Source organism: Streptopelia decaocto (genome assembly GCF_964273445.1).
Source record: "Streptopelia decaocto genome assembly, chromosome: 1".
In the NCBI taxonomy this organism is placed as follows: domain Eukaryota; kingdom Metazoa; phylum Chordata; class Aves; order Columbiformes; family Columbidae; genus Streptopelia; species Streptopelia decaocto.
Window position 1 is genome coordinate 48,679,200 of NC_138663.1, and position 288,358 is coordinate 48,967,557.

At 38.4% G+C, this 288,358-nt stretch overlaps 3 protein-coding genes and 1 long non-coding RNA gene across 12 annotated transcripts; 1 reads left to right on the forward strand and 3 right to left on the reverse strand.

Moving 5' to 3' along the window:
• Positions 1-70,578: 70,578 nt before the first annotated feature.
• LOC309442164 lies at positions 70,579-72,270 on the reverse strand. Its single transcript, XR_014184553.1, has 3 exons — positions 72,226-72,270; positions 71,057-71,111; positions 70,579-70,738 (listed from the first exon to the last, which is right to left on the reverse strand). It is a non-coding gene; the product is annotated as an uncharacterized lncRNA (long non-coding RNA).
• Positions 72,271-78,419: 6,149 nt separating this feature from the next.
• TMTC3 (transmembrane O-mannosyltransferase targeting cadherins 3) lies at positions 78,420-112,304 on the reverse strand. 3 transcript variants are annotated; one of them, XM_082073042.1, is made up of 16 exons: positions 112,169-112,304; positions 105,471-105,571; positions 104,596-104,708; positions 103,779-103,995; positions 101,746-101,964; positions 97,501-97,600; positions 96,750-96,865; positions 95,265-95,437; positions 94,400-94,652; positions 88,622-88,770; positions 85,998-86,118; positions 85,276-85,387; positions 84,460-84,563; positions 83,106-83,275; positions 82,102-82,328; positions 78,420-80,544 (listed from the first exon to the last, which is right to left on the reverse strand). In XM_082073042.1, exons 4-16 carry the CDS (start codon positions 103,965-103,967, stop codon positions 79,724-79,726), a joined length of 2,754 nt encoding a protein of 917 aa, XP_081929168.1. In that variant the 5' UTR covers positions 103,968-103,995; positions 104,596-104,708; positions 105,471-105,571; positions 112,169-112,304; the 3' UTR covers positions 78,420-79,723. The 3 variants fall into 3 exon arrangements, with proteins under 3 accessions (XP_081929168.1, XP_081929167.1, XP_081929169.1); XM_082073041.1 differs by having other exon boundaries at positions 104,596-104,712; XM_082073043.1 differs by lacking the exon at positions 105,471-105,571 and having other exon boundaries at positions 104,596-104,712; positions 112,169-112,282.
• Positions 112,305-112,358: 54 nt separating this feature from the next.
• Positions 112,359-165,952, forward strand: CEP290 (centrosomal protein 290). 6 transcript variants are annotated; one of them, XM_082072987.1, is made up of 55 exons: positions 112,359-112,616; positions 114,495-114,544; positions 115,156-115,276; positions 115,618-115,695; positions 116,476-116,545; positions 116,749-116,795; positions 117,166-117,309; positions 117,522-117,575; positions 118,531-118,683; positions 119,587-119,769; positions 120,129-120,218; positions 120,293-120,415; positions 122,243-122,366; positions 122,906-123,078; positions 123,599-123,761; positions 124,414-124,514; positions 124,607-124,694; positions 125,062-125,219; positions 127,276-127,360; positions 128,468-128,610; positions 129,171-129,335; positions 130,249-130,398; positions 131,461-131,576; positions 133,406-133,508; positions 135,148-135,378; positions 135,909-136,082; positions 137,651-137,762; positions 138,551-138,756; positions 140,128-140,279; positions 141,240-141,351; positions 142,123-142,578; positions 143,656-143,820; positions 144,046-144,153; positions 144,242-144,376; positions 145,438-145,704; positions 146,777-146,884; positions 147,472-147,671; positions 148,345-148,558; positions 148,756-148,893; positions 148,984-149,205; positions 149,764-149,880; positions 151,247-151,392; positions 152,274-152,429; positions 153,034-153,157; positions 153,710-154,354; positions 155,385-155,519; positions 155,756-155,842; positions 158,096-158,260; positions 158,609-158,731; positions 159,049-159,209; positions 162,054-162,195; positions 163,876-163,949; positions 164,102-164,205; positions 164,770-164,876; positions 165,160-165,952. In XM_082072987.1, the coding sequence occupies exons 3-55, from the start codon at positions 115,175-115,177 to the stop codon at positions 165,346-165,348; spliced, it is 8,088 nt and encodes a 2,695-aa protein (XP_081929113.1). In that variant the 5' UTR covers positions 112,359-112,616; positions 114,495-114,544; positions 115,156-115,174; the 3' UTR covers positions 165,349-165,952. The 6 variants fall into 6 exon arrangements, 5 of the variants coding, with proteins under 5 accessions (XP_081929113.1, XP_081929115.1, XP_081929114.1 ...); XM_082072989.1 differs by having other exon boundaries at positions 153,710-154,249; XM_082072988.1 differs by having other exon boundaries at positions 125,065-125,219.
• Positions 165,953-185,868, reverse strand: RLIG1 (RNA 5'-phosphate and 3'-OH ligase 1). Of its 2 annotated transcripts, none has more exons than XM_082073069.1 (7): positions 185,763-185,868; positions 171,323-171,440; positions 170,667-170,762; positions 169,240-169,356; positions 168,626-168,820; positions 167,471-167,640; positions 165,953-166,910 (listed from the first exon to the last, which is right to left on the reverse strand). In XM_082073069.1, exons 1-7 carry the CDS (start codon positions 185,850-185,852, stop codon positions 166,722-166,724), a joined length of 975 nt encoding a protein of 324 aa, XP_081929195.1. In that variant the 5' UTR covers positions 185,853-185,868; the 3' UTR covers positions 165,953-166,721. The 2 variants fall into 2 exon arrangements, with proteins under 2 accessions (XP_081929195.1, XP_081929196.1); XM_082073070.1 differs by lacking the exon at positions 185,763-185,868 and adding an exon at positions 173,330-173,494.
• Between the last annotated feature and the right edge of the window lie 102,490 nt (positions 185,869-288,358).

Below are 288,358 nucleotides of genomic sequence, written 5' to 3' on the forward strand. Positions count from 1 at the left end.
CATACACTGTCATAATGGGATATTTAGAGAAAGTGGCACAGCTGCAAAACATATAAACAAAGAATCAGTAGATGTGGCATTCCCAGCATTTTTATAGTGTCCTAAATGGAAGTGAATTTTAAAATGAAAGCAGTCATTTTGATTTGGTCTTTCTGAAAAATCACAGATTTCCATCACAATCACCCTAGCTGAGGCATGGAATACCTATTCTCCACCTGTAATGTTTAATATAATGCAAAAAGTAAGAAAATATTTATATAGTATCACAAAACATCCATCACAAAACATCGACTGGCACAAAGTGTATACAATACCCTGAGTCATCTGTAAGGAACAAAAAACCTAGCCAAATCCTGTAGATGCTAATGTAGATTCCTTGGGATTCTGTAGATTGTCTCCTGAAGCTGCAGAAATGCTAGTGGCTTTAGATAATACAAAAAGCTTGCCAGAATTTAGCAGGGGGATGGGAGAGAAAAGCATCTCTTCACACAGGAAGGTTAGATGATTTATTCAAAGTGACTTTTATCAGGGTAAGGTTTTTACAGCCTCCTAAGACATTCTTAGTAATCCCTGCAGATCACAGATTTTCTCAGCATTTAACAGAGATAATCAAATTGCAGCTCTTTCTCTTTAGTGTTATTCTGTTTGCACTTGCATATGCAAATTGCTTTCTGCTGGAAGTCCAGCAGAATCTGCTTGGACCTTGTGAGGAAGGAAAAAGACACAAAATAGAAGAAAAGCAGTTGGAAAAATAGATGCAAGTTTTGCATAGGTTGCCACTTCTCGTTTCTATGCAACATATTATATTTATGCATAAGCTGCTAAACCCAGGGTTGTAGCCAAGTACTCAGGCACACTGTGACGTATGTGGAGATCAATTGTCTGTGAAGGCAGAAAGAGTTCTAACACAAGCTGATACTTTTAAATTAAACAAATTATGTCACCTCTTTTTGTATAACCAAAATGTTTACAAATATTACCTGTTCATATGTTATGATCCTTTCTTTTTCACAAAGGCATATATAAACTAAGTTAGTTTTGTTTGCTATGAAAATCTGGGGCTGTAATCTACATATTTTATTGACACCTCTTTCAAACATTCACTGACGATGTTACAGGAAGTATCTCCCATAGCTTGCAACAACAGTTGAGACATAACTTTATAACTATCTGTATAGATAACCAGAAATGAAGAACAAGGCACAAATTATTTCTCAGTAGAAACTCACTTTATTAACATAACTTGTCACTGTGTGTAGTTTATTCTGGTGTTATACTGTTGCTCAAAGAAACACATTTGAAATCCACAACCATACAAAGTTGTTCATTATGTCATGTTCCTTGAAAGTGCCTTTCAATCAAAAGTCAGAAAAAAGCTGTAGTGTTAGTACAATGTATATGTCAGTATAATGTGTGGTTGTCCAGTTATGTATTCCTAGAAAATATCAGGGTCAATCAAAAGAAATACCTCTCATTGACTTAGGAAATGCTTTTGCCCCACAGTGAATGGCTTGCAAATAATCCTTTATTTGGTGTATGGAAAAATAAGGTTAGCCCTGGATCATAACCAAGAGACATTAGCTTTTCCAAGTTAGATAAAGCAGACACTTTTCTGGTGGCAGGAAACTTGAAACTTTGCCCAAAATACTGAGTCTCACAGAGGGAACATTAATTCTGTTAAACCTCAGCAGCAGAATTATATTTGTGAACTAGGAACAGCAAATCCAGGATCTACTACCGTGAACGTAGTTGGGCAAAGTTGGGTTGTTTACAAAACAGGCTTCAGACAGGAAGGCTGTGAAGCATCTGTCAGCTTCCCAGCTGACCTCTGCAGAGTGGAATGGACTTTGAAAGCTAAAATGCTAGGTAGATATATGTCACTTCTTTTTATTTCTGAATGTTTGCAGTGTTGTATATTTATATTTGGTAAATAAATACTTCCTTTTTTTGTGCTTATGTAGCCTGGTTTGAGATAAAAGCTGATTTAAGTGTGACACCTGACGGCACAGCATTCCATGCTTACCGACATGGAGGTGTTAAAAGCAGGTCCTGATCCAGACCAACTACATTCAGTGCCCCAGTGCATTTCATTGAAGCAATACAAGAGTAGTAAGGCTGTGCTTCCATTTAAGCCAAACAAGCTGATTCTAAAGATGTTAATGCAAATGTCTGAGAAAAAAAAAAAAAAAGCTGTTACAGTGAGCTGCTAATGTAATTTGATTTCTACCAAAAGATATTTTCTTCCATGAATTACTCCTCAGCTTTATTGTGATGAACATGAATATTATTGAGTGCAGTGTAAGTCTATCAATCAAATTGGTCTGTCAATGCAGTATAGTAAAAGTGTCATCAATAGTATTTGCATTATATTAAATGTCAATTTCTCTTTATCACTTGCACACTTTACTATCCCATACTTCTATTACTATAAATAGGTTAATTAAAAAAACCCATACATTTTACTTCCATTATACATGGCTAAAGAAAGCCCAAGTTGGTATTATTGGAATTTTCGTAACCAGAAACTACCTGTTTGCAGATATATGGTCAAGATAATATAGTAAGGTTAGGAAGTTGCTTTCTTTATTTATACACTTTATTGCGAAACCACTCTGAGAATGCTATTCAGTGACAACGGTCCTATGAAACAAATTCTAGTTATCATCCCTGCTGTCCAGTAGACATAGCATACTTTGATACTGATATAAAAATAGTACTTTAGGAATTTATTTCATGAGTTTATAAGAATAGGATACAAATGACACCTGCACATACTCTTTTTTTTTTTTAACAAAATAATATTAGTTTTGATCAAACAGGAAAGACAAACAAAGACTGGCACAGAAGACCTGTCCAGCAATGAAATAATCACACAAAGACCTCCATCCCTAAGCTGAAGAAGTTTGTCCCAAACATAACTTTTTTAAAAGTCTTACAAAGTATTGTGACAAAAAACAAATGCTACAAGTGCCACAAGCATGAAATATTTATTTTAAGAGTCAATGCAACAAATACACACAAAAATAACATCTTCAAATGTAAAACCTGGTTAAAAAAATTTAATGTAAAATTTTTATATCACCCTTGCTGTTAATCCCAGACAATGTGAAGAGATCCTAGATACCGATAACTAGATGGCTCTGAAGCAAATATCCACTGTTCTTCACTTTAAAGTGCTTCCAGTGCTAACATAAGACCATGTAATTATGAAATAACATAGCTTTCATGTGATATATTTACTTACTTTCTCAGGTGAGCAACCAAAAGTATACCCAAAAAAAAAAAAAAAAAAAAAGGAATTTGAAATAGGATTTTGTACTTCATCTGATGTGTGGAATTACGGGTGTCCCTGCCTCAGCAGGTCCACACCAGAGCTGCTCTGTTCAACCACTACCGTGTGCTACTGCTCCCTCCCTACAATCCGGGGGACCTGCAAGCTCTCTCCAGCCTATTATGGCCTTGTTTATCCTATACTCTCCTTGGACCTCCTGTGAGTATGGTAGCATCCAGCACTCATCCCACACTCTCCTGCATGCATGTGCACCATGCACACCCCATAATTCTCCACACCTCTCCCAAACAACTCCACTTTCTTGTTCTGACACAGTTTTTCCTTTCCTTTCTCTGCCTCATTTGCCTATGGAGGCTTTCCCTCTGTTGCCATCACATTTTTGAGGCCACTCAGCCCACTCAGGTCTTCCCTGTTCCCTTTTATCAAAAAACATCTCTTGTGACTAAAATATAGCATCCCATCTACTTTCTTCTGAATTTTTTACTATTCAGTTTCCATGGTACTGAAGGATTGTGGGGGCTGGCTAGCCTTCTGTGCCTTGGTGCTCACTGCCCAGACTCACATATCTCTGCATTATCCTTGTTCTCCTAAGAATGTGACTTGAGGGTCATATGAAATGCTCCCCATCTGGAGCAGAGTTCCTCCTTGCCCAGATCAAGGCACAGGTCAGCAACTCTTGCACTCCACCAAGAGTGGGGAGAAGAGGTGGAAGACAGGGAGGTAAAAGCTCTTTGAATTCAAGAGAACAGACACAATGTTTAAGACTGCAGAAATATTTTCTTTTTTCCTTTTGGCAAGTACAAACTACGTTGGTCCTGAAAACCAGTCCATGCTTAACAGAACTTTAAGGACTAACTGCCCTCTTAGAAAACTCACAGAAAACAACAGAGAGAATATTTACATCTAGGCAGGCGTTATTACTGGACAGAACGCATTAGTCAAAGTGCAATGAGAATACATCAAGAAAAGTCACCCTTTCCTACTGAGGCCATCTGGAGTCTCTCAAAGCCTTTGAGATTTATGTGCCCAAAGGCCCCCTCCAGGCTATGGTATGGGCAGATTGCTCAGGGGAAGTCATTGCATGCAAATAGAGGCAATGGCCTTTCAAGGCAGTTAAGGAATAAAGTTTCAGCTACAACAGTAACCTGTGGACAAAGAGCAGCTGATAGGAACAAGGGATGTTTATACTCTGCCTTCATAATAATGAATTACAATTATTAGTTTTAAAAAGTGATAAGCAGTGTCTCTGTGAAAGCTATCAAGAAAAATGGTCCATTGGGAGAGATCAGAAACACCTGATGGACCTTTATTGTCCTGTAGACCCATCTTGTCAGGCACCATTCCTAAACACTCCCTCATGCCTGTTACAAGAGGCATGTTCTTTAGGTCTGAAAGCCTTTTCTGGCACCACTACCCAGGCCTGCATGGACATCTGTGGAGATACCCATTCAGTGGATTTTTGAGAATGAGTAGGGAGAACAGATCTGATCTGACTGGTTTGCCAAGTATTTGGAACATATCGAGTCCAGGTGTCCTCTGTATCTGAGCCCTAGTGCCCTTTGACAATGTGAGATAAGGCTGTAATTCTTTTACCAAGTCCTGTGGCATGATTTTGTCATGCCCTGATCATAAGAAATACTGCTGGGACAATGCCAAATTTCCAAAATGCCTTTGGAAAGAGGCATCTTGCTGTTATTCTGCTTATGCTAGTGGATGTTCCAGTTGGTTTGGTCTCACAAAAATATGAGGTCTATGTATATTGTCCTCTTCCACATCAGAGTCAGAACCCTAATTGTTTTCCTCTTGCCTCATCCTTTTTTCTTTGCAATGAGGAAGAGTTATTTTTGTCTTCCCAAACTTCTGAGGAACATAAATGCATTTCATTCTGTGGACATTTTACCCTCAGGACTCCTGCTGTAGGTCTACTTGACCTTGTCCTGTTTAAAACAGAAGAGCTGTGCTAAGTGGTCCTAATATTTTAGGCTGAGTGATATTTTCACCCTCAACATATTACAAAGGGCATTCCAAGAGCTAGGAAGTGTGAATGGTCGAGGAGTTTAGCCTTTAGAATGACCATGCTGCCATTGTATATAACAGTATAGCACAAGCCATCTGTGTCTAGCAGATTTTGTAAAATGTAGTATATAAATATGATGCTGATGTCAAGGGTTTAGAAATCTGCAGCCTCCCCATTAATCTGACAACATTCATGCTGCAGTACCGTCCTCAGTCTGGTAGTATGTATCCCTCTCTCTCACATTCACAGGTACTCTGTCATTTCTGTGAGCCAGACAGTTTGATCTGCAGGACTATGATACACAGGAGGAATCTTGCACTTCAACTGAGGAACATATCACATAGTGAATATCTGAGTTTATAACAGCCCTGCCAGAAGACACCTGAGCAAAGCATGGTGTCAGATCCTCCATCATTACATAAATTGATCCACTACATACTCCTCATCACATAGTGGAGAAGTGGCAGTTCCCTTTTTGCGTTGCAACAGCAGTTGGTACTGCAATAAATACTGTAGCTATTGGCAGACTTGTTAAATAATACATTACAAAAAGCTGCATATAGATTCTGTGTGAAGTCCAGTGCTTTCTGTCTAACTATTGAAGTCAAGAGAGGTAAATAAGATGACTGTTTTATTCTATTTTGAAGACTAAAGAAATTATTTAAAGATAAGGTCAATCCATATACTTTTAATAGAGTAAGACAGTATGAAGAGAAGTGGAAAGACCTACAGTGCATCAGTATGTCAGGAGCACTGTTTATACTGAAGGCTATGTTGATGTTGTTATCAGATGCATAGAAGCCAGGATTTAAAAGATTGACTTAGTAATAAGCTTAGCTCCAAATTAATATGGTTAATCTTTTAAAACACCATTAAAGTATGTTCCTTTCCAAAATGTGTTTTTAAAAATTATCATCTACTTTACTTCTGTATAGAGCAGTAAAGTCATTAAAATATCATATAGTGTTTTATTCTGCAATAAACCAGGTATGCAAATAATCTTATGGATAACTAACACAGGTAATATCCAGAACAATACATAATACAACTATCAGACGCCCCGTTAAGAAAGACTAGCTATAATAGGAAGTTATGTACAAAAGCTATCAAAAATAAAATACTCACAGTATATGGTAAAATGTTCTAAATGCATTTTGTGACTTTCCAGTACCCGATTAGCTGGGCTAGAAGACAAAAGATTTGCTTACATTTCCAATGATGTTAGGTACCGACTGAAGAGTTGCAATGGTAATGTATCTGCCTACATGTGAAATTCACAGGAGCTAGACTGATCAGAAGACTTAGAAAGAATTTCCAGTGACCTAAATTGAAACTGAAGACAAATGTAAGGGAAATTTTTGGTCAAAGGTGTTTAACTGAGAATGACAATGCTGGAAATTCATTTTTTTAATGGGCTTCTTAGAGTAAAGAAGATAACAGTAGGACTTTTAATCTGATTAGAGTAAGTATCTTGTTAATAATCTTGTCTGATTACTCTATCGTTAGTTAAAAATGTAATAGTTAAAACTTTGACTAGAAATGTTGATAAGATTATCTCCTTGTAGTGCATATGATTCACCTAGAAAGAAAACTCTTTGTGGAAAACCAGAAATACTCACCTAAATTCCCTGGCAAACATATGCTGTCTTTTTAAGCACAGACCTGTAACTGGATCTAACAATGAACTTAGAGTGAAGGAAGATGCTTCTCCTGGAAACCAAGAGGAGTGACTTCCCTCAAGTGGAACAGAGAATTAAACCTTGACTTCTCACTTCCTCTGCAAGTATTTTAATCACAGCAGAAAAAAGCTCTTTCCTACCATTGTATTTCTAGGGTGAAAAAAAAAAAAAAATCAATCAACTCATTTTGAGAAGAATCCAAAATTAGCAAAGCACAGTAATTATACACTTCTACTACACTGGCCCATTACTATATTCCTTCTAACTAGTTTTCAGAAATGCATTCCAGAAGTAATTTGCTCAGTTGCCTTGGTAAAGACAATATAGTATGTTCACAACACAATTCTGTTAAATATGCAAGGGAATTGTCAGGTTAAAATGGGAGAGAGATAATCTCTTTAGCTACCTTCATGGTTGGGTTGTTGCTGAGCATTTCAAATGATAATTTGGGTTAGGGCACCTGAAATGCTAGAGTCCTGAAATGGTGTGCCAATACACTGGGAGATTTTAAAATATAACAATAAAGGTACACATTTTACGACATGGGGAATAAACTTGATGGGACAGGGATGAATGTCTTATCCATTTGAGAAGAAACAGGAGGGAGGAACACACCTTTAACTGTGAGAGAAAAGTCAAACAGTCTTTTTGTTTGGGGATTCCTTTGGCACACTCTCTTAACTGGACTGTGAATTAGATTAATATCAGACAAGTTAAGTTGTCCAGCGAGGAATTCTAAGAATCCTAAGATGCCTTGTTTTTAACAAATGAGTTTTGTGCAAGAAATGTATTTATGAAGCAAAGGGCCTGATTCTGTGGTGTTATAACTTGTCACAGTTCCACTGATTTCAAAAGCACATAGCTGATTTGCACCAGATGAGAGTGTGGACCAATGAACAATTCCACAAATATGAGACCATCTTAAATAAAACAGGCTTGAGACCACAAACAGGATATTCATTATCCCCATTATTTCTTTGAAATGCCTACACTCAGGGCTTCCATCGTATTTTGAAACACTTCAGAGTGCCCAAAGCCTTCGTGCTAGTTTGAGTCCTGAGATTGTTCCCAAGAGCTCACAAAGAAGGCTAATGAAACCAAGACTGTTGAAATTGGGAAAGCCTGTATTTTAGGCTTAGTCCAGCACTGGAGGCTAGTGCAGATGAGTGGAGGCTGTGTCAGCAGTCAAACTGATGTAACAAGTTGGCCAATCTCAAGCCATAACATCCTACTTATGGCCAAGACTACCTAGATATTGTATTTGTAGAAGAGATGTGCTGCTGGTCTTAAGCTTTAAGCAACTGGATAGGATTTGTCTACTGGTATATAGTCCGTGGAAATACAACTTTTTCTTTCAGACACTGCTACCTAGACATGCCAGGCTTCCAAATGAATATTCTTCCTAAGTTAAGAGGAGCAGATAATACCAGTGCGTCAATGACAACTCCACTCATTCCCATAATGTAAGAAAGAATAGATGTTACATTGTGCTATGTTGCCAAGGATGCTATATTTCCATTAGCACTACTTTGATACATCTAAGTTTGTTTTTGCTGGCTCAATAGGTGAAAACATCAAAACAAGGAACCTACCCATTCACTTCAGCAGTCATGAGTCAACCCCAGAAGGAAGAGTATTGCCAGAGAGAGACGTTTACCTGCCAGCTTCCCACGTCAGCCCATTAACTTGTGGTCAGTTGGCCCTACTGAGCTCCAACAGAAAGGCTGCAAAACTGTGCATGGTTCCCACATGGGATCCTACAGCTGGCTGAAACTGCACTTGCAATTTTGGCAATCTGTAAGCAGCTCTTACTATATTTTGGAAGGGCAGTATTGTTTGAAGGAGAGTATGAATATTTCTGTATAACACTTTTTTTTTCCCCCAATCTTTTTGGCATAGAAAGTGAATATAAAGTAAACCCCATCTTTTTCCTATAAAAACTTGTATAATTTTGAATGTGTGATGAGTTCCAGAAGTCAGAGAGGCTGTGTGCAAATGTATGCCTTACTGCACTGCACAGCAGTGCTGAGTGACTGTACACGGAGGTTAGTTTCAGACATGTCTTGCTACATTTTTTCTCTAGCTAATGGAAAGAGATGAGCTACTCTAGGGGGAAATTCAGAAGATCCTACAGTTTCTGAATTGTCATCTGAAATAACCTCTTCTTATTAACCTCTTTCTGTTCCTCTTTCTAGGAACCTCCTATTCGCTGTAGGGAGAACCCACAAAAATATCACTAGTCTTTGATCTTGTTGCCTTTATCCCTTGGAAAAAAAAAAAAAAAAAAAAAAAAATATGACAGTCAATGTAGATTCTTCCCTAGTCATGCCTCTTAGCTTTACCTACCAATCCACACTTCACCTAGAAGTGGTGCTAGTGTTACAAAATTTTGCATTATATTTCTCTTTCTGTTTTGTTCTTCTTTTATTTTTCTTTCTTTTGTTCTTTTTTTCTTTTTCTTTCTTCTTTCTCTATCTCCCTTTTCCTTCTTCCTTTTTTCTTTATCTCCTTCCTTCCTTCCTTCCTTCCTTCCTTCCTTCCTTCCTTCCTTCCTTGTCTTGGACTGTCATGTAACTTTGCCCAAACTTGCATAACCATCCTGTAGCTTATTATAATACAGATAATTAAGTGTAGAATTTGAAACTCTACCAAACATACTGACTTGTTTCACTTAGCCAATCAAACAAGTATCACATCTTAGCAGACTTAAACTGTCATAATTAAAATTGATACAGGAATTTTCCTGTGAAATAGCTTTTGTTGAAAGATGCTGATTGACTGAAGCCAAAATTTTTATGAAGTTACTCAGTTCTGGGATGAGATAGCTGATGATAACTACTAGTTCAACAAGAAAGGATCAGCCCTGTAGCAGTCCTATAGGGACTGCAGCAACTCAGCATATAGCTATTAAAATACGTGGACTGTAGCAGTTCCTACATATAGTCATTTGTTCTATCTACATTTTCTACAAATTAAAACTGATAATTGGATTTGCTACACTTTCATGACTGGTTGTTTCATATACACAAATAAAAAGTTTCATTAACTAGAGGCAAGGCCACTCCTTAGTTTGTGGGAGACCCAGCTTTGAGTTACACACCTGAATTAAACAGAGAGGGGAATTAAACTTGACCATAACACATTTCATGTGAATGTTTTGGCTTCTCAGTGGTTTCCCTTCTTGCGGAGGTGTGAGAAATTTCAGAGACCTCAGTTTCAGCTATATAAAATACAACCAAATTCCCTTAAGCCACATTTAAACATGATGCAGCCTGACTTCCACTGAGCAACTTAAAATTGTAGGCTCTGATGCGCCAAAACCTCTACTACCTTTCCCTTTATGAAAAACAAGGATCAGATGTGCTTCCAGACCTCACTGGCCCTTTCCCCAAAGGAGGTGATGAGAGGCAGGCCTAGAAGGAAAGAGAGATTTGGGCAAATGGTTTCATATTATTCCTATTTCTAAAGTGTTATAAGTGAAGATTGTTGCCACTTGACTGTCTAGTTAATATGAAACATTTATATATTTTTTTCTTTGTAATTTAACTTTATATCAGAATTGTTTTGGAGAAAAAATAAGTTACTTTATGGAGTAGTGGTGTCTGTCTTATCAAAGCTACGCAAATATTATGGTTGCTAATGATATGCAGTATAATCAGCATGTTAGAACACAACTGCGTCAAAGCAAGTGATGTTTCCCTTTTTGGTATAATAATTATTTTTTTTGAAAGTTTTTCAATTTTCTGAATTTTCTACCCTATAAATACAGCAACAAAATAATTATATAACAAGCTAGAAATGTTCTGTGTTTACATTGTAGTTTTGCCTTACAAGTGTTTCAATTAAATGCCATTGAACAAAAACCCTCACGTGCAGGGTGTTTCAAAGCAGTTCATATTTTGTGCTCCTCTTGAAAATGTATTACAGGCATACAGATGGAGATGCTGGTTTTCATGAGCTGGAGCTAAGGAAAACACACAGTATAGCCCCAGGATTTTATTCACAAAAGATGTAAAAGGTGAAAGGTAAACACTGAGATCAAAACCCTTCAAATCACTTTCCAGTTATTGCCCAGTTCTTAAGGCAGTAAAATATGGAGGTTTCCTCTTTTTTGCAAATGGGAAACCTGAAGTTCAGCCTCTGGATATGACCAGGAGTAATGTATCTCACCTTCTGGGAGACATCTGTCTCATGTCTAAGGCTACTCAGAATTCAGAGACTGGACATTAGTCTTCTCCCTTGTGCATCCTACCGGCAGTCTCACTGCACCCCAACAGGTCCAATGGAAAAAAGTACACCCAGTAACTTCAGGATTGCTTGGGACACAAGAAACTAAAAGTCTGCTCCTTTCTCTGTTACATATCAATCACTGTCTCCCACAGAGATGACCAAAAAAGCAATTCTCAAGCCTTTTGTAACCAAGCATCACATGAGATAACTGGTGTTGCTCTGTACTCCCTCTGCTATCATCCCAGAGTGTCTGTCTCTACTTTTTTACTTTCCTGTACCCTGCCCAAGGCTACTTCTTACTCCTTTCCCTCACTGCTCTGTAGATTTAATTATTAAAATTTACATTTTCATCTTCTGCACTTTCAGACTACCAATTTCTGAGAGAACTCATTTGCTAGGATTGTGCCTTTCATCCTGAGTGAAGACCATGGTTATTATATGTTCAGGAATTAGGTTTCTTGTTATCACCCATTCAAGCTGCTCCACTTTACATAGTTGAATTGAATATTCATGAGACAAGAGAATGTAAGGAGTGAGATCCTGAGGGTATTCACCTGGGAAGGAGTCTGTTTCAATTATTATTTTTTTTCTTAATTTGTCTCTGGTTCAATAAATATTCCCCTGCAAAGCTGAACAGCTCCATCAGATGTGTTTGAGAAAATCAAAGCCAAGAGTATTTCCTAGCAAAGATGAGAAACCCTTCAGCCAAGGTTTGCCACATCACTGCTTACATAGGAAGTGGACAATTGTTTCTGTTGTTCTACCCCTGTTCCCTTTGCGCTGCAACTGCACATGCCACAAGGCCAAAACCCATGTAACGGTAAAAGAGACTATACATAGCTCCTGGGTGCTAAGGGAACAGATAACAGGTCAGAAGATTTTAATTCTCACATTTGGTTTCCAAGGTATCCTGATTGCATAATATCCTGGTTTTCAGTCATACTACCAAATAAACTCCCCAATTATTTTTATTTTCAAGAAACAGAATGTAGGGATTGATCAAAAATATTAGCATGAAAAACAAGATGAAGAGATAGAACAGAAAAGTAAGGTGTAAGATGTTATAAAGTTTTTTTTTTTTTTTTTTTTAGTAATTTTGACTACTATCAGTGAAGCAGATCAGGAAGCCTTTGATTCTGTGACTACAGCATCACGCCAAAGCCACTCATGCTCTTCCTAACTTCTGCTGCAAATTGAATTATTCCAAAATTGTATCAGACATGAGCACATGCTAAGGCATAAGACTTATCACCACAGAGAATAATTTGCCTTCTGATGGAAACAAAAGGGTAATTGTCTCTACTGGGAATCCAGTATGATGAATGCCTAATAATATATTATTATTTAACAATCCCCATGTATGCTTTTAAGTACAAGAATGGCACAATGATTGCTTCAGAAGTACTGTTCTTTTATTGCTTCCCTGATGTTACAAAAAGCTGCTCTATAAAATTTATGCTAAATATCACTTTTCCAGTTCTTATTGCACCCTAGAGGAGTTAAAGTTTAATCACTAATACACAAGGGAATTTTTAGAATGAAACTGAATCTTGTTTTTAGGGAAAGATGAGATCAAAAGATAATCACTAGAGACAAGTATGATATAATTAGCAATGAAACAATGACACTTATGTGATATTGACTTAATTGATGATATTTTCCAGTAAAAATATTTACAAACATAAATATTAATAACAAATGAATAGGCTGTGGATGTCTACAATTAAATGTTATGAAGTAGAAAACTTGTTAGGATGTGAGTCACTGTTCAACAGAAAACTTTTTTTTATTGCAAAGGGATTTATTAGAATGGCCAAAAGTCACAAATGGAAGACAGCAGGACCAAGTCTGAATGTATGACCAATATCAACACATCCCTGATTCTCCCTGTTATGTTAAAATGCTTGTTTTCAAAAATTGTCTTTTCCATATATGTTAATTGTTTCCTCTTATAAAATTATTATATCCTTTTCATTGCTAAATATTTTTGTTCAGCTTTAACTGAATTACAGTGCATGAGATTTTGAATCAAATCAGAAGTGGTTGTGGTTTTTGGTGGGTGAGCTCCAGCTGACCTAACTGTTATCTGCTTATTAAATTAATTTAATTAACTGCACCTAATTTGTGTTAAAGGCAACTGGAATTAAGACAGCCAGAAAAGTTAGATATTAAAAAAGAATCTTGAAGTTTAAATTATTATAAAATTTCCTAGAGTGGTTATCTGGAGCTTGGTGACTTCGGAAAGTTTGCTTTGAGACTGACTTCCCATTTATTCCATGTTTATCTAGAAACATCCTTTAAGTAGTCAAATTAGAGATCTGAGATCAAGTATCAACTATCACAAATTTGTAATTAGACATTAGAATCTATTTTGTGTATAAATCCCTCCAGATAGTAGATGATATTTTGTACTTAGAGAACGGTTTCCCCTTTCAATCTTCAAGCTCAGTGTTTGCAGAGTATTTCAAAATAAGCTCTTGGCGGTGGGGTGGGGATGACAATGACACGTGAGCTGCAAAGTTCTTGCACAGAATGGATTCAATTAGTGAGAAGCCATGAGAATTACAAACACCTTTTCCAACCTAACTTTTTATTGATGGAGTGGGTGGGAAAAGAAAATAATATAGTTCTCTCAATTCCTCACCTTCATGCAAGTCTTATTCCCCAGACAAAAATAAAATCAGATACTCCAAACACTTGTCCCACCTTTCTTTAATATCTTGTAGCCATGGAAAAAGAACAAATTGAGATGAACTTTCCTGCATCTTACTTTTTTTTTTTTTCCTTTAATTGCATACATTTTCTTGGTGTCTACTCTTATTGTAGATTACATTTTAAAAAATCTTTTTATTTTATTTATTTTTTACTACTTCTTTCTATATATTTTTCTCTGGATTAACTATACCATTTTCTTTCCAGAATTCATTGCAGATGCAGATAATTTTTCTAAACTTTGATCATACAGCACCAGATAACACAGACATCATGCATTTCACAGAAAATACTTTGATTTATTTATTAATGTATGGCTTCTGTCTTTTTATAACAATATGAGATTTACCTCATTTTCAGCACGTAGTTTACTATAACTGTACATTTTGCTCTGAAGTACTTGTGCATCCTCCCTCAAGCTATATTTGTACAGCCAAATATCTCTCTGTAAAGATAGATTTTCATATTTATCCTACTGAATTGTAGACTGTTTTTAGCAGACTATTTATTTGATTTGTCAAGATGATCTTGAATTCTAAATTTACCTCAAAAACGCATGCAGCCTTTCATCCAAGTCACTAACAGAAATGTTGAACACTCATAGGTGCAGGAGAGATCCCCATAGAAACCTACTTTATTTAGCTGCTGGTCTGACAGTGAAACAGGAGTGACTGTTCCTCTGGATGTGTGTTTCCAATCAGTTGTGCAACTGCTTCATCCAGCCATCATTTTTCTACCTTACTCATGAGAGTGCCTTTTAAGTAGTACCCGACAAGACAGATAATACCTGCTAATTTCCTCCCTTCCTTTTTTCTCTGATGCACCTGTACCAATAGGCTGATCACAGTTTACGTTTTTAGTGGAAAAAAAAAAGACCATGAAACACATGGTCATATCAACGTAATAGTTCTCTATCCTGCTTCAGCAACAAAGTTTATTCTCTAAGTCAGTATTAACCCTTTTGTCTCTTGCTCATTTTGCACCTTGAACTTTTTGACCATGTGCCTTTATGTCTATGCAAGCAGTTTATATTCATCTTTAGAAATATCAGTTAGAATCTACTTTCCGTTCTCTCTTTTCTTGTTTTCAGGGTGACTGAAACCTGATCCAAACACCACGATCTTTCAGCTTCTGCATGACAATTGATGCAACCCTGTACCACATAACTGCAAATTGTGTGTTTTATAACAAGGCTGTGGCTGGGCAACAGAAAGAGGGACTCCTTTACCTGACTGCCACCACCAAATGCTTTTGGTGCCCCCACTTCTGGAAAGTTTGTATGTTCTTAAAGAAATGTATTAAAATAGATAATAATAGAAAGAAAGACTCATTAAAAAATCTCTACCCAAAGGTCAGTCAACTTTGGAAGCTGTTGGGACTTCAGCTACCATTTAGACATCAAGATAAGTGTCTTATAAGCTAACAATTCATATTGTCACATTTTAGCTACATAAAGATTTTAATTAAAACATCAAAAGTGTCCTCCACTTCTGAATGGGTTTTTTTTCTGTGGTAACAACCTAGACTTTCCTGTTCCACATTATTCTAGCAAGTGAGAAACTTAGAACAGTATTTGTAGACTAAAGTTTTCAGTAGAGCATTGTCCCATCCCACATCAGTGGGCTGAGGACAAAGGGTTAACTTTTGAATACTCTGTGTGGTAACCCAAGAGTAATGACAATTACTCGAAAGGTTCAACTAAATCACAAATTTACTAAAAGCACTCAGTGGAATTACAGAGAATAGTGACTTGGCAAAAGTTCGTAACTGTATCATAAAACTTAGCAAGACTTCAACAACAAAAGTCACAAGATATTAATCTTATGTGCCCAGAATAAGGTTAGAAAGGTGGAAAGAGAGAGAGAGGGAGAGGAAAAAGACAGATAGATCAAGATATCAGAAGAACGGTAAGATCTCACCACTCTGTTCTCTGTAGCTGTCTTGGTGGTGGGTGCAATGAAACTTTGTTAATGCCACGCAGCAACACACACACACGTATCAAGTGTCTCAAGTGAGGAAGTTTCATAACCCAGTCCATTTGCATGCGAGATAGGAGAGGGCGGTTCGGCTCCTTCCTCTGCTCACTCTTCATGCTAATTAAGAAGATTTTGCCAGGAATAGGTCTGGGGTCTCCAAAAATAGGTTGTTGGTCTCAAAAGTGGTGCTAGGTGACCCATCTTCATTCCAGCCCAGTTAACCAGGACTGAGGACCGAGGCCTTGGCAGGACTTGCACAAACGCTGTTAATTGTCTTTATCTCAAAAATGTATGCCTTCATTTTGCAAGGCCTCAAAATAGACACAAGTACTATCTCCACAGTACTTTAATCTATTCCTGTCAGAAGTTGCAAAAAACAGCTGTTTAAGGCATAACATATACCATTAATGGGTCCTTCATTTTGCAAAGAATGGGGGGAAGGCACTTCAAGGCTGTCACAAGCATATATGCTATTGCTCCTTTGAAGAAGTTGCCATTTTAATGTACGTTATGAATAGGACCTTTTTGCTCTCTAGTAAAAAGCTACTGTTATTATTTGGCAGTGGTATTACTGTAGGTTTGTTATTATTGATTACAATATTATTTAATTACTTTTTTATTCATGCATATCTAACAGCAAAGATCACCAATTATGCTATTTGTTTTTATAACAATTTTCCATGCTTCCAGCAATAATGAGTTGTCAACTTGTTGGTATCATGCAAATATTTGTATATTGCTCAAACCATAAACTGACCTTTGAAGTACTGCTATGATCATATTTTCCCTTGTATCTTATTTTTATTTTTTATCATCTGAAAAGAGTCATATTTCAACTTTCTCACTGCTTCTTTTAAATGAACAGATGAACCTCTCCTCATCCCTGGCCTGGATGCAACTTCCTGTTGTGCTGCAAAACGTAACCTTAAATATTTATAAATATTTATAGGCATTAAAATACAAATGACATTTTGTCTCTCACTTTTTATTACGAAACATACACAAGCACATACAGATAAATATGTACACAAATATGAATAGATTTCATTTTTCAACTCCCTATATTTGAATTCACCATACATCCAGAGAACATGCTGTTACACGGTTTGAATAAACATTGTGCATATCCAAAGTATTTCTAGCACAGATTGAACAAATTCTTCCTGCAAAACAAAAAAATCATAAGCAATTTTATCTAAAAATATGTCTGTCTGTATTATTCAAAACCTATTTATGTAGTTCTGAATTATGTATTTTAACTACTTTTTCCAGTATTCCAATAGACATAGCAGGGTCAAAGGAAATCTTAGTAAACTTTTGCAATCTAAACACACCAAACTGCGATTTTTTTTTGTCTTCCAAGATAGAAATTATAGAGAAAGGGAGAAAATAAACAAAATACTAGCTAGTATAAACAAGCAAATGAAGGCTGCTGCCAGAACAATAATTTTTTGTTTTGAACTTTCTCATAATGCCGGAAGATACATTTCAAATAATTTTAAACACTCAAAGATTATTTTGACATACGGAATCAGAGAATCACAGAATGATTGAGGTTGAAGAGGACCTCTGGAGATCATCTAGTCCAACCCCCCTGCTCAAGGAGGGTCAGCCACAGAAGGTTGCCTAGGATCATGTCCATTCCAGTTTTGACTATTGCCATGGTTGAGACAGACAAACAACATACACCAAGCTCTTAAGTACAAACAGAAGTCTCCATTTATTGCCACAAACACCCTTTTATATAGTCTTTACCAGCTCAGGTATCTTTTTTGCTATTGGCTACAAGTTGCAGTAGTAACATCTCTGGCTAATTTTGTTATCATCAATTCTACTCTTTTACTCCCTTCACTCTCACGGGTACATCTTAATATCTCCGGATACTCCCTTACTCCCATCTCTCTCACGGGAAGACCTTAATATCATCAAGGATAATCTCTGTTCCCATGCCCTCTGTCAGGAAATCCACAGACCCACCGTAGTCCCCCACAGAGTATCTCCGAGGATGGAGATTCTATAACTTTTCTGGGACACTTCATCTATATTTGACTACCTGCACAGTAAAAAAGTGTTTTCCTGTCTTCAGATAGAATTTCATGTGCTTCAATCTGTGCCCATTGCCTCTTGTCCTGTCAGTGGCTTCCTCTTCTTCATTCCCTCCTCTCTTTTTTGTACACATGGATAAGATCCCCCTGAGCCTTCTTTTCCCCAGGCTGAACACTCCCAGCAATCTCAGCCTCTCCTCACATGTCAGATGTTCCAATCCCTTAGTCATTTTCATGGCCCTGCACCAGACTCACTCCAGTAAACCCATAACCTTCCTGTACTGGGGAACCCAGCACTGGACTCAGATATCCAGATGTGGCCTTATCATTCCTGAGGAGAAGGATCACCTGCCTCAACCTGCTGGCAACACTTGTCCTACTGCAGCCCAGGAGTCTTTTGACATTCTTTCCTGCAGGAGCACATTGCTGACTCAAGGTTTGCTTGTTGTTCATGACACCAAATTCCTTCTCTGAAGAGCTGCCTTCTAGCTTCATCAGCCCCAGTTTGCACTGCTGCCTGGGGTTATTCCTCCCAAACTGCAAAACTTTACTTGTCCTTGTTGCATTCCATGGCATTCCTGTTGGTCCATTTCTCCAGCCTGTCCAGGTCCCTCTGGATGGCAGGACGACCCACTGGTATATTAACCACTGCTCCCAGTTTTGTGCCACCTGCAAATCTGCTGAGAGTACACTCTATTCCATCATCCAGGTCATGAATGGAGGTATTAAACTCAATTTTTCCCAGTACTTATCCCTGGATTACACCATTAGGGACTGTCTTCCAACTGCACTTTGTACTGCTGCTAACAGTCCTATGATCCCAGCAGTTCAGTCAGTTTTCAGCCCACCTCACTGACCATTTGCCTAGTTTGTATTTTATCAGTTTTTCTATAAGGATTTTAATGGAGATGATATTGTCAAAAGCCCTGCTAAAGTTGTGATAAACAACATCTGCTGCCCACCCCTCATCTGCCAGGCCAGTCATCTCATCACAGAACTCTATCAGATTGGTCAGGAGTGATTTCCCCTTCACAATTGTATGATGTCTAATCCCCATTACCTTTCTGCCCTTCATGTTTGGAAATGGTTTCCAAGAGGATTTATCTCCATTACCTTCCTATATTCAAAATAAAATGTTTAGTATACAAATGTATTGTGTATCTCAAAGAGGACTGGGAAACTAAGAATACTGCTACAAAGATCCTGTTGTTAAAACCACTGGGATGTAAGATAGTAGGTAGAAGTGGAAGTTTCTACTTAAGAAGTCTCATATTTTATATGAAATACTGTTTTAAGGGTAGCCTGACTAAAGCATGTTCAGTATTGTTTAGAAAACTGAGGTATGAAAGTCCTTTTCATCTTTACTATGTTTTTATATCTATCGAGACAAAGAGAGAGAGAAATTCTTGGATATGCTGCCTAAAGTAATAAGTTATATTTAAAATCTTGTAAAACTTTATAAATTTCTTTTTACATTCGTATGCCTTTGTAGGTTTAATCCTGTGATCGGATTGTTTACTTAAGAGGCGGTCTCGAAGAAGTGTAATTAAGCTAACATTGTCCTAGAGAGACCTTATTTTTGAGTATCAGGCAGAGTATTTCCGGAGATGTTAGTAGGAACTTAGCAAATGACCACACAGAATTCAGGGATACGCACTCAGAGGATACACTAGGGTGAGGAATGACATTTTTAATCATCTCAATGGCCTGTTCTTTGTCCATGACAGTGTTGTGCTGCTCAAAAGGAAAGAAGTAAAATGCTAATACAAAGATTATTTCTTTAGTCTGTTCTCTGTCCTTTTCACATAACAGTTTGTATTCTTCTACCTGATCCCTCTCCTTTTTCTCAAGAAAGGTCGCTATTTATATAACAACATAAAAGCCTATGTCAAGACCATTATTGACTAAACCCTTCTTCTTGTCTCCTTTAATCTTAGAAGACCAATTCTTGTCTTTATTCAGAACAGTAAGGCCAGCTTGGGATCTTTGAAAACAAATTTATTGTTCCCTTTTAAATTCCTCATTAAAGCTCTCCTGTGCATTGATGCCTACTTCATCACTCATTTGTCAGTGTTGATCTCACATCTCTACTCCTGTGTTTATAGGCACAGCCTTCAGAAGTTGCCAATATTTTTTCCTGTATTTATACAGTATTTAAACAGTCAGTACTGTTCTGTCACTAGTGTTCCTCAACCATATGCTATGAAAGTAATCAGTAACAACTTTGTTAGTCTAGTTCCAGAAGTTTGGAGAAAGGTCAGGATTTGAGAGGATTTGAGGATTTCAGCCAGCTGATAGTGTGTGGGCTGAGAGAAAACCGTGTAAACTTGATGGTATATAATAAACAGTGGAGGGAACAGCAAATACAGTTGAAGAGGTTGGTGACAATCAGAAATTGCTACAAGAGAGCTACTTCCTTTTAGCCTATTATTTCTGTCATTGAGGAGTGCTATTATCCAGGACAGTAAGGGGCAGAGCCTGCTAAGATTTATATCCAGAAGTAGAGCTGCGTACAAACAGTTCCATCAATGTCTTTCTTATAGTAAAAATACACTAAAAAAGGAAAACAATTATGTTCATGCAATCAAAATGTCCCTTTCCTATGCACTTAGAATTGTTTTATTTCATAATTATTAGAAAACAAAAGGAAATAAAAGGAAATAAGAGCAACTAATTTACAGATTAATTTATGATCTAATGGTTGCTGGAAACATCCGTATGTTGTGTTTCAGATGGGTTTTGTCTCAAGTGAGGGCTCAGAAGCTAAACATAGAAAAGTACACTTAACACCAAGAGTATTTAGCTGTGGTTGCATGTCTCACCCACAGCATTCGCCATGTTAGGCAGTGAAATTTTTGGATCAGATTCTCAAAAAGCATTTTTCTATACGTTGCTCTCTTGTGATGACAATCAGATAATGCTTTCAAAGAAAAAATCTTGATATATACTAATGAACAACATGTGACTTCAACAAAATACTGAATTTTTCTCAGCTAATCAGGCTGCACAGAACCCCACACTGATGCGTCCAAGAAGTTTTGAACTGTGCCCTACTGCTGTGAAACACCTGTTTGCACTTGACCATGTCAGGTCATGTGCAGATTGGATATTGGGAAAAAATGCTTCACAAAAAGGGTTGTCAGGCATTGGAACAGGCTGCCCAGAGAAGTGTGGAGTCACCATCCCTGGAAGTGTTTAAAAGGCATTTAGATGAGGTTCTTAGAGACATGGTTTAGTGCTAGAGTCAGGTTAGGTTATGGTTGGACTCGATGATCCTGAGGCTCATTTCCAACTGAAATGATTCTATGATTCTAGGTTGTCAGAAGGGTGATCAAGCTAACTACAGAACCAGGAACCAGTGTCAGATGCCTTAAGATGCTGTAAACAGCAGATTTTTTCTAATTGCTAAGAAATATAGAATACACATGCTAGTAATGACCCAAGCTAAAATTTTTGAGGGGAGAGGGAGGTTATATTCATTCGAAAAACTAAAATCAAACTCAGCTTAATATTGTATTCATTTGACTTCTCCTATGGCTCAGCACTACACAGTTTTGCACGTCTTTCAAGCGTTATTTGCCTGTGACCAGGTTAACCCAGCACTGAAACATGTTTTTTCCTAATCAATTCCCTTCTTATTGAAAAAAGCTTCCTGTAGGCTTGATATCACTAGCACAGGTGATTATCAACCATTGTAACCAAGATATATTGTTGTCCAGTTCTATCTCAGACAGAATACAATCCTGTCCTGACAGATTAACAGTTTTAGGCAGGTGGGAAAAAAAAAGTTCTCTTTAGGATTAAGAGATATTTAATTAGCATATTGCCTATTTATCAGTCATCTAACTATTTACCATTACTTCTGAAAATGACAACAGACTGATTTCATTTGTCAAATAGTTTAGTTGTAATTAACTTAAAGGATTCAACTTTATCTATCTATGCTTTTGAAAACAAATTTTCTACATGGCCATAAGGTGAAATGCACATGATCAAACTAGAATCATTTAAACCAGTAAAAGAAATATTTTTTGTGTACTGCAAAGATTTCCTGGCCAGATATCCCCACTGACAGCTAATCACAACTCATCAGAGACATCTGCTAGAGTAGATAAAATAATCCAGTTTTGCTGATATTGTTGATAGAATTTTAAAAAATGAGAATTTGCTTACCAGAAGAAGCAGATTGATAATCAGAAGATTTCTTAAATACCATAAGGCATTCCAAATTCAACAAAACTTGCTATATATCCCTTAAAGAGGACTGAAATGGAAGAACAGCCTTTAAGTATGTACACATCTCTGCTCAGAACATACATCTTGGTGCTGCTACAATCAGTCATGCTTGCATGTCACGTTCAGGGCACACTAACGAAGAACCCCTTATGAGAAATACACAAACACTATTGTGACCTGCTTGTGTTGCATCATCCCTTCTTGTCGTGAGGTGAGAGAGTTCTCTGCAGTGATTCAGTAGCCTAACTGGCTTTGGAAACATTGAATTAGCTTGATTCAGCAAGGAAAAATTTACAAAACAAACAAGGCTTTGTTCCCTTTCAGATCCAGCTTCTGTACCCTCTACTTCCACAGACATCATGTTAGATATTGGTTTTAACCTAACATCCTCCAAAAACGTATCTGAAATCTGTTACATAAATAATTTTGCAATAACTTTGCTTTCAGTAGAGTAGGAGTCCTGTAAATCTCATTTCATTTCTAATTCTTAAGAATAAAATCCTGGCAATATAAACCATAAGTTTTCTTTTAATATAGTCTCACTTTTACAAAGAAGTTTTGTCTTTTAAAATGTTGCCTTCCATATAAATATATGTCTACCTTATTAAATAGGTCCATTTAGTAGAAACCTGCATTGATATGTTCTCTTTTTTTACAGTAAAATATTTTAGACTATCTTTTATAATTTATAAATTTTGAGTACTCTATACAAAGGAAAACAATCTACTGAATAGCTCACTAGGGTAACTTACAGCTGATAGATATCTGAGATTCAAAAAAAAAAAAAAAAAAGCAATAGTATTCCTTGAGAAATACAGCCCTACACTGTTTCATGTCATAAAGATCTAGACCTTTACTGGGAGCACAGGATTTGTTGTTTAGAGTTTTTTGTGACCACTCTGGTTAATTTCATTCCCTAAACACAACAGGTTCCCTATATAAACACTAAAATGTGCATTCAATTTATGACTGCTTGCAGACTTGAAATTTATTGGATTTACAGAAGAGAAGAATAAAACCTGTTGTCATCTGTATGGATTAAAGCATTTCTTTATTGGTAGGATGTGCGTAAAGAGCACTGCTAGTGAGGAAAAACTAACTTCAGAGCAAGCCCTGTAAAGATTTAAAGCTGGGCTAGTATTCAGAGGTGAGGAAAAAGGACTTTGCAGAAATAAAACCATTAAGGTGGTCTAACTTTTTAAGTATAGACTACAATGAAGTAGAAAAGATCGTGTTTTCTTTAGCAGCATTTTCATATTGATAGCTACACTTGTTGTCTCATTTCCTGAATGTACAACTCATGTTGCCAAGAGCTCCATAATATCCAAAATAAATTAAAGGTGAGACGTTTTTGTATAAGATTTTGCTCACACATATGAGTACAATAAAATAATACATACAGCAAGCGTTAGGGTTTCATTTATTTCAATGGGATTTGTGACTTCAGTGAAATTATCTTTTAAATTTCTGTTTCTACCTTTTTTCATATGCAGTGCAATCCATTACAAAATATAATAGCTAGTGGCCTCTTTAAATTACCACCCAAATGCAGCTGTTGTGCAACATGTAAATACAGGGTCTAAAAGTGACACTGTCACTCTTGCCTAGAGGATTAATTTTGGTGGCGTTTGTTTTAAAATCTACTCCCATGTTTTCAAAGCAACAGAGAGACTTCAAGGTTCTACTTTTCAAAAGTACTATTATGCTCCTAGTACTAAAGGTACTATTTTCAAAGGATAACTGAAAATCACCAGAATGTCAAGAAAACTGTTGCAGGTTTTTTCTCCTTACTACAGCATGTTCCCTGTATAGTTATGCAAAGCCCACAGATGTCTACATTTTATAATACAAAGATATTTTTAGCCAATCCATCATGCATACCTTACTGCACAAAGTAGCTCAACACAGGCTACCACTTGCATGAAACCTCTTAGAAATCTACACCTGAATCATCACAAGTGTTAATATTTACATTCACAACCTCATTTGCCTTCAGGGCTTTGCAAATGCTACAGCCAAAAGATGACACGTTAGCACCTGAAAAATAGTTACATAAAGCAAAGATATTATTTGTGAAGTTCTTTATTAGAGGATGTGTTTAAGTACTGCAAGACAGACCTGTATGAAGACATCTAAGATAACTCTAAAAACACATTGTCACAAAGAGGAAATGGCATAGTCATACGAATGTGATATTCTGCATTGGCTCTGGTGTATCATTTCTCAGCCAAACTAATTTCCTCGGATGCAATTCTATAAAGACGTGCGCAACTCTCTAGCACTGACTGAATGAGAACACTGTGCACGAGCCTGAATACCTCCTTGGTGTTCCACTTTGTTGTGTAGACTAACACATAAGACGAATTTTGGAGGTTTGTTCCACTGTTCCTCTTTTCATAGGACGTGACAATTCACAGCGCTTACGTGAACTGCAAAGATTCTAATTACACAACTCCGAAAATTAAAAACTTGACAGGCCTATGGTCACAGAAGATGAGAATGCCAGAGGGTTTTTGTGGTAACATTTTTGGGATCCTTTGTGAGCAACCCTGAGTACATGATGAATACAAAATTTATATGTTTATGAGTAACTAAAGAGAACTATGCAGATTAACTTGAGAGCCTCTATCATGGGATTAAGAGTTGATTAATATGGCAAGATGAAAAGCTGAATGGAAGGTTTATTTTCTTTAATTTGTCTAGTGGCATTTGAACAGAGGAGAAATTAGTTGCTTACACAATTCGAAGGCAGATGACAAACGCTAATCCTTACCAAACAACTGATCTATCATGGATTTGATTTACATAAGGGCTCTTCTTCCTCTGAAGTATGTTTACTGAACTACCCAGGTATCTAGGGAGGGTGATAATTGTCCTAGAATGACTACAAGGATCAAATTTTACATAAGGTTTGTGGTATGCTTTAAGAATCACTGCAGTTTTCTTTCTTAACTAAAAGTATATGAATGCAAAGCCACATAAGGGAAATAATTTATAACAGTTTTTAAGCCCCAAGATTACATAGATCTATGGCTTAGACACGTTTCTTCTTAGGAGTGACTTAAAGGACTTGAAAAACTCACACGATGTCTAGAAAGCCTAAAAAAACACGAATATTGTGGTGCAGATAAGGACGATCTCATTAGAAAATTTAGGACTAGGGCGAAGTTTCTTTACCTTATCTAACCAAGCTACTAAAACAGAAAACCTGTTTTGGCCTGGGAATCTGGCTTGGAGGTGGGCACCAGAAAAAGTTATGTGCTAAGAAGTTATTGCATTTAGAACTTATGGCGGGGGGTGGCAACAAAGGAAAAGTGTCCTCTCTTCAGCTCAATTTCTCTAATATCTTGATAGACATGAGATACAACATTTAGGACATCATTTTCTGTCTTTTCAACTCACTCTTACCAGATCCTCCTTTAACCCTTGTGGTGGGTTGACCTTGGTTGGCCACTAGGTGCTCACCAAGCTGCTCTATCACTCCCCCTCCTCAGCAGGATAGGCTGGGGGGAGAAAATAAGATGAAAAAGAACACATGGGTTGAGATAAAGGCAGTTTAATAAAGAAATAGCAAAGGCCGTGATGGAAGCAAATGTCTATTTCCCATCAGAAGGTGATGTCCAGCCACTTCCTGGGAAGTAGGGCTTCAATACGTGTAGCAGTTGCTCCAGAAGACAAATGAAGCTTTTATTGATGAGCACAATGTCCCATTGGTCACTTTGGGTCAGCTGTTCTGGGTATTTCCCCTCCCAACCTCTTGCCTACCTGCAGCCTACTGACCTTTGGAGGGGGCACAGTTTGGAGAGACAGCCTTAGTGCTGTGCAAGCACTGCTCAGCAGTGGCCAAAACACCATTGTGTCATCAATGCCTTTCTAACTACAAATACAAAGCACTATGAGACCTGTCTTGGGGAAAATAAACTCCACCCCAGCCAGAATACACGCTTGCATAACTTGAAGAGCATTCCGAATTTACCTCCTGAAGACTATCTTAGCCATAAATCCTTAAAACTGAAGGAACCAACATGCCACTGTCTTCTGTTGGGGGGAGTATGTCCCACTTCTGAGAAATATTTGAGTGTTGTTTGTCTGAAAGTAAACACAAACTTGTCACGGTTCAAATCTACTGTGTTTTGCAACAGATCTCTGATTTCTTTAAAGGGCTACAAAAGCTGATTTCCATAAATGAGAACCAAAACATACATCTGCAACCATGTTCGCGTGCAGAGAATGAAAAATGCAGCATAATATCACCTCCAGCAAAATGCCAGTTCCTTCTTCCCCAGACCAGGTAAATTTTTAATTTCAGCTACTATTTCAGCTATACACCTTTTAAGTTTTTATTTTTTTAAGGCAAAGAGACATCAAAGTTGTCTCAGATTCAAAATGGTTCAATAAATCCACTGATTAATCTGTGGCAACTGCTATTCCCAACTCAATATCCAGCCCTGAAGAAGGCCCTATAATCCCAAAAAGACGTTTTCTCTAGCCCTGACAATTGAAACTAGGGTCTGAAATCATCATCCAGTCCCAAGGACTAGAGGGTAACAGTGGATTAATCACTTCTATAACATGGATTAATCTTTTCTATAATTCTTAAAGGGGCTGGGGATAAAATATCTGCATCCTTTCTTACTGGCAATCCCAGTAAAATAAATTCCCATGTTTTTCAAACTGTGAATGCTTATGGAGAGGCTATTAGTATATAAAGCCTGTATGATTTACATCATGCCATGTCTGTGGTGTATGGGTATATCCACAAAAGCTTATAATCCCAAAGTGGGACCAGTTATACAGGCAACAGGAGAAACTAATGTTACTTTTTCTAACAGGCATTTAAGAAATATCCATCTGTCTGAACAAACTCAAAATGAAGATTTATGATGAAATCCTTAAAAGGTAGGTCAGGTTTCAGACTTCTGGAAAAGTCACATATCCTGCCATAGAATACAAATGAAAATGTTGATGAACACATGTAGTGTCTCATTACAAAGTAATGTACATATATTAATATATAACAAAAATTATATTACATTACTTAAACTGCCAAACATTTGCATTGGATTCCAAAAGCACTCTGGAATTCCATGACAATGGATGCTGAATACAACTCAAGGAAACCATATATTGCAAACCTTCCTGCATTTTTGTAGTTGATGTACAGCCTGGTCAAATACATGTTACCACATCCATCAGCCTTTATCAAACCACAGCCACCACATGTTCCCTAACCTCTGGCAGTGGGCACCGTTCCCTGCACATCTTTCCTTCACAATCTGCCCCATCTGACCCACAAGTTTTGCAAACTCAAGTTTTCTTTGTCTGCTCTGATTTTATCAGGCTTAGCTCCTGTTATGACAAATGTAAGCAATTTTCTTCTCATTAGTCATGTCTAAGACACTGGTAACAAGAGGTATTCTCTCACAATATTTCAATGTGAAAGTAGTGGCTTCTTAAGATCTGTTTTTTATTCAATATCTAAGTTTCACATGTGGATGGTAAAACATTTTATATGAAACTAAAACAGATTCATTTTTTACACTATTCAGAAGTCTAACTGCCCATTAAATTGCTACGTTGAATGTAAATTCAATTGTTCTGTGTAATATTTTATTTACTGATTCGAATTCTCAATTGTCTCTTTGGGCTAGGATAGTAATGGCAAGAAAATGTTCCACTATTTTAGATGTCAGAAACAACTTTTGACATTGTGTGGATTTAGACCTAACGTGTTTATTTTTTCCTGCTGTTCTTCCTCAATTTTTCCACATCTTGTTGCAATAACCCAAACATTCAATACCTCAAAGTATATATATCACTATTTTTTTTGGCTCTCCTTATGCAAATTCCACCCCATAGGTTTCTATTAGTGCTGGTTCTTGTGAGGTCTTCTAGGTTATAAATAAAAAAGATTGAGTCATACTATGGGACTCTATCTAATTCCTATCTTCAGGGCAAACCAAATAATCTTTTTTTAGCCTTATATGATTTTGACCAACACTTACATAAGACATGAATAGTAAATACTTGTTTTCATAAACTTTTCTGGAGCTAAATAGTGCTGCTTCATCAGCCTGATGTTTTCTGCCTTGGTTGCAATCCTCAAAAAGACACCCCATAAAAATATTTTCCAAGGGTGTCAATAATGTGTTTACACAGTAATTTTTACATGGAACAAAGCAATCATCAGGGACCATGGATGTGCATCCTGTCTTTGGCCATTTTCCTGAAATCCTAGTCACATTAGACAGTTATGAAATATCTGGATGACTGCCCTTTCATTTTATTTTATTTGCATGTTACTTATTTAGACTTACTATTTAACTATGTCCTCACTTCAACTAGATCTCTTATGCTTTTTTTCCCGCATAAAATCTTGCAGTTATTAGAACACAGCCAGATTTCACTTTTCTTTCTGGATGGCTGAAGGGTGCTCTAAATGTAAATTCTAGATTGTATCTTTTTAACCTGAATTTGATAGAATAAAAAAGAGCATATTTTCACAGATGTTCCCACAGCTTCTCTCAGGTTAAATGAATTGACAAAAATAAAGAGGGATTAGCAATGCTGATCTCTGCTGCAAGTAACATTTGTACTCAGATCAAATACAACAGCTTATCCTTCAGTTGTTTGTATCCTAAAATGCTACATTTCAGAATATGGGAAAACTTCAAGTTTCCATTTTTGTGTTTCAGCCTAGCTGTATAATGATTTAGGGAAGTCATGTCCAACAGTTCTGCAAAATATTCTTTATTTGACAGTATCTATCCATATTGTTAAGTGGGAAAGAAAAGTTGATTGAATAGAATAACAAGTCTGTATCTCAGATAAAAAATCCTCATTTTGTTCTATGATAGCTCTCAAAAAACAGACACTTCCTTCAGTCCAAGCATTTTTCACTAGGCTGCTCTGTTAGTACGTCACTGAGCCATAATATAGTCTTCTCATCAGACAGAAGCTTATTAAAGGTCTGCTGCATGTCTCTTTCTACTGACAGAAGATCCCAGCAGGGAGGAGGTTAGTCAAATGCTTAATTTGGTTATAAATAAAGGATTCAAAAAGCAGTTCTCCATTCTTGACAGATCCATTGATTTCCTGAATTTTGGCAGGTTTGTTACGGCAGATGTGCTCAGTAGAACTGTAGGGTATGCTTATAACTACTTACAGATTTTGGAAGCTGCTGTTTCTGCTAAGTTATTCAGTTTAGGACTGGAATCCCACATTTTATAACAAAACTTGATGACATCTGTCACAGCTTGATTACTTACACTGAGGTAGTACCATAAGTCCCATAGTATGAATAAATAACAGTGTGATAGTTTGTGTGTAATGCTGCCATCTATCCAAAAGCTAAAATCAGTTTTCTATCAAATCTTGAAACAAAAAAGATTCCAAATGGACATAAGGAGAAACTTTTCACCATGAAGACAGTCAAGGATTGGAATAGGTTTCCCAGAGAAGTTTGTTCAGTCTTCTTATATGAGATTTTCAATTTAGGCAGGATAAAGCTCTGAACAATGTAATCTGACCCTGCTTTGAGAGGACCTCTTGAGGTCGCTTCCAATCTGACAGCTGGCTGAATATGAGCCAGCAGTGTGCCCAGATGACCGAGAAGGCCAACAGCATCCTGGCATTTATCAGGAATAGCGTGTCCACCAGGACTAGGGGAGTGATCATCCCACTGTACTCAGCTCTGGTGAGGCCCCACCTTGAATACTGTGTTCAGATTTGGGCCCCTCACTACAAGAAAGACATTGAAGTGCTGGAGAGACTTCAGAGAAGGGCAACGAAACTGGTGGGAGGTCTGGAGGAGCAACCGAGGGAACTGGGGCTGTTTAGCCTGGAGAAAAGAAGGCTGAGGGGAGACCTTATCACTCTCTACAACTACCTGAAAGGAAGTTGTAGCAAGCTGGGTGTAGGTCTCTTCTCCCAAGTAGGAAATGTCCTCAAGTTGTGCCAGGGGAGGCTCAGATTGGACTTCTTCATGGGAGGGTTATGAAGCACTGGAACAGGCTGCCCAGGTAGGTGACTGAGTCACCATCCCTGGAGATGTTTAAAAGATGTATAGTTGAGGTTCTCAGTGTCATGGTTTAGTGCTTGAGTTAGGTTATGGTTGGACTCAATGATCTTAAGGGTCTCTTCCAAATGAAACAATTTATGATTCCACGATTCTATATACCATAATTTGTAACAGTTCTGCTTTTGTCTACCAGTTCTACCTGTACATTGCCCAAAGCTGTCATCTGCCTGAGAATAAAATAGAACATTTGTAGAGCTGGCACTGAAGGGCTCAGACGTAGGGTGAGTTGCAGGAGTTCAAATGACTTCATAGTGTCAGGCAATCAAACACAAGTTTTGTATTCATTGCATGACCAACAGTTCTCTCCAGAGACTGAATTTCTCACATAATGGTAGAGTCCATTAAAATCTACTGGAATATGAAAAGACTAGACTAAGGCTTTGGGCAGAAATTACTTTATGTGAAATGTAAATTGGATTTATCCAAGATCTTTGTTTCTAATTAAGACAAAACAAAAGAGATATATATACCAAGCATTCACAATGTTAATCTGTTTCATTTTTCATAGTTTAACTATGAAATACAGAGGAATAAGGCCATGATCATTATCTTTGGCTATCTTGAGGCACATTCTCTTTGTAATCTTAAAATTAAGTAATTTCTGAGTACTTCATGTAGAACTAAACTTGTTCTGCTGAGTTGAGAAATGATACTTTTAATGCCAGTAGTAATTTAGGATATATTTTATGGAAGTATTGTCATGTGTCCAATGTAGGTAACTATCTGGTAGATTTTATAGGAGTCCTCAGGCACTTAATGTTCACTGCCAACTCCATCTGTGGGTATCTGTTTGTTGTACTTAGCTGCTAGCAGATTCATCCAACATTAGTATCTAACAGTAATTTTCGGAAGTAACTCAACACACACACACACACACACACACACACACACACACGAGTTCAATTCATAACAAATTAATCCCATTACTCTGAGTTTGGAAAAATGTAATCATTTTTCTGGGCAGTGCCTTCAGGTAAGATACATCCAGGTACAGTGGGCTTCAAGTTTTAAGTATAACACAACTAAATAAAAATAGTAATTCAGGCAGTTAGCTGAGATGGAGCTGGGAATAAGAGCTAGGGCTTTCAACAGCCAAAGTCCCTACTAACTGCTTCATGCAACAGATGCATTCTAAAAGTGTAGGTGTGAAAAGTGTATTTCTGGTATCCTTTAAAAGAAATCAGGTGGTTTAGCACAAACACCCCATATAGGAATGATTAAAATCAGAAGTCTTGCTTCTGCTAAAGCCCATATTGATCTTTGAGGGGTAACAGTCAGTAAGGTAATCAATGCTATTAACATAATTGCCTACAATCACTCTGAGTGAAATGATAAAATGGGGCAAGGACGCTGACTACAGTGTCCAGGCAAACTGATCCACTTGCACTTGATCAGCCCAACTATACAGTCATAAAAGACAGGTGATATTTCAAAATATTCTGTGGTCATAGGAAGTGCTACACACCAACAAGGCAACGGTTATTCTATGGAAGTAGTTTACTTCCAGAGAGTAGAGAGGACATTGTCAGTCTGTGGGTTTATGATGGCTGCCTGCACTGTGGACTGCTGTGCCTCATGGTGCACCCTCAGTGCTGATGTGAGGGGCTCGGCAGGGCCAGAACTATCAGGTACAACTGAACCTGCACATCTATATGAATTTGCCATGAGCTCAGCTGGTACCAAGGCAGAAGGAAACATGTCAGTCTGCAGCTAGAATGACAGAATAAAACAACCTGTGATGGCATGGCGGCTGCTTTGGAAACAAAGTGCCTCTTCTCAGTAAGGTGGGCATGAGTTCATGAGGTTTCAGGGAAAGTGATGATTGTCCCCTGGTTCTTCCCTTCTCTTTCCTTAGCAAGCTGGCTTTCTCTTTCTGGTGCAGGATTGGCCTCTGTTCTGCTCAGACAAGCCGGAATACTGAGGCTGCCCTAAAAGTGTTCCTGATGCCAGGACTCCAACATGAGAAAGCCATGAGCTGACTACTTTCCCTAAGTCAATGGATGAGTCATGTACGAACTGGGCTGACTGGGCTTCCCTACTGCTGCCCTTGGAGCTACTGGGTCTGTGCCAGGTGTGCTGCTCCCTGACTGGGAAAGCTCAGGTGGAGTAAAAGTTTCAGTGCAGAACCTAGGCCACAGGCATCACTGCATCCTCTGGATCCAGGGATCACACTTGACACTCTCATTTGCTGGAGGTAGATGTTAAGAGTAGGATTCAGTGTAGAGGTTAAGACAGCTACATGTATATGCATGTGACTGTTTGGATTTTAGTGATCCGTACTCTTCTTGCCAGTGGAGAGCTACTTACTCCAAAGGAAAGTGACTTTCAGCTGTTTCACTGTATAAGCTTCATTGGCTGCATGCCAAGATCTCCAGTCACTGTAACTGCAATTTAGAAGAGTAATGCACATCTAGATGTGTAAATGTAGATGTCTTAACTTTGGACAGAATCCCACCCTCAGTTTTTGCAGATGAGCTTTACTTCCAAAGCTGTTAAGTGTATAAAGGACACTTTCTAAAGAAATCACACAAGCCCAACAAACTATTGAACTATCATACACAGCCTCCCACAAGATAGCCTGGTAGGTTTCTGTGTTCATTAGATGACAATAACAAAATAGATTCATCTAGTATGAAGATTTATACACAGAACAGAAATTAGAAGTGTTGCACTTCTACTGACATTTTCAACTACATAGTTTCTGTACAGAAAAGTTGCTGTTGCAGTCCATCCCAATTGAAGCTGCTGTTGCTCTGAATGGACCAGAGCACCATGTAGGTAGGTTAGAATGTCTCTAAGAGAAAAGGACCAAAAAAATAGAGGAATGGTGGTCAACAAGGAAAGTCTATAACAGATAGGTAAATAAGGCATTTCCTGTTCACTGTGTCTACTCTTTTTAAACTATGTTTGAGTTTTTCTATAGTAAAGTTCAGAGAACTATGGTCAGGTTCAACACAAAGGGGTTTTCATAATTTTTCTCCAGCTCTGAAATGAGACAGAGAGGAAGCAATCCTCTTTTAGACAGAAAAAGAGATCTCACAGTAACTTGAAATTTTGGAGATCTCTGTGTCATTGTTATAAAAGATCCCACTAAGAAAATAGCTACACTGATGTAAAAATCTTCCTTGAGGAAGATCATGGGGATATCTACATTCTCTGGCACTTCATATTTCAGCTTCACCCATGATGCTATCAGAAGTAGCAGGTTTGAGACTATGCTTATCAGGACAAACAATTCTAGTATGCTTATAATTTAAAAAACTGCCATCAGGGGAGAAAAACCTGAGAGTAACTTGCTGTTACTACTCCAAGATGGTTCAGTTCAAAGCTGCTTTCAGTAAGCCAAGAATCTGTATGTCAGCTCTGTATGTCAGCTCTAACAGAGCTGTCAACTCCTGGCTCCCATCAGAGGCTCTTCAGCTACATCTGTATCACAACATTAAATAGCACCAAACCATAGGCTCAAGTCCAGATGGAAACCATCCATGTAGCACATCTCCTGGCATATTTTGCCCCATGTAAATTAACACTCCATGATTCAGATACTGTTCTTAGCTGGCAGCATAGACAAGAGCAAACTATTTTGCAGGAGGAGATGGTTAGGAACACTTTCATGATACTTGTTCTCCAGGAGAAAGAAAACACCCCTGCCAGGGCCCTGAGGGCAATAATGACCCTGACCAACTTCACCTGAGACCCACAGCCCAGAAGTTCTATTTAAGCTCAGACCTGGGCTTGAGCTGGAGGAATGTTGATTTCTAGTTCAGCCACAGTTATGGCTGGTGGTGGGCCTTCTTAATTTAGACACCAACCTGCAGTCTGAATTCCTGCTTTTACCTTGGTCTTGCTTCATCACCATGAGTCTGCCAAATGACTGCTGATCCTGAACTGCAGGTTGGTTTCCGGGCTTGATTTCAGAACTACCTTATCACTGTGCTATAGATCTGTGCTGATGGTTAGACCAGGCTGCCACCTATGAGTCTGAACTGCTCTCTGGCTGTCCCAGGAGCCCCTGCTGCTCCCAGCCTTCAGCCCACAGGGAGCAGCTGGCCTCTGTTGCTCCATCACATCCCAGGTCTATTTTATTTACTAGTGTGAGTTTAGGTCTGCAGTGCCTGTACTGCCAGGGTGTCAGATGTCCAGCTCCAGTGCTGGTCTCCAGAGCAGCTCCACAAGGTAGTGTTCCCCAAGGAGGCATCCTTGGCTAGTTCCTCTGCCATGCTATTAAACCAGATGGGGACATTAGTCGTTCCAGATCCTTGGCCAGCAGTGATTCTGGAAAAGTGTTTTCAAAAATAGTTTCTTTTTTTTTTTTTTTTATGACACTGAGCATTTGTGAGGAGTTCTGTCAATCTGCTCTGAATCAAAACCAAGTTTTAAAAAAGAACTCATCACATTTATGATGGATCTGGCCCAAGTCAAGGCTGGAGATGCAGCATTCCCTTGAGCAGACTGTTCCTGACTGTCAGTGCTACAAGGGTTTAGTGCACCTGTTTGTATTCCTGTAGCCACATTTAAGAAAATACTTCTGTAGCATAAGCAGAAATGTGAAGAGGGAAAAAAAAAAAAAGTGATGCTACAGTACAAGGGTATCAGCTGGAGTTTGCAGTGCATATGAACGTATGTTCTCAGCCACTGCCACTATGTTTGACTAAAACTTTAACAGGTGATTTTCTATTACACCTCTGTAAGGCAGTGCAAGTTTGTTTGCCTGACAGTCATATTAAAAAAATAAGCTTACAAACGCAAATGTTGGCATGAAAATGTAGTGCTAATTTATCTCTATTATATAGCCCTACCATGTATCACTTGTAGATCTGCCCAGACAAAGCTTTTTTTCCTATAGTAGGAATCAGTTTTGAGAGTGGTCTATGACAAGCCCTCTGGGATTATTTGGTAATTACACCAAAGGCTTCAGCACTAAACATGTCCTAAAATACCAAGCAAAATTTCATATCATTTAAGGTAAAGTCTTCTAGTAACTAATTTTGCAATTCATAAGCAAGTAACTTCTTTGATTATACAGCTGTAAACCTTTATTTTAATTGGTTATTTGCAGAGTGATGGATTTTACTGGAGATAGTAATTTGCAGATTTAAGCAGCCTGACTTTGTGTGGTGAATTATGAAAATTGTGAACCTAGTGTCTGATCCCTGTAAAATGAACAATTGTCTCTGCATGAGACCAGATGACTGCAAATCATCATGTTGTGGGGAAGCTAGCATGGGTTAATCTATTTATGGTCTGTTCTCCTTTCCCCTGTAAACAATGTCCTGTCTTTTAAGCTGATCTGTACTCCTGAGTGGGGCATGTTAATTCAGTGGGTGTTAGGGCACCTCCTTCTTTTTCCCTGATGATTAGACAGGACTTAAGATTGTTTATTAGTGACTCTAAAATTTGAACTCAGTCCTTGTTCCTACAAAACAAAGCCTAGAAGCATGCCTTCCATGATCAAATTTAAGCCAAATAAGTATTTATATGACCAGGAAGCCCTTTATTATCTTCAAAACTTTCACATGCTAAGAAAAAGATTATCCTTTGTCAGCAAGGGCTTTTGTTTGGTAGGCCTGGACACCTCTGCCCTTTGGGTACTTAATTTAGAGAGTAACATGAAGATAATTAAGACTGCAGAAAGAGGGTGGTGTTCATAGAATCATAAATAGGTTGGGTTGGAAAGGACCTTCCAATGTCATCTAGTCCAACCCCCATGCAATGAACAGGGACATCTTCAACTAGACCTGGTTGCTCAGAGCCCCGTCCAGCCTGGCCTGGAATATTTCCAGGGATGGGGCATGTACCACCTCTCTGGACAACCTGTTCCCGTGCTTCACCACCCTCATTGTAAAACGTTTCTTTCTCATGTCTATCCTGAATCTCCCCTTCTTTAGTTTAAACCATTACAGAATGTTAGGGATTGGAAGGGACCTTGAAAGATCATCTACTCCTTGTCCTATCACAACAGGCCCTGCTAAAATCTGTCACCATCTTTCTTATAGGCCCTTTTTAAGTACTGAAAGGCTGCAATAAGGTTTCCCCAATGCCTTCTCCAGGCTGAACAACCTGAACTCTCTCAGCCTGTCCTCATAGGAGAGGTGTTCCAACCCTCTGATCATTTTGGTGTCCTTCTTTGGCCACTCTCCAACAGGTCCATGTCTTTCTTGTAGGACTTGCAGGACTCCAGGTGGGCTCTCACCAGAGCAGAGTAGAGGAGCAAAATCACCTCCCTCAACCTGCTGGCCACTCTCTAATGTGATTTTTTTTTTTTTTTCCACAGTACTTACATTTTTGAGGTCAGGAGTAAGTTCCATGTGTTTTTAAGATATTTATAAATGAAGTCATGGTAGTGACGGTATTGTCTTAACAGTGGTGATTTTAGAGATGTATCTTCTAAATTATTAGCTTTAGTTTCTAGTTTGAGATTCTCAGTGAAACCAGCTGTAAATATACATAACATAAGTGGTTTAGGGGTATTTTAGGAGGTCAGCTCTTTACTTGGGAAGGAAAATGTTGAAACAAATTAATAAGATTCAAGTAGTATGCCTCAGTCTTTTGCTGCAGATGGTAAATTGTACTTTGTGTCCTTTTTTTAACCTCCTATTTCTCCTTCACACTAGGTTTATTAAGAGCAGTTTGTGCTTAAAGTTTTAGTAGCTAACATGAACTTAAACATAACCTTATTTTCTAGTAAATGAGTAGTTCCATTTGAGTCACTGAACAGCTATACAAATGTCTGGTTTGATCTTCAGTTAGTATAAAAATACTAGAAAATACCCTACACAACAGTTATTCTCGCAAACAAATAAAAAGATATTATAGATACGCCCCCAGGATGCATATTCTTCAAAGCAAGGATTATGAGTTACTTTGTTTTCATACCTCCTACAGAGAGATAATATATCTAAACACTAAAATGCTTTGAAAAAGTTGGAAACTAGTGCTGGGGGACACCTGCAAAAAGACAGAGTAAATAAAAGATGCTTATTGTTTAATAAGTAAGTAATGAAAAAGTGATTTATCTTAATCTATTTAAGTAGATAGTGCTAGTTTAATTTCTAGTGAATGCTACCAAAAAAAAAAAAAAAAAAAAAAAACCAAAAAAAAACCTGACAAGTGTATTTTCGTTTTCTTTTTCAATACTTCTCTTGTGGAGGCAAAAAATTGAACTGCTCATCTTCTGGAAAATGAAATAAATTATTCTTCATGTGATGAGAAGTAGTTATGCAAAATAAAGAGAGGGATACCTTAGATAAAATTCCAGCATTGTAAATACTGAGAAATGATCAAAAGATACTGTTTATTACAACATAAATACTAGTTACAGCAGGTAAGCACCCAGTCCCTTCCTTTTTATCCCATTAGTCCCAGACTATTTAGCCACTACTGTATTAAGAGTCATAAAATACTGTTGCAAAACCCTATTAGAATGCATTAATGAAACATAGACACTATATGCTGGGTCCAGTTCTGGGATCCTCAGTACAAGATATGGACTAGAGGCAGTCTGGTGCAGAACCATGAAGATGACTAAGAGATTGGAGCATCTAACATGTGAGGAGAGGCTGAGATTGCTGGGAGTATTCAGCCTGGGGAAAAGCAGGCTCAGAGGGATCTTATCCACATGTGCAAACATTAAGAGGGAATGAAGAAGGAGTGGCCACTGACTTCTCCCAGTGGTGCCCACTGATAAGGTGAGGGGCAATGTGCACAAATCAAAATACACTAAATTCCACACAAAACCAGGAAAACACATTTATTTATTCATTCATTCATTCATTTATTTATTTATTTGACTGCACAGGCAGTCAAACAGGGGACCAGGTGTCCCAGCAAGGTTATGGAGTCTTCATCCTACTCAAAACTGGACTAAACATGGTCCTGGGCAACCTACTTTAGCTGACCCTGCTTGAGCAGGGTGGTTAGACTTGATGATCTCCAGAGATCCTTTCCAATATCAACCATCCTGTAATTTCCAAAGCTAAATGATGCACAAAGATCAGCAAAGGTGAATACCTAAGTAATGTTCTACTGGTTTTGTAGCTATTTCCACCAGGGCCTGCATTGAGCCACCAAAGTCCTCACCATACTCTAGGAGAACTCTGTAACTGCAGAAACTGTAACCCTTGCACTGAGAGTTCAGTTTCTGGTACCCTAAGAATAAGACTGAAGAAAATGTAAATTTAAGTCTCATCCTTGTGCCTCTTCCTCATCTTTGTACTTTTTCCATGAATACACACATACATATGCATCTGTTTGTGTTCTTCCTGTTCCAGCTCCCCAAGTCATTATTCCCACATTGAGGGAGGTGTCAGCAGCCACTTCTCCCTTAGTGAGCCAAGCAGGAGACAGCTGGCAGCTCCCTGGAGAGCTCCAGTGCCATTTTTCATTACCATGGTATGCTGTGTGTTACATAACTCAGCTGCTGAAATCCCAAGAAATTAAGCAACATGGCAGCCACCTGAACACAACATTTTTTCAGGGAAATTACAGCTCAAGTACAGTGGAAACTCTGATACTCCCCTATGGCAAATACTCTTGAGAAATTGAGAGAGTAAAAACAGTCCTTGAAAGCATTTAACAGCTGCAGACAGGCTCAGAGTATAATAGCTCTTTGATCTGCTGTATGATGGGAAGAGCACCACTGGGAGCTTAATGCCATCATTTTATGCAAATGTCACGGAAGGAGACTCCATGTAGTTAAATTGTTCCGTCTCAAATACAACATTTATGAAAGCAATCACTTCTTCATTATCATCCAGGTGGATAACATAGATCATTATATAATAGAAATTAAATCTATATGTTATGTTTGAGTTTGGAGAACTAGAAGATGCTTTGATGAGAGAGAATTGCCTGTGATATTTATGACCCTGTTTGCAAAAAGCTACCACTAAGAAATGCAGGCTGTAACTAATAATGCAAACCCTATAATATCATAAGCAAATCCCATATAAACAGCAAGTAAAAATGTACAAAGACAAAACCCAATCATTTAAACAAAAAGAAAAATCTAGGATACAATTTCAATTTTCTTCATGCAAACATATTGAAGCTGAAATCAGCAGAGATTTTTTTTTCAAAATGGGCTCTGCAAATTAAATATTTTTTTAAAACGTTGTCAGTACTTTTTCAGACAATGCCTTTAAATTAAATAGGATTTCTCCAAACTTGTCCTGAAAAATAAGTTGAAGTACTGACTTCTGACCCTGCTCTAAAGTCAGGTTTTTTTTCAGGGGCTTCAGGGATGTTTTTATCTTATTTATATAAATAAAAAGGTGTTTGTTTGATTTTAACTTTCTGATCTTTCATGAGTTAATTTTAAAATCTCATGAAAACAAACACGATCATCTGAGAAAACTCCACGTCTTTAACTTGCAGCAAATGTTTCCGAAGTACAGACTGAATATTTTTTTATTGCAAAAGAAAATAAGTATAGGAACAATATACAGAACCTTTCACAGAAAGAATACATTAAAAAATCACACAACTAAGTGATACATCTCTGTACGAACTACTTATTCAAATTAATTCCATGTCAGAAGAAAAAATGGAAGGTAACTAGAGAGGAAGACAGATATGCTATGGAATGTATCATGAGAAATTCTAGGAGAAAAAGTTTAGAGGAAATTTATTCTAAATTGTTTGCTAGTAAATATAAATAAATAAAGTAAATCAAATTCTGCATAAGACCTCTTGGTTAAAAACAACTGAGATCATAATGGTTTGGGGTCATTGCTATTCAGCCAAAGAACAAAGTCAATTAAAAAAGTCAATTAAATTGAAGGGTCAATCCTTATCCTGAACTCAAGAAGGTTACAAGATGTCTTGTCTTTTTTTTTTTTTTTTTTTCACTTGCTCTATCTTTTACAAGTTACTGGCTTTGACTCAAATTTTAAAAGTAGGTATTATTGAAATGTAAGACTTCTGCTTTACATGTGTTTTACAATTATAGTTCCAATATGGATTGATCCTGTTGCTTTAATGGGAGACAACATAACAAATACAGGCAGTTCGAAGAGTAAGATCCACTTGGTACAGTAATAGCAGAACTTCAGATCATATTGCAATTAACTAGTATCACCACTTCAGAAATAAAGCATCGTTAGATTTGTTATACTGCTGTGAGAAGCCTACAGGTTTTATTTATTTATTGGTTGTAGTAGCAGTAGTAGTAAATTCTCCCTTCTGCAGTTGTCTTACATTAGCAAATACAGAAATGAGGAACTGAAGTAGGAAACAAGAATTTGTAAACTGAACTCTGCTCCAGCCAGTCTACTAATGACCTACAAAGCCTTATTCCTTTATCATTTGTGATGTATACGTCAGTGTTCCCCCCACTGCAAGAAGTAACCAGGTCGGGACATGAATCATTCTACAGGACCCCCAACTCCTTCGCTGTGTTTTCCTTGTGCTTTGAATTACCTCGTGGTAACCCAATTAGGTTGGGTGCTGTATGAACACAGGTGTGCTGCAGTGACCTCTTTTGTCTAGTGTGCCAGAGCACATCACAGCACAGCAAAACCCTTCCTTGGCTCTCCTTCAGAAACCTTTCCTAAAAAGGAAACAATAATAAATCTCTCATCTTTAAATTTTTATAAAGCTCATAGGAATCTGGTATAATTTTAATACCCTGCCCCTTTGACAAATTTTGTTGCAATTAGACAGCAAGTTCAAGAACTGTTGAGAAAATATTAGTAAGACATAAACATCCCCTCTCCATCATTTTTATCTCAATGTTCTGAGGGCTTTTAAATTTTTTTTTATTAATTTGACTTCACAAATATTAATTTAAGTGATATCTGCCCATTTTAATGTATTGGGGAAAAAAATAGTATGTACTGAAGGAAAAAAATCACTAAATCATTGTTCAGTTTTTAAAAATTTGCACCAGGAAACAATTGATTCATCAGTATCAGGAAGATTTTAAAGGAGAGATGAAGGGCTGAAGTAGTCTTCTCATAGAATAAGTAACAGGCAGCACACCTTTTTATTATTTACTACATACTACTAGAAATGTTTGTAAAAAGTATGGGTTTTTTTGCAAAAATACTCAGGAGAATTTTTTTCCATTTTTCTCAAAATAAAAGCTTCATCTATTACAGAAAGACCTGACACGATTCTCTTTTTACATAATGCCGATGAGCACACGATGTTTGCTAAGGTAGTGCCTAATAAAAAATCAGTTTGAGAGCCAATCCCTGGCAAAACTGGCACGCTACTACAGCAGATGTTTCTTACTTTAAGAAAGCTGAAATGGCTCTTAGCTATATCCTAGAACTGAAGAGCACAAGGGGTGGAACTTGGCAAAATCAAAGTATTGGGATTCATAAAAACTGGGCTTCATAGAAAGACTCCCGAGAAAATGGAATTGTCTCCTTGGCTCAGGGAATTCTATTGCCATGGACTTTATTCTCTTGCTCTCCTATGAAAAAAACATTTTAGTGGAATTTATAGTAGTTTTTCTTGTATCTTAATTTAAATGTTTGATCTTAATAATATTTCATAATCCAAAAATCTCTACTTCATGTTCTGCTGTCAGAACCATACAACTTTGTACCATTTTTGAACCTGAACTCTGCTCCAAGAATGGGCTGAAACATTTACTGAGCCATAGATTGAGATTCAGTTTTTTTCCATAGGCAATCTTGCTATCCACGGAGGCAGCTCTATCACTACTAGGGCTTCAGCTAGTAGACCTGCCTAGTGCCTCACTTTTTCAGGAGAACATACCCTTCAGCTTTGAGCAGCTCTAAGGTCTGATCTGGTACTCTGTCGAGCCCTGTACAGTTTTGCCTATCCCCTCTGAATCCCTATCTTTGATGAACTCCTGGCATCCCTGTCAGGGTAGATGATGTCACTTACTCCATTTCTATACTACTTAGCACAATGGAGTTCTGTTCTTGGATGTCCCCAGGACACCACCCTAATACAAACAACAGTATTCATTCCTGCTCTCTGACTATCTGAATATCTCTTGGAAAGAGAGCAGAGCTGGATACTTATGGCATTACAGACAGAAGAGTCAAAACTTCGTTTGGATTTTACTTCTTGATATCCTTCTCAAGATTAAATTACTACTTTAAATGTCATGGGCCATGTCTACAAGTCATGCATCTGATTTTCACAGGTGTTTTTTGCAGGAAGGGAGTATAGAGAAGATTCATTATAGCTTGAACTTTGTTTTTCTTTCAGTAAAGAGAGATGCAGTCATATGAGCAACTGTTGGCAAAGATTAGCTTACCTTTCTCACATAAAAACACCTTTCACCTAAAACCTGAACAAGGTATGTCAAATTACTGTATAGTAAATGATCGCTTTCCACTCATCACTCAAAGAGATGCTTCCTCTATTCGTCATTTGTTTTCCTCATAAAATGAATAACTAACTGCCCAACATGAAGTACAGAGGCTGCTGCAAGTTCTGAGATGCTGCAAGTTCTGAGCTGTTGTAAGTTCTGAGCTTTATGTGAATTTAATGTGTCCTCAAAACTCAGTAGAATTTCCTCTATTATTTTCTTCTTTATTTTCCTACACTGAAATGAAAACAGATATAAGATTGAATAGCCAATGAAAACAGACTTACTTTTTGATTTGCAGAAGCTGTATGTCAATCCCTTGAAATCACTAGATTTTTATATGAGTTCCTGTCCCTAACAGAGCAAGCTACAAGTGTGAGCCCAAAACACCAGTTTAAATCACATTTTTAAAGATAATTCTTTCTATTTCAGGTAAATACCACAGGAAAAACAGAAGTGTTCAAAATTTTGCTGTGTTTTATGAGTGCACTGTAGATGATTATTCGTAAATTGAACAGAAGTCCCTGACACATGTTCTTTCAAAAAAGGAACTGTAGAATCAAAGGAAGGTGACCACTGTGGATACAAGGTATGGCTGGGTGTGACTGTGCCAATATGCTGTATCTACAAAGAAGAGGGAAAGAAGCAAGGAACTGCCACTGGGCTGAGTAATTCTGGTTTTCTCTATCCACAGCAGAATGCAGAGCTCTATTTATCCCCATGAACCAAAAACTTTATGCAGTGTTCCAACATCTGCTTAACAGGATTGATAACACGCACTGTTGTGGGAAGACATGGCCACCTCTAATTGCAAAAGCACCTGACAGATAGAATTGCGCTGGCAGATATAAAGTTCAGGAGGTTTCAGGCAGAAACTAAATGGACTAAATTGTAGGCATGACACTTGCTCATGGTCTCTTCAGCCTTGCCATACTCATCAAATTTCTAACGCGGCTTCTGGTGGTGTTCTCTGAACAGAGGGACAAACAAGGGCTATAAGTGCTTCAAAAGATAAGTCCCAGGGTGGTAGCAAATCTTCCAGTCCATATGAAGTAATGAACGACATTTTCTCATGGATGAGGATGTGAAGACATGCATTGTATGCTATGTGGAGCCCAGAATTATCAAGAGCTTCCTGGGGTGGACAGACCTGAGAGGGAGAAGCTGTGAGCACAGTAGGGCTTTTCTAGTCCAGCAAACATGGTGCTTTACCACGATGACTAAAAGTCCACAGGCCTGGTGTTAACATGGCAGTGTGGGAGCTCCACACTTGTCTGGGCTAGCCTATGGCCTAAGCTGATTTTAGCTTGTTTTGGGTACAATAGGTATTAGCTAGCAGTCAGGTTTGGTTAAATTAGCTTTAATTTTCTGTGAAGAAAAGTAGTTATTCTTTGCAGATTGAACTATCTATGACCATAACATAAAATACGGCTTGTAAACACAGAATGGTACCAGAGATGCTGAACTAAGCAAAAAGCACAATGGTCAGCCAGTGGTGACTACAGGAATACAATCTTGTTAAACCAGTTTAGATGTACAAAGAGAACATAAAACTGAGCAACTGAAATCATATGAAAATAACTGAGAACAAAGTAAGAGAATGCTCATGTACACATTAAGAAAATGGATAAACATAAACACAAGAGACCTCAAGACAAGGAGGAAAGAACCCTTTCCCTTTTCCCCAGAAGTATCAGACTCCTGCTAGTATAGAAATGGCGACACAGTCAACTTGCTGGCACCCTTTCCTGTCTCCTCTGCTTGAGAAAGACTGGCCAACAACCTTAAGAACTTGGAGAAACACTAGACAGTGAGCATACCACCAGAGAAAGTAAGTAGAGACTAAGAATTACTTTCTGTGTAATTAGCTGTATTTCTGAGACTTTCCCATATTGAGTTGGACTGTACTATTATTAAATTGTAGTACTGTGTAAGTATTTTTATAACTCTTTGCTTTATTTTGATTACACTATCAAATTAGACTTCAAAAAAAATCATAGCTTCACATATATAGAATGAGTTTCCTTCTGGTAATGAGAAGAATTTGGAGTGTTACACTGTGCACATAGTTTCCAAGTTAATGTATTAATAATAGCTATCTCCTTTCTATTTACTCAGAATTCAGAAAATGTCCACACCAGCAGAGCCCCACTACCAGGAAAGGTGAACACCATGTAGCTGCATAGCAGCTTGAGCTGACACAAGAGGGAACGAGCAGCCAAGGGCAGAGAGAGGGAAATTTGTTTTGTTTCCCATGCAGTATTATATTATACCCTCACTGAACTTTTCCTTTACATCGTTGAATGTGGATGCACTGTGTCTCATAATCAGATAGTTTCTCAAATAACAAAAATATTATCATCACATTTACTGAAAAAAAAGATGCACTGCAAGTTCTACCTCCCAGTTCCTCTATCGTAAAATTTACTAGTGGCTCCAAAGCCACTAATGCTTAGTTTAAAACCCACTTCTCCATGACCTACTGTAAAGACCTCTGGCATACCAGCCTTTCCACTTCACGTGCTGTACCACATCTCTCTTCCTTGGTGACCAAATTGCCAGTTCAGCATCAGTGGCATTTGGTGGGATCACAGATATTGTATATGCTTAATGAGAAATCTGAATTTAGGTTCTTTCTACATCTGCTGTGCTGGCAAACTTCAGGGCTTTGATGAAACAAAATAATGAATATCTATAACCACTAATTACATGCACACATTAAAAGGAATAGTCTTTTGAAGCAGTTCCTCACATTTGTTGACTGTTTTGGAATCTCTCTTCAGGTTCTATCATGACTTCATCTAAAACACTGTTTAGAGCTTAAATTAGCATTCTTAAGCAAGCAGTAAAGTTAGTGTGAGTTCTGTGTCAGGACAAACTCTATAGTCTCTCAGTACCTTTCTTGAGCATGCTCTTGACTCACAAGTCAGCTTTCTCATATATTTATCCCTTGACAGTAGAATATAAATTCAAGATTCTTGAGGGATTTTTTATAATAGACAAAATAAAGATGGCAGTTACAGATATTTTTCAAAGACTCATGTGAATAGAAGAGTTATATCATATTCAACCTCTTCACATAAATATAAATATAAATATTCATAGTTTCTTTCTTTCCATTCAAACACAGCTGGCTGTCCATGTGCTTTTAACTAACGCAGCTCTCTGATATTATCCAGCAAAAAGTTTTTCCTCTAGTAAACCACAGTAGCTTTGTAGGTATAATCTAATTTCCCTCTAATGATCGCAGTCATGTTCAATTCTTTCTCCCCAAAGCTTATCACCTTTAACTTTTCCTACACGTCATTCTGACAGTATCTTTCTGCTAAACAAGGGACAGTGTCACCTGTCTGAAGATTCCAGTGCCTCTGCACTTGACTCACCTAATGACAATAGCCTGAGTCAGGAGTAAAACTCCTCTACTCTGTAGCCTTCTACAATTCAGCATAAAATGCCTCCATCCATTGAAACTTACCATTTGTTTCAACATCTGATATGAAGAATACCCTGCACACAAGTGTGTGATTAGTTTTAAGCTCTTTGCTGGCTCTTGGTGGAGAACATTAGTGATGGCAATCACCTGCTTTCTGTTGGATTCAAATGGCCAGGACTACTGAACAACTATTGAGAAACTCTGTAACTTAAAAAAAAAATAAATAAAAAATGTAATAATCAAGGAGGTAAAGTAGAAAGAAAAATACATCAGGGGAGACAGATACACATTGAAGGAAAATAGATTTTTTTTTTCTTGATGCCGATTTATCTCATCCTGATGGAGATAGATCGGATAAAAAGCATTTGCTTCCCTCCACTGGCTATAAGAGGGGACTGGGAATTAGCACAGATGTCTACAATGTAGGAGTTTATCATGACGTGAAATGAATTGACCCTGGATATTTCATGAGAGGCTTTTCATTTAAGCATTTGCATTTAAAACAGCACTGTCTTTTCCCTTTTTTACACCACTGATAACAGTTTAGAGAAGAGTAGATAACACAAAATGGTAAATAAAATAAGACCTTATTTTATTTTTAGGAAAACAGATTTTAAGATCGAATCAGAAAGATACACTGAAGTGTAGGTCTCTAATCAAAGGTGATCAATACATAAATAGAAAAACTACATCAGAATGAAATAAAACTTTAGTTCAGTGTTTTTCTTCTATACTGAGTATAGCCTTTGATGTCTACACTTCGTAATTTGTAAATTGAATACATTAAATAATATCTGTTAAAACAGAATACGGAATCGAGTGTTTTTCTTTTCAGTAGAAAAGACACTTTAGGAGAAACAAAAAGGAAACTTCTGTAAGTATATTTGCAGAAAGCATTCTCTCTGTGACACCATGTTTATAAAAGTGGAGAAAACTATCCTACTCTAAAGAGAGCAAAAAAATTAAAAGCAACTTTGAGAATTGTAGAAGCTGTCCACAGTGAAAACGTTTTAATATAATGGGAAAAATGGAATTTGCTATGTTGCATAGTCCAAATATTGAACCAACACCAGAAGATGCTCTACTTTTAGTTAAAATCTCATTCCCAATAGAAAAAAAATATTCAGGAGTATTATTACTTGAAGAAATGCGTCAAAGACAGGAAGGAAATATTGATAGGGAAAGTGTGCCCTGATATCCAGTGAAGGTGCAGCCAGGATGTGTGAGTATATTTTGAGGCATCCTATCAATGGGCTCAACCAATTCTTAGCGCTTTGGAGACTTAATCAAATCTAAAATGACATTTGACAGTATGCAGTGCAAACACATTAATTTAGGAGCTAATAAAAAGTTGAGGGTTCGTCATTGGAGATGGCAGAGGAGGACACCAAACAGGATGCATGGCTCAAACACAGAAAGGATGACACAATGGAGAAACACAAGTTGACACTATGTGTAGATAGGTGTGAAATGCTCATTTCTTTGGAACCTGGAATCTCAAACTGCAGCCTGCCCCCTTGGGTTGAGAAGTAAAGGTGCAACAAATCTGAGAGAAAGGGAAACTTTATTACTTCCATCCTTTCCCTTTTCTCTTTTCCTGGTCCTTTTTTATGAAAATTGTTGAACATATTTGTCCTAGTTTAAAGTATCTATGGTATATAAACATTACATTCTTTTGATTCTTGGCCCCAGACCAGAGTTACTATAATCATTTGTTATGACTTAAGGCTTCTCTCAGGCACATATAGCTGTGGTTGCAAATGCAGTCTGCAACTTATTGTGGCCTTTCAATACTTAAAGGGGGCTTACAAGAAAGATGGGGACAGACTTTTTAGTAGTGCCTGTAGAGACAGGACAAGACATAATGGATTTAATTTAAAAGAGGGTAGATTTAGACTTGATGTAAGGAAGAAATTTTTTATGCTGAGGACAGTGAAACACTGGAACAGGTTGCCTAGAGAGGTGGTAGATACCCACAGCTCACTTATTTTGTAAAACCTAGCAGTCAAAATAGTTTGTCAATCTGTTTTCTCTACTCTTTAGTCAGGTCTATTGGGTAATCAGTTATCCCCCTAAGCATATTCTCTTGCCTTTCTATTATGTGCGCTCTCTAGACTAACGAAGCCTTCAGTATGTTAGGCACAGTCAGATATGCCTCAGTTACACCCTTCTGAAGCTGACAACACAGAACACAGACAGGAGAGAAAAGATTCACAGAAAAAAAAATGAGTAGAGTACTCTGCCAGGTAAAGTGCTGACATGACGTAGAACCAAATGCACTGGTACAGGCTGGATAAGGCACTCAGCTCCTATCATTTACACTCAGAGAGATATGCTGAAATGCAAAGTACTGAACTGCAGACTACAAGTGATATTACTGTGAACACCAGTGGACTTTTCTAGGGGTCTGTAACACTGACAGTAGCTGTGTTTTCATTAGTTAAGTACAGTTAAGTACAAAGCAGACTAGAAGTTTAGGAGGTGGAAGAGGAATGGCCTAAGACTGGAAGAGGAAGGAAGTCCATAACCTGGTGTTGCCAGCGAAACTTCTGTACTGGGGAAACACCCCGTTGCTTTCATTTCCCTTACCTTCCACACCTCCTAAGTGAACTACAGCTTATGAATTTCTGTGGCTTCTGCACGCATCCAGTTGTTTTCAAATAACATCTTTATTTTTAACCAAAAAGCAGAAATCAGCAACTTTAATTAAAGCAAGCTTGCAGCTTATGTCTTCGATTCATTTACTTCAAAAGAATCCATTACATTTGTATATATGTATGCATGTATATAGTACATATACAGTCAATGTATTATGGGCATCACATATATATATATATATATTTGTATGTAGGAATACTAAATATACACACATATACATAATATATACACATATATAAATGTTATATATTTCAATATACATAACACCTACAGTGCATTGACTTTCCCCTTTTGCACTTTGCCAGGAATCTTGCAAATAATATACTTTTTCTGCCATGGGGTTGCCCTGATTTACTGAAAAGTACTAGAATTTCTAGCTGAAGGACTAGCTAGTCTGCAAACTTTCAAGCTAAATAAAAAAAACAGCAGCACTTTTTAGCACTGGCTTGTTTTAATGCCAGAAATAAGTGGTTATAACTTTCAGATTTTTTTTGTTTAATCCCAGATCAACATGGGAGGGGCAGTAAACTCCTTTCAAAAACTATCATTAGTACAGAAAATTTCATTACTTCTAATGTTTTCTAAACTTCACACTATTAAAGTCCTTTGAAACCACTGCAAGATGTGAAGTTTGACAAGAGGTTGCCTACGTACAGCTCAGACAATCTAGATTGACTGAAAACTGTGTTGCCAGTAAAACATTTACACTTACATACTCTGTCAACAAGAGTCTTTATTCAACAAGAATTACAGATATTTCGAAGAAATGCAAACAAATTCAAAGAGAATATCAAACCCATAAATTTAAGTTAAAAGAAATAATATTTCAAGTATCAGAATTAATAAGTCCTCTGTCTTCAGAATATTTTCTCTATTAACTACTTAAAAATATTTGTTGCAATTCTTGTTAACTAAATTTAAGCATTCAATACTTCAAAGGATCTACTCAGTAATTTTGCTGTTTCAGATTAGAAGTCTACAATTTATTCATATGATCTCTAACACAGCATGAGAACAGCTCATGTGGACAGAAAATGTTATTATGGGAAATGAAAATAGTTCTGCCTAAAAACTAAGCCAGAGCAAGTAGTCACTGACAGATGATCCCTGAGGGCATACAGTGAAGGAAAAACATTACGTAGTAAGATGTACTTTCTGGAGTGTCATATACATGCATATCTTACTGCTATGGCTGACTTTTCTGACCTAAAATAAACCTCTGTTAATGAACACCATGCGTTGTTTCCCGATGTGAATGCACCAGTAGTCTCTTCCTGCTTCTGTGTAAGTGAAGGGGTAAGAGAAGGGCATCATAGCCAAACCAGTTTGCAATGAACATTCATAAAAACATTTCTCTTTGCTCTCCTTTGCAAAATTATATAATTACAGTCTTTTTCCTATAATTAATGACAGACAACCTCAGGTGACTGAAAGCGGTTTTTGAGCGGAACATGACTTTTCTAATGTGTAAGCTCTAATGACGTGTCTGAGACACCCAAGGAGTTTAAATGTTTCTGGATGGACATGCATAATTTAAGTCAAAAGAGAAAAAAACATAATCTAAAGATCTAACAATATAAAAGTTCTCCTTTTCCCTCCAACTAATCATGTGAAATACAGCTTATTTGAATTTTGCTATGACCGAAAAGCAACATATGACCAAGAGACCAATGTGTGCTCGTATTGTACAGTCACTGCATTCTTATGACACTTTCTTTACATTATGGATCATCTACCCAAAAAGAAACAATTGCCAGGCAAATATTTTTCCTAATGAATAATACAATATACACCATTAATTTTTCATAGCAGGAATTCAATTTTAACACAGACAATATGGAAATGCATATTTACCCACAAAAGCACATTGCTGAGAAGGTCTCTCAGTACTTGTACCAGCCACTGTTTGAGTGGCAGGGTTGGACCACTGCAAAATACCTGCCTGCAAAACAAGCCCCAAAATCTAGCACATGGGAAAGTTGAAACTGGTTTAGTTAAATTTGAGAGAGTTCTGCTGCATTTACTCCGACAATTGCAGCTTTTTAACAAAATATCAATGTCTGCAACCCTGTTCCAGACATCCTGTCTCCAAAGCTAAGCTGCTTTGAAGATCGTTTCCAACAGTATATCTTTGCTTGCTCGGCTAGCATAGCACCAACAACACTAAGCACTTATAGAACACAGAACTCTAAATAATTCTCTAATTGTTTAGTTAGCCTCTGAAATACCTTACTCTGCCATTTGGACTTGAAAAACAGCTTTGGTTATGAGTATTGCTGAGAGATGGCAAGGCCATTTGTTCTAATGATACCATGTCCTGGGGCTTACATGCCTTACATGTTTCTTTCCAGGAAGAAGTGCAGAATAAATGTTCCTTATCCTCATCAACTGAACACAAAACATCTCAATGACTCTTTTTCATTATTTGTCCAACTAGCATGGATGTATAACAACTCCTTTAATGTTTCATTGTGTCTGGCAATCATTGACTCCTACCATAAAGCACAAATTTTCTCAACATTGCAGTTTCTAGGGAGTAATATAGCACAGGGGGGCACACCTGGAGTGCTGGGTCCAGTTCTGGGTTCTCTAGTACAAGAGACATGGACTTGTTGGAGTCAGTTCCTTGCAGGGCCATGAACTTGATTAAGGGAATGGAACATTCAACATACAGAGTCTGAGAGAGCTGGGAGTGTTTGGTCTAGGGAAGACAAGGCTCAAGGGGATCTTACCAATGTGTACAAATATATGATGGGGGCAGAGGAGACAATAAAGTCATACTTTTAGCCATGATGCTCAGTTAAAAAGCATAAAGTGAGATACTAGAATTTCCACTTCAACAGAAGATGATTTTTTTTCTGTTTTGAGGGTGGACCAAGTTGCCCAAGGAGGTTGTGGAATCACCATTCTTGGGGATGTTCAAAACCCAGCTGGACACAGACCTGAGCAACCTGCTTTAGCTGACCTTTTTTCAAACAGTGTGGGTGTACTAGATGGTCTCCAGAGGTGCTTTCCAATCTAAACCATCTTGTTATTCTGTGATTATTTGGTGCTAGGGGCTGGAAGCTTGCCATCCTGTTCAACTGTTCTGATAGTTTCAATCATTCTCCATAGTAAATTGAACAGTAGATTGCACAGTTAATGTCCTATTTTGTCTAATACTGGCTATATTCTTTGCTTGGTTTAGGTTAACACATGCTGTTGTAAAAATTAAATTTGTACTTTGTTTAACTGCATTTTTTGCAAATTTTCTAATAAGTGTGTCCACAACTTATATTAATGTTCTAGCCCATATTAAACAATAGCAGCAAGTGATATATAATCAGTTTCAACCAGACTTAGTTAAAGACAAAAAAAAAACTTTCTTATATACATTAAGTTATCTGTTCAAAATTATTATGTACATTTTGATGCCTCTGGATGTACTGAAAGAGAGTAGGAGTAATATGACCTAATCTAACAAGCAAAAAGTTAGGAAGATTAATCAGGCCTGTCCTTTTCCATTTTCTCAAAGGCCAGGTTGTCCAACATAGACAGAGTCATCTTCAGTGAAGGTTTCAAACTATGACAATAATAAATATCTTGTGGTGAATTATACTTTCAATTTTCATTAGTGATCAAAATACCTAAATCTCTAAATTTGATCTTATTTCTTTCAAACAGAACTATATCCCTCTCTGGAAGTACCTGCGGGGAACTAAATTTTGTACTTCATTCTGACTGAGAATTTGAATTTTTGTGAGTTTTCCTGTTCTCAGAGTCTTTATCTGCATTGCACATCTGTGGGGAAACAGTGCTCAACAGTATTCACAAGATGCTGGGTTAAGCAACAAAATTAAATTAGAATTTCCAAGTATAATCCGTCATTTCCATGGAAACTCTCCTTGCCAGTTAGGGCAGACACCTTGGTGGTGATCTCAGCTGTGCTGTGATCTACGTGTACATGTCCAGTGTTAATGTCTTCCAGCTCCCTTTTGTTCTATATTAAGTGTTTCACTGTTCTCTGAGAGACATTTTTAAACTACTTAATTGTTCTGGACCTCTGAGCCCTCAATGAGGATATCCTCCTGACAATAGCACAAACCTTGGTGCATGGCCAATCCTGTAACAACATTTATTTTCCTTTGCATTTCAATACATTACTTTAAATTTGCTATTCACCAATGTAAATATTTCACAGGCTCCTTTAGGAGGAAACCGCATCCTCCAGCTTCTTTTGTTTTAGTTTTTTAATATATCAATAGATCAAGCTGCTGTCCCTCCTGAATTAATTCATTCATTGTGATTTCCATAGTTTGCAAACCTCTAATCTTTTTTTTGTTTTGTTTTGTTTTTTTTCTAATTTTAGGGGTTAATTCCAAATCTTCCAGTAATCCACCCCACTCTAAACTTGTCTACAGTGTCAGATGTCAAGAATAACAAAATCAGGAGAAAGGAAACCTCTCTGAGAGAGACTCTTTATATAAAGGTGTGGTGAGTCGATATCTGTTCCACCATGGGCCTCCATGGGCAGCAGGGCACAACCTGCATCACCATGGTGTTCAACATGGGCTGCAGGGGTATCTCTGCTCTGGTGCCTGAAGCACATTCTCCCCCTCCTTCTTCACTGGCCTTGGTGTAGGGAGAGTGTGTCTCACTCCTTTCTCTCAGCTGCTGTTGTGCAGCATTTTTTAACCCTTTCTTAAATATGTTATCAGAGAAGTGCTACCAACATCACTGGTTGGCTCAGCTTTGGCCAGTGGCAGGTCCATCTTGGAGCCGGCTGGAGCTGGCTCTGTCCAATATGGGGGCAGCTTCTGGGACCTTCTCACAGGTGCCACCACTGCAGCCCCCTCCGCTACTAAAGCTTTCCCACATAAACCAAATACATTTGGGCACAATCCAGTACCTACACATCTAGACAGTCACTTCAGACTAGTCACTTCAGCTAGTGTATGCCCTGTTAACTCACAAACAGATGGTTCAACCTTGAAATATCTGTACTTGGTCAGATCCATAAGCCTTGGTCAGTACTCCTTGCGTTTGCCAAATCTATTATATTCAAACACATTAGTCTCTTCTTACTGAGTTAACTGAAACTTCATGAACTCAGTGAGTGTTTCAAGACACATGACAGTCAAAAATAAAGCTGCCTCTTTCCTTTCAATTGGCCAGCCTTGATCTGTTGGCCACCTGTGACAACTTCCAAAAAAAAACCAGTGCAGATATTAGTTAAGTCTCAGCGTGTCATGATTTATATAAACTACTCCCTTCTTTGTTCTTAAAAAAGCTTCTATATCTATTTTTGCATTTCACAAAAACACACACATAAATGCGCACACATATGTATTTATATATAACTGGATTATGCTTCAGTAGAAGAAAAGCCTTTACTCAAGAGTGTTATAGAAATGCTAAGGGTTTCTTTGTTTAATTAGTCCCTGTTTAGCCTCAAGGTCTTTACAGATGAAACAACATTCTAGAGTAATAGTTAAAGTATATGGTTAAAGTATGAAATAAGTGTGTGAGTTAACCTGAATGTCCCAGATAAATTCTATGTCAGCCAATTACACCTTCCATTACACCTTCTCTTTCAGCTCCTTCTTTTTATGCCTGAGTGAATGATGACAGAAAGTGCAAAAAAATATTTGTAAATTTAATTGTAAGCGTATATTTGGATTAAAGGTTAAAAATATAACTAAAAACCGGAAAGTACACAACGGGACTGGCATAATATTGCAGAGGCAAATTTATTTCTGATATTTCCAAAATTTTAAGAGCAAGCTAATAATGACATATGAGCAGAGGTGTATAAAATCTAAAGATGATAGCCTTCAATGGAGTCAGATATGAAGATCCTACTTGCACCAGAATTCAAAATGTTTTCGTTCTCAAACCAGCTAAAACTGAAATTGGAATTGACAACAGGGACATGTTTTGTGTTTAAACAACAAAAACAATGTTAGCTTTTAGAACAGAGAACAGGGTATTGACTAAACTAACTGTGTCTTTAAAAATGCCAGACACAATTCTAGGAAGTTTATCAAAAGCATCCATTTTTGGAAACAATTAAGTATAGAACATCAAAGAAAAAAATCTTGCCAAGATTTTAATTATCTTCTGCAAATAATGAAACCTCTTTTTCATTTAGGCATTTTTAATTTGCTTGTTGCCATGCTATTACAACTAACAAAAATATTCACATACTTACACTTGTCTATATAACCTGCTTGTGCATAAGCAATGTAGCTGTGGCATGTCTATATGCATATGTATTTTCAAAATATAAGTCCTGCCATCTACATTGTTTGAATTAATTTCCATATGAAGGCTACACTTTGATTTCAGCTGTCCCATATGAAGAAATTTGTTCTTTGTTTCCTACAGTCATGCTGTCTTTGGTCTTCAATAATCCGTAAGTGCTTTAACAAAAACAAAAATCTTAATTAAATTTTCTTCTCCTGTAAAACAAACAAACAGAACTGTAATGTTTCTTCATTCAGTAACATTTAGTATTATAAAGGACATTTCATGTTTGCTGAAAAGCTTAATAAAGACCCATGAGTGCAAGAGAGAGTAATTTAGCAATGTCAAGAATAATAATTAATGTGCTTCCTTACAAAATGAACCAGTAATAAGTAAAGCACTTTGGAGGGTTTTTAAAGAGTTTTTAAGTGATTTGGGTTTGGTAATAATTAGTCAAAATCCTTAAGAGAATCTTCTTCATATTTTTTTCCTTCATACGGCCATCTGACCTTGTTTTATTCTCTTAATGTTGCATTAGCCAGTATTTGAATGTGAAAAGATGATTTAGAGTCTTTCTCTTCCTCTCATCTGTGTGGGCATCTATGATTCCTTTTGTGTCAGTTTGCTCACTAAAAATGATTGACAGTTTATTTTCTGATAAACATCATATGTATTTTATATGTCCAAGAGAACAGAATCCATGCAATAAGCAGTTATAGCATTTAAAATTTGATTAAAATACTGTTCAGAAAAACATATATTCTCCGTAATACTAATTTACAGCATGGGATTTTTTTGAACAAGGTTGTCAGATGATAAAATTCCAGTTAAATCTTTCCTATTTAATGTGATTACTTCTTATCCCAACACATCCAGTCATCAATGTTTACGAAGAGGAGCAGCTGGTAAGAAGATGAAACACACAGAAAATAAAAGGAAATAATAATATCTTGCACCCTAAAATAACAATTTTTGTTATTTGTAATTTTTGTTGACAAACTATAGATTATGCTTGCAGAGCACTAGACTTTCTTTTGAGACAATCAAAAACCTTCTGATCAACAAAACAATATTAATTGAATTCAAATTATCGAAGTGAATGTCAGCTGAAACTTCTTCTACAGTTCCAGTAAATGTTTTGGAACTTCAGACTGTTTAACTTTAAAATTTTGATAAAAATATATAAAGCAAATTGGAATCTTAGAAACAAGAACTTGAAATCATAATTTTCAGCCTGCCTGCAATTTTTTCTCGTGTTTCTTGGATATCCTGAGTTCAGTATGTTCAGTTTTGAGCATGTCTGTAAACTTCCCAAAGTTAATGTGTTTATATGCTTAGTTAATAAGAGTTCCTACATACCTTCTTAAATTGTGTCCTACAAGCAGTAGCTCCCATTAGAGCTACTTGCAGACTATTATTTTTGTATTTATTGCAGAACTAATTCATCATTCACCAAAATACATGCTTCTCAATGACCCTTCTAAGAACGAGATAAATTCCTGAGTCCTTCAGGATACAGAGTTTAGAGAAATCAGGTTGTATTTGTAATACTGTTTTCCCTTGAAATTTCTTAGAAACTATCCTAACAGTGTTAATATAATTTGTGGTAAGTGAATGTACTAACCAACCAACTCACCATGATTCAACTAATATTTTCTTGCAGGACAAGTAGATCATCGCTAAAAAGAAAAGGAGACTTTTTTTCTTATGCCTTCTGTTCCTTCTGTTTGCAGGTCCTAATATTTTAAATCTTGCAGGGCTGAAACTTAAGTTTGTTGGTGAAAGGGAAAAAGGCCATGACAGGTTAGAGAAAAGCTTGAGGGAGGATGCCCACATGTTGGCCATGGCACTGGAGCAGAGCGAGTCATCAAAAGAGCCTGAGCCTGTACCCAGCTGAGACTGGGAAGAATTGGAGATTTGATCCTCTGTATACCTTGTAGACAGACACAATCGTTGGAACATGACCTCAAGGTTAGTGTCTCAAACTTGCATCTGAGCGATATTTAACATTGTTTGGTGCTTGACTGAGGATTCGTGTTTGCATGCTTCATACCAGATGAATGTGGAATGCTGGGTTCATCAACACATTCCAACTTTTTTGTTTTAAACATTATATTCCAAAATCAGAAAATTATGCCTGCTGGCCTCTCCTCATTAATTAGGATTTTATAAAGAATGTATTTTGTTTCCCTAAGAAAAAAAAATCATTATCTTGTATAGAATACTTGTCATTCTTAAAAGCACCACAGAACAATGCCAAGAAATTTATCAGGCAACTTAGATTTCTAGCAAGACAAGGTATACAGTGAATGGCATTGAGAGAGTTGCCTAAACTCTGCCTGCACTTTTTAAATCACTAAGACAGACTTGACATCTGTACATACCCAAAAAATTGAGCAGATTAAATACATAGTTCCTGCTACTGGTATTAATTTCAGGGTTGCTTTTCAGTATAAACTTCTGATCAATATTTCAGTTAGTGCCCAGATTCTTGTTAGCAGAAAATGAGGAAATGCTTTATAATAAATGAAAATACTATGTTCTCAGTCCATTTAACATCAATATCAAGTACTTTGTTCGGTTTAATTGCCTGTGCAGGAAGTTCACCTTATCTCAAATGTCTACCAAATTCTCTGTCTATTTTGCATGGTAATTGTTAGCTCGAATCAACAATAAGTAGGCTTTAGACATGATGCAAAAGTCTTAAGACTATCCAGGAACAGAGCATGATGACTTTCGATGTTTGATACACTTAATTTCTTCAGTGCTCAACAACCAAACACATCATAATTCAAAAACACATCAAAATTTTGAGAAGCACTTCTGGAGGAAAAATCAGACCAGAAGATTAAAGAAAGAGGCAGAACTAAATGAGGGATACCACACACAGAAAAAGCAACATCTGAAAACAAAGTGGTGTATTTGCTCAAGTAAGAGCTGGATAAATTTACAAAAAAAAAAAAAACAGTATAATGAAATTATAGTTAGATAAAGGAAAAGGTGACTCTATCCAAAAGTTGAAATAGAATGAGAACACCCAAAAAAAACCTTGATATTTTTCAAATTCATATAGCAAAGCCTTTTGAAATACAAAACTAGTGTTCTATTATTTCTACATTTCTGCTCAAAAAGGGTAGCTACACATGGTCCATAGTGACTTGGAAAATAAATATTTATCAAAAAATAAAGAGCCTCATCTGTAAAACTTGGAATTTCACATCTGTTGGGAGCTGAATCAAAACAAATCCTGTCATGCAATGAATGTTTCCTGTAAAAGTGCAGTATGAGCCAGGTTCTCTCTTACAAATGTCATCTATATGCAGTACGTACGGCTATACCCTGCTCTCAGGGTCTGCTATCAGTTTTCAGACAGTGTCACAGAAACAGGCCTTTTGATGGTAATTTTGTCCCCCAGGACAGTATTAACATATAGCCTAAAGTGAAAAAAAGAGAAAAAGAAGGCAGGCTATGCCAAAAAGTGCAGTGCCAGCTGGTCTGCTAAAAATCTTTCTGGAAAACAGTGTGGGATTTGGGACTATTGGGATCAGGGCAGGGAGCATTTGCTCCTGATCTACTCAGCTTTAAGGGAAGCAACACAAAGAAAAGTAAGCTACACACAACTCTTAGGAATAGTTACTTTACTATTAAAAAAAAAAAAAAAAGAGAGAAGTGTAAATAGATCCAAATAAATTTCAACACACACACACCCCCCAACTCTTAATTATTACTTCTATGACACTTTATGGATGTCCAATTCACAGAGATCTTCCAATAGAGATTAAAGTTTCAGGACATGAGAATGAGAACTAATCTGATCTCCTGCAAATAAGAGAAGACCGAAGTTTATTTCTCCACAGCCTACAGCAGGTCTCGTCTAAGTGCAGCAATCTCATAGCATTAAAAATCTCAAAATCTCGTAGCATTAAAAGCTAACTCCAGACTTATTTAAAAATTATTAATAGAAAAAATTAGGTTATACAGCCTTAACGGGCATTAGTTGAAGTCCATATCACTAATAAGTAAGACTCATTAAAGTCAGTATGTTCCAGATGCTCCATTAAACTGCTTTTTGGTCCTATATCTTGGCTTCTTTCTTCCTTGCTGGTGTTTTGCTGCTGTTTATAGCTTGCTCATGAAAACTGATCTCAGTGCGGAAAGTGCATGAGCTAAGATTGTGCAGCACATTAAATTAGAAATTGGAAAGCAAAGCCAGAGATGCATTGATCTTTGATCTTCTTTTTCCATGGTCTCATCAAAGACAGAAGGTCTTTCTGGGACTTAGTTATACACAAATTATACTCTCCAGTATGTTTCAGTTTTCAAGACTGTAATGGGAATTAGCTTTACTGTAGTCTTCATTTTTTTTAATACAAAGTCCTCTATGACAGCAAATGTTGTTTTGCTTTTTTTTTCAATGGGAATAATATAATAAAATAATATAAATAAATAATAATAATATTTAAAATAAATAATCTAAAATAATATTGAAAATAATAAACGATCTTAATGTTAATGTTTTAGTTATTTTTTGTTTCATTTCAGCTACCTTTCTGGGGTATTCTTTTAGTTCTGTCAGGCTGTAATAATAATGAGACCTTTGGACCAAATAATATATACTTTTTAAATGTAAAAAATTTGAAAGTCTTTCTGTGATGTTTTTAGTAGTAATCCATTATAGTGCCTTAGTACTTTGCTATATTTGCACATAGAATGCTAATTTTCACTTAAAATAATTATCAGGCTTGTATTACACAAAGGGTTATATTTAAATACTTATAAATAAACAGAATAAAAACATTGATTTTCAGAGAAGAAGAGAGAGAGAATTAAATACTGGTAAATGCCACTATCTGAACACTGCTTTGAAAGTATTGCAGGATATCATGGGTTTGCTTCAGAAGAAACCAAACCATGATTTCATGTGGCTACTAAAATGAAAACAGTATAAGATTGGAACAAAACAGAAAGAGATGCATCAGCTATTATATATTCACAGATAAGAACCTGTTTCTTCATTTAACCCTAGTTTTGAAATGGAAATGTTTTCCAAATATTTCTTAACTCTTAACAGTTACACAATTACGTACATATATTTTTTATAGAATACTCAAAATTGATTACTAAGTAAATCTTACCAAAGGCCAAAATCAGTGTAACTTTGAGACTCCAACTTTCCGCTTTGGGGTTTCTTCAGGACTAGAAGGCTTTAGAAGAAGAATGTAACTCGAACTAGTGAACAAAAACAATAAACATTTTCATTTGCAAGCAGAAGATGGGCTTGACATTATTGAGATAAGTGAAATACTGCAATTGTGTTTTACTGAATAACACTGAGAAGCTAGTATGTGTGCCTTTAAACTATGCTTTAGTTAAAACACTTCTATTATAAAATTTGGATTTATGACTAAATGTTGTCTTTCAGTGAGGGTGAAAGATATTGCCCAGTATTTCATAAAGATAGAAAATCCCATCTGACTGAAAATCAGAATTTTGTTTTGAAAGGATTTGTTTACTTTTTGAAAGTGCTTTCCAGTAAATTGGAAGATTTTGGCCCTGACTCTCCTCATTGTGTGTTCTTGGCTACTTCACTACTTAGCAAATCTCCTAAGAAGATCACATTTATGAGGTTATTTACAAGGTCAGTTACCAGATTATTACGAGATTGGTGGCCGCACTGCTTCCAGCGATGAAGCTTTGCTGAACCTGCTACACATCCACCAAAAACCTTGCAGATTTTCCCTATCCCAGTTAGACTCCTGCCTTCACAGCCCCAAAATTTAATCAAACCACCAAAAGTTCATTTGAGCAAAACATAATAATAAACTACTATAAATTGTTTTTTCAACAATACTGTAATTAACAATATTTATTACTCATTCTATTGTCAAATCACTCCAAATGTGACTCCTAGGAGTATAATAAATAATTTTCCTGTGTCACGGAATCACAGAATGTTAGGGACTGGAAGGGACCTCGAAAGATCATCTAGTCCAATCCCCCTGCCGGAGCAGGAACACCTAGATGAGGCTACACAGGAAGGCGTCCAGGTGGGTTTTGAATGTCTCCAGAGCAGGAGACTCCACAACCTCCCTGGGCAGCCTGTTCCAGTGCTCTGTTACCCTTACTGAGAAGGAGTTTCTTCTCATATTTAAGTGGAACCTCGTGTTCCAGTTTGAACCCATTACCCCTTGTCCTATTATTGTTTGTCACTGAGAAGAGCCTGGCTCCATCCTCATAACAGTCACCCTTTACATATTTATAAACATTAATGAGGTCGCCCCTCAGTCTCCTCTTCTCCAAGCTAAAGAGACCCAGCTCCCCCAGCCTTTCCCCATAAGGGCGATGCTCCACTCCATCACCTTTGTTACCCTGTGCTGGACTCCCTCCAGCAGTTCCCTGTCCTTCTTGAACTGAGGGGCCCATTGATGTGTCCCTTGATGTAAATGACTCTCCTTTTAATGATAAATTTTCTGAGGCAAGGGAGTATTTTTAAAAAATCTATATACTATACTACATATTATATAATTTTTAAACAATCTGTATGCAACTTTGTCTCACACAATGGGATTATTTGTTACAGTTGAGATTACTTACTTTTATTCATTGATCTCCCTAAGTGTATCATCTACCACTTCTTGTATGACAGCAGTCAGCCAGCAAGAATGTCAGTGCCTTCGTTTCTAAACAGAATATTTTACAATCTGTCTTTAGAGAACATTCATAGCTTCTGTTCTCTGTGATATACACCTGTTTCACTACCAGCAAGAAAGAAAATGTGGTGACTTTATAAGGTCAGTGAAGAAGTGAAAAACTGTGTTCTAAAACTAGGCCAACTTGCAGTAAAGAAGCAACACAGCAAAGGAAATAATTTTGAAAGGTTCCAAATGCCATTTTAACATGTTTTGGTTAACAGTGCAGCCTCATTCTCACAAACAAGACAGGTCCATAAAGACAGCAAAATGCACATGCAAGCTCAGATTTGAGCATGCTCACAGATGCATGAAGGGACTCGTGCCTGAACATGTCCAACTCTTTGATATCTCGCAGAATGACTGGACAGGTTACAAGCACGGCAGTGACACATGTGGGTGCGTGTCCTTTCTTTGTAATGAAGGCTGAGGAAAAAGACCTTTCTTAAAGTTTAGACCACTGTTGGCTCTAAATCTCAGAGTCACTGGCAATAATGCTTAGCTACTAAATTTTGCCTCACTCAGTTGAACTGCAGGCTTTGATCGCTTTTCACGTGAAACCTGTCTGATACAGTTAGACTAGAAAATTTTATTGCTCAGACACATCTTAGCAGCACATTGCCTATAGGGGCAGAACACCTAACACTGCCCAACATCCAGAACAAGTATCTCCGCTCCTCCAGCAAAGGATTTGTCATAGGGCAATAGGTTCTTGGTCTGCTCAAATAAGGCAATATGCTTGTCAGCTGACCTGAAATCCTGGTGTAAATCCCTCTAGAAGGTAGGAGCTGATCTGAAGATCATGTTGTTTGACATTAAGACTGCAGAGCAGTGCTTCTATAGCAAGCCTCTTGACTGTGTAGCTTGTCCTGAAAAGGAAAGGATAAATGACAAAACTATTGTTTGTCAGATTGTTTAAAGCAATACTAGCAGGCAGTAAGATACTAGGAGTATATCAGAGCTTTTGTCTGTAAGTAGACAAGAATACATATCCTTTTCTAAACTTAACATAAAAGAACTATGGAATATGGGAAAAAAAAAAAAAAAACAACTAAGTATGTAGCCAAAATATTTGAAGGCTTAGGAGTGCTAAAACCTCACCTTTGACCCATGGTTACTGACACCATCAGAAAAAGCAGAGATTTCAAAGTCCACTGTGAGCATAAAAATTCTATCTCCTAAAATGCATTAAAGCTAAAAGTCATAACAACTTCATTTTTTTATAAATATTAAAGTCTTCAAGTAGCATACCCAATATGTGCATGGAATTCTGTTTTGCTCAGCACAGAAAGATAATTTGGGCTTGATTTAGTTCACTAGCCAGTCTACTGGAACAGATTCCACCAAAAAATTCCATGGAGTGCGGTATTTCACTCTAACTCTTTAACATATTTGACCTTAGAAGTCAAGAATTTTTATTTGGGTCATGTAAAGTGCAATAAGGAAGAAAACCAAAGGCCACAACTTCAGTGTTTGCTTCTGATTATTAAAGAAAAAAAAAAAAATAAAAAAGGCTAGTGTTTATTCTAACAACCTGAGATCTTATAGACCTACTATAAAAATGGTCTGGTACAAAACCAGAAGTGTCGACCTCTACAAATGCAGAATAAAAGCAGAAGCTGCAGTAACGGCAAATAAACATAGAGATTATAAAGACACTCTGAAGAGTTCAACTTTTTTCATAGAGTTCTGAAATACATAGTATTAGCAGCATTAATTATTAACAGGTACACTTTTACAAATTATGAAACAACATATTTTCAGGAGTCATCTTTCAGGTCTCTTTGGAAGGTATTTCTCAGATTCTCAGTCTATCAGAAAGATTAATTTCTCAGATGTACCTCTGTATACACAGAAAACTATGTGTAACGGTATTAAAGGTTTTACAAATTTGTTCCTTTTTATATACTGCTGTCATCAAATATTAATATCTTACCTGCTGAAGCTTAGATCTACAGAATTTGTGACTAGGCTTGTCAAAATTATATTCCATTCATCACCGTATCTTCCAGATGTATTAAAAATAAAAATATTATTAAAATCTCATGCCAAATTAAATCTTCAAGCAGGATTTTATTTGAAAGTTAAATTAATTCATTGCTGACTAACTTAAAAGTATTTGCACGATCTTCTCTGGGAATAATGTGTTTTCAAGTGTACGACTCATTAGAGATCAAAAAATCCAAGCACACGCTGTGATTTAACAGCAGAATAGTTTATATGCATGTGAAAGTTACGAAAGAGGAGACTGAAACCCAGGACCGGCTCTCCTTTCAAGTCCTCTTGCTCCGGATTCCACAGAGCTTGCTTCCTCGTCTGGTTTGACTTATCTTTCCGTGTGATATGCTTACACAAGTTACCTGAAAACGTATGTGGAAGTTCCCATCATTAAAGGAGTGCTTCTATTGGGATAATATTGGGTGTTTCAAAGAGATGGACTGAATTTCAAACTACTAATTCTTTAAAACTGGGTTCATTTTTGGAAACACCCTGTATTATTTCCAAATGTAATTACTCCAGAGGAGGAAAAGAGCAATCGAAGTGTAAGTAGGAACATAATTTCCACTTCAAATGTTTTCAATTTGTTTACATAGTAAAAATGATGTACCCAGGAGAATAACTGTGGTTATGGCATAAGAAAACTTTTCCAGAAATGGTACTTGAATAGAGAATACAGTGAAAGATCTATATTAGCTGTACAAAAATCCACTTAATCAAAGTCGTCTGTTGCACAATATTTTACTCAAATATTACAATGGTCTTTTTTGTGGTTTGTTTTATTACTAATTTGAGTATCATGGCAGGTTAAGAAATGCTGTAACAAAACTTAGGACAGGTTGCATGGCTCTCATTTTTTGGGAGAAAAAGGCAGGCTACGAATCTGCAACACATTATTTGATTGGAAAATGCCACCTTCAGCACACTGATACATTCATTTCATTTACTGAGGAATGAAAACATGGTCACAAGCAACTATTGGGGTACAGCTAGTACATTTTAAAAAATATCTATAATTTTCCTCACCCTTATTTTCCTAATTTAGTCATACACTAGCTTATCCATGTGGCCACTAGAAATCTTTCTGAAAATTTCAAAAACCTTCTACATGTTCTGGTCCAATGTGTTTTTTGCCTTAAAGGAAAAGAATGCAGAAAAGGGAGAAAAAGATAATTTAACACTCTTACCCCCATCTCAAAAAAAACAAACAGAAAAACAACCAAAAAAACCGTAATACGGAGTCTCTTAGAAACTCATTAAATTTACAAATAAAATAGTCAGAAAAATTTTATATACATTTTATAAAATATACATTATATCCACTAAAAATATTAAATATTATATATTCATATATAATATGTGTACATGTAAATATTGCATCTACATATATATGTGTATAATTTTTCCTGCGTCTTACCTTCACCATGTGTTTTTTCACCATGTTAATTTTAAATTTCACTACAATGATATTATGGGAGTGAAAATGACTCAACAGATCTGAGTTACTATTGCCTGTTACTTATTTGTCCTATCATCATTGTCATCATATGTTGTATTATCTATAAGTTACGTTGCTGCTAAGATCTTAATATAATATTTTCCACTACTAGGGCTGCCTGTATCAAATCTATTTTATACTATTTTCTCTAATTATAGTAGAAGGTTAGATCTTTTTAATAAATCTGATAAATCTTTTCCTGGATCAATTGTTTGATTGTGCATGTCTTCTACTTTAATAGACGACTTACAAGCATTTATTTGAAGAGCCATTTTTCCCTACAAGAAAATTCAGAGAGCTTTCTTTATCAGATTCATATTACAGAACAAAGAAACAAACAGCCTACTCTGGAATACTAGTGACAAGATGAGGAGGAAAATGTTTTTTCCACATTTAGCCTCATCTATCTCACACCTGGGATAAACCTAATCAAGATCCTTTCCTTGTATGAGACATATTTGGGGGCCGAGTTCAAAATGGAACAATTACGCACTTAGCCATTGTAAGTTAGAACTCTGAGATATGTAAAAAGCAAAATCCTTAGAGTCATCTGTTAGATTATTTAAAAATTGCTCTTTCTTTACAAAATAAATCAGTCCAGCCAGGAGGAGAAAAAAAAGAACACCACACAACACATTCCACACAAACAAGCTCTTCTCTGTGAACACAGGAGAGAACTAAGTAAGAACAACAAAACTGTCATTTTCAATAAAGATGAGATAAAGCAGCATGAAATATGATGCACATTCTCAGATGCAATGTCAATGGGTTCAGTGTCAGGAGAACTGCCCTGACCCCTAACAGTTTGGGTCCTAATGAACACCTGAACTAAATCACTATTGCTCTCAAAAGAATGTTGCCTTAAAATGTAGCCCCCCTGCAATTAGGAAGGCGGTCTCAAATCAAGAGGCTATCTTTAAACCTGAAACTTCTGCGCACAAAGCAAACCTGTATTTACAGATGGTGGTTAGGGGAAAAACAAAACAAACAAACAAAAAACCCGACACAACAACAAAACAAAAACACCAAACCAAACAACAGCAAATTCAAAACACCAAAAGAAGGTTAAACTTTTTTTTCTTCATTTATGTTTTGTGCAAGGCTGAATCCTCCCAATGCATTTTAAGCATGAAGGCTGAGAACTGAGTATTTTGGTGCCCTAATGACTTGGCACAGCACATACATGTGGAGATAGAAACTTAAGCTACTTAAGATATCAGCAAGCAGAAGCTTAGGGTGCTGGTGAAGCGAGTCCTGTGTACGTGAGGACAGCATCAGTGTGAGATGACAGCTGAGCAGGGTAACTGAGGATGTGTTTTCACCCTTGCATTCCTCACACAGCAGGCAGACATTTAAGAACCTCACAGGTCTGGCACATACTGCTCAGAAATAGGTGAAACCATACATCTTCTAGCAAGCAAAAGTTTTGAAAGCAGTAAAGTCTTTCTAGAAAGACTGCAGGCAGGAGAAGAACAAATCTCATGCTTTTTAAGAGGGGAGGGATAGGAAAAAAAAGGGGAAACCTATAATATCATAGCAGATAGAAAAAGCTTCGGTGAAGGTTCTGGAGCACAAGTCTGATGAGGAGTGGCTGAGGGAACTGGGGCTGTTTAGCCTGGAGAAAAAGAGGCTGAGGGGAGACCTTATCGCTGTCTACAACTACCTGAAAGGAGGTTGTACCATGGAGGGTGTTGGTCTCTTCTCACAAGTGATAGGACAAGAGGAAATGGCCTCAAGTTCCGCCAGGGGAGGTTTAGATTGGATATAAGGAAAAATTGCTTCCTGGAAAGTGTTGTCAGGCATTGGAACAGGCTGCCCAGGGAAGTGGTGGACTCACCATCCCTGGAGGTGTTTAAAAGACATGCAGGTGAGATTCTTAGGGACATGGTTTAGTGCCAGAGCTGGGTTAGGGTTGGACTTGATGATCTTGAGGGTCTTTTCCAAGCTAAATGATTCTATGAGGATTAGGACATGCTCCTAGGTTTTGGATTTAACCTCTGGTTCTCAGAAAGAATGTCTTAAATTAGGCACAACCCTGCAGTGATTTATCCTGGTTCAGGATCATGGTTATTGTATTCAGCCATTCCAGAGTAGTGGTAGAGGTGGCCAGAGCTGCCTTCTCGTGTATGTGCCAAGGCATATTTGTGAGCAAAGTCTTAAGCACTGCAGTGTCAAACCTTTACTGCAATATGAGCAGGAAACACTTCAAAACACAAATTATCACCACCAAAATTTTAACAAATATTATATACTATTGATTCCGTATAAACATGAAATTGTGTTTATACCTCTCAGGTGTTGAAAATTTCAAGAGAGACCCTCACCTGGCATTTCAAATATATCACTTTTGCTGGAAGAATCTGTTAACCAATGAGAAATAAACGGTAATTAGTTTTACATTTGAATATTTTCTAAATTACGCAATTATTATTCCTTTTAATATAGTGCAAGCACATTCCTTAGATCCTCATGCTTTCAGAAATAAAAGGGAGACACATTAAAAGTTTGGATGAGGATCAGACCACATTTTCCAAAAATGTGCTCAAGAATTTAAAAAACAACTTGTTTTTAAGCATACATCATCCAAGTTATTTCGTATTGTCACTGCTTCATTGTGATCTTAGAATTGTTTTTGGTCCTCTTATTTTCTTTTAACATATAAAAGATGAATCTGAATATTTTTTTCTTAAAACTTAACAAATTATTTCAACAACCACTTTTTCCCTATTTCCAGAATAAAGTAGGTTCTACTTTTGTTCTGTATTTAATGTCTTAAAACATTTCTAGGAGACAATCCTGTCCCTATGATTTACTTTTCACATATATATGACAGAACTATAAATCATATTATAAAAACCCAAGAATGTAATCCAGTACAAAATAACGCGTTTCCATTTCATTTTTTATTTACAACCAGGTTTTTTTTACTATTTTTATAATGTATAATACATTTTATTATACATACACAGTTGCAGCAAACTGTGTCATCTTGGCCTACAAGCCAGAGGGCATAGAACCAAGAAAGGGAGAAATCTGCTTATTCTTCTCTAACTTCATATTACCAACAATAGTGATTCACTCCAATGTTTTGTCAGGCTTTCACTACCATTTCCAATAAATATAAAAAGACAATATTTGTCTCTTTATAAAAATTGAATTCTAGAGTAAACCTTCAGTTACTTCATGTGCCCCCCCATGAACTGTACCAGTAAGTCCACACACGTGACTTTATACATCAAGGGACCTGTCTTAACATCAATTTGGCTCTCTAAAAGCTCATTTATTTCTCTTATAGTAGGAGTTTCTTAATGCAAAGGAGTAAGAAGGTAAAAAAAAAATCAGGGAGAAAATAAATGTGCAAGTTTAAAAAGCTTATTTCCACTGTTGCTTTAAAATTTCAGTAAGACTGTAACCATTGAAAACAGGAAATTTTAATATGATGTAGTTTTACACTGTTCTGTGCAGAAATAATTCACATGCAAAATATGTCGGCTTGCAATAGGCATTGTTACTTTCACAGGAGTACCTCCAATTTAAACATGCACTGTAAAATAAACAGAAGATGGGATGGAAATCCCTATAATTTCTTAGCTCAGAGTGCTTTAAGGAAGCACAAAATTAGAATGAACCTCCTGGATCACAAAGTTTAGCTCTGTATTATTACAGGTAGCGTTTTATGTATTCACATTCAAAAATGCTCATAGCCTTAGCTTAAAATAACTTCTATTTTTCTCCCCCCTGCCACCATTCTCCTTGAAAGATAGTCCCAGAATATATTGTTCCAGCAGTCTGGGCCTTTTGCCTCATTTCCAGCTCGAGTTTATTTACAATTGTTTTCTCCCTTTTTGTTCTTATACAAACATTGGCTTTTAGCCTAAATGGTAATTTTTCTTCCAGTTTCTTCCAGTTTTTATCCTCCTACTGAGTATCTTGATAACCACATGCCCTTTCGACTTGCTCAGCCTCAGATAAGAAGCTCTAGCTCTTTGCAGAAGATAAGCCCCCCGTTTTCCTTATTCACCCTTATTCATTTTGTATTTCTTTTAGTTTGAATTTCTTCATCTTGAACACAGGTAACCAAAGCTGAGTATTCCAGATGAGCATCACTAGTGTTTTGTAGCAGAAACAGACCTATTTCTACTGGAGTTACCATTTCAACACGATCACCTCAACAGTTTGACACCAGTACCAGGGTGGATCACCTTGTATTATCTATTATTGAGTTTTATCTCATTTCTACTAATCCAGTCCTGAGAAGTGACTTTTATACAATACCCTACGCTGTGTTGACACTGCTTAGAGATTTATATTGTCAACAGATAAAACCAGCATTTTTACTGTATTTCTACCAGGGCCATTGATGACAGTATTAAACAACTTCAGTGCCAAGCTCTTTCAAGAGCATTGCTAGAAATTACTGTGCTACCAGATATTCCAGAGCTGTCTGTTGCTTCTTCTGTTTCAGATAGCTTTTATCCACCCTCCAATAACTCAGAGAACCATAGAATGACCTGAGCTGGAAGTGACCCACAAGGATCATTGAGTTCAACTCCTGTCCCTGCATGTGACAACCCCACAGATCACACCATGTGTCTGAGGGTGTTGTCCAGTCTCTTGAACACTGTCAGGCTTGGGGCTGTGACACCTCCCTGGGGAGCCTGTTCCAGTGCTCCAGCAGCCTCCAAAAACATTACAGACAACATCTTCATCTATATTTATACACTCAAACCTAGGGTTACAATAGATAATTGTTTATTTTATGTTACTCCAATCAAAACTTTTTGACTTTTTTCTTTAGTCATTTTGAAGTTAAGAATAGTTCTTATGGCATAGGTCAGACCAAAAGTCCATTTAGCTTGCTACAGAGTCTTTGTGTCTATAGCCATATGCTTAGGGGAAGACGTTAGTACACAGTATATTTTCTCTTGGTATATCCTACCACACTTTGGGAGTTTGCACATGAAGATCTTCCTAAACCAGAAGTTTCATCTATTTCCTTGTGTTTAATGGTATTTCATAGATCTTCAATAGATTCAATGGATATTCATAGATTCCTCAGTGTAGTTGTTTGTTTCTTGGGACCTTTTATACCTCAGCAGCCACAGTATCTTGCAATGAATGATAAAATTTAATTATGTATTCTGCGAAGACATTCTTTTCACCAACAAAGCCTTCATTCATTTAAGTCTCCAAGCCTGGTGTTAAGAGAAATAGAGAAAAGTTGTTTCCTGTTCACCTTTACTGTAAATTGCATATTTCTTCCCTGGAACTCTTCCTCCCTGGAAAACCCTTGCATAAATAAAATGCATGACATTTGCAATGCCTTTGCATCCATTTAGTTGCTGTTATCCTTCTCTGTACCTTTTTGAATTCTACTGTGTATGCCTGGAGTTGGCCCAGATGGTGTATGAGATGGCAAAATGACTTGCTCCAGCTCTGCTGAAGTGGATGTCCTGTAGACTCCTGTTCTCACAGGGATGTGACTGCTGAAGAGCCTGGAGCAGACAATATGCCAAAGGAGCGACACACCTCTGAATACTGTGATCATTTGCAAATGGGAATGCCGAGAAGAATTATTTTCTTGCATTTAATTAGAATTTCTCCTGCTGCAACTTGTGTCCATTACCTTCACTTGTGCATCACCAAGGAGAATCTGGCTCCAGGTTCTGTGCAAATACCTACAGAAAGTTGAAGACTGCAGTAAGAAGCTCCTATAGTCTTGTTTTTCTTTAGGCAAAACAAAATCAGCTTCTTTAGCCTCTCTTCACACACCATATGCTACAGCCTCCAACCACCTTGGGTACACAGTCTGAAAGTGAATGCTTAAAACAAAAACAAGTAAAAAGCAAGTTGGAAGTTATATTTATCTGGTGTGTACTCAAGCACCCAGTAATTTGTGGAGTAAACATGTCTTGACACACTGATTGTATCTTTGTGTTCAAAAACCTTGGATGACTTTTTTTTTTTCCTCTTAACCTTTTCCAGTCATGTTGTACCTGCAATATTCCAAACATGGCCTCCACAGCACTTCCACAAACAGGCATAATCACCCTGAATTAAAATTAAAAAATTGTGAGTATGGGATTTGACAGTAACATTTAAAAGTGAATTACTTTTTTCCCTCTAATTATGCAGTAATAGTACAGGCCTGGAGGGATGTTACCAAGAGATATTATGAAGATCTTCATATATCAGTAGTATTAAGAAGCTTTGTAATACCCTAGATGCTTCATTGCTAGTTCCCAATATGTAATGGAAATGCCATTTTAATTTATTTCATAGTTTAGGTCATCACATACTTCTGTGATGATAAGCCGCTCAGGTCAGAGGCCACATCTTCCAGTGGTGTTATTCAGAGCATTGTAATTTATCCTGTTGCATGGAGAACAGGAGGTGAATTGCTGCTTAAGATTTATATTGTTACTGCCCTAACCTGTCCCGAAGTTGCTACTAGGACTACAAAGAAGACTACCTGCAAACAGCTAAACGCAGGACAGAAATATAGAACCGTGATAGCTAATTTCATCCTTATGCATAGATCAGCTGGGTTTGATATAACCATGATCTGCTTGAAATCTTGTTGACTTGATGACTCTACTCCTCTGCTCCTCCTTTTAACAAGGCGCTTACCAAGAGCTCAAGTACAAAGACAGCAGCTTTCTCCTCTGAAGTGATAATGGACAGCAGATGAACAATAGGCTGAACAGCTGCTACCCCTGGAGGCAGAAACTTCCTCCTCAAAACCCTGCCAGATCCCAAGCAGTAAATAAACCAAATCACGAGACGTAACAGTAAAATTCAGTTGCATAGTCTTATCCTCTACATATTATCCAACTCTACAGATTTATTTAAGTCTCTGTACTTTGCTGATTTGTGTGATTTATGCAACTGTTCCAATACTAGGTAATGACCTGAAGCAGTAACTTGGTCATCACTGTCTGTAAGTATTTTTCTGCATTGCTGTTCCAAATAGAAATAATAATAGTTTTCAATAATAAAGCTAAATGAGTACTACTCCTAGCAAATGTTGAAATAATTATGTTCCAGTTCTTTAGCAAAGATTTACATATATGATGCATATGTTATAAATATATATTTAAATCAGAAGCAAAATGCAGAACGATGAAGATGCTTATTAGTAATACATATATAAAGACTTAAAAACCTTAGTTAGTGCCTCTGCTGTTTCTTTTCCATCTTTAAAGCTTTCTGTCCTGGAACACCAGCAGTGTGAGAAAGCACCACTGTCACAGAAACAAAAGAACACAAGAGAAAAAAGAATCACAGAACGTTAGGAATTGGAAGGGACCTCGAAAGATCATCTAGTCCTGCCGGAGCAGGAACACCTAGATGAGGTTACACAGGAAGGCGTCCAGGCAGGTCTTGAATGACTCCAGAGTAGGAGACTCCACAACCCCCTGGGCAGCCTGTTCCAGTGCTCTGTCACCCTCACTGAGAAGAAGTTTCTTCTCAATTTTAAGTGGAACCTTTTGTGTTCCAGTTTGTACCCATTGCCCCTTGTCCTACCATTGGTTGTCACCGAGAAGAGCCTGGCTCCATCCTCGTAACACTCACCCTTTATATATCTGAAAAGACAACCCAGAGGTATTCCAGAAACACAGAAACTATGACGCTGAAATTCAAGCTCACCTTTGATCCTTTTATACCATTTCATCTAGAACTGAAGTAGGAACAGTCTACTGCTAAAAACAACTGTACGAAATGGTTTTTCAACTCTGAAGTTGAGATGGTCAGTAATTGATGAGTTAAAGTTTGCTGTATTTCTTCATCGGCCAGAAGGCTCTTAGGACACCCAGGCAGTAGACAGCCTAAGATAACAGTGTTTGTTATTTTGTTATTCATTTTGAAAACAAAAAAGCCTAGATGTTGCATTTTGGTTGCTTTCAGGTTTATGTCTTTTCATTTTCTACAGTCACAATATTTTGCGTTCATGAACTGAAGGGTCATCTGCCAACTTTGTACTCATAATTAAAAAAAAAAGAAAACAAACAAAGGTGGTTTTCGGGGGAAAAGGTCTTACAGAGAGTAAAATAATCAACGTAAAGGAAGTCAAGGGAAAAAGGGCTCCTTTGGTTATTTTTATCACAAGATAAACCAGTGCGAATTATTGGAAAATCCTTGGGAAATCCTTATGCTTAATTTTAATTTCTTAATATTTGTAAATTTTGTGTTGCTTTTATCCTTGTTCAAATATGTATTTTTGTGTATATTGATCAGAAGTAAATTATCACCAAAAGTTAATTATGATTCTCATTTTTGCTTTTCATGAATATTTTAGAAAATCAGTTCTTCTGCAATACCTGCAGAAAAAATGTGAAAGAATATTCCTGGAAAGGTGAATTTAAACCTAAATATTTGCACTAAAACCTTGACTATATTCACCCAACTAAGGGGCAGAAATATAGTATGACTAATCTAAATAATCCTCATCAATACAGCTCATACTTTAACTTCCTGTAAACCCACTCATATAAATACATCTAAAGATTCAGCTTCTATACATCTATTCAGCTTCTTTTATGTTTCTGCACAGTATTTGAATTTCATGAGTTTTAAGCTTTCACATACCTTTCGTTGTCTCTATTTATTTGTTTGTAGCTATTTATACTAGAAAAGTGATAAAAGCATTCCAGACCTGTTTAGAACTTGTTCAGGAGGGTAGAAAAGGGTGCTCAGATGCTCCTTTTAAACTTCTTTTATCAACTGTTGTCTCTTTTTTTTAAAAAAAAAACTGAACAAGCCTTATCATATTTTTGCATAACTTCAGAGCACAGCAGTTATTACATACCTTTTATTTTACTGGATTTCAGTAAAGTTTAATATCTCTTATAATTTGGCTTCCCTCATTTGTACCTTCTACAGCTTCCAGGTGTGCCTAATACCGTCATGCTATCTCTGCTAGTACGAAATCACTATATATTGCAGAATTATGTAGTCGCACATAACAGCTGATATTCCTGTAGATGAAGTAAATAGTGTGCTCAAACAAAGAACCCTCGATTATTCAGCCTGAGGCTGAGGAGAGGTAACAACTAATCCCCTATTCTGCAGGCACCAGTTGTCACAATCTTGTTTGAGCTCTCAGTCCTGGGGAGTCAGTGCTCAAGCATCATGCTCTAATGATGATCACAGACAACAAAAGTGTAGGACCGGCTTAAAAACTGCAAATGAAATAAAAGGTGAGTGCATGCTCAAGACAGTATTTTAGAAATCAAGATTTATGACTTCTACTTTTGGTAAGACATCCTGTAATTGTTGTATTTTCCTCCTCCACCTACTCTCATTGTGCGTGGCTGAATACATGTATAATTAAAAATACCTTGCTACGTGTGTTTAAAAAGACAATACTCTGATAATTACATGTAAGGAACAGACATGTATGTTGAATAGGTGAGGGAAATCTGAACAACATGCTTTATTTCAATGGTCACGTCTATTCCACCTGGAATCTTTCAGGCTTCACATTCATTACAGCTGCAGCATAGAAAAGACACACAGAATGCATTTCCTCATAAAAAGCTCATAAGTCGTCAAATCCCAAAACTCTAAAAAACACAACAATTTGTCTGCTACATTGACGTACCAGTAACTAGAATGTTGGCAAGTTTCTATACATTTCTCCACAATGCCAAGGTGTAGCCTGGCATGAAAAGCCCCGCAAACCCAAGCATTTCATTACTCTCTCTGTTCACATCTGGAAAAGGCTGAACTCACTCAAACCAGCACATAACCTCCAAACTCCCTGCAAAGATAGTTAGTGCCTCTGTATGGACATTTAACAAGACATTTGCATTTCTGCAAGAACCAGTGAAGCCACCAGCTGAACGGGGACTTTTTACTCACTTTTTTCTATAGTATTTTTCTTACTCTGGTAGAGATGTAGCTGCTAACAGTTATTTGCATTATGCTGGTGTATTAACATATTGATACTTTATTTTAAACAGAATTCCTTAATTCAGAGTATATGGTATCTATAAAGTCCAATTCTCTTTCTGTAAATCTTTGAAATTATGAGACTGTGCTGGGGAAGGTTAAGTGTGTTTTCCTGGAACTGTTTCCCAGCCCAAGAAAGTTATACAGCTTATTATGTTGTTCCCACCCCAGGATAATTATGCAGAATGTGTTGTGATGTGTTTTTGTTTTGGTTTGGGTTTCCATGTGTTTTGTTTTGTTTCATTTTCATCATCATTGCTTTTTGTTTGTTGATTTGTGTATACAATTTCTTCTGGCTGTTTGCAAACCAGACATATATCCCACATGCATGACCACTGATTTGCACACAGGCACTAAATATCTGACTGCAGAAAGCAGCTTTTAAGTTTTCAAAGAATACTAGCTGCACTACCACTCACTGAATGCTATAAAAATAATGTGATAACTATCTAGGATCATTAAAAAAAAAAAAAAAAGACCAAGCCGAAACAAATAACGAAAAGCCCAACATAGCATAGTAATGTATGCAACATAGTAAACTATGTTATTTTGATCCCAGGCAGGAATCTCTTACCTTTTGCTAAGTTATGAAGGACAGATCCTTCTTGATCAGCTGAAACACTACATGAAGAGTGTTACTGTGCGTAGAGGAAGTAAGGTGAAGGACGGGTGGAAGGAGAGACGTGTCTTCCAGCCTTTCCATTCTCAAACTTTTAAGCAACACAGGATTCCTAGTCAGAGAAGCATAATTTTGGTTACAGGGCAGTAGTTGAAGCAAGACTTAGCAGGAGTAGCAAGTTCTGCTGTAGTTCCAGACGTTTTGCCAGGCAGAGGTAGATCACAGTCTCTGCAAGAAAAATCCCAGCCACACACGCTTACCCAGACTGGGACTCTTCTTGGTGCATTTGTGGGATGCGAAGTTTGCAAGAGCCCAGGGCGGGCTGCTAACTTCCCAGAATTGTTCTGATCTTCATTGGGTCTTTCCAAAGCAAACTTCAGGAAGGAACAAATGCCTCCAAGTTCAGCCCAAAGCTCCATACCCTGGAAGCGGGTATGTGAGCAGCTGTCCTGCTACAAGGCACAGCCTGACCTTGCAACAAACTGGTCTGCCAATGAAGTGGCAGACACCTGAAGTTCTGCACCTGAAGAGCTGCTCTTTGTGCCCCTTAATCTTGGAAAGCCCAGTAGCTGAGGAAGGGAAAGCTGCTGAGATGTTGCGCTGGAGAACCTACATCAACAGTGCCAAAATGTTCCAGCAGCTTTTGCTTTGTGAGAGTGCTTACTCCCCTACCAGAAAACTGACAGTTCTCGCAGGTCAGTGCTTTGCTCTGAAGTCCCATTAAACATGACATTGCCTTTCCCTCAGGCCTATGACTCTGCTAGGTGTGGTGAATGAAGGCTGAGCAATAAAACATAGTGCTGTCAGCAATTTAAATCCAGCTAGGGAGAACTCGGTAACAATACTCTCCTGGAAAACAAGGAATATGTGCATCTCCAGCATCCCATGGGCACAGAACCAACCTCTGTCCCCTTTGGAGTAGAAGGATCCGTCTGCTTCTTACCAGAGAGCCGGTGGGGAATGAGAAGCTGGATGAGAAGTCCCTGTAGGTTTTACAGCCATACAGGCGTTATGTCACAGGTTGAAGTTGAGACCCACTTTACCTAAGATTTCAGCATGTGGTTTTCCTTTTAAATATACTGGAATTGCTGTTATGTTCCAAACCAAGGTGCAGCTCTGTAAGTCTCCACAACAGAGCAGAAATCTAAAGCTTCCTATTTCCTTCAGTTAAAGGCTCTGGCAACACATGTGTTGCGTGTTTTCTTGCTTTCCCTTGTATGAAACCCTCCATCCACAGCCATCTTCCTGTATGTTTACTCCTAGCTTGACTTTCTCTCTTCCAGCACTGTCCCATCAAGATACAAACTGCACTGCTCATTGAAAAGAATTTCTGACCTGCTAATCCTTTGTGACTCTAATCTTCAACACTTTGCGCATGCACTTTTGTAGGAAAGTGTTTCTGTTTACCTATTTCCCTAACAAAGCTGATAAAAAACAAGAGACTAAAAAAGAAAACAAAAAATCAGATCTGAAAAATCATTTCTAACTGTAATGCAAAGAATAACACTTAGAAAATAAAGAATATCTGCAATACTTAGAAAATGAAGTCCTAGGACATTTAATGTGCAAAATAGATAAAAAAATTTCTATACTCAAAGATTAACCTACAATTGCACGTTGTCCTTCTGCAGCTGCACTACCCATAAGCATCCAGTTGTCTCAACTATATGCATGCATACCTAATTAATCCTTACATTTGCACCTATTCACCTCTAACTCTTTATGCATATACTTACCTGCAAAAGATCCAAAAATTAATCCGATGAATCCATGAGTCTGCACTGAAATTATATGCACAAATGTGTATAACACTTAATATGCTTATTACAGCTGTACATGTAAGGTTGAACAATTTGTGTATATAGGCAGAAGAGACATGTCTTTGGGCTTCTTCAGCAGCCATAGCAATTGTGTTGAATGAGAAGAGGGCTACAAATTACTTCAGTGTGCCTGTCCCATCCTTAGAAATCCCCATTTTTTCCCCCTTGACTGAGGCTCAACTGCAGAAATTGAGAATGCCTTTCCTCCCCTCTTCAATCTAGAGACCAACCAAAAGCAGAGAGGCAACAGGATTCTGAGAGCTCTTGACATAAAAGGGAAGAGAAACCCGGCCCACTCCACCAGAGAGAAAGTACCTTTTCTTACTACTCAGTTCCTTCCATTTTCAAATGAATGTTCCTTTGTACCACCCAGAACAATGGCTAATTCTTTTGTAAAACACAGTTTTGGAGGGACGACTTAATATGCAAGTTAGTGTTTCTATAAAGGTCAACATACCAGCTATTCTAGCTACAAGTTATTCACAGTCAAGATAAAAACAGCAATTTTCAAGGTGTGGTCAATAGATTCCTGGGAGCACTTCCCCACACAGCACTACAGGCAGCACTTAGACCTTCTCTATGACGAACTGCTGTGCACCACATACCTGCTCCTGTCAGCAGCTTTTAAATCACAGTTTTAAAAAACACTTCTCCCCACTCCCCCCGCAACACGCTATTACCCTGCAAGCAATTGTTATCGTAACATTACGAATGATACATAACAAAGAAAAAGTCTGCGCAAGGCCTTCAACAATTTAAAAACCCTCCCACAGAGATAAATATTACATCTTGCAGCTGGATTACTGTCCCAGGCAGCTACAGAAAGGATTAAGTTTAAACAGTAGAATTCCTAAGGAATACTTCTACACCATGAAATAAGACAAAACATGAGGAGTAAGAGTTAGATTTAATGATTAATGAAATTATTACTGAACTCAGCTCTTACACTTCTTTTCTTTCTCATAATTAAGGAAAACAACGGGTTTAGGTAATCGGTAGTATATTTAAACAAAAAAATATGCATTGCACAAGGATAAAAGCAACACTGAAATTGCAAAGATTTTAATTTCATGTAAAAAATCAAAATTATGCATGAATGGAAAAGTGTAAATGGGAATATTTTAGTAGTCAAATATTTAATAAAAACCACACACCCATGACAAAGTATCAAAACAACAGAACTTAGTATTTGGAAGGATACTATCTACATTTCCATGTGTTAAACATTGCTAAATTCAGTGGCTTAATTATTATCACATTGCCCTTCAGCAATCATTGCTTATATTAGTGTTGTAACAAGTCATGAGAACAGAAACACTGTTCCAAGGACAGAAATAGTAAAGCCAGTTTGCTATGACCAAGGAAGAATTTACTACATCAAGGAGTCAATCCACAGCCATTGATACAAGGTCAACAAAGACTACTGCATAGCATACTGGTTACTTTACCAAAAGTGCATTTATCAGCATTCAATGAACTGGGGAAAAAGTGAGAAAACCACCCTTTTTAATATATTTTTTAAAAAACAAACATGATTGACAGTTGAAGAAAAACACACATTTCCTTTAAAAGTAAAAGCATAGTCTAAAGATCTTAAGAGCACCAGAAGATTTCTATCAGGTAAAACAGTACAAAACATTAGCATTGTAAGTAAAGAACAATTAAAAGGTGGTTATATCATTCCATATTTAGAATGCAACTGAAAATTTTAGTGTGTTGTTGCATCCTCCTATAGTACAACCAGTGGCATTTTGAATGACTTTTGCTTAAGTTCTAGAAACAAATCATGCAAAGAAAAACTCTTTTTCATGTACAGCAACGGCCCAGAAAGATTTAAACTGGTGATGTGTAAACTGAAATGAAGGTAACGTTAACACAAACAGATTTATATGGGGGAAAGCAGCAGTGTCTGTCTTATCCCATTAATTCTCCACTCAGTTCTTACACTGAACCTTTGAAAGTAGCGTTACTGAATATCCCTGACTACCAATAATTTTTATAAGTGTTTTTATCTCACTATTAGGCTTCTGCATTTAAGATTATTCTCAACCCTTTATCCTTTGATTCCCACCCCCCCTCCCATATTTAAAAGTTGCAGTTTTCTCACATAAATCATTGCTATGCCTTTTGATGCTTGTTAAGTGATATGCGGTCAACATTATTTCTATCTTCAAATCACTGAGACCACTTTTCAGTTGGATCACATATTAAACAATTAAAATTAATTAAAAATAGTACTCTTCCCTTGTTCTATTGTGACATGATAAAGACTATTCACCATTTAATATACGTTCAATCTCTTCCAGTCTCTTCAAAGCAGCAACTCTCTTTTTCTCAATGTCTTTGATTTCTTTTGTAGATTTTTTGGGAGTCTCTTTGCCTATATTGTTTTTCTCTGTTCGTTTCTTATTTTTTGAGTGCCCTTTATTGTTATCAACTGTTGTTTGGGTGATTTTCTGCTCATTTTTTACTTCTTTCAAATTTTGAAATGAATTTTTTTTTTCTTCTGCAGCTGCAGTTGCAGTCCCATCTGCTGGAAGTGATGACTGTTCTGTAGCACTGAGTGATGCAATTTTACTTCTAACTATGTTTAGATGACGCTGAATATACTCTTCATGAGGTGCCAGTGCTAGTGTTTCAACCAAACATTTTTCCGCTTTTATTAAGTCTCGCTCTTCAAAGTAAACCACGCAAAGATTATGTTTTCCTTGTACATTGTTGGGATCCAGTTCCAAAATTTTTTCAAAGCACATTTTTGCTCCAGCAATATCCTTCTTTTGGTTCATAAGGATATCTCCCTTCAAAATCAGACCTTTGGTATGATCAGGGTAGTATCTCAGTAGATCTTCCAGGACAGGCAAAGCCATCAATTCTTTTGCTGTCTGAGAATAAAGCAGTGCCAAATTGAACAAAGCACTTCGGAAGTTTGGTTGTAACCTTATGGCTTTTTTCATCCATGCCTCTGCTTCTGTGTCTTTTTTGTCATCCATTGCCAGCATACCCAAATTGAAGTACCCATTTGCGTCCTGTGGTTCTTCTTTCACATAATGTAACAGTCTTTGTTTAGCTTCAGGCCGAAGCCGAGCATCACCTAAACGACAGAAAATGAATTTAATTCTAGATTTAATCTGATGGATTTTTAGACCAGGCTTGTAAAATGCTAATTTCTATACAAATTAAAATGTAACATCTTTAACACAACTGTAAAATGGAAAGGATTTAAAATGCTGCTTTTTTATCATTGCTTTGTAACAGCAAAAGTAAATGACATCTACCTTTTTTAGAGAATGAAAATACTTACAGTTGACTTGTAAGCAAAAGTCAGCATCATTATTCTATTATATGTTGAATTATATTTAGATTTGGTATAAAAAATAGAAAAAGTATCTCTACAAGTTTAAGAGAAGTTATTTTCATGTGTGGTTGACCAACCGGATTGCAGAGAAGACATCAGTTCTGACAAACCAGTTCTTACAGAAGCAAACTTGGAGTCGAAGATCTCATTTTATTAAAGATAGATTGAAAGAGGCTAAAGACAGATCACAGAGAGTGACTTCAGACATAGCCAGGCTAAAATATCTTCTAACACCAAAACAATAAAATCTAACACTTCCATATTTTAATTTGCATTAAAGTTTGAAAAAGGTATAGTAAAATAATCTTACCTGATAATACCAGGATTAGCTAGACTAGCTTATAGTCTCTGCTATTTTTCTGAATACGGTCACTCCAATGAACGTATTTTAGTAAGGAATTTCAGGCACAGACTTATTGAAGGATGGAGGAGCAAGGAGCTGATTTTAACTGCCTTCTTTCACCTCCTGAAACAGTGCTGCACCTTCCAGTATGAATAATTGAATACTAGATAGCTAATGCTTCTGCTTGTTTGAAGCTTCTTGTGGTTCTACAGGCAAGAAACAAGGCATTTCTTGTACTACCTAACTTACAATGTGAGTGAGATGGAGAGCAGTCCATCTGCATCAGCTCAAATCAACTCTGTATTATCTCCTTCTTAGGGGTAGTTTACCATTGCAACAAAAGGGAAATAAACCTTATTAGTCACTTGCCAAATACTCTTACCAACAGCCTGAATTCACAAAAGGCTTACACTTACCCATACAGCTAGAAGCTATACATAAGAAAAAAACTAAACCCATGAAAATCTGACTTCATTCATACTAATTAGCACTATTACAGAGGAACCTATGGGAACATTCACATTTCCTAGGGTTAGATTTGAAGCCCACAGAAGTCAGCTATATTTTTAGCCAATGAAAAATGAAATAAACCAATATCAATGCAAAATATAGATATTACACATATTTTACTAAACACAATTTTTTAAGATTATATAGGCACGATTTTGAAGGTATTTGTGTAACACTGTTCTTTATATGTATAAGATGTTACCTTGTAAAATAGCACTTGTATTTAAGATGCTGATCAGGTAAGACATATGTACACTTTGCACAAATTCCACACAGTACCAACAAATTACAAAGCTGACTATTACAAAAAACAGTTTCTTCTTTGATGATGCTATGAACTTCTGATTTCCAAAAATAAAACAGCTCATTAAAAAAAATTAAATAGTATGGATCATATAAATGCAAATACACAATATTTATATAAGTGACAACTAACATACCAGATTCCTGCATTAGCAGTGCTGAGTTGAACAATGCCAGTTTATGCGCTGGGTTGAGTTCCAGGGCTTGGTTGAAATTCTTCAGGGCTTCTGTTGGATCTTTCAGTTCAATGTAAACAATTGCCAAGTTGTACCACAGGTCTGCATTGGTTCTGTCTAATTCTAGAGCTCTAAGATAAGCTTCCTTAGCTTTCAGAGGTTTGTTCATTTTTAAAAGTAATTCTCCCCTGTCAAAGAATCAGATTTAGCCTTCAACTTTTATTTATACTAATATGAAAATAATTGATGAGTTTTTTTAAAAGTTTGCCTTCCTCGTTATTTCTTGCTTGTTTGTTTTAAACATAAAACAATATAGGACCTTCTTTACATCCCATTCCCAAGGCCTTCAGCTCTCGAAAGTCTGTATACAACAAATGCACATGCAGAACAAAAACCAAAATAGTAAGTGATCAGCCTGATGGCATCTCTGTAACTACACTGCAAGAGCTATAGTTCAGGCATCTTTGCAACTCCCTAAGTCCCAATGGGAATCACAACTAACAGAATAGTGAACAGAAGTCTAACACCCACAGCCAAATTACTCTTATCTATTTAGCTGCCATTTATGTGGTTTTTAGTTAAGTCCTGCATTTTCTGGACCACTTTTAACAAAAAAAGGATAAAACAAGCTCCATGACTCTGACTTTATAGTCAGCTTTATAATTCAAACCTGAACTAGGAGATTAGAAATTTGAGTTTGAGATTCATCAAGAAATCTAATGGAAGCATCTTGCTGTACAACGTTTAAATACACAGTCTATGTGGGAACACATCATTTGAAGCAAGAATTTAAAAGAACAGGGCTTGTAATGAATAATTGATTATTGATCCAAATCTTGATGATCTCATTGGGAAATGAATCAAGTCCAGCAGCTAATTCAATTGTATAAAGTGAATACGGCTCATAGCACTGCAAATAACTAAATCTTTATTCAAGAATGTGTCTCTAAAACTAGAAAAGATACCTGCTGATGTAAGCTTGCTTGAAATCTGGCCTCATACTAATTGCTTGTCGATATAATTGATCTGCTTCTTCAAGGCGAGATTCATTCGCTCGTATTAAGTTTGCAAGATTGATATAAACATTCAGATGGTTAGGAGCAACTCTTGCTGCATACTTTTTACCTGGAATGATCTGTCAAAAAGAATCCATGTACCAAACACAGGTTAAGTCAAAATGTGGAAGATAATCAATCTTTTCTATTACATTTGTTTTAGGGTATCACGGGACATCAGTGTGCTGGCTCTTAACAATTACAAATAGCCATTATTTTTTCCCAGAAAATCATACCAAGATCTAAACAATATATTTTCTTCTTTAATTCTATGAAGACATAGATGGCTTTGATATAATATTTAACATATGAGTTAATTAAGCTCTGTTACTACCTAACTGGGTTTAAGCAGGTAGCTATTAGAAACCGATCAGACCCTGCAAAACTTCTCCCATTCAGGCAAAGAGTATTTCCAAAAGCCTGAACTGACATTCTATCAGACATTTTCATTCCCTTATTTAACCCTCCAGCCTAAAGTAAGTGTAAATAAGATTTTTACCAGTCACTGATACAGCGGGTAAAAAGTAGTTGTGAAAGATGAAAGTGCTGACAGTGCAACTGTTGTACTGTTTATATTTCATCTGTCTAGAATCTTCATACTGTTTCACAGCACAAACATTTTAATGTCATACTTCTACCAAAGAGACTGCAGATCTTTGTTGTCAGTCTCATTTTACCCACAGCTTTTGTTAACTTCTTTAAGTTCTCCAAAATATTCCTCTTGTTTCTTCAAAAAGAGCTAGAATAAGTAGTATTTGCTAGGTATAAACGTAACTTAGCAAATGGTAAAGGTAAAAAAGCACGTTTTTAAAAGTATGTTCAGGCAAAAATTTTTTTGTTGCTAATGCGACTACTTTCTTCTACCTTCAGTGCTGCATTTAAGCCTTCTCTTGAGGGCTCAGAAACTCAGTCATTAATGTATTAGCTGTAAGTGAAAATAAACCTAGTGTGACTAAAAACTGTAGGTGTACGATTCTAACTGCTGCTTTCTTTTATATCCTCAATTAAAAAAAAAAAAAAAAAGACACAGCAATGTAAAAAGTAACTTCAAATAGTTTTAACAAAGAAGTTCCAAATTAGCACTTTTTTAACAGCCATGATTGTATACAACCTACTCTTTCAATAGATAGGTTTAAAAAAAAACCCTAACAACTTTTATGTACATCAACACAGAGCTTCAGGAAAAATACAAGAATTGTATCATGAATATAAGTCTGAAAGAGTTCCCTCCTGTGGTGGTAGATAAAATAAAACTACTTATTACCTGTGGCATCAATGATTTAGCAATCATATATGATTCTTCAGCTTCTTTAGTTTTGTTTAAGTTTTTGTAAGTTCTTCCTACATTCATGTGGGCACCAATATCATCTTAAAAAAGAAAATAATGACATTTCAAATACTTCCAATGCACTGAGTATCATGAAAATAAACACCTACCTATGTCTTCAGCATAGCATACAGGTACTGCATAAAGACCAACAACTAAAAGGCAATTCTATATTATTTTTCATCTTAATTATGAAGCTAATAATTCAATCACGAATCAAAGATGGATTATGAAGTTACTTGGGAAACGGTAAAAAAATGGAGGTCATACTTCCACTTATCTGTCTTTAATCTCTTGCTACAGTAGAGGCACATAAATTGAAGGTTATTATTAGGTTTCTAAAAGGAAAAAGGAAAGGTTGTCCAGTACTATCTAGAACTTCTTTTGCAGCAGCATGTAAAATACAGTAAATGTGCACTTTGATACTATCTAGATTTCTATACACCTTCCTAGTTTTAGAGAAGATAATTAAGTAATAATTATGTTTCATAGGAAATTACAGTTTAACTTAATTCCAAATGTCATTCAAATAACAGTTTTAAATGGAAAGTCTTTGCATCTTCTTACAGATAAAAACTTTTCTGGAGGACTTTTTATTAGTTTATTTCTAAAAACTATAGATCAATTAACATAGAGTATGACGTTGTTTGATGTTTACTTGGAGAAAAGAGAAGAAGATTTTAAGTAATCTAAGCTACTGAAATAGCAGGAGTGCAGAGACATCACGCAATGGCAACTAGTCAAAACTTTTACCTGGTTGCACTTGTGTAGCTTGTATGAAGAACTGCAGAGCTCTTTCAAAATTCTTTTCATTTTCTAATGCATGCCCCACATTGTTCCACAGTTTTGCGTTGTTCTTATTTACCTAAAACCAGAAAAAGATGCCAATGCATACAGTATTAAGCTGAAATTACATAACAACTGCTTTTCTTTTAACTATGTCTTAAAGATGTAAAAATATACAGCTAATGACATTTAATCAAGCTGCTCTAAGAGTAACAAAACACTCTATACAGAATGATTACACTGGACTTGTTGCTCAGCATCCATTTATTTTAGTTACTTGCTCCTAGAAATACCAAACATTTTAAAATTCATTATCATTGTTATGGGATGTTGCGCAAACTACCCTATCATGCTATATGCACATTAAATAAATTATTCTATGCATCAAACTTTCTGTAGATTGTTGTAATGAAACATATTGTGCTTTCACGCAGATAAGAGAATACATTCAACAGCTTTAACAAAAGAAAAAATTATCATCTATTTCTTGCACATGAATTCCCATGTGTGCATCACTGCTTTTATTAAAGGATTCTCAAAAGCAACTAAATAGATATTAATACTGTCAATGTAGAAATAAAAGTGGCTAAACAAGCATCATTTCTCTCCATTTTTATCATGCTCTAGTGCAGCTTTTTAAGAAAAGCAAGACAAAGATACTATTTTCATTCTCAAATAGAACACAGTACCTTTAAAGCTGACATAAACAATGTGTACTCTGACTCCCAGTCCCAGTTTCTGTGCAGTGTTTTTAAGGCATGAGTGAACAGTACCACAGCCAAACAAAACCAAGAAATTTTTCTTAGTACGCTATTAAATAAAACAAAGATTTGTTATGAGCATATAAACAATTTTAATTTATACTAGAATAAGTATCTCATTTGCTAGGAGGAAAATAAACTGAGGAAGATATTTGTGTATGGTATACTCCAATTTAATTGCCTCATCATCAAATGACACACTCCAAAATTTGAAAGGAAATAATGTCCAATTTCAAGTTCACTTTGTTATTTACCCGTTTTTTTTTGTTATCATTACACAATTCATTTAATAATAACAAATGCAATCCACATAATAGAATGTAAACAAAAAATACAGGAAAACTATACTTCTGTTAGACCTTATCTGTAATTTAAGGCAATAAACATGATCATGATGTCAAACAGTGAGGTTCTTCAAAACACTGTACAAAATGTTAAAAAAATGAAAAAAGCAACTAAAATGTAAACCCACGTTTTTGTTTCCTATCAGACAATTCCACACAAATTCTCTACTGCACATATCACCAATATTTCCCACCCTGTAGAACACATCTAAATAGAGAGGGCTGCTGTGGAGACTGCCTAATCTCCCACAAGCAAATGAAATCCTAGTGTTACTGTAATATCTAGAGAGGAGAAAGGTCATGAGTCTTTGTAGTAATTTTGAAATTGCAAATTGTGGCAGAGGTCACTCTCTGAGAAAAGGTTGTCAGAAACAAACTTTTACATTTCATGCAGTTTATTTTTCTTAAGTTTAACTACAACAGATGTGAAATAATTCACTTTGACATGCTGGTCATTTGGTCTCTGAATTCTAGCTCAACTATGAAAAAACATGTTAAACACCCAGTAGCCTTCCTACAATTACAAATATCATTTTGTTTTTAAGAATCTCATTCTTGAGCAGACATATAGCTGTTCACCATGGCCAGCTATTTCTTATACTTGACTTATGCATTAATCTGAAAGGGCTTTTTTTCCTCCATTTTTAAGACATGCAAAAAGCTGTGCAGACTTAGACAACTATGCTTTGTTTCAAAAAAAAATACTAAAAAATAAAAAGTAGAACAGTAGTGTTAAGAGAGAAATTCTAAAACATTAGCAAAGCAACTGCTGAGAACTTGCGTATCAGTAAAGTATATTCCCATCAGCCTTATGAGGAAGTTTTTTCTTTCCACAGATTTGTAAAGCAAGGAGCCTTCCCTCTCTCAAACTTTTTAGAGTGCTGATTCCCAATATTTCTGTAGTAAATGACACTGCTGTCTAATTTTTCCCCATCCATTCTCTCCTGGTTCCTTCCTTTCTTTCACATCACTTCTATTTTTACTGCCTCATAGTGGGATTTGTGATAATACTTTCTCCTCACTCCCACGAGGTACCACTAATTTCTGTCAGCTTTCACAGCACCAGTTAGCATAAGTTATACTACAAGACTTCAACTCTAATCATAGCAGACAACAAAAATTGGGAATTGCTGCCTTACTGTTTGTCTGAAGTTGCATTAGGATGGCACTGGGGTAAAAAGGGTAAAGCATCCAGGTCAAAGGGAGGTATGTGCAGATCAATGTAGAAGATAGCAGAAAAAACAAAGGTGCATGCAAAACGTGCTCTCAGAGCAGAATTTCCTAAGGAGAAATTGTTATCCAAAAAAATCTTTAGTTTAAGAAATACTAAATGGCACTGATGTCTGTTCCTAGCACAGCATATCTGAAAATTTAATCAGTAAGAGATATTTTAATATGCTGTAGACTAATATACATGCATTATATAAACTTCAGTCAGTAATCACCTTTGAATAAAGTACAAATCAAATCTGGCCAAGAAATTTTTTTGCCTAATCCTTAAAAATGTCTGGAAGTTCAACAGAAAATATTTGTGATTCTGCCCCTCTACTCTGCTCTGGTGAGACCCCACCTGGGGTACTGAATCCAGCTCTGGAGCCCTCAGTACAGGAAAGAGACGGACCTGTGGGAGAGGGCCAAAGGAGGCTACAAAAATATTCAGAGGGCTGGAACACCTCTGCTGTGAGGACAGTCTGAGAGAGTTGTGGTTGTTCAGCTTGGAGAAGAGAAGGCTCTGGTGAGACCTTATTGGGGGTCTTCCAGTTATTAAAAGGGGCCTATAAGAAAGATGGGGACAGACCTTTTAGCAGAGCCTGTTGTGACAAGGGGTTGTGATAAGGGGTTTTAAACTAAAAGAGGGGAGATTCAGGCTAGACATAAGGAAGAAATTTTTTTACAATGAAGGTGGTAAAATCCTGGAACAGGTTGTCCAGAGAGGTGGTAGATGCCCCAACATCCAAGGCCAGGTTGGATGGGGCTCTGAGCAACCTGATCCAGTTGAAGATGTCCCTGCTCATTGCAGGGGGTTGGACTAGATGACGTTTGTAAGTCCCTTCCAACAGAAGCTACTCTATGATTCTAGAAGAGCTATAATGTAATAAATTCATACACCTAAAAGCTCTGCTGGGAAAGCTTCCAGTTATAAATATGGTTATCTTTTATAAAATTAAGAGAGACAAGTTAAACCAGTCACAGGTAACACTATCTTACCTTTTATTTGATAATTTCTTCCACCCATGTGCTACTAAAATGCAGAATCCCATGCTAGGAACATACAACACTCGTTCTGCAACTACAAATCCAACAGGAAAAAAGAGGTTTGATGCAGGAATGAATGGCAGCACTATTAAGCAGAGAGCCTACAAGAGAAATGCAAATGAATTAGTAATCAACATTACACAGTAACAAACTGTACTCAAGAAAAAAAACGTGAAAAATCCCAGAAAAACAGATATACATAGCAGATATTTGAGATTTTTTTTCTTTTAAACATTAAGACCTGTTTTACATTGAGACCAAGTTTTAACATTCAAATGACACTATTCCTTTCTTAAGGGCATACAAGTATATTTGCTTTTCTATACTACAAAAAATAGCAGCTGTACAACAAAAAACTATGATCAAATTCAAAACATTTTAATAAGAGTTCCACATACAAAAACATGCTAGTCTGAGAACCTTGGACACTATAGCAATTAAAAAATTATACCAGCTCATATGACATATAAAGCAGGTTTGTTTTGTGGGTTTGTTTTACAATACAATAAAGTCACTTTTTATTTTCTGAAAAAAATGTGAAGAAATAACATAAAAATCAGGATCAACCACTGAATAAACATCAGTGTTTATATACTACACTAAAGGCACCCTCGAATATCTAAAATGACAATGAATGTAAGAACTGCATCATTGCAGCTCTTAGGTTGGTCACAGACATTGTAACAAAAGGTGTGTTTATTATAAGACAGAAATCCATCTGCTGCAATGGAAGTGGAATTGATGATTTGCTTTAAGTTCTGGGTGACTGTAAAACAGCAGTTTTACAGTCGCTGGTAGGTGAAGACTCAAATAATTATTTTCAAATATCTGGGTCCATGTTACAAAAAACAAAATCCCTACAGAAACTGAATGTTTCTTTGAATAAAGAGGAATTATCTAGAAATTGTCAGTGAAACTGGGTGTCACCTTCTGTCTAATTTAAGTGTAACTTTAACTGCCTTTTCCATGCTAAAATAGTTAACATATCCAGTTTGAAAATCAATCTAACAGTTCCCATATGAAAATGCAACACTGATTTAAAATGTCAAGGTTTTATAGCTCCTGTTTCAAGGGGCCAAGAGTAGGCACATGGATCATTAACATGGCTCAGCTGATCCACAGCAATTCATTAAGCTACATGAGAATAAACACATAATTGCAACTTGAAGAAAACATGAGCACAATATAGAGAATATGTGGATTACTTGGGGACAAAATTTAATTTATTGCCATTTCACATTCCTCTTTCTCCTTAACATTTTACAGTATGTGCTCCTTATAGAGCACCTATGAATCTGTAAAAGCCTTAACATGGAACTCTATATAGATTTTTGTAATCCACTTAGAAATGCAGGATTCATCACACTCTTCCCAAGTCAGTGCTCTGTAACAGTTTTTTTAATTTAGTTATAGCAAATGCCTTCATACTTTTGGGGGTGGATTATGGGAAGTGAGTGTATCATTCTGTATTTCACTCTCACAGCCAAACACATTTTTGAGTTCAAAAGCAAATGTACAGAAGCATGTTCAAAGTATGCTTTAGCAAATAACGTGCTGTTTTGCAAATGTTTTCACTGCAATGTGAATAAACAGTATCTAGCTTTGAAATGTATGTTAGGCTTCTACACAGGCTTGAATGAATTATTTTATGAAATCTTTCGATAAACCAATTTGAAGAAGTCACCTCTTAAGATTAAAAAAAAATAGTTCACATTACTGCTCAAAAAATGCAGTTTGTTTTGTTTTTTTTAATATAGTAAGGACATTGGTCCCACATCCCCATGAGGTTGACATATGTATAGTCAAAGCCAATTCTTTCCAATGGGCTTGAGTAGAACGGATTCTGTACTTGATACAGCTAGTGCTTGGTCTCCACAGAGCACTTATAATCTAGGCATCTGATAAAGGTTTTTGTGTGTTCTGGTCTGTGCAATTCCTCTGATGACCAACGTTACACAACGTTTTTTGACAAACTTCTCTTTAGATCCTTGGTACACTGTTCTTCAAATACAATTTTCTGGGCAATAGATTCAAAGTCCTAGTGCAGGTAAAAATGCAATCTCTTCTGTTCATTTACTCCTTTTTATCACAGTCTTTCAGTAGATGCAGAGGCTTCATTCAAAAAATACCCTGAGATCAAGGCAACTGAAAAAAAAAAAAAAAGGCAGAAACCATTAAAGTATGCTGGAAGAAGAAAAGCATATGATAAAACTCTAAAATAGGATCATAAACTATGAAAAGCATCTGAACTGCTAAGTAACCAGTCAAAAGTTCACAAGGAAACATTTTAAAGCCCGAGTGAGTTGTAAGCACAGGGAGTAGAAAAATAAATATTGTTAAATTTAGAAGTACTTAAAAGTGTTAGAAACTTACACCAAGAAACCTAAGAGCACCTCTCTGTTCCTGACATTTGCAAAATAACAAGCCACCACAATTTTCAGCTGAGTAGCATGGAGTGCTGCCTTATCAGGTAAGGCAGGAGGTAAAGCACCCTTGTTTCAGACACTCAGCAAATACCAAAAAAACCTAAAGAGCTTTTATTAAATTTCGACAGACAAAGTAATGTCTATACCCAAGAAATTCCATGAACAAACAAGGGCCATGATCATAGCTTGATTCTGAAACCTACTGAAAAGCCACCCAAGTAATTCTACATCAGTACTATGCTCTGTACTCAACATTTTTCAGTATGTATAGTGTAACCTACTTACAATGGTCACTTAGTCTGACATTCAAGTTATCTCTTTACAGGGATAAAGTAAATAGAAAATATAAGATAATTTAACTGCTTATACATTGTTTCTAGGGCATGTCCTTTAATAATGTAAGAACAATTGATTACTTCAAGCAGCATAATGACATCAACCTGTCAAAGCACATGTTCCATTTTATAATACAGTCCCACTTTTTGTTAGTTTAATAGGCAGTTGGTAAAAAACAAAACCAAAAAACAACAGTAACAAAAAAACAGACACACAAAACCAAACCAATTTATCTGTTTTGTCTTCTCTCAGTTCTGTTATTTTGAAAAGCCAATTTTAGAACCTGTGGCAAAAACTAAAATAAGACAAAACGTAACACTATGTACCCACTTACCAGAGTTATTTTTCCTGTAGATGACTGGTATCAAACAGATGAAAACTGACTGAAAATGAGTCCTTCAGCTTTTGCATCTCCCAGTAACGAGTTCATCCTTTGAGACTGTACTTGGGGAGAACTGTGAAATGTCCACTGGCACTTGAGGAAGTGGGAGAAGGAATCTCTTCTGTCTTGTCGCTCAAGCAGTACAGCACCAAATGCATATTCACATCAGCAAGTACAGAAAGACATGTTCAGACTTGTGACCTCCTTTTTCTTTTGCATTTTGGATCCCTCTCTTCTGCATTTTTTTTTTGCAAAGTGTAAATAAACATCTTTAATTCTGCAGCAGGTCTAAAGTTGTACCTTTTCTGATCTTATAAACAAAAGTAATTTGAGATTTTTCCCTTAGAACAGGCTTCAGTATGACACCTCAGGGTCTCATAGAGCTAGTGGAAGAGGCAAAACATGCTAAAGATTTGTAATGGCAGAAGCTCTTTACAAAGCCCTTTATTACTCCATTGGAGTGACACTCATTAGAGTGTGAAACATCAGTGTAGTCAATCATGGTAACAAATGTGATGAAGCCACAATTATACTAATACCATGTGGCATCCATATGGATAGCACATAGAATTCATACCTGCCAGTGTAGTAGTTTATTTTGACCAGCACAAACTCGGGCTTTTATTGGCAGAACTGAGAACCAAGCGTGAAAAAAAGTTTTTTTAAAATTAGTAATTCAACACAGTTTCCTGGAACATCGCCATAGTCTGTGTAAACGGGTATCACTAAAAAAATATTCACTTTCTTCATTTGAAAGACAGTACTACAATTTCTCTAGTAAGTCAGACTGAGAAGCCATCAGAAATATATTATTCTCTACCCCTCCCTCCCTTGGCAGACTATCCAGTCTACATCAGGCTGTTAATGGCTTACTGGAAGGCAGAAATAGGCTTTGGCCTACAGTGTTATTGCACATTATAGCACACAACAATTAATTTTTAATATAAAATATTGCATTCTCATTTCGTAAAAAATTAGCTTCTAGGCACTTAAAAATTATGCCTGAAAAAAATCAGCATCATCCTGAAGGTTATATGCACAACATAGGTAGATATTAAAGAAAAACAACTTTCATTAAACAAGGATTATACTGTATTAAGTGACAGTGAGGCTCGTGTACTGGAGTGAATGACCTCAGAAGATCCTTCGTATAAAAAACACTTGGAATAATAAAAGCAAACATAAAAAAAGCACCCTAAAACTGACTTACAGCAATGGCTGCTGACAATGCCATTAACCCTTTCCTCTTCTGAGCTGTACTGGGTAGGGAGCAAACAGAAATGTAGGGAAATAAAGAGCCTTGAAGTTCACGAGCTGTCCTATGAAAAAAACTGGACCACTCCCCACACACATTTCTACTGCTATCAGTGCACTAGACAAAAATTGTTTCAGCTTATATAAGAAAGATTAAGCTACTCCTTTACATCTTCTAAGTGCTGTAAAGCTATAACATTTTTTTCTAGGTATGTCATATTTTATATCTTATATCAATAAGCTAAGTTTATTTCCTTCCTAGAGAGTTTCCAAATTCAGGACAAGAGGCTTCATCAGCAATACTACAAATAATTTTCATGGATTTACTAGTGAAACAAATTGCCTCACTCCAGTGACAAGAAGAACCATATGAGCTAGAACTATAATGTTAGGTCTCTTTGAAGTGAATCAAAGTTTGCCAGCTGATTAACAAAGAAATCCTTAGTCTTAAATGGTGCATAAATATTCCCACCCATCCAAAACATTTTTTGGCCAAGTCAGATATTTACAAAGTACATTATTCTGAAGCAGACTAAGATTTATGCGTGCAGGTTTGCTGTACAAATAATTGCACCACTGATTTAATAACAACCATGGTTATCAAGTAATCATTAATCTTGTGAAAAATTTGCAATGGGAGCAATCAAAAATATGACTGAGTATGGGTGAAAAAATACTAGCTCATTTGATCTTTAATTTCCTCCAAAACATTCTTTCTTGTTACTCCAGTTCAGTTTTAAGGTCATGTAATACTGAAAAATAGGAACTGACCTTACAGGTTGATAAATTAGCTTTTCCTTAGAATATGAAAAAGACCACATAAAAGTGCCTTTGTTAAAAGAACAAAGACAAAAGAGGAAAACTTATATTCCTAGCTGCCAAAACATCCTTTTCTTCCATACCTATGAGAAAGAAAATCAAGTCACTTGCTAAATACTACTGACTACCAACATTTAAATAAGGTAGACAGTTTGCAGGATGGAAATGCATTCTGACCCTTAAAACATTTAAGTTCTACTGAAAAGCCCCATTTGCTAATTGAATTCTGAATACCTGAGAAAGGCTGTAGTACAGTTTGCAAATACACAACAGGGGGCATATTTATTCTCATCTCTTGTCTATTCTTCTCCATCTCAGCCCTGATGGAGTCACATATTTAATTGCAATTTAACAGTTTTGTTGCTACAACAATTTTCCTCTTTTATGTGTTCATTCTAGTCCAAAAGGAGATACATGCAGTATCTCCAGGTCACATCAGATTAGACGTGTGACCAAACAACCCAAGCCACTTACACTCTTAAAAAAACGACAAAAACAATGCATCATTCATACCATCAATACAGTCTTGGAGGAATCCCCAGGATATCGGAGACTGAAGACAATCAAAGATCCCAGAAAGCAAAAGAACGTGAGAGTGGCAACATTTCTAACATCTAATAAAGACTCCACAAGAGGAATAGTTCCCATTGTCCAGTCACAGCATAATTCTGAGGGGTTGAGAAGAAGCCATGCATTTACAGGGAGGAGGTAGTTGAAAGTCAGCTGTCTTGCTGGGGATGGACTAACAGCAGCTGGGTTATCAAACCTAAAGCAAAAGAGAAACAGAATGATTTACACCTAAAGTTGGGTTCAGTGGTCTTTGTTCATGTTTTTAATAGTTCATCTCATTTTTCAGGGCATATATTAGATCCTTGTATGTCTACAGTGCTCACACACATCTAAGATAAATTACAGTTTTTCAGTTCTAACATTATTCATATACACTTATCTTCAAGCATTGTATCTGAAGTCAAACATGCTTTCTGCATTGTACACACCTAAAACAAAAATATATTTTTATGTAGAAGAGGAAGAGTATTGGAGTGTTCAGCCAAGGTTCAAGCATATAGCAAATAAAAAAAATACTTAGTAATAAAACTTTTCATTTCTGAATTACTAAGATGAACTAACAACTGTAAATTTTTAAAAATTAATGTCTCCCCAGATACCTCAATATTTTGAACATTCTTGTCAACAGGTACTGAAATATATCATATATCAATTTCACAAACAATGTAATATTGTACAGTCATTGCTTACCAATATTAAAATACGTTAATAAACATTTAAGTTGATGTATTTTCCCCATTTCATTCAGACCTCATTAAACCACACCTTATTTATCAGTTTCTGTAAATAAGTGACACTTTACTATTACCTTGTAAACACCGGAAGTTGAGATTGGATAACCTGGACTCTGACAACTACAAGCAGCAGCGTACTGAACATTAGGACTATGAGCTTCAACAGTGTCTGGAGCATAGAGAAAGGAATACTGCCCTTCCCTCGAAGAATCTGTACAGCTGTGTCCAACAACACTGGCAAGGTGTACTGCAAGGGAAAAAAGCGGTTATAATCATACAGTGCACTCATTAATCCCTTAGATAAATATGAACTACCTTATCTTTTTTTTTTTTTCCTCTTGGTTTTCTCTAAATGCCTGCTCCCAATAGCTACTTAACTCAGCTGCTTAGAGCTTTCATGACAACCCCCAAATAGAAGTCCACCATTCTACTAAAAATAACTCTATTCAAGTATTCTTGCTAACACTACCATAGTTGAATTCGTATGCCTGTAGTTCTCTATTTTGCACTGACAGATTAAAAAATTTGTGCCATCTTCAGAGACTTCAATAAATCAAGTATGACCATGAAACAAATTTTGAAGAAGAGAAATCACTATTTCTAGAATTATCAGCCAGAATTATCAGTTACTAAAAGAAAGGAAAAGTGGACTGAAAAGTACAGTCACATACTGGTGATTTCCCAGTTTGAAAATTATATGCTTATTCACTATACTTGCTAGGGCAATAGTTACAAACACCTGTATTTCTGTAAGCACAAAAAAAAAAAAAAAAAAGTTATTTTAATATTTTGGCCTTGAATACACATCCCCAAGAGAGACAACCTTTCAAATTTTACAGATGCAGTTTTTGCAAACTACTCCTTCAAGTAATTAAGGAATAGTAAACTAGAAAATGTTCTTAGAATATACAATCATATATTTTTGAATATATGATTTTACTATTCAAAATCCAGTAATTATTTATCTGCAGGAACATTTTGCTTCTCTAAACAAAAGTTATTATTAACTTAAAGATTGTCAGTGTTTAAGATGAAACCTATCATATTAGAATTTAAATTTAAAGTTATTCTTAAAATGACATAATAAGAATATTACTGATTCAAATAAGACTACTCCAAAATGTCTGGTTATTCATTAGAATGTGATGAAATGCATTTTTTATATGGTATGTTCCCTATTTTTACTACTGGAATTAAACACAAACAATCCCCCATCTTTTTGTACCTCAGAGTTTAATCAAGACTGTTACATGCTAGTCAGCAAACCTCAGTCAACTAAAACCTTAGGTATCTGCTAAGACATGTAAATCCTTTACTGAGTCAATTTGGTATCACCTTTGTATGACATGTAAAGCACAATTTAGAAGTCACTGGATTCCCTCACCATGAACCACGTATGTTAAACATTAGTTGAGTCAAAGAAAATCTGAAAAATGTAACAGAACTCCAGAGTTAGCCTGAACTGATAAAAACAGTGCTGAAATATGACACTTCAAAGTACTTAATGTCTCATTACAGAATTCCTGAGAAGAAACCCTATTTATTTTTCAACAGCTTACCCCTTGAGCAATAAATACTTCATACACACAGCATATCCCCACCACTGTTATTCCTTGTTCTTTACACAGTGTTGCAACAGCTACAAGAAACACCGTCACTGCAATTGGAGTCCACACTGCAAATAAAGAAAATGTTACTGAAATTCTTCATCTTACAACAAAAACAAACATGTAATAAAGTAAATTAACCTAAAAAGTGAAGATTTTGGCTCTTATGTTTGAACATGCTATGTTTTATGAACTTATTCAGTAGGTCATTTGTTATTAAAGGGAAGATTACTAGCTTTACATAAAATAATATGTATCAGTTTTAAAACTGCCTCTCTTAAATTGAAAGAACTAAATGAAAGGCAAAAGACTAATCTATGATAAGAAAACAAAAAAACACAATCTTTCGTAATTCACCAGAAAAGTTCTTCAAATTGAATGTTTCATAGGGAGTCATGAATTTTCAAAAGGTCAATTTGACTTTGGAAAAGAGGTAAGCCTCCTACACCTCCACAGAAACTTTGTAGCTTACTTGTGACCATCTGAGGCATCTCAGCCCACATCTACTTACTTGCATTAACACAAGCCAGTGTAAGAGTCCTCTACTCCAGGTGTTACAAAACAACTGAAAAAGTGTTTAAGTCTTGAAGAAAAAAAAAAAGGGGGCAATTTATAATAACCAGAACACCCATAATACCATTTTAAGAGTGCTATTATCACTGATATAGAAATGAATTTATGTATATATTTGTCAATCATTTACCTATGGTATTATCGGGCCCTTTAGATTTTGTATATGACAAAAACGCAGCTAGAAAAAAGATAGATGACAAAAGCTCTGCTCTGCCCACAACTCCAGTTACCTGAAAAGGAACAAGAAAACAAGATTATTCTTCTTGTGACTATTTTAGTACTAGAAGAGTGCATGACTGATATTAGGATATGCATAAACAAGATCTGTAAACCAAACAGAAACAGCTAAGAAGAGTAAGGTTACTTTCAGTTTGATCAGCACTGAATTCAAGATCAGGACCACACTGGCCACCTGTAGTTGATGTTCCCCCAACTATCACCATTAACAAGACAACTGAGAAATATGTACTTCATCTTTAGTAACACCAGTCACAAATAGCGTTTGAGACAGATTATTTTATCTTCAGTAACACCAGCCACGAATAGCATTTCAGGCAGAATTTGGGCACAATAACAACTGCGTTCTTCATAATACTTGGAAGAAACCAGCTTTCACGAATGGGAGCTTTAAGTGAAGCCTGGCAAGGACTGTTGTACATATACGTCCTACAGGGAGTGGCACATAGGTACTATGATCGTTAGTTTTGTTCATACCTTTTCTGACTGAATAGATATGAACCTGAAAGCAGCATTCCCTTGGCTGGTGCTATGGCAGCTCTTAGGTGAGCAGTCAAGAGTTACAAAAAAATTGATGGCAAGCTCTTTGCAATGGAGTTAAAGAATGACTCAGGCTTTACGACAAGTCTGGCAATCTTCTGAATGATAAAACTGCAAGTAGTGCCTCCTTCGGTAATGAGACAGAGAGGAATGCATTTTATGAAAATTTGGAGAAGTGCTAAAATCCATAAGGCAGAATCTTGTTTCAGAATCTCCAATAAAATACCAATTAATTTCCATTTCAGGAGCTGTTTTCAAAATATACTGAAGTGCAGCGAAAAAACAGAGATGTAAGACAGGTCAATACACTGATGGTTACTGAAGTAGCCGCTGTGCTGAACCAAGTACCATTCAGGACGGCCTCTCTTCTTCATTTGTCCTCTTCTGTAATGCCTTTGATTACATTCAAATTTTTGCAAGTGAACTGGCTGAAAAATGGCATGCCAAACCAAGGCAGTCATGTTTAACTAAGAAAACCTCATGGCTCACTATTTAATCATGATGATGCTGAAAACTGACTTTCAGCCATCTAGCCCCAGCTAGAAGTTTTTATTGCTCAGTACATTCTTGGTCAAGCATGTTTGATCCAGCACAACACAAAAAGATAAAGTAACTCAATATATCCAAGGTCACACTGTAAAAAAAAGTATTCAAATCTGAATGTGAAATCATGCTCTGATGCTTCTGTTTGGAGTACCAAAAGGCACATTGAATCATGCACAGACAAAGCACGTTTCACAACTGACAGGAATTTGTGTTAACATTTTGGATAGTATCCAGGTGTTTGTTTCCAAAACGTTTTAAGCTGTTTCAAGGCTTTCTGATCTGGATCTCAAAATTGTCCAGCATTAAGCCCGAAATTATGGAAAGCTTCGCCTGTAGATCTGGTGAAAGAGATCATTAGTAAAGCAAGTGTGTTGGTGTGCCTCCATAGTCCCATACCAACAAAAGAGAGATTCTATTTCTGGATATGAAGGTGACTCAAGAGAGAAAATTCCAGTGCTCACAAGGTTAGCTAACATCTCGTAGCTGTAAAAGGTGGTCAACATGCCTCTGGCCAGAAGAGTAGCGAAGTAGCTAGGAAGGCTGAAATAGAATTCCAAAGACAAGGACAAATGAGACTATGCTGCTGTTATCCAACCTGTTTCCTCAAAAATACTTCCTCAGAGAATGATACGTTACCACTGCAAGAGCCCAGCTTCTCTCAGGAGTCAAGCAAAAAATTATTTTCTATTTATCCTGCTCTGCTAACTTTTCCAGGAAAAATCCATTTATCACAAGATAGGCAAAGGTTTGAAATGTTTATGTCTCACATCTGCTGTTTCAAACTCTTGTGTGCAGGGGAGTAATAAGTAGGAAACTAATTTGAAGGAATTCAAATTGGATACATTTCAATTGTCAAAAGAAAGAAAAGATACCATTAAATGATATATAAAGCTGGGAATTAGACCTGTTTTGAAGTCTCTGAAGTCTGAATAAGTAGGTTGGCACCCAAGTAGCCAGATCTAAAATACAGCTCATTATTACCTCCTCTTTTCCATGTATGGAAACTTTCAGTTGTTTTGCCTTTTATACAGATCCACAAGTCTCAACTGTCAATTCTAAGAATCCTTTCTTGGTTGCATGTTAGGTGAAATTCTCAATGCTCACACTTGAAAGGATAAAATGCACTATTTCTCAAAAGCAGAAAGCTTAAATTGAAAAAGGTGGGGGCAAGAGGAAGAACACCCCTGAACTGATTCTTCACTGAGTACCTAAGTACAACAGCAGGGAAATTCAATTACAATTGCACTTAGATGGCACAGTCTCCAAGTGTTTGAAGTACAGCATAAAGTTCTACCAATCACAGTCTTAAACTGCCCTCATGTGGCCAATATCAGGGATTACACGCTCATTACCAATTTGCTTCATAACTGTACTTCGTAACTTTGTAAAAACATTGTCTTACACAAAAAGCTTTCATGACACAATGTTTTGTATGATTTGTGTAATACCTCTTGCATAGTGCTAATAACTAATAACAGTGTAATAACTCTGTTGCATAGTGCTAAAAGCAACTGTGTTACTGTGATATGGAATCTGACAGTTCAAGTATGATGAAGAATCATCCTGTTAGGAATGAAAGTGATAAAATTACATAGGGTGACTTAAGCTATGAACCACTAATGTAAGTCACTGGCAACTTAAAGTTCCTGCAAAGATACTATTACATTTACTGCAAGGAGAAAAGCCAAACATTGAAATTTATAGCATGTTTTTTCAAATAAACAGAAAACGAAGTCAAATTAACTTTTTTTTTTTTTTTTTACCCATATTTTACCCAAGATTTTATGGGCGATTGTGTTTTCAAGCACAGAGGCAAGCAAAAGATTTTAACTGTTTAACTTCTGCATTTTTAAACATGCCACTAACAACTTCTAGCAAGGACATATTAGTAGCTCAAATAGCAGCCAAGTATAAACCCCATAAACTTAATTCCTATAAAGATTTGCTGAAAATACAGATGTAGGCTACTGGATCACTACTGACAGGGACTTGTGTCTTTAGAGAACAGAGAGAGAGACGTGAACTCTTCACCCAAACAAATCAGGACCAAAAAAAGCAACATAATGTAAGAGCAAACCCTTCTCATTTTCTTCATATCAAAAGACATCCCCCTCTCCTCAAAAAAAAAAGACCACAGATTTTTTTTTTTAAAAAGAGGGTAACACTTCCGAAACAGCAAAAGGTTTGAACATTTTCAGTTTTCTGAAAACTATGAAAAAAATAGACTAAAAACGGGCTTTGCAACACATGTGAACCGGAATCTAGGAAAGCCAGTCCAAGTGGTGCAGAAATAACAGCAGAGAATTCCACATATCTGCTTTATCAGTGTTTTTGACAAAAACAAATCTAATGAATGGTGATCACATGACTCCATTTACTTCAGAACATTGCAAGCCTGGTTGACCATTAAAAAGTAATATAATCAGACAGCTTGTATAGATAACGCTTTTCATAGAAGTGAAAAGCTCCCTTCAGAATCTAAGGAATGTTAAATATGAGAGATGAGAAATGTATTTCCTCTTTCTTGTTTCAGATACATTCAAAAATGGAAGGTTCAAACAGAATGCCCTTAAGCTGGATGTAGCACACAACAACAATCCTAGAAAGAATCCTGCCAAAATAGATATCTTGACATAAAAGAAAGTGGACAGAACAGACTTGGTGATTAGCTAGAGGGGAGTGCTTAGCAATTCTGGAAATAAATTAAGAGGTATTCATAGTACTTGCAAAATATTATACTGGATCAATTATCACAGAAAACAAATATCTAGTTAAGTTAAAGTAGCCATTATCATAAAAGTCAATGTTCATAGCAGAGACCTAAGTTAATTAATAACTAACGTTTCTTTATTTTTCAGTAGCTGCATGAAATATCAAACAACTCCAAGCATTAAATTTGTCACATCTACCACTCATTGCAAAAGGCAGAGTAAATACAAGTAAAATCACATGCTTTTTGGAGTTACAAACATATAAACAGATACAAACCCCATGAAACTTAAGGTTCATTAATACAGCTTGAATAAATTAAACACATCACAGATATACCTACCGCTTCAGTATGTATTGGGTGCACTGCAAAGAGCAAGGATGCAACTACACTGCTCCTGTTGTCCAGAAAAAGTTTACAGACCTTGAGGAAGACTACACAGACCACCACATGAAAGACCAGATTTAGGAAGTGGTAAGAAACTGCATTTAGCTCGCTGAACAAGTAGTTTAAACGAAACGTAAGAACTGTAAGGGGACGGTAAGATTTATGACTCCTCTCCTAAAAGAAAATAAATAAATCAGTCAGTCACCACCAACATATAAAGGGACTTTTACTCTAAAATATCTTTCTAAAAATCTATGTGTACCTGATTCCTCCCTCTATTCTCAAGCATCTACCTTCCAAATATAGCCCTGAAAATTAGTAATACTAACAAAAAAAAAATCTGGTGAAACTCAATTTATAATTAAAATGTCAAGTTAATTTGATTCTTTTTCCTGCTTTCACAGTTTAAATGTATTACTCAAGTATTTTGACTGCTATTTCATGTTTTAAAATATTTTGTAAAATAAAATAAAAATTTGGTGCACTCAGCTAAATGTATTATCTGTGTATTTTCAATATGCACACCAGTCAATATGCCTATGTTACCAGTTACTTGATCCATAAACCCTTTCAAAAACTACACTTAACACTATTTTCCTGTTTCGGAAGGCATCTGTCAACCCACAACCTGTTGATATTTTGCCTGGGCGTAAAGGAGAGGGGACAGGGGATGACAGGGAACCAAACTTCACATACAGACAAAAACACAAGGTAGGAAAAAATATTTTAAAAGCCATGAACTATCAAATCAATCTGACTTCATTCAGTTAAAATTAACCTGACTTTCAGTTATTTGTAAGTGCAAAATCAACACTGAATGATATGTCTTTCTCCTGTTCCACGTGATTACGCTTTTTTTGGGTTAAAAACATGTTGAAAAATACTACTTGAAATTTTACTGAGAGGAGTTTAGGAACCTACTTTCTCTCAATGACTACAGGACTAGATGGCATCTGAAAAATAGTTTGGAAGCTTTCATTACACGGTTATATAAAAATTACGTATCAAGTCTATTTGTAGAGCTAGCAATTAGGATCTCACAAGGAATTAACACTGTATGTTATGGACTTAAGAAAAGATTAAAAGGCAGAATACCTTGACAAGCAAAATACCTGTGGCTCTCAGAGAGTTTTTATTCATTTGCTCAGCAATGACACCATGTGCAACTTTCTAAAATATATGTAAATCCTTCATCCACTGCCATTTGACAATATTTATCAACAACTTTAATGCCAATGCAGCTTTTCAGATAAAAACACAGCCACTCTACAAGGGCTACAAACCAAAAGCTCTGAATTCATATAAACATACCTACTCAAATAAATTTAACAGATTTAATACCCATTATCTAACTCCTAGCTTTGCTGTTTAAGTGTTCTCTTTCCTTCCAGACTGCGGTTAGAAATAAATATCTTTCCATGTCAATGTCTAGCTTTTGCAGGACAAGAAGGAAAAATGGTCAGAGTTGTCCAGTTTCAATATTGGAATTAGACAACAGACAATCTTAAAATTTTATATATGACCTCATTTTCTTACAAGTTCTTTTACTATACAAAGAGAAAGAATATAAGTGACATCTGTTACAGTATCACAGTATGTTAGGGATTGGAAGGGACCTCAAAAGATCATCTAGTCCAATCCCCCTGCTGGAGCAGGAAGGCCTAGGTGAGGTCGCACAGGAACATGTCCAGGTGGGTTTTGAATGTCTCCAGAGAAGGAGACTCCACAACCCGCCCTGGGCAGCCTGTTCCAGTGCTCTGCCACCCTCACTGAGAAGAAGCTTTTTCTCAAATTTAAGTAGAACCTCTTGTGTTCCAGCTTGATCCCATCTGTTCCTGATCTTATAGTGCAAAATACTAACACCAAAAATTACATCAGAAACAAACTATACTGTTAAAACCACATTAGGGAATAAAAGTGTATAAACACTCTGCAAGATTTTTCTTTACATTTCCTAAGTGCCTCAAAGTGTTTCACAAACAGTTTACCTCAGACATTGGAGTGCCCCAGAAGTCATTCTGAAACAGATTTTTTAACGGAGTAGAAGGATGCAAATCTTTATTGTCTAAAATTGCTGAAACATCATCAAAAACAAAGCCACAAAAGAGACTGTTCCAGTAGCAGGCTGCCACCACACCAACTATTAGTGCAGCTTCCTTCAGGCTTACATCAGCCATCTTCTCCAAGAGTTTTCATGGACAAAAGCTGAAATATACAGAAATTTGAGTAGTTTACTGATTAAAACCTAAACTTGATAAATGAAGTCTAGTTAAGACATCCAATATTTAAGAAGTTAATGACACTATGTTTCTAAGAATCAGTGACATAGAAAGCTTTCCTGAAGTCTCATCCATCTTACACAATTTAGCCTTTAAAAGAAATAGTCTCATTAAAAAGTCTCACCCCTAAAACATCCTCACACAGGATGGATGCTCTTCCATATTTCATGTTTTACTAAAAAACAGAAGACTGATGATAAATCATGATGTAGTTTTTAGCAGACAGCTATGCAGTTCCAGTGAATGATGCAAACCAGAGAGCTATGAATATTAAGTTCTCTAGAACTCTGCGTAATTTAAAATACTGACAGAGAATAGTAAGTTATCCAAAAGGCAGTCAGTGTGTTAATTAATCATGTTTTTTAGGTTTAAATGCATTTCTCAAAATATTTCAAAAACAATTTAAAAAAATTTCCAATACTCTGAAGAACAAACAGGAAACTTGAAGAACTTCAGAAATATAGGTGTTCAAGAACAGGTAAAGAAGTACACTAGTGATAATAAATAATAAATAAGTTAAACTTACCATTGAAGCTCACACTTCGTTCATTTGCATTCTTCTCAGAAGTTCATGAAAAGGTCATTTTTTTTTCTCAACTCTGCCAATTGATCTGATGTCACTGAATGTCCATGGGAATCCTGTCTAAAGAAAAATAGCATGGAAAAAAAGACATTACAAATGAACTTTACCTTACATTCTTTTCTCTCATCTTGCATAAACTTCCTAAGCCATAGAAATTATTAAATAGCAGTTTTACGATTATTTTAAAAGAAATATAAGTGCAACCTGATCAAAGGGTGAAATTACTATGTATCTGGTTGTTTGCCTTGAGGTAACTACAGGTCAAAGGCATTCTTTTTGACCACTGGTTGACATAGCACAGATTACTGCCAATTGTCAGGACCAAAGATATTGAAAAGCTACAGACAGTTGAACTCTGACTTAGTTTTGAGAAAAAGGAGAGATGACTGAACAAAAACATATAGCATTTTCCCCAAAACTAGAGACAGGCAACATCTGTAAGGACACAGAACAGCTAATATTTACCAGATTCCGTAGTTCCATAAATATGTAAAAACACCAGCCTTATGTCTATCAGGGTTCACACATTAAAGCAATTTTTTTTTTTCTGGTTTATTGGGTTTTTTAAAATTGCGTTCACATTTAAGAACACTATCCTCTAAAAACAGGCTGTAGAGATATCTCATCCAGACAGGTAATCTCATTAGTGGCTTGAAGCCTGGGCCTGAGAGCACAACAATTACCTATCACAATTAATAAGAAGCAGTGGTACAGGAAGGAATGTGTGTGCAACAAGATGCAGGAGCAGTTAAACTAAAAAAAAAACAGGAGAAAGATCATTTAAAAGGAATCAAACTAATCCATTCGGTGGTACTCACATAATGGCCAGTGAAGGTGGCTTTTTCTTTGGGAGTACTTGGAGCACTGGCTCTTAGTGTTATTTCAACCAAGGAAGACCTTTTTTCAAAGCTGCCACCACCTTTGTATTTAAAAAAAAAAAAAAAAGGAAAAAAAAATCTTAAATGTTAAAAGATGCTACTACATGTGTTTGCCAGGCTGGATCAGAGTACTTCAAAACACTAAGCCAAGATTAAGTCTAAACATATCCATGGTCTTCTTGGCAGTCAGAAAAATCTTATTTAAAAAAAAAAAAAAAGAATACAAAGCATTCTGCAGGAATACAAGAAAAGACAGCCCACTTTTGAACTTCAACATGCCAAAGTTTTTTAGTTGACCCCCCAAAGAAAGTGGAGAAGGAACTGCTGTTTCCCACCATACTGAAAACAGTTTGAAATTCCTCATTCTGGCAGTGCATTTCCTACTTCTTGAAGTTCACTAGTTCTACTGAAAAGCAGTGACACCTGAAAAGGTACTACAATCAACATGTAATGGTTTTCCAACATACAAGCCTACATTTTTGAATGGAACAAAATAATATTGCCATACAGAACCAACTCTAAGTTTTATCTAAATTTGCCCTTTAAGAAAAAGCATTGCAAGGTGAGTAGGTTTTTGTGACTTGAGACTTCTTTATTAACAACATAAGATTTCTATATTGGTTGAAGCAGCAAGCCTTTGCTTGCTGAGGTAGTTCTTTGACAATCTTATTTCAGAAACAGCTACTGCTACTCAACTAAAAAAAAAAGGATAGACTCCCAAGTATAGCCTCCTATTAAAAGGAAAAGCTTAACCAGCCTTAATTGCTAGCTCCTCAACTGCTTTTTGTATGTTTTTACTTTTCCCTACAAGGAATATATGTTAAAACAGCTACTTTGCTTATCCTTTAATCCTAGGCAATTCTGATGCTTTGACAAGCCTGCCTTTTTGCTCTTAATTTCTAGTATTTCTTCCACTCAGAACTCTACTTTTACACCACTACAGACCACGCTGTTCCCTCACAGAGCTACATCTATGTACATACCAACTGTAGGGAAAATACTGTTTTCATTTGAACAAAAGGGAACTGCTAAGCATAAATAATTTAGCTACATCGAAAGTCAGATTTAAGTGGTTAGCACACCATCAGCAAATCCTATTTGAGGCCTCCAAAAGAAATTCACCTTTAACATGACAATTTTTTAATTTGCAATTTGTACTCTCCTTTACATATACATTTCAATCATAAATATGATTGCAAATACATTACTCTAATTTGATCTTTCAAGACAAGTATTTGAGCCACAGACACTCCAGGCAACTCTGAACAACTTACTAAATTTACTGTAAGGAGTGAACATATGCCACAAAATGCATTGTCCTGGTTTTAGAACCAAGTCACACAACACACTGCTTGAGCTGTGCCAAGCTCGGTAACCTCAAATGCATCACACATATCCCTCTCAACATTTTGTTGCGTGCAAAAGCACTAGTAGGTCTTGGCAACAGAGAAGCATAATGGAAATCTGCAAGAACCCCCATTTTCCAGCAACTGGCTTCCATGGCAAGCACAAAAACAGGAAATGCAAGGCCATGCACAACCTGTCGTTCACACAAAAGTAGCACAGATACTTTACTACTTTTGACTTATGCTGGTTTAACTGAAAATGAGTTAATTTTCTTCATGCAGTTAGAAACCTTTATTTTTCATAGCTCATCATTTGGACTTAGTTTGAGAACAGAGATAACACCCCAGTACAGAGTTAATGTTTTTAATTGCTTTGGTCTGAGAGCCAAGGACATTCTGAGTGCTCTGCCCACAGGTGCAAGGCAGCGAGGAACTGGCAATGGATGGGGCAGAGCTTGACTGACATCCAGATTGATCACCCACTACCAAATCCATGACAATACAGACAGTTTAGCACTGCATAATGCAAAATAATAGTACTCTGCAGAAAAAAATTCCACACAAATAAAAAAAATGCATAATGATGCCTTAAGAGTATCCTCAGTTGGGATATTTGGGAATGTGGAAGTCACTTTCTGCCATTGTGAATTTAGGAAAACTTAGGGACTATGTAATTAGGAAGGAATAAAGCTGTAATCCCTAAATATGAATGGCTATTTAGCGCCCCATAATTAGGTATCCCCAAATAAACTTGCTCTCTGCCACCTTACATCAACAACAGTCTCTTGCAGGAGCAAATATAGTTGTGTTGATTAGACACATCTTACTACTTAAAAGTTAGAAACTTAGCAAGATATCGAAGACTCTTCTCCTAAAGGGTAATGGCACCCTGAATGGCATTAATAACAAATTCTGTTCCAATGAAGCCTACTTCATAGAAAATGTTCTATCCAAGTCTCTTTTTCCTTCTTTAGGGGAGAAAGAAAAAAAAAAAAAAAGACAAAAAAAAAGACATGGGTAGTGGCAGGAATAAAGAATTTGAAAATTATGGTATTCTTCTATGGAAAAAAGCTTGTACAGTCCACCTAATCCTGCTCAGACTTTCCAGAGAAACTGACAGGAATAAACATAATCATGTCCCAATTGCAAAGTTTTGACCTATTCCAGCTTTTGTATGAAAGTGTGTACTACTTTTGAAAATATTCAGCATAATTGACTTCTTATTGAGAGTTGCAGCTTTTTATGTAGTCAGTATTTTGAAAGTCAGTTCAAGCTGTCAATTTTTTTTTAAATTCACTTTATTCACTGTCTGTAACAGAACATTATTTACTACAATCTAAAGACTGACTTTTATCTCATATTTGAAGAATATTTTCATTCACACTTTACTAAATATTCATAGATTTAAAAATACACCTGACACTTTTCAGTCATAGCAAGATGTTCACATTTTCAAGCATAATCAAAGTGCAACTGTTTCCCAGAGATGATCTAAACATTAGTGAGGAGTCTGTAACTCCACAGAGTCACTTTGATAAAGAGTGCTTTCTATGTGCAATGTGAAGCATAGTTATTGTGTAAACCTCAGGGAACTTAATTTTGTGTTATATTAATTAGACTGCTGGAAACAAAAACAAGGTAATTTGTGCATGGATCAGGCAGTTCCTTGAAAAGCTTTGAAAACAAACTAATGAGCATTTATACACATACGTAACCAGAGTGGGCTTCCCACTCTCCTGTTTGGAGTTCTAAAGCCAGTGAAGAGACAGACATACACAAAGGAGATACCAAAAAATAATCACGCATCTAATTTACTCTGGAGATGTGTACTTTGATAACCATTGAAGGTCCCGAACTGTTCAAAACATATTTACAGTTCACACAGAAAGCAGTCAAAATATCAAAGGTGGGAGAAAGCAAAGAACTGTTACAATCACTCCTAGATTAATTTTTATTTTTAAACAGGTGAGCAACAGGTTCATCTAACAGTTGGTGGCTGAATTGATGAATATCAAGAGATATATACAATGGGTTACCAAACCCAGTAGTATAGTCACTTACAAATGGCATCGGAGTTCAGCTTTGAAGGCTCTGCTAATATACTAATTTGTCTTGCCTACTTGCCTACTCTTCTGTGTTTTTATTTTTGGGCTAAATTGAATATTCTTTCTGCTGACTTAATATGAGTGTTTAACGACAGAAGGAGATCATAATTTTGTTTCTGTTGTCCCTTTCCAGCACAGTCTTTAAATTTATCTTATCTTAAATGTCACTGCAAGGTATAACTCAAGTACAAAACAACTTAGATGCACAGCTGAGATTCAAATGATTGAGCTTGAATCTCATATAGGAGAAGGCAAGCAGTATTTGGGAAGATGAGGGGAAGAAGAATGCAGAACACGCCTGGATTCCTCTTTCATCTTGCTGAATTCCTAGAGCAGAATAAATATAACAACAAAAGTTTTATTGTGGCAAACTTCCTGTGCACAAACTACAGAATCAAGAGCAATGGGACTGATCTGAAGTACTCTTAATTCCACAGCAAAGCAATGACCCCCAGCCTTCTCTTCATACAGTTCTGAAGGATCAACTAGATGAGGAATGGCAGCTCTGACACGGAGTCAGAACATGTCAGAGGAAAGATTTCCCAGGGGGAAGACTGTGTAGAGCTTGCTGGCAACCAAACAGCTGAACTAACACTCAGGACATTTTAGGGTACTCTGGTACAAATAAGGCTCAAAACACAAAGCAATTTAAAAATGGGTAGAGATGAAGATACTGGTTTAGCTTCAATTTGTTCAATGCAACTGGTCCAACAGTTGGTTTAAATACAAACCACACAGGCATGATGTGTATTTTAAATATGTTATACCTTAAAATGATTAACAAGATCTCACACTTCCAAGTTAAGCCTTTAGGGGTTTTTTTTTGTGGTAGTGTTTTGGTTTCATTTGTAGTTTTGTTTTGGGTTTGTTTGTTTGTTTTGCTACATTCAAACAGTAACAAATAACACTTTTTATATTTAGAATAACTACGTAAACTGTGATTTATTTCCTCATAGGACACTGATGCAAAAATAGTGTCCCTAAAATAATGCTGATCAACAGTGTTCTAGAAATACAACAGCAGAAACTGCATGTTTGTTAACGTCACTAAATAAACTAACAAAAGCTACATGGGTGGCATAAGCTGAAAAGACAGCCTTTAGACTCTGCTGTGCATGCCCTTATTTAGTATGCTTGGTCTGCATATGACATCTTGTGGTATTTTTAATAACATTATATTAGATCTTTTATATTGCAGTTTTTTGTAGTAGCTCTTTCAAACAGCATACTGTTACCAAAACTGTGGTTTAACATGCATGCCTAACTTTTCTAACAGGATAGGTCAAGCTGTTTACTATGGAGTTAAAACATTATTTGGCTCCAGAACTGCAAGCATGCAATCCCATCAAAAGAAGACCTAATTATTCAAAGATTGTCACACGATTAAATGTGATGCAGAACAAAAGAAAAACTAAATCACTTGCCCTAAGCCATTCTGTATTTTACAACTTTTCTCATTTTGTGTAGGGTTAATACTTCCATTCTTCTCAACCTCTTTTTTCGCTTTTGGAAGTTTTGATGCCCACCTCAAAATCCCCTTCAGTTTGACATCAAACTTCTTTACTACCTGCACTACACAATTAAAACCTGGATCTGGTTTCATTACCAGTATAAGTAACGTTGTATTTTGTGTCGGTTCTGTAATAGAACAACACTCAAAAAACGCTGAAGCACACTAAATAGCTACACTGGCATTAATAGATAGTTAACTTAAGAGGATTAAAAAAAACTCAAAACAACAACAAACCTACTCAGAAATATTCCAACATCAATGGATTTTATTTTCTGTATTACAGTATTTCTGTATCACAGGGGGATCCATTTCCTGAAAGTTCATCTTGTAGCAAGGCAGCACTATTCTCTGTGAATCACCTGCTCCACCTATAAAAGTCTCTCCTGCTAAGAAATTCTTTTACACTTAACCATAATGAAGTCTATTTTTAGTAACATTTCCCATTCATGAAATATAATCTGGTCTCTTTCCCTTCCCTAACTATGAAGTTTGATTTTCTTACACAACATAGAGCTGTAATTAACCAATCTCTGGGTGAGGTATAAAAATCTTTCCTTTCAATCAAGAATTTAGAGTCATGCCACAACTGGCACAAGTTACATAACTATAAGGAGTGCCAGACATCTTGTGTCTTGTCAGCCTTCCTTAAATATCAACGCTTGTCAAGAGAGAGCAAAGAAAACAATGAATAATGCAGAAAAAGGCAAAAGTCCAAAGATGACATTATGATCACCTATCTCTTTCCACCGAGAAAAAAAAATCTTCAGCTCTCCACTGCTGTTGAATGCATACAAAGCTATACACATGCCTCAAATAGTCGCTGGTTTCCCTTTTTTTATTTGTAAAGATGTGCTCACACCCATTTAGCTAAAGACAGGGGATCCCAAAGTTTTGTGGCCATCAGACCACTACCAACGCCCAGACTTTCTCGCTGGCCACCATCCATCAATGAATCCAAATAGTTTACAGGCATGATCTCTTCCTGCACTGCTCTGCAAGGTAACATCTGGGCCTCGACTATTACAGTATCACAGCATGTTAGGGACTGGAAGGGACATCAAAATATCATCTAGTCCAATCCCCCCACTGGAACAGGAACACCTAGATGAGGCTACACAGGAAGGTGACCAGGCAGGTTTTGAATATCTCCAGAGAAGGAGACTCCACAACCTCCCTAGGAAGCCTGTTCCAGTGTTTTGTTATCCTCACTGTGAAGAAGTTTCCTCTCATATTTAAGTGGGACCTCCTGTTCCAGTTAGTATCCTTGTCCTATCATTGGTTGTCACCGAGAACACACACTTACACACGAGGCACACGCGTATCTGGGCGGTGCTGCAACCCTCCCGTCGGTCGGTCATGCGGGAAAGAGCAGGTTGGCCGCAGCCCGGGGCTAAGGTAAGGCCGGGGGAGGGGGGCACGGGGGGGCAAGAAGCCTGAGGAGGGGAGCGGGCCCGCGCTTCGCTCAAGCGGCGCGGAAGAGCGGCGAGAGACCGAGGCCGCATCGCATGCCGGCGCTCAGCAGCTGCGGAGAGCTCACGGATAAGGCCCAGCAGCACGGCCAGGGGGGAGAGGTCCACCCGCCGCCGCGGGAAACTACCCCGGGCAGCAGTTATGCCGAACCCAGCCCACCCGCCGAAATCCCGTCCGTGAGGGATGCGCCGCTGCCCGCCCTACCTGAGGCTGCAGAGGAAGCGGCTCCACCGTTACCGGCACCAACCGCCGCCCACAGCTCGCTCCGCCGCCGCCAGACACCGCGCATGTGCACAGCGCCCCCGTCCCGGCCAGTGGAGGCTGTCGGGAACCCGCCCCGTCTCGGCGAGCCCCGAGGCATGCCGGGAGCCGCAGTGCCGGGGCAGCCGCGTGGCACGCTGGGACACGCAGTCCGCGGGCGGGGTTGCGGCCCAACGATGGGATAACGGTTCCCCCAGAGCCGCACCGCGCCCTGTCCCGCCCGCCTCCCCACCGTGTGGCCGTCGAGACTGGGAGCGCCCGGCTGGCACCGTGTCGTGCCGCGGGAGCGTGGACTTTCCCAGCGCCGATGTCCATCCGGGTCGCCGGGAGCGGAGCCGGCGGGAGTTTGATGGCGTCGCCTAGCAGCGGCCGCCGCCGTCCTCGGGGAGCGGTGAGGCCGAGGGGCGGGGGGTGCTCTGAGGGGAGGAGGCCAAAGTCGCTGCGCTCTGCGCTGCCCCGGGAGCGCCGCGGGCAGCGGGCGGCTGGACCTGGGGCAGCGACGGGCCCGCGGGTCCCGGCTAGAAGCGTCCGGGCTCAGGCATCATCGCAGCGCGGTGGCCGGGACAGGTCACAGCCCGCGGTGTCCAATCTCCACTGGTGCCTCAGCCGTGCCCCGTTGTGAAGGTGGATGTAAAATAAGGCAATTTGTTAATTCAGCAGAATCAGATGAGATGGAGGCAAAATTCTCTCTGGGCAACATCCCGGAGAGATCGTGGTCTGTCACTGTGTCCTTGCCGGGCTCGGATTTACAAACTGGATGAAAACAGGAACCCTGCACAAGATCCTGTTTTGCTTGGGGCTTTGCCGTTAGGATCTAGCGCTCTGTAGAGCTAGTAGATGGGAGCTAGTCTGGGTAAGGTAATTTGAAAATCACAAGTAGCTTAAGACTGGTTAGTCCTTTTAAATTAATATCGAGTTAGCAGAGCACATCTCACGCATGACTGTGTTGCTTGTTCGTATGCAGTCTTGCTCAAGTATACATCACTGTGCTACACGTTATACACACCTTCATGGAAAAAGAACAGCTATTCTTTCTGGTGCTTAATTTCACTCTGAGGATAAGATACCTGCATGGTAGCTTAGCTGTCTCTTGGTTTCTTGGAGGCAGCATGGGACATTATTTTTGTTCTGGTAGTACTTTAACATGCCCACCAGACCTCCTTTTCTATCTGGCCTTAGTGAACTTTGTAATATCTGTCTATTTTATGTGTGTTTGATTCCTAGAGTAAGTGAAGAAAATATTTTTATAACTAATGTCAAATGCACATCTATTTCACACCTTTTATAGAGCCATGGTCTTGGTGTCTCACCACACATCATCTGTCAACTGAAAGCACAGGTTCTAGTTGAGGGATCAGCTAAATGTTATGATGGAAAACTCTTCAATTAATGAAGTTCTCACGTATTGTCTTTAAATGTGTACATACTGCATATGCTTAGGTTGTGCTCCCCACGACTTACCGTAGATGGTCTCCCAACAAGTTGGATTATTTTGTTTATGTACGGCTGTCTCTCCTTTTGGAGACTGATACTTTCTTAAGACGTTATTTTATAAGAAAAAAAGAGATTTGAAAGATGGAAGGAAGGAAATGATTGACAGTAGTAAGGTTGTATGTTTGCTTAAGAATAGTTTTGATTTTCAGTCATTTTATAGTGGTAATTCCTACATCATTGCTTTAAGTAAAAAATAATAGTTTTTAAAAAATATTCAGAAATATATATATTTAAACTTCATCTATTTAGAAATACATTCAGAAAATATGAGGAAAGATTGATTTTTATCCTCCTTTAAGCATACAGCTGAATTTCAGAGTCTTACAGCTCTTCTTTCAGACTACTTAGGCATATTTTTGGGGGAAAATAATACCAGTTCAGCCTTTCATTACAGAATGAAATTTCATTTGTTGGCTCTTTAAACTGCTGACTGATGAAGAGGGTGCATGATGGAACAGATCTCAAAATAATCATGCTCAGCATAGAACATTATAGCAGTTATTGATTTAGCTTCATTTTTTTTCCTATAAAATATATATCCCTGCTGTATCATTAGTTTTTTGAGTAATTAATTTAATATTCCTCATAGTTTTATTTCTTTCTTAGTTTTCTTAACCATTTATGCCATATTCATAATTTAGGGCAATAAATAGTTTTAAATTGTTCTAATTTAAATGTAGCAGAATCTAATTTTTGAAATATTGATAATGAAGGCTAGAGACAGCTCCAGAGAATAGAACAGTCCAAGACTTCCAATCCTTTCTGCCTTTTTCAGATACTGCATTGACTTTCAGGGGTATGAGAAGTTGCTGTGGGCCACACTAGGTAAGCAGTAGAATAAAACTTTGTACTGCTTTCAAATCAGATTTTTGTCAGTTTCCAGGCTGTTTACTGTTCTTTATCAATTCAAGTATTCTAATCAACAGGAAAGGATATTTAATAAAACAGTTTATTGTCTTAGAAATGAATGTCAAGAAATGGATGCTCGTAGTATCAAACTAAGGCAGATGTTGGTTGTGTTTTAACTATTAGAAATAATGATTTTGTGACTGTAAGATATTTATCCTACAAGGGCTGATTCAAAGGGCGTCCAGTTGTGTTTGTTCATTAGCATAAAAACAACACATTGAGAGGTGGGGAGGCAAAGAAGGATATTAGAGTTAAAACAGAGGTTTCACATGTGTCTTGGCCCTCACTGTTAGTGTCACAAATTCATTGAGTATGCATGATGTAGTTTTTTACTTAATGGTTTAACTATAGTCTCCTTGTTTGGAGTAGGCAAAAATGTGAACACTATGTTAATCAGTGTTACAAAATCAATACAACTGTTAGAATCATCTTGTGTGGTTCAGTGGACAACTTCCTTTAAATCATTTGACATAAAATTGAATGGCACCGATAATGTCTGATAATTTTTATTTTAATTTTTGTTCCAGAAAAAATTACAAATTCAATATGGCACCCATTTTGGATTGGAAGAAGCTTATGAAAGTTGATCCAGATGATCTGCCTCATCAAGAGGATCTAGCGGACAGATTGTTGGAGACCGTGTCCAAGGTACTCCACAGGAAAACAGAACATCAGGGTTTTGTTATGTATTCTTCCTTAAACTGTCTCTGGTTCTTCACATACTAAATGACATGACAAAGAAATTTTTTACAATGAGGTTGGTAAAACACTGGCACAGGTTGCCCGGAGAGGTGGGAGATACCCCATCCCCGGAAACTTTCCAAGACAGGCTGGTCGGGGCTCTGAGCAACCAGATCTAGTTGAAGATGTCCTTGCTCATTGCAGGGGGTTGGACTAGATGACCTTTGAAGGTCCCTTCCAACCCAGACTATTCTATGATCATGTGGATTTCGTTATTTGTATAAATACACTGTTGTCTCTTTGCTTAGGTTGATGGGAAAGACTTAAAAGCTGAAACTCCAGAAAAACTGATACACCTTTTTAAAATTACTCAGTCACTAATGAAGGTTTGTATTAATCCTCACTTTCTACAATTCTGCAGATGCATTTGTTTATTTTTTTTTGTGAAAAAATCATCATTACTCTCTCCTCCCCTTTTTTTTTCTTTTCCTGTATTAAATACACATGTTTACTCCTAAGAGCATTTATATGAAAAATGTGTGCTTGCACCAGAGTGTTCATAGCTGTTGGGATTATGGCATGTAGCAATGGGAAGTAAAGTGAATATGGCTAACATAGTTATATAGTTAAGGAACTTTAGTTTTATAGATGGAAAATGCAAACAAATATTTCAAAAATTGGTTAGATGTTTTAAGTCATTGGTGATGATTTTAACTTTAATAGAAGTTTTCATGCTAGTTTGATGTTTTAGAATAAATAAAAATGTCACCATGAATGAAAAAACACCACCATCCTAAAACTGATACTGTAAATCTTTCATGCTTTCTTGTATTTAGTGATAAATATACAGACAACAAGAAATACCAGCAGCAAAGTTCAGCACATTGATTTTAGAGCAGCTTTTTAACTGTTTTTAATTCTCAGCAGTATACTTTTGAATGTCTAGGTAGCCTTGTAGAATAAATTATTGAAGAAGATATTTCAACAATCTGAACTTCTTAATTGCCAGCACAGGGAACAATGGGAGTGGTTTCATTTGTTTAAGGAGAGAAAATCAATGTTCTTTTGTAAATGTATGTATCATTTTAAACATGAGGTCTGTGGAACAATCTTTTATTTTAGTAGTAAATATTTCTTCTTTAATTACTATACTTCTTTTTTCCAAGATGAAAGCTCAAGAGGTAGAGCTGGCACTAGAAGAAGTTGAAAAAGCTGGGGAAGAGCAAGCCAAATGTGGTAAGTGAGCCTTTTTATGCTATTTCTAAATGATTTGTTAAATGTATTTTTTAGGGTTTTTTCAAGTTTAGGGAACTGAATAAAATATGCTGAAGTCAATTGCTTCAGTGAAGCCAAATATTTAAAGACTAAGGGTAACCATTATTCTTTCATGTATTTTTTACATTGTTGGGTAATTCACTATATCTCTTCTATTTTAACAGAAAATCAATTTAAAAAAAAGATGATGAAACTTCAACATGAATTAGAGGTATGTTTTAAATTTTTGTTAGTTTATAGAGTGCTGTTTGGTGTTGTTTTTATGAGTTTTTTTAGACTAGTATTTTAATCTAGTAAAGAGATGTAATAGCCCTAGATTTTTGCTTATTCTTTTTATTAGCTTTTGAATATTCACCAGCCTCAGGTTTGCAAAGAGCTGTATGTACAATGAATTTTTTCATACTTGTTAAATCCCATTTATTTTTAGAGATTTCTGTTTTGTTGAAAGAACCTAATGAGCCCTTCCTGTTGCTTTTCTTGAACATTAGGAACGTTAGTCTTAGCATCTCCTTTGTTTTTTTAGTTCTTTCAATTTTCTAAGATCTGTACTATATTTATAATGTTATTTTAATGCTCCTAAGATGGCACAAAGATCCGCTGGTGGTCGTGATACTAGTTTTTTGCGTGATGAGATCCGCCGACTGGAAAAACAATTAGAACAAAAAGAGAGACAGTTAACAGATATAGAAAAAGAATTGGAAAAAGAGAAGAAAGTGAACGAACAGGTAAGAAGGACTTAAGCTTGACATCTCTTCTAGGACATCTTTTGAAAAGCTGATGTTCTGAAAGAGCCTCCGGAATAAAAGTAAAAAACAAACACCACCACCACTTAATTAAATAGGACCGCTGTCCTTTCATTTTCTGTTTTGTTTCTGCAGTTTATTTTTGTAGTTTGTGGTGTTAGTGATACATATAATGGTTTTCTGTCTTGTTCTAGCTTGCTCTTAGAAATGAAGATGCTGAAAATGAAAATATCAAATTAAGGAGAGAGGTTCGTAAAGAATTTTTTGCTGATTTGCTCTGTTTTTCACTTTATTTATAGATATATTATCTGCTTTCTGCATTTATAATCTTTGGTGTGGCATGATGTTTGATTCTGGTTTAGAACATATCCTGGTTAATTGTACAAACAGTATGGAAATTTAATCACATTTAGCAAATATATATCTGCTCTGATGAAACTTAGTTAATTGAGGACAGGAGGTGTCTACATTTGAATTTACATAGTCCTACTATGCATTAATTTTGTCTGGATTTTGTGTTTTGAATTGTTAATATTTTTCTTACATACTATTGACAAATAGATTTGGTTGATATGAGACAAGAATCAGCTTATGCTTGCTGCTTTTGCTAAGATCATCTGATTGGTTAAAATAAAATTATAAAAAGTCAAAAGTTAGTATAACAATAAATGCAAAAGGAGTTAACATTCTTCATTATTAGAATTGGTTTTTTTAGTCATTCTCTTGAAACTTTGTTTCCAGCTGCTTTTAGAAAAAAAATGCATGGCTTATAGCATTTAGTACCTTGGCATCTGAGAGAATAAAACAGACAGCAAAAATTAAAATTATGTCCTGGATGGAAACCTTGAGAATCGTCCCTCAAAATACCCTTTTACATGGGTGTGTGTATGTATTTACATGCATGCACAGGTACACAGAAAACTCTATTTTATTTTGTCTCTCTGTTGATTCCTATTTAGTCTTCCTAAAGCAAAGATAATTTCTAATATTTTTCATGCTTGCTTCTCTTGGTCTTGTTCTCTCCTTTTTAATCTGAAGAAAAAACGCATAAAGAAAAAGGTGAGGCTTCTAAGTTCTTTAAAAGCAGACTGTAGGAATTTAGATGGGTTTTGTCTTAGCTCTTTGTGTTAGCTTGCTAGGAAAGCAACAACTTTGTCTTGAACTCTTCAAACCAGATTTAAGTTTGGATTGCTTTCTGTGCAGAATGAGCAGTTGCGTCAGGATGTAGTTGACTATCAGAAGCAAATAGATTCTCAAAAAGACACAATTCTGTTACGAAGAAGAGAGGATTCTGATTATAGATCACAGCTGTCCAAAAAGAACTTTGAACTTGTCCAGTATTTGGATGAAATTCAGGTAAAATCTGCACATGTTGTTGAATATTTCTTAGACCGTTATGAACAATAGTGTTTTTCACAAAGCTATGCCGATTTCTTTATCAAGTCATGTAGAGTAAGGGAATTTGGAATACAGTTGGGTTTTGTGATGTATTGGTGTGGTTTAACCCCAGCTGGCAACTAGGACAATGCAGCTGCTTGCTCACTTCCCCCACCACCCTCCCAAAGTGGGATGGGGGAGAGAATCAAGAGGGGAAAAAAACCCTCATGGGTTGCAATAAGAACAGTTTAACAGTACAGCAAAGGAAGAAGTAATGATAATAATAACAGAGCGTCCAAAACAAATGATGCATGATGCAATTGCTCACCACCGGTGACAACAATAGCCTGTAGGTTCCCAAGCAGCAGTATTTGCCCCCCAGTTCATGTATGGAGCATGACATCATATGGTCAGGAGCACCTCTTTTGGCCAACTTGAGTCATCTGTTGTGACTTTGCTCCCTCCGAGCTTCTTGTGCACATGGTAAGCCACAAAGTCCTTGACTACCCTGCAATAACCAAGGCATCAGTGTATTATCAACGTTCTTCTCACACTAAACCCAAACCATAGCGCTATGCCAGCTATTAGAAAGAAAATTAACTCTGTCCCAGCTGAAATGAGGACATACATATACTTTGCATCTGTGAATCTGAGATAAGTAATGAAGTCACAGGCAACTGGAGATGTGTCTTTTATTTGCTGTTAAGATGTGTTGAAATTGATGATATAATACTCTCTCTAATTGATGTAATTATGTAACGATGATGATGTAATACTCTCTTCTGTGCAAATTTCAGGTAAGACTTTTAAGTCTTCCATTTAAGGTAGCTATCAATTAGTGCTTATTCAGGTCTTAAGATGTGCACTTCTTTAATTTTGCAGAATTTAACTGAAGCAAATGAGAAGTTAGACATTCAAAATCAAGAAATGAGGAAGAATCTTGAGGAAGCAGTGCAAGAAATGGAGAAGATGACTGATGAATATAACAAAATGAAACTAATTGTGCAACAGTCTGATAGTGTTATGGATCAGTTAAGAAAAGAGAAAGAACAGTACAAATTTCAAGTAGGAACTGACTCTGATGTTATTGAATGTATTTTTCTGTGGTTTATACTGTATTTTCATATTTTGGGTTAAATTAAAAAAAAATATTTAACATACCAAGAACACGTGCTCTACTGAAATAGCTCTCTAAAAGTAGTGTGATCTTTAAATTTGGGGCAAATTTAAAATTTGACTGCAGATTATGAAATTTTTCGGTACAAAGTGTTAGTCATACTCTGTTCGTAAGAGTCATCACCTTCCCTTGCTGCTATAATGCTAATCTGTTAAATTTTATGTACTTGATGTGCTGTGTTTGTACATATACACTGGTTAAGCAAAATATTTTTGTGATATGATGTTCATTCAAATGGCATTTCTAGGTTCAGGACCTTTCAGATCAGCTGAAAGCAAAAACTGAGGAAGACGATCCGCTCATGGCAGCTGTAAATGCAAAAGTTGAAGAATGGAAGGTACTTTTTAATGCTTTTTTATTATATTTCTAAATTATTTTATGTGCTCTGATGGTATTTTATCCTCTTTTCAGAAAATCTTAGCTTCAAAAGATGATGAACTCCTAGAGTATCAGCAAATGTTGATTAACTTGAAAGAGAAAATGAAAATGGCCCAACTTGATGTAGACAGAAACAATATATTGGCCCTTCAGCAGGTACAGTTGATGTGAGAAATTACACACATAGAAATTACCATTCACTAAATTTGCTAGTGACCAAATGATTATTTAGTCTTTCATAGTTTGCAGAATATGTATTATTTATGTTTGATAATTATAAGACAGATTGATTCATTCCTCTGCCAAGTAAGCGTAATAGAAAATGCACAAAGGAAACTTTTCTTGCTGTATGTATGAGCTGAGGTCTTGGTAGTTGGTTCTGTTACTTTCATATTTACCTTTTCTAACTATTAGTAGAATGATTTCTTGAACATCTAAGCATCCATAATTTAATGTTTTTGAATTATAGCTTAATTTCTGTCCTCTAAATTTGTTAGTCAAGGAAGAGTCTTACATAGCATTTAATTTTCTGTGTTTCTTTGCCTCGCTTGATGTCATAACGTTAAGTCTGTGGTCCAGCCCATGATAGAGCTAGCTGAATGTGAGTGTCATATTCATGCACAGTTACATAGTTCTTTATGATTTTTAATTTCTCCACTTGCTTGGAAAGCATAAAAAAAGAATAAATAAATAATGCAGTCCATTAGGAATGCTGACATATATATTATGAGAAGCATACTGTATGACACCAGGATGATTTCCTGCTTTGCTTCAAGTTTTTTAGATAAACGTGTCATGACATTTGTGTTATATGTCAGGCCCTTGTTGACTGAGCAGTATGGTGAGACATATTTATGCAGTCTTCCCAAATTAGGAACAGAGGCCTTCTCAGGAGAAAACAAATCTTAAGCACAAATCAGCCTGTGATGATCAGAAGAGGAAGGCAGCTGAAAGTAACTTTGATAAACAGTTGAAAAGTCTGGTTTTAGCTGATAGAGATGGCTGTAGAGGTTGCTTTTTTGGATGACTGTCATTAGCATGACATTTTGAACAGTTTTGTGGAAATTAGCATATTTTTAAAGCAGACACTTAAAAATTAAATCAAGTTGCTGCACTGTGCTTTAACTCAAAATAGATTGAACTTGTTATGGTTCAGTGTATGTTTACATTCTTAAGGGTTATTTTTAACTCTTTACAACTTTCCTAAACTCTTTACATTTGAAATATGCTTATATTTGTCCTCATAAGAAAGCCAGTGCTTTTGTTTGTTATAACATTGTTATAAAGTAAGGATGGCAATTCTTGAGGTTTTTAATTTATAATTACTTTCTGTAACCTTTTTCCAAGTCTCTTTTTTATATTTTTCCTCTTGTTTTTATCATCACAGAAAAATAAACATTAAGCTTTGTGATATTTCTAAATTTCATGTATAAGCACAGAAATAGTCTAATATAAGTAGAAGTCACTTGCACAGTCTGTGTGTACTTATGTATGTATATGCATGCAAAACAAGGTGTGATGTGAGTTTTTAAAAGTTGGATGACTTGCTGAAAGGCAGTCTGCAATACAGGTGTCATGTATGATGGATTGTTAGTCCTCCCAGTCTTGAACTTGGATCTTTTGGTTGCCACTGTCAATTGTTTATGACAAAGCTGTAAGAAACCTGTATCGTCTGAAACTTTTCATCGTACTCTTAGAGAAATGTTCCGTTTAAAACTGATATACTAAAATACTGCTTTTATTTTTGTGTGTGTTTGAATACTTTGTTTTTACTCTTTTATTTTTCCTGCTTTGCCTTAAAATACCCAACTTCTAGACAATATCTGAACTCTATGTTGTAAGTACAGTATATTTGATGTTCTATGAATTGTTTTGTGTTAGCTGCTTTTAATTTCTTCATTTACTGTGTGATGTTGTATATTGGTAGGTTGCCTGTCAGCAGAGAAGAATTCATTAATGGAATTTCTGGTTTTGTGTGTGTAGGGTGTGCAAGAGAGAGATGCTCAGATAAGATTGCTTACTGAACAAGTTGAACAGTACACCAAAGAAATGGAACAAAATGCATTTATTATTGAAAAATTAAAAAATGATCTCCAAAAAGATAGAGGTAACGTGACAATTTTATTTTAGTATCAATGGAAAGGAAACTAAGAAAACAGAAATATACTGTGCATTCTTTATTCTCTAGAAATACAGAAAAAATATTTGCAGTATTTGAGTAATATTAGTATCTATTCATTTTTATTCATTTATGTTTATTAAACATTAGTGAAGAGTTAAAATTTATTCACGATACTTCAATGGGTTTTACAGGTAATACAGTGTCTAATAAAACTATACCCGGCTTGTAAAGGTTAGAGCATAACGTATAAGATTTCAGTTCTATCAAGAATTGCAAACGAGCAGTAGCATACAATTAAAAATAAATTCTGATGTCCCTTACGTGCACTAGCTTCTTACAAATATTATTTGAATGAACGATTAGGAAAAAAGAAAGCTCTCATATATAGTCTTTTGGAATTACTTAAAAAGAATGGAAAATTAAGATCTCCTTTACAACATAATCTGAAGTATTTTTTCTTGGTTAGTGGCTAATAGCAAGACTTCCTAGTTGAATTGTAAACAGATCAAGGTTTTTCTTTCCAGGTCACCCATCTCTTGCTCAGCAGAATTGTATTGGGGATATGCAAGAAAAGTTAAAAATGCTAGAAGAGAGAACTAAGGAGGCTGAGAAATGGGCAGAATTAGCAGAAGCAGATGCCAGAGAAAAGGACAAAGAGCTTGTTGAGGCTTTGAAACGAATGAGAGACTATGAACAGGTAAACAACTTGTCAGAATGGACAGGGTATTTCATCATATTTTTAGGAGATCATTTTTTCCTTCCATTTTTTGTTGACTGTGTTCTAGTTAGAAATGAAATGAGTGACTTTTGATGCTATTTTTTTCCTTTTCTTTCATAGTAGCATTTAGTGGTCATTGCATGTGATTTTTTAGCCATGCTTAACAATTTTTAGAAGATGTCAGTTTTAACATATTCATCTGTGCTTTTGAAGTCCATTGAACAGTAATTGAACACTTAAGATAATGATTTTTCAAAGGATCATGTAGTCAGAAGACTCGGTTTTGAAATATGCAGAGATTTCTCTGTAGTCAAAAGACAGATTTGTAGGATCTGCTTTTTATTCAGTAACTTTTTTCATTAAGCATAGTGCAGAAGAGTGATACAAGTTGAAAAACATTTTTTCTTATCTGTGTAATGATGAAAGATGGATTCATAATTTACTTTCGTACATCTTCTGTTGGTTGTATTGTTTTAACTTTCCATTTGGGTTTTTACAGGGAATATATGGTTTGGAAGAGGCTGTTGCTGAAATAACAGATTTTAAAAAGCAAATCAAAATACGAGATCATGAGATTGAAACCTTAATTAAGGAAGTCAATAAACTTGAACTTAAAATAAATGATTTTCTTGATGAAAATGAAGAACTCAGAGAGCGCTTAGGTATGCTATATCCCTTACATTTTCAGTTATTTGTTGTGTAAGAATTGAAATAACATTACATCGTGGAAATCTATTACTATACCAAGTAACTACTGGGAAATAATTTTGTATATTCTGTTAATATTTGCAAGTAGTTTTAGTGAGTTAGGATTTAGTGCATGAATGTACACGACTAAACTTGAATGTACGTGACTAAAGTTGGCCTACAGGTTGCTTTGAAGAAAGTAGGAGAATAGGTTTTGTAGAGTTTTTTTTGTTTTGATTCCTCTTTGACTCCACACTGCCTAATTAATTTCATAATATGGTATCTGGAAACCATAACATACTGAAGCAGTAATGCTAGATTGAAAAACACACAGAAAATTTTGAACAGGCTTATTTTTACACAGAAGCATCTAAACATGAATATAGTTAATTTTAGGTGGCATTTTATTGCATTTTGTCTTTTGAGTAACTGAAGTAAAATTATGCTTTCTTCTGTTGTTATTACATGGAGAATGTGTTTATATATATACAAATATATTCAGCTGTCAACATTATTTTAATTCTACTTGACTAGTTATGTTCTGATTTAAATTAACTGCATTCTAGTGATTACTAACATTAATGTTTCTCCTTAATGAATAATTATACAGCATATTCTGTGTTTTAGGTCTTGAGCCAAAGACAATGATAGATTTAAATGAATTCAGAAACAGCAAAGCACTGAAGCAGCAGCAATACAGAGCTGAAAACCAGATTCTTTTGCAAGAGGCAAGTGATAAATCCTATTTTTGTGTAAGAGCTACACAATAAAAATATATTTGAACAAACTGAAATACTGATCTGTGAATAATAATATGCAGATTGAAAGACTAGAAGAGGAAAGAGTTGAACTGAAAAAACAGATTTGTAAGTTGGCTCAGGAGAAAGGAAGAAGAGTTGCAACAACAGGTGGGATTTTTTTAATTATAAACTGTCCTTTCAAAACGTCTTGTCTATACTTATTAGTATAGCTATGTTATATTTAATCATTTGTTTAAATTACAAGGCTAAATACATTTCATTTAATATGTAGGAAGAGGTGCGTGCATTTGTATTTCCATAGTCTTGCAGCCCAGTAGCTTTTTGACTTGTGATGGGTAGTAATGCATCACTGAGAACTGTGTCACTGGCTTGCAGTTCTTAGATGCAGCATGATCTCTGATTCCTTGTATATCTGATCTTGGAAAGCCAGTAATGCACAAAACACAAATAATGACATTGAAGGATAAGCACCAGTATTCAAAAGTAAAGTTTTCTGATTTAACTATCTCACAAGAAGACAGAGAAGGAAATGAATGCCTAACAGAATTGTCACAAGTGAAAACTTTGGAAAGTGGACTTGAAAACGGACAATCAGAACACTCAGTTCAGGTAGATCCTGTTGAAAACCTCATAGAGCAACTGAAGAGAGAAATAGCACTTCTTAGAGCACAGGTGAGACACCAGTATAGTATGTGTATGTTTATATCTGTTGCAATTATTTAAAAATTCAAATAATAAAGATGTGTTAGTTTACTTTCATCTTTATTAATTAAAGCTATAGGGTAGCTTTATAAATGTCAAGTTATTAATTTGCAGATTATTTGTTGACATAGGGTTGAAAAGTGTAGGCATATACTTTAATTGTGTCAGTGGAAAAAGTTTGCACAACAACCATACCCACATACATAGGTGGGTACAAAGAGAGCACTGTTTTCATTCTATGTAAATAAAGTACTCATCACTTTTCTTATTAGTCCATACAGCCTTGCATCTCATACAAATCAATTGTTGTGAGTGTATTTTAAACAACATAGTTTGAGGATTACTTTTTAAACTGTTTTAAATAAATACAGAGAAATTCAAATGGTAATTTACAAGCATTAGTTGAATGAAGTAGGAACTGAATCAGTCCTTTGGTATGAAAGACAGAAGATGAGATTTCTGTTAAAAGATGCACGTTATTTGACTAGACGACATCTCCTACCTCCAGAGAGGTAAAACTTTTACACCTCCAGATGGTTCAGAGTTAGACTTTTGGAATGAAAACGGATTTTCCATCTGGGAAACTTCTAAGAAGTTCCTGAGTTGGTTCTTCTGTCATTTTTTCCATTTCCCTGCCAACTGACAATGTATATCTGTTTTCAGGAAAAAAAATATTTCCAATGAAAAATTCCATTATTCATTAAAATTATCTCAAATGATCAAATATTTTAGGTTCTCAGAAGGGTTTTTGAAAACTTTTTATAAATCAGTGAAAGCATTGGTTGATTTCAGGATGCTTGCTGTGGTTTCTTTTATTCACGTGATAAGTCATGTAAAAAAAAAATTCACTGGTAGCTTCCTAAATCGGTATCTTGAAATGCTCTGTTAGTTTTCTGTATAGTGGAGGATATTGATTTGGGTACTAGAGTTACATTTGGTGCATGAATCAAGCCAGTGTTTCTGAGTCTCAGAGACTTCTGGTCTGTATCACACTGTTCCAACTGCTACATGACCTAAAAATATGTTTCCCTAGACAGTGTTATGTGGGATACACATTGTGTATTTTTTCTAGTGAATCCATCTTGGTTGCAATTGCATTTCAAGCAGGAGATTAATATGTGGACTGAGAAATTTTAAGGAAGGCACACTCCAAATTTGAAAAAAGGCTGGGACTAGAATGGTGGATTGCTAAGATTAGCATCTATGTATTTTTTGACTGGGAGAAACTATCTAAGAATGTGATGAAGAAACATCATGGTTACGATGTATAAGATAAGCAAATAGGTCTTTCCTACCTTTAACTGAAATATTTTGGAACTGATGGCATTTTTGATGAGCCCATTGAGCTGTGTAATTGATCAATGGAAAGTAAAAGTCTATATAGATCAGGCTTTTGTCAGTTATACAACAGTTTTTCCATGCTACAGGAGTATGCTTTGCTGTTGTGATTTCTCCTAAAACATTGTATTAGCCAGCTGTGGAATGAATAATGCCTATATAATTGCATTTTAAGTAGAAAAGAAGTGTGTGTGTATATATATATAGAGAGAGGAAGATAAGTCTAGAAAATATTTTTGCATATAAATAGAGACAGAAACCTACACTAATAACTTACCAATGTTGGTTGTTTTTTTTTTTTTAGAATGAGCAGATATCCAAAGATTTGTTGATCAAGAATATGCTAAATAGTTATACAGAATTAAATCTTGAAAGATGCGGAAGCCAGGCAGTGCAGGTAGCAGAAGGCTTTTTAAAAAACAAAGCAGGATAAATACTTCTATAAAGTTTATAAATGGTTTAAATAGTTTTTTCCTGATAAATTTGTTGCTGTGAAGATGATGCTATTTCTTTGATTTTTGCCTTCTATGTAACACCTCATTTTGGTTCACATACTATGTAATTTCACTGTTGAATAGATATGTACTAGCAATATTTTAAAGCATTTATTCCATAGATTCTTAATGAAAATTATAATATTAAAATTCATAAGTTACAATTTTTGAGTCTCTTTTGTTCTTTTCTTTAGAATGAGTACCTTGCAAATGAATTAAGCATGAGAGAGAGAGAGTTGGAGGAGAACAGGACTGTAATAGCCAAATTTCAATCTAAATGTAAGTTGCAACCTGTTTTAAAACTAGTGAATATTATAAGGTGCCTGCAGATGGTTTGCTTATTTAGTTGTTCTGCTTCTGTGTTTGTGTCCACAAATATCTGACTTTACAGATTCTGTTTTAAATGCAGTTAACTTTGGTATCTTAACAATGATTGAATGTATACATAGAAGTCTATTACACAATCATTCTGATATACTTCTAACTCTGGAAATTGTGGTTGTGAATTGGTCCAGGTGTAACTGTAGTGCTTTTCTGGCTCCAAGGGTGTCTGGGAAGTTAAACCCGCATGCTGCTTATGTCTATAGATGTGTGTTAGCTGAAGTGCACTGATTGCAAACTCTGAAATAAAAATAATGCTAATTTCTCTAGACAAGAATCTTAATTTTTTCTCAGAATGTGAATTCTTATTTTATATATATATAATTTTTTTTTTTTTTTTTTTTTTACTTTTCAAAATAGGCTTGGTGAAACTGCTCGAACTGCTTCAAATGTTGCAGTTCATTCCTGGGTATTCAGGACAGCCATATTGTTAAGAGAATGTCCTGACAGGTTTGAGGGGTTTTTTTGAAGTTTCTAGGCTTCTTGTTACGTGCTGGAAACTCTGGACTTCTGCTGAGAGACTAATGGTGGCAGGAAAACTCTGTCTTGAGAGTCCTTACTACAGCTAAATAATTTAAATGTTCTTTTTTTTTTTTTTTTTCTTTTCCCTCAATCTGCAGCAGGAATTCAGGCAATTCCTATATACTTCGTTGTTATACCTGAACATTTCCAAGATAGACACATTTCTGGATTTGTGTCTGACTAGACAGGCTACTAAAGAGGTGAAAAAAGTGGCAGGAAACGTTGAAAGCCAGAAGGTTCAATATAGTTAAATGTGTTCCCATGAAACTTTTCATCATTGTTTTGGTTTTATTTCTCCAGCAAAATAGACTCTCTGGATGCTCCTAGCAGCTTTACTTTTAGCTTCCTAATTGGTTATTGTCTGTATATAACATCAACATTCTTTTCATATATCAAATCAACATGTATTATGATGAAATGTACTAGGAAACCTTAAGTCATTTTTTTCAGTGCTTTTAGACAGATTTACAATTTTTATTACAGTAAAAGAGTTATCAGAAGAGAATAAACAACTTGAACAAGGAATGAAAGAAATATTGCAAGCTGTCAAGGAAATGCAGAAGGATCCTAGTGTGAACGGAGGAGAACCAGCCTTAACAATTCCTAGTCTGGATCGTTTAGTTAATGTAAGCTTACTTTCTAAAGTATTATTTAGCTTTATAGGATTTAGAGGCTTTTTTTCCCTCTTCAATTATTGGGTTATTGTATAATTAAATAATAACTTTAGTTACAAGTAGGAGTACTTAGTGTGATACCTCTTTAAAAATGCAAATTAAAAATATAGAGCAACAAGAAATTGCCAATAAAAAAATAAAAAAAAATCTTCATCTGGATAGCACAAAACTGTCTTTGGCGAGTTTATTGCCCCAGTCATAAAGCTTAGGGAAAAATTTGTTTGCATGTCTTTTATCTTTATGGGACCTGTGGGAAATGTGTAAGAAAAATTCTTTATTCAAACATTTTACAAAAAGAAATCAGTGTTTTTACAGGAAAATTTAAACTTCTAAATCACAGTCTATGGCAAGTATATAATCAGCAAACTGATAAGTAGATTTAAAAATGTTAACATGTCATACTTTTTTGGTAAGTTCATGTAGTCTAAACTTAAGGGCTCCAGTTTACTATGAAAAATAAAGCTTTTCTGTGCTTTTTCTCTGTTTTGTTAATTAAATGTTTCCTGCACTAGGCAATGGAGTCAAAGAATTCAGAGGGAATCTTTGATGCTGGTGTGCACTTGAAAGCTCAGGTTGACCAGCTTACAGGAAGAAATGAAGAATTAAGACAGGAACTGAAAGAAGCTCGGAAGGAGGCAACAAATTTCTCTAATCAGCTGGCGAATGCAAATGAAAAGGTATGCAATTTATTTTATACAATTTCTTTTGTACTTGAAATATGACTGCTCTGGTAATTTTGAATAAAACCACACAATCTATAAGATACTCATTTTACCTTAGGTGAACAATGTAATTGTACAAATTTATGTATTGGATCGAACAATTGTCCATTTTAAGTTCAGATCTTACTCTTCTTAATGTTACTTTATTCTTGAAATATTCTATCATGTTAAACACCAAGCTTGCCTATCTTCTGAGGAGAGTTGTGCCCAAAAAATCTCACAGACTTCTTCCTTCACAAATCCAGTAGTCTTGCATTTGTTATTTATTAATGGTGTTCTAAAATGATGAATCATTCTCTAAAATCCTGTGTCTTGTGGAGTGCTTCTTCCAAGGCCAGAATGAGGATTGTAATATTATTTTACAAGAAGCCAAATTTAAATTTGCCTTTTAGAACAGCTTTGATGATGCAAAAAGACTTGCCAGTAACTAATATACTAGAATAGTGTTTTATGTACTGAGAACCAGGGAGCTTTTAAGAAGTTAAATGAAAAGACAAAGATTTGTTTAGAATAAACCATCAAATAACCACTGCAATAATTCTGTCCAAAACTTAATCTTTTCAGAAGGAATAGAAATGTACTGTGTTTTAAAGAATTTGTAATAAAACTGTGGTGAATCCTTAGGTGTGTGAAGCTGCCCTGATTGCTGGAGTAATTTGATAAATTTGGCTTAAGATTTTATGCATTTAATGATTTATGGAATCACAACGTTTTTAAAAGGTTACTTTAGAGTTTGAATACTGAGTGAAAGTGACTTAGGTTGTTGATAACAACTGATGTAGCACAAGAAAAGAATATATTTGCCACTAGTGATTTTTTTAATTGAATAGCCAGAGCTACTTCTTCACATTTTTGTTTTTTTCTTTAGATTTCACAACTGACGAATGAAATTTCTTTATTACGTCAGTCAGAAGGTACCAATATTGTCTTCCAAGCAGTGAATCTTCCTGAAGGAATGGTTCCATCAAGTGTTAATACGATTAATTCTCTGAATGAATATTTAATACGTCTTATACAGGTAACTGATTTATCCTTGATAACAAGAATATTTGCAACATATAGCTAATTTCCTTCAAAATCTAGTGCCACGCCATGTATGGGCATGGGAGAACTCTCCAAAATTACTTTGAAGTTCTGACATTCAGTAAACTCTTCAGGCTATTCTAGTTGGGGTTTTTTGTTTGTTTGTTTGTTTGTTTGGGGTTTTTTTGTTGTTGTTTTTTTTTTTTAATTTGTAAGGATTTTGCTGTGTTGTAAACCTAGAAGGTAATACTTAATTCAGTTTTTGACTAGAATTCAGATTTTTTTTTTGTTTTAATCTGAATTCTTATTTGAATATTTGCCCACCCTTTTACTTCTGCAGTTGTACTTTTTCTATAAGAAATTCTCTCTTACTGCTGTCTAGATTCCACACATGAGTCCACATGTGCCAATCCTGTTTTTCTCTGTACAGCAAAGGTCTCTATTTATTTACTATATGAATTTTCATTCCATTATTTCTCGAAAATATGTGAACATTTGTAAAAAGAGGCTTAAATACATTGAAACCAAGGTTGGTGATTCCCATGGGAAGCCAAGCAGATGAGCATATAGTGAAGAATTGACTCTTTGAGAATCGGAGTAAAAAGAACTTACCTTTTTATTATTATTAAATTATGTTGTTCTATCTTTGATCACTTCAGCTTTGTTGATTAGAGAATATTTTTCAACTGTATATGATCATAAAGTAGAAGAGTATTTGGGAACAAGAGAAGAAAACATTGCTTTCCATTTTGACATTCAATTAGTATTCTTTATGGACTAGCAACATGTCATGGTGTTTTGAACTTTGATGGCTGTAATCCACAATGAAATTATGCGCTATTTCACACCTATTCGCATGAATGCCAAAGTTTATTGGGCTTTTTTTCACCTGCTGCTTCTTAAGAAAATACACGTTTTATATCTGCAGTTCCCACAGTTCATGACAGCAGCATCTATCATGAAAAACACAAGGGAGAATTGGCATTTTGATTACTCCTTTCATGTTTAAAGCCTATATTAATCACGTCAATATTTTTATTTGGAAAATAATAATTAGGAACTGGAAAATAAAGAACAGCTACTTAAACAATTAGAAGACGCAGTAGAGGACTACAAGCGAAAATTTTCAGTAATTCGTCATCAACAGGGCTTGCTGTATAAAGAATATCAAAGGTATCATTCTCTTCTCTGAATTACGAAAGTTCAACTATCTAATTGTTTAAGAATTTTGAGTACAAGATTTGCTGCTGGGTCGAAGTAGTTCTTTGGTTAATCTCATAAATGCTGCTGCTCTTAGATATGGACTCCATATATTTTCTCTAGTCCTATACAGATTCAGAAAACTCTTAGAAAACATTTTCTGCTGGACTTTTTCATATTGCTTATTTTATGAGGATTGCATTGTGGTTTCTGCATCCGATATATTGTACTCTATTAGAATCTGGTATTATGAACTCTTCAGTCTTGTCTTCTTTTGCTTTCAAGGATGGGTCCTACAATTTTTCTGAGGGGGGAAAAAAGAAAGCTGATATCCAAATACGGTCAGAGATCTCTGTTTCAAAATATCAGATAGTCAGGACTTTATAGTTGGATATCTTTCAGACTCCTAGTTCCTTTATATGCTTCATTGAATCTAATTTCTGTACAATTCTTCCTATGGTCAAAAATGAAGAGGATTTTCATCTGTTAGGAGCATAGGGATGAATATGGGAATTTGGTTTCTTCAATTAACAGGCTGTTAGTTGTGTCCTCTCTGTCTTTGGATTGGAATGAACAGTCACTGGACAGCTTTTTTCTTTGAATCAGTTAAGACTTCCCAGATAACATTATCTCTCTTCGAGGCATTATAGCTATAGCTTTTTTAAAATATTAAAAGCTATAATGTCCTGCCTCATTAACTACTAGATCAGGTATCTCCAATCACAGGGGTAAGATGATGATTCAAGGCTCCTTCTCCAAACCCATTACAGATTGAAGTTTATGAGATGCCAAGTCAAAGAATCTCCCTTAAGATTCACTTTCAGAGCATTTTTTTTTTCCTTTTCCTCCATTATGTTGCATTATGGAAGATACTAAGAGATATTTGAAGAGAAAATACTGCTTCTGAAATACCCTTGATTATTTGTTTAAACTAGCCTAAATATCCTATACAGTCTACAGGAACTTCCTTGTTAGACATATATAAATAGTTTATAGTATTTTTTTGTTTCCAAATAAATAAAAGTGGATGGAGGAGAGTAGCTTGGGCCAAAGCAAAGCAGGATCTTTTTATGGGGTTATTTTTTGCTTTTCACTGAAATAGAAAAACTATGGTGGGAAATTATGTCATTTATGCATCTGAAATAAATTAATGTAATTGAAGGAAAGATTAGCAAAACCATTGGAAAAAAAAAAAAAAAGAGTTGATATTACAGCCGCTGCCTGGCCTTTTGTTTAGTTGTCTGACCACTAATACAGAATCTGGGTGTGGAAACCCAAAGTTTAATTTTGTCCACTTCCTGAGGGAAATTTGAACCAATATCTTTTAAAGAAAAAGCCAACTACTATGCCATGGGGAGTTCTCAGAGGATGAGCAAGTAATTTTTTTCCATATGTTACTGTACTGTTCTGTATGATTAATTAAAAATACTTCACAATCAGCTTAGGTATTCCATCTCTCAGGAATTGCAGAAGCCTTGTTCTCCTTGCTTTTAGCTAATGAATTTGCAAGTGCTTCATACTTAGGAAACAGTTGTGGAAAAAATCACTGATTATTTGCCAAACCATTTTCTCTAGCAGTAAATCATATCAGCTAAATTATTGGGCACACTTGTGAATACCTGCTGAAATCTACTGGGCTTGGTCTGCTCAAAAAGGAAAGGCCCATAGTTTTTTCAAATTACCTTATTGCTAAAAATAAGTATCTTGGTTTGCAATATTTCAGGGTTGCTTTTTTAGTTACAGTTTTAAGAATCATGAAGTCTTTCATCATTCTAAATGAAAATATTTAATTACTGTTTTAGTCAAAAGGAAAGCTGGCAGAAAGAATCAGAAGATATGAAAAAGGAAAAGAAAAAGCTAGAAGAGCAAAAAGAGCAGGATGCTATAAAAATAAAGGCATATTCTGTAAGTAATTGTGTTGCTTTCATTTTTCAAAGGGTTTTCATACATAGAACATAGGTTTTAATACAGTACTGTAATTTGTTAGATGGGGGAAATGTTGCAAGGAAAAACTGCTCAATTCAAATCAAATGAGAAGGGAAGTGGTTTATTGATTTACTAGTGGAATATAAATAACTAGCGATCAGCGAACTATACATTCAGAATTAGTATCAGCAGTACAAAAAGTAAATCACAAAATTAAGGCACATAGAAAATCTTACTACAGACTTAATCTCCAAGTACCATTCAGGAATTAATCCCAAATATTTCTCATCCCACACATCCACATCCACACAGCTGCATTCACACCCAGGCCCCTTCAGGTTACAAGCACACACACCCTTTCCTGAGAGTGCAAGTTCACTCTGCACGTGCACATTTTGGGTGTACTCTGAGGTGCTGTGTGCATGTGGGGGTGCTGCGGTGTTACGTGTACCTGTGTGCCTCCCTGCAGTCTGCTGATCCATGCACTGGTGAGAAATCACCCCAGCATGTCACATACACACACCTGAGGTCTGGGTCCCTGCTTGTTGTACTTTTACCACAAGTCCATTATCTGAAGTGCTGGCGGTGTCTATGGGGAAGGAAGCACTCACACCTGCACAGAGGATGCAGGGACAGAGGGGCAACTTCTGAAGCTGAACTAGGTTATGAGAGCTGCATTACAACTCTCTTTGCCCCCGTGGTTAGAAATTTTTGTGCTGCCTATATACTAGTTTTCAAACTGGCTACTTGTTTCAAGTCTCTGATTTTATGATTGCTGTTCAATCTGGTTGCTTTAAGAAAAACAGGCTTCTTGATCAGAAAAGCCAAATCTTTGCCAGTTGTCACAGAACTAGATGTTTTTCCATGGGTTCAGGCTTCTGAGACTCAGGAGTTTTTTCTTATCTGTGTGCTCAGTCTTCATTAGGTTCATAGGAATCTGGGATATTACAGTTCCCATTTCTACTCCCCGTCTTCTTGGCAAGCTGATGCGTGCGACAGCAAAGCTAAAGCTCACCTCCCTTCTGCGACCTGAGTTGCTATAGTTCCCTCTACCCGTTTGCTCCCACACCTCAGATTTATGCATGCACGCAAACACATGTCCACATACACACAAACACACACACTTCCAGAGGAGGTGTTCTGTGATTACTGCACAAATACTGTTTTGTCCCTCAAAGTAGGATGTTATTAGTATTTGTTAGGAATTACAGGAATTCTATTTAGTTAGAAAATTCTTTTTAGTTAGAAAATTGTTCCAATACATTTTGATTCTAGTAAAAGGGGGGAAGATTGATGAAAATGTATTAAGAGAATTATTTTTGTTCTAAAATTTGAAAATGTCATCATTAACTAAAGTTCCAGTTAATCAGTCAGATGTATTTAGCTTCTGTTCCTCAGAACGTAATGATTTTTAAGATTTATTTTTCTTCTAATAGAATTTTGTATGTTTATGCACGTGTTGAGTGTGTGTATATGTTTTATTAGCAAGAAGAAATCGTTTTAGACATATCAATGGAATTTTTATACCTAGATTAAAAATTGTACAAGAAAGTTTATCTACATAACTGAGTTTTACCATATTTCTCCACAAAGCTCTTGTTTAAAAAATATTTTACAGAATTTACTCAGTGCAATTCAGCTGGATCCTGATGAAACAAAAAAAGTACTTGCAGAAAATAATAGAAAAATAACTGTTTTACAAGTTAATGAAAAGTCGCTAACAAGGCAGTATACCACTTTACTTGAAGCGGAACAGCATCTTAGAAAAGAAAATGAGAAACTAAAGGGTGAAATAACACAAATGGAGACTGCAGTTATAGGGAAGATCGGAAACATGCAACGATTCAAGGTATAGTTCACAGTAGTATTAGTACACTTTTTTATTTTTCCGGTTTGGCAATAAATACACTTTTAAAAATGGAGGCAGTACTAATTTCTTGAGTGCCTTACCCAAGTGTTTTGTCAAAACATTCTTTATATTTAAATAAGCATCATAATGTGAAATCTGTCACTTTTCCTCTTCTGAACTTGCTTCAACAAGCTATTTTTATTGAAAGTGTCATATGAAACCAGGTATTACTTTTTGGCCTTGCAGGTTGCTAGGGCCTGTATTAACTCATCTTTATAGAATATGTTTTTGACGGTGCCTTATGACTGAGAGGCAACTGTTGCTAAAATTAATAGAGAGTTTGAATACCGAAGAAATTTTGTCAACGTTTATTGCAAGCAATTTAAAAAGATGGACAGTAATTTAGTAAAATAAGAGTGTCATGTTAAATTGTTATATTAAGTGGTATTCTTTTTCAATTGAGCTTTTTGGTTTATTTATTTAAAGATCTAGCAGACCTTAGTAACCCATTGTGTTGCTTATTTTCATAGGAAATGGCTAGCTTTAAGATTGCAGCTCTGCAAAAAGCGTTGGATGATAGTGTGCCATTGTCTGACCTTGAACTGGCTAATAAGCAGTATAATGCATTAACTGCTAAATACAGAGACATGTTACAAAAAGATAACTTGCTCGTCCAGCGGACAACAAACATGGAACACATGGAGGTAATCTTTGCATTATGTTTGAACCCTAGGGGTAAGAAAAACCTCTTTATAGGTTCATTCTGCATTGTTTTTCATTCTTACTTAATAGAAAGATAGAATGTAAGTCCCAGTGCTAGAACTACTGGTTATAACAGCTTCATATTGGGTGTGAGATGTTGGAGCCAGTCTTACTGTTGCTATCGAATTTTAATTTGCTTATCTGGTATTTTTCAGTGGATTAAGAAACACATACCGTGTCTCAGATTTTATTTTAGTAGGCATACATAAAAGCATTTTTTATAAATGCGTTGGTGGATTTGGTTAATTGGTTTTGTTCTTTGTTTGCTTTTTAAGTTAAGCTCTGGGTATGTTCCCTCACAAAGTATTTTTAGTTATTTGATTACCAAAATGAGGCTGTCAGAAGGAATATTTGGTATCATCTTCAGTTTAGGAGGTCATAAGGAAAGTAGAATGAGTGTAAACACTTCCAAAGCTTTCTCTCAAAGTAAGTGCTCTTACTAATTCCTGACTTACAAGAACGAAATGTTCAGTTACAAAAGGCAGTAAGCATTAGGAATTTTACTTCCATAAAATAGTAACTAACCAAAGATTGTTCACAACGTGTTTGCAAAATGTCATAGAGCCTGCAAATACGTAACTATTACTTTGAACTTTTATTTTCAAGTAGAAGGGAGCTTCTTTTCAAGAACTGTGAAGCTGGCTTCAAAGATATGTTACTAGTACACACTTTCTATTAATGTCAGAAATAACAGTCCAAGAAAGTAGTAACCAGTAATTAGAAGTCATGTCCTATTCTTATCTTTTGGGTTTCTGTGGTTGACAAATGGTTGAATACATGTGGTGGGTAAAGTTAGTGAACTATTAAATTTGTCTGCTTGGGAACAGGTAGTTGCATTTGTGTTAGCAAAAGAATGAATGATTCCTTCTCTATTTTACGAAATTGTGTGTGACAACTTGCATTGCGTATTTCTGCAATTTCACAGAGGTAGAGAATCGTTCATCAACAGCAAATGAAAAATGTGTTTAGAATATTAGAAATTGAAAATTTATATGAAGGATTCAATTTGTTTTACTGGTTAATGTGGAAATTTGTGTTTCTCTTTGGAGGAGTGAAGGAACATGTACAAAACTACTGTTCAGCATCAGATTAGTTGCCTAAAAGTGCTAAATGGAGCATATGATCTGTCTCAAACATGTATTTATATGCAAGATGAAATATCCTGTGTGGGATGAAAAATCCTCGAGAAGTGCTTCTTTCTTTCCCACTGGTAATGGGGTGTTTAGTATGACAAACATAGATTTCTGAATCTAATTCCAGACACTCTAGGAATCACAGTCACTCATGATAAGTATTCTCAGTAATGCTAATTGACAGTAAGGTACAACACAGAAAACCAAGACTAGCATTTTTACGCTTAGAAGGAAACCACTTCTTCTGTTGCCATATATGTGACAATGGCTTGTGTTTATGTGTGAAATCTGTTAATTTCTAAGATTTTATAGGTACTGAACATCAAGTCCATTACAGTTAAATAGTTTGCTGTTATGTTGCAAATTTTGTTATACAGCGTGAGAATGAATCATTGAAAACACAGATAAATTCGTTGAATAAGGAACTGGAGATCACGAAAGAAAAACTTCACACTGTAGAACAGGCTTGGGAACAGATGACTAAACTGGGCAAGTATGAAAATTATATTGCAATGTTAAAAATCAAATGGTATGTCCGGTATAAAAGTACTATTTTAAAACATTTCAAAATTGATGTATCTTAAAGAACAAAATAAAAAGCCAAAACTATTTTGCATCTTTCATTAATGGTCTTAAATTTTTTTTGTGATTTTTTTTTTCTTGGTATTTGTTTAATTTTATTTATCTGTTTGACCAAAACCAACTTTGCTGTCTTCCTCTGAAAACTGTTCCACCTTGACATTTCTTGGGTTACTGGCTCAAGGGTTTAAAAGCTGGAACTTGTAAAGTAATGTCACCTGATTTTTTTTATTTTTGAATAGGGTGCAATATGTTCTAACTCGATTATCAGTCAAAGTACTTCATATGTTCTCAGGAAGATTTATTTTTCCTGGGTTCACGTTCTCTAATGAAGTATTTTTTTCTTGATCGCTGGGGCTTCTTTGTGTACAGTTTACATTCCCATTATCCAAGAAGAACTCACCTACATATGTTTCTTTTACAGTTTTAAAATTAAATTTCCTGAAGATTTTTCAGCTGAATTAAAGATATATGCAGATATACCCATTTATAATTAATAATAATATTTAATTCAAATTAGATACCTTTCAAACATGTAATAAGGCAAGATAGCCATGCTTGCAGTTTAAAAAAATAACACAGGTGTTTTGATACAGTTTATCTGATAAAGTAAATCTCATGTTCTTTTTCATGGTGCAAATAATTTCATAGTTAAATCAGCTTGCGTATTTCCTAATTTAAATATTTTTTTAATGTAGGGGATGACAGTGCCATGGACAAGGCCACAAAAACAATAACCAACAGTGAAATTTCGTCCATTTCTAAGAAAATCACAATGTTGGAAATGAAGGAACTAAATGAAAGACAGAGAGCAGAACATTCGCAACGAATGTATGAACATTTAAGGAACACTGTAAAGCAAATAGAAGAACGTAATTTTGAATTGGAAACAAAATTTGCTGAGGTAAATCTGTTGAGGCTTTACAACATCATCTAACACATCTTAAAAACATATTTTTGGGCTTTTCAAAAAAGATTAATCTCTTTTGTATCACAACTGGCAAATAAGCTTATGGTGCAAAACATAGCTGTCTTTAAGAGCTGCAATTCTGCATGCAGAGGACATTTGTAAAAAATACAACTGATTTGTCAGCAGTTTATTTCAAATATTAGTTAATCTTTACAAAACACATGATAGTTTGCTAGTTTTTCAGCAGACTGCTAGAAAAAAGTCTGCTCTTGACCTGTTTTTTGGTATCCTAATTCATATGATCCCTTTTCTGCTAATTTTCCCTTAATTACCAATGATTCAAAAAATGTTAGACCTTTGCATGCCTTTTGCAAATTATATGATTCTGTTACAGACTGGCTATGTCCTCTGTCGCATGACAAACTTTGTCTATAATACAGGAATAGAAATTACATGCCATCGAAGCTGATGGTCTTCAGTATTCCTGTCATATCCATCTTAAATCTTGTTAGATGTTTTTGTCCCCACTATTTGTATTTCAAGTTTGTTCCATAAAGTAATTATTTAATTGTAGGAGACTTTATCATAATTTCCAGCCTAAATTTATTTATAGGTAGTTGTACACATTTGTTCTTGTGTTGGTACTGGCCTATAATTTAAACACAAGAGAAGAAAAATAAGTTATTTTGTCAAGAATGCTGATAGTTTGTATTCATTTCCCCCTCCTTGTGCTTTGCTAGTCTTCAGCCTAGCTATTTTAGCTTGCAATTATCTGGACTCCTTATTTCTCTACTGTTTTACTAGTCTTTGTTACACTGTTTTGATTTGAAATAATTTGGGACATGGACTAACTGAAACTGTATAAAGCTTTTCAGTGTCAGTATTATTAATTATGAAAGTTATTTGTAGAAAGAACAAAAGAACTACACTATTATGAGTCTGTCACTTATGACTTGTATTTGTGTTGCCAATCCTGGTATACTAGACAGTATATAAATATATAAGACTGTTGATTTCCTGAAGAGTTTACAGAGTTTATTTATTCTTTTTTTCTTATTTTAGTTTAACAGCAAACTATTGCAGTAATAGTTTTAAGAAAATTCATTCATAAAAAATGTGTTTAATTTAGAATCCTGTTGTGTGCCAGCCTTTCTATCTGTTCCTGTGTGTATGCAATGCTGCAAACAAAAAGATGTTTAAGCAAAGAGGAAAGGAAATTGTTTTTCAAACACAGCTGAACAATGTTTTGTAATGACTGAAAAGGAAAAGATACTTTTGACACTGCTTTTTCTTTGCAGGGTTGGGAATAGTTGTGTGCTTAGGATACCATTTTGTTTGTTTCTGGTTTTGTTTTTTTTTTTTAAGCTCACCAAAATCAACCTTGAGGCACAGAAAGTGGAGCAGGAATTAAGAGATGAACTGTCAAAGAGTGTAAGTAAGGCAGTAAGTGATGCAGATAGGCGACAAATTATGGACCTAGAGAAGCGTGAGATGGAGCTCAAGATTGAAGTATCAAAGTAAGTGTTGAAGTAACAGATTTTGAAAGCAGAGTGTTTGGCAGCATGCAAAAATCTAGGCTATATAGGCTTATGTAATACGCTACTTATGTATGACTAACAGATCGTTTTCAATACCTGATTTTTTTGGCATTTATATATGCCCAATTTAGAGTTGAAAATTAAGCATTCAATTCATGACTATAAAGAAAATAATTTGCTCATTGTGATTTAAACAAGTAATTTAAACGAGTGCTGGCCTGTATAGGCATGGGTAAGTGTGCACTTACATAGTTATTACTAGTATTTTTAAACTAATTAATTAAGGTTTCTTTTGTTTCTGTGCTACAGCCTCTCTTAAATGTATGAAAATCTCAGAAATTGGAAAGCAATTCTTACTTTCAAAGGGTCACATATATCTTGAAGGTTAAACTGCAGTGGGCTTTGGTTTGTTTTGCTTTTTCCATTTACTCAGAGGAACGTCCTATGCATAAATTGAAAAACTGACCTTTTTAGGTATGTTGGTACGGACATTTGTCTTCAAGTAAATAAACTTATTACATTCCTAAAACAGCAAACTCTATGGGGATATTTGCAGTCATTTTTGACACTGAAAATAAGTTATTAGACTTGGGGAAGCAAGCTTTTGAGCATTTAGGTCCTGAAGTGAGAGAGAAGTAGAAGACAGAGGTGCTTAGTTCAGGTAAAAACAATGGCATTGTTTTCCTGGAGTAAGTTACTGCTGGCAAACTTCTGCATAACTTACAGGAGTATGTCCTGCGAAAAATTTGAATAGCAATGCAGAAGAATTTTCATAACCAGGATGCTGAGTAGTAGAGAAGAGTGTGCTGGAAAGAGCAAAGTCTTCAAATGTTTTGCTATGAAGAAACATACTAAGCGACTTTTCTTAGCATGTTCTATGTAGAAGAAAGAAGTTATTCAGTGGTTTCAAGTGATGCATACTCTTGTCTTCCCTGCAAGGTTAAGAGAATTGTCTGATGTAGCAAAAATGCAAGTTGAAGCTCTGGAGGCACGACAGCAATACAGAGATAAAGAAGTGGAATCTCTTAGAATGCAAATTTTAGACTATCAGGTAAAATTCAAACTTTATTAACACTGCAGTTTGGATTTTTTTGCAGTTTGGAGTGAGGAGAAATTAAGTAATTTTACAATGAATTAGAAAAATGCAGAAGCATTCCAGAAGAATTTTAGGAAGCTGGCCCTTGCGGTGGCTGTACCCTTTCAAGAGTTCTGTATTCCATGAATTATTCCCGTCTTCATTTTTTCCATTTCTATCTGTACAGCTATTACAGATCCTGAGCCTTTTTTCAGTGTTATTTAGGTAATATTTATTTCTATATAATTAATAGCTCATGGTCAATATTTAAATGTAATATCAGAAAGTATTTATTGTTTTTTATAAGATAAGCTATGACTTGTAAATCTCAAAGATTTGCAGCAGACTTGTTATATTGCTTTGTTATTAGCTGAAACAATTGTTTGAGATTTGTTTTCATGTTCTAGAATAATTTGAATCCCTAAATATAATACTCCTGTCAGCTTTTACGTTACTATATTATCTAAGTTTAGGTTTACATTTCTTCTTCATTTCCTGGTATTTTGGAATGATACAATTTTTAAGATCAGTATCTGAAAAAGTGTACTTCTAAAATGTGACTGTAGGAACAATGGAGGAAAAATAAAAAGCTGGGTTTAGAGACTAATTTTTGCTCTTATCCATGGAATAAAATACATGTAATGTATTTATAAAATAAAAAGTTAATAGCTTGTTTTTATTTACATATACACTGCATTAACATATTCAAAATGAAAAATAAATTTGTTCTATTTATTTTGTTCTTAGGCACAGTCAGATGAAAAAGCAGTTATTGCAAAACTGCATCAACACATCATGGCCCTTCAAGATAGTGAATCTGTTGCTGTAGGCAAATTGGAGACACTTAAATTGAAACTACACAAGATGGAGATCCATAATCTACGTTTAGAGCAGAAGCTTGATGAGAGGGAGCAAGCCTTATATTTTGCCCGAATGGAAGGAAGAAACAGAGCCAGACATCTACAACAGACCGTTCAGTCTTTGCGGCGGCAGTTTAGTGGTGCTCTGCCTTTAGCACAGCAAGAAAAATTCTCTAAAACAATGATTCAGCTACAGAATGACAAACTGAAGATCCTGGAGGAAGTTCAGCATGCCCAGGAGGAGCGTCGAAATGCAGAAAACAGAGCTTTAGAGATGGACTTAAAGCTGAAGAGTTTAGAAGAATTAGTAAGTGCATTGAAGGATACAAGAGGAGCTCAAAAGGTTTGCTTTTTTACAACTTTGAATAGCTTTCTTCATCTGATCTGCTTTTAAATTACATTTCAGTTTAGTTTGTTCACTAAATGTATTTTAATGTAGAACTTAATGCTTTCAAAATACACTTTGCTAGAATATGACAGCTATGATTTTTTGGTTTCCTATTTTAAAAATGAATACATCCTTAGTTATATGTCCTCTAAAAGTAGGCACAGTCAGATATACTAATTTTGTGCCCAATTAAGTGGCATAGGAAGTAGAGGCTAACTAGGGATTCAGTTATATTAAATTGAATGAAATTATAAGTTGAATTAAATTATGAATTAAATTAAACAGGGAGTAGCATTCTGAAAGTTCTGTTCCATGAGCTTACATTGAAATCTTCACTACAAATCCTTGTCTTCTGAAATAAATCTAGGGGCAATAATGTAAGCAGCATGGTCAGAAACATTATTATACTCATGTAATTCTACTTAATCATCTTTTCCTATTGTAAACAATGTTGCCTTGAAATTTTAATAAGGGCTTTTCACTTCTCTTCCAGATCACTGTGTATTATATAATGAGGTTTTACCTGTCATGGCTAAAGATGTCTGTCTGTAAGCAGTGGCATGTTTTAGCTTTAAGCCAGTTTTCAAATGTTTTTCTAGGGCATGTTGACATAAATATGTCTGTTACTCTTAGTACATGTTTGTTTTCGAATACATACCAGTTTTAATCATTTTGAAAATCTTTTGCTTTTTAGAAAAGTCAACCAAACTTCTTGCATGCTTTTTTGTTCGGTCTGGGCAGATGCATAGGGTATAGCTTAGTTAGGTGGTCTGAAGATTATTTGCAATGCACTTCTCTCAGCATAGGGGAAACCTGTTGCCTTTCCAGTTGTCTGCTGCCCTTTGCAGTCATTCCTCTTGCAGTTCCATACTCTTGCCAGGCCTCCTCACTCAAGAAGCAACTTAAAAAGGCAGAACCCTTTTTCTTCTCCTTGGTTGGATAAGTGTCATAGTGCTTCAAAGTCAAAGAGTGTAGCTGCATCTATTTGGCCTGTGGGTTTGGCAAATATAATAGCGTACCATTTATTATTAGGTAATTGAATGGCACATGAAGATGGAGGAGCTCCATCTGCAGGAACTTAAGCTCAATCGAGAGTTAGTCAAGCAAAAGGAAGAGGTGAAGTATTTGCGCAATATAATCTCTGAATATGAACAAACGATCAACAATCTGGAAGAAGAAATTGTACAGCAGAACAAGGTATGTATTTCTGTGTGCTACTAGAAAAACAGCCTATTCCTTATTTCACTAAGTGATTTTAAAAAGAAAGATTCTTCCTAGTAAGTTTTTAACATAGATGTTTGTATCTTGGTTCCATTTGAGTATTTTACATTTTAGTGGCTCTTTTTTTTTTCCTCTTAAAGTTGGTTATAAAATTCCCATTGCTTTCAATAAATAAAATATCTTTATCAAACTTTCATTCAGTTTCATGAGGAAAGGCAAATGGCTTGGGACCAGAGGGAAGTCGAACTGCAGCGGCAATTAGACCTGTATGATCATCAACAAAATGAAATACTTAGTACAGCTCTAAAGGTACATGCACTGAATTGACTAAAAATAGATCCGTAGGCACTTTTTTTAGAGTTTTCAGAATTACATTAATATGAATCTTTCTGTGCAGTTAGAAGAGGCTACCGGATCAGTTCCAGACCCAAATCTGCCACTCCCACAACAGCTTGAGTTGGCTTTGAGAAAGATTCAGGAGCATATTCGAACAATACTGGAAACCAGGGCAACCTGCAAATCACTGGAGGAGGTAATTAAATGTATAAATTATCACATAAAGGGACAAAGTTTGTATTTCTATGCCCTTTAAAATGTTTTTTTGTATAACAAATATCCTTTTATAAGTGTCACTCAAATGTGTCCAATCTCTTAGATGCATTTAACACAGAGAAAGTGTAAATTATAAAATCACACCATGACTAAAATGGAATATTTTTTGCATTGGGACAAATTTCTGGCAAAAATTTTTGAATGTCTTAGAACATTCATTTAGTAGGGTAAGATGCTCTTGCTGTACAAAATTCATCTAGTTAAATTTAGTAAGTTTTAAATTAAATTTCATAAGTAGCACAGCAAAATCCTTTTATCCTGGGTTGCTAAACTGAAATTCTGTTACAGAAGATACTTCATGGTTCTTAAGAAATTTGAAAAACACCAGTTCTAAATTGGGTAGCACAAAATGAGTTGTGTAAGTGTATTATGCCAAGCAAATAGTACATAAAGACATGGTAATGATATTCTGGGACTTCATCTAATAGTAATCCTATACAGCCAGAACTGAGTGCAAAATGTTTTCACAGAATCACAGAATCGACTGGGTTGGAAAAGACCTCAGAGATCATCAAGTCCAACCCTTGGTCCAACTCCAGTCCATTTACTAGATCATGGCACTAAGTGCCATGTCCAATCTCAGTTTAAAAACCTCCAGGGATGGCGAGTCCACCACCTCCCTGGGCAGGCCATTCTAATGCCTGACCACTCTCTCTGTAAAGAATTTCTTTCTAATATCCCGCCTAAATTTCCCCTGGCATAGTTTAAGCCCATGCCCCCTTGTCCTATTGCTAACTGCCTGGGAGAAGAGACCAATCCCCATCTGGCTATAACTTCCCTTCAGGTAGTTATAGAGAGTGATGAGGTCACCTCTAAGCCTCCTCTTCTCTAGACTAAACAACCCCAGCTCCCTCAGCTTCTCCCCATAAGGAGTGTGTTTATAAGTCCATTTAGACAGATCTTTCTGGTACGTTTTTTAAAAAGTAAGATGATTTTTCAGTGTTTGAATTTGGGAAATACAACAATTACCTTTTGTTGCAGAAATTAAAAGAAAAGGAAGCTGCACTGTGGAAAGCTGAACAAAATGTTTTATCAAGAGATAAAGTTATAAATGAACTAAGACTTCGATTACCTGCAACATCAGAAAGAGAGAAAATAATGGCCGACTTAGGCAAACAAGAAGAGGATCCAGAGTACCATCATGCCATAAAAATCGCTCATCAAATCATTGCAAATATGCAAGCAAGATTAAATCAAAAGGACGAAGTGTTAAAAAAATACCAACGTTTGCTTGCTAAAGCAAGAGAGGTATTTAAACATTTTGCATAAAATTTCTGCCGTTTTTACATTGTTTTAGTTGATTCTTTGTTCAGCTCATTGCTAGTGAAATCTTAAAAAGTTTCTGACCTCGGAGGTAACAGAACAGAGACAATTAGTAAGCTTTTGTGTAAAAAGTTCATGTAGTATTTTTTATCTTAAAATAGGAGGCATGCTCGATCAAGAGGTTATGTATATGGATGTCTAGGAATTAAATTAGTGTGACAGGAAGAACATTAAAATTCTGCTGTGGTCTCAGTATATTGTATATTTACATGGGGTTTTCCAGTACTTGCAACAGTGATCACTGGACTGCAGCTGGTAGTGAACTTGTAAGGCACAGGAAAGACATGCATTATGGAAAATATGCTTCTTAAAGCATATTGTAAATTGAAGCATATTTTAATGCATAAACCATTTATCTAAGCATAATTTATATTATTTAAGCATACTTTTTATTCTTTATGTACTTTAAGCATATTTTAAAGCCTAAATCTTGTGTCTAAGAGGTACTTCAAAACTAAACATGCATCAGATTTAGTGTGTTTGGATCAGGATATTTCCAAAGCAGACTTCCTATCATCTCCAGTTAATGTTCTTTGGTTTACACATGTAGCTATTTCTTCCGGGGGAAATAAAGTTTTTTGATTTGGAACTAAGCCAGAAGATGGACTCTAAAAATCACTCTCCTGTGTTCTGTCTGATAGCAGACATTCAACCCCTGAGATCACACTATAGTCCAAAGTAAAGAGACCTGAGAAGTATATAGTCATAGATGATGAGGACCAATACCTACTGTTTTGCTCTCCAGCTCCTATCCTGTTGCACCATACTAGTTGCTGCATAGCTTAAAACTGCAATAGTAGATTTTTTCCCAATAGTGTTAAAAAAAAATATTTATTATATCAAGAAGAAAAGAATTATAAAAGCTGCCAGAATTAGAGGAAAATTTGGGGAGCAATACCAAGCAATGAGTGAGCAATCAACATGAAGGTAGTCTAGTTTCATGGCTTTCTGGAATAGTGTGCATCAGTAGAGTTACATTTTTGTTTTGAACTAACAGGAACAAGAGGAAATAGCAAAGAAGCATGAGGAAGACCTTAGAGTTCTACATCGGAAGTTAAATTTGCATACTGACAATTCCCTTGACAAATTCAAACAGACTTCTTTGGTAAGTTGTATATATTTGTGGGATTAGTGAAGTTGTTCCCAAATACTTAAAATTGTTGGCTAGAAGAACAGTTTTACAGTCAAAAGCAGGTAATAAATGATGAGAGAAAAAATAAATGGGTGGTTGATACACAATTATTGTATTATTCTTGAGAGAACTTGCAAGAAGTGGATTAGAAGTACAATGTAAAAAAGCAAAGTTATCACCTCAGTATATATACGCATTTTTCATATCATCCTAATTTGTGGAGACTTCTAAGAGATAAAGTTATGTTTTGTTTTCTGTTCATTTCATTCAATCTGTCGTGGTGTTAAACCAACCCATTCAATACACATTTTCTCTTGACTCTTTATGATAAGATGAAATATCTGTTTAACTGGTTATTCTGTGGATTATTAGATGCACAAAGCTCTTTTCAAACCAGTGTGACTCCTTTCTCTGTGAACTAAGAATCACATCTCAGTAAATAAACATGTTAGATATTAATGCTTAGTTATATCCAGGACTGAGTTTAAAATGCATCACTAATGCTTACCTTTAAATTAAAGCTTAAAATGTTTATTACAAGTATTTGTTCTGTTTTACAGGAGTTAATGAAAAAGACTTCTTTATCACTTTCCAACAACAAACATCTTCTCCGCCTAGCTGAAATGGAGCAAACTGTAGCAGAGCAGGATAATTATATTGCTTCACTTGTTGGAAAATTAAAGAAAACATCGTCTGATTTGGAGAAACAAAAACAAATCACTTTAATGAAAATCAAAGAGTTTGAGACTATGAGAGCCCAGTAAGTTTTTAGACTCTTAACATAAATCACAACTGGATTTGATTAAATCAGTTATGTATTGCTGCTACAGGACTGGTCTATCCAATTGAACATGTTTTTGCTGAATTTCAGATTTAGCTGAAAAAACTGACTCAGGAGTGTTACTATGGTTGTTAATTGTAAATGATTATTAATCTGTAGCCCTTCATGGGGGCTATTACTGAAAAACTGTGGCTTGGAAAAATGTCTTTCAGTTGTCAGCTTTGTGAAAAAGTATGCAAGGAGTCTTGCTATTAGAGTTGTCTTTATCTTTAGGTTACTCTGATACTTGCTGGTTTGTGGTTTGTTTTTTTTTTTTTTCTCCTCATACATCTATTTGGGCTTGCTACCTAATAAGTTTAAACTCACAAAAATTTAACCTTTGTTTTAAAGGAGAAAGGTGTGATGCATTCTTTATCTGTTAGGGCCAGGAATTAGAATGAACAGTGCTCTAATCTCATTTTGGTGACCTTGAGTAATTTTCGTATTAAATGGAGACCTTCTTTGTTGAGTCAGTCTTTTTTTGCTGTTTCCAAATCTGTGTGTATTTGCTTTAACAATAATTAAAAATATAACAACATGCCCTTCATTATTTATTTGGAATTCACTAACTTAATTGTTCCAGTGTACCCTATTAATGCTTATTTTTTATTAGGCTTCAGGAAAAGCACACAGTAGATGTGGGACATGTAAAAGATGAAGCAAATGAACTGAGGAACGTGTTATCTCAGACGGAGAAGGAATTAGCAAATGTAAAAGCTGAACTAGAGGTTCAAAAAGAAGCCAACAATAGAGCACCTACAGCAAGACTGAAAAACCTGGTGGAACAGCTGAAGAGCCAGTTAGCAATAAAAGAGAAGCAGCAAAAAGTTAGTCAACAAGGATTAATACCTATGTCACATAAACTTTTAATGTTGCTTAATGCTTAAGAACTCTGTATAGTAGAGTGGGAGGCAGAATTTAATTGCATCATATAACATAGTAAAATATATTTGTCTTTTCTTCTTTTGTAATGTTCATATTAGGAGCTTCTTCACTTAAAATAACTTGAATTTATTCTTTCCAGGCTTTGAGTAAAGCAATTCTGGAACTCCGAGCAGAAATGACTGCTAATGCTGAACAGCAGATTATTTCTGCTGCCTCACAAAAAGAGGCAAATATGAATGTCCAGGAGATTGTTGACAGAGAAACAAAGGGGCTCACAGTGAGTACTAAGTAGTATCACTATATTGCATTGCTGTATTGTTGATAATACTGATTTTGAGAGTTTGCTGTTTTGTTTGTTTTCTTTTAGACACAGATCGAGGAATTAAACAATCAGATTACAAAACTTACAGATAACCTTAAAATAAGCAAAGCCAGGGAAAGTTCTTTATCTGATGAAAGGGATGAGTTGAACCAAGAACTTCAGAGGAAACAAAAAGCATTTGCTAAAATGTTGAGAGAAAAAGATGAAATGGAAAAAGAAAATGAAGAACTGAAGAAACGGATTAAGAGGCTAAGCAGTATCATTCAGGTAGAAGTGATTTTTAAAAATATGTTTCTGCATAGATGTGCTGGTTTTGAGGGGAAGACAAAGTATTTTGGCAGGCATTGAGAGTTACACTTGATTTAAAAATTTATATTTGTTCATCAGCTGGGTTACATGTGAGCTATTAGCATTTGCTGTTGGAAGCATGCCTCAAATAAAAGGAAGAGACTGAAAAATACTTGTTTTTTGGAATATGCTTGAAGGAGTCTGAGGAGTTGAACTACTACTTTCAAAGCTTCTTTGAAAATGGAATTTTTTAATCTTCCTGGCTGTCCTTATTTCCCTTTTAAGAAGAAAAGTAAAGGAGTTACAGTAGAATTGTCTCATTGTTTTTTTAATTCAGCTACTTGCTGCTGATTATTCCATTTAGAAATGCAAAGTTACGTTCCAATGCTTTAATAATTTAAAGATATTTTTTTAAAGATCATTTAGGTTGTAAAACAATTCTACCAATTGGAATTAAACCCCTTATTTTTAAGTGGAGAAAAATACTTAGGTAGTGGCCATTACACTTTAAGTTTGTAAAAGTTTGTAATTTTTCAGAGCAAAGCTGATGAACAAAATCTGATAGATGCACTTCAGAAAAAAATTAAAAAGTTGGAAAGTGAACTGGAGAAGAAGTGTGAAGAAACAGGAAAAAAAAGTGTAAGAGAAGACAAGGTATGTGATATTTAGATCATGGCTTTGAAAGACATCATCAGCCTGGGCGTAGGCAATTCAGCTCTCCCTGTTGCATCCAAAAAAAACCCGAAGCAACCAAACAAACTTGATCACAAGAAAAGTGGTTTCATTACTGTAACTTCATCATGTTGCCTGTGATCTTTGTTACTGCTCTTGTTGCTTAGTACTGTTATATTAATGTTTTTTCTGCCCTTCTTGTAGAATTAAAGATCAATTACAAATCTTGGAACTAAGATTTTATAAGTAGCAGTGAAATTGATTATGTAAGTGCTGTCAAATGTGTATTTGTGAAATCAATGCAATGATGAAAAACATGAAGTACTTAGGAACAAAAATGTGCATCCTAAAAGGGATGATGTCTGTGTAAGTGATTATTCTTCACAGTAGTGTTCTCCACATACAAGAGGTTCTGAGTGACTGGAGAAGCATTCATTTTGCCAGTTGTTAGGTTTGGTTTTTCACTTGTTATTTTACTACTTTGGTAAGTAGTTAATGGCTTGTCATAGTAATCATGAGGTATACTGGAATATTATAGCATGCTTGTATAATGACATGAAGACTATTCATGATATTAAATATTATTCTAGGACTGCACTTATGCTTCCAATCAATTGAGACTTTTAAATACCCGTTGCTTAGTTTCTAGAGTTATTTTTCTCAAACTTGACATGTTTTTTCCTTTTTCCAAGATTTTGCTTTCTCTCTGTCCCTTAGTAGCAGTAACTGTTTAGAATGAAGATGGAGAAGTACAGGGGCTCACTGGAGAAGGGAAAAGTCCAATTAAAAAAAATTGCTTACAGGAATATTGACTGTGATTTTTCAGTAGCCATTTGTGATCATGTAGACACAGAGATTCCATTTCTCATAGGAAAAATAAACTAAAATGTACAGCTGTGCAGCAGGGGCATATAAACTCCTGGTGAGCTGCAGAAGACGGATGTGCTGTAAACTGGCATAGAAAAACACCTCTTTTTCTTTAGTCTGTCTTCTTTACTAATGCATATTTCAAAGTCAAAAAAGATACATTGCACTAGCACCTCTAATTTCATAAAATATGTCACTCCTTTTTTGTAAAATGAATATTGGAAGCTCAGGAAGAATTCGGTAATAGCATTAAACTGCATCAGCTTTGTACACCAGTCACTACAGCGTACTTAAAGTATCCATCTGAGCCTGCTATTTACTTTATAGTAGTAGGGTAAATATTAATAATATATGCCTGCTATAGCTTCATCAAATTGATAAATTAAGAATATATTCTTCTTGGTTTTCTAACATGTTTCCTTATTTAGGTTTAAGAAAAAAATTCAAAAATAAATACATTGTTTGTTTATGTGCTTCACAGACCCCCAAGGACGAAATAATTAGATGGGAAGAACGTAAAAAATGGCAAATCGGAATGGAAGGATTGCGGAACAAACTAAGGGAAAAGGAGAAAGAAGCAGATGCTTTAGCCAAACAGTTGAATACATTGAAGGATATTTATACCAAGTGAGTTGGTTTTAATAGATTCAGCTACAAAATGATGACATAAGGGAAATCCAAATATTTTTGCCACGTAATATTTATAACAGGTTGTTGTGTTTATAAGATTCATGTCTAGAATTTGACATTGCTATTGAGATGAAAAGGATTAGTTATTTTTCAAGCAGCAAGCTACTCCTCTTGTATGTTTTCACTTGTAGAAGCCAACAAACTTTTTTAGAAGAAACTGTCTCTGAATCAATCTAACTTAAGTCCTTTATTATGCTTCTTGTAGCATTCTGTTATTCCTATGAAACAAATAACAGCTTTATGAAGACAGACCTTTTCTCACCACCGTGTTATTTAATTGGACTGCTAGGATTCGATACTATGCTACTGTGATGTGCAGCGCTACTGCAATATTGGTGGTTCTAGGATTATGAGATAGAAGCCTTTAAAAAAATAAGACGTGCACAAACCCTCTGCAAATGTTTGCTTCTGTACAGTAATGGCAGGGTTTTACTGATAAAGGATGCAGAAGAGGAAAAAAACTGTAATGGTGATTGTAGCTGTTGTTAGATTGTGGTTTGAAACTGCTCTAAAATGGCATTTATTCTTAGCAAGTCTTGCATGAATTTCACATAAAACACAGTCAAGACCAGCAAGCAGTTTATGACATGCATGATACTGACTTAATGTTCATTGTTTGTTTTTAGGTTTTGGTTTGGTTTTGTTTTGTTTTTATAAAGCTGTACTGTCCATAAGGTCACCTTATTGAACAGAAAGGGGAAGTGGTTCAATGAGCAAATAAATCGCAAATGTGGATTCTTTAAGACAGAACATATTTTCTCCTAAAGAAAGCAAGTTAGCTAATAGAGTTTTAAATGTAAATTTACTGGATGTTGCAGGACTGAAAAAGAGAAAATTGGTCTACAGAAGAAAATGAAAACCACTGGTATCACTGTTGACCATGTTTTTGGAGTAAGAGCTTCAGAGATTGAAAAAGAACTGGAAGAACTAAGAAAACGGAATCTAGATTTAGAAAATGAGCTTGCTCACATGAGGTGAGAGGCATTTTAAAAGAATCTATAAAAACTCAAAAATGTAAGTGAGAAAAAAGTCTGTGAACAGTCATAGTCTCTGTTAGACCAAAAGATTTAATGTGGAAAAAGAGACAGAAATTGCAAAAATCTGTCTTTGAGTGTGTGATGAGCAAACTTAAAGCTACTTGGGAGCAACTGTGTGTTCAGAGAATATGCAGCATTGGTTCATTATTCTAGAAAGCTAAATAATATGAAAATCATCTGGCTCCTGTTGTGTAAAATTATAATTACAGTTAAGAGTAGGTGAAAGTTACTGGAACTGCTAAATTGCTGTTCAGGAGTATATTCTTAATCAGGGTATCCACTATCACAGTGGATAGTGTACCTGAGTAATAGAAGCTGCACACATCTCAAAAGAACAGATTCCTTTTGCCAAAGTAAGTACTTTTAGTTCATAGGGATTAGTTGCAATAGTGTATATGGCTAACATTGATTTAGAACAACTAGCCCAGTAATAGTAGTAATCCAGAAGTTAATGTTTTGGGTATTTTTTTTACCTTAAGGGATGTTTTTCAGCATTTAATACCCATTTATTTGTTTTGGCTTGATTCATTTTTTGATGTAGGACACAGCAAGCAATGCCTCGAGATTCTGTTGTAGAAAAATTACATTTCAAGAATCAATACCTTCAGGAAAAGCTTCATGCATTGCAGAGACAATGTTCAAGAGAGATATATTCTAGACCCTCGGTAAGTTAATAATGTAACCATATTATGTAGAGGAATTGCACCTACTTAACAAAAATACGTGTTATCCAATTGGTATTCTGTGTCATTTAGCTGGTTTTATTTCAGATGATAGTATTCTAGAACAGGACGTGAAATACTCAGCTTTTCATGTTTTTAGAAAACGGAACAAAACAAACCCCAAAACCCCCAAACTTATAGTTTCTGTGTTCTACGGGTAGAAGCTGAAGTGTTCATCATCCTAGCATATGTGGAAGTGATATATATTTAAAAATATGCGAATCTGCAACTGAAAGACTACTTTTATATTTCGTATTGATTGACGATCTGGGATACTCAGAGTCTTAGGAAATACTGAGCTGCATTTCAGTTACATAAGGTGTCTTAGTTGCAATTTTTACAAGGTTCATTATATTAAAAATATTACATTACTGGGTTATCTTAATCTTTCAATAAATAGATTTAACAGTACATTCTAGGTTTCTTTATTTCCTGTTTTGTTTTACTGTCTTCTGCTTTTCTTTCATGCTTCATTCTGTCTTCACCTTGAATCAGAGTACATGTGACCAAACTGAACTGACCAACTCTGTTCCTATCAGTATCAGTAAAAAAAAGTATCTGAGTTCCCTTCAAAAGAAAGCTATTTCCAATAGGGATGAAATCAAACATCATACTAATTATAGAATTGCTGATGGCATTGAAATAGATGAGGAAGCAGACGTGCAAACATGCATCATGCATGATGAAGTCCATGAGGCTACTGTGGATGCAAGCACAGAGGTGTGTCCTGAACAGCATCCTGAAGAGAGTGAGCAATGCAAGGACACAGATATTTCTAGGGAAGGACTGAAAAACAAAAATATAGCTGATGAAGAGAACTTCAGTGAAAAAGAAGAAAATGTAATCCAACCTGAAAATGGAAAACTTAATGAGGAATTTGAAGAAGAGGAGAGAAAGCAAGAAATACTCAAGCAATCAAATGCTGATGAAGAAGAAGGTGTAGAAGAGCCTTATACTGACAGAATGAGCTGCAATCAGTCTGATTCAGGGGAACCTTCTAATCAAGCTAAAGGCTGTGAAGCAGAAAAAAAAAATGTGAATAATGAAATTAATCAACACACTGCAGAGGATAAACGTGAAACTTGCCGACGTGGTACAGAGGGGGTTGAAACAACTCTAGAATTTTGTGAAATGCCTGAGGTTTGATACTGTAGCAGTCCTCTAGCATTTCTTTTGTATAAATGATGTAGAAATAGAATAGTTTGATCTTGATAATGCAGTGGTTTCCTATGCATGGTCTGCAGGGATGCTGAAGTAGTCATAAAGCAAACCTTACACTTCCATGACTGGCACATGTGTCATCTCACAAGGAAGCTACTGCCAATTCTAAAATTGTGTTCCAGAAAGCTTACAAATAATCACAATGATACAAGCAGGTAGCTAATGACCTTCATTCATTAACAGACTAATGATGTTTTATTGCTTACACTAAGAAAAAATATGCTTTATGGAAGCAAATACTTTATTCTTGACATTATTAGTGAATAATTAGTGGGCCATGTGGTTAATTCCATAATTACATAAGTAAAAGCTGCTGATTATTATATCATCAAAAGATTTTACTAGTCAAGCATAATAATTTACCATATACTTCTGATTGGAATTGGTAATATAAGGCATGCTAAGCACTTTTATATAATAGAAACTACTAGCCTCCATGGATAAAGACTTCAGATTTTTGGAACCAACAGACTAAGAATTAGAGTTACATGCTACTGAACTAGAGTTATATACTACTTCTCCTGCCTTGCTCTGTAATCCGATTCAGTGAAACTCCTTATGCCATATGTACTATTTAATAAACACATCAGAATATGTCCTTAAAATTAGATGCTGTTCCAAGGTACAGTATCAAAGCTTAGTACACTGAGTAGCTTTTTTGTCTTTTAGACTTTGAGATTTATTTCTACCAAATAGTTTGAGAGTTAGTTTTGGTTTGACAAAATTTTTACTCGTTTATACTGATATGTAAACATCTCTTAAATGTTAAGCAAGTTTAGAAAATGTAAGAGGAGCTAGAGCAAATTAGATCAAAACTGGTGACACAACTGTCATCAATTTTGTTTCTTCGAAAAATACTAATTCTCTGTTGCTCTTTATCAGCTACAACTGATATAATGAATAATGCATTATCTCTTCATAATAATTTTTTCTCCTCCATTTTCTCAAGACATCAGGAATAGGATCAGATGATCAATATCGAAGAGAACAAGAGGTTTTCAAGGAAAATTTAAGATTGTCATCTGAAAACGTTGAGCTCAGATTCCAACTAGAGCAGGCCAATAAAGATCTGCCAAGACTAAAGGTAACATCTTTAGTCCCCTTTACCCTGACACAGGCTAGGGGATTGCTTAAAGAGAAATTAATACATTTTCTGCACACACTATAAAGTTTTAATGTTTTTTATGGAAGAAGGTTGAATGGCTGGTAGAAAGAAAAATGTCTTTTTCTATACATTTTTCAAAGTAAACCAACTGTAATTTTGTCACTGTTCACCTCAATTTGAAATCTAAATAAGCTGCTTGTTACTGTTTTTTTTAGGACCAAGTAGGTGACTTAAAAGAAATGTGTGAACTTCTCAAAAAAGAAAAAGCAGAGGTTGAACGAAAGCTGGGCAGCATTAGAGGGGTGAGTATTATAACAGCATTTTTCATCATAATGAAACAAAAAAAATAAAAACAATATTAAATAATATTTAATAAAGATTTTAGTAAATCTAAATTATTAATTATATGTAAAATGAAAATTATATTCATGTATTTATGTAAATAGTTACAGCTTTGTTTTAAAAGATAGGATTTTGATTTGATGCAGATGTTATTACAGAAAGTGTGAATTATTGTTAGAGGTTTTTTTGTTGTACTATGCAAGATGACATAGTTAAGTTTTACCCTAGCTACTGTCAGCTACTTTAATAGAGCAGTATTTCAGAAATTACAGGAAAAAGAAGGCTTCAGCAGTGCCCAGCATCTCTCTTGCCACTAAGTTGTCAAACTCTTTGTGTGACCTTTTAGAGGAAGCTGATTTCACAAAAGCTCTTCAGTGCTTTCGTAGCTCTTTCAATGTACAAGGAAAACAGGTTCTACTTCTGAGTACCTGCAAAATATTCTATATTTCCCATTCTTGTACCTTGCATGGACTGCTTGTGTATCTCCCTGTGTCTTATGCAGTGGTGGTTTTTGGATAAGGAAATTCAGCTTATGAAACTGTTCATGCAAATCTTCTGAGGAAGCAGCAAATTCTGACTCTTCCTCCCTTTTCAGGCACTAAGATCTGACAAAGGGTTTTGTTTAACTTTGCTGTATACCAGCACAAAGCTGATCCTTACAGTTATTTTAGAGAAGAATAAGTCTTTTTTACTTCCAAAACTTGCTTGCTATATAGGTTTATGTAGGGCTCCAGAGAGTAAAATCTTCCCCATTTTCCACTGTACTGTGCTCCTTACCTTTGTAGAAAGAAAAGGAGGTACTTCATAGGCCCAGAACTGGTAACAGTGGCATCTTTAAATTTTTATCACTGAGGAAAACAGTTGCTACAGAGATGATGAGAAAAAAAATGCATTTGAACACACTTCAGTGTAGAATCATAGAAGCATAGAATCTTTTTGGTTGGAAGAGACCCTCAGGATCATCAAGTCCAACCATAACCTGACTCTAGCACTAAACCATGTCCCTAAGAAGTTATCTAAACGCCTTTTAAAACACCTCCAGGGATGGTGGCTCAACCACTTCCCTGGGCAGCCTGTTCCAATGCCTGACAACCCTTTCGATGAAGAATTTTTTCCTAATATCCAATCTAAACTTCCCCTGGCACAACTTGAGGCTATTTCCTTGTCCTATCAGTATCAGCTGCTACTTGGGAGAAGAGGCCAACACCCTCCATGCTACAACCTCCTTTCAGGTAGTTGTAGACAGCGATAAGGTCTCCCCTCAGCCCCCTTTTCTCCAGGCTAAACAGCCCCAGTTCCCTCAGCTGCTCTTCATCAGACTAGTGCCCTAGACCCCTCACCAGCTTCATCACCCTCCTCTGAACTCTCTCTAGTATTTCAATGTCTTTCTTATGAGGGGTCCAAAACTGAACACAGGATTCAAGGTGTGGCCTCACCAGTGCTGAGCACAGTGACACAATCACTTCTTTAGTCCTGCTGGCCACACTATTCTTTATGCAATCCAGGAGGTTGTTGGCCTTTTTGGCCACCTGGGCACACTGCTGGCTCATATTCAGCTGGCTGTCAATCAGCATCCCCAAATCCCTTTCTGCCAGGCAGCTTTCCAGCCACTCTTCCTGGAGCCATCTTTTCTACCTCTTAAATGCACCTAGTGAAAGAAGAAAAATTGAGAAATTACAATCTTTTTTCCCATATTTATTTATCACCCTGCAAGGAGAATACATGTCTTGGGGAAGGAAGATTTACTCATTGTTTAAGATGTAGTACCTCTGTCACTTTTACGCAGCAGAAGTATGGTTGCTAAAAAAGGGCCCTGTTTTCCTCTTTTCTTCCCCCCCACACCCCAACAGTATTAGCATTCAGGTAACTGCATGGCCTGTTGTATCAGGTAATTGCTCTACAAGACAAGCTAAAATAAAAAGTGGTACTTTATTTTCCTAATGTTTCAGTTTAGTTTGTGAAGTACAGTGGATTTTGAAGTAGCTGCAGCTTTGTTGGATAACACAGAAAACGAAGGAGCTTTGGGGGTGAATATATCATTTTGGGGAGCTAAGTATGCATGAAACTTTAGGGTTCAAGTCACACCAAAAATATAACATCTTTTTAATAAATATGAATTGCAATGATAAAATAAGTGATGAAGTAAGATTTGGAGTATCTCAGAATGTTACATTGAACTGTTTACTTTTTTTTTTTCCCCTCCCTTTCTATAGGCTGGTAGAAGTGGAAAGACAGTCCCAGAATTGGAAAAAACAATTGGTTTGATGAAAAAGGTTGTAGAGAGAGTCCAAAGAGAAAATGAAGATCTGAAAAAAACTCCAGCTGTGGTTTCTACTGAGAAATTACTTGGTCTTGAACAGGAAAATGAGAGGCTAAAGGTACTAATTCGTCTCCAATAACTGTATTTAGGCAGCAGTTTATATGCAAGTTAGTAGGAAAATAGAGCAGCAAGCCTGTTGTTGACATTGATTGGCATGAAAAAGTGTTTTTAAAATACCAAATAAGTATGAAACGTGTAGAACACAAAAGCAAAACTTCATTTTAATATAATGTACTGCATCATTTAGGTAAAGGTACTCTGTACCTTAAGGATATATTTAAATATGTGATGAAATGTTATGTTCACTGTGCTAGGGAGCTGTAACTATACTGTGCTTAAAAAATGGAAATCTGAAATTTTCTGTTAAGCAAGGTATATGTGTTTTAACAAATTGTTTGATATTTAGTCTGAAATGGAAAAAATGAAACTTAATCTGGAGGGCCAGCTGAATATGCGTTATGAATCTAAAACCAAAGGCATGGAAAAAGTCATTACAGAAAATGAGAGGCTGCGTAAAGAACTGAAAAAGGTATGAACATTGCAATGCATCCCTTTATTTCCATTGGCTACTGGTTGTGGCAAGTCTGTTGTGTTTTTTTTTTTAATGGTTGATGTGGAATGAACAGTTTTCTAAGCACTGATACTGCTGTGACAGAATTTTTAATATGTGGAGAGGAGACATCCAAGGAGCAGCCCTAGGGCACAATTTGGAAGTTGTAACATACTGACCCTGGATGCAGTTTTCCTCTCAGTCAGCACTGACCCTATCTCACCATCTATTTAGATAATCCTGTGCTTCATGTGAGGGTAAGTATTCCATAAATCTTTTTATTTATTGAACAATAGGAAGCTGACAGTGTGGAGAAGTTACGAATAGCAAAGAATAACTTGGAGATATTAAACGAGAAGTTAACTGTGCAGCTGGAGGAAACCACTAAGAGGCTCAATTTGGCTGAGAGCCAACTGGATGGAGCTGACAGCAAAGGCTGGAAATCCACTCTAACAAGGTAGGAATTGAGAATGAAGTAAGGAAGATAAACACAAGTGTTAATTCCTCTTTAAACATTAGCAAACAAATTAGACTATCATTTTCATAATTTTCTTTCCTCTTTTGAAGATAGTTTTGTATTATCTGTATTTTATTTTCTGATTCTATGTTGGTATGTTGAATCAGTATCAGTTACTTCCCTCTCTTCTGCAGATCAGCTGTAGACTTCTGGATAGTTCTGGTGAAGGAAGTATTTTGTGTTCCTTGCTACTTAAATGTCTTGTATTTGTCCTTTGTGGAATAGTGTCAGCATTTTTGCAGAACGTGGAAGTATTTCAATACCTTGCCACATGGATGACAATCTCAGCAGCCTGCATTATCCAGCTTGGCTGCATTTGCATCTGCATTTAACCACGTCAATGTGCAGAGGTTGTGTCACAAAACCCACTGGGATTTCTGTACTCCCTGGGACATGTAGGCTTAGCCAAAGGTCCTTCATGTGTGTTCTGAAGGCCCTAAAAGCTAACTGCAGTCAGCCAGTTGATTCTGCTATCTGCAGAAGGGAGAAAATCTTGGAGTTTATCTTTTTCAATATATAAAATGAAGTGTGGGAATTGCCATGTCTTAGATTTTTAGATAAAACTCAGACTTTGAAATCAGCATTAAAAATCATTTTTGGTTTGGTAGTAATAGGAACAACTTTTTACCAATAAGTTATCTGAAAATTACCTATCAGTTGTTTTAAAATTCAGGTATCACTTTTATCAGTCAATGTGGAACAAACTAAAGAAAACAGCTTTATGACACCAATTTCTGCTTTGCAACGTAGGCATGCATTTTTAATTTATCTGTACTTCTGCAATTACTTCAGATGCTTTTTCTATGACAACCTACTTATGCTGGAGATTTTAATCCTGCAGCCCGAACAACTTTAATTGCATTAATTTGTTTGCTAGAAGAAGCTGTTTAGTTCAGTGTTCTGTGGTTTGCTTACAGAAATTATTTTGGTAAAGTCACCCCAAAACCACTGCCAGTCCAAAAAGCTTTACCATTACACCCACTTTCAGTAACGAGCAAAGATGCTGGTTATATGTCACACTAGCAAGTTTAGTAATTAATAGATTGATATAGAGTTTGAAGTTTGAGGTAAGATACATTCACATGAAACATGCCTGTGATTGATCAAAGTGAATAAGAAAGGAGGATTTTGTCCCTCTTGAGGCAAGAGTTTTTAATTGGATATCATCTCAGAAAAGGACAAGAAAATGAAACTATGCTTATGCTTTTAAGAGAAATAAACAGCCTGCATCCTGCATAAGGATGGAAGAAGGCAAACTTTTGGGAAGAAGTACTTAGTCCTGGACTCTCCTGGGTGACCTTCAGGAGGAAATAAGATGAAATGTTCCAAAAGTACTCTTCTATAGTTGTAAAGCGGTGGAAGGTATCTACAAAAACAACCTCTGATCTGATTAGGGCAGAAAATCAGCTGGACAGGAGAGATGCTTGTCTGGTTCCATCTTAGGTCAATCACTGTTGAATAGTTTATCTGCTGATGTCCAAGAATTTACCCACTTCCCACTCTTGCACTCCCACAGCATTCTTTGGGTTGTTCTGGTGCTTCTCTGACATATTGATGCACCATTTCACTAAGACTTCAGAAAGCCGTTTCTTTTTTTTAATCTTTCCCGTAAGTATGCAGTGAGGTAAAATGTCTTAATGGTCAGATGTAGCATAAGGAAGGAGGGCAAACCTGGCTGCCAGCTACAGGAGGAGGAGGAAGAGGCCACGAACATGCATGAGGATGGTAGGCCCTTGACAGCTACCATAGCTGCTCAGTAGTTTGAATGCAGTTCTTCTTTTAGTTCTTCACCTCTTTGAAAACATTTCTACTTAGTGAAGTTCATATAGATAGGTAGTTGTGTATAGATAGATTCAAAATATATGGTTGTGCTTAACTGTACTTGCCTACTTCAGCTGGTGTGAATAACCACTTTTATTTGCATTTACTTTAACATGATTTTAAAGCAAGTTAATAACATTGAGACATTACTAACCTAGAGGAGCTCACTGGGGCACTTCAACATGCAATCCACCTCACCAGCACATCTTCCAAAGCCATGGGCACGGTAACAGAGTATTTGATAGGGCAGACAAAGGTGTCACCCAAGTGACCCTTGGGAAGGCGCTTTGGCAGGTGGCAAGACATTGGTAATTGTATTGCTGTCCCACTTCAGATAGGCGACTGGGCTACGTGATCTCCAGATCAACATTTCAGTGACTCTACAAAAATCTTTTTGTAACCTTGTATGGCTCAAAGCAAAACAGAATCCTCCTCAGACTCCTGTTATTCCAGGGTAAACATGAGTTCTTGCAGGACATTTTTGCCATTGGAGCCTTCATCTTCTGTATCTGTATTGGCCCTTTTCTCAGGACATCAATTTATTTTCCATTAATTATTAAATAATAAGAAAAATACTGTCAAAGGTGTGACACTGAAGTAATACCTGACCAATGTACACGCTGCATCAATAAGAGACATGAATGTTTTAAGCAGGCAGTATTTTGGAGTTCATGTGCAATGCCATGGAAGGATTCCAGTCCCCATTTAATGAAGTGTAGACACAAAGTAAGATCCACAAAGGTGTAACATTTGGAAAAGCCTTTATTCTAAGAGTAAAAATGTCTTTTTCATTATGCTGCTTTCACCTGAGTTATAAGACCAGTGATTATTTCAAGGCAAATGCCCCAAACATATTTTAGGGTGTGTTTTATCGCATTTAATCTTCTAAAGATATTTTTATCTCTATTCCTGCAAAAGTATTAGCTTTTGCTCTTATCTTTTTCTAAATAAAAATACTACCAGGATGCACGAAACTAAGATGAAGGCAATGGAAATGGATATTGCTAAAAAAAACCAAAGCATTACTGACCTTAAACGGCTGCTTCAGGAAGCAACAGAACGTGAACACAATGCTGATAAAAACTTACAAGATCTACAAGAACAAGTGAGTACAATTTAGCCAGATGTCTCTGAAAATAGATTGCTTAATATTAATTAATTTCTTTCTAATGTCTATATTGGCAGAGTACATTTTTTTCTCAAATCCACCCTTTTGTAAGCTTTTTCAGTCCTAGTTGCCGCAATTGTATATTTACATATTTTAGGCAATTAATGAGGTTTACTAGATATTATCAATATATATTCCTGACTTGCAGTCTTAGGAAAAATATTTTGTTTCTACTGTGTCCTTCTGTTGTGGTTTTGTTTTTTTTTAATTCTAGTTTCATTGATCACATGAAAGCCCGTAGATACAGACCCTTCAAATGATCTTAAAATCTTTCTAGTCTGTTCCACAGAGTGAGTTTGCTGCGGGCACTTCCCTCTTCCTTCCAGGTCTTTTTTTGGGTATTGACTTTGCCATCCTAAGGAAGATCTCCATGCCTGTTTGCAATATGGCCTCTTACATGCAGTCCTTAATAAGTCTTACAAATATTATTTCACACACGAAGAGCTGATGAGTATTAAACTCAGGTACCTTTGGAAAGATATATCAAACTTTGTCCTTTAAGTACTCCAGAGATGTAGCTCTAGGACTATACACCTAGATTAGCTTCTATCTTCTCATTTATTAATATGCAAATGGTTTTCTTCCCCAGACATCTTGTACTGGCCATTCTCAGTGTAAGGTATTGAATACATAACTTTCAATACGGGAAGTTGTCATATGTATTATGTAAGCAAGTAAATGTGTTCAATAAATGGAACTGAGTCCTATAAAACAATTATTTCATTAATTTTTGCTTGTTTTCCCTTTTCTAAAGTCAGCATTATTAACATGAATTATATACCAGCAGCAAAATTAACAGAGAGATAAAATTATTTCAGTATGTGATACTACTTTGGAGCAACACACTTGCCAGTTTCTTTCATGTCTCAAGTACTGATGAAGGGATGTGGTCAAGGTTAACTGCATTTCAAAGAAACTGATTGTGAAAAATAACAAATCCTTAGCATTTTGGATATAAATAGAATCAAATCTTATTACTTATAGTAGCCTTATGAGAGTTCATAAAATGTCACTGCATTCAAAAACTGTATATCGCTTCATATTTAAAACACTAATTTTTTGCTCCTGCATCTTCTGCTGAAAGGCGTTTCTAGAGACGAACTCCCTCTCTGGTCAGGGGCCTATTCTGGCTTATGGCTGCAGGTCATTTCTAGTCAGTGTACACTCATGGGAGTTTTCATTGCAAAATCACGGGCTTTACATATTTTGTTTAAAAAGGAACCTGGATACCTAGGTATGCAAGTAAGCACATCAGTAGTATTTTTAAAGACCTTTAAATGATGTAGGCATTTCACTTCCCTACGTGTATGTATAAATTATGCTAATGTAGCAATATGTCTTAACTTTCTTTGCAACTCTAACTTTAGCATACTTTTTATTCACCCTTCATGAAATATGTAGCAATGAGCTATACTAACTTTAAAAAGGCTGTAGATAACTAACTTGTCAGTAGAGTAATACTTGGGTTTTCTTCTCTGTGATAACCTAGTACTTGATTACATACTTAGTATTATTTTCATTCATTTTTCAATCCTGTGTCAAAGAGAACTCCATCTGAACTGCATTATCCATGGACACTGTTTTCAAGAGTAAAACTATCTTAGTTCTTCTTTTAAGGTTGAGCTTCTCAAACAGTTTCCTGAAGGTGTGAAGACAGAGCAAAGCCTCATGAGGGAGCTTCAGCTTTTAAGGTACTATACTTTTAAATAACTAAATAAATACCTCAGCCAATATACATAAGAATGATCTGGAAACAGCCATTGCAATTTTTAGTTCCGTGTTTTATATTCTAAAATATTTTAATAATTTTTAAAAATTATTCTAAAATTGTTTTATATTCCAGATTAACTAATAATCGATTAGAGAAAGAAAAAGCAGAACTTGCTCACCAGGTGGAGGATTATAAGCACCATGTACACACACATACAAGTGAAAGTCCTGCAGCTGGTAATAAAGATCTTTGTGTATTTTGGGCCTAAAACTATTTTTACTTACTATATGTGTGCTAAATGATAATAAATCTATAGAATTATTTGAGTTATATTAATGCAAGAGTAGTATAAACTGGAGCAGATTAAGGTCTTGAATTTGTGAGTATTTTATCGGTCCCATGGGAAAAGCAGAGCACTATAGAGCAGCCCATGGCCATATGACTGGAGAAAAAGATCCCCTAACTCTCTTGAAATTATGAATATAATTAACAAAATCCTTATACTACATTATTCCCAAGTTTCCTGCATTTATTTCAGAGAAACTGTGCACGTTGTATTTCTGAGATGTACACTAATAGACTGGCCCTTGGAGTATTGCTTTCTATCACAGGAACTAGACATCACCACCTAATTTGTACAAGAACTAAAGAAAAGCTCAGATGACTTGAATTATGGGTGGTTGTTGATCCAAATTGGGTTTACACACTTCAACTGTTTCAGCTTTCAAGAGATTCAGAATTACTGAAACATTGATTTTCATCACCTTAAATTTTATAACAAATTATTATTATTTTTGTAGGATGTAATGAAATTGTAGAGAATAATAATATTAACAAGTTAATGAGGGAAGTAGCTGATCTCCAGACACAGCTGAAAGCCTCAGAGTTAGAAAAACAACAACTAAAGGTGAGTTGCAAGGATCATCCTGCGCAAGACAATGAACAAAGTTATTAATAGCTAGAAAGAGCTGTTCAATTTCTAAACTAAATGACAAAGTCAATTTCTAAACATTATGTTTATAAAGCCTATTTTGTTGTTGGTGAATGTGCTGTTCATGGGTAGATTTTTGTGTCTCTCGAGAACATGTTCTCATCATTTAGTCTCTTAAGAAAAAGGCAAAAAAAGCTGTTGTTGACGTGTCTTGCCTAAGTTCCGGATAAAGGGTGTACTCCTTCATTCTTTTTAACAGGAAGAAACAAAAAAGCTGAGAAAAGAACTAGAAAACTTCAACCCTTCTTTTTTTGAAGAAATTGAGGATCTCAAATATAACTACAATGAAGAACTAAAAAAAAATATTATCTTAGAAGAGAGATTAAAGCAGCTTTCTGAAGAGTTTGGCATTCAAGGGGATAGTCCAGGCAACGTTTCTGTTGACTAGGCCTGTGTTTAGTATCCTCACTATTGATACAGAAAATAAATGCCAGGGCAGTTACATAATACTGATTTATTTGTCGGTTTTTATCTTGGAATGTAACAAGTCTACTGAAGTTACAATAGTTTGGCACACACCTAAGAATGCAGAATTGGATTAGTCAACAGAGTATGGTCAGTATGTACATACACTAGTCAAAATACAAATGAGTGTAAGCTCTTCCACGTCCTTTGCAATTTGGGTAATCCACAGGTGTCGCGTGAAGCTGAAAACTTGGACTTACCCTAAAAGTTGATAAACTCTTAAAATGTGCTAAGTATACTAAGTTCCAGATCGAGAAGTAGATGAAATTTGTTCTTGCCATCTTGTGCTATGATACGTCCTAACTATGGACTCGGGCTCAGCATGCTGGATGTCTGTTCTTACAGCCCTGGTTATTTTTACCTCAATTTTAGAAAATCCAAGAACAAAGAACTGAAAATAAATTTAGAGTATTTCAGCCAAACTGATGTTATTTTTTGTAGATAAATGATTTTTCATTTTGTACATTTTATATAGCTGGATGTATACTTTTATAGTACAGATAAAATAAAGCCAACTCAAACGATCATGAAGTCTCATGTTTATTTATATGCCATCTTACTTAATATGCCGTTGTTGCAGTTTCCTAATTGAGATGCAGTCTGAAAATGGCTATTATTAAGCCAAGTCACATTTCTCTAATTACTAAGATTCTCCAAAATAAAACTAGTATACTTTGTATTTACTCTTTTTGTCCCAAAATAGTGGAAGCAACTGTAGTATATAGCTTAATTAGGTTTTCAAGTAACAGCATAATACTGCAGCTTACCAGTTAAATAATACAGTGAAAAGTTTACCCCAAAAGAAATCGTTACAACTTGTAAAAAACCCACAAAATTTCAGGGCTAAATCTGGTCCCACCTGAAATACGTCCTTTACTGTTAAGAAACAACTAGAAACAAATCTGAACCCTACATACAACAGTGTCATAATAACTATATAAATATAGGTAAGTCCAACCTATGGAAGTGTTACAGTTGATTGCATTCACTAGCTAAGCTATTAGGACCAGCCAGTGTTAGACAACATACTTCTTACACTTAATTAAAACAGTTTCCAGAATGGGTTCAAAAGTTAACGATTTTTCAGAACTGAAAATAAACATGCTGAAAGCTAAGATCTGTGATCCACATCTCAGATCTCTCGTTACATAAAATCAGTCATTTAGGAAAAAATTAAAATAATATAGTACCAAGGCTGCTGCCAAAGCTAGAAGATTATTTGTAGAGTTCTGTGGTAGACACAAGTAAAAGGAATGCACCACATGTGACAACAATTAACTTAAAAGAGAAAAATCATTACACATCAAACTTGATATCTTTGAGTCTGTCAAATCTTTGACCATCCAAGTTCGAAAAATGGTGAAACAAACTCTTTGGTTCAAAGTCACAGTCATATTTAGTTCTATTGAAAGAAATTACAACAGGCTGAGAACTCAGGTATGTCTCCGCGAGTGGCCAGGGTAAACCAAGATGATGACGATGGAGCTAAAACAGAAATAAGACTAGTTTAGAGCTTTTGAAAGTAGCAGCCCAACAGTTCCCAGCTTCTGGGGTACGGGTATGAGTGCTTTAATTCTGTGATCCTTGGCATTAGGGCACTTATAACCATCAATCAGTTTTCTGAATGAGTAATAACAGAGCACAAAACGCAAACTAGAACTAAGGTGTCCACTACAGCTTTGGAAATACATGCTAATTATCAAAACTCCCATTCTTACTCATAATACTTTTCTATAAGTAAACATTGCAATAAATGAATTTTTAAAATAAAAGAACTAAGCTTTAAAACGTTGAGTCACCCCTATACAGAGAGTCAAGAAAATATTATTTTATGTTCTTAATTACTTCAAGTTATTAGCATAATGTACATAATGAAAAAGTTTCACATTGCCATTGTAGTGATTCACTGGGTTGACTAATTCTACCGTCACCTGATTTGCTACAAGAACATTTCCTACTAAAGAATTTGGAAAACAAATACCTCACAATACTTCATGTATTATGAATTATTATAGTACTTTCCACATTTCAATTTATATACTTACCTTGATTAAACACCCATCATGACAGTGCCACACAATTCCTTCAACTTTACCCTCACTGCAGCCTTCAAACCAAGACAGTAAGTCTTTTTGTTTCAAAGCAGGTGGATTCTTTAATTCAAATGCTCCATGTGGTACAAGAAGGTGTACAGGCTGCTTCTTGCTTCCTAATCCTATGTTAAAACAAACAAAAATCTTCCTGCTAGTTATGTGTGATAACTTAAGATTCTCCTCACTTCTGTTATTACAGCTATCTTAGAAGCACTCTATAACAGTAGACTTCTATTAGATGCTACAACATTGTCCTGCCCTTAGGAGAACATCTAAATATACTTTTAAGTATCAAATGTAATGGTCTCCTCCTCACATAACTTTTTATTTATATAAAATAAACATCACACTGAGATTTATACAGCTGCCTGCTTTGCCCTTGTGGTCACCTCCTCAGTAACCATAAAGGTAATGGCTAAATTCTTCCTCAAAATCTGGCATATTTTCTTGTGAATATGGATTAATACTTAAGCTAGGCTGTTAACAACTGCATTGTGTCTTCAGTAACTGTTCAATATCTTCATCTAAGAATACAGCTATTAGAGTTTTTTGTTGCAGTTCGTTTACATTCTGCAAAAATGCTTAGACCAAGTACTACTATTTTTCCTGTCCATCCTTGCAAGTTCCGCCCTACAGCAAAGCTCAGAAGTTAGAACTCACTTGTGCTCATACCTAATTATTTTTTGTTATAGGCTTTTAAAGAGAGAAGTCACAACCAAAATTTAGGTGAAATTACATTTCCTATAAAAATACTCATACTAATTGATAATTTTAAAATTGCAACTTATTAATAGTAATATGTAAAGCAATTTTTCCAGTCAGAATATTTTTTGAAAGACTAAAGCAAAGCATTTTTATAGTAACTCCTAAAGCACATGCAGGTGGAAAGAGGTTTGATAGAGATAAATAGTCTCATGACAACTCAGTGACAACTGAGGCGAGTATTTTTGCTTGAGTTTTCTTTGAGCCAGCCCTTTCTCCTTTCTAAAAAGGTTACATTGCTACCTTAGAACTTTTTTAAAAAACTTATAGAAAGAAAATTCATAGTTTTCACTCAAAAATTCCACTAAATAAGAAAGTATTTAAGAACAGACCATACAGACTTACCATAAGGATTTGCATTAATATTAGTCCCAATAAGCTCCAATGTTTGTTCTAAAATTTCTGATAATGGCACCGGACTGATTTCCAGAAGCCCTGGGTCAGCATGGTGTTTCAATACCAGTGCTATTTCAGCCTCATAATTTATAACGGATGAATGCCAGCAATACTGCTTACTATTCTTCTCCACAGGCACCCAACCTATGAGAAAACATTGCATTTTACCGAAGTAAACATCTGAAGTTATCACATGCATACTAGAAGTGTACATGCATTAAAAAAAAAAAAAAAGCAAACTCCACAAAACTAAAAACACACAAAAAACCCCCCATAACACAATTAACTACAAGCAGAAAGTAACAAGAAAAACTGTCGTATCTCAGAGAAATGTCAGAGGAATGTAAACGTGACAACTATGCCTTCAGCTGAAGCCTGGAAATCTGTGCAGCAAACTGCAATTATTTTCAATGTGTCACGAGAACAAAACCTTTCTGGATAGTGAATGACATTCCAATTGTTTTCTGAATATGTTAACTACTACTTTTAACTCTGAAACTAATTCTAATTCACTTCAACAATGGATTACCGCCCCCATTTTATCTGTGCTGCATCATAGGTACCTGGCATATGTCCATTTTCATCAGGCAAAGGATTGCCATTAGAGAACTCGATGTCCTTTGCTGGAATCCAGGTATCTGGAACAGGCTTGAAATCCTCTTCAATATTCCAAACAAATTCTAGACATACAAATGTGGTAGGTTTTGGCAAACTGTTAGTCAATTTTACATTTTGATCATCTTCCAATGCAAGTATTAGAATACCATTGATCTAGACCTTGTTTTACAGGTCCCTGTTATTTTTCCTCTTGAGCTTCACAACATTGTTCAGCCAAGCTGGTCTTCTGCCCCACTTGCTTGACTTAAAGCACAGTGGAATGTCCTGCTCCTGTGTTTCTAAAGGGTGATTCTTAAAGACTGGCCAACACTCATGGACTCCGAAGCCCTCAAAAACAGATTCCCAGGATACTCTGCTAAACAGCTCCCTGAATAGCTTAAAGTTTGCTCTCCTCAAGTCCAGGGTAGCAACTCTGCTGTCGTTTTCTCTTGTTACACTGAAAATTTTAAACTCAACCATTCCATGATTACTGCAACCTATACAACCACATCACCCACAAGCCCTTCTCTATTCACAAACAGCAAACCTAAAGGGGCGCCTTTCCTAGTTGGCTCATTGAGTACCTGTGACACGAAGTTATCTCCTAAAAAGTTAAACAATTTCCAAGACCTGCTCATCACAGCAGGATGACACTGTCAGCTGACGACTGGGAAGCTGAAATCTCCTACAAGGACAAGAGCTGGGCAACCAGTAGCAGACTGCAACTACAATATCTCCTTTGTTTTCCACTCTCCTAATCCTCAAGGTAGATGAGGTTCTTAGGGACATGGTTTAGTGACAGTGTTACAATTGGACTCTATGGTCTTGACGGTCTCTTCCAACCAAAATGATTCTGTGATTCTAAACACATCACCACTCACTGTACAGCCTGTACAATGAAACTCTCCCGTACATCCACAGCAACACCTCCACCTCGCCTGCCCTGCCTATGCCTCCTGAAGTGCTGTAGTCATTCATCCCAGCACTCCAATCATGGGGCTCATTCCACCAAGTCTCACTTAGCACCAATGGTATCGTAGTTCTGGGACTAACACTTCCAGTTCATCCTGTTTGTTTCTCATACTGCACACCTTGGCATACAAGCATTTCAGACACGCCCCTGAGCCATTCGTGCTCCTAGGAGCAGCGTCAATGCTCCCACTGCCACTATCACCCTTCAGCAATGTCATGCCAACCCTTGGCTTACCTACTGCAATCTTCTTGGTATCCCCTTCCCACACTGATTCTACCTTAAAGCTCTCATAAATTAAAGGTAAGAGTGACATTTAAAAAGTTGGAGCAGGACCACTGACATTTCCAGTGTTATACTAGATGTGTTTTTCCAACTGGATAACTTACATTCCCAAAAATAAGGAAAGAAATCTTCACTAACCTTTGCAATCTTCCAACGAATACAGGAATCGTTTAAACCTTTTTTCAGCTTGTTTGTTGGGTTTTCGGTCCAGCCTGGCCCATAGATATGGTCGCCCTAGAGTTTCCAGAGGGATAAAACCAGCAGTTTACTGAGGTAACCACACCCTGCAGAGTGCTAAATTCAGCTACATCAAAGGCAAGATAGGAATCCTTATTTGTCACTAGAGAAATTTTATATTCAAAGATATAATTTAAATTCATAAATTAACTACTGTATATAAATCTAAAAATCTATTTGTAGAATAATGCCTAGTTTAACAGTTTTCCTCCCAACGTCCATCCTTTTAATCTTTCCAAAGGATATTAGACACTCTTTATTATATAAACTCTAGTGTGCAAGGATGACTTGCTAATAAGAAATTTTAAAACTGGCGTAGTTCCTTGATTAGCATCTTCACTTAAACCATACTTCATGCATTTTAGAGAGTAAAATCTGTAAAAAATTCATAAACACCTACTATGTTTACAATAACGATTACTTTATGGTCAAGATGTTTAATGACAGTTAAATTCACAACAGCTGTAACCCAATAAATCATACAACAGAAGTGAATGCCAAGTAAAACAAGGCTTCTAGTCAGCACGAGAAATCTGCATATGGATCTTCCTGATTACCTTTATAGGTAGTTACATAACAGCAGGTTCCGTCCACCTTTTCAGTAGGAATTGCATTGTATATATCTGCCTCTAACGCCTTCCCAGTTATAGTTTCAGTTGCCAAAACTTTAAATGGCTGAAAAGAAGACAGGTATTTTAAACCCTCATCATGGCTGTGATACTGCCTTATTCTCACACGGATCCTTGTTCCTTACAGCTGGCCTCTGCAAATCCACTATTATACCTTATAATACTGATTTCTGATCCTATCAAAATACACCATTGTTTCCTCAAGACATGACAGTTTGGCAAATGCTCTAAGACAAAAGAACAAAGCCAATCTATTTGCAAACTCTCTCCCTCTTCTCCATTCTTGATTAGTATTTAGAGATGACTTTGCCTTCCACTTTACACAGTGCTTATAAACAAGAAGGGTTCCAGTCCAACACTACAATGTTTTGAGAGGTGCCTTCCTGTATTACTATGGCAAGAAAAATTCACCATGAGCAGCTGCTCCAAGCTTGCACTTTGGAGATTAAAGTCAACGGCACTATGTTAGTGCAATACACAGACCAGAGGAATGTAAGGTGGCAAAAGCATCCTGGTGTTAAATATTTAGCATCAGTGCTGTCAATTAAACACTTTCCTGATTAGAAAAAGCAAATAAATAAGTGGCCTGGAGATGTGAAATAAATATAAATATCCAGCCACAACTAGTCCAAGATTCCAGGACTATTTCCATAGACTTCTATAACAGTGTCACCACAAACATATAATCAGTTGTGTTTGGATTCAAATATATTCCTGTACAGTCATCACCCCTCTGTCCTCTCTCCCCAGTCAATTTTGACCTTGAAGTTGGTCACTGCCTCTACCTGCTAGCAAATCACAAAACAAGTCCTTCTTTTACAAAAGTCTCAAAACATAACTTGGAAATAATGAGAACATTCTCAATGCTTTCATTAAATTATGTGGCTGTTTCATACCTTGGAAATAAGATTTGTGACCATAACATAGAGTATATATGAGGATCTTATGAAGATTGCATGAAAATTTTCAGCAGAGTAAGAAAACATATCCATTGGTTTTCCCACCACCACCATCCTTTGGCTCTAGAAGTCATAACCCCTTTTACTATGCTTGCTGCACTCTGAAAACCACGAAAAGATAGTGTTTGCCAGTTCCAGATCTAATCCCAAAATTGGTGTTTTCTACAGGAAGGAACAACAATGTAGAGTGGTACACTTACATGACTATTATTGAGATAGTGCTGGTACTCAAAGTTGAACAGTTAACTTACTGATGTTCTGGCAATCATTTCAGCGCTTCCATCCAAAAGTCAAACAACAATGGGAGAAAGTCAACTTTATGGATTCAAGCTCACTGTGCAGCCAACAGACAGCAGTAGGTGCTGCTACTAAAACTGGGAAACACGAGTTGAAGAACTACAGCAGACAGGTGAATGACACCCAGATCTGCCCCAACACTGCCTGTTACATCTTGGGAAGAATTAACTTCGATTGGGCTCCATTACTTTCACCTCACTATGTACTCCATGTCTTATAGCCTTGAATGAATTCTTCCATCATAAGCCAAATGCTCCCAGTGCAGACATGTTGGAGCAGCCTCGTTCCTGCCATGACTGTACCCACACTTAGAAAAAGCAAACTCAACATCAAGGTGAACACCTGGATGCACTTAGCAAGAAAAAGGTGGGACACACCTGAAAGAGCTCCCAAACGCTATTTATTTCTCGCACTTAAGGCGGGGAGACACACACAAATACGGAAACCCCTACCCCCCATTTTGGTCACGCTCTGCAGCCAAACATTCTGCCACTCGCTGTTCCCCCCCCCCGCACCACAGCCGGGCGGGTCTGACACGGCCGGTGCCGCTGCCTGTCCACCCCGCTCCGCCCCGCCGTGCGGCGCCGCTCCCCGCGGCCCAGAGACACCCCCTGGGTCTGGGCCCAAACACGGCCCCGGCCCCGCCGGCCTCCTCCCGGCCCCGTTCCGCCTCGGCCACCTGGCGCTCCCGCTTGGCTGACGGCTCCTCCTTCACCTCGGTCACGAACACACACGGCACCTTCCGCTGCACCGCGCCCCGCCGCCTCATGGCCCCGGCCACCCGAGCCCGCCCGCTCCCAACGCCGGACCAGCGCCGGGCGGAACTGCGGCTGCACCGCCCCGCGCTGCGCCACGGGAAATGGAGTCCGGGACCGCCCGCCCGCCCGCCAGGAGTCCCGCGACGCACCCGAGCGCTGGGGCGGGCGGCGCAGGACAGAACGGGGTGGGCGCTCTCGCCTTGGGGCACCTTCCCAGCAGCCGTCAGCGAGGCGGGGGCATCCCCTCTCGGAGGCGCCCAGTCCGGCCGCGGGCCTGGGGCAGCTCCAGGGCTACAGGCACCGTTCTCTCTCCAGAGCGGCTCCCGCTGTATCGGGGCCCGCCTGTTTTCGGCTCCGGGCTGAGGCAGCGCGCGGTGGCGGTGCCGTTGGTGTCGGTGCCGTTGGTGCCGTTGGCCCGGCAGCCGTTCCTCGGGCTGTTTCCTGCTTGCCCGGGTGCCGCACGCCTGGCTGGGGCAGGGATGCCCGGGCCCCAGGGCCTGGGGAACTCTCTGTGTTGGTTTTGCCCATGTCAGCACAGGGGCCTTCGGCTGGTTCATGGGCTCTGCTGCTCGGGATAAACCTTTGAAGCTGTGGTGGGTTGATCCTGGCTGGACAGCAGGTGCCCACCAAAGCTGCTCTTTCACTCCCCTCTTCAGCTGGGCAGGGGAGAGAAGATAACGATGGGTAAAGATAAGGACAAGGAGAGATCCCTCATCCGTTATTGTCATGGGCAAAACAGACTTGACTCGTGGAAATTTGTTTAATTTATTACCAATCAAATCTGAGTGGAGTAATGAGAAATAAAACATAAATCTTAAACCACCTTCCCAACACCCCTCCTTTCTTTCTGTGCTCAAGTTCACTCCTGGATTTCCTCTACCTCTTCTGTCCGAGCCGCAACAGGGGAAGAGGGAATGGGGGTTATGGTCAGTTCTTCACAGGCTGATGGGCAGTCTGGACCAGCGGTGGGTCCATCTTGTAGCCAGCTGGCACTGGCTCTAGTGGACATGGGGGAAGCTTCTAGCAGCTTCTCACAGATCCTCCCCTGCCACCCCACCTGCTTCAAAAACCTTGGTGTGCAAACCCAATACAGAATTAGTTCTTCCTGAGCTTACCACCTTAAGCTTACCTCAGCCAGACACAGCCATGCAACTACAAAGAGCCCCTGTTTCCACAGTTTTGACAACATTAATGCTTTTTCATACGGCTGCTCGGGCCCACTGACAGTTCAGTATTCATGGTCCACATCTACTAAGCCTCCACAACGAAGAAGATGAACAGGATGACGAAGAGAAAGAGAACTATACAACTGATATCTCGTGCTAAAAATTTAATTCCTAAACATGTTTCTGAAAGAGCATATAGATTTATTCTAGTCAATAATGTACAAATATTTCTCTATATCTATTTTGACAACCGAGCCAAGAAGACATGGAGGTGAATAGAAAACAAGAACGATAGGTAGAGCGGAGAATGGGATGAAGCGAGTGGTTGAAATTACAATAGTCTAAAGTGAAAGAAGATGCACCAATGTTTCAAAAGTGACAAAAATGGAAATTAGAAAAGTATGTTCTGTGCCGCGGCCTGTCCACCCCACTCCACCCCGCCATGCAGCGCCGCTCCCCGTGGCCCGGCGACTCACCCTGGGCCAGGCCAGGGTGGGGCAGGACAGGGGCGGGCGCGGTGGCCTCTCCCCAGCAGCCGTCCCCATGTCCTGGGGTAACAGTTCACCTCAGCATTGCCCAGGACTGAAACTTCATTTCCTCCCATAGGTAATCTCATTCTGAGCCAGCACAGGACATGAATGGGAATAGGGGGGTTAATTTGGGACACAATGGGACGCTGCTCTTTCTGCCTTAGAGCTGGCAGTAGACACCACAGAAGCAAGAAAAAGCAAGTAACCCCAACCATGTCAGCAGTGAACAGCCAACAGTGTACTAGAATAACAGGAGCAGCAAGTGTCCCCATCAAAAGAAAGAGCTACATCAAGAAAAATGTTGGATTTTGCTTAAAAAATAGTCAAAGAATAAGGTTTGTCTTTGCACCATCAAAGGTTTCTTTCTCAAGCCACAGTTGCTACAGCAAGAGGTTGGGTACAATTGAAGCCCTGGCAAATAGGTTTGTTCCATTTTTCATTAAAGAAACACTGGAATGGGAGACTCTGAAATGGTCCCATTTTCTGGGATTTGCACCAAAGCAATGGAGATGAAGGAAGATGTTCAAGCTGGACATGTCTCCTGGCGCCATGATGACATCAGGAGCTGGAGGAGCAGTTGGAACTTTCAGAACGTAACATTCTATACTGGCTGGCAACTGCCTTGTCCGTTTGGCCAGGCTGCACAAGGGACCAGCTCCTTCGTGCGAGCACCTTTTGCTGCGAATTGGCATGCTAAAAATGTCCGCAACAGGGAATGCCAGCCATTTCCACTGTTCCCCCTGCACACAGGTAAGTGCTGTAGATCTTAGAGTGCTTTGGATCCTTGATTTCTTGATACAGCCGTGTTGACAGGGAGGTCTGTTACGTAAGTGTAGAAGCTGATAGGTCACTGTGTCTGGGTCATGGCCACATCTGTAGATGAAATATCTGATTTTTGGACGTGGCGAGAAGAGGCAATGATCTTTTGAACCATGGACAATTTTTTGTTTTGCATCCATGTCAGCAATGGGGATTTAGGCATTAATGTCTTGGAGATGGGCTTTGGCTCCAGACCCAGCGAGTCTCAGGGGATGGCCCAGTTGAAGTGACTGCAGTCCAAACGTGCCTTGTTTTGGAGATGCTGCTCTTAGGCCGAGATGTTAACATCTCGATCTGGGTGAAATTTCCTTTAAAATATCACATAGACATTTCACATCACATTTCAATTTCATTAAGAATTGAAATGCATAACCAGACACGATCCTAAAATCTGTACTCTTTAATAAGACAGAGATATAGAAAAACAATTTTACGTAGCGCTAACAAGAGTGACTCTCACGAAAGCGCTATCTCTGCAATATTATGTGGACTTTTTAGCTGGTGAAATTTTGACCAATAGAGGGTCAAATAATTATCAAATAATTAACAAGTCCATTAAGTCCATGTAGATATGCTCTTTATTGTTTTGGATGTGACTGGGTTTTTTTGTTGTTTTGGTTTGGTTTTGTTTGTTTTGTTGTTTGTTTGTTTGTTTGGCGGGGGGGGGAGACGGTTTTTTTCTTTTCTCCATTAGGCTTTTGTTTGTCATCTCTACAAGCAGCTGGGAGATGGTGTGAGCTGTATTAATGACAGTAGTCTCAGAACATCAACTCCCAAACTTATTCAGTTTTTGCTGAGAATCTTTCTGGGTTGGGTTTCCCACTGCTTATTTCCCATGGACCCGTGTACATTTAGTAAGAGAGTCTAATGTAAGATTTGCACTTGTACAGCCAGTTTCATTTGGGATTGACCTGATTATCCCATTCTGGGGGAAAGGAAACTCAGCCGCATGTCAGTTAAGTAACTAACAGATTCTTTTTCTTGCCAGCATCTCCTGAAAGGTCTGCAGTACAGAATATGGTCCCACAAAATCGTGGTCATATGTTAGCCGCAGTAGACAGTGTACTGCTCCATTTAGTCCTTTTTTATTGTTCTGTTTACAATATATGATAACTCTTTTTCTCCTGCAGCAGAAGAAGTACAGCCACATTGCCTGTTTCTGGGAAAAACAACCCTCAGGCTGTGTGAGGATCAATTGTGCGTTCCACCATAGCAAACCCAGAAATATAAATGGACTTTTTCTGCCACCTAGTAACAGTGAGTAAAAATAGTTTCTCTGCTGTTTGTCCATTAGCATAAGCAAATACACGAGAATGTCCCTGCAATGCTCAGTAATCACTATGAAGGTCCAAAATGTACCATGGTAAATCAATCGGGTAGGATCTGCTACCCCAGCAAGTTCAAGGCAAAGAAATTAATTGTATTGGCATTTGAACAGGGTTGCCATATGAATTTTTAACTGTCATGTTACGGATGTTTCTCCCAGTCCCATGAAAGGGGTTAGCAAGAGCTATGGAGTATAAATATTGCAGTAATAGTTTGCAAGGCTGTACAATATCTGAAAATCAGATTATTTATAGAAAATTTTAAAAACCCCACCATTACAAGATGTGGGGTTTTTTTCTCATTCCTTTCTAAGAGGAGCTGTTGGCTTCCAGGAGTCCTGTTAGACAGATGGAACCTGGAGCAGGGAAAGTGTCCAGGGCAGGGAACCAAGACAGGTGTCAGAAATCAGGCAGAAGCTGGAGTCAGCGTGACTTTTCATAGGTGCATGAGCAAGGGGACTAAACCAGAGCTGTTCGCGTCCTATCTGGGCATGTTGAGCCACCCAACCCCAGAGGAGCAAGGCAAGAACTTGCGTGCTGTTTCGTGAGTGCCCAAAATGCACATCTTCCTCTTATTTCTTTAGAACTGGAAACCATGTCCAACTTCAGTATTTTTAATACAATGGACAGAATCCTGATTTTGTCTCTAGGTGCAGATTGGTCAGCTGGTACAATGTCAATAATCCCACAGTTTTTCATTATTTTTATTTCAGGCAGATTTATTTCCCGGCTCTCAGAAAATGCTATCCCAGTTCTGAAAGTGTTTTCTGAAAACATTATAGGCAGCTCTAGATTCCTAAGGAAAAGAATGCCTTTTCTGATTTTCTTCCGTTATAAGTGTAAATTAGTTTCATGAACTAGATTTTTTTTTCCTCTCAAAAATGTACATTTTATACTTCATAAAGAGATTGTGTTTCTGAAAATTTGGATAGAAAAAAATGTCGGCAAGCTAAAAATGGGTAATCCAGTGCTTAGCATTGCTAAATTCACCAAAGGTAGGTGCCATGTGGAGTGCTACAGGTCTGCCTGTTATTCAGCATATTAAAAATATGTTCACAGCTGGGGTCCAAAACTCATGTCCTCATTTCAGCACAGGTACAACTACTTATATGTTTCCCTATGTTGTACATATCCTGAAACACATTGGAAGAAAGAAGGATACTGACTGAAATTAGCGTATCCACAGGCTGGAAGACATATCCAGCCTTCTCTACACATCATCAAATGATCAAAATGTTCCTCTTTTCACAAGGCTTTATTCCTCATCTGTTCTGTCAGGGGACTTACAAGCCGTGTTTTTTCATGTTTTCTGTTGGTACAAGATGCTCTTTTGCCAAGCCTAGCAAAATAGACTTACCATAAGGCGGAACGTGCCTATGTAATGATGCCTTCCATATGATGAAGATTTCAAAATACCTGCTTGTCTGAACCTGGATTTGATATTTTAGTTCCTCCTAATAAGGAAATATTATGTTCTCTTCTGCAGATGTGCCATTGCTACAGAGTGGCCAAGAAAGGACTGTGCATCCAGCCCATCATCAAGAATCACTCCGAAATCAAGAGCATATTTTCCTACCAGTTCATGCTCCACTGATTATAAGCCTCAAGAAAGAAGAGGAAGATGAAGAGGACCAAGAAGAGATAGAGAACTGTAAACAGATTATTTTTTCTTTTACAAAGAAGTAGAATAGGGTCTTTCTCTACACTTCACAACTGATTTGTTATAATTACCACTACCTGTTTAGAAAATAGTTGTAGACAAGTTTTCAAAATACTCTCCAGCTAATCCCCAATATCTTGGAACCAGTAGTCACCAGATGTGAGGCATCGTTCTGACTCCTGTGAAATACCTATCTGTATATTTCAATAGCAGTATCATCCACATACCCCCTTTTCATTAAATAGAGTTTAAAATGTGATCCACAAATTCAGGTGGCCATCAAATACTTTTCAAACCTTCTCTAAATTTGGGGACACAATTCACTAGATGAACTGAAGGTCTATGCATATGTAGAAATATTTGCTTTGGTTTTGTATTTTTTAAATGTAGTTAAACCACTGACTGTATCTCACTTAGATGACATTCCTGACGGTATTTGATTATTAAGACTTGTTGAAGGTCTTTATCTATTAGACACCTAGTAATCTTTTAAAACTATTTCCTACAGATGTTTCCAACTGGGTGCCTAAGACTGCTGCAGAAATTGAAGAGGAAAGAGCCATAAAGGAAATATGCTATAAAACTGGTACATATGAAATCAGTCACTCTTTCCTAAAGACCAATGATGCGAATATACTAAGCCTTGGGTTTATTTTCCCTCTTGCACTGTGTTTAGGAGAGTATTACAGGATCCAGTCCCCTCAGGAACACCAATCAGCACAAACTGTGTCTTCACTTCGGGAAAAGGAGAAATTACACTCGGAAGCTACCAAGCGAGACTTGCAGAAAGGTGAGGACTTGCCATCTTCTTGGACAATATGTACTGCTTTTAGGATTACAGTTACAGGGAGATACTATTAGATACCTTAGCCCTCCTCCCCTCTTTTTTAATTTAGTGACAATAAAAGACAGCATTTCACAAAGAACAGTAAAATACTTTATTAATCCTTCCCCAGATGTTTATACATACATAATGTCACACGCGTGGTGACTACGTGTGTCAAATGTACATGGAAAAGGTAGAAACGGGCTGTAAACCCCATGTGTACTTCCTGGAAATATACAACTATTCCATAAATGTAGTCAGATAAGATTCATAAATATAATTCATGGAAAGTGACAAACTAAAAAAGGAACAGAAAATTTATAGCTGGTTCTTTCCTTTGGAGCCATAGTTTGTCTTTAAGCTGTGTTTTAGAAATTGTATTGGAATCCATGGGAATTCTGGTTTAGTTACTGTAGACAGGAACCAAACGTCTAAGAAAGACAAAGACTATAAAAGGAGAGGTAAAAGGAAATTGCACTCATCCCTATCTCACAGAGGCGGGAGGAAGAGAATGGCAGTGCCATTCCCTGTGCTTACACACAAGCAGCTCACACGTTCTTTCTGTTGCCTTTCCAGGTGATGGTAGTAGAATCCCCAGAACATTTACTAATACAAAAAGAGAAGGAGAGATTTCAGGAAGGAGAATACCAGCCGAGCGTATTCCCAGAAGAGATCGTCGATCCTTTGACAATGGAGGTAAATATACTTCAGCTTCTCATTGATTCACATCTTGTCTTGTGGTAAATAAAATAACTGAATATGCATGCCTTAAACTACAGTAGAACACCCTTGGCTACCAGGTACATTGACAGTGGAGGCGAATCTATTCTAGGAACATTGAATCTCCCGCCATTCTTTGGTATTTCTGCAACGCTGTTTGTCACCATGTCAGCAATGCCTGTTCAGCTGTTAAGACTCTGTGTGGGCCCGTGCTGTGAATGGTATCACTGAAGCACCTGAGGATTCAAGTAATCCTTTTGTAAGCTGAAGTTATTTTTTATGCCACATTGTTTTAGTTGTTCAGTTTGCAGGACAACCTGTAGCTGCACTGATACAACTGAGAGAGAGGCAAAACATCCCTCATGTGCAAGGGGTGAGAAATAAGCACCGGCAGAGAGGGACATATTAAGGGTTATGGTTTTGTTGCTGAGTTCTCTTGTAACGACAGGCAGCTCGGGCTCAGAAGTTGTCACCCTGTGCTTTGGAGTCTGAATCCTTTGGGTTCCCACGTAGATGTTACACTTTGACTTTGGAAGAGGGTTTGTTCCCCCTGTGACACACACAAACATTACATACAGCTTTTCACTCTCAGTTCTTATGAATGTCTATGTGGATTAAAGGCAGTGTTTGTCATTTTTAACCGTAAACCCTAATACAGTATTCATGAACGTGTTCTAATTCCTCATGAGAAGTGTTCTGAGTGAGAACCACTCAAAGCACTTGTACGAGTTCAAAGTGCTGTTGGTCTTTGTCTTTGGAGTCAACTTTGGAGTTTTCTTTTGTCACAATTTCCTGTGTCAAAGGAAATACAGCCACTTTTGCAAACCACAGTGTGCTGGTAAATAAGCAACACTCCAAAGAAATAAGTAAGAATAAATGGATTTCTTAGGAGCCAAGAAATTCACCTAACACAGTCCCAGGAAAAGGTATTTTGAGAAAACAGTTGGCTTATTCAGTTGCATTTACTAAACTGTTGGATGTCAAGCACTACTTACATGATTTCTGTTCTTAGGGTCAAATATGGGCAATCCACATTTGGACAGGACTCTCCACAAAGAACATTGTTTTCATCTTGTCTTCCATCCTCCAGGCTCCTGCCAAATGTCACGTTTTGAATAACCGCACAGCATTTTTAAGTTTGCTTTTTCACTTCTAGGATTTCACACTTCAGACCCCAAAGGAAAACAAACTTACCAATCAAGGGGTCAGAGGAAGGATGATGAAACTGCTTCTTATGTTCCTCGTGGGAGAGCAGCTGGAAGAAAGACTTATTGTGATTCTTCAGAACCTCGAAGATCAGCATATGTTTTCTACCGCAGTGTCAATGTCAAACAAGAACCAAAGTTCAATGGATCTATGGGTGGGTTTGATTGTAATAGATTCGTGATTATTTTTAATATTGACTATTATTTTACATCTTGGGTAAACAATGACTTTCGTCTTATTCAAAGTTCTGATATTGATTGAAATGTAGTGTCAATCTCTGTGTTTTTTACTAGTATTACGTTTTCACATTTTTTATGTTGGACAGTAGACTGAACTCATTCTCGTTCCATTCATTCGCGGTGATATTTCAATTCATTTTATTTACACCTTTGAAATATGCTACTGTCCTCTTCAGAGGACGTCCTATGTCGTAACATTGACAAGAGGCTCCAGGTGGGATTCAGAGTCCTCTATCTTTCTTTTTGGCAAAGTTTCTCAGATGTAACCATAATTTTATACCTTACACTTTACTTCTAACTTGCTAATCCAGCTTCTCACAATCTCGTACATCAGTTGGGTTTTATTTGTCCTTCTCCTTTCCTTTCCCACTGTTACTCTGGATAATTCTGTTGTTTTCACCTGTCACTTCATGTAGAAATGCAGTAGTAAATAATTTGAACAGTAAAAAGTTAAGAAAGTGATTTCATCTTGCCAGTTTCAATCATCTCTCTTAGGCTCGGTTGGATCTCCATCTTGAGGTGACTCCCTATCTTCATTTCCAGGAAAAAGAACCACCCTCTGACAGAGTAACCTCTGCCTTAACATGAATACAGTTAAATGAATACCAACGTCCCTGCTTCATCTCGGGATAAAAAGTGTTTGGTTCGGTTTGTTGTTTTTGGTTGGTTGGTTTCTGTTTTCGACCTAAACAGAAAAATATGGTAATGCTTACATGTTGTGTATAAACTGAAAATTGTAAATTTATTTTGCAATTAATAGCTTGAAGTAATGGAATTTAGATGGAATTCACATTGAATAAGAGAATAATGATTTTAACCAAATTTCACAGAAAATAGTCATTAGGCAGCTTACTCTGATGCAGTCACCTGCTCAGCACAAAAACATCCCACTGCCTTATATCTAGTGTTTGCACCAGCAGGGATGAAAGAGGAGATTGGATTATGGATTTGTTGAATTGAAAAGCAATTGGTTCCTTTGGGGAGATTTTCAACACAGGAAACTTTGTTCAAGTCGCGGGTGTCCGTGGCAGAATCGCCTCATTTGGAAGATCCCATGAGCCTGAAGAAATGCTGCAAGATTACACATGATCTATAAAGTACTGAAGAGAAAGTCTGTATTTAACACTGGCTTGTATTTCAGAAATGATGTATGATGCACATGATGCTTTCATTGATCCTTCAACTGACGTAATGTTTAATTCATATATCACATGAGTCTTTCCTGAAACTGTAGCTGAACTTAAGAAACAATGTTTATGTTTCTTCTACAGACAAATACACTTCAGGATCTTACAATGCACCAACTTGTAGGAAAGGAAATCCACATGCGAAAATGCTCCCTAAATTTGAAACAACCGTTCAGGTAACTGATAGACATTTTTACCATTAATTCTTTTTCACAAAAGCAACAGGCCTCTCCCCACCTAGAAAACATAAAATTGCTCTTAAAGCTTTTGCAGCCAAAACCCACAAGGTTCTAAGCAATGTTGAGTCATCTGAAAGAGCAGGGAAGAGTTCCGCTTGTTTGCAAACAGGTAATTTGGACTAACCCGTGATGTTTAATGTTTTACAATATTATTGATAGGAAAGCCAAATATGTACCTGCCTTCAAAGTGAGGAGCTACAACAAGTGGGTTTTGGCTCGTAGCGCTGGACAAAGCACAGCACAGACCATAGGAGTGTGATCTGTTTGTCTGTGTGAATGCTCGGGAAGTGTCTGTAACAGCTGAACCACGATCAGCCGAGGTCCAAATTCATAAAAGAACTCGGGCTACAAAACATTCCCCAGATGCCCTAAGGACCATGAATACATTCTACAGCTGTCTTGAAAGCAGAGATTACAACCGCTATCTCATATGTTTCTGAAAGAGCATACAGATTTATTCTAGTCAATAATGTACAAATATTTCTGTCTATCTATTCTGACAACAGAGCCAAGAATTGAACAGGAAACAAGAAGCATACGTTAAACGGAGAACTGGATGAAAGGAGTACCACAAATTTTTATTTACAGAGATGAAAAAAACTCTGTGCAGACCCTTCCCCCAATTTATTTAACAAATTTTAATGTATAACAGAAGGTTTAATGGATATATATGTTAAGTAATAAATTGTTTTTGGTTTTACTGTAAAGCTTTGATACTGTCTATCACAGCTTTCTCCTGGACAAGATGTCCAGCACACAGCTGGATAATCACACAATGCAGTGAGTGGCTGACAGGCCAGGCTCAGAGGGTTCTAGTAAATGGGGTCATGTTGGATTGGACACCAGTCACTAGTGGGTTCCACAAGCATCCGTCTTAGGGCCAGCGCTCTTCAATGTCTTCATAAATGACTTGGACACAGGACTTGAGGGAATCCGAAGTTTGCTGCTTACACAAAATTGGGAGGAACTTTTGACACTGTCAAGGGCAGAGAGGCCCTGCAGAGGGATCTGGACAAACTGAAGAACTGGGCAAGCACCAACCACATGAGCTTTAACAACTGCAAGATTTTGCACCTGGGACGCAGCAGTCCTGGCTGTACATAAAGACTGGGGCATGAGATAATGGAGAGGGATCTGGGGGTTCTGGTCAATGCCATGTTGAACATGAGCCAGCAGTGTGTCCTGGCAGCCAAGGCCAACCGTGTCCAGGGGTGCATCAAGCACAGCATTGCCAGCTGGGCCAGGGAGGTGATTGTTCCGCTCTGCTGTGCACTGGTGCAGCCTCACCTGGAGCACTGGGTGCAATTCTGGGAGCCACAGGATAAAAAGGATATAAAGTTATTGGGGGGTGTCCAGAAGAGGTTGGTGAAGGGTTTGTAGAAGAAGCTGAAGGAGAAGGAGCTAAAGTCACTAGGTTTGTTCAGCCTGGAGAAGACTAAGAGGAGACCTCATCATGGTCTACAGCTTCCTCACAAGGGGAGGAGGAAGGGCAGGCGCTGATATCTCTGGTGACCAATGACAGAACCCGAGGGAAAGGCAGGAAAATGTCCCAGGGGACGTTTAGGTTGGACATCAGGAAAAGGTTCTTCACCCAGAGGGTGGTGGAGCACTGGAACAGGCTCCCCAGGGAGGTGTCACAGCCCCAGGCCTGACAGTGTTCAACCAGAGACTGAACAACACCCTCAGGCACATGGTGTGATCTGTGGGGTTGTCACAGGCAGGGGCAGGAGTTGGACTAATGATCCTTGTGGGTCACTTCCAACTCAGGCCAGTCAGTGGTTCTCTGGTTCTATTAAACTGGGAAACAAAGGCTGGAGCTCCAAGTGCCTGCTACATCTTGGCAAGAATTAACTTTGACTGGGCTCCTTTATTGTCATCTGCCTACGTACTCCACATCTTACAGGCTCTAATAAATTCTTCCGTCAGAAACCTGATATTCCTTTGTGAGAAAAAAAAAAAAAAAAAAAAAGGAAAAAAAGAAAAAAGAAAACCTAAAGAAGAAAAAACGTAAAGAAGAGAAAAATCTCATTTTGTCTCCGCAGGACTCACAGGTGGGCCCGGCAAAACGGCTGCACACAGGTTCCCAGTGCAGCCTCGTTCCATGACTGTACCCGCACTCAGACAAAGCAAACTCAACACCAGGGTAAACACCTGCATGCACTTGGCAGGAAAAGGGACAGACCTGAAATGGCTCCCAAACGATCTCTCTCTCCCGCATATAAGGCGGAGAGCCTCAGGGAAACCCGTACCAAGTATTTCCGTCAACCTCTGCAGCCAAACCTCCCGCCACTCGCTGTCCCTCTCCCCGCAGCCGGGTCGGGCGGGTCTGACACGGCCGGTGCCGCTGCCTGCCCACCCCGCTCCGCCCCGCCGTGCGGCGCCGCTCCCCGCGGCCCAGAGACACCCCTGGGGGTCGGCCCCGTTCCGCCTCGGCCACCTGGCGCTCCCGCTTGGCCGACGGCTCCTCCTTCACCTCGGTCACGAACACACACGGCACCTTCCGCTGCACCGCGCCCCGCCGCCTCATGGCCCCGGCCACCCGAGCCCGCCCGCTCCCAACGCCGGACCAGCGCCGGGCAGAACTGCGGCTGCACCGCCCCGCGCTGCGCCACGGGAAATGGAGTCCGGGACCGCCCGCCCGCCAGGAGCCCCGCGACGCACCCGAGCGCTGGGGAGGGCGGCACAGGACAGGACAGGACAGGACAGGACAGGACAGGACAGGACAGGACAGGACAGGGCGGGCGCGGTGGCCTCTCCCCAGCAGCCGTCCCCATGTCCTGGGGTAACAGTTCACCTCAGCATTGCCCAGGACTGAAACTTCATTTCCTCCCATAGGTATTTTTGTTTCTGAGCCAGCCCAGGGCATGAATGAGACTAGGGGGGTTAATTTGGGACACAATGGGACGCTGCTCTTTCTGCTTTAGAGCTGGCAGTAGACACCACAGAAGCAAGAAAAAGCAAGTAACCCCAACCGTGTCAGCAGTGAACAGCCAACAGTGTACTAGAATAACAGGAGCAGCAAGTGTCCCCATCAAAAGAAAGAGCTACAGGAAGAAAAATGTTGGACTTTGCTTAAAAAATAGTCAAAGAATAAGGTTTGTCTTTGCACTATCAAAGGTTTGTTTCTCAGGCTGCAGTTGCTACAGCAAGAGGATGGGTATAATTGAAGCCCCGGCAAATAGGTTTGTTCCATTTTTCATTAAAGAAACACTGGAATGGGAGACTCTGAAATGGTCCCATTTTCTGGGATTTGCACTGAAGCAATGGAGATGAAGGAAGATGTTCAAGCTGGACATGTCTCCTGGCGCCATGATGTTGACATCAGGAGCTGGAATAGCAGTTGGAACTTTCAAAACGTAACATTCTATACTGGCTGGCAACTGCCTTGTCCGTTTGGCCAGGCTGCAGAAGGCACCAACTCCTTCGTGCAGGTGCCTTTTGCAGCCTCTTGGCGTGCTAAAAATGACCACAGCTGGGAACGCCAGCCATTTCCACTGTTCCCCCTGCACACAGGTAAGTGCTGTAGATCTTAGAGTGCTTTGGATCCTTGATTTCTTGATACAGCCGTGTTGACAGGGAGGTCTGTTACGTAAGTGTAGAAGCTGATAGGTCACTGTGTCTGGGTCATGGCCACATCTGTAGAGGAAAAATCTGATTTTTGTACGTGTTGAGAAGAGCCAATGATCTTCTGAACCATGGACAATTTTTTGTTTTGCATCCATGTCAGCAATGGGGATTTAGGTGTTAATGTCTTGGAGATGGGCTTTGGCTCCAGACCCAGAGCGAATCTCAGGGGACGGCCCAGTTGAACTGACTACAGTCCAAATGTGGCGTGTTTGGAGATGCCGCTCTTAGACCCAGCTGTTAATGTCTGGATCTGGGTGAAACTTTGATTCAAATATTCAAACACATTTAAGCGTGACTTCAGTTTTCTTTAAAACATCACACAGAAACTCATTAAGAAGTGAATTGCATAATCAGAAACGATCCTAAAATCTGTACTCTTTAATAAGACAGAGATATAGAAAAATAATTTGAAGTAGCACTAACAAGAGTGACTCTCATGAAAACGCTATCTCTACAATATTGTATGGACTTTTTAGCTGGTGATATTTTGCTCAATAGAGAGAGCAGCACTGTCCACGTATGTGTGAGTAAAGTAGCAATAATTACACAAATAATTAAACAAGTCCATGTAGACTTTTGGGGTTTTTTTTTGCGTTAGGATTTTGTTTGTCATCTATGAAAACAGCTGGGAGGTGGTGTGAACAGTACAATGACAATAGTCTCAGAACATCACCTCCCAAACATTTAGTTCTTCAGGGTTTTTTTGGGGCATCTTTCCTAACTCAGGATAACTTTAGAGTTATCTGGAGTTAAGTAATTAACATATTCTTTTTCTTCCCAGCATCTCCTGAAAGGTCTGCAGTACAGCTATTAGGCGGCTTTACTCCTGTTCTCCTCTAGGAACAGTTTTGCATCATGAAAGCTCCATCAACCTAACTCATGGTAACTTCAGAGTGTTCTGGAGCTTAAGATGACTTTCAAGATAACTTCAAGTGTTCTAAAATATGAGAATATAGTCCCACAAAATCTTGGTCATATGTTCACAGCAGTAGACAGTGTACTGTTCCATTTAGTGTATTTTTATTGTTTTGTTTACAATATATGACAACTCTTTTTCTCCTGCAGTGGAAGAAGTACAGCCACATTGCCTGTTTCTGGGAAAAACAACCCTCAGGCTGTGTGAGGATCAATTGTGCGTTCCATCATAGCAAACCTAGAAGTATAAATGGACTTTTTCTGCCACCTAGTAACAGTGAGTAAAAATACTTTCTCTACTATTTGTTCATTAGAGTAAATACATACACAAGAAGGTCCCTGCAGTGTTCAGTAATCACTATGAACATTCTAAATGTACCATGGCAAATCAACGGGGTAGGATCTGCTACCGCAGTGAGTTCAAGTTAAAGAAATTAATTGTATTGGCATTTGAACAGGGTTACCATATGAATTTTTTAGCTGTCATGTTACAGATCTTCCTCACTATAAGTTGCAGGAAAGATGATAAGAGCAAGTCAGCATGACTTGTCATAGGTGCATGAGCAAGGGGACTAAACCAGAGCTGTTCGCGTCCTATCTGGGCGTGTTGAGCCACCCAACCCCAGAGGAGCAAGGCAAGAACTTGCGTGCTGTTTCGTGAGTGCCCAAAATGCACATCTTCCTCTTATTTCTTTAGAACTGGAAACCATGTCCAACTTCAGTATTTTTAATACAATGGACAGAATCCTGATTTTGTCTCTAGGTGCAGATTGGTCAGCTGGTACAATGTCAATAATCCCACAGTTTTTCATTATTTTTATTTCAGGCAGATTTATTTCCCGGCTCTCAGAAAATGCTATCCTAGTTCTGAAAGTGTTTTCTGAAAACATTATAGGCAGCTATAGATTCCTAAGGAAAAGAATGCCTTTTCTGATTTTCTTCCGTTGTAAGTGTAAATTAGTTTCATGAACTAGATATTTTTTCTCAAAAACGTACATTTTCTACTTCGTAAAGAGATTGTGTTTCTGAAAATTTGGATAGAAAAAAATGTCTGCAAGCTAATAATGGGTAATCCGGTGCTTAGCATTGCTAAATTCACCAAAGGCAGGTGCCATGGGGAGTGCTACAGGTCTGCCTGTTATTCAGCATATTAAAAATATGTTCACAGCTGGGGTCCAAAACTCATGTCCTCATTTCAGCACAGGTACAACTACTTGCGTGTTTCCCTATGTTATAAATATCCTGAAACACATTGGAAGAAAGAAGGATACTGACTGAAATTAGCGTATCCACAGGCTGGAAGACATATCCAGCCTTCTCTACACATCATCAAATGATCAAAATGTTCCTCTTTTCACAAGGCTTTATTCCTCATCTGTTCTGTCAGAGGACTTACAAGCCGTGTTTTTTCATGTTTTCTGTTGGTACAAGATGCCCTTTTGCCAAGCCTGGCAAAATAGTTTTACCATAATGCGGAACGTGCCTATGTAATGATGCCATCCATATGATAAAGATTTCAAAGCTATACCTGCTGGTCTGAACCTGGATTTGATATTTTAGTTCCTCCTAATAAGGAAATATTATGTTCTCTTCTGCAGATGTGCCATTGCTACAGAGTGGCCAAGAAAGGACTGTGCATCCAGCCCATCATCAAGAATCACTCCGAAATCAAGAGCATATTTTCCTACCAGTTCATGCTCCACTGATTATAAGCCTCAAGAAAGAAGAGGAAGATGAAGAGGACCAAGAAGAGATAGAGAACTGTAAACAGATTATTTTTTCTTTTACAAAGAAGTAGAATAGGGTCTTTCTCTACACTTCACAACTGATTTGTTATAATTACCACTACCTGTTTAGAAAATAGTTGTAGACAAGTTTTCAAAATACTCTCCAGCTAATCCCCAATATCTTGGAACCAGTAGTCACCAGATGTGAGGCATCGTTCTGACTCCTGTGAAATACCTATCTGTATATTTCAATAGCAGTATCATCCACATACCCCCTTTTCATTAAATAGAGTTTAAAATGTGATCCACAAATTCAGGTGGCCATCCAATACTTTTCAAACCTTCTCTAAATTTTGGGACACAATTCACTAGATGAACTGAAGGTCTATGCATATGTAGAAATATTTGCTTTGGTTTTGTATTTTTTAAATGTAGTTAAACCACTGACTGTATCTCACTTAGATGACATTCCTGACGGTATTTGATTATTAAGACTTGTTGAAGGTCTTTATCTATTAGACACCTAGTAATCTTTTAAAACTATTTCCTACAGATGTTTCCAACTGGGTGCCTAAGACTGCTGCAGAAATTGAAGAGGAAAGAGCCATAAAGGAAATATGCTATAAAACTGGTAAATATGAAATCAGTCACTCTTTCCTAAAGACCAATGATGCCAATATACTAAGCCTTGGGTTTATTTTCCCTCTTGCACTGTGTTTAGGAGAGTATTACAGGATCCAGTCCCCTCAGGAACACCAATCAGCACAAACTGTGTCTTCACTTCGGGAAAAGGAGAAATTACACTCGGAATCTACCAAGTGAGACTTGCAGAAAGGTGAGGACTTGCCATCTCCTTGGACAATACGTACCGCTTTTAGGATTACAGTTACAGGGAGAAACTATTAGAAACCTTGGCCCTCCTCCCCTCTTTTTTAATTTAGTGACAATAAAAGACAGCATTTCACAAAAAACAGTAAAATACTTTATTAATCCTTCCCCAGATGTTTATACATACATAACGTCACACGCGTGGTGACTACCTGTATCAAATGTACATGGAAAAGGTAGAAACGGGCTGTAAACCCCATGTGTACTTCCTGGAAATATACAACTATTCCATAAATGTAGTCAGTTAAGATTCATATATATAATTCATGGAAAGTGACAAATTAAAGAAGGAACAGAAAATTTATAGCTGGTTCTTTCCTTCGGCGCCATAGTTTGTCTTTAAGCTGTGTTTTAGAAATTGTATTAGAGACCGTGGGAATTCTGCTTCAGTTACTGTAGACAGGAACCAAACGTCTAAGAAAGACAAAGACTATAAAAGGAGAGGTAAAAGGAAATTGCACTCATCACTATCTCACAGAGGCGGGAGGAAGAGAATGGCAGAGCCATTCCCTGTGCTTACACACAAGCAGCTCACACGTTCTTTCTGTTGCCTTTCCAGGTGATGGTAGTAGAATCCCCAGAACATTTATTAATACAAAAAGAGAAGGAGAGATTTCAGGAAGGAGAATACCAGCCGAGCGTATTCCCAGAAGAGATCGTCGATCCTTTGACAATGGAGGTAAATATACTTCAGCTTCAGCTTCTCATTGATTCACATCTTGTCTTGTGGTAAATAAAATAACTGAATATGCATGCCTTAAACTACAGTAGAACACCCTTGGCTACCAGGTACATTGACAGTGGCGGCGAATCTATTCTAGGAACATTGAATCTCCCGCCATTCATTGGTATTTCTGCAACGCTGTTTGTCACCATGTCAGCAATGCCTGTTCAGCTGTTAAGACTCTGTGTGGGCCCGTGCTGTGAACGGTATCACTGAAGTGCCTGAGGATTCAAGTAATCCTTTTGTAAGATGAAGTTATTTTTTATGCCACATTGTTTTAGTTGTTCAGTTTGCAGGACAACCTGTAGCTGCACTGATACAACTGAGACAGAGGCAAAGCATCCCTCATGTGCAAGCGGTGAGAAATAAGCACCGGCAGAGAGGAACATATTAAGGGCTGTGGTTTTGTTGCTGAGTTCTCTTGTAACGACAGGCAGCTCGGGCTCAGAAGTTGTCACCCTGCGCTTTGGAGTCTGTATCCATTGGGTTCCCACGTAGATGTTACACTTTGACTTTGGAAGAGGGTTTGTTCCCCCCTGTGACACACACAGACATTACATACAGCTTTTCACTCTCAGTTCTTATGAATGTCTATGTGGATTAAAGCCAATGTTTGTCATTTTTAACCATAAACCCTAAATACAGTATTCATGAACGTGTTCTAATTCCTCATGAGAAGTGTTCTGAGTGAGAACCACTCAAAGCTCTTGTACGAGTTCAAAGTGCTGTCGGTCTTTGTCTTTAGAGTCAACTTTGGAGTTTTGTCACGATTTCTTGTGCCAGAGGAAATGAAGACAGTTTTGCTTTCCTTTTGAGGAATGATACTCTCAGAATCATTAACATGTAAAAGCATGTTCTGCCCAAGAAGACCTGTGTATGAAGTGGGAGATTAGGTTTTCAAATCACCATAGAGTATTTGGAGAAGAAAATTTTGTGTTTCTTTTAAGAAAGTGAATATGTGTTATTTTAATCCCTCAGAAGAAAACCACAGTGAGCTGGTAAATAAGCATCACTCCAAAGAAATAAGGAAGAATCAATGGATTTCTGAGGAGCCAAGAAATTCACCTAACACAGTCCCAGGAAAAGGTATTTTGAGAAAACAGTTGGTTTATTCAGTTGCATTTACTAAACTGTTGGATGAGCAAGCACTACTTACCTGATTTCTGTTCTTAGTGTCAAATATGGGCAATCCACATTTGGACAGGACTCTCCACAAAGAACATTGTTTTCATCTTGTCTTCCAGCCTCCAGGCTCCTGCCAAATGTCACGTTTTGAATAACCGCACAACATTTTTAAGTTTGCTTTTTCACTTCTAGGATTTCACACTTCAGACCCCAAAGGAAAACAAACTTACCAATCAAGGGGTCAGAGGAAGGATGATGAAACTGCTTCTTATGTTCCTCGTGGGAGAGCAGCTTGAAGAAAGACTTATTGTGATTCTTCAGAACCTCAAAGATCAGCATATGTTTTCTACCGCACTGTCAATGTCAAACAAGAACCAAAGTTCAATGGATCTACAGGTGGGTTTGATTGTAATAGATTTGTGTTTATTTTTAATATTGACTATTATTTTACATCTTGGGTAAACAATGACTTTCGTCTTATTCAAAGTTCTGATATTGATTGAAATGTAGTGTCAATCTCTGTGTTTTTTACTAGTATTATGTTTTCACATTTTTTATGTTGGACAGTAGACTGAGCTCATTCTCTTTCCGTTCATTTGGGGTGATATTTCAAGTCATCTTTATTGACATCTTTGAAATATGCTATTGTCTTCTTCAGACGACGTCCTATGTCATAAATTTGACAAGAGCCTCCAGGTGGGATTCAGAGTCCTGTATCTTTCTTTTTGGCAATGTGTTTCAGATGTAACCATAATTTTACATCTTACGCTTTACTTTTAACTTGCTAATCCAGCTTCTCACAATCTCATACATCAGTTGAGTGTTATTTGTCTTTCTCCTTTACTTTTCCAGTGTTACTCTGGATAATTCTGTTGTTTTCATATGTCACTTCATGTAGAAATGCAGTAGTAAATAATCTGTACAGCCAAAAGTTAAGAAAGTGATTTCATCTTGCCAGTTTCAATCATCTCTCTTAAGCTCGGTTGGATCTCCATCTTGAGGTGACTCCCTATCTTCATTTCCAGGAAAAAGAACCACCCTCTGACAGAGTAACCTCTGCCTTAACATGAATACAGTTAAATGAATACCAACATCCCTGCTTCATCTCGGGATAAAAAGTGTTTGGTTCGGTTTGTTGTTTTTGGTTGGTTGGTTTCTGTTTTCGACCTAAACAGAAAATTATGGTAATACTTACATGTTGTGTATAAACTGAAAATTGTAGAATTATTTTGCAATTAATAACTTGAATTAATGGAATTAAGATGGAATTCACATCGAACAAGAGACTAATGTTTTTAACCAAATTTCACAGAAAACAGTCATTAGGCAGCTTACTCTGATGCACAGTCAACTGTCCAGCACAAAAACATCCCATTGCCTTACATCTAGTGTTTGCACCAGCAGGGATAAAAGAGGAGATTGGATTATGGATTTGTTGAATTGAAAAGCAATTGGTGCCTTTGGGAAGATTTTCAACACAGGAATATTGACTTTGTTCAAGTCGCGGGTGTCCGTGGCAGAATCGCCTCATTTGGATGATCCTGTGAGCCTGAGGAAATGCTGCAAGATTACACGTGATCTATAAAGTACTGGAGAGAAAGTCTGTATTTAACACTGGCTTGTATTTCAGAGATGATGTATGATGCACATGATGCTTTCACTGATCCTTCAACTGATGTAATGTTTAATTCATATATCACACCAAGTCTTTCCTGAAACTGTAGCTGAACTTAAGAAACAATGTGTCTGTTTCTTCTACAGACAAATACACTTCAGGATCTTACAATGCACCAACTTGGAGGAAAGGAAATCCACATGCAAAAATGCTCCCTAAATTTGAAACAACCGTTCAGGTAACTGATAGACATTTTTACCATTGATTCTTTTTTGCAAAAGCAACAGGCCTTTCCCCTCCTAGAAAACATAAAATTGCCCTTAAAGCTTTTGCAGCCAAAACCCACAAGATTCTAAGCAATGTTGAGTCATCTGAAAGAGCAGGGAAGAGTTCCACTTGTTTGCAAACAGGTAATTTGGACTAACCCGTGATGATTAATGTTTTACAATATTATTGATAGGAAAGCAAAATACGTACCTGCCTTCAAAGTGAGGAGCTACAACAAGTGGGCTTTGGCTCGTAGCGCTAGACAAAGCACAGCACAGACCATAGGAGTGTGATCTGTTTGTCTGTGTGAATGCTCGGGAAGTGTCTGTAACAGCTGAACCACGATCAGCCGAGGTCCAAATTCATAAAAGAACTCGGGCTACAAAACATTCCCCAGATGCCCTAGGGACCATGAATACATTCTACAGCTGTCTTGAAAGCAGAGATTACAACCGCTACCTCATATGTTTCTGAAAGAGCATATAGATTTATTCTAGTCAATAATGTACAAATATTTCTGTCTATCTATTTTGACAACAGAGCCAAGAAGTGAATGGGAAACAAGAACGGAGAATTGGATGAAGCAAGGACTTCAAACTCATACGTACCGAGATGAAAAGATCTCTGATTAGTGTTCACCCAATATATTTAACAGAAATTTTAACGTACAACAGAAGTTTTAATGTATATGTACCTTAAGTAATAAATTGTTTTTGGTTTTACTGCAAAGCTTTGATAATGTCTCTCACAGTATTCTCCTGGACAAGGTGTCCAGCTCACAGCTGGATAAACACACAATGCAGTGAGTGGCTGACAGGCCAGGCTCAAAGGGTTCTAGTAAATGGGGTCATGTTGGGTTGGACACCAGTCATTAGTGGGTTCCACAAGCATCCGTCTTATGGACAGCACTCTTCAATGTCTTCATAAATAACTTGGACACAAGACTTGAGGCAATCCGAAGTTTGCTGCTTACACAAAATTGGGAGGAGCTGTTGACACTGTCGAGGGCAGAGAGGCCCTGCAGAGGGATCTGGACAAATTGAAGATCTGGGCAATCACCAACCGCATGAAGTTTAACGAGTGCCAGATTTTGCACCTGGGATGCAGCAGCCCTGGCTGTACATACAGACTGGGGCACGAGATGCTGGAGAGAAGCTCTGCAGAGGGATCTGGGGGTTCTGGTCAATGGCAAGTTGAACATGAGCCAACAGTGTGTCCTGGCAGCCAAGAGGGCAACCGTGTCCTGGGGTGCATCAAGCACAGCATTGCCAGCCGGGCCAAGGAGGTGATTGTCCCGCTCTGCTCTGCACAGGTGCAGCCTCACCTGGAGCACTGTGTGCCATTCTGGGCACCACAGGAGGAAAAGGATATAAAGCTATTGGAGGCTGTCCAGAAGAGGTTGGTGAAGGGTTTGGAGAAGAAGCTGAAGGAGGAGCAGCTAAAGTCACTTGCTTTTTTCAGCCTGGAGGAGACTGAGCGGAGACCTCATCATGGTCTACAGCTTCCTCACAAGCAGAGGAGGGAGGGCAGGCACTGATCTCTCTGGCAACCAATGACAGAACCCAAGGGAATGGCAGGAAGATCTGCCAGGGGAGTTTTAGATCAGACATTAGGAAAAGGTTCTTCACCCAGAGGGTGATGGAGCACTGGAACAGGCTCCCCATGGAGGGGTCACAGCCCCAGGCCTCACAGTGTTCAACCAGAGACTGAACAACAGCCTCAGGCACATGGTGTGATCTGTGGTGTTGTCACAGGCAGGGGCAGGAGTTGGACTAATGATGCTTGTGGGTCACTCCCAACTCAGGCCAGTCTATGGTTCTCTGGTTCTATTAAACTGGGAAACACTAGTTGGAGCTCTACAGCAGACAGGCGAATGACACCCCAATCTGTCCTGACACTGCCTGTTACATCTTGGCAAGAACTGACCTTGACCGGACTCTGCTATTTTTCCATCATAATTCTGATAATCTTTTGAGCACAAAAAAAATATGAGAAAGAAGGTTATTTTGTCTCTGTAGGACTCACAGGTGGGCCCGGCAAAACAGCTCCACACAGGTTCCCAGAGTAGCCTCGTTCCTGCCATGACAGTACATGCACTTAGACAAAGCAAAGGATGAATACCTGGGTGCACTTGGAGGGGAATAGGGTGGGACAGACCGGAAATGGCTCCCAAACAATCTTTCTCTCCCAAATTTAAGGCTGGGAGCATTAGAGAGACCTGTACTGCGCATTTCAGTCAAGATCTGCGGCCAAACCTCTTGCCTGGGGCAGCTTGAGGGCTCCAGGCGCCATTCTCTCTTCAGAGCGGCTCCCACTGTGTCAGGACTGCCCCGCCGGCCTGTTTTCGGCTCCGGGCTGAGGCAGCGTGCGGTGATGGTGCCGTTGGTGCCGTCAGCCCGGCAGCTGTTCCTCGGGCTGTTTCCTGCTTGTGCGGGTGCTGCACGCCTCGCTGGGGCAGGGATGCCCGGGCCCCAGGGCCTGGGGAACTATCTCTGTTGGTTTTGCCCATGTCAGCACAGGGGCCTATGGGTGTTGTGCGGGCTCTGCCCCTCGGGATAAACCTCTGAAGCTGTGGTGGGTTGACCCTGGCTGGACAGCAGGTGCCCACCAAAGCTGCTCTGTCACTCCCCTCCTCAGTTGGGCAGGGGACCTCACCACCTTAAGCTTACCTCAGCCAGACACAGCCATGCAACTACAAAGAGCCCCTGTTTCCACAGGTTTTGACAAGATTAACGCTTTTTCATATGGCTGCTCGGGCCCACTGACAGTTCAGTATTCATGGTCCACATCTACTAAGCCTCAACAATGAAGAAGATGAACAGGATGACGAAGAGAAAGACAACTGTACAACCGCTATCTTGTGCTCAAAGTTTAATTCTTAAACATGTTTCTTAAAGAGCATATGGATTTATTCTAGTCAATAATGTAGAAAAATTTCAGTATATCTATTTTGACAACAGAGCCAAGAAGACATGGAGGTGAATAGAAAACAAGAACGATAGGTAGAGCAGAGAATGGCATGAATGGCATGAATGACAATAGTCTAAAGTGAAAGAAGATGCACCAATGTTTCAAAAGTGACAAAAATTGAAATTAGAAAAGTATGTTCTGTATGGTCACATTTTAAGGTATTAAATATATCACTAATGTTTGTCAGGTATAAAAATTAGACAGTTGAGATGATTTTTAAAGACTGTGCCTCTTCACCACAAGATCAATAGCAAAATATGTGTGTAGGGATGAAAAAATCTCTAAGCAGAGTGCTCCCCCAATTTATTTAACAGAAATATTAATGTACAACAGAAGTTTGAATGTGTATGTACCATTACCAAATAAATTGTTTTCAGTTTTCAGTAAATCCTTTGATACTGTCTCTCACAGCATTCTCCTGGACAAGATGTCCAGCACACGGCTGGATAAACACACAATGCAGTGGGTGAGCAACTGGCTCATGGGCCAGGCTCAAATTGTTTTAGTAAATGGGGTCATGTTGTGTTGGCAACCAGTAACCCGTGGGTTCCTCAAGCATCCGTCTTATGGACAGCACTCTTCAATGTCTTCATAAATGACTTGGACACAAGACTTGAGGGAATCTGAAGTTTGCTGCTTACACAAAATTGGGAGGAGCTGTTGACACTGTCGAGGGCAGAGAGGCCCTGCAGAGGGATCTGGACAAATTGAAGATCTGGGCAACCACCAACCGCATGAAGTTTAACAAGAGCAAGTTCCAGATTTAGCACCTGGGACACGGCAACCCTGGCTGTACATACAGACTGGGGCACAAGATGCTGAAGAGCAGCTCTGCAGAGGGTTCTGGTCAATGGCAAGTTGAACATGAGCCAACAGTGTGTCCTGGCAGCCAAGAAGGCCAACCGTGTCCTGGGTGCATCAAGCACAGCATTGCCAGCTGATTTAGAGAGGTGACTGTCCCACTATGCTCTGCACTGGTACAGCCTCACCTGGAGCACTGGGTGCAGGTCTGGGTGCCACAGGATAAAAAGGATATAAAGCTACTGGAAAGTGTCTGGAAGGGGCTAAAAAGTTGGTGAAGGGTTTGGAGAGGAAGCCATATGAGGAGCAGATAGAGTCACCTGGTTTGTTCAGCCTGGAGGAGACTGAGAGGAGACCTCATCATGGTCTACAGCTTTCTCACAAGCAGAGGAGGAAGGGCAGGCACTGATCTCTCTGGCAACCAATGACAGAAGCCCTGGGAATGACAGGAAGATGTGCCAGGGGAGTTTTAGATCAGACATTAGGGAAAGGTTCTTCACCCAAAGGGTGGTGGAGCACTGGAACAGGCTCCCCAGGGAAGTGTCACGGCTCCAAGCCTGACAGTGTTCAACCAGAGACTGAACAACAGCCTCAGACACATGGTGTGAACTGTGGGGTTGTCACATGCAGAGACAGGAGTTGGACTAATGATCCTTGTGGGTCCATTTGGTGATGGGCTCATGATGGTTCTTTTACCTTGATCTCGAAGTGCAAAATTAAGGCAACCAAAATGCCAAGGGGTTATAACTTAATCAAACAGTGTTACTTTATTAATTTGCCCGTAAAGCGGCATATGACAGAGAGAGAAAAAAAAGAAAAGGGAAAAGAAACAGGGAAAAGGTAAGAGTAAAGATGAGAAATGAGGTTGCATTTATCACCAGTCCAGTTCCAGAAGTGTCCCTCTGGTCTCCAGTACCGTAGAGACCTGCCGGTCCTCTACCATGGTTTGGGATCCTCTGGCAGGAACATCTTCAGCAGTGTCCATTCGGGAGTCATCTCTTATGCTTCTTCACCCCACCTCGCTCCCATTGTTTGAGGCCAGTCTCCGCCTTGATTTCACAACTCAGGCTTGTACTGCGCAGGCTCAAAAGATTCACACTTTCTTTTGCCAACGTTTACGTGTCCAGCATTCAGGGGTCTTTCTCTGGTCCATTGGGTGACCTCAGGACCCTTGGTGAGCTTCTGGGCATGCTCCTTTTCATTGGCCATTGTTTGAGGGAGCAGGTGGGGGACACATGTGACTGAGTCTGCAGGTGAGAACACATCTTCTGGATGGCAGCTCTTGTCCCTCGGTTGAAGAGACCCTTGTAACAATCACTTTTGGGAGTCTGGGGCTGGTTTGCCTGAAGCAGCAGGTGAAGTCCACACAGCAACCATTGTAAGCAGCAGCCCCCCCATATTGGAGAAACCAGTGCAACACAATGCTTCTCCTCGGGCCTCTCTCCAAGTCATTGTCCATGCGTTCTTTCTGTCAGGGCCTCAGTTCTCTCAGTTCTTCATGGCGATGTTCAGGCAAATACTGCTCCATCTTTGCACCAACTCTTACACCACCTGGTGACTGAGCATCATCTATCTGGAGCTCATGGCAACAATGCAATCCTCCAAAGGAGACAGAAAGTAAGAAGGAAGAAAAAGGAAGGGAAAAGTGATTTATCACGAGATCTGCTTTGTATCAATGAATTTTGGGATGTCTACATTGGAAGGTACACTAAACAAATTGTGGGCATTAATTACAGATGTAAAATGCATCAAACGCTTCTCCATTTTCCAGTTTAAAACATACCATACAGTGGACAGAACAAAACCTATCAAAACTAATACAAAAAGAACAACTATGGGGTGACACAACTTGTTCAGGAAGTCTGTAGCAGTAGCTGACCACCCGAAAAGCATGTCCCACCACTTATGTTCTGCATTTTTTTCTATTCTTCTTAACACATGGTGAATTTCTTCTGCATCGTGGTGAATGATTATCAAGGTTTTCTGTCCGTTTACTTGAACTTCTTCCAAGATCTTGATCAGGTCTTGGTATTGCAACAATTGCTTTACCAATGTAAGATTCATCCCGATAGGTGTAGGCAATATCTCTTGAATCAGTGTATAATTAGATTGTATAAGTTGATGAGATATAACTGGTGCAAGATAAGAAAAAATCACATCCATTAATTTTAACAAAATTACAAACACAAAAATTTGAATGATTTCTAATATTTACCATCACTGTATCTACTAATGTAGAGTTGCAAGTGGTCCTCAAGCACACACAACTTTTGCCAATATACACTAATACTGTTTCTTGATTGTCAGGACAAACCTCAAAGTGACAAACATTCTGCTCACTGTCCAGACAAATGTCTTGAGCACTGATTGTATGACTTTCACAAATGATTCCTTGCTGTTCTCACACAATGCAAGATTCTAAATTGACAGTTTGCCATTTTTCATCTACTTTTCAGGCCCATACTCTATGCTTGAAAGGATAGAGTATAGTTTCGTTGTGGTTCAACCCTAATGCAATGATTGGGTAAATTATGTATATTGTAGCATGATGTATGGTTAACACAAAGGTTGTGACTGTGTTCGTGGTGGGGTTATAGGTAAAGTTTACCAGTGTCCACCAGGATTCTCTCTCAAATTCAGTGGCACTGTCCCAAACAATTTTCCGAATTTCGGTAGGAAAAGTGCCTTCTTCACCTTCCCTTATGATCGAGGCAGCCACTGATTGCATTCACAGTTGTGCCTGAATACAACTGAGAACCAAAGAAAGGTTATTTTGGACTACACCAAGTGCATTAATTATCAATTTGTGATCTTTTACCTTTTCCCATTTTGGTAATACTTTGGATAACAGCCACTGGTTAGCTCCCAAAGCCAATAGGGAAGACCACAAGAGCATTTGCAATTTTGCTAAATCACTAGTTGTAGCAGCCAATTTATTAATTAATATTTCTGAATCAATACCATTTAGAACTCCCAATCCTATCCTCAACACAGCAGTTAGGTCTCCCGGTGTTCTATTAGGAATTTGTCTCCTTAGCCAGGTTGTCCACCCTTCGAAGGAGGTCCTTAAGAAAGGAGAGCAGGCTGGCTGGATCTCAGAAATGTTATTTTGCATTAACAACTCAACACACTTGAGAGACCATTCTGGATTGAACAACATTTGTTGTTGGCCTATATTTTTGATCACATATGGTCCAATTTCAAAAATTTCCAGACTAGGTACCGCTATTGGTTGGGTGGTCGGTGTCATGACCTCTATCCTGAGTTCCCCCCAGTGTTTGGTATTATTTTTACCACACATTATTTTATGAGTATATTGTATTGCAGTCAAATTTAGCCAACAATTTTGGCTTTGTTTTTTGCATTATATAGTAGAGCCATGTAGTCCAATTCCATAGCTGTTTACTGGTTCAGTGAGGGACTCAGTAATCAGTTTCCATTGCACAGAGAGGTCGTCACCCTGGACCACCATAAAAGAGGGTGAAGTTTTATTTTTGGTATCTAGTGTGAAAACGCTGTCTTTGTTGTGATAGGTTACTATTGCTACAAGTGTCACTAGGTGTTTGGGGACAGTATTTATTCTAAATTTGTAGTTCAGGCCTAGTAGGTCTGACAGGTTTGCATGATTGTTTCACCAATTACACACCACCCAGATGGTCCTTGTAAAAGTGAAGTTGTGCCAACAATCAGTTTCTTCATCCTTGCAGGTTTTAGTAATCTCCACGTTGTAGGTACTTGGGTCCAAGGTGGTATTGTTGTAATTCCCAAGATTCTTTTGGCGACAACACAAAATGAGAGAATTTGGTTTATCACATTTCCATTCTGCAGTAGGACAGAGTTTCGCTGAGATGTTAGAGTGAATTTGGGTTGTCGAATTTAGATCTAAAAGTTTCCAGTAACTGTAATTGAAGAGACCTTCTCATAGTTAGATCCTTCTACCTTTCTGCATCCTAGTCTAATTTTTTCTCCAATTGTGCCATTCAGGACTCTAATCTAATCCTTCCTATCCCACTTCCATTCATTTAGGTGATACACTTTGTCATCATGCATTACTACAGTACCTAAACTTGGAAAGCGGTCTTTGGGATATGGTCCTAGAGAAGTAGTGTATCTAACAGTAGCTTCACACCAAGGCCATTTAGCATATTTTTGGTTATGAGTAGGTGAGAGGATGCAGAAATGTATTAGTAATCCAATTATACTTTTGGTCATCTTGACAAACTAGGCCTTCAGATTCTTGGATGATTCGTGTTATTCTCTGTGTCCCTTGGAGTTCTCCTGCGAAAAGGAAAACAAACAGGGCTCGCCTCTTCGAGGCAAAAATAATTAAAATGACGGAATTATCCAGTGGGTATTTATCCGATGTTCCTTGCCCAGGGCATTGGAAGCTATCGCTGAATTTGCATTTAAAGTGGTTTTTAATACCAGTGGTACACTTCCTACAGTGGGGAGTTCCACCAGGACTGGCTGTCCTGGGTAATGGGCTGGTTCCCTGGAATCCTTTGGTCCCTTTAGAGAGGGAATGAAGGAAGGGGCTTTTGGACAGAAAGCAGTGATTTGGGGGCATCCATTTACCCCCCCAACCGTCATTTACCCCTGTGACATCTTGCCACAGACGAGTGTCCCAATTACCCTCATGAGGTCTCAGAAGCTGTTTTAGGAGGCCATTTGCTCTTTCTACAATTCCATTAGCCTGTGGGTAATATGGGGTGTAGAAAGTCCATTTAATCCCTTCACTTTGTGCCCATTCTTGTACAATTTTAGCAGTGAAATGGGAACCATTGTCAGACTATTTCTCGTGGCTTTGGAAAAGTTCCAAACCATTCATGCAACGCTTTCACAGTATTTTCACCTGTAGCTTTTTTAAAAGCTTCTGCTTGGACTAATCCTGATGTGATTTCCACTCCCACCAGTACGAAATGCTTGCCCCCTGATTTCTTAAAGGGGCCAATGTAATCCACTTGCCAGGCATCCCACAGACCTTTACCTTCCGTTAAATGCAGAGGGTTGTCTTCTAAAGGGTGCCTTTCTAGCCATCTCCGATATTGTTCGCAAGCTGATATGCAGGTTTTATGCATTTCCCTGGTGACAGGCCAGCCTTGGGCCAGAGCTTCACGATACAAGTCTTTAGCTCCGGTGTGTTTGCACTTTACATGTAACCATTCTAACAAGCGTTCCCAATCTTCTGAAATTTGATCCTTTTGTACAGGGGCCAGTCTTGCTAATTCATCAGCTCAGTTATTCCATTCTCCTGCGGATCCCCCATCTACCTGATGGGCCACCCAGCCCACAGCAAAGTTTCCTTTCCTAGCAATACTTAAGATTTCTGGCCACTTTTCTTTTTGCCACGCTGGAATCCTATTAACTTTCCATCCGTTCTGTTCCCAGAAAGGAAGCCACTCAGTACAGCCCTTAAACACAGCATCAGAGTCAGTATAAATGTGTACAGGGGTAGTAGTTTGTGCTTCATGTTGGAAAACACTCCTTACTGCAATTAATTCACCTACTTCTTCACTACCCTCTCCCTCTGTTATAATCTGTTCTTCAGAAGAGGTATGGAGCGTGACTGCCCTGTATTTCCACACTTTTCCTTCTCTTTTAGCAGAAGCGTCAGTAAACCAAGCACTAGCTGACTGATCATGTGAAAAGGGAGGTGCGACTTAAATCACTGTGGCAGGTTTATCTTGGTCATCATTCTAGCTCTCCATTTCTTGTATAGCTAGATTTTTAAAGCTCCTTCAGATACCAAGAAAATGTTACAATAATGTTCAATCTGAGCATACCACTTTCGTACTGAGGCCTTTTGGACTACTCCATCAGGAGAAGGGGTCCCAGAAGTGACTGTTTTTATGACTTTAAATGGGCCTCTTGACATGGTTCGTTGTTGTCGTGCAATCTTCTCTGCTTCTACTAGAGCCAGACTAACAACAAACAAACCTTTCTCTCAAGCAGTGTATCTCCTTCTGGCATCCCTAAAGCCCCAAGAGAAAAATCCCACAGGTCGGGTTGGAACCTCAGGGCCTCTCTGACATATGTGAACTGACCAGCCTGATAAAGCAAACCCCCATTCAACCTGAAAAGGGTCTGTAGGGTGAATAGGACCAAGGGCTTGGTGAGCTGTTGCTTCAAAAATTAGTAATCGCATAGCTTCTTCCTGAGAAGCTGTCCATTCCCATTTCACCCCTTTTCTTAACAAATTGTAAAGAGGTCTAGCAATGACAGAGAAGTCTGGGATGTGTTTCCTCCAAAAAACCAAACATGCTGCAAATCCTTTTTTGATTCAGGCATTTTGATCTGATCTAAGCAAGCAAGAGTATCTGGCGGGATGCAAGTCATCCTTCCCTTCCACCAGATTCCCAGGATTTTGACTTCTTGTGAGGGCTTTTGGACCTTTTTTGGGGGAATTTGCAAACCCAGATTTTCTAAATGTGTAATTATATTCTGTTGGGTTGCCCCTACTTCTGTTGTTTCATTTCCACCCACAAGAATATCATCAATGTACTGATAAACAGCTATGCCTTCGGGTTTGGGTATTTTTAATAGCTCTTGGGCTAAAGTGTGATGAGCTAATGTGGGAGAATGTTTGTACCCTTGGGGAAGTCAGGTGAAAGTGTATTGTTGCCCTTCCCAGGTGAAAGCAAAACGATCTCTGTTTTCTGGCTGCAATGGTATCGTGAAAAACATGTCCTTGTTGCCATGATTGGATGTGCTTTTTCCTGTGTCATGGTTATTAGTTCAGCCAGATTGGGGACTGTGGTGGTTAGGGGATCAGTGTTGGCATTTAGCCACCGAAAATCTATTGTAAGTTGCCACGTCCCGTTGGGCTTTCAAACTGTCCACACTGGAGAATTAAAAGGAGAGCACGTGTTAATTTCTTGTATAACCGATTTTATGCCTTCTTTGGCACCAAGAAGCAACAGGTATTGTTTTATATTTGTAACCTGACTATGTGGGAGTGCCGGTGCGACTTGCAATAGCCTTAGATGTAACAATGGCGGCATTCCAAAAGTCCACAACAATCCTTCTGAATCTTCCCACTGTCTGCCTTTGAGGGTATCCATACCTAGCAAACTGTTGGGAATATCTCCAATCACCATCTTAATAGTGACTGTGCTCTCATTTCCTGGCAACAGCAATTTTACCCAAGCAACTTTCATAACTTCTGCTGACCCTAAAGCATTAAGGACACAGAAACGTCGCTTCGAGCGAAAAACTCCACACCTATCAGCATCTACTTCACTTAGGGCAGAAGTTTGTGCACTGGTGTAGATTTAAAAAGTTACAGGTGCATGCTTAGGGCCCACTATAGCTGTGATTAACAAATCTCCCCCTTTGGTATGTGTGAGCTGTCAGATATAAATCCATACCCCATTCCCCTGCCCACTACTAAGAAATGGAGGTTCTAGTTTTCCTGATTCTGGGAGAGACTTTCATCCTCGGCAGGGGAGGGAGCTGAAGGTACAACAGGTAGGATTTATTTTACATTCTGTGAAGGCTCTTCTGGATTTCACCACCTTGATACTAGTTTACTAAGTTTATCAAGGGGTAAGTCTTCCATTATGTCTCTGGGAACTCCCTTTTTAATTCCCAAACCCCACCACTGTTGTTGGGCCTTAGGCTGTTCTCCCTTTGCCGTTTTATTGCATGCGTGTTCTTTTCTTGGGATACCGGTAACAGCAGCAGCGTTGGCAGAGAGGGGCAGCTTTTTGATTTCAATATGATGGATTCCTCTCAACCTCTCTTCTAGGATTTTTACTGGGCCAGATTTCCTATTGTAATCTATCAATTCTTGCGCTACTTCCCCCCACGTCCACACTTTTTGAGTATTTGGTTGTTGGGAGGAAGTTGGGGGAGGGGTGAAAGAAGAACCCATGCTAGTATTAGTTCCTTCCCTCTGGCTCCTGCTTGTGTTACCCTGGCTCCTAATCGTATTTTCCAATCTTTCTACTGGGCTCATTAGTGTGATTGTCCTTTGAAGGTTAATTCCAGTAGATTTTAGTGACACTGGAAGTTCCCTTACTAAGGGAGTCATCATGTCTGGATTTACTGGCAACATCACTGGAGATTCACATTCAGGAATTAATTTGCTTTCATGTATCATTTGCAAATAGGCTGCTTTGTGTACACTCTCTAACAATTGATCTGGTGTGCCAGTAATTGCTAAGGGCTCTCCCCTATCTAAGGGGTTTAGCCCTGGAGCCCAATAAACAGCTCGCTGTGTTAGAGACCATGGGGCACGTCTGTCACCAATTGTTAAGAAGACTCCATGTCCCCAGGATCCATTTGCTTCTTTGTTCACTTAACTGAATTTGGTGTCCCCCGGTTAGAGATACATGGCACACATATTCAGTTTCAGATTCTTTAGGGAGGTGACCGCACTCTTTTTTAAGTTTGGCCAGCTCCGTGGCAGTGTAAGGTGTTTGCTTAGTTGTGAGGGTCAGTATCCTCCTCATTTGCATAAAAATATTCTGTTTTAACTAAGGGTCTCACACGTGGGAATTTGTCATAACGTTTTCCCGAGTCCTCCAATTCTTTCTGAGGGTAGATTTGATTTATGTGTTGGATATTTTTCTCCTCTAACTTCTGCTCCCTCAGCACCCCTGTGTTTTCCTTCAGAGTAGCTTTCAATGAGCCGTTTTCTTCCTTTTCTAATTGTTGAAAACAGTTTTCTAATTGTTGTTCTAAGTTGGAGGTTGTTTTTTGCAAAACCTGCACCAGATTTTCAAGGGATTCTATTATTTTACTTTTATTACTGCGTTGCATAAAGCGATCTTCTATTGCTGGTACTAGGCTCGCTCCTAGAACAGCGCAGACAACTGTCTTATCTCTATTTGATCTAAACTTAGACTTAGTCTGCAAAGAAATCACTCGGTCCACTACACTCTGTAAATTAGCCCAATTATCATGAGCCCAGTCTTCTCCGGGTACGGAGGGTCAAGCTCTGTACTTTGCTAAAAGCATGTAGAACGAGTCCCGATCTTTCGCTAACCATAAATCCTGATTGTCAGCTTTTCTGGTCATTCTTAATACGAAGGGGCAGTACACACTCTAGGAAGGCACAACTTAGTTACGAAAACCACAGCAACAACTGCGTCACCCTTCTCTTTCCTGTGTGGTTGAAGAGGCCTAGAAATCTGCTATGGGAGGACCAAATTTAGCTACACGAACACACAAGATTGCCCATTCACTCTCCCTAGCAGACAATTCTCATCATCATGAGGACATCACCCCTTTGGCACTTTTGTGTTAGATTCTGGGAAACAGAACCCCCAGCACGAGTTTGGGTTGCTCTACGCCAAGGCGTGTATGGTGTGCAGGAAATCTGATTCGCCTCCCTTCCGTTCTAGATACTTCTCACTGATAAATCAGTGTAAGGCTAGGTGTGGCTGAAGCGAAACATCCTTCCCCTGGTGCAGATCACACACTACCTACACCCGTGTTTTCCCGGAATCCCGTCCTTGTCACCAATTAAATGTCACGGTCCATTCGGTGATGGGTTTGTGATGGTTCTTTTACCTTGATCTCGAAGCGCAAAATTAAGGCAACCAAAATGCCAAGGCGTTATAATTCAATCAAACATTGTTACTGTATTAATTTGCCCATGAAGCGGCATGCAATAGAGAGAGAGTAAGAAAAGAAAAGGGAAAAGAAACAGGGAAAAAGTAAGAGTAAAGATGAGAAACAAGGTTGCGTTTATCACCAGTCCAGTTCCAGAAGTGTCCCTCTGGTCTCCGGTCCCATAGAGCCCTCCCGGCCCTCTGCCGTGGTTCGGGATCCTCTGGTGGGAAGATCTTCAACAGTGTCCATTTGGGAGTCATCTCTTATGCTTCTTCACCCCACCTCGCTCCCATTGTTTGAGGCCAGTCTCCACCATGATTTCGCAACTCAGGCTTGTACTGCGCAGGCTCAAAAGATTCACACTTTCTTTTGCCAACGTTTACGTGTCCAGCATTCAGGGGTCTTTCTCTGGTCCACTGGGTGACCTCAGGACCCTTGGTGAGCTTCTGGGCATGCTCCTTTTCATTGGCCGTTGTTTGAGGGAGCAGGTGGGGGACACGTATGACTGAGGCTGTGGGTGAGAACACATCTTCTGGACGGCAGCTCTTGTCCCTGGGTCGAAGAGACCCTTGTAACAATCACTTTCAGGAGGCTGGGGCTGGTTTGCCTGAAGCAGCAGGTGAAGTCCACACAGCAGCCATTGTAAGCAGCAGCCCCCCCATACTGGAGAAACCAGTGCAACACAATGCTTCTCCTCGGGCCTCTCTCCAAGTCATTGTCCATGCGTTCTTTCTGTCAGGGCCTCAGTTCTCTCAGTTCTTGATGGCGATGTTCAGGCAAATACTGCTCCATCTTTGCACCAACTCTCACACCTTCCAACTCAGGCTAGTCTATGGTTCTCTGGTTCTATTAAACTGGGAAACACTAGTTGGAGCTCTACAGCAGACAGGTGAATGACACCCAGATCTGTCCTGACACTACCTATTACATCTTGGGAAGAAGTAACTTTGACTGCGCTCCAGTATTTTTCCATCATAATCCTGATATTCTTTAGAGCACAAAAAAAATATGAGAAAGAAGGTTATTTTGTCTCTGCAGGGCTCACAGGTGGGCCCGGCAAAACAGCTCCACACAGGCCCCCAGTGCAGCCTCATTCCTGCCATGACTGTACTTGCACTTAGACAAAGCAAAGGATGAATACCTGGGTGCACTTGGCAGGAAAAGGGTGGGACAGACCAGAAATTGCTCCCAAATGATCTTTCTCTCCCAAATTTAAGGCTGGGAGCCTTATAGAGACCTGTACTGCGCATTTCAGTTAAGATCTGCAGCCGAACCTCTTGCCTGGGGCAGCTCCAGGGCTACAGACGCTGTTCTGTGTCCAGAGCGGCTCCTGCTGTGTCAGGGCCGCCCCACCCGCCTGTTTTTGGCTCCAGGCTGAGGCAGCGTGCGGTGATGGTGCCGTTGGTGCCATTGGCCCGGCAACCGTTCCTCAGGCTGTTTCCTGCTTGCCCGGGTGTCATGGAGGCACCCCGAAGTTAGTTTTAGGCGAACAACAAGGTCCAAAACGGTGAAAAAAGGTGCAGCATATTAGCCTGTAAACAACGGGGTATTAGCACTCCAATAGGGACGTAAATATAGTTTCGAATATCAGTTCAGGAAATTATTGAGATGCAGCAAATAACAACAATGGAGATCCACAGTGTGCATAGATGTGGCTCGCCAAAAACAATGCCAGAGCCGTCCCTGACCCTGGGAAAAATATATGCTTGCCTGAATCTGGCAAGGAATTATTAAAGAAAATACACGTGCTTATATTTAATCATGGAATACACTCACTTTGCCTAAGCGAGAAAAGATAAACAACACCCGCGATCCTATGAGGAATTATTTCACTCCCGGACACATGGAGATGAGGGAATCCCGGTCCCAGGGGATTACCTTAGACAGCCATCCTGCCTAAAGGGGAAGGCTCTTGGCGGCAACATTTGGCCCGCACTCCGAGAGATCCACACAAGAGGCAGCCTTGGCAGGGGACCCATTTTTAAGGCCTTGTCAGATCTGACTGTGGGCATTCCAGAAGCTTCTCTGCACCCCCACTCTGGCTGAGGGGTGCCCAGAAGCTTCTAAGCACCCCCACTCTGGCTGTGGGTGGCCAGCGGCTTCTTAATGCCTCTGCGCCCCCTCCTCCTCTCTCTTAACGATCCTGGCCAATGGGCTGTCGGGTTAAACAAAAGAAGCTGTAACCCCCCTTACAGGAGAGGGGGGGGATGTGTTGAGGGAGAGGGGACTGTGCATCTTTCACACTGGGTGCCGCACACCTGGCTGGGGCAGGGATGCCCGGGCCCCAGGTCATGGGGAACTCTCTGTTTCAGTTTTGCCCCCATCAGCACAGGGGCCTCCTGGTGGTTCATGGGCTCTGCTCCTCGGGATAAACCTCTGAAGCTGTGGTGGGTTGACCCTGGCTGGACAGCAGGTGCCCACCAAAGCTGCTCTGTCACTCCCCTCCTCAGCTGGGCAGGGGACCTCACCACCTTAAGCTTTACCTCACCCAGGCACAGCCATGCAACTACAAAGAGGCCCTGTTTCCACAGGTTTTGACAACATTAACGCTTTTTCATATGGCTGCTCGGGCCCACTGACAGTTCAGTATTCATGGTCCACATCTACTAAGCCTCAACAATGAAGAAGATGAACAGGATGATGAAGAGAAAGAGAACAAGGACTGTACAAACGCTATCTCGTGCTCAAAGTTTAATTCCTAAACATGCTTCTGAAAGAGCATATAGATTTATTCTAGTCAATAATGTAGAAACATTTCTGTATATCTATTTTGACAACAGAGCCAAGAAGACTTGGAAGCAAATAGGAAACAAGAACCGTACGTTAAGCGGAGAATTGGATGAAGCAAGTACTTCAAATTAATATGTACAGAGATGAAAAAATCTCTAATCAGAGTGCTCCCCCAATTTATTTTGTGCCTCTCGCTGTGTCAGGGCCGCCCCACCTGCCTGTTTTCGGCTCCGGGCTGAGGCAGCGCGTGGTGGCCGTGCCGTTGGTGTCGTTGGCCCGGCAGCTGTTCCTCAGGCAGCTTTCTGCTTGCCCGGGTGCCGCACGCCTGGCTGGGGCAGGGATGCCCGAGCTCCAGGGCATGGGGAACTCTGTGTTGGTCCTGACACTGCCTGTTACATTTTGGTAAGAACTAACTTTGACTGGGCTCCATTACTGCCATGTTGCTACATACTCCACATCTTACAGCCTCAAAAAAAAAAAAAAAAACAGTAAGAAAAACTAAAGATGAGAGAGGTTATTTTGTCTCTGTAGGGGTCACAGGTGGGCCCGGCAAAATGCCTCCACAGAGGCTCCCAGTGCAGCCTCGTTCCTGCCATGACTCTACCTGCACAAAGCAAACTCAACATCAGGGTGAACACCTGCATGCACTTGGCAGGAAAAGGGAAAGAGCTGAAATGGCTCCCAAATGATCATTCTTTCATGCATTTAAGGTGGGGAGACTTATGGAAAGCCCAGGCAGGTCTGACATGGCCGGGAACACTGCCTGTCCACCCTGTTCAGCCCCGACGTGTGTCTCCGCTCCCCGCGGCCCAGCGACTCCCCCTGGGCCTGGGCCGGCCTCATTCCGCCTCGGCCACCTGGCGCTTCCGCTTGGCTGACGGCTCCTCCTTCACCTCGGTCACGAACACACACGGCACCTTCTGCTGCAACGCCCCGCCGCCTCATGGCCCCGGCCACCCGAGCCCACCTGTTCCCAACGCCGGACCAGCGCCGGGTGGAACTGCGGCTTCACCGCCCCGCGCTGCGCCACGGGAAATGGAGTCCGGGACCGCCCGCCCGCCAAGAGCCCCGTGATGCACTCGAGTGCTGGAGAGGGTGGCGCAGGACAGGACAGGGCAGAACAAGACAGGGCGGGCGCGGTGGCCTCTCCCCAGCAGCCGTCCCCATGTCCTGGGGTAACAGTTCACCTCAGCATTGCCCAGGACTGAAACTTCATTTTCCCCCCATAGGTTTTTGGTTCTGAGCCAGCCCAGGACATGAATGGGAACAGGGAGGTTAGTTCGGGACAGAAATGGACGCTGCTCTTTCTGCTTTATAGCTGGCAGTAGACACCACATAAGCAAGAAAAAGAAAGTAACCCCAACCATGCAAAAATGTTCCCTGAATTTGAAGCAACCATTCAGGTAACGTTTTACAACACAGTCTTTTTTGTAAAAGCAACAGGCCTCTCCTCACCTAGAAAATGTAGAATTGCTCTTAAAGCTTTTGCAGCCAAAACCCACAAGGTTCTAAGCAATGTTGAGTCATCTGAAAGAGCAGGGAAGAGTTTCGCTTGTTTGCACACGTAATTTGGACTAACCTGTGATGTTTAATGTTTTAAAATATTACTGATAGGAAAGCAAAATACGTACCTGCCTTCAAAGTGAGGAGCTACAACAAGTGGGTTTTGGCTCGTTGCGCTGGACAAAGCACAGCACAGACCATAGGAGTGTGATCTGTTTGTCTGTGTGAATGCTTGTGAAGCGTCTGCAACAGCTGAACCATGATCAGCTGCAGCAATTAGAAATGCTGCCTACCAGGACACAGCCTGTCAATCAGCCGAGGGTCCTGCCCCATGAGTGGGTAGAGGTGAAGTCACCCTGCCCCGAGGCAGGGGAGGATGAGACTGACAACACCTTGCTACCACCCTAGGTGTGTACTTTGGGACAGGCACAGTGGGGCACAAAAAGTGCTAAAGAGCCATCAACCTCCACATTGAAGGCCCCAGATTTCAGGGGAATGTGCAACTGCCACTCAATTCACCCTGTAACCACAGTCATCTGACAGGCTACTTTGGAGTGGTGCTACAGTCACCTCTTGCCTCCAAAGTCAAAAGGGGGCATTCTGTTGGTGAGGTTGAATGCCCACTGTGGATCATCATACCTTATGTGTCATTTATGTGTCATTTTCCTGTTATACATTATCATTACAAATCAACCTACAATAGAATAGAATAATGCAAATTACAACGATTACCGTTATTAACAAATATTGGAGAAAGCCAGTTAGCCATCCTAATAAAGAAAACAAATGCATTGAAAGTTTTTTCATCAGTTAGTCCCCAGTCCAAATAACGTAAATCTGTGTCATTTTGATATGCTAGTGCCTCTTGCTTTAGTTTCTTCTGTTGCTTTGTTGCCCTCTGCTGCAGGGACAGATGCTGTATCTCTGGCATTAGGTCCTGCGTTGTTTTTGTCCAGCTCATAGTCAGGTTTAACATACTTTGCAGAAAGCCACTTCAGTCCTGTTGGAATAAGAACACACACATATCCCCTTCCCCAGGTGATTAACTCTACAGGCCCTTGCTATTGACTGTTGTGCAGGGGATCCTGATACAAAACTTTTGTCTCTGTGATAGTGTATCTGGAACACAGAAGTGTTTTTCCACTGCTGTGATAGAGGAGGGAGCCATAGTAGGATTCAAAAAATTTAAAGCATATATTGCATTGTTTAATTGTTCCTGAGGTGTCATATTCCCCCTTTTTTGTTTTAATAACATCTGTTTCATTGTGGAATGTGCTCGTTCAATTATAGCCTGTCCAGTGGGAGAATGTGGAATACCTGTGACATGCGAAACACCCCATTGCTGTAAAAAATATTGCGTGGATCTAGCAGTGTATCCAGGACCACTGTCAGTTTTAATCTGTTGTGGCACTCCCAGTATAGCAAAACAGTGGGTCCAGTGATGCTGAACATCTCTGCTTTTCTCACTCGTATGAGCAGATGCACAAAGCATACCTGAAAAAGTATCTGTAGAAACATGTACATATTTCTAACGACCAAAAGATGAGACATATGTAACAGCAGTCTGCTAAATGGCATTAGCTGTGAGCCCATTTGGGCTTTTGTGTTTATTGGATATTGTTTTGCCTTACCGGATCGGAGCCTTGTTTGAGTTCTATCAATGTAGTGTTGGCTTTACTGATACTTTGCCTGCCCATACTAGTGGAAATACAGCATCCAAAATTTCCTTGGAGATTTCTTGCTTGCAGCAAGCTGATCTGCACTGTCCAAGCATCTTCTTATGAGACATGCAACTGACCAGAATTCTCAGAAAATGTTGTTTGAGCTTACAATTTACCTAACAAATCTTGACCCAAGAGAGGTATAGGGTTTTCTGGCAAATACAAGAATTCATTGGTTAACATTTTTTTCCAAATTGGGCATTCCGTTGGTTGAAAAAAATGGTATTTCTTTTTTTCTGATGATCTCAAAAACTATCACGGTAAATTTACTAAGAAGTCTCTTACAACTAGCTACCACAGAATAAATCTATTAACAAATTTTTGATGTAATTTCCCAGTTTCATTAGAACTATGGATCTGCTGGGGATACCTTTAAATTTCACCCTCAGACTGCTCCATTCAGTATTACAACATTGCTGCACTGGGCAGTTTTCCAACCCGAGATATCATTCTCACTGGCCTGGGCTATCACTTCTTACGCTCATAAAAAACATACTTCTGCATAATCTGTCCAAGGCTCTTTAGCTGGAACTGCTGTTCCCACAATCAGCAGAGGTCCAAATTCATAAAAGGACTCAGGCTACAAAACATTCCCCAGATGCCCTAAGGACCATTAATACATTTTACAGCTGTCTTGAAAGCAGAGATTACAACCGCTATCTCATGCTCAAAGTTTAATTTTTAATATGTTTCTGAAAGAGCATATAGATTTATTCTAGTCAATAATGTAGAAAAAATTCTGTATATCTATTTTGACAAAAGAGCCAAGAAGACATGGAAGTGAAAAGAAAACAAGATCTATACGCAGAGCAGAGAATGGGATGAAGCGAGTACTTCAAATTAATATGTACAGAGATGAAAAAATCTCTAAGCAGAGTGCTCCCCCAATTTATTTAACAGAAATTTTAATGTATAACAGAAGTTTGAATGTATATGTACCATTACTAAATAAATTGGTTTTGGATTTCAGTAAAGCCTTTGATACTGTCTCTCACAGCATTGTCCTGGACAAGATGTCCAGCACATGGCTGGATAAACACACAATGCAGTGGGTGAGCAATTGGCTGATCAGCTGGGCTCAAAGGGTGCTAGTAAATGGGGTCATGTTGGGTTGGACACCAGTCACTAGTGGGTTCCGCAAGCATCCATCTTAGGGACGGTGCTCTTCATTGTCTTCATAAATGACCTGGACACAGGACTTGAGGGAATCCGAAGTTTGCTGCTTACAAAAAATTGGGAGGAGCGGTGGACACCGTCGAGGGCAGAGAGGCCCTGCAGAGGGATCTGGACAAAATGGAGAACTGGGCAATCACCAACTGCATGAAGTTTAACAGGTGTAGTGGCAGAGCCCCCCCTGCCAAGCCTGGCTGAGAGGTGAAGCCAGAGACAAAAGAAACAAAAGGAGTCCCATAAGAAGGTAACAATGAATGAGCAATCGCCTGACACACATGTGCAGAGCACGTGGACAGTGCATGAAGCCTATCACGTTATTGTATAGCGCGTGTTGTAACCAATCACATTGTTGCAAGGCGTGTGGACAGGGAGCTTTGGTATAAAGCTAGCCTGGTCTGACAATAAAGCGAACTCTGTGAACATCACATTGGTATGTCAAGTTCCATCTCTCGCATGGAAAAGCAAAAAACGTGCCAGATTTTGCACCTCGGGTGCAGCAGCCCTGGCTGTACATACAGACTGGGGCATGAGATACTGGAGAGCAGCTCTACAGAGGGATCTGCGGGTTCTGGTTGACATCAAGTTGAACATGAGCCAACTGTGCGCCCCCCCAGCCAAGAGGGCAACCGTGTCCTGGGTGCATCAAGCACAGCATTGCCAGCCGGGCCAGAGAGGTGATTGTTCTGCTCTACTCTGCACTGGTGCGGCCTCACCTGGAGCGCAGGGTACAGTTCTGAGCACCACAGGATAAAAGGGATATAAAGCTATTGGAGGCTGTCCAGAAGAGGTTGCTGAAGGGTTTGGAGAAGAAGCCATATGAGGAGTAGATAAAGTCATTTGGTTTGTTCAGCCTGGAGAAGAGGAGACCTCATCACGGTCTACAGATTCTGCACAAGAAGAGGAGGAAGGGCAGGCATTGATCTCTCTGGCAACCAATGACAGAACCCCAGGGAAAGGCAGGAAGATGTCCCGGCGAGGTTTAGGTTGGACATCAGGAAAAGGTTCTTCACCCAGAGGCTGCTGGAGCAGTGGAACAGGCTCCCCAGGGAGGTGTCACAGCCCCAAGCCTGACAGTGTTCAACCAGAGACTGAACAACACCCTCAGGCACATGGTGTGAAATGTGGGGTTGTCACATGCAGAGACAGGAGTTGGACTAATGATCCTTGTAGGTCCCTTCCAACTCAGGCCCGTCTATGGTTCTCTGGTTCTGTTAAACAGGGAAACACTAGTTGGAGCTCTACAGCAGACAGGTGAATGACACCCTGATCTGTTCTGACACTGCCTGTTACATCTTGGCAAGAAGTAACTTTGACTGCGCTCCAGTATTTTTCCATCATAATCCTTATATTCTTTTGAACACAAAAAAAATATGAGAAAGAAGGTTATTTTGTCTCTGCAGGGCTCACAGGTGGCCCCGGCAAAACGGCTCCACACAGGCCCCCAGTGCAGCCTCGTTCCTGCCATGACAGTACATGCACTTAGACAAAGCAAAGGATGAGTACCTGGGTGTACTTGGCAGGAAAAGGGTGGGACAGACTGGAAGTTGCTCCAAAATGATCTTTCTCTCCCAAATTTAAGGCTGGGAGCCTTACAGAGACCTGTACTGCGCATTTCAGTCAAGATCTGCAGCCAAACCTCTCGCCTGGAGCAGCTCCAGGGCTCCAACCGCCGCTCTGTCTCCAGAGCAGCTCCCGCTGTGTCAGGACCCTGGGTTGACCCTGGCTGGACAGCATTTGCCCACTAAGCTGCTCTGTCACTCCCCTCCCCAGCTGGGCAGGGGAGAGAAGATAAAACGAAAAGCTCGTGGGCGGAGATAAGGAAAAGGACAGATCACTCACCCATTACTGTCAATGGAAAAACAGACTCGACTAGTGGAAATTTCTTTAATTTATGCCCAATCAAATCTGAGTGGAGTAATGAGAAATAAAACCTAAATCTTAAAGCACCTTCCCAACACCCCTCCCTTCTTCCTGTGCTCAAGTTCCCTCCTGGATTTCCTCTACCTCTTCTGTCCGAGCCGCACAGGGGAAGAGGGAATGGGGGTTATGGTCAGTTCTTCAGAGGCTGATGGGCGCAGCCTTGGCCAGCGGTGGGTCCATCTTGTAGCCAGATGGCACTGGCTCTAGTGGACATGAGGGAAGCTTCTAGCAGCTTCTCACAGAATCCTCCGCTGCAGCCCCACCCGCTTCAAAGCCTTGACGTACAAACCCAATAAAGAATTAATTCTTCCTGAGCTTCCCACATTAAGTTTACCTCACCCAGCCACAGCCATGTATCTACAAAGAGCCCCTGTTTCCACAGCTTTTGACAATATTGTGGCTTTTTCCTATGGCTGCTCAGGCCCACTGACAGTTCAGTATTCATGGCCCACATCTACTTTCCTGAATTTTCCTTCCCCTGTGTGCCCCAGGCAGTTGCAGGGCTTATGGAAATGTGGGAGCCTTTTTACATCGTTTCTCTGTTCACAGCCCATGTCACTGCTCCCCACCTTGAATCCTGTGAGCAGTTTCATCCTGTAGTCAGGACAGGTCATTCCTGTAGAAACCCCCTTATTCCAGTGCCAAAATCCCAGTGGTCAGGCATGCTGTATGCTGACAATTGAATTACAAAAATTTCATAGTCTTCTAGAGAGACTGGAGGACTTTTAGTCATTTCTATGGCTCTGTAGTTCTTCCCCAGCTTAAGTGTGACCACTGCTGAGCCAGCCTTGTACCCTTTGTGCCCATGGAGTCACTGGCACCTGCTTTTCATGTACGTATCTGTCCCCCTTCCTGCTGGCTGATCAATGGTGTACAGCGCAGTTGTGGTCTGGCGCTCAGTGCTACAGTCCAGTTGAGATGGTTTTTGGTTTTCTTTTCCAAGGAAGCAGCAATGGCATCCTTCTCCTTGTAGGTCAAGGCTTCGTCTCCTTCCTGTGCTTCCTTTTGTGTTGTAATCCCAAGTTCCCACGCTTTGATCTAAGAGTGCTCTGAAGTGTTCATCTCCAAGTCACTGATGTCACTTGGGTTATAAATTTGACTCCATGTCCTGGGAATAACAGTACGCATTAGCATTTCCCAGGACTGAAACTTCATTTCCCCCCATAGGTATTTTTTGTTCAGAGGCAGCCCAGGACCTGAATGGGAATAGAGGTGTTAATTCAGGACACAAGTGGAAACTGCTCTTTCTGCTCTAGAGGTGGCAGTAGACACCATAGAAGCAAGAAAAAGCAAGTAACTCCAGCCTTGTCAGCAGTCAACAGCTAACAGTGTATTAACAGGAGCAACAAGTTCCTCCACCCAAAGAACGAGCTACAGTAAGAAAAACGTTGGACACACGGGGTTTGGTTAAGAAATAGTGAATGAGGTTTGTCTTTGTGTTATCAAAGGTTTGTTTCACAGGCCACAGCTCCTACAGCAAGGGGTTGGGTATTATTGAAGCCAAGGCAAATGGGTTTGTTCCATTTTTCATTAAAGAAACACTGGAATGAGTGACTTTCGAAACGTAACATTCTGTAACGGCTGGCAACTGCCTTTGTCAGTTCGGCAAGGCTGCAGAAGGTACCAGCTCCTCCGCGCGAGTGCCTTTTGCTGTCACTTGGTGCCTTCTTTCGAGACAGAAGCAGAGCTGAGGTGCTGAAGGTCCAGTTTTTGCAAGAAAACTGCTGCTTTCAGGACAAGACACTGGTTTGCCTCAGCACTGATAACTTTAAAGTTTTCATGTATGTTCTGCTGGTATTAAGAGCGTGGAGGAGAAGCACAAGAGGTGAAAATGAGCACAGTTGGGAAGGACAGCTATTTCCAGTGTTCCCCCTACACACAGATAAATGCTGTAGATTTTACAGTGCTTTGGATCCTTGATTTCTTGATACAGCCGTGTTGACAGGGAGGTCTGTTACATAAGCGTAGAAGCCGAGAAGTCATTCTGTCTGGGTCACGGTGTGGCAGTTGCACAGACCTCGCCTCTTCCTCCTCCCTCTCCGTCGATGTGGAAGGTGCATGGTCAACCCACCTCTTCCCCAACACCTCTCCACCTCTCCTGCAATGGGGCAGTTAATAGCTCCTTTTGTTTAACCTTCTGTCGGTTATCTAGGAGAGGGGAAGAGGCGCTGCGGTGTTGGGAAGTTTCTAGGCACGCATAGCCAGCGTGAGGGGGGGTGCCAAGAAGTTTTGGTGCTTACATAGCCAGAGTGGGGGTGCAGAGAAAATTCTGGAATGCCCACAGCCAGATCTGACAAGACTATAAAAACAGGGATCCCACCGAGGCTGCTGTTTGTGTGTGTTCTCTCGGAGCAGTGGGCCAAAATGCAGCCAAGAGCGACTTTCCCCTAGGCCGGATAGCCGCCTATGGTAATCTCCCAGGACTGGGACGGCCTCACTGCACCGTGTGGGTGAGTGATAACTTACTAGATAATTCCTTGCCAGAGAAGCGAGTGTATTAAATAATTCATCGCTTTTTGGGCAGGTGTTTTCTTCACTAGACAAGTGAGTGCATTTTTCCTGGGGTCAGGGATGGCTCTGGTGTTGTTTTTGGTGAGCCATGTGTGTGCACACTGTGGATCTCTATTATTCTTATTTGCTGTACCAAATAATTTCCTCAACTGATATCTGAACCTGTATTTTATGTTACCAGAGTGCTAACTGACTGCATAAACCCCATTTCTAATTGGTTGTTTTCCTGGATAGAACAAAAACCTGTTTTGGACCTGGTTGTCCACCTAAAACTGATTTCCGGGTCCCTCTGTGATACATGGACACATCTGTAGATGAAATATCGGGTATTTGGAAGTGGTGAGAATAGTGAATGATCTTCTGAACCATGGACAATTTTTTGTTTTGCATCCATTTCCACAATGGGTATTTAGGTGCTAATGCCTCGGAGATGAGCTGGGCTTTGGCTCCACACCCAGCGTCTCAAGGGATGGGCCAGTTGTACTGACTACAGTCCAAACGTGGTGTGTTTTGGAGATGTTGCTCATAGACGCAGCTGTTAATGTCTCAGTCTAGGTGCTAGTAAAATATGCGCATAGAGATGAAAAAATCTCTAAGCAGTGTGTTCCCCCAATATTTTTTAACAGAAGTTTTAATGTATAACAGAAGTGTTAATGTATACGTATCATTACTAAATAAATTGTTTTCGGATTTCAGTAAAGCCTTTGATACTGTCTCTCACAGCATTCTCCTGGACAAGATGTCCAGTACACAGCTGGATAATCACACAATGCAGTGGGTGAGCAATTGGCTGATGGGCTGGGCTCAAAGGGTTCCAGTAAATGGGGTCATGTTGGGTTGGACACCAGTCACTAGTGGGTTCCACAAGCATCCATCTCAAGGATGGTGCCCTTCAATGTTTTCATAAATGACTTGGACACAGGACTTGAGGGAATCCGAAGTTTGCTGCTTACACAAAATTGGGAGGAGCTGTTGACACTGTCGAGGGCAGAGAGGCCCTGCAGAGGGATCTGGACAAAATGGAGAACTGGGCAATCACCAACTGCATGAAGTTTAACAAGAGCAAGTGCCACATTTTGCATCTGGGACATGGCAACCCTGGCTGTACATACAGACTGGGGCACAAGATGCTGGGGAGCAGCTCCGTGGAGAGGGATCTGGGGTTTACGGTCGACGGCAAGTTGAACATAAGCCAACAGTGTGTCCCGGCAGCCAAGAAGGCAACCGTGTCCTGGGTGCATCAAGCACAGCATTGCCAGCCGATCCAGGGAGGCAATTGTCCCACTCTGCTCTGCACTGCTGCGGCCTCACCTGGAGCACTGGGTGCAGTTCTGGGTGCGACAGGATAAAAAGCATATAAAGCTACTGAAGAGTGTCCAGAAGGGGGCTAAAAAGTTGGTGAAGGGTTTGAAGGGGAAGCCGTATAAGGAACAGCTAAAGTCACTTGGTTTGTTCAGCCTGGAGGAGACCTCATCACGATCCACAGATTCTGCACAAGCAGAGAAGGAAGGGCAAGCACTGATCTTTCTGGCATCCAATGACAGAACCCCAGGGAATGGCGGGAATATGTGCCAGGGAAGGTTTAGGCTGGACATCAGGAAAAGGTTTTGCACCCAGAGGGTGGTGGAGCACTGGAACAGGCCCTCCAGGGAGGTGTCACGGCCCCAAGCCTGACAGTGTTCAAGAAGATACTGAACAACAGCCTCAGACACATGGTGTGAACTGTGGGTTTGTCACATGCAGAGACAGGAGTTGGACTAATGATCCTTGTGGGTCACTTCCAACTCAGGCCAGTCTATGGTTCTCTGGTTCTATTAAACTGGGAAACACAAGTTGGAGCTCTAGAGCAGACAGGCGAATGACTCCCCCTGGGCCAGGGCCCGGGCCCGGGCTCGGCCCCTGCCCCGTTCCGCCTCGGCCGCCTGGCGCTCCCCGTTGGCCGACGGCTCCTCCTTCACTTCGGTCACGAACACACACGGCACCTTCCGCTGCACCGCGCCCCGCAGCCTCATGGCCCCGGCCACCCGAGCCCGCCCGCTCCCAACGCCGGACCAGCGCCGGGCGGAACTGCGGCTGCACCGCCCCGCGCTGCGCCACGGGAAATGGAGTCCGGGACCGCCCGCCCGCCAGGAGCCCCGCGACGCACCCGAGCGCTGGGGAGGGCGGCGCAGGACAGGACAGGACAGGACAGGACAGGACAGGACAGGACAGGACAGGACAGGACAGGACAGGGCGGGCGCGCTCGCCTCGGGGCACCTTCCCAGCAGCCGTCAGCGAGGCGGGGGCATCCCCTCTCGGAGGTGCCTAGTGCGGCCGCGGGCCTGGGGCAGCTCCAGGGCTACAGGCACCGTTCTGTCTCCAGAGCGGCTCCCGCTGTGTCAGGGCCGCCCCGCCCGCCTGTTTTCGGCTCCGGCCTGAGGCAGCGCGCGGTGGCGGTGCCGTGGGTGCCGTTGGCCCGGCAGCCGTTCCTCCGGCTGTTCTATGCGTGCCAGGTCGTTCCTGTAAAAATCCCCTCATTCCAGTGCCAAAGTCCCAGTGGTCTGGTGTGTGGTATTTTCCTTTGCAGTTAGTCCTCGGGCTGCCTGCTGACACTTGAATTACCAAAAATTCATAGGCTTCTAGAGAGACTGGAGGAATTCCAGTCATTTCAAGGCCTCTCTACTTCTTCCCCAAATTGGGTGTGACCACCGCTGAGCCGGCCTTGTACCCTTTGTGCCCATGGAGTCACTGGCACCTGCTTTTCATGTACACATTTGTCCCCCTTCCTGCTGGCTGACCAACAGTGTACAGCACACATGTAATTTGGCAATTGGTCCTTCCAGTTCAGGAACCAAGGAACCATCTGTCACAAGCACTTATGTTGCTGCTATGAACCACTAGTCCTCTTTCTTGAATTCTGCTTATGTCTCACTCCCTTTTCTTTAGCTTTGCCTGCATCCTTCTTATTCTTTAAGCAATGGCATCCTTCTCTTAGAAGTGTGTGACTCCTTTTCCTTTCTGTAGTTCTTTTTGTGTTTTGCCCCTAAGTTCCCAGGCTTTGGTGTAAGAGTGCTCAAAGTGTTCATCTTCAAGTCACTGATGTCACTCGGGTTACAGATTTGATCCCATGTCCTGAGAATGACAGTACGCCTTAGCATTTCCCAGGACTGAAACTTCATTTCCCCCCATAGGTATTTTTTGTACAGAGGCAGCCCAGGACCTGAATGGGAACAGGTGTTAATTCAGGACACAAGTAGATACTGCTCTTTCTGCTTTAGATGTGGTGGTAGATGCCATTGAAGCAAGAAAAAGCAAGTAACCCTAGCCTTGTCAGCAGCGAACAGCCAACAGCGTACTAGAATAACATGAGCAACAAGTTCCTTCATCCAAAGAGCTACAATAAGAAAAATGTTGAGCAGAAGGGTTTGGTTAAGAAATAGTGAATAAGGTTTGTCTTTGCGTTATCAAAGGTTTGTTTCACAGGCCACAGCTCCTACAGCAAGGGGTTGGGTATTATTTAAGCCCTGGCAAATGGGTTTGTTCCATTTTTCATTAACAAAAACCAGTCGAATGGGAGACTCTGAAATAGTTCAATTTTCTGTGATTTACACAGAAGCAATGGAGATGAAGGAAGATGTTCAAGCTGGACATGTCTCCTGGCGCCATGATGCTGACATCAGGAGCTGGAGGAGCAGTTGGAACTTTCGAAACCTAACATTCTATACTGGCTGGCAACTGCCATTGTTCATTTGGCCAGGCTGCACAAGGGACCAGCTCGTTCGTGCAAGTGCCTTTCACTGACACTTGGCGTGGCTAAAATGAGTGAAGTTGGAAACGACTGCTCTTTCCAGTGTTCCCCCTGCACACAGGTAAATGCTGTAGATTTTTGAGTGCTTTGGATCCTTGATTTCTTGATACAGCCGTGTGGACAGGGAGGTCTGTTACGTAAGTGTAGAAGCTGATAGGTCACTGTTTGGGTCATGGCCACATCTGTAGATGAAATATCGGATTTTTGGAAGTGGTGAGAAGAGGTAATGATCATCTGAACCGTGGAAATTTCTCATGTGAACTGCGCTCAGGTACTCAATGAACACATAAAAGTCATGCGTGAAAATCACTCATCTTTCGTATTGAATTAGGGTTATATTGATTTTGAATACGTAGGCCACATTTATAATTTCTGCTTTTAGTTCCTTCCTGAAGTACTGCAAAATAAGTTATTGAGAAGAAAGTCCTGCAACATGTGTTTGCCCTATATTTAAATTCCGCCTGTTGAAAATCCAGGGTTGAGTGTTGGGCTCTCCATTATTACATCCATTTTGACAATGGGGATTTTGGCATTAATGCCTGGGAGCTGGGCTTTGGCTCCAGACACCAGTGTGTCTCAGGGGATGGCCCAGTTGTAATGACTACAGTCCAAATGTGGCAGTTTTGGACTGTATGTTAGTGTCTGAATGTTTGGACAGCTGTTAATGTCTGAATCTGGGTGAAACTTACCTTCAAATGTACGAACATCTGGGAGATAATGTGAGCAGTGCAATGAGAGTAGTCTATGAAAAAAACAATTCCCAAACTTTTAGTTTTTCAGTTTTTGCTGGGAATCTTTCTGGGTTTGGTTTCCTACTCCTTTTTTCCCAAGGACCCATGTCCATTAATGGTAAGAGAGTCTAGTGTAGGATTTGTACTCGTACAGCTGATCTCATTTGGGATTGACCTGATTATCCTGTTGTGCAGGAAAGGAAACTCAACCACGTCAGTTAAGTAACTTTCTTCCCGGAATCTCATGAAAAGTCTTCAGTATAATAAGTGAACAGCTTCACTCCTCATCTGGTAACAGTTTGACATCATGAAAGCTCAATTGACCTAATTCAGGATAACTTCAGAGTTATCTGAAGCTTATGATAACTTTTAAGATAACTTTAAGAGTTCTAAAATATCAGAACATGGTCCCACAAAATCTTGGTAATATGTTCACAGCAGTAGACCATGTATTGCTCCATTTAGTCCATTTTTATTGTTCTCTTTACAATATATGACAACTCTTTTCTCCTGCAGCAGCAGTACAGCCACATCTCCTGCTTTTGGGAAAAACAACCCTCAGGCTGTGTGAGAATCAGTTGTGCCTTCCACCATAGCAAACCTAGAAATATAAATGGACTTTTTCTGCCACCTAGTAACAGTGAGTAAAAATATTTTCTCAACTATTTGTTCATGAGAGTAAGTACATACACAAGAATGTCCTTGCAGTGCTTAGTAATCTCTATGAAGGTTCAAAATGTACCATGGTAAATCAATCGGGTAGGATCTGCTAACGCAGTGAGTTCAAAGCAAATAAAGGAATTGTATTGGCATTTGAATAGTGTCGCCATATGACTTTTCTAGCTGTCATGTTACGGATATTCATGTGGCAGGAAAGATGATGTCACAAATGGTGATTTAGGTTGCTAGGATCCACAGAGTAGAAATGTTGCAGTAATCATTTGCAAGGTTATATAATATCTGAAAATCAAATTATTTTAGAAAATAAAAAAGCACCATTACAAGTTGGGTTTTTTTTGTTTGTTTGTTTTTGTTTGTTTGTTTGTTTGTTTGTTTGTTTTTTAACACATTCCTGTCTAAGAGGAGCTGTTGGCTTCCAGAAATCCTGTTAGACAGCTGGAACCTGGAGCAGGGAAAGTGTCCAGGGCAGTAAACCAAGACAGGTGTCAGAAATCAGGCAGAAGCTGTAGTGAGAGCAGCGTGACTTGTCATAGATGCAGGAGCAAGGGGACTAAAATAGAGTTGTTCGTGTGCCTGAGCTGCAGAGCTGGAGACATGTGTCATGAGAAAAGTCCAGGGAGACGTCTAGGCAGAAGCAAACAGCCTGTGTTCCAGAAATTTCCCCAGGGAAAGGTAGCGTGTCCTATCTGGGTGTGTTGAGCCACCCAACCCCAGAGAAGCAAGGCAAGAACTTGAGTGCTGTTTCTGTGAGTGCCCCCACTGCTTTCTTTACAGTTCACACATCCACAGCAGCGACCCCTGGCAGCTGGTGCTCTCGTAAAAAAAACGTAGGCACTTTTTGGGTGTGTTGTGAGTCCTAGAGGCCCAATGGACATGGGTAACCTCCAGAAGAGCAATGTCCAACAACCAGAACGAGAAAATAGATCCACACCTTTTCATTTTTACTGAAAAATGCATACATTCAAAGTCCATGTGTCCCAGAATAGCATTGCAAACATTTTAACTGCATTTGTCCTTTTTAATACTTAGAAATCCTGTTAAACCAATTTAAGGTGGAGTTGTCTTACACTGTCCGGAGCTAATAATATGCTATTCTGGGCAGTGACCCAGTTAACTATCAAGTTAAACTGCTGTATCTTACATTTTCTTGCATGAGATACAACAAATCTGATCTGCAGGAGTGTTACTAAAATAGGTTTAGTATGATACACATGCTGCTCACAGTCAAGCAAGAGATGCACACGAATAAGAGCAATTGGAATAAAAGAAAATGCCCATGCTTCATGTTATTTATTTAAAATTGGAAAACATAACCAACTTCAGTATTTTTAATATAGCGCACAGAATCCTGATTGTATCTACAGGTGCAGATTGGTCAGTTTGAACAATGTGAAGAGATTCACCATTTTTCATCATTTTTATTTTCAGTCAGTTGCATTTCCTGGCTCTCAGGAAAAGGTATCCCAGTTTTGGTGTACATTCCTGAAGAAAAGAATGCCTTTTCTGATTTTCTTCTATTTAACTGTAAATTATTTTCATGAAGTTCATAATCTTTCTCAAAATATAGGTTTTTTTTGTGAAGAGAGTTGTGATTCTGAAAATTTGGACACAAAAAAAAAATGTCTGCAAGCTAGAAATGTGTGATTCAGTGCTTAGCATTGCGAAATTCTCCATAGGAGGATGCCATGGGGAGTGATACAGGTCTGCCTGTTATTCACCATATTTAAAATATTTTCCCAGCTGGGGTCCAAAACTGATGTACTCACTTCAGCCCAGGTATTACTACTCACATGTTTCCCTATGTTGTAAATATCACAGAATCATAGAATGTTAGGGATTGGAAGTGACCTCAAAAGATCATCTAGTCCAATCCCCCTGCTGGAGCAGAAACACCTAGATGAGGTTACACAGGAATGTGTCCAAGTGGGTTTGAATGTCTCCAGAGAAGGAGACTCCACAACCCCCTGGGCAGCCTGTTCCAGTGCTCTGTCACCCTCACTGTGAAGAAGTTTATACTGGAAATATCCTGAAACAGATTGAAAGGAAGAAGGATACTGACTGAAATTAGTTTATCCACCAGCTGGAAGAGATATCCAGCCTTTTCTAAACATCATCAAATGATCAAAATGTTCCTCTTTTCAAAAGACTTTATACTGTAGTGCTTTATCTGCTCTTTCAGAGGAATTAATACCCATGTTTTTTCATACTTTCTGTTGTTGCAAGATGCTCTTTTGCCAAGCTTGGCAGAATAGTTTTCCCAAAAGTCATAATCTGCCGATTTAATTATCTCCTCAATATGATAAAGATTTCAAAACTGTACCTCATGTCTGAATCTGGATTTGATATTCTAGTTCCCTTCTAATAAAATTATGTTCTTTTCTGCAGATGTGCCATTGCAAGAGGGTGGCCAAGAAAGGATTCTACATCCAGCACATCATCAAGAATCACTCAGAAATCAAGAGAATATTTTCCTACCAGTTCATGCTCCAGTGATTATAAGGCTCAACAATGATGAAGAGGACGATGAAGAGGACAATGAAGAGATAGAGAACTGTAAACAGATTATTTTTTCTTTTACAAAGAAGTAGAATAGGATCTTTTTCTACACTTCACAACTGATTTGTTATAATAACCATTACCTATTTAGAAAAGAGTTGTTGACAAGTTTTGAAAATAGTTTCCGGCTAATCCCAAAATATTGGAAGTGGTGATCACCAAATGTGAGGCATCATTCTAATTCCTGTGAAATGCCTACCTGTATATTTCAATAGCATTATCATCCACATAACTTTTTTTTATTAAATAAAGTTTAAAATGTGATCCACAACTCAAATGGTGTGATCAGATGGCCGTCAAGTACTCTTCAAACTTTCTCTAAATTTGGGGACACAGTTCACTAGATTAACTGAATGTCTATGCATTTATATATATTTTTTTGGCTTGGTTTTGTGCTTTTTAAAAGTAGCTAAACGGTTGACTGTGTCTCACTTAGAGATGAGGGATTCCTGGGGAAGAATGAATTGCACATTCCCAGAGAGTGAGAGAACTACTACCTGTTAGTGCTTCCTAACTCAGTTTCAGTAGGAGTGAACCCCATGAATTCAAACAAAATAAAAGCTGGGGCTTTGCTGATCTCAGTAGCCTTAACTGAGACAGATAAGGAGCCCTCACTTCACCATCTCTGCCAGCAGACATTCCAGGATAGGAACTGTGGGCAGAGGTTTTGTGACAAGCACTCCCTGGTGATATGTTTAATCAGAAGATTTCCTTTTGTTTGTAAATGAAGGATTATGTTGAACATGAGCACTGAAGATGGTTTTGAATAGTTTTAAATCCACAAACATTAGCTTATTCCTATGTGTTGTAACTGCATTTCCATTGTTCTTGGAAATACCTAATATTAAGGAATCATTGTTCTGTCCAGAAGCAGAGCTTACATTCAGAAAAAAAACCACTGTGACCAAAATGAAATTCATGATGGTACATGATTATTAGGAATTCTTGAATGTCTTTGTATAGATACCTAGTAATCTTTTAAAACCATTTCCTACAGATGCTTCTAACTGGGTGCTTAAGACTGCTGCAGAAATTGAAGAGGAAAGAACCATAAAGGAAATATGCTATAAAACCGGTAAATATGAAATCAGTCAGTCTTTCCTAAACAGCAATGAAGACAATATACTAAGCCTTTTAATTTTGCCTTTTTTTTTTTAATTCTATTTTTCTTTTTGGCTATATTTAGGAGAGTATTACAGGATCCAGTCCCCTCAGGAACACCAATCAGCACAAACTGTGTCTTCACCTCAGGAAAAGGAAATGTTACTCTTGGAAGCTATGGAGCAAGACTTACAGAAAGGCAAGTACTATTCATCTCCTCAGACAATATTTACCATTAATATTTACCATTTATTTTTCCCCACATATATATACATACATATTGTCTCAGGCATGGTGAATATCTGTATTGATTGTGGATGCAAAAGGTAGAAATGGGCTGTAAAACCTACATGTACTATCTGGAGATACACAACCATTCCATAAATTGGATCAGATAGGATTCATAAATATCATTCATGAAAAGTGAGGAGCTAAAGAATGAGCAGGTTATTTGTAGCTCGTTCTTTACTTTGGAGCCATAGTTTTTCTTTAGCCTGTTTATTATAGAACTGTCTCAGAGTCCATGAGAGTTGTACATCAGTTACAGTAGACAGGATCAAAACATCCAAGAAAATAGAAAGAAGAATATAAGAGGAGAGGTTAAAAGAAATTACACTAAACTAATCACTATCTCACAGAGATGGGAGGAAGAGAATGGCAGTACCATTTCCTGTGCTTACACACAAGCAGCTCACACATTCTTTCTGTTGCCTTTCCAGGTGATGGTAGTACAATCCCCAGAACATTTATTAATACAAAAAGAGAAGGAGAGATTTCAGGAAGGAGAATATCAATCGAGCGTTTTCCCAGAAGAGATCGTCGATCCTTTGAAAATGGAGGTAATATACTTTAGCATCAGCTTCTCATTGATTAACATCTTATTTTAAATAGCTGAATATGCACACATTAAACTTTACCATTTCATATTTGAGTTACTCTTTGTTGTTTTTGTTCTAGAGACTCTCATACTCCACCATTAATTATAAAAAATGAGGATTCTGCTTATTTTAGGATTATACTAGAAAAAAATTCCTCTGTGCAGATTGCAGTTTACATTTTCCTGTTTAATCTTGAGAAAGAAATGGTTCTGTGGAGTTAGAAACAGATATGTCTATAGTATAATACCCTTAGTCACCAGGTACGTTGACATCGGAGGTGAATCTATTATACAAAGTTTGAATCTCCAGCCATTCATTGATATTTCTGCAACGCTGTTTGGATTCCTTTTGAGGAATGATACTCTCAGAATAATTAACATGTAAAAGCATGTTCTGCCCAAGAAGACCTGTGTATGAAGTGGGAGATTAGGTTTTCAAATCACCATAGAGTATTTGGAGAAGTAAATTTTGTGTGTTTTTTAAGAAAGTGAATATGTGTTATTTTAATCCCTCAGAAAGAAACCACAGTGAACTGGTAAATAAGCATCACTCCAAAGGAATAAGGAAGAATCAATGGATTTCTGAGGAGCCAAGAAATTCACCTAATACAGTCCCAGGAAAAGGTATTTTGAGAAAACAGTTGGCTTATTCAGTTGCATTTACTAAACTGTTGGATGATCAAGCACTACTTACCTGATTTCTGTTCTTAGGGTCAAATATGGGCAATCCACATTTGGACAGGACTCTCCACAAAGAACATTGTTTTCATCTTGTCTTCCATCCTCCAGGCTCCTGCAATATGTCAAAATTTGAGTAACTGCACAGCATTATAAAGTTTGCTTTTTCATTTTTAGGATTTAACACTTCAGACCGCAAAGGAAAACCAAGTTACCAACCAAGGAGTCAAAGGAAGGATGATGAAACTGCTTCTTATGTTCCTCGTGGGAGAGCAGCAGGAAGAAAAACATATTGTGATTCTTCAGAACCTCGAAGATCAGCATATGTTTTCTACTGCACTGCTGACGTCACCCAAGAACCAAAGTTCAATGGATCTACAGGTGGGCTTCTGCTTAAACAGGATTCTTAAAATACCTCAAATGTGCCTGTCTGTATTGTGCTCCTTTCTTTTTTGTCCCTGCAGGTTCATGTGAAGTCATTTATGCTCAAATATGGTCAAAACTAAATTTGATTCAGAATAATTTTCATAAGTAGAGTGCAGCAGTATCCACAGGCAGAAATGTAAAGTTTTATTAAGCTTTATAATTAGTCAGACAGTATATTCATGACCAATAATTTAGTCATCTTCATAGCAGAAATTCGTTTATTTCCCCAGAAAGAGGAATGAACACAATGTTCTGCACAAATATATCGATCCCCTCTTTTTACAGTATTTTTAATGTGATGTATTCTTTAGAAACATTTAGTAAATCTCAGAATAGTCCACCTTTATCTTCCCATTTTACTTAAACTATTGATAGGTGCAGTACTGCAGTAGAATTTCAGTTTCCTTTAGGAAATCCTTCCTGTTCAACATCCCTCCTCCCAGCAAGGGATGAAGAAATGACTTTGGTTTCCATGGTATTTTTCTACAACTGGGATTTCACTGGTGTTTTGATTGTGGTGGTTTGTTTTGGCTTCATACCACTCCATAAACTGAAGCAGAAGTACAGAATTTCTGCTGCATTTTGGCCTGAACTAAGAGGAAGCAGAAGTGGTCATTTATGTGAGCAGGAAAAAAGGAAGAAGAGGCAAAGCCACATCTTCCTGCAGAGTAGTAGGGCCAGTTGAAGAGCCCTGTGGATGCCCTGTGGGTACTTTATACTGACACTTGCCTCTTAAAGTTCTGTTTGCAGTTTGAGGTGGGCTTATCTATGCAAGCAGTGCCATTACAGTTTTAGCCTTGTTGTTTGTAATACTTTGTGATGTTCACAAATGCTGCCCGTGTCCAGCATATGTCTAAATGCTACAGACAAAAAAATCATTCCTAGTTCAGCCCAAAGGTCTCCTTCAGAGTATGTCAGTCTTCTTGGGGTCAAGCATGGATGTTCCAGAGGTCCATATACCACCTGTGTGGTAGAGAGAAAGGATGGATCTGCGCAGGTAGTCAGCACTTAGAGGACAGTAGTGGATGAGGGGGTTGTGTTCACAGCTGCACTCGAGACAGTCTGAAAATAGAGATACATTCAGAGAAAAGGATAGAGATGTTTTCCCAAAGCAATTCTTCGATTGAGTTCTCTGAGGTTTTAGGTACTATGATGACATACATCTTGAAAATACCATAAATTTGATCAGATAGGATTCATAAATACCATTAATGAAAAGTAAGAAGTTAAAGAATGAGCAGGTAATTTGTAGCTGGTTCTTTCCTTTGGAGCCATAGTCATCTTTAACCTATTATGCAATTTTCTTAGAGACCATCAGAGTTATACATCAGGTGCTCAAGTTACACTAGACAGGATCCGAACAACTAACAAAAGAGAAAGAAGAATATAAAACGAGAGGTTAAGGGACATTATACGTATCACTATCTCATAGAAGTGGGAGGAAGAGAATGGCAGTGCCATTCCCTGTGCTTACACACAAGCAGGGCACACATTCTTTCTGTTGCCTTTCCAGGTGATGGTAATATTTCTGCAACACTTAACAATACAAAGAGAGAAGGAGAGACTTCAGGAAGGAGAGTTCCAACCGAGCGTATTCCCAGAAGAAATTATCGATCCTTCGATAATGGAGGTAATATACTTTGGCATCAGCTTCTCATTGCTGAACACCTTATTGTAAATAAAATAACTGAATAGATTTGAATTGGGCTGTCCACAAAAAACTTTTTTGTTTGTTTGTTTGTTCAATCTTGTTTTCAGCCTCTAGAACCTTGTAATATGTCAAATTCTGAGTAACAGCACAACATTTCTGTGTTTCTGTTTGCTTTTTCACTTTTAGGAATTCACACTTCAGATCCCAACATAAAACCAAGTTACCAACAAAGGTGTAATAATAAGGATGATGAAACTGCTTCTTCTGTTCCTTATGTGAGAGCTACTAACAGAAAGACTGATTTTGCTTCTTTGGAACCTCGAAGATCAACATATGTTTTCTATCGCACTGTGAACCAAGAACCAAAGTTCAATGGATCCACAGGTGGGTTTGATTGTGATAGATTTCACAGAATCACAGAATCGACTGGGTTGGAAAAGACCTCAGAGATCATCGAGTCCAACCCTAATTATTATTTTCAATATTTAGTATTTTTTATCTTGGAAAATCATAGAGTTTGGTCTTATCCAAACTTCTGATATATATTTAGTGTCAATTTTTGTTATTTTTATTATTATTATATTTTTTATGTTGGACAGGGGACTGAATTCATTCTCTTTCCATTCATTCATGGTGATATTTTAATTCATCTTTTTTCTGTCTTTCTACTGTCCTCTTGATAGGATGTACTATGTCATAAATTTGACAAGAGCCTACAGGTGGGATTCAAAGTCCTGTATCTTTCTTTTTGGCAATCTGTTTCAGATGTAACCATAATTTTATGTCTTTCACCTTATTTTTAACTATCTAATCTGTCACTTCATGTAGAAATTTAGTGGTAAATAATTTCAATAATCACGAGTGAAGAAAGTTATTTCGCCTTACCAGTTTCAGTCATCTCGCTTAATCTGAATTGAATCTCCATCTTGAGGTGCCTCCCTATCTCGAATTTTCAATAAAAGGAACCTCCTTAAGAGAGATTATCTGCTGTGTTAACATGAATACAGTTAAGTTAAATGAATCTCAACATCACTGCCACATCTTGGCATTAATACTTGTGTGTGTTTGGTTTGGGTTTGTTTGTTTGTCTCTTTGTTTTCTTTTAATGTTTGTTTTGGCTAAATGTGGACAAATTGGTATAGAGATTACAGAGAAAACATTCTTAATTTTTGTCATAACAACCACCATTACCATTGTTGCCAATTTTCTTTTCAGCAGTACCTGAGCCATATGGTCAAAAATGCTCCAAACCAAAGAATCAGCTTGACACAAATAGAAGATTTTCGACCCAAACGGAAAACTATGGTAATGCTTACATGTTGTGTATAAACTGAAAATTGTAAAATTATTTTGCAATTAATGATTTGAATTAATGTAATTAAGATGGAATTAATAGAAAACAAGACAATTAATATTTTTAGCCAAATTTCACAGAAAACCATCATTAGGCAGCTTACTCTGATGCACAGTCAACTGCCCAGCACAAAAACATCCCATTGCCTTGTATCTAGTGTTTGCACAAGCAGGGATAAAAGAGGAGATTGGATTATGGATTTGTTGAATTGAAAAGCAATTGATGCCTTTGGGAAGATTTTCAACACAGGAATATTGACTTTGTTCAAGTCGCGGGTGTCTGTGGCAGAATCGCCTCATTTGGAAGATGTCGTGAGCCTGAGGAAATGCTGCAAGATTACACGTGATCTATAAAGTACTGGAGAAAAAGTCTGTATTTAACACTGGCTTGTATTTCAGAGATGATGTATGATTCACTTGATGCTTTCATTGATACTTCAACTGATACAGTATTTAATTCACATATCAGACTTAAAGAGTCTTTCCTGAAATTGTAGCTGAACTTAAGAAATAATATTTATGTTTATTCAACAGACAAATATACTTCAGGATTTTACAATGCACCACGTTGGAGGAAAAGAAATCCACGTGAAAATACATACTCTAATTTTAAAACAACCATTCAGGTAACTATTTGATAGATATTTTTACAATTAATTCTTTTTTGCAAAAGCAACATATCTCCCCACCTAGAAAATGTAAAATTGGTCTTAAAGCTTTTGCTGCCAAAATTCACAAGATTCCAAGCAATGCTGAGTCATTGAAAGAACAGTGTATAGTTCTGTTTGTTTGCAGACATGTAATTTTGACTGTATAACTAACCCATGATGTCTGATGTTTTACAGTATTACTGATATGAAAGCAAAGCATTAGAGTCTCTATCTCATGTCCCTTGTAGGAATGGCCAGAGCCTTGGTCTGCAGTCTGTGCTTCTTTGCTACGTTTCCTTATCTCCCATTTCTGTGTTCCCCACAGATGTTACGGGGACTTTGCTCTGCAGTTGTGTAGTTTGAAATGTGGACTAGCAGAGTGTCCTTATAGTTCCTGTAAGCTTAGCCTTCTATCTTTCACTGAAATTTCTTCCCTGAAAGGGAAAAGAAGTTAAGTTTGAAAGCTGTTGAGCACTGCCCTTTCTTGGGTTAATCGTTTTACCGGTACTCTGTTTTATAGCAGATGGTCAGTAACACTTCTTTTTGGATGATCCCATTAGTTTTTGGACAGTATGAGCTTGCTCTAGGAGATCAGTCCAAAGTGGGTGGCTCAGAAAACTGCAACTTCATGACCTTGTGTTTCAAAGCCCTCTAGGTGACCCAGCTGTCAGTATGAGTTTACCCAGGGCAGTTCCATATTCTGTATTAGGCCTTCTGATTCCAGTCTGAGATACAAATTCTGTTGAGACACCATATAGATACAAACAACCTAAAACCACCTTGTGAAATCCCTCCACCATGTTTGCTGCTGTATTTGGGTTCTTTGTGCAAGTAACATATCTACTTGGGAAGGTTTTAGAGAAAAAAAACTTGAGCAGGACATTTTCAAGCATGGCTGAATTATAGTAGGGTGATTTTTTTTTCCCCTGTTGCTTCTAGAACTGTTGAAAGTTTAATTTTTAAAATGTTTCTGAAAAAGTATATAGTTTTGTTCTAATACATTATGCACAAAACGTTATGTATTTCTATTTTGACAGCGAAGCCAAGAAGACTTGGGAGCAAATAACAAAGGAGAACAATATGTAGATATGAGAAAGAGATGAAATGAGTGTGTTAGTTTACAAGAAAAATCAACTGGAAAATCTAAAGATGAAAAAGCGACAAATTAAAAAAATAAGATGCAGGAAGTACACTGTAACATTTCAAAACTGATAGAAATGGAAATTAAAAAAGTATGCTTCTCTATAGTCACGTATAAAGGTCTTCAATATATTCAATAAATTTTATCTGTTATGAAAATTTGATAATTGAAATTATTTTTATAGACTTTTTAAATGCACAATTACTAAAATGAATAGATACTATCAGTTTTACTTTGGAGTTTCAGAGGACTTTTAATGTCAACAGCAACACTAATGCATTCTAGAAAGTAATTGTTTCAGTGTGAAAGTCAGATTCTTAGATGGTTCAGCTGTTTGCTGGATGTTCGGGGGCTCAGTCTGAGTTTGATCTTGAGATTTTGGCACTTTAGCAGGGCAGCAGAACTATGTGATGAACTAAATGAACTGTGCAACAAGACTTTCAGAATTAACTGAAATATGCTTTTACACACACTTTAAAGCATGAAAGATTGGGTAAAGACAGAGAGGAAGACTGATCAGAAGGATACTTTAATATTAATAGCTGAAGAAACAAGCCTCTTACTGAGATGTCGCTTACCTAAGCAGTTTGGAGGAGCCCTTCAGACTTCTTTCTGAACGCTCAGATACAGGAATTATCTCAAAGGCACCTGTAACTGTGAATATAAAAGTGTTTTGCTTCCTTGGAGCCTTTTCTTCATTGTGACTGTTTAAATATTAGAATGGATCAGATACCTTCCAGGGGGCCTTCTAGCTCTCAGCATTTGAAGGGTCACATGATTATCTACATTATCCTTTTCTTTTTAGCACGATCTCAAAAAAATGGCATCTTAAGAGATGGTTTCTAGAATCTGAGCACTTTTCTGACTGGAATCATAAAGACCTAGCACCTCCCACCCCCCCACCCTGACAAGCCAACCCAACAAGCCAAAGCTGAAACAAAATTGTTGTCTAGCATCTTAACATGCCAATATTTACAGCAGACGATTAGGCTAAGTGTTGGGTGCAGCTAAAGGAAAAGAGGAAGAAATGGAGGAGGAGAAGGCCATGGCCATGAGGGCAATGCCTAGTTGATCCTGGATTGTTGTGGAACCATGGCCTCGGTATATTGTCTCTTCTTTTTTCACTGGAGCTTCCTCTAGAGAAATAACGACTACTGTTCTCTTACTCATCACTTGCTCAACCCAGCAAGCCACAGATACTGAGAAATACCACATCATGGTACAACAGATACATGGCTCAATGAGATATTAACAGTTCCTGTGAGGTGTTAACTACTTTTGACTGAAACCAGAGGAATGGAAAGTGATCACTACTTTGTGTGATCAAATCCTTATTTCAGATTTCCCTTTCACAGCCTCAAAGGCACTAAGATCCATGAGAAGAATAAAACTGTGTGCATGTCTTCTGGATCACAGATGCACCCCCTATTGTATTATTTCACCCCCCTCTGCCTGGTTGTCTCTGTCCTTAGGACCGCAAAGAGGAGTCAAAGGAAATTGAGGATATTCAGCATTTCAGGCAGCGTGGCTCTGAAGATCACATTTCTGTGTTTTCACATGCTCGCTGCATGACACAGCTCCCACACTACTTTAAGTTAACAGTACTTGAAAATAAACCCTGAAATAATGAGCCAAAGATCAGAGACAGAGGACTATTGAAAGAGAGTTGCACTTGACCTGGTATTATATCTGCATATACATAGTTTGCTGCTGAATCGAAAGGCCCAGAGGATAGAAATAATTTTTTGCTTTCACCTCATACATATTAAAATATGCTAATGTTTTTCCGGGTAATACTTCTAAAAGCACATCAGGCATCTAGTGTAGGTGAATCATATTAGATAGTAAACAGATTAACAGTGGTACCACCTGTGTTTTATTATAAGTTTGAAAAGCTTCCATCCTGAGATTCTGCATTCCTGAACAAATTTATATGGCTAAATTGAAACCTCTAATTCCCAGAATCTTAGAAGCACTGATCTTAGAAGCACTGGTATTTTAAATAAGCTGTTTATTAAATAAGGTAGAAAAGTTCATCTGCAGTCAACACCTGAATAAAAAAAAAAAATTGTTTGTTGCTAAATAAAAACTGAATGTAACTTCCCTAGGCATTGTAGAAATTGCTTAAAAAAGGATCTTTACAATTTCCTCCTAATGACGAGAGTTTCTGATAAAATCAGCATTTACATGTTATGTAAATATATATATATATTTGCTTTGTTTTCGAATGAGTCTTGTAAAGTATTTATCTGGCTCTGCAGTCACTAGGGGTCAGTGCAGTCGCAGGAATGGGCACGAACAACGCCCTGGAGTGAACCTTCCTTACAGTGCGCTCGATTCCAGCTCTCCAGAGCTGAAGCCTCTCTGCAGTGTTCTGCAGCAGCTTTAAATTAAGAGAAAGGGGCCCAGTAGGCTTGTTATGCTGCCTAATGGCCAACTCAGGGAAGAGGTACCGCTAAATAGCTATTCTTTGTCTTTTCGAACACAGCGATGTGGCAACCCTATTCTCTCTCATCCTACATGTTTTCCAAAAGGCATTTCCGTTACCTCCTGATCTGGGCAGACCTCACCATAGCTTCTTCTCAGGGAACAGTCTTTGAAAACAGTTGTTACCAGACTGAGAGTCTCCTTTAACCTTTCCAGTCTGGAAACCTTTCAGATAATTTTAAATGCCTTTGCTTTTCACATTCTATTTTTTATTTTTAGAGGTGAGAAGAACAGAAAAATGCCACTGTGGTACATAATATTTGAGGTACCTGAGAGTGTAACCATTATGCCTAAAATACAAGGGAAGTCCTGCTGCTTCTTTCCTCTTTTTATTTCCTAAGAAAAAGGCACTTAGGTAGGACTAAATATTAAAATTTACAGGACATTTGAGAAGGTAAGGTGATCATCCAAGACTCTGTACTCAGTTTAAGAACACATACATGAAAGGCACCTTCGGGTTTTTTATGACACAGTTTGTTTCTTCTGGACAAAAACAATGTCTTCAAAGGTTGTTGTTGCTGTTCATACATGATGAAGGCTTATTAATGACTTTCCACTGTAAGGACAGAATGTGCTTCTTACATCTTCATAACTCCTTCTGCCCTCTAGGAGAATCTGCAGAGCAGATTTTGAAGATTATACTGCCTTAAAGGAGTGTGCACCAAGCACAACATACTCTGACATGACCCGTGATAATTCTATTGACTTCAACACAATTATTCATATTCCTAAATTCAAGTATGTTTTCACCGATCACAGCAGAGCGACTTCGAAGGCTTTCATTGCAGTACGCATTGTAGCTTGCCAAATTTATATTGCTCTGGGAGATGAATGAGGATGTAAAATCCAGCAAGACTTTACCTTCCAAAATGAAATTTGCAAACTAGCAAAATATAGCAGAGAATTATAGGAGGAACAATAAATTATGGAAATGTGACAATCACTTGCAAGGCAGATAAAACATACGTTGTACTAGCTCTTTCAGTTGGTCGGTGCCAATCAAAACCTTTGGTCTGTTGACACAGGGAGCACCTGATGGTGAAGGGAAGACAGAAGCCTTGAACAGATTGTGATCATAAGTATCAGACCATTAAGATTCAGAAATGAGATATTTGTTTTGCGGGATTATTTAGTGTATTCCATTATGTTTACATCTGTAGGTATTTCTCATAGGCCAAAGCACATCAGCAGGAATAGTTCCAGTACAGCTTGGACTGAAGTTGACAATAATATGATTTCTCATGTCACCGCCAGCTGTCAAGTCCTAAGACTGTTAAGGAAATAAAACTGAATAGTTTGTGGCTGTATTTTTGTGGCCAGTATAAGGAATTGAAAAATACAATAACTAAAATATTTTGCAAATTACTTAGCATTAGATCCTTGGGAGAGGGAGTTGTTCAATGTTTTGTGAAGTGACAATCAATGTATTTCTTAGTGAAAGTGCCATGTGACAGTAGCACTGAGATTCCTGGTATGCTAACAGTAACATTTTCTACAGGTAAGGCAGCTGCAATGTTTCAAGTCTGGAAACTGGCAGATGTTTAGCATTTCTTACCTTGAGGCCACAGATACCTGCTGTTTGATTTAAGGCATTAGAAAAAGTATCAGCATGGGTTGAACTGAAGTTGCTGTAGAATAAATAGCCACAGCAGTTGAACTCTCCTGATTTCCTATTGTTTTATTTGCCCTAGAGTACGCTGCACTATTTTAAAGTGACACACATCAGGGATTCACAGCAGACTCTCCTACCCTTATTCCAGCATGACTGAACCAACATTTGGTTTGCTGGAAAAAGCTGTTTCAAAAGCCATTATTTTAAAATCCCTAGGATGATACACACTAATGTTATTTAAAAGTCAAGGAACAGCAGTGCCTAAGTTCTACTGTAATACACTAGCAACCACTTTTTATTAGTGTACATAATGGAAATAAGTTTTAGCTTACCAGATCCTATCGTTCATGTCTCAGGAATTTGATCTATGACTCTCATCAGAGGTGTTCCAGAAAAAAACAATCTCTTAATTCCCATGTAAACTCCAGGCAAACAGTGGCAAAGAGATAATGTCCTGAAAATAAGGTTTCTTGATTTTTTTACATATACTTTTTTTTTTTTAATGTACACTATTCTACTGTTGCTAAAAGTACTGTTTTCCAAGTTACATGGCTTCTTTCAGTGACATCCTTGTACTATAAATTCAGAACCTGTACCTCCTTTTTCTTAGAATCTGCAAGTTGCAATACCTGCAACTTGTGGTCCCTGCATGCATAGTATATCTGTGCTGATTGAAGCTCTACAGGATAATTAACTATGATTTCTCCAGACAGATTACCAATCCAGATATGCCAATAACCTGTTTTAAATTGCCACCAAAAGAGGGTGCTTCAGAGAAACTGCAGGCATTTCCAAAGCAGTGAAATAATGAGCAGTATCTGCCTTGGAAAGTTTATTTGTTTCGTGGTGATCTTATGGCTTGAAGTGTGTGAGTTGTGTTTTTTTTTTTCTTTCCAAAATATTTCCCCCCTGCCTAGTATAATTGGAACAGTGAGTTCCACTGCTTTTATTTGTGATGTACTAAATGTATTTCATATTTCAACTTCTTGACTTTCTATTAAATTGTGTGCCCTTTTTCTAAACAAGTAACTACACTGAAGACAGACAATTGGTATTTTTATTCCGTTGAAACTTCTGACATTTGAAAAAGGTTATAATTCAATATTTCATTTTGTACAAGTTGAGTCCTCCCCTGCCCTTGTCATATTTTTGTGAAATCAGAGCAGCTTACTATCTCAGTTCTCAGGAATTTTATGATGCCACTATGCCTGTGTTCCCCTGTATCCTGTGAGGGCAACTTTCCATAGGCTGTTGTCAAGAACTGGGAAATGGTAAAAATTTATTGGATTTAAGGACAAAGTTCTCCAGATTAGGGGTAGAAAGTTGTAACTGTACATATCAGAGAACAACAGATGCATTACCAAGCACTCCCAAAGGAAATTTTTTCCTACAAAGCTTTGCCATCAGTATAGTGGGCCTCATGAGCATATGCTGCTGTGACCTTTTACCTGCCACACACAGCAGATGATTGCACTGTCCCTATGACCATCACCCTCAATGAAGCATGAATTCTGTTCCTGCTCATCCATTTCCAGCTTTCCTATAGATGACGTGGCAGTTCCTGCTCCCTGAATTGCTGCTGACTACCACAAAGATCCAGTGAAAGGTGAGGGAATGACAGCACCTGCAGCATGCCTTTCAATGGACATCTTGATGACCTGTTTCCAACTCTCCCAAATCAGAAAGGTGGGTTAATAATAGTCTGAGAGTCTCTGCAGTTGATCTGCCCTACTGGAAAGCAGCACTGCAGAGAAGGACTTGGGAGTTCTGGTCAACAACCGGTTGACCATGAGTCAGCAATGTGCCTTGTGGACAAGAAGGCCAATGGTATCCTGGGATGCGTTAAGAAGAGTATGACCAGCAGGTCGAGAGAGATTTTTCTCCTCTACTCTGCCCTCGTGAGGCTGCATCTGGAGTAGTGTCCAGTTCTGGACTACCCAGTTTAAGAAGGACAAGGAATTACTGGAGGGAGTCTAGTGGCAGGCTACAAAGATGATTAGGAGCCTAGAGCACCACTCTTATGAGGAGAGACTGAGACAGCTGGGTCTGTTCAGCCTGGAGGAGAGAATGCTGAGAGGCGATCTCATCAATGCTTATAAATATCTCAAGGGTGGGTGTCAAGAGGATGGGGCTAGACTCCTTTCAGTGGTGCCCAATGATAGGATGAGGGGCAATGGGCACAGACTGAAGCACAGGAGGTTCCATCTGAATATGAGGAGAAAATTATTTGCCTCGAAGGTGCCAGAGCACTGGAACAGGCTGCCCAGAGAGGTTGTGGAGTCTCCTTCTCTGGAGACATTCAAGACCCGTTCCTGTGCGGTCTACTCTAGGTGTACCTGCTTTAGCAGGTGGGTTGGACTAGATGATCTCCAGAGGTCACTTCCAACCCCAACCATTCTGTGATTCTGTGTGATCTGCCATTTGTTGATCAGAGGTTCTTTCTTGAGGAAGAGGAAATGTCCAGTTGGTGGGGCAACATCATCCTCAGGACAGGGGATGACCAGCAATGGGTGCAGGAAGATCTTTGGATGTGGAGGAACAGAGTGGGAGGCCTTCTGCTAAGAGCTAGCACCATGACTTTGGCATTACTCAAAAGCATTTCAGGAGTGACAGTTCAAGATGGTGGCTATCATTCCACATACCCTTATTACCTCCGACAAGGTTACTCAGCCATTGACAATTTTGAGGTAGGTAATTGTAAATGAAGACAGCAAAGCTTTCATCAAGGTATTTGTAGTTTTTCTCCAACCCTCTTCTTACAGATAGTGGGAAACATGAATGAGATCATCCAAGCCTTTTCTCACTGGGCATGCCAGAACTACTTGGATCCTGCAGATATCATGAACTATCAGTCCAGCACCTAATCCACAGGAGCAGATCTAAACTGTGAGACTTATGACTAATTTGCTCTTTGGGCTTTGGAGGACTAGTGGTGCGGATTCAGTGTTGTCTTAGAAGGCTTCTTGGGGAAGACACAGTGCTTGCACTCTTTGGTTCACCTTGGATTCTAGTCTGTGTGTGCCTACTCATTTCCTTTAATAAAAGGAGTACACTAAATGAACAATGAAGGATGGTATATGCTCAAGCCATACTCCTGAAATCCTGAGAGACTCAACCTGGGGGGATTTAAGACTTCCTGGCTTTCTACAAGCACAGTGATATCAGATCCACAGCTCCCAGAGCACTGGAAATTCTGAATTTCAAATTCTTAGTTGTCCCTAGAGTGGATTTTCCCTGGAGTTTTGAGCCTAAATAATCACTTGTCGTATGTCTGAGGAGGCCCATGACACAGATCTGCCACAGAAAGCTGGGATCCCAGATAGCCTGATTGGAGCAAATAAGGCATGTTTCTAATGCTAGAAATGTCCCTGACAGGCAGAAACCTCGGCTGTGATTCCTTTGATTTTTTTTTTTTTTTTTTTTTTAATTATACATTCCCAGAAAATACTTCTGTTTTGACAAATTCGCATTTTCTGCTGGAACTAGGCAGTTAGAAAATTCCCAGCTCTCCCTAAGTTCAATTTAGCAAATGTATTATTCATGGCACTCTAAATAGTACCTCTCAAAGCTGAACAGTCCCAGTCATTTCATTCTCCACATAATCGACGTTTCCCCCAGCCTCTCTTCATTTTTGTTGTCTGTCTGTAAACCTTATGCCACATCCTTTTTTGATGAAGTGATCAGGGCAGAACAGCGGTTCAGAGGAAGCTCTCATTGATTTATATGATGGTGTTCTCTTTCAATATTGCTTTCAACACCGTTCCGTTTGCATCCTAACATTCTGTTTGCTCTTTTGATCGATGCCAGGTATTGAGCAGAGACTGTTATTGAGTTGTTCAGAGAAGTATTCCAGTCCCTTTTTCCCCTCTATGATTGCAGATAATTCAGAGCCCTGTAAGGCATATTAGTAGGTCAGATTATTCTTCCCCATGTCTATCATTATCTTTTCTTTTTGAGCTCGGTGAAGCAGGCAGGCAGTGGTACTGCAGTCAGGCTTCTCCCAAAGGAGCACAGCTTGAAATTTGGTCTGGGACTCTGTGAACACACTGCACAAGCAGCTGTCCAGGGGAGGCAGGGAGACAATGTCTTCCCCACAGAGACCTGTCCTCTTCGTCATCGGTGTGACCCCCTCTGTGTTCTCACAATTACACACTCCAGCTGCAAATTACTGGAGGAGCAAATACTAAAGAGAAGGTGACATGTCCTTAGTTATTTCAAAGAATCGTGTTTCAGAAGCCGAGGTTTTACTGCAGACTATGAATATGAATATATTATTTCCTAGTATTACCCTAAAAATCATCTGATACATAAGTGGTCAAAACTATGGCTTAGGACAAGACATGGCAAAATATCTTCCTTCATTTGCATTGCTAATCCCAGTTCTATAAAACTGTCTGTGGCTTTTGCTTAAATGCTCTGCATTTAAGGGACCTGAAGGCTTCCTGAAACACTAACCTTTTGGCTGCTGTGGAAATGCTCAATATTTTGGGCTTTTGTTATTTTTTTCTGTTCTGCTTTTAATTGGCCTTTCTGCCACTTGTCTGCAAACTATGTCGTGAGTTGAGCACACCAGCCAAACAACACAAGCTGTCTCCTACAGTGAAATACAAAGAGCAAATAACACACAGAGAAGAAAAAAAAAAGTTAAATATATTGTAACAATGAAAATTTTTTTTAAAGTTTTTTTTGCCACCAAAAGTAAGTTTAATATTAGGCTGATGAGCACAGAAAGACAGTTAAATGGATAAATGATCTGGATTTCATGAATGAAGATTTTCTACATCTGGTAAGCAAGTGCTGAGAGATCAGTTTAGCCTCTTGGGCTTTTGCTGTGTAACAGTTTGCTGCTTGTAAAACAAATAACATGGATTAAACTAGATTCATTTTTCTGGTAGATTAAACAGCTGTCTTCTGTCAGGTTCCCTGCTCAATCCTTCTTGCTACTGCTTGCTCATAAAATAAATTTGTCAGCTACTAATGCATTGAAGTAGGAATAATTCTATGCATACTTTTGTACCTCAATAGCAACACAAGTTATATTTCCAATTTACCTTTCTATAACTTCCTGGAGCAGTACTGGAGCAGGAGAAAGCCTACTCATGATAGCTTGCTCACTCATGTCCTGGATGTATGATTAAAAACCAAGTGTCAGAAGAAACTCTTCCTCCCAAAGGGGAGGCATTACACATCCTACTGAATATTGCTCTTGCAAGGGGATGTAAATGTGGTATAACTGAGTGTTATCTCTGATTAATCTGCTAATATTAATAGTCAATTCACTACAAAAAAAAAAAAAAAAAAAAAAATCCCAGTCCTGTGAGCTGCTAACACCAAAAACTCAACCAGGCCTCTAGAAATATCAGATTTTTTGTTTTATTTTTCTTTCCTGAGGATTGATCAATATTAAAAATAAGGAGGAATCAAATTAACTTGTCTATGATTCCTGTGCAAGCTTGACTCTTTTGATCAATTTATTAACAGCACCTTGGCAAATGCAGAGCTTGCAGTCAGGATTGCTGAGGTATGGCTGAGCAGAGTTTAGCGGATAAGCATGTTAATGAAGCATGAGAAGTGGCAGCATCCTGCTCAGCCTCTGTGCTGGGTGGGGGGAAAGTGCATAAACACTGCTTATTTTGCATAGTGTTTTGTTTTTTTTTTTTTTTTTTTGTAGCTGAATGAAATTTAACTGCAGAAGTGTGAGAGCCATTGGGTAAATGGTGCCATCCGTGTAAGCTGACACTTTCGCTACCCTTAGGTTAGACTGCTTTTCTGCTTCGCGGTTTCTCCCCTCTCACCTGCCCCCAGGATTTTCACTTACAAATGTAAAATGGCTATGCCATTCCTGGGAGCATTGGGGAAAACAGTTTTTGTGGTCCAGGCCTCAAGAGGACAGTTGTCTTTGCAGTGTGAGCTGTAAATTAGACAAAGAGAAAATTCCAGGTAGCATAAAAGGCTGCAGCAGTTTACAGTCACTCTCTGAGGCATCACCTGGGGACTGGTATGGGGAGGTACCCTATGGTGTTGTTTAGGCTGATGGGAAAGAAGGGAGGTCTCAGTGTAACCTCCCACAAACTGTGAGGAGTGAGAAGTGATCAAGATTTAGGCTCATTTTTGGAATAAAAAAATCAAGGTAGCCATGTTAATCAAAGCGTAACCAAGATAGGGAAAGTGCTAGGTGTGGGCCAGGTAGAGACAAAACATGAATCACAGAAGTTGTTTGGGAGATGTTGGAGGCAAAATAGATGAGGAAGACTCATCACACAAGAAAAAAATCCACTGGATAACTCAAATGATGTACTTTCTACCTGACCCTTTGGCAACTTCTGCTCTATACAGTCCCCAAGCATGAATAGACACCTGGGCTGCCAGGTAGATGCAGTGAAGATGCATCCAAGAAGGTCCTCAGGAGCAGCTGGATGGGAAGCTGGCCAGACATGAGATGTGAGAAAAGCAGCAGAGCTTCTGTACCAATTACAGAAGCTGGAGGTACCTCCTCCTCCTTCCTGTGAAGTGCCTTTTGTATTCAGCATTTTGTCTCTAAAGAATGGGAGCATCCTTTCCTCTGCATGCATATTGAACATAGAGAACATTGCAGGTGCTCGTTCAAATAGTGATCTCTGTGATTGTCAACCCCAATCCACTCCTGTCTACCTAGGGTGTGTCACCTGTTTGCACCCAGTGGTTTATTAACCTATTTAGATTTTATTTCTACTACTCTTGTTAGAATAACATTTGAGACTTGCTACTCTGACAAAGTTTATGAAACTATAAGTGTTTGGTTAAATAGGAAGAGAGAAAAACATAGAAAATTGATGGAGGGAAAAATCTAAAATAAAATCAAGAAACAAAAAAATGAAAATATGTGCATGACTGAGGTGTGAAAGACAGGTACTAACAGGTGAAGAACTTGTAGGAGAACAAGTCAAAAGAATGAGGAAAAACAATGTTGTGAATTTGATGCAAATAGATGTTATTTTATGGTCATTGAGTTCGGACTAGATGTTTACAACTACAGCTTCTAGCCTACAAGTGGCTTTTATATATTAGAAAGTTAAAAGTTTGCAAAAGAAAAGGATGAACAACTTGAGGATTTTAAAGAGCTTTTTCTGGAATTGCATCCTGAGCTTGAGAACTTCTGTGGGCTCTTTGACACTTAATAGTAACTGAGTACTTATTGCGACTTGGGAAGACAGGGCAGAATTAGACAAAGGCTCTTTGTTTGTTTGTTTGTTTGTTTTCCCCTTGTATTTGGCTGCCTACTTTTTCATAGCATTTATGGGAACTTTGATATTTTGTTATACTCCTGTTCTTCTTTCATTCTACAAGTTTTCTGGCAGTCAAAACCATTGTTTTGCACAAGATGGAAGCATGAATACAAAAACATGAAGCTCCTGTGGCTGTTTCTTTTGGCAGCTGGTTTCTTTCTAAAAGAAGATTAAAAACTAGAACAAATCACAGAGTGTAGCAATAAAATAAAACACAAGGTAACTGTTTATTTGTACTTCTAGGGCTTTGACTTAGAATAAATCCTGCTATTATTGCTTCATTTGAGCTGCTAAATAGTGACAAAGTCTTATTCTTTCTTAGTATCTTCTGCCCTTGATACTCTGTACTGAAGCAGAGAAAAAAGTGCTATTGTACCTCACTAAACTTTTCATAAATGTCCGCTCTCACCGTTGTGTCAGTACTTAATAAATACATTAAATACATTTTCATTTTGCCAAAAGAAAACAGTTCAGTAGCATTCAATTATTTTGTGGCCAGTCTTCTCTGGCCTTGCCTGATCTCCTCCTGTGAGACTCTGCTACATCTTTTATAAGGTTAAACTCTCAAGTCTTGCAAGGTTCTGCCTTTCGAGGTCTCACAGGCAATCATTGTAATTATATTACTTTCTGTCCAACCTCTGCTCTATGAATGAATCACTCATGAACTGAATACTGTTATATAATCTCAACTTCAGAGTTTAAGAAGATCAAGACTTTAATTTTCATTGCATGATATCCACTGTGGGCAAAAGGACGTGCTGGAAATGGAAGCGTTAGAATTAATGAATCATGGGGAAAGAAAACAGTAGGATACCTGTATTTGAGATGATGTAAAATACAGATTGAGAGAAAATAGTGTAAATCCGTCAGAGTGAAGAAAACAGAAACTATTTTGTGAAGAGGTAATCAACACATTACAGCCTCTTTGGTGAAATACAGACAGGATTTAGTTCATATTGCGCTGGGTAGGCACAACCCACATACTCCTGTAAACCAGGAAGTAACTGTACAACAGAGTGAGACTTTTTCACCAAGAAATAGTAGCTGTGTGGGGGCTCCACCAGGAACTCTGCTAGCTCTTATCTTACCTCTTGTCCAGATGCTTTAGTCTAGTTCTGTTGTTTCTTCGTCCTGATAAATGTCCAGAATGAATCTATGCCAGATACTACAGTTAATTGCATTCACTCTTAACTAAAGAGGGTGGACTATAGCACAAAATCTAAATTATGCATGTCTATTTATTAACACCTTGTAATTTTTGCATGAAGGAATACAGATAACTGCCAAATATTTGGTGCAAATTCAAACTGCTGAGGTGTAATGGAATGTGGGAGAGAGAAATGCTTTTGTGTTCTCTTCTTGCAAGCAAAGAAGTAACGTATAAAATGCATACCTTTGCAATGAAGCATGTTTTGACAATAAAGAGATTTTTGGCAACTGAATAAAGTGACAAATAGACTCAACTATTTGGGTTGGAATAAATGCCCAGACTTCTGTACCTCCACACCTCACTGCAGGGTCATGCACTTATTACCAGTCCCTTTCTATTCCACCAGGTATTTTAATCCTTTTGTTTACTGACTGTGGTACTGATTGCAAGTGTTCATAGGCTGGGATAGATCCACTGTGCAGTTTCTGAGAGATTCTTTACTGCATGCTGAGTGTGTCTGATGTGTCAGATTTGTTAAGTATGCACAGATCAAAGGTAAACTTAACACTGAACTTACTTGCACGTATGATTTATCTGAGGAATACTTGCCTTTTCAGAAGTCTGATAGCTTATGCTGTTGGATGTCTGAAAAAACTGCAAGTATAACAAAAACACAAGGAAACTTATATCTTGTTTTTTGTTTTACCTGAGATAGAACATAGGATTTTGATGTCTTCTGTGGGATAATTGATGATAATGCCTTAGACTGATGGACTTTGGAAAACAGAGGAGGGAGAAGAAAACCAGAGAGAAAGAGTCTTTTCCAAATATGTTATCAAACGAATGTAGTTTTGTTTCCTAAACTGAAAGAAGAATGGGAGCAGAGAGTGACAAGTGCAGCTTTCGAATTAAGGCCATTTTAGCATACTCTTTATATCAATAGCTGTCTTTAAATACCTTTTCTTTGGGAGGGGATGACCCTAAATAAATCCCTTTGAGATCTCTCTCTTGCCCTCCCTGTCAAATTCCTGTGGCAGTTGTCTTACTGATGTGTGCTGTTTCAGTGGCAGCTAGGCTCTTATTTACAAAGATTAGATAAAAACCTGCTTAACTTCTCCCAAGGCCAGTAAAAGGGATGATTAAAATATAGAAATGATAATGTTTGAGTGAATATGCATGATAGAAAAGAAGCATTTGCAAAGTTCTTCAGATTAATCTTAAACTGATTATAGTGCATACATTTAGGAGAGGAAATAATAGGAGTTGTTTTTAACATGGAATCGCAGAATGTTAAGGATTGGAAGGGAACTCTGGAGATCATTTAGTCCAACCCACCGGCTAAAGCAGGTTCACCTGGAGCAGATTGCACAGGAATGTGTCCAGGCAGGTCTTGATTGTCTCCAGAGAAGGAGACTCCACAACCTCTCTGGGCAGCCTGTTCCAGGGCTCTGTCACCCTCAAAGTAAAGAAGTTTTTCCTCATATTCAGATGGAACCTCCTGTGCTTCAGTCTGTGCTCATTGCCCCTCATCCTGTCATTGGACATCACTTAAAGGAGCCTGGTCCCATTGTCTTGGCATCCACCCTTGAGATATTTATAAACATTGATGAAATCCCCTCTCAGCCTTCTCTTCTCCAGGCTGAACAGACCCAGCTGTCTCAGTCTCTCCTCATAAGAGTGGTGTTCTAGGCCCCTAATCATCCTTGCAGCTCTCTGCCAGACTCCCTCCAGTAATTACTTGTCCTTCTTGAATTGGGGAGCCCACAACCGGATGCAGTACTCCAGACCCTAAACTGTACTGGTGCCTGGGGTTATTCCTCGTCAGGTGCAGGACCCTATACTTGCACTTGTTGAACTTCATTAGGTTCTTCACTGTCCAGTCCTTCAACCTGTCCAGGTCTTGCTGAATGGCAGCACAGCCTTCTGGTGTGTCTGCCCTTCCTCTCAGTTTGGTATCATCAGCAAACCTGCTGAGGGTGCACTCGGTCTCTTCATCCAGATCACTGACAAACATGTTGACCAGTACTGGACCTAACACTGATCCCTAGGGAACCCCCCTGACTACACGTCTCCAACCAGACTTTGCACCATTGATCACAATCCTCTGAACTCTGCCATCCAGCTAGTTCATGATCCATCTCACTGTGCATTCATCCAGCCCACACTTCTTGATCTTGCCTATGAGGATGATGTGAGAGACGGTGTCAAAAGCCTTGCTGAAGTCACGGTAAACAATGTCCACTGTTCTTCCCTCATCCCAGCCAGTCATACCATCACAGAAGGCTAGCAGGTTGGCAAAACATTATTTCCCCTTGGTGAACCCGTACTGACTACTTCTGATAACCTTCTTTTCCTCCACATGCTTGGACATGATGTCCAGAATGAGCTCCATCACCTTTCCAGGTACGGAGGTGAGGCTGACTGGCCTGTAGTTTCCTGGGTCATCCTTCTTGCCCTTTTTGAAGATTGAAGTGATGTTGGCTTTATTCCAGTCCTCAGGCATCTCTCCTGTTCTCCAAGATCTTTCAAAGATGATGGAGAGTGGCTTAGCAATAACATCTGCTGCCTCTCTCAGCACTTATGGGTGCATCCCATCGGGAGCCATGGATTTGTGGATGTCCAGTTTGTGTAAACAATCTCTAACCTGATCTTACTCAACAGAGGGAAAGTCTTCCTTTTGCCAGACTTTCTCTCCTCTGTCTAGGGTCTGGGATACCTGAGGGCTGGTCTTAGCAGTAAAGATGGAAGTGAAGGAGGCATTCAGTATCTCTGCCTTCTCTGTATCATCCATCACCAGGTCACCCTCCTCATTCAGCAGCGGACCCACATTTCTCTAACCTTCCTTTTGCTGCTGATATACTTGAAGAAGCCCTTCTTGTTGTCCTCAACATCCTTGGCCAGACTTGCTTCCAAGATGAGCTTGGCCTTCCTCACTGCATCCCTGCATACTCTTAACAGCCTCCTTGTATTCCTCCTAGGTGTTCTGTCCCTTTTTTCCACATAACATAAACATCCTTCTTCTACCTGAGTTTTGACTGGAGTTCTCTACTTATCCATGCTGGCCTCTTACTCCCTTTACTTTATTTCTTCCTCATAGGGATGCATCTGTATTGGGCTTGGAGGAAGTGATGTTTGAATATTATCCAGCTCTCTTGGACCCCCCTACCTTCTAGAGCCCTATCCCATGGGATTCTTCCAAGCAAGACCTTGAAGAGGCCAAAATTCACGCTGCCGAAGTTCATGTTTTTAGTCCTACTTATTGTCCTGCTTCCTCCACGCAGGATCCTGAACTCCACCATCTCATGGTCATTGCAGCCAAGGCTGCCCACAACCATGACATCTCCAACCAGTTCTTGGTTTGTTAGAACAAGGTTCTGCAACCTGGTGCTGCAGAAGTCCCACTTATAAGGCTTGCAAAAAGACCTGGGTTTTGAGTATCTTCTACTATTTAGAAACAAATCCTCTTTCTCCTATTATTTGCCTTGTAATACTTGTTAGCAGAATCTGTTACACGCACAAGTCGTAGTTAATCGTATGTGGATATATTCCAGTTGCATCAACACACACACACGCACACACACACACACAAACTGAATTCCAAAAATATTTTTTTTTCCCCTCAGCCAGAACTATAATTTTTAAAAAAGAAAATATGCTTAATATGGATAGTCTTGATACAAATGGATTCAAGCAAAAAACTAAAAGCGGTTTAATGAAAGTTCAAGGTGAGTACTGAGTATAGTATTTCCACTGAGGACAGATTCATTAGTAAATAAACTATTAGTTTCTGGGGGATTAGACCTGTTAGAGATGACCTGAACAGATCCTGCCTCAAATAATTATAAGGCTGCTGAGAATAATGCAGGATTTATGATCTTAGATAGCATGGATGTGGTGAAGTGGATAAGGTATTTATTCAGGAAGGAAAATGCACAACAGATTTGTTTCTAGCCCATGTGTTCTTCAGAACTTGGTCTTCGCTCCTTTTAAACAGTCCTAGCCTGCCAGCCTCACTAAAATACTTCAATTTTTAAAAGTCTAGATCTAACAATATTAACCATTAAAGTTGTTAACATCTATTTCCCATGAAAAACTGTGGGTATTTTAGTGGAATCTGTTCTTTCATGTTAAGATAGGAAGTCCTTGTTTTAAAAGCCTTTAATTAATATCCACATAAATGGTGTCAAGTACTTTTTCAATTTGTCTCTGGGTTTCACCTGCCTAACATTATGAACCTGTGTATTCATGCTTGGGTTCCAAGTGCTGGAACTAACTGTGTTCATGTTACTGACAAACACAGAGTAGTAAATGGAAAAAGGAAGAGATTTCAGATGCACCAGCTTAAGATGATAGAAATAAATGAAAGTATCAAGCAGTCTATAAGCATAAAGACATTGGGATTACATAACTATTAACTTCCATGAAATGTTAGCTGGCTATCTCCTAGTTAAAAAAGAAAGGCCAACACAAACAGATAGATAATGGTTGTTTAATCAAACTATGCTGACTTTTACTGTGGTTATTGTACTGCCACTACTTTTGTAGAATGAAGTAGAGGCATGCTAGTATTGTCACTAATCTCTCGTTCAAGGAGAATATCTTAATCTTGCCTTAGCTCTTCAGCATCTGTGTGTCCTCTGATTTTGGTGCAAAACAGTGTATATTAGAGATTCCTGTTCTTACAGCTTCACAGGATTTTTTTTCATATCTATATTATACAAGAAATAGCATACTTGACAATGAACTGTTTAGTCATTCACAGTTTGTTCTCTGTCTTCTACCAACAGGAGAAAAATGGGACTTACACATACTCATGTTTAATAAAACCAGTTTAGTTTGGACAAGACTTTCTACTCTAATGTTTTTTTGTTGTGTTTTTCTTTATGAAAATATTGGTTTCAAGAGCTGTAACAGAAGATTGCACAGCCTTGATATAGAAATCTAATGAATTAAGAGCAAATCTCCTACTTTTTGCATACAGTATAAAGACTCTTCATGGATATTCTGCCCTTGCAGGCAACTGTCAGAACTAGGGTTTAAGTGATGTTGTCTAGTTATAATGCCTTTCTTATGCCTTTTTTTTTGTTTTAATAATTAGAAATGGTCAGCACTGCCACTCCAGTTGAAACAATTTGCTTTTCTTTAAGAACATACGGTGAGATTTTTTATTATTAGGTTTTTCCAGTCTTGCATGGGGGGAAAAAAGTTGTTGTTTTTTATTTTTTAATATTTGAACTTAGTTCTCTAGAGCCTTACTAATTTGCTTACATAAAATGGTATTTCAGAAACCTTTAATATGTTTTTTATAAGATTCAAAAGTAAGTTTACTTTTGAACATCAGCTGCTAACTCACTTGCTTTGAAGTGCTATTAATAATACTTGAACTCTGTATCATCGATACTGTGACCTTTCTATAGGCCTGGTTCTGCGTCATTAAAGCTGTGAAAAGCTTTGTTGTCAACTCCAATGAGCGGCAGAAGATCCATGCTACATCATGCTTATAGTATTAATCTCCTTTGTAACAAAGTAGTATAGAATTAAAACATATTTGATTCATTTTTTATAAATCTTATAATTCTCAACTTCTTAGCTTGTTTCCACCTCCCACAATATTTAAAGCCTTCATGACTTGTGCTGATCTGGATTTGTAAAGTAATTATTAAAAGCCTTTGATATTTATGAGAGATCTGAAACATTTCTGCTAATTAATTATTGATTCCCCAAGTGATTCAATCCTACCAATTTGTAATAAAAATTTAAGATTTCCATGGAATAAAGAGAGTTGGTTTGTTGGTTGATTTTTTTTTTAATTTTGCCTCTATGGGTTTGAAGTCTGAAGCAAGAGGACTTTTAATAAGACTCAAAGTGTTTTCATCTATGTGGATTTTAATGTATACTATGTATATTTGTCTTAGTTTTGAGGGCTTGTCCTTGAAATTAGCAAAACAAATCAGTTGTTCTATCTCTGAAAATAAGCATTAGGCCAAGCTCCAATCCTGCAACAGTTTGCACGTGTCCATAATTTCACACACTCAAAATCCTAAAACTGTAGGTGAATGGTCTCAGAAAGGCTTTTGAACGCTGATGAGGATCTTTGTACAGTGTGTTTGAAGAACTAGAACTTCAGAAAGTGAATTAAAAAAACAAACCTCCCAAGCTTGGTTGGTGGCCACCTGGAGCTAGTGGGAAACAGTAAGTACAACATCTAATCCCCTTTTCCTCTGTGGAGCTTCGGTGCTGAAGTCAGGCCGTTCTTCGGCAAAGGACGTGATTCTGCTTGAAATTCAGAAAATAAAATCTTACAGTGAGAGTAGTCCCCTAACTTTTTTCAGCACTCTCTGAAAGGACAAATGAAAGCTAATCACTGAATTTTCAAAACATGACTGCTATAGAAAGAGAAAATAATAAGACGTGGAAAATATGTCTCTGTCAACTCATTATCTTTTAAATAATTCAAAGTTAACTTAGCTGGAAAGAAAATAGGATACAGCCAGGACAGTAGTACACTCTGCTGAGAGCTTTCTTTCCACCCACTGTGGGATCTTTTACCAGTCACAGAGAGGCTCTGCATCTTATTGGTGGCTGCACAAAATAAAGAGTTAGTATTAATTACCTAGGAGGCTAAGTATTAATATGCTCAGTATGTCCAGTGAAGGGAGTGTCTGCTAGACCAGCAGTTGCCCACCAAGTGGGGAGGTATTAGCCTCTGTTGCTTGTTGTTAAAGGCTAATCCTTCATGTTGTTGAGTTGCTGTCTTATTGTCTGCTTTCCTTATTCATTTTTCCCTTGAAGCCTTTTGCCCTTTTATGTTAGCGTTTTTACTCTTAAATCACTGAGCTCCTTAGTCTTCCACCTCAACAACCTCTACACTTCTGAAAACACCTTCATATGAAATTTTGTCCAGCTCACTAAGTCACTTTTAGAATTCAAAGATTTGAGACTTGCAATTTGTAGGTTGCTCATTTTCACTTTCAAAACTTCTTGACGAAATCAAATACCCCAACAAGGAAGTATTTTTTGGCCAAAATATGAAATATTTTGCCCTCTTTGATATGGGTACCACCTAAGCATTGTCCAGGCTGTTACCTTTGTGGGGTGAATCTTCTGGCATGCTCTTTCTGCTTTGGGAAAATAATATACAGGCATGTTTTAAACATGGCTAAAAAAAAATCCTCTTTACTTCAGAGAGTTAAGGCATTCTGCAGTGTACTTTTCTTTCATACCACTGTCAAGCACAATCCTGTATTGTCATGGCAGCTATTCACAAAGCTGTTCTGCGTCCTCTGCTTACAAGGTCCTTGCCAGCCTGGGCAAGATGCTACTGTTAGCATGGAGGCATTCTAATGTTATTACTGCTTCTCTTTAAAAATCAAAGCTATCCTTTCCTTGAGAGAAGCTTGAATTCATGGAGCTAAGCTCAAAAAGTATGTCTAAATAATGTACTCTTACCTTCTCAGTATGACAGGCTATCAAATTTTACACTGCTGGCTTGCATCAAACCCAAGGAATTGTTAAAGCTGGAAGTCCTACACTGCCTGCAGTAGGATGCTATCTGTAATTCAGCTCGCTAGGTCACTTTTGTTTGAGGTCTATTACTATGCACAATGAAAACAGGATATACAGAGCTTAAGAGCTTTATATCCTTTCATGTCAGTATTTTTCCTCCTGAATACTTGAGCCACTCACTATCTCAACAGCTACACTCTTTTTTTTTTTTTTTCTTCTGTTATCTGGAGTGGCTTTAGCTTACTGACTTTTTTTTTTCAGCTTAGCAACAATGTTCTTAGTAGATCTAAGCCTTGGTCACGTAGCTGTGCTGTATCAGCTAAACCCCTGTGTAGGGAGTTGCAGTATCAGTGTCCACGTAGGAGGAACTGATTATGTGAGACATGGTAGGCCATTTGAGCAGTGTCTGATGTTGCAGAGACATGACTTCATTTCCACTGTAAACTCGGTATTCCTATTTTAGATCTTTTAAGGTTATTGTTACCTCTTTCAGAAGATATTTCGAAGAGTCATGAGACAATTACTCAAAGAGTTGTGATCAATGGCTCAATATCCACGTGGAGATCAGTGATGAGTGGTGTTCCTCAGAAGTCAGTATTGGGACCAGTGCTGTTTAACATCTTTGTTGGTGACATGGACAGTGGGATCGAGTGCACCCTCAGCAAGTTAGCTGGTGACACCAAGCAGTGTGGTGGACATGCTGTAGGGAAGGGATGACATCCAGAGGGACCTTGACAGACTTGAGAGGTGGGACTGTGTGAACCGCATGAAGTTCAAAAAGGTCAAGTGCAAGGTCCTGCACATGGGTCAGGACAATTCCAAGTTTAAACACAGGCTGGGCAGAGAATGGATTGAGAGCAGCCTGAGGACAAAAACATGGGGGTGTTGGTTGATGAGAAGCTCAAAACAACCCAGCAAAGTTAGTTTGCAGCCCAGGAAGCCAGCTGTGTCCTGGGCTGCATCAAAAGAAGTGTGACCAGCAGGTTGAGGGAGGTGATTGTCCACCTCTACTCTATTCCTGTGAGACCCTACTTGAAGCATTGCATTCAGCTCTGAGGCCGCCACATAAGAAGAACATAGACTTGTTCAAGCGAGTCCAGAAGAGGGCCACAAAGATGACCAGAGGGCTGGAGCACCTCTCCTATGAAGACAGGCTGATAAAGTTTGGCTTGTTCAGCCTGGAGAAGAGAAGGCTCTGGGGAGACCTTATAACAGCTTTCCAGTACCTAAAGGGGGCCTACGAGAAAGCTGGAGAGGGACTCACTATGAGGGCAGGTAGTGTTAAGACAAGGGGTAATGGCTATAAACTGAAAGAGGGCAGGTTTAGATTAGATATGAAAAAGAAATTCTTCACCATGAGTGATGATGCACTGGAACATGTTGCCCAGAGAAGCTGTGGTTGCCCCATCATGGAAATGTTCAAGGCCAGGCTGGATGGGGCTTTGAGCAACCTGGTCTGGTGGAAGGTGTCCCTGCCCATGGCAAGGGGGTTGAAACTAGATGCTCTTTAACAACCTTTCCAACAGAAACCATTCTATGATAAGATTGTTGAAACCCTTCTGAGTCAATAGACTTGTATCCTAAGGATGTAACCTGAATACGAATTCTTTGACACAGGTCTCTGGTATTTGACTGTATTGTGACAAACATTGTAGCACTGTGATCATTTATTCAATGATTTGTGTTCCTCTTTAACAGTAACTTTCTACTTATTTACTGCTCTTTTGTGAGGTTACAATGTGATTTACATCTGTTTCTGGGACAATATTGAATGCAATTGCTGTATAATTATTTGTATATACTCTCTTTTGATCCATAAAGACACATCCATAATTGATGTCACAGGTCTGTTTTTACTTCCAGAGATAAAGAAAGTATTAATTCCCATAGCTCATTTGGACCTGCAGGGGAATTGCAGTTCTTAGACCTAAATAAGCTATTCAGCATTCCCCTTTGGTATTTTTGTTTTTCAGAGCAACTACTTGAATATGTACCAAATGAACATATTTAGCACTAAAATTAACTACATTCAGATAACTCATCTGTTTAAAAAAACCCTGAGAAACACATGCACATAGATCTTTGCAACTCTGAATGCAAGCAAAAACAAGGGAAATACAATCGCCGAGTACAATATTGTAATAAAACATCAAAACACATAAAAACCTCAGTCACCAAGTTATTGGCTTCATATGGACTCATAATTAATTCATCGTCTGCCTCAACTGCGGCTGGGAGAAAGGATATAAACAAGGAATGTGGGGTTTTGTTGTTTTCCCCTCTGTGACTTCCTTTCTGCCAGATTCCAAATGAAATGAAACCAAAGCTGGCACTACACAAAATTTGATTCAGATGAAACTTCAGACACAAAAGCCATTAAGCATACATTTCCTAAATAAAAAATGAGTTTTCTGCAAGCTGTCTTGACATGGTTTGCAAAGTCTAGTACATATAAAACAGCCCAGTATATTGTAAAATGCTACTGAAATAAGTAAAAAGAAAACAAACCTCCTTTGCTCCCTTTCTTATTCTATGATTTCTGTGTGGATATAATATTTCAGATAAAAGACACTGTTATGAGCCTCAGTGCAGAAGCAGAATGATTTTCTTTATCACCAAGTCACTGCAAAACAATTTGAAAAAATTAGATGTGATCATTTACTATTTAAAAATGTGTTTACACCATTTCAACTTATCATGCAACAGATGTCTCTTCCCTGCAGATGTTAGTTGTAATCATACCTTCTTAGAGGTTAAGTTTCTTTACCATGACCTAGGTGTCAAAACTATGGTACTGAGAAAGCAACAATGAGTTTTTTGGATGTTTTCCTGTCTAGACCCTAATAGTGCTTTCTAACTGGATTGTAGACCATGTTCAAAGCACATAATGGGCAACTTATAGAGCAAGGCCACTGTTGGTTGGTTTCAATTTGCTATACTTCAGCCTGCACTTCTACTGAAAATAACTCAACGTCTCTAAATCAAAGCTCTTGAGAACCACTGGTATGACTATAACTATTGCTCTTATGATTCTGCTCATCTTGATGAAGCCAGTCAGTGAATGTCATCTGTTCTCAATCAGCTGTAGTTTTATGCTCAGATCCCACAGTGTATATGTGGGGCTAGTGATTAAAATAAACATCTAGCTACTATCATGTCGTAATCTGAGCTCAACTGATTCACTACAGCTGTGCAAATTCCTAAAAATGTATTTAACTGATACTGTCATGACACCCATTGCAGTGGCTGACAATAGTTGCAATAAGGTCCATGATACTGTTGGATAATTTCCTCATCTATAAATAACCCACAAAGAATGTTAGGAAAATAAATGGCTAGTGAACAGACTTTCCCTTCTTAAAAAGCTTTCACTGGCACAAATGACACAGTTATGATATCCCTTCTGTCTCAAAAGAAGAAAACATGTGCCAGAAATCAATCAGCTTGAATGAAACAAAGCATAATATAAAAATAAAAAAGAAACGTCTTTACCTAAGAAAAAGACAAATCCAATCATTTGTGTAGATCTTTAGGGAAGTGCTGTTATTATTACATGGAAGATGTTTGGATAGTGAGAAGATAAGCTACAGAATGCTACCTTGAGTAGCCAAGAATACAAGATGTACTGTACTTTAATACCTATATTTATTTTAGACTACTTGTACTTTTGTATTGACCAATTAAAAACTTCTCAAAGACAGGCTTCTCAATATGGAAGTGGTGAAAAATCTTTAAATGGAACTTCAGTAAGGAAGAGTGTTTAAAAAGTTATGTTCTTGCTGTTAAACCGTTATAATTATGATCTTGTACACATAAAGAGAGACTCTTTTGTCTGTATTTTATTACTTCATATGAGAAATTCTATGTATTACACATAGCAGATAAGGAGTTTCATGTCAGACCACAAATTAGAAAGTTATGAACCCTACTGTATCTTGTGGTCTTTTATGTGGTATCTTGCCAAAAGTGTATTTAAGTAAATGGGCAAATGGGATATTATTAAAAGACCTTTTTTTAAAGAAAGCTAACATATGCCTGAAATATAAGGCAGAAACTAACTTTCTTATACCCCTAGTTTACTGCAAAAGCAAGGACAAAAATCTTTGTGTTTGTTTGGTTTTATTTTATAACTAAGGAGGCTGCAACTTCAGGTATTTAGGCTGCTGAATTTACTCACAGAGGCATTGTTTAATCCTACTGGTATTGCTAACAGTAGCATTCTTAGACCACTGTCAGTGCCAGAGAAATTATCTTGTTTGCCAGCTACTACTCTAATTTACATAAGGTCTTCTGGAAATGTTTTATGAGGGAGAAAGAAAACAAGGAATAGACTTAACCAGCTTCAGAATTGTTGGAGAGAGGCAGCAAATTTAAAGATGTAAGAAGAGGAAGTTTACACACACATACTGAAATATATACTCTGTGTAGACACAGAAAATATTGGATATTGGAAAGGTTTATCAAAGTCAATGAGAATAGCCAAATATTATAACTGTAAGCACTTATATAAATCTTTTCATGATCCAGGCCTTTGTTAATAAGACTTGTCATAGTTCTGTTTCATGATGAAATGATATTTTTGAACAAAATAAAGCACATCACTTCGAGAATTTATTTATTTCAAAATAAGCTGAAACCAAACAACTGTGTTCTATGTATAGACTCATTTTTAAAATCTGAAAAATGGTTGTTTTACTTTCCCTTGAAAATGTAATATTTACTGGAAAAAATTACCACTTATTTTTCCTCACCTCCTGCCTCCCCCTTCTCCTAAATTAGTGAAAAAGTATCCTTAATAAGACACCTTTATTTCCTAAGGCACTTTTAGGTTAAGGTTATTTGTTGCCCTTTTAATATCTATGAATAATATAATTCCATTTGGAATTTATAAGTTTAATGTAATTGCATAAATTCTAATACCACATGCACATATGCAAGTTTAATCTTACCATTTTGAGTAGTTCTTAGTACTACAGTTAGGAAAACATGTTGCAATGCAGTTAAATTTCAGCAAATTAAAGATGTAGGGATTAACATTTTACCTTTACTTTCCTGTAGTAGATTATTTCCCAATTTGCACCTTTTCAGTGGGGCAAGAATTTTTAACGGCAGATTTAGTCAAGAGAAATCCTCACATTAATTTTATAAAACGTGTCATGGGAACATGTCAGGTACTTTCAAATTGGTGCAACTCTTGTTCTTTTGTAACTATGCCTCTGGTTGTCTAAGTTTTTGACAGAAACAGATTATAAGCAATTAATTGGAAGCTTGTTCTTCCTCTGTCAGAAACATGCATACCTTTTTGTGACTGACTACAGACTTTTCTAGCTATGAACATGTGCTTCGTCTAACCTGATATTTCTAATCCTCTCTCAGTAAAACATGTCTGTATCAGTTTCATAATATTTCATTGGCCTGCAATTACAGTAAACTTACTTGGGATAGCATCTTTCTTTTGTTAGGAGTTTTCATTTTTGGCTCTCAGGCTGCACTGTTGACAGTAGTTTTCTGTGATTCTACCTATCCTCCCACAATGTGCTTAAATCGAATGGATCTTAGCTCATATTCCCTGCTTCTTCCCTGAAGTAATACTTTTAAATCTTCACACATTTGCTTTCTGCATCTTAGATCCTCGCCTTTTCAGTGCATGCACAGTGCAAGAAGGAAAAGGTGCTATAAGGAGAAGACAATGTGGTACATAGGCACATAGATTTATAGGCTGGTGGACTTGGGATATTTGCTGAATAGAAAAGGTCTGTGTTGACGGGAGAAGAGAAGCAAAAGAAGGACTGAAGGATGGCTCTTGGTTGACAAAAACCCTGAGGAAACCCTTAACACTTATTTTAAGATAAAATAGACAACCCCTGCAGAGTGAACCGTGTTAGTCTGAAAGACATTACAAAACAGGGTAGGCTGTTTGTGGGCGATGCTTAACTCAGCCCAGAAAGGAAATTATGGAAACTGAAATGTCAGCTCTTCTTCTGGCTATAGATTGCTTGTATCTCCGTTAATTATGTTAACTGCTAGATGATAATTAATTTAAATGGCAAAACTGTGATAATTTTTTGACAGATGTTGAGGTAAGATGAGTGATAGCTGAAACTAGGCTCCCCTGTCTCTGAGTTAATGAACCCTCTAAGGGGAAATAGAAAGCTTATTCAGCTGATGATAAAAAGCAGTACCTGAGTGACGGTGAGAACATAGGTAACAGGGCAGCCTGCACAGCAGCTTTGCTCAGGAAGGGCAGAAGGAAGAACTCCTTGGCTTGGAGGACAGGGAAGCTCAGGGAGTGTGAAGCTCCTGGGAGGAGAGGACTTTTCTTTGGTAGCAGTCCTGCACTTTGGGAGAGCAGCTGGCAAGTTTGTTACAGGCAAAGAGCTGAGGTGTACTGTGTGCTTGCCTCTCAGGGCTATGCAAAAAGGATGTGAACATGCTTAGAAAGACCCTTATAAAGGGATGAAACCTTACCATGTCCAGGTGCGACTCAGGACAGCCTATTTCTGTTGTCTTGATACGCTTAGATATTTCTTATGTATTGGTAGCTAGCCTGCAGCTGGATAAGAGAAGAGCAATCCTAGGCGTTGCTTCAAAAGAGAAAGTAAATTAATATAAACTTCAAAAACCCAGTATTTTTTTAGCTCAATATGCAGGTAGAAGTCCCACAGCTGAATGAAGGCTGCTAGATTTATTTCACAAAGCACAATGGATTCTGTGTTGGGCAGCCAAATGCTATGTCAGTTGCAAGGGCTTCAAGTATGATGTTATAAAAATGAGAGACTGGAAAAAACTGGCAGCTGAGCTTTAATTTTGCCTCCTTTCACGTAAGGCATCTAAGGAATGCATCCAGGTCGGCCCAATATTAAATCCTAAATTTGTTTTTACCATTCAGGAAAGTGATCTTAAGAGTCATTTCTGACGGTCCTCTGAAATCATTGCCTTAATGTGCAGCAGCAACCAAAATAGTCAACAAGATGTTGGACATCATCAGGAAGGACATGAAGACCAAGACAGAATTAAAGTGCTGTAGGGAAAGGAGTTAGAAAAAGACAACTTGAAACATCAATGAAGTAGAACAGCTGCCTAATGAGGAATGACTGGGATGTGTCTACTTAGAGAAGGCTGAAGAGGAATTTGAATTTTGAGCTGTTATTCACTAAGTACCATAATACAAGAATTAGAGGGCACTTGAAACTAGAAAAGGTTGTTTTGAACAGGTAGAAGAAAGTAATTCTTTATACACTAGGCAGTGAATCTCTGAATGTTGCTACTACAGGAAACTGTAGAAGAAGAGGGTGTTGTCAGGTTCAAAAAAGAATTAAGAAGATTCATAGAAAAGAGTCCTGCTAATGTAAAATAAGAGAATGGGCAAGGATGCACCCTTTAGCATCACAAATATTGGAGCTGCAGATGCTGGGAAAGTAGAGGAGAAGAACACATAAGAAAATGTTCAGGCTTGTCTCTCACAAAGTTATGTCTCCTGTTGCCACTGTCTGAGATGGAGTACTGTGCTAGGCGAACAAGTTGCCTGTCTCTGGGTGGTACTTCTTATGTTCTGATAAGGGTGATCATAAGCTGGAGTTTCTGGATGACAATAAATACAGATGAATATAGATTAGAGAAAAGTTGTGATATATGTTTGAGGTCATTTTAGGGCATGACCTGATCCATGGTGAATAAATCCAACATCACCTGATCCATGGTGAATGAATGTGCCAGAATAGCTCCTCAGTGCTGAAAACAAGCCTTAATAGCGCTAATTCTTGCTCTGTGGTCTTCGTAAATCATGGTATCCTAATTTTGGATGATGAAAGTGATCTCTGTCTTGTATGCTTTCTGTACTGCAATGTTAACACCATAGCACGCATACAATGCAGACAGTATATAGGAGATATGTCACTGAAGTAAAGATGTCTAAGTATGGGCTAGGAAAGACAAAAAGGAGACAATGACAAAATATTCTCTAACAATACTGGAAAGAAGTCCTGTGGATACATTTGAAATTGCTGTAGTATGTAGTTAAATTTCCTAAGTTTGTTCATCTGTTTCTTACTTTTAATTTCCTGTGATTTCCCACACTTGTGCATCATAGTAGATATAAATGATCCTTCCCTTTGCTGTTGCCAATGTCAAAGGATATCACCTCTGATACAAATAATCTGGGAAGGATTTGTTTCCAACACTGAAATTGTACAGACAATATTTTTCAGATCACTTTAACAATAGTAATATATTTTCAGCACTACAATAGTGGTACAATAAAAAGAGTTCAGTTGCTACAGATAAGGCAATGCAATGTCTTTATACATATAAAATAGAGTAAAATATTCACACAAATATTTGTATTTTGTACATTTATGGCTGTCCCTCTCTTGCTGAGCGTATCATAGTTTTTTCATCCATGCATGGAAATTATTGCCTTAGAGCTGTATAAGCAGTAAAAATCAGGTTGACTAATTGACTAATCTCTTCCTGTGTTTATGTTAATAGGTTTACTCAATTATGCTATCCTAATGTGTCCTGAACAAGACCGACTTTGTGATTTCAAGCCGTCTTGAGTGCCTTTACCTTTTCTGGAAAGGTCCTAGATAAAGCTGTAAGACCACACCAGAGATTCAGAGGGCAGTTCACTACTTATTGTTTTGTAGATAATCCATAATGCTTCGTTATAAGGTGAAAGTTTTCATAGAATAATTTAGACAAAAAGATTCAATGATTTCTATACATAAATGCTGCTAGCTCTCTGATAAAAAATTTTCTTTGATATAGCAGGCTTAAAAGAGACATATGAAAATGTGCAGTTTTATGGAGAGGTAAACTTACATTGCAACAACATAATTGCACAAAATTTCTGTATCCTGACACAAAGGTGAACAAGTGATTCCTATCTGCTCTCTTTAATGAGTTCAGTGAACTTTCTATGTAGCTGATGTTTAGATCCAGCTGATAAGTGTCAGTCAAAATGATGCTGGTGACTGGGCTACATGAGGTAATTGAGTGTAGTAGGATTAGTGTTCCTTCTGAGGAGCAGGTTGAGTGGTCAGAGCTCTGTGGCTGCTGGGAAGTGGTTAATGAGCCTTGAGAAGCCTCTGACTTTTGGAGGTGAACTCCTGGAAACATTAGTATGGGATCAAGTGGTAGGTATGTGTTCGGATTTATACTGTAAGTTTAACTTGTCCTTTCTGTTTCTAAGCACAATAAATCTGTGCTATATTCCCACAGGAAAATCTGCCTTTTTTTTTGGTGTTTGTTTCTCTGATTCCCTGGAGAGAAGCTGCGCTGGGTATTACCAGACTTGAAGACTCTGGTCACAATCGCACATCCCAGTGGAGCCGTAGTGGACATATTACTTGCTTCTGGATATATCTAGGTAAAACAAACAAACAAAACCCCAAAAAGGCTAGTTAAGCTGGCATTCATTAATTAGTGATGTAAAAATATGGTTAGAGCACGAGGCTTCTGAGCAGCTGTAGAGTTGTTGGTAAAATGTTATATGGTGCCTCTCTGGGGAACATTTGAATTTTGCTCTGTAGAATGAAGGCTTAGCCAGACTGCTTGCCTGAAGAAGCCCTGGATGTTTTTCTTCACAGGGGCCCTGGGCAGAAACAAGGAAAGGAAAAACAATTTGGCAGAGGAATCTGGGCAACAGATCTGGGAGTAAAGCCTCAAGGAAGACAACTTAGGAGGCTTATTGGAAAACTGCAGACAGTTTGAATAGAAGAAACAAAACAGAAACCTACAGAGTGGCATTCTCTGTTCATATAAAATGCTTAATTTTAAAAATAAAGAAATAGCTTAAAAAATCTAGATTTTTGAATAACTTCTGTGGAAATCTAGTGCTGGGTTGCCAGAAGAAAATAGCTTATGCTAATGTGAGTAAGAGGAAAGTAAAAAAAAATGCTACCTCAAATACAGGGAGAAATCCTTTGTATTGTCTAGGATACTCAAAATGGCCTCTTGTGTAGACAGTAATAGTATTTTTTTTCATCACAGAGGAACACCAAAAGCAGTTCATGCTGAAAATCCATTTTTTTGTTGTTGTGGACAAGGTGTTCAGGAAACTTTAGCAAATGAAAAACTTTTGTCTTCTTGACCTTTGTAACAATTTGACATATTTTGCTGCACAGCTTGGGATGAAGGACAGGAAACTCTTTTCCAGATGGTCTCCTCCTCACTGTATCTGAGCACAGCTTTGACATAATTGACAATTTGTCCCTGCATGGCCCCTCTCTGATGCAGGCAAGCAAAAAGAGATGGTGGTGTGACTGATCAACAACCCCCGCACTGTGGAAGACTGCTCAGAGGAGATGGGCACAGGCTTATGAAGCTCAGGGAAGAAAGCAAGGAGTGACCATAGCTGCTGTAAAGAAAGCTGAATTTGGGTCAATAAAAGAGGACTGAAGGGTGGACTTAGTTTTAGATCAGCTGGCTGTATCTGTTGAGTGGATCAACGGGTTGTGTAATTGATTTTTTTTTTCTTCTTCTCAAGTTAATCAAGAATAGAATGTTTTCCTGAGCTAGCCAAACCACCACAGATGAAGTATATAAGTCGATCAATAAAGTGTAAAAACTGAACAGCCAACAGAAAGAACTTTGAAGGTAGCAATGGGTTTGTGCTGGATTCCTTCCTGGTGACTGAGGATACCCAGTGATATGATAGTGAACATATAAAGGCCAATAGTAGAAATCATATTTGTATTGTCACCGAACTGTGTGTTGAATTTCTATGTTCTGCTTGTATTGTGATTTTGCTACCTTGTCATATCCCTCTGCTAAATCAAAATCCAGTATAACATGAAATATCTTCAAACAAGAAAGGTTGGTGTTTAATATTAAACCTTCCTTGCACGGAATGCCTAAAAGAAGCTTCTCAGATAGTAATGGGTTCTGACAGAGCATATAGGATAACAAGGGGTTTTATTTTTAAAGTCTATTTTTCAGCTCCTGTAGACACACGTCAGTCTGGAGAGGGGAGAGAAGAGTGAGAAGTCAGTGGAATTGCCACTGTGTTGTGTTCAGTTGTTATTTCTTGATGTTGCTTTGTGTTGAAATTCATGTTACACAGATTGTTATGCAAGTAAGAAAATAGTTCTCTGGAAGTAAAAGAATACAGATATCTGGTAATTAATGGTCAGCTACTTTACAAATAAACATGTTTAGTTTGCCACTAGGTGCCCCCACAACCATAGGAATGTTAATTTTAAAAGACTGATACAATAAAATATTTTGAAGAAAGTGAAGGCAGTATTTTTTATGCTACAGCCTATATCAAAGATACAATAATGCTATAAAATTATTGGATTTTATGAGTTATGTAACTTTAAAATGCCTTCTAAATGCTGTTAAACTGTTTTGGGTTTTTTTTAATTTTATTTTTTTTATTTTTTTCCCTACATCTTGATTTTTGTTTCCCTTTTTTTTCCAATGAAAACTGAATATTGTGTATAAATGGTTGTGCAATTAGGTTGATATGTCAGTCATAGTTCTTTATAGGATCAATTACCAAAAAGAATCATCTTTCCAAAACAGAAACTTCCATCTGAATACTACTTCAAGGTCATATATATAATATTTTGGCTAACACAGGACAGCTGAAGACAGGGGATATAGAAAGTTTTGGCTTCTATGCAACCAGGGTTCAAGTCACTAGTGACTCTATGTCTTGAGGTCTAAATAAAATTACATATTGACTCATTATAAACACTTGTAACCTGTTATATTTTGCTGTGTGATGGACTATGTTAAAGTGTAGCAGAAACAAAGGTTTTAGAGAGGGGAAAAAAAATTTGGATTTGTTGCTGTGTTTACACTATGACATGCCTCTTATTAACTGGAGGTGACCAGTCAACACTGCAGTGATGCTTTTACCAGACTGTTCATGTGTTAGCTAGGGGTCTGCTCTTTCTGTCAATTCTAAACCTTATGTTTGATAGTGACACTAAGAACAACAAACTCTTGAAAAGAGCCCCATGTGAAATCTCTAAAGCTGTGGTAAACACTGAACACTTAGAGTACTTGGGAGTAGTCTTTATTATTTATCTTGCATCTTGCTATTTATAATTAATTTTATCAATATTTTTTCCTTAACATAGCAGAGAATAATAGAGTTTTACAGAACCATAAGATGAGAAATTTAAGGGGAAGAAATGAACACATTTGATTTGGTGCAAGCATCACTTTAAGTCTTCAGCTGAGAGGGCTAGAAGCCACATTCACTGCAAAATAAGCATCTCTACTTCCAGAGACAGAGAATAGACTGTTAATCCATGTAGTCCCTCAATCAAGACCACAGTTCAAGAAAACAGCTACTTAACTGTTCTTTGTGTTTGAAAATGAGAATGGTTAAGATGGTGGTTTCACTTCGGATTTTATGCCTTAGCTTTTCACTTCATGGTGGATTTAAAAAAAAACAGATATTTTCTCACTTGGTGCTCTATACAAGCAGCGTATATCAACTAAGGAGTTAATTTGACAACAGGACACCCGGAATAAGACCCCTTTAATACTTTCTTGTATGATTAATATATCTCTCTCTAGAGTGAAGTGATTCCTGACCCTTTTGCAATGGTACTTGATCTTTCATTCTCTTTGTCTCCAATCTTGCTAAGCAGTTACATCCTTCTCCCCTCATACTGAGATCCTTCTGTAGTCATTTCTCTCTGTTTGACCCCTCTGAGGTGAGCTGAGCTGTTCCTGTCTTCTCCTTCCAGCTGCCTGTTTTGTTACTGTCATCAAGGGATGGAAAATGACCACAGTCTGGGAGGTCCAGGAAATGTAACCTGACTGGGCTGTATGGAATAGGCAGAGTGGACCTGGGCATGGTCTATGCCTTTGAGCCTTCTAGGGATGTGTGTGTGACAGGTGTCTGTCCCTAAGTGGCAAAGGAAGTAGTGAGTGGCTACAACTCCTTACAAATGTAGGCAGACTAGTGTTGAAACCTCTCACTTCAGTTCGCTGTTCAACTCCTTTCCACTTTGTAATGCCACCCCCCCCCCCTTTTTTTTTTTTTTTAATTTTAAGTAGAAAATTAAAAATATTTGACCTATTTCCAATGAAATTGGATGCTCTTTTCCCACCTCAAGAAACAATCTGGTTGACCTTACCTTGACTAGTCAATGTTGCTTCTCCTTCTGCAAGCACCAGGAAATTGGAAGGAATTATTAAGAAGTAAACTTTAAAATAACAGTAATTTAGTTTTAAAGCTGTTTTTACAGAATATAAATGTATGTTTTTGGGACTAAAAGTGAAAACTAATATATTTTCCCAAAACCTGCTTGTGCATTCTTTAAGGATGTTATTTTCAATTCAGGAAGGAAGAAAATAAAAGCTTATTTTGTGATGCCTGTGACAATCGGAGAACATAGAGATTACCTTCCAGAAAGTTTTTCTCTTTCAGGAGAATCAGCAATGGAGATTATCTTAATATATGAATTTAATGACTTCTGTCCTCTAACTCGTAAAGTATAAAATAAGTGAAAATATCAGTAGAGGAAAGGCAAAGTGTGCCTTGTCATGTGTGTATGTAACTTCCATGTGTGTGGAGTGAAGAGGTAGAAGGTATGTCTTGTTGACTTTGTGTTTCCTTTCTAATGGCATGGAAATTCCACAACTGAAATATTTAACAGCTGGGTAGTTAGGTCACAGAATAATAGTGAGCACTATAAATAATTACCTAAGTTTCAAAAATTTATGCAAATTAGCTGATATTAGCAGATCTTAGAAGAAAAAAACAGACAGCTGGATAAATAGAACAGACAGATGATCATCTGCAGTGTCATTACAGTTTGAATTTCATCTGTAATTTTTCTTGTAATGCAACTCTAGTTTGTGGTTGTCTTCTGTGACTCATATTTTCTTGCTGTGAGGGTTACGGAAGATTTTGTGATGAGAAGATTGATAGGACAAGACATCTCTGTGAAATTTTTCATTCATATCCTAAAATCACATCTGTTATGTATTTATAAAGAATTAATGAACTAAGTGTTACCATTTCAATTTTTCATGCTCCTTAGAAATGGACTGAATGTGTTCAGATGTGGCTTGAAATATTTAATCCAGCTGTAGTGTAACTACAGTTTAATGTGGTGAAATCTCTAGAATAGATTTTTATTCATACCTCAAGGGCAGAGATTGCTTGTTTACTTTCTGTGATGTCTAAAATTACCCCTTTGGACTGGCTGGTGAGAGGCTTTGTAAGGCAGGAATACCAAATTCCAAGCTATTGCTTGTACTTTGTTTCCCACCTCTCCCACGCCTATCTTTGTATGAAGAATAGCACTGACTCCTGCATCTGTACTCATGTCTCTTTTCTACCATGCAAATGTTTAAATTGGAAATCACTAAAAGCATGGAACATACTTTTAAAAATGCTTGTACTGGAAATATGGTAAAGGAATCTGATCTTTAAGGCTGTGCTGCAATGGCGATTTCTAGATAAATAGCATATGTCTGTGGCTAGTAGAGAGGGAAGTAAAAGTGAGATAAACGTGAAAGCAAATAACAGGTGAATTGCTCTTTTACTTACTATTGCATTTCTTGTAAAATGTACTGTATTTTACCCAAAACGCTTATTGGCCATGTCAGCTGGCGTACTAAAATTGAACAAGAATGTCTCAGTGTGTATCAAGCTGGCATCTGACAATATCCGTGTATGTCATGATATTTTGTACTCTGGAAATGTCAGCATATATTAAGCAGAATGAAATAATTGCATTAGCAGTCAAACCAAAATATTTATATACATAAAATCCATTCAGTTTCCCTAAATTACACAGATAATGTCAAAAGAGAAAAATGTAAAATCCTCATCCTGCAAGAGTCCTTCCTGGGCAAAATAGTCCCCCCAAGAAGAGTTTCTGTTGTGTTTCAAGCCTTAGTTCAATAACTTATCTTCCTGACTATACTAAAATACTGAATATTTTAGAACTGAAAGCCTTTCCTTTATTCCCTTTGCTTATTTCTTTTCAGTTTTTGTAGGCTTTGTTCTTAGAGACACTATTGACTTGCATGTTAGGACCTCAAAAGAAAGCTTCATCCTACCTTGGGAACACAAGTGAGCTTGGTTTCCACCTAATGCTAAAGTAATAGAAGTTACCTTTTACTAACTAGTCCTTGTTGTTTTGATTTCCTTAAAGCATCATGGGGAAATAATGAATACAATTTCTTGTGTGATGGGTCTGACCGATGCCCTTAATCACTAGAGAAAACAGACAGAACAAGAAGGAGTCACAGTCCATCAGATCGTATTGTACTAAATATCACTAGAGACTATATATGTTGAGAGCCTGACCACAATCTCCTTTGAGCTGTTCTTCATTCTTTGCCCAACATCCCGTAATTTAGACTTGAAGAGCTAAATTAAATACACTTTCAGAAGGTCTGCTGGTTGCACAAAACAACAACATCGGTACAAAGGGAATTTTCTCCGACTTTCAATGGACTGTGGTACCACAGGATTCTGGATATTCAAGAACAGGAAAGGAAGGGAGGAGAAGGGGATGACTGCTTTTTTTTTTTTGCAGCTCTTTCAGCTGACTCAGAACCTGCAACTGAGAGGAACCCAGGGGAGCAGTGCTCATCCAGCCCTTTCAACACATCTTCTCCAGCTACCATGGGACCTTGACAACAGGCACTTCTCACTCTGCCTTGTAGCTGACTCACATTCCTCCATACAGTGAGCACCTGCAGATTTGAGTAGTTACTCTGAGACTGTTCTTCCAACAGGGAAAATTATGTAACAATTTTGTAAGCAGTGCAGAATCAATCCAGTGGTGAAATAACTGTTTAGTGTCCTTATAAGGGCATAATATCTGCCCTGTGAGGCGAGAAGAAATAAATGCTTTCTATTTCTCTCCTTGATTATTTCCATTCTTGTTTCAGTTTGGAGTTTGCACTATTAGGATTTCTTATTATTACCTGTGGCTGATTTCTGGGTATTCCTGCCAACCTGATTTGAATTCCATGGGGGGAATTTTTAATTGGATCATGTATTAAGTGATAAGATAAACCAATAACTCTGGTTTCTGTGGAGCTGGAACTTGAAGGGAAAAGAAATACAGCTTTGACATCTGAACAGAAAAATCTCAGTCTTAAAAGTGGCTGATATCTTTAAATATTTGCCTGACCTAAGGATGTATTGCTGCTCATAAGAGATAGAAAAAGATAAAACCTAAACATACTGCATATCACAGCTCTTTTTTTTTCTTCTCAATGTACATGACAGGCACATTGCTTAGGTAACAGATACATCTCTCCTTGTCCTGATATTTGTACAATATCTCAAAGGGTTTAGGAAAACAAGTGTCATGGTTTAATACGAGCTAGCAATATAAGCACAATAGCCACTTGCTCACTTCCCCTCCCAGCACGCCCCTCCCTGTCCCCCAAATAGGGGAGAGAATCAAAAGCAAAGGGAGAAACTTGGATTGAGATAAACTTAGTTAAATGAAATAACAAACTACTAATACACTACTAGTAAATATATATATATATATATAAACCAGAAATAAAATATAAAATAAAAGATACCCAATGTAATTCCTCACAAACTCTGCCCGCACTGAGCAGCCAGTCCCAGGGAGCAGCACCTGGTCCCAAACAGCCAATCACAGAGAGAGAAAAGAGAATAAAACAGAAAGACCCAGAGGCCTCTGCAAAGCAGCAGGATGGCAAAAGGACAAACTAAAGAAAGTCCCGAACAGATCTCCCCAAAACAGGTCTTTGTCCTGCCTCTGACAAAGAAACAGTGCGCAAGAGAAGAGAGAAACTGGAAGATCTTGACTATCCTTAAATATGAAGCATGATGCTAATGGGATGGAGTATTCTTATTGCTCAGTCCGGATGTCAGTCAAGCTCTGCCCCATCCATGAGCTGCCTCACGTGTGGGCAGAGCATTTAGAACATCCTTGGCTCTCAGACCAGAGCAACTAAAAACATTAACTCTGTCCTGGAGTGTTTGTTATCTCTTGTTTTAAAACTAAATTCAAACAACAACTGCGCTAGCTATGAGCGGTTGCCGACTGCATGAAAAAAATTAATTCATTTTCAGTCAAACCAGCACAAGTGGTCTGAATCATCCATTGAAAGATAAACAGAAACATTTTAAGCGGCAAATTTACAGAAAACTACCTGAATTTTCTAATTTTCCTGTAATTTACTTCTATTTAATCTATAATTGGTCTTAATCAATACATCATCATATTTTATCATAGAAAGTGTGTCTATAAAAAGTTAAAGTACCTCCAGTTAATTAACCCATTCATCTTCACTGTGTATTATGTGTTTTTTTGTTTGTTCTTGAGTCTGTCTAATAATAACGAGAAGAGTTACTCAAATGTTGGATCTAACTAGTCCTCTTCCTAGATCCGAAACTTTATCTGTGGTGGTATACTTCATAGGAAAGTAATGATTAAAGAAAACTTCTGTAATGTATTTCAGAAGGGAAACTTTGACTGTCTCGTCTGAACCTTCTCAAATGTCAACCTTCGTGCAAAGACATGCTCAAAAAAGAATCCCACGTTTCAGGTCCTGAAGATCCATTAATAGAGGTGCATTTTCTAGTATGGCTTCAGACAGGAAGGCTACAGTGTGTGCTCCTCAAGATCCTTCTGCAATATAAACCAACGTGTTGTGAGTAGTGATGATTGAGAGATCTCCAAAAGCTCATTCCTAATCTGAGCTAAAACACTAAAGTTTGGGCACCTGTTCTTTGTCATCTGGTGAAGACACTAAAGGAGGTGGGTTATTCTTCAGTTCCTGGTGTCTTGAAATTAAGTATCAAAACATTCTTTTCAAAAAGGCAAAACACAAAAAGTTTAATAGATGGAAACACATAGGAAACTAGACCAAAAAGATGTAAAAATCCCTGGTTTTGCCTTAAATTCTATGAATCTGTTATACTGAATCTATGGAGATGGCCTTAAGAGATGATGGCAGAGAAGTTATAAGCAGATAAAATTGAAGAGATACAGAGCCTGCAAAGAAGAAGCAAATAAAAGTGACCCTAGTGAATACTGCTGTGAACTACTACTCCTGCAGTAGCTAGTACTACATGAGCTAAGCTATGTGCACCAAAGGACTGCATTGTTCAGGGTTTATGGACTTACCAATATTTAAAAAGTCTTCAGCCCTCCTCCTAATGTTGTGCTTTTTTGTTAGGACCACACCTGTACTGCTGGTCTTGCTGACCAGTCTTTGGAGCAGAGTTGGGATAGGTAAAGCAAGATAGATATCATAATTCTAATGGCTAGGGAATGTGAAAGTCAGGTGAGCGATATTGACATGTTGTGAGAGAAAACCTGTTTGCTGGTAACAGTGACCCTTATAGTTCAATAGAAGTCTTTAAACTGGGCAACTCATTGGGACAGTGTTATCTTTAATTGCAATAGCTACAATGGTATGATAGTAACATGAACAGAACTGGAGCCCCAATTCTTATAAGTACAAGATACAGAGCTATTATGTTTTTCTATTTTTTCTTGAACTGCTTTGGCAGTTATACATGGAAGTGATAGCACAGGGCTGTAGCTATGGCTCCAACAAAAAAGGAGCCAGGATTGAAAGATTTTGGCAGCCCTCACCTTTCTTTGGCAGTCCCTTTGCATCCCCACAAACACTGAGTCCCTCTTCTTTCTCTTGTGCCTAACCCTAACCCAGATGGGACACATGCTCTTTTGCATCGTGTCAGCTCTTGAGGAAAGACTGGACTTGACTTTGGAAAAAAGTAACCCTGTTGTTTGTCCACCTCAAGAACATTCTTTGCTAGTAAATCCTTATCCCAGATGGGATATTTAAGTTGGAAGTACTAGGTACTCTCTGTGTGGGTTTCTGCTTCAACAATGCGTAGGCTCTGACTGGGGCTTTTCAGGTTTTATGGCTTCTAAAATCCAGTTTTGTGGAGAAAGATATGGTGGAAGTGCTGATTTGCATCTTTCTCTCCTAATATGATTCCTGAAGTTTCTGCTTCTCTTTGGCTGGATGAGAACATCTTGGAAATGAAGTTCATTCTTCCAACTAAACTTTTTATTTTTCAAATTATCAGCTGTTAGATATTTATCTGTCTGAAGAATCCTGTGTGGAAATTCCAGTTGACTATACAAGTGTTTAAAACATTTTATTTTTGTTGAACTCAACTGTTGATGACTTTGCCAGTTGACATTATTTGTAGGCCAACGATGGTTGATGGCATTGTTTGCTCCTTGTTGCCAAGAATGATTAAGTTCCAAAATCTTACAGGTCAGTGTCAGAATCAAGCTGTCTACTTAAAGCTGAAAACATGCATCTGCTCTGTATCAGAGGTACAGAGCAAGATGAACACTTGCATAGGTATGCTGAGCGATACATGATGTATTAAAATTGTGTTCACTTACATATCATAGCTTTGATTATTTTTTGTAATTACTCTAAATTCTTAACATCTCTTATTACTATAATATGCTTTGCTATGGTCTTTCATCTTACCATTTCACTTTATTTTTTAAGTAAATCTGTTGCAATATAACAAGATTTGCTATATATCAATCAGTTAATTTAGCGACTTTTTAATTGCTTATAAGCCAGTCATAGACACATTGCTAATAGATGCATCCAGATGGATTTTTAAGGAAGCTACAGAGGAGATGTGGAAAGGAAATACACCAAAAAAACTTAGACTGTGTCTCTCATGGTGCATCCTCACTGTACAAAACTGCTTGACAAAAGGAACGTTTATTAAGGAGCTGCCACTTCTCATTTCATTAGATAGTTTTATAAAAATTCTTGACAGTGCCCTTCAGACAATTAGAATTTGTCTTTATTTTCTGGGGGAAATTTCCAGTTTGATTAATTTATTTAGCACTTATTTGTCCCAGTGCTTAATGTTCATTTAGGTTAATCTTTTGTGAACTGGAAATTTTCTTACTGTTTTTATTGCAGTCAATTCAGTTTTAGTTTGTTTTATGAGTGAAGAGAGTTTGGTGCTTCATGTCTAACATGATTCTGTGGTTTAATTATGTTTTTTAATACCTTCTAGCTCAACAGGACTCCTAAGGACTACTCTGAGTAAGCACATAAAAAATCCTGAGGTGAGGTCATGTAATTATTTTTTTTTATAATTTATAGACAGAGAATTGTATAAATGTAGCTGTAACAATATGTAGAGGAGTTTTTCTTTTCTACCAAATTCCTCAGCTTTTCTTTAACAAATTGTGGTTTTGTATTCTGAAGTGATCTAAATTTTGTTTGTTCTCTTGTTTGCCTCATCAGAGGTTTATAAAATGTCAGTTTGGGAACCTTTCTTTTTGGAGCTGGTGGAGGCCTGGCCCCCTTCTGGAAGTGGGTTTATCATGTGTGATGCGTTTGGCTTCACATCAACATTTTATCAGAGAAGCAGATCTAGTTCCTCTTTGATGTGTGAAGAGTGTTTCTGCCCTTATGGTTTCATCTGAATTTAGAGGCAAGCAGGCAACATAGAAGCAAGACACAGTGACCATAGGTTTGTAATCCTCTGTAGCAACTTTTCTTTTTTCCTTCTCCTTTGCTTTTCATTTGCAGTAGCTGATAAAGGGAATAATCTGGAAAACTTGTTTTTACTAACTAGGAGAACTAATTATTCCTTCCATGTCTTCTGTTGGATACCTGTAGTGGTTGTGAAAGGGTGAGCAGATCCGTCCTACAGTTGATGAAACAGCAAGTCCCACTGAAGCTGGAGCTGTTTGCATCCTTACAGATAGTATGGGAGTTCACAGATTGTTAATTTTTATTTATTTATTTTTTTGGGGGGATCAACATAAGTGATTGATGCTTTATGGGCATTTTAAGGTAGAACGGAGTATTTCCAGTCTAAGTACAAGCTTTCTGGGAACTGTCACTTCTGTAGAAGCTAGAGAAGCTAACACAAGATGTGGGAGAAGGGCACAGGATAAGTAAAAGTAATGCTTGTTTAAAAAGTTAGGAAAAAAAAAATAATCCCAAACAAGGCTCTACATTCTGAAAGTTGGGAAATTAGCATTAATAACGGCCTCTGGGTTGTTTGAAAACATCTTGAAAATTTTAGGACATAGGACTCCTAAAGTCATCTTCAGAGAAAACCTTGAAGGAATGTGGGAGCAGATTGGAGGGTGTATTTGTAATTTCAGAGGAATCGCCTTATATTTTCTGCTTTTGGACTTCAACAGAAAAATCGCTGGAGATACTTATAAACCCTTTGACAATTACATGAAGTTCTTAACTGTCCAGTTCTGTGTTCACTTAGCAGAAGGCTGACATCTTGAGAGAGATTCAGAAATTATCTCACATCTGAATGATAAGTCATGTTATCAGTGTTTTGACTCTTCTTTGGCATTCTGCTTGACTTGTCTGAAAATTACTGATCTTTAATAATAGCTAAGGGAGAAAAGATGAACAGTGTGATACAAAGTACACACAACTAATTTTCCATTTATATACTAATTCACACACAGAATAATAGAGCACTGAAGAAGAACAGAAAATTAATGTGAATCCATAGAAAACTATGGCATGTGACTGGTTTCTAGACATGCTTTCTGAAGAAGTTATTGCTCCATCTAGTAGCAAGGCTTTAGTTGGGTTTCCCATAGACTATTTTAATTATTATTTAGAAAAAGCCTAAGTACAGTTTTTTACACATAGTTACAGCTCTGATTATTCTGTTGACCTTTTACAGGATAATTCAAAATTCCAACTGTTCTCGGGGCTTACAAACACAGGTCATATAGTAAATAATATTACACTGTTTTAAAAAGCTGCTCCACAATTTTGTTTAGAAATATCAGTTTGTTAAAGAGCCCGATTCTGTGAAGGCTTTCCAAAGAAATATGGCAAGTCTGAGGATGGTGTAGTTCAGATGGTCTTTACTTAAATACTGTGTGCATGCCATTGTCTTTGGACAAAACCTGACTATACATCTTCAGAAATGAGTTCTGGTTTCCAGCATCCCCTGCAGGGCACAGCTGAGTCCCTCAGATAAGACGGTGGTTCCTGCAGGAAAACACATTTAAGAATGGGCAAAAACTCATTTAAGATTTGGCAAAAACACTGGACAGTGAGAGAAGAGTGAGGAAAAAACCCACCTGAATGCAGATTCAGTGTTGCCCTTTGGTATTTTACTTCAAGTATAGGCCTCTGACTTTGCTGTCTGAGGGCTACAGAGCATCAGATTGATGGAAATTTCAGTTTATTCTTTACCTACTGTATAATTTGCTAGGCTTAAGATTTTGAACCTGTATGTTTTGCAAAAGGAACCTATTAAATGAGCAGCGATATAAAAACAAGTTTCAGCTCTGTGGGAGAAACAACACACTTGAATTTTCTCCTATTTTCCTGACTGCTATTGCATCTCAGTAATACTCTCTGAGAAAACAGCATCACCAACTAATGTTTCTTACCATCACGTGTCTTTCTTTAAAAAGAGCATTTCTTTTCAAATCCGTCCTTTGTTCTTATCCTGTACTGAGATTTGTTTAGTTTTTAACAGATGGCAATGGCAGAAGTTCATTATCTGCTGCTCAGAGATTGCCTCACTGAACTCGTAAGAAACGACTCCTCAGAATCTAGTCGCCCCCTCAGCTGGGCAGAACAGGTCCAGGCTCTTGTTTTCACTAATATAGCAGGGAAATCTATTATCCCTGGTTGTAGCAGAACAGTTGAGATGAAAAGACTAAATTTATGTCCCACTTTTGATCTCTGAACAGGAAAAACTTTCCAGTTTTTCAAACACTTGTGGAACCCAGCACATTTGACAACTGAAGGCTGAGTAACTCGAAATGTCAACGATTAAAGACAAAGATCAAGCTAGTTTTCTGAATATTGCTTTTTATTATTTTCTATTGTTATTGTAATATTGTGTCTAATCTTGCATAAATTTGAATTTTACTGTCAACTGTGTTTGATCATAAAAAACCAAAACAAAACAAAACACCTACTGAATACCAAGATCTTGTTAAAATTTAAAATTCTTTCTGTTCAGGGAGAGAAAACAATTAACTATGTGACTCTGACCAAAGAAAGCTTAGTCAATAAATCACAATTTTTTTTCTTAAAGAATTTGACTTAAGTATCAACCTATATATTTAAGGATACCTCCGTTTTCTTTTAGATTACTTCCATTTTGCTACACATATTTTAAAGACAATTTTGTCTGTGTAAAGACCTTGATAATTTTGCAATTTTTTACAAATGTGAACTGTAGAGGTTGTGCACTTTATAAGTAAGGAAGTATCTTTTGAAAGAAAATCTTGGTAATAGTGTCCTCAACAGAAGAGTGAGGACTCTGAAAATGGAAGGGAACTAGTGAAGTATGGCCATAAATAGCATTCTTGAATGAGGTATTTTGATTCACCATCTTTGTTAAATCTCACACCGGCTGGGATACTGTGAGGGAGTTTCAGGGCAGGAGTAAATATATATGGTTGTGCTGGGCTTTTTGTTAAACTCTGGCAATTCCTTCTTTGCACTGGACAAATCTAACTCAAAGTCTTTGCTTGTGTTAATTGTGTGTGTTTTTTTCTCAAGGAAGACTGATGGTATTCAAGGTGTTTAATGAATAATGACCTGGCTGAGATTTGCAGCATCGGAGCATATATGTTAGGTTGTTCTCTTCAGGGAGAAATCAAATCACATTATTTCATCACATTCCACAAGAGAGAGGTTAGAAATATCTCATAAGAACCACAGGCACCATGGAGTAATTATTCATTCCCGGTCTAGTTGTTGCAATAGCACAATTCACCAAATTAGTTCTTGCATTTTAAGGAAGCTGTAAATTATCATGTTTGAGCAACAGACAAATTTGAATACATGGAGAGGCCTCCCCTCATGTTGAACTAATTACATTTTTTTAAAGACATTAAGCTCCTTTTTTAGCAAGTAGTTTGTCATTCCTTCTTATTTTTTTTTAGCAACCTTCATACTTACACTTGCTAACGGTTTGATTAAGGAGCACAGTAATTACATCGACCAAAGACAAGATCATTCTGCTACACTCTCTGTTTGAAACCAAGCCCTAAAGAGACTGGGATGGAGTAGAGGAAGTTGAATGAGTCTCTTTAGAAAGAATGCCAGTTTTTGTCCTAACATCTATAGCAATTGCTTCATCTGACCTTACCTATTGGTTACATTGTATGGTGCTGTTTCTATATGTTATTTCTCTGAAGTACTCACCAAATGCTTAAGGACTCTGTTTCTTTTTCCACTCTGAAAAGTGTTCATCTTTTGCTGACAGTAGGCAGGATTGTCCAGTTGGACTCTATTCAATTCACTTGAGCATTCTAGAGTGTGAAAACTCTGGAGCAGTTTCAGAAATTGCTCCTAATGTAAGGATCATTTGCTATTACAGTTGATTCTAGTAAGTCCAGCTTTACTAATTGAATTATTACTTTTAGCAGAGATCATTGTTTAAAGAAATTATTCTTCCAGGGCACAATTCCTTCCAAGATGAACAACGGCCTTTCAGATGAGACGTACTGACGTACTGACATTTTACAGAAAAATGCTCCTTTTTTTTTTTTTTATTTTCCAAGCAGAGCTTGTTCCCTTTACAATCACAAGAGAGCTTCAAGTATAAATCTTTTTTCTTTGCCTTTAGTTGAGAAAAGTTGAGGAAAATAAAACAAAGGTCTTCAGCTTGAGCATATTCTGTGAAGAGGTACAAATAAAATGCAGCATCCTTGTTCTCTGGTTTAAAAAATTATTTTTCAACAGTTCACTTGGCACTAAAAATTAACCGCATGGGACAAAGGTGTGTATATGTGGCTTCAGTCCCAGTGCTTCCTGAGGCTTGTGTGCCCATCACTGAAGCATACATAGTCTTTCAGTTGTCTGTCTCTCTTGGCCGTCCCTCTCTTGGGCTGCCTTTCTCCCTCTGTTACCTCCCTGCTCTCTCTCTGTCTGTCTCTAATTTGTTGTCTTACTCCATTTCTGTCATTTTCTGTCTCTCTGCTTCTTCCTCTCTCTTTTAATAGCACCTCAAAATATTCAATCAAATTTGACCTAGAGATTTACATGTAAAGCAGTTTCGATCTTGGAAATTGTATTTTTTCTTCCCTATGAAGACCATATACATTCTGTATATGAACAGATAACTTGAATAGGTTCCCCTGATGTATCTGAGTTTGAAGTAGAGCTTGGGGACCTGAGGTAAAATTTTTAATTTCAAAGATTTTACTATAAATTTTCTCTCTGACTATGGCACAGTTGAGATGTGGTTCCTGTTTCATGAGCTGTGGAAACAATTGGTTATAGACCTGTATGTGTGCATGGCTATTTTTTTAAGTGCTGAAGTCATTAAAAAAATGGAAGATTTGCCTTTTTTTTTTTTTTTTTTTTTTACACTCGAAAAATTATGTTAACTGTTATTTCTGAAGTCTGTTTCAGTGTGAATTTTTAAAAGCTTTTCATAAATGTATTTTATCTTCCTCTGTCTCCATCCTTCCCTTCATTTGTATTATGCAGTAGTGAAACATCTGTAAACTAGAGTCAGTTACCTGTGGGTTTGAATTTCAGATATGACATTAGACTTGCTCCAGTTCCCTGCTTTCCTACAATGTTCAGAGGCAAGTAGTGGTTGCTGTCTTGTGAAAGAGCTGTGAGCTGGGAACTGAAGGCAATTAGTACCATAAAGGAGGTAGAAATATTTCTGGGCAGCTTGTTGTTAATGTCAGTTATTGTCCTAAAGACTCTTTATCGAGTCTGAATCAACATCCTTATGAATTACTATTATGTCCTGAAAAAGTATAAAACTGATTTGTGTCCAAGCACTCTTAATATTGACATATAACATCAAGTAATATAATCTGCCTAACAGCTCGAGCTGTGTGAAATAGAGACCGAGGCAAAATAACATATTTTTTTTTCTCTAGAAGTACATCAGCTTTCCAGTATGCATAGCAGTCCTTTTTCTTTAATTGAGAAGATCACGTGAGTGAGCTCTGAAAAGCAGAGTACATTACACTACCATATTTGACAAATGTATCCGTATCTTCATTTTAGAGATAATATCATTGTAAGTTACCTAACAGAAGAAATTTTAATGCCTTTTTTTTTTTTTTTTTTTTATTTTATTGTGACTGGTCTTGCATCAGCCCATCAGAAATACAGATTTTTTACTTTTTAAGAGACTGAATAAGATGAGATGGCCATTATTTATTATTGCAATCACTTTAGTGGTGTGTATGATTTGGTGATCAGTGCTCCTGAATTATCACTAATTATTAATTAAACTGGGTGTGCTATGGATTACATTAGAGTGTTTCTGATTCTAAATAAAGTGAACTTAAAGAACTGTGAAATGTGAATGCTGGTTAATAGGCTGACTATATGAACGTACAAAGGGTAGTAGCTATGCATCCATTCGTTTTTCTGAATAGCTATTCAAAGAACTCTGTAGTGAAGGATAAACTCAACAGCTAACTATATTTTTTATGGAATATTTACAAACATATTCTAGGAGTAGCAGTCAAAATAACTATTTTTTTTAATTTTTTTTTTTAGAGAATAACCAGATACATTTTTGCTGCTCATCTGCAAGTTCTGTTTCAATGAAAGAGTCAGAGGTCAAATAAAACATATTTGTAATTTTCAGAAAGCTGAATTCTGTGACTGTTCTTTCACTAAGAAAAAAAAAAAATCATTCTATCAAGCAGACAATATCAAAAAGTACTGAAGAATTATTTGGAAAAGAAACAGAAGAAATTAAACTAGTTGAAAGTAGTCTTGTGTCACTTCTGGACTTTTAGAAAGCAAGTCAATAAATAACACCTCAGCCGTGGTCCATTAACATGGGTCTATTAAGGGAAAAATGGAACAAGATCAGACGCTGAGAATATTGAGCTTTAGTCTTGATTTTAAGATCCGATCTCAGGAAAAGTTAAATGTCTAATTGCCTGTTGCTAAGAAGCTAATATAAGATACAGGCTTACTAATTGAAGTGCTGGAAAAGATGTGTTCATTTGATTGACTGCTGCATGATCCAAAGGTTTTGTAACACGTAGAAATTGAATAATTATGCAAAACTGATAGCAAAAAAGGAAAAAAAAAAAGATTTCAAGAATTTTCTTGATGAAGATGATCCTTGGAGCATTGATAACACAGAAGGATTGATCATTCTCAATATTTCTACTGAGACCTGTAAGAGTTTTTACCTTTTTTTTTGTGTGTTGTGCATTTTTTTTTTCTTTAACCAAGTCTTAGATGCTAAAGGTCAGGATTAAAAAAATATTATTTATTCTTCTTTATATTTAATTAGGTCCCTAAACTGTATTTGTTTATATATTATCACGGTTAAATGTCCCATGCTTTCAGATTTTTTTTTTTTTATAGGCAATTATGCTACTAGTATATAAACTTCCTTGTTACGAATCCAAACAGTAAGGTTAAATTATTTGAATTTAAAAATGTCTACATATCTTCTAACGTCTTTTCTATGGTTTAGTTTTTAATTTCTAATATTTTACTTGCTTTAAATATTCTTAGTATTTATGAATGCTTCCCACCTGATATTCTCTGGTCATTGAAGTCCAGTGAGATTTATAAATGTTCGATTCAGGTCTGCGAACAATATAGGACACACAGGACATACCTGGTGAAATTTGTAATCTAGTTTAAAGTTTGAAGTAAGATTCAGAAAATAAAAAACAAAGAGGAAAAGCTTAAATTTTATGTAAAATTTATCCTAGCTCTGAAGTGGTGAAAAATGGTAAATGTAAGATAATAAATTTGGGTAATGTTTATACTTATTTTTCCTTGAGACTTTCCATGCATACTTAGCATAAAACTCCTGAAAGTCTTTCATATCAGTTGAAAAAAAAATCCTAAACTTTCAACAGAACATCTGCTCTACCAGACAAAAGAATTCATGGAACTTTAAAAATTCAGTTCAGATACCTTACTGGTAAATAGATGTTATGTGGGTTCAGATTAAGAAGTGATCTCAAGTGACCTGAGGGTTGTTTGTTTGTTACTTTGAAAAAAACAAATATTTTCTGCACTAAAAAGCTGGGACAACTTTCCACAGTGTAATCTGTCTTGTTCAAGAGAACTGATAGTTCTTTAAGATTCTGCATATTCAAGCATAAGAATGGTGCATCCCATTACTTAGAAAAATGCATATATGTATATCAGGAAGCCAGCTTAGCAGAACAGGGAGCTCATGACTAAACTCCAAGAACTTTTCTGGAGACTGAAATGAGGGCAAGCTGCAACTTAGAAACATTGCCTGGACCTGCAGAGATGGTGTCAGAAAAGCCAAAGCTCAGTTAGAACTGAAACGGTGAGAGTCCTGGTTTTGTTAAAAAACAAGTTTCTCTTTTAGTGAATATGCCTGTCAGCTAAAGCCTTCATATTAGCCGCATTTTCCTGGAGAACCAGATACGTGTTTTGGTAAACATAGCAATGGAATGCAAAGTTATTGATAAGCATGGATGGACATCTCGCGAGAGGGGCAACGAGAAACGGGTGACCAAGAAACTGACCAACTGTGTATAACATTCTATTCACGTGAATACTTCATATAAAAGTGGGAGATCACGAGGATCTTGTCCCTCTCCCTTTTTCCCTTTTCCTTATGGCCGACGTTAGGAGAGGATCTTGTTAGTCATCTCTGTGAACTGAGGCCTAGTGAGAGACTGAATCCAGCTCCTGTTGGCTGCCAACTCCAATCCAGGACTTTGGGTGCTGGCTCTGCAGTTGCTGAGACTTTCAAGATTGGTTTTGCATATTTTGTATTATTTTCTCTATTCTTATTAGTAGCATTAGTAAAACATTTTTAATTTTTCCAACTCTCTTCTCTCTGTCCTTCTTTTCCTCCCGATCACCTATCCTTAGTGGGAAGGGGGGAGAGGGAGGGGCAAAAGAGGAAAGTTGCGGGGGGGGAAAGGAGGTTAACTATACATCTGCCAGGGCTTTATTGTCACCCCACAATCAAAACCCTCGACAGTAATATAAAAGGTGATGTGAAAAATTCTTCATATTAAACTGGTCTGGTGGTCTTGATAGCACACAAAGAGCTGTCGTTTGCTTGGTGCTTTTTAAATTACTTCAGTGGGAAACTGGTACGGCACAATGAATTAGCTGCAGTCAGGTGCTTTGCTGTGGGCACAACCTGTTGCTTTCAGCATGTTGATTGACCAGACACCACCTGTGAAACTCACTCAGGTATTAAAGGGAAATCAGGAGGAACGGGTGTTTTTGCTGTTTGATAACTAATTTCAAAATGTTTCTTCACTTTGGCCGATGTCTTGTATTATTTAGATATGATATATAGTAATAAAATTTCTTAAATACAAAAGAGGTTCTTTACAGCTAACAGACATGAGACACATCCTTTCTTCAAATGTCAAAAACTTCTTCAAATAAATACATTGTGTTTCTTGAACCTTTACAAATGGAGATGGTTAGAACAAGAAACAGTAAAATCATAAATAACAACAACAACAGCAACTAAAAAATGAAAGCATCCCCTAGTCCCAATATTTGCGCAAGCTACCAAAAGATGTATGGAGAATGCTTCCAACAGGTCTCAGCTATGGGGATACAGGACATAGACCTTGGCAGAAGAGGGAACTACAACTAGGCTGGGATTCAGCTCCCTCTGAATTTGGAGTCTGTGTTTGGACATGGTTTCCACAAAGCCGTTAGAGTGAGTGGATAGCAAGGGCTTGATGACATAGCCTATCCCTGAACATCATTTGGCAATGATCTGAGATTCTACAGGTGAGGTTCTCTGACCTCCAGCTGCCCCCTCAGAAGAGCAAGGCTATCAGAGGTCCTGTGTCACATCTGCTGATCTCTAGGTGCTGGTTTCCTTATGGCATCTCGAATGGCATGAGCTTGCCTGTGTGTAGGAAATCAAACGGAGGCCCTAGTTAATACAGTTCATTAAGTCTAAAGATGTGCTAAAGATGTCTCCTTTAGGACAATAGGAATAGCTTCTTACTCCACTTCCTATATTGAGATCTTAGCAATGTTTTACCATAAAAAAGCTGCAATACAGCTATGTAAATTTGAAGGAGCTGAATACCCAATTTGGTGCCTCATCACTGAGTGGGTGACCTCAGCATCTCTGGCTCACTCTTCAAGACAAGCATTCACTACTCTATCATATGTCAAAGGTGACTGATAGAGTTCCCAGGCTGGATGGCCAGGATTCAGCTGGCATGTGCCACTAGAAAGTGCAATGTTTTGTTTGCAAAGCCTCCTGGAGTGGGCTATGGCTGTCCCTGCTCAAACGTGACTCAGATGCTTTGGGAATATCCAGGGAGAAACTGAAGATCTGGGAGAGAATTAATATCAAAACCCCAGGTGCTGTCAAATTTTGTGTCACCTGACTGAAGAAAAACTTAAATTTTCTGTAAGCAGTCGCTTAGACTTACATGCCAAAACCGTGTTTGCGCCACACTTCAGGTGACTTTATTCTCTTGTGAAGCTGGAAACTATGCACACAAGTTAGCCTGTCCCTAGTGCAGAATGGGAAGAGAGCATCACTGTTCAGGAGGGCTGAACAGGCTGTTGAGAAGAGACAGACAGGCAGGTGAGCTGGGAAACTTGCACTGTATGTAAGGGAGAGGTTTCACTTGGCAGTCTTTATGGTTAGAAATGATGTAGTTGAGAGCTTGTGAGTGAGGATTAAGAGGTGGAAAACAAAGAAGATGTCGCTGTGGGTGTCTACTATCAATCACCCAGCCAGGATGACAGCACTGGTGAGTTATTCCATAGGAAATCAGGAGAAATCTCTGGCAATGCTATGGGCATGAAGCATCCTGAGACACATCCACATAGATTTCTGATCCAAAGCAGCTTGGCAAAGTTGCTGGTAAAGCCAGGTCTGGGCTCCCAGTCCCAGAGAGACATGGGCATACTGGGGAGAGCCCTCAGTGCCCCTCCCCCAACACTGAGGTCATAAGAATGGAGTGCTGGGTTAACCCCGCGATGTCCTGGCAACGGCTCTGTGCCAACACGGACTGTCCCGGGCAGGAGCCAGGCTGCTGCCCAGCAGCGCCACTTGGCACTGGGCGTCCCTCTGGCTGACTTTTGCCCTCGGTCTGGCCACTCTCTTGTACCCCAAAACAAGATTTACAGGAGGCTTGTCTTTGCCTTGTCGGGATGGGACAGGTGAACTGCTGCTGCAGCTCCAGGTAGGTGTCTCCATGCACAGCTCAGAGACACCCCAGAACAGCCGTACACCGCAGCAGCCCATTTTCTCATGCCCGACACGGTTTGCTCTACAGGGATGACCCTGAGCCCGTGCAGCAGTGCGTGCCCATCCCGGCATCAGGGGAACCACTGCTCCGGCAGCGTGTGCGGGTGACCCAGGGCCGTGTGACGAGGAAGAGGGACCTCCTCCTCTTCAGCAACACCCTGGTCATCGCCAAGCACCAGTAAGATTTGCAGAGCCCAGCTGCCTTTCCTCCCAAGCCCTGGCCCTGGCACCAGGGCAGGGAATCCCAGGAGCACCCCAGGCCACCGGCACCCTGGTGCTGGATACAGCCATGGACGTGACTGTGGCAGGGGGACTCGGGAGGGGATGCAGTCAGCTCAGACACCTCCAGGTCACTCCCTGCCGCTCCTCCCTGCAGACGTGGCAGCGCCCTGCGCCCAAAGCTCTGCCTGGCCCTGGGCCAGCTGCAGGTGCTGGGCAGCACCAAGGGGGCAGCTGGCGATGCCGCTGAGGAGGAGGAAGGCAAGCACACCACCTCACTCCTCCTCGTCTGGCCCTGCGGCTCGTGTGTCATCACTTTCCGGTGAGTCTCGGTGCCACGTCCCACGGCAGGGCTGGGCAGAGCCTCTGTCCTGCCTCACGGGACTTCGTCCTGCCTCTGTGGCCAGCCCCACGGGGCAGGGCTGTGCCAGCGCCCGCCTGTGCCAACAGGCTGGGGAGCAGAAGCACTCAGGCTGTTTCTCCTCTCCTTCTGCAGCTGCCGGGCAGTGAAGGAGCTCTGGCTCAGCGCTCTCCTTGGGTAAGCCCTGCCTGGCAGTGAAGCCTGGGGGACTCATGCTCACACTGTAGGGGGATGCTCTAGGTATCATAGCCCTACGATGTGGAAACAGGGATCTACAGTTGGGAAGAGCTGGACCCAGGGTGGTGGGCAGCTCTTGCGTGGGCAAATCTGCTGGAGCACCTTCACCCAGCGGTGTCCACACAACACCTGCCCAACCCCACCTGGACCTTTGCTGCTGCTCTCTGCTTGGATTCTGAGTGGTACTCGTGTGCTTTCAACAGCTTGGAAGGGCTCCCTGGGCTGGCAGGGGAGGGAAAATATTTCTGGTGTCTCACACAGCTCTTTCCTTGCCCCTTCCCCACGCACAGACCACCGGAAGGAGTGGAGGGAGCCCAGGTCACCCGGCTGCCCTCCTTCAAGGCGCTGCTAAAGGAGCTGAGGGGCCGCAATGCTGTGAGTGTCCTCCTGCGTCTGTCCACAAAGGCTGTTCCAGCCCAGCACCAGCTGCATCACTTCTCACCTTTTTCTCTTTTTTGCTTGCCCAGGCCACGCCACTGCATGCCGGCAGCCTGGAGAGGCTGCTTGAGGGCCAGGCAAAGGTGAGGATTGCACAGATAGAAATCCCAGCCATCCCCACCTCTCACACATGGCCAGGGCACGATGCAGCTCGCTGGGGCCCTTCTGCTGCAGGGCTGTTGGGTGAGCACAGCACATTTCTTGCAGGCCGATGCAGAGCAGCGGCCCCCACCTGTCATCCCCTCTGGCAGCCAAGACAAAAGTGGCCAGGTGGCTGGTGAGTTGGGAGAAGATGGGTGCAGAACAGCCCTTCCCTCCTCCTCTTGCAGATGTGCACTCATACTGCACTGGGGCTGCTGCTGCCCTTCCTGCAGGGCACATCTGTCCCCGTTATTCTAGAGCAAGAGAGACCTGAGTCCCCGTGGTCCTTCCTTCCCAAACAACACCTATCCTACGGGCTTGAGGGTGCGGGACAGTTGTGAGAGGGTTCAGGAGTGCTGGCCTGGCGATTCTGCTCCACCTCTCTTTGTTCTCTTCTCCTTGGCAGAAGGTGAGCCCCGCAGCCGCAGGAGGTGGCTGCCCTGGCACTTTCTGTGGCCAGGGACCGCTGCCGCTGCGGAGGCACTGGGGCCGTCAGGCTCTGCCCACTCGGGGGTGCTCTTTGGCCGGCCCCTGGAAGCCATCTGCAGCCAGGATGGTGCGCTGCCCCAGCCCATCCAGGTAAGCAAGCCTGGCCAGGGGATCCCCATGCCGCTGCCTCCCCTGCAGAGGCAGTGTCCTCATTGGAGGCATCCCAGATGAGTCTTGGGAATAAAATGCACTCCTCCATGTCACCCAACTCCAGTCACCCCTGTGTGCAGCCCCAGGGAGAGCTGCACACCATCCGCACTCTCTCCTGCCCGTCCCAGGGCCCGTCTCCAGCCCACCAATGTCCTCCTCTCTCTCCCCTGCAGGACCTGCTGGCTCTGCTGCACGAGCAGGGCCCATCCACGGAGGGGATCTTCCGGCTGGCGGCCAGCGAGCGCGCCTCCCGCGACATCAGGGAGGCCCTGGACACCGGCGCTCAGGTCCACCTGGCCAGCCAGCCGGTGCACGTCCTGGCTGTCATCTTGAAGGTGAGCCTTGCTGACCTGGAGTCTGGCGCTGCTGATGGGCACCTGTGTGA

What these genes read in the sequence shown, in the direction of transcription:
- TMTC3 (XM_082073042.1), bottom strand. Translation starts at nt 103,967, where the DNA reads ATGGCTGATGTAAGCCTGAAGGAAGCTGCACTAATAGTTGGTGTGGTG. An exon ending in AGGGCCCGATAATACCATAG is followed by an intron (nt 96,866 to 97,500) that starts GTAAATGATTGA and finishes CTTTATTTGCAG; the next exon opens with TGTGGACTCCAATTGCAGTG. An exon ending in AAGAAATTATCAAATAAAAG is followed by an intron (nt 86,119 to 88,621) that starts GTAAGATAGTGT and finishes TTTATTTAATAG; the next exon opens with CGTACTAAGAAAAATTTCTT.
- CEP290 (XM_082072987.1), top strand. Translation starts at nt 115,175, where the DNA reads ATGGCACCCATTTTGGATTGGAAGAAGCTTATGAAAGTTGATCCAGAT. An exon ending in AAGAACAGTACAAATTTCAA is followed by an intron (nt 119,770 to 120,128) that starts GTAGGAACTGAC and finishes TGGCATTTCTAG; the next exon opens with GTTCAGGACCTTTCAGATCA. An exon ending in ATATATTGGCCCTTCAGCAG is followed by an intron (nt 120,416 to 122,242) that starts GTACAGTTGATG and finishes TTGTGTGTGTAG; the next exon opens with GGTGTGCAAGAGAGAGATGC.
- RLIG1 (XM_082073069.1), bottom strand. Translation starts at nt 185,852, where the DNA reads ATGAGGCGGCGGGGCGCGGTGCAGCGGAAGGTGCCGTGTGTGTTCGTG. An exon ending in TGAAAATGGACATATGCCAG is followed by an intron (nt 168,821 to 169,239) that starts GTACCTATGATG and finishes GTTTTCTCATAG; the next exon opens with GTTGGGTGCCTGTGGAGAAG. An exon ending in ATGATGGGTGTTTAATCAAG is followed by an intron (nt 166,911 to 167,470) that starts GTAAGTATATAA and finishes TTTCTGTTTTAG; the next exon opens with CTCCATCGTCATCATCTTGG.